The sequence below is a fragment of the Acartia tonsa genome, chromosome 14 (assembly GCF_053477335.1).
Source record: "Acartia tonsa isolate MP-2025a chromosome 14, ASM5347733v1, whole genome shotgun sequence".
NCBI lineage: Eukaryota > Metazoa > Arthropoda > Copepoda > Calanoida > Acartiidae > Acartia > Acartia tonsa.
The window spans coordinates 25,159,419-25,447,776 of NC_137273.1; the positions used below are offsets into that span (position 1 = coordinate 25,159,419).

Sequence of the window (288,358 nt, forward strand, 5' to 3'; positions counted from 1 at the left end):
GTAGTAAGGTGTTTTTTAAGCTAAAGATTTCGGAAAATGCTTGTCCAAATTAGTTGTACTTTTCAAGGAAGTTTAATTGATGACTTGTAATTGTTTCATGCAATTTTCCTGCACTTGCCACGTCCTCCCCTAGAGGCTTTGGACGAAGCAACTAGTTGCTATAAGAGAATGACAATAGACTAGAAACTTATTTGCCTACCAAACTTTTAAACTAGATTCGTCATTTATAGTTTAAAATTGTTAGATAAAACAGCAAGAATAAGATAATAGAACAATATGTAACCTTCATTCACATTATCAAAGGGATAATTTTGTTTACCATGATAGGTAAAAGATTAATGTCTAGTATAATATTATATCTCAGGATTTTTAGGTATTAATACTGATACAGCGAGATACAAAAAAAATAAGTTTAAAAACGCATCTTTATATAGAAATTTAATACAGGTTTTTTAGGAAAATACAAGGAACATGAATAAAATGCCTAATAAAAAATTTGTTGGAGACATGAAATAATTTATCTTAGGATGTCAAGCACATTTAAAAGTTTACCTCAGAGTGCCTAGTCGAGCACTAACCCAATCCCTCATCTTATTTGGAAATAAACTGAAAATAAGGAGGAGGGATAGTTTTCGTTTGTTTATGTATAATTTTAGGTAATGTAAGGTTAGGTTATATTGTATACTTGGAAGCCCCCCCCCCCCCCAGGAAAGAACCTTCTTAGTTTTGAAAATGGATGGGGTGAATTTATAGATTCTCTGACAAAATTCCATTCCACTTAATTCCCATACTTGTAGACAAAAAATTTAAATGTCAAGTAACAAAAGTTTTAAGAACTAAGTAGTTTTTTATAAAAGAGCTTTAGAAAATTTAAAAGAAAATATTGTGATTTAATAATGCCAAATCTCAGTGCTGTATTCACTTTTCTAAACTGTTATTTTATGATTTAAGATCTTGGAACTTCAACTTGAATTTGTAAATTGATTGTCACTATTCTTGAATATGAAGACTTGAACTGTATTTTGATGATTAAATTAATCATCATCACTTGAATTTTGATAGATGGGTTTCACAGGATAGGCTCTAGTCATAGAATAATAATTACTGAGAAATAGAATTTAAGCCAAGTTTGGGTTGTTGAATTTCACCGGTCTTTTAGATTTCAAGCTAGTATTATGTATTGAGATACCAGAAATGAAAAAATAATACCTATCCGAACCGTTCCTTTTTGGGACAAATGCGGGAAAGAAAATTTGAGCGATTTTTACTACAATATTGTTTAACTTCTTGTGTGTAGGAACTATTTTGATATCCTACTTTTATGCTATTTATGCTGATGCTTTATGTAGAACCAACAAACTTTAATCGAAAGACCTAACCTCTCACCAAATGAAAACCCAACACACCGATTTTTATTCAATTGTTCCATCTATAATACAAAGTAGAACGATCTCTGTTTGTTTGTACCAAAGGATCTCGCTAACCGCTGAACCGATCAGGTTCTCCTTCACAGGGTAGCTTCTCATAGGTCTCGGAAAGGTTTATAACTATTTTTTTGGGGGGTGGGACACCCCCCCATAAAAAAAAATTCTTTTTAAAACTAAAATAAAATAGTGGGGTCGACTAACCCCGCCTCCCCCAAAAAAAATCCTATCACCCCAAAATAAAATAAAATTTATTTTTTTATCTAAAATACAAAATATTAGGTTGATCATACGATGGTTTACATGATTTTTCAGTATGGCTGAGAACCAGTTTTAATCCAGCGGAGGTTAATCGGTTTCGAAGCGATACTGGAAAAATATTTTCCGTTTACTGTCTTCTATATTCCCTCCTGGATTTTCTATTAATAATTATTCTATGATCCTGAATTTGTTTGATAAACCGCTGGGGCCAGGTTTTGGTGATTCCATGAATACGTCAACTGAGGTCTCACATTTCTAATAATATTCATGTAGATTAATGTAATCAAAATGAGGTTATAAGTCATGTAGTACATGCATAATTAGAATTGAGAAATCAAAAGGGCAGGTGGTGAAATCTGATAGGATGGGTTCCCTAGTTCACAAGATTTTGAAATAACGATTTATTATTACTTGGCTTAAAACTATAGGGACTTTTTATAGAATTTTGATTGGTTGGTTCATTAAGTTGAGTGTTCAAACGTTTCAACAACAGGAGGGAATATTTTGTGTATAACTGTTAAACCAAAGCTCTGCAGCCGCGCGTCAGCCGCATGTAAGCTTCAGGGAATTCAACCTGTCTTGTCCTCTTTTCGAAGAAGCTTTAGTTTTTTAAGCGCAGAATAATTTCCTAACAATTATTCCCCTTTTTCTTACACCAAATGTCGTCATTAGTTGATTGAGAAACGGGGTGAGAGAACACAACCTCTTACAATTTTAAAAATCAACTGGAAGTCTAAACCTGATCCAAATATGGTAATCCCTCTTTTCAAAATATTTTTCAAAGCAATAAACAGGGTTAGATTTAAGGCTTAGTCACGGATGGCGCGCGGCTGCCGAGCCCTGCTTTAAATCTTAAATCCTGATATAATTCCATGAACACAGAAAGTTGAAACTACTTTTCACCTCTTTGTTTGACGTGATGGTATCTTGTTTAGGAGTCGTATACCCATACACATTAACTTCTTTCATTGCATGACCTGAAAACAATATATCATATCACATTAGAAAATTTTGCATTAAAAACATTGACGAATTAATTAGCGCACCTTTGACTTCAGCAAAGCAATAGATTAACCAAATAATATTATAACCTTAACTATTGTAATTTATTAAAAAAAGACTTTTTTTCATACTAGACCATTCTTGATGTGAATACTTAAGCATGAAGTCTAGTAAATGTATTTTTCCCTAAAAAACTTCCAAACATTTTTTGCCTATTTGGATAAAAAAAATGATTTTTATAAATTTTTTCATCATTATTGATGCCACCCCTGACGTAAAAGCCTCTAAGGATGTAGCCATAAATTCTTCTTCCTATATGTGCAATTTATTAATACCTATGCAAATATTTGCATAGGATGACATTTGCAAATATAAAAAAAAAACAAGGATGACAACATTCATAAGTAGCGAACCACAAAAAATTGTGGATGGGACTACGTACAAGTAGATTTAAAGTATATTTATTATAATCAAGAATAGATTTATTGGGGTAAATAAACACTAAACCTTGTTTTATTTTGTATGATGACGACGGTCAAAGTAGATTACATAAAGATGCTTATAACAATGGAAAAAAATATTTTGATACTGATATCCCAAAAAAGTTTGAAAATTGGACCAAAAACAACAAAGATAAGGGGAAATATAGCATATACAAATAGCCAAAAACATGACAAAAGGCAGTCTGACCGCCATGGTTGTTTTCTTAAAACGACAGAAAATTTAATGTTTATATCCTTAACTTTAAAAGTTTGGAAAATCGGACCATATACATCAGAGATAGGGAAAATACTTGAAAAATTTAAAAATAGCCAAAAACCTGCAAAAAAGGCAGTCTGGCCGTCATGGTTGTTTTCTTTAAACGACGGGAAATTTAATTTTGAATCTATAACTGACAAGATTTTGAAAATCGGACCATAAACACTGAAGATATGGAGAAAAACGTGAAAAATATAAAAATAGCCTAAAACCTGCTAAAAAGCGGTCCCACCGCCATTAATGTTTTATACTTAATTGTGCTCCTTAATGATGGGAATGTTGTCAAAAAATTTCAGCATTCTATCTTTTATAGGAGCTGAGTAAATCCAATTTCCCCAGTTTGTCTCTGAAAAATATTAAAATAGCCAAAAACCTGCTAAAAAGGAGTCTGACCGACATAAATGTGTCATACTTATTTATTCTCCATATTAATAAAAAAGTTGACAAGAAATTTCAGCTTTCTATCTTTTTTAGGAGCCGAGAAAATCATGTTTCCCCCACTTTGTCTCAGACAGACGGACATTTCGAATTATAGAGTAGCTTCGCTACTAAAAACTTATTGGAAATTAGAGAAAATTTAACAAAATTTTAGAAGACCATTTTTGGAAATTTTTTATCATTTATTAAAAATCCCTTCCTTTCTTTTCTCTCCTTTTTCATATATTTTTTTATAAAAATAAAATGTTATTCTGCCTTAACACTCTAATTTTTTTTAAAACTTGGTATTTGTCCTGAGGTTATATTGCTATTTGATCAGGTGGGGTGGGGGTGGAGGGTAAGACAACTCTCCAAGACTTGTAGTTGATTTAATTTTTGAACACCCACGTAGATTGCATTATAGTGCCTAGTATGTATTATTGAAAATTAGGAATTTACTGTACGTAAGTATATGCCTGATGATGTACCAGAATAGCTTCGCTGTTACTAGAGGTACTGTTTTGGGAATTAGACTTTTGAATATCAAACGCCCTGACAAGAAAAAAGATATTTGTATTTCTAAAATTATGATAAGAAGAAGAGATAAAAAGATTTCAAGAAGTTTAGATCGATGCCTTCTATATCTTTCTTAGTTGCTAAGCTAGACCATAATAATATCTACCGTTATTTAGTGATTTTCTCAAATACTATTCAATTATATTAATTGCAGAGATAAAATCAACCTTATTCGACGTTCACTCAAAGCCCCAAAAATAATGGACTTAAAAGTGTATTAAACTGTATATAAGACATTTGCGAATATATTGATACCATTAATTTGCCTCTTAAATCAAAAAAAGTATGTTTTTTTAATATTTTTCTCTTGCTACAAATCAAATTTCAAATTTGAGTCACCAAAAATCCTAAACTATTTTTTGCTCTAGAAGAATCAATTTTTGGAGTTAGAAAGTGCTTAATACCTCATTTTAATCGCCTGGCATTGCTTTATAATATATAGGAAATAACTTGGTTGTTTATAGAACAGCTGACTAAAAAATCAAGGTTTTGTGATAAACCCACTTTAGTTGTTGCTCCATAAATGATATTTTTTTCCCCAATTTTTTTGGCTGTAAAGAAGCTTTATATATTCATATAACATCCACCTAAATTTGACTTTTGGTATTTTATTTATAACATCACCAGAGGGAATTGAATTTTGGAAAAAAATATCAATTTATATTTTACACTGCTATGCATTGTTCTTGTTCTTGTTTCTAAAAAATATTTATATTATTAAAAAGAGAATTATTTAACGCTTCTATAGGTATGTTTATCATTTTTCTAGGCTAAATATAACTATAATTACACCATTTTAAAGTTAGACATCATAACATATTAACACAATTATTGAATCGGTCTGTATTATTAAGCTGGCAACCCTTAAAACAGCTGCATTTTATTATCCTATTATATAAAGTAGTAAGCTTTCTTGTCTTCAGCTTAAGATTTCGACAATTACAGTACCTATTAAGTTCTCTGTTTTTTGGAATTTTGAAAAAAATATCAATTTATATTTTACACTGCTATGCATTGTTCTCGTTCTTGTTTCTAAAAAATATTTTATAATTAAAAAGAGAATTATTTAATGCTTCTATAGGTATGTTTATCATTTTTCTAGTCTAAATATAACTATAATTTCAGTATTTTTTAAATATCATTATATTCAAGTTATTGTAATTTTAAATAAAATATCAATATCAAGAACTATTGGAACAATTTTTACCTTGCAAAACAAGGTGTTATAAAGTGTAGGATCCCTCACAATACCTATCTGTCTGTCTATAATGCATTACACATGTAATGCTAATAGAGAGGATGCTATAAGAGTGCTATTATAATGTGAACTTCTGATAATTGAATGGGCTTTCTGAAACCAGGGACCATGAAGTTGGCCTAGTCACTACAAGGGGGAGTGCAGGAATATCCAGGGGGAGGTGCTTGTAAAAGGGTAATTTTTTTAGGGATGGGGGTAATCACCCCCTATTATATATTATGGGGGGTATAAACCCAGCCTTTTAAATTTTTTTTAATAGAAGTAAAAAATCCTGAAAACTTAAAAATCTAGGAATCAAACTAGCACCCCAACCAATAATCGGTTCCATGCCAAATGTAGGAGTGGAAAAACATTGGAGGGACAAATGCATGAGTGGAACAAACGCAGGAGTGGGACAAACATCGGAGTGGACAAATGCAGGAGTCCCAAACATCGGAGTGGACAAACATAGGAATGGGACAAACGTCAGAGTGGACAAACATTGAGGTGGACAAACGTCGGAGTAATAAACATTGGAGTGGACATTGCTTAAATAAAACCTAGGAGTGACTGCTATTTTAATAATATTACAATTTTGAAATTTTTTATACCTCTGTCTACAAAATAATGACTATGGCTGCAGCGCTCGGCTGGGTTTATACCCCCCATAATATATTATAGGGGGTGATTACCCCCATCCCTAAAAAAATTACCCTTTTGCAAGCACCTCCCCCTGGATATTCCTGCACTCCCCCTTGTAGTGACTAGGCCAACTTCATGGTCTCTGGTTTCGGGAAGCCCATTCAATTATGAGAAGTTCACATTATAATAGCACTCTTATATCATCCTCTTTATTAGCATTACATGTGTAATGCATTATAGACAGACAGATAGGTATTGTGAGGGATCTTACACTTTATAACACCTTGTTTTGCAAGGTAAAAATTGTTCCAATAGTTCTTGATATTGATATTTTATTTAACCCATTAGTGCCGAACCGGGTTTTAAAACCCGGTTCCAGAAAATGTAAAAAAAAACGGTTTTCAGCTTCATAATTGCATCATTCTCAGTATGAATCCCCCCTCTACTTCCCTGGCTTTCATTTCCCCCTGGAGCAGGTAGTTTTGCTTACTTCCGTTTGCCGGTATAGATCAACAAAGTTTGAAAATCATGAAAATTCAAAATACCCCATCTAACTTTTTTGTTTTTATAGTAAAGTCGCTGATTTTTTTCGTTAAATCTAAAATTTATTGACAAGTACATCTATTTGTGAATTCGTTTTATTTAAATTATTATTTTTTATATGATTTTTTTATCGTTTTTTTACGCCCTATATAAGCCCGGTTCGGCATTTCCATTTGGAGTCTGAAATTTTTATTACCCGGTTTCACTAATAGATCTTTTTTGACAACAACAACAAAACAGGGTTTTTTTTACCCGAAATCGCCGGCTAAACACTAAATTTGAAATTTTTTGATTTTCGGTCGAAATAACCGGGTTTTTACAGCAAAACCAGGTTTTAACGCCAGCGGAAACCGCCCAAAACGGGTAATAATGCCTGGTTGGTTTTTATGGCCGAGCCGAACCGGGTTTTTTTGCAACTTTCCTGTGCACGCCACTAGAGCAAAACAAAAAAATACAAATTCCGTTTTGACCATTATAAAGCTTCCCTGAAACTTTCAGTTCGATTGGCCCATAAAAGTGGTGCTCGGCACTAATGGGTTAAAATTACAATAACTTGAATATAATGATGTTTAAATAATACTGAAATTATAGTTATATTTAGACTAGAAAAATGATAAACATACCTATAGAAGCATTAACCCTTACAGCTCGGGCCCCTATTCCCACCTTAATAGATTGGGGGGGGGGGGGGCTCCAAGAGCCCCCCCCTCTATCTCGGTGGTTCATGTGTATTTTTAGAGAAAATTACTTTTTCTAGTCATAGCAGCCAGGCTGCTCCTTAGCTAAATTTTAAAACAGCTGTAGAGCGGCCAATTTTGCAGCTAGGATGACCAAATTTTAGGACGAACTTTTATTTTTCATATCAAAAAAATTACTTTTTCTGATCATCGCCAAAAAACGGCAAATAACAGAAACCGCCATTTTCCGCGGTTACGGCGGTAAAACGGCGGTTGGCGGCGCCGATTAATATTTTCATCTGTTTGATGTTGCTCAAGGATTTACCAAAAAAATTTATAGGACTCTAGTTGTAATAGAAGCCACGATATTCATGATATATGTCTGTAGTAAAAGCCGGACAAAAATCGGTCATAAAGTCGGTCAGGGAGGGGTCAAACGGTCATAACACATTTTTTCTCAGAAGGTCATTGATATCTAAGTATTCACCAAAAAAATTTTAGGTTTCTCCTTATACACAAAAGTCATAATGTAGAAATTAAGATTTTTTTAGAATTTGTTTCTAATTTTGGTGCTACCCAACCGACTTTGACCGTACACCATGACCGACACAGACCAGATATCCTAATAAAATCAACTCTTGCTGACGTATAATTACTAAACTTAAAAAGTCATAAAGTCACAGAACTCCATCTTACCTACAAAAAAAAATGAGATCGAAAAAACTAGAGGGAGGGGCTCTTGGAGCCCCCCCCCCCCGATCTGTAAGGGTTAAATAATTCTCTTTTTAATTATAAAATATTTTTTAGAAACAAGAACGAGAACAATGCATAGCAGTGTAAAATATAAATTGATATTTTTTTCAAAATTCCAAAAAACAGAGAACTTAATAGGTACTGTAATTGTCGAAATCTTAAGCTGAAGACAAGAAAGCTTACTACTTTATATAATAGGATAATGAAATGCAGCTGTTTTAAGGGTTGCCAGCTTAATAATACAGACCGATTCAATAATTGTGTTAATATGTTATGATGTCTAACTTTAAAATGGTGTAATTATAGTTATATTTAGCCTAGAAAAATGATAAACATACCTATAGAAGCGTTAAATGATTCTCTTTTTAATAATATGAATATTTTTTAGAAACAAGAACAAGAACAATGCATAGTAGTGTAAAATATAAATTGAAATTTTTTTCCAAAATTCAATTCCCTCTGGTGATGTTATAAATAAAATATCTAAAGTCAAATTTAGGTGAATGTTATATGAATATATAAAGCTTCTTTACAGCCAAAAAAATTGGGAAAAAAAATATCATTTATGGAGCAACAACTAAAGTGGGTATATCACAAAACCTCGATTTTTTAGTCAGATGTTCCATAAACAACCAAGTTATTTCCTATATATTATAAAGCAATGCCAGGCGATTAAAATGAGGTATTAAGCACTTTCTAACTCCAAAAATTGATTCTTCTAGAGCAAAAATTAGTTTAGGATTTTTGGTGACTCAAATTTGAAATTTGATTTGTAGCAAGAGAAAAATATTAAAAAATCATACCTTTTTTGATTTAAGAGGCAAATTAATGGTATCAATATATTTGCAAATGTCTTATATACAGTTTAATACACTTTTAAGTCCATTATTTTTGGGGCTTTGAGTGAACGTTGAATAAGGTTGATTTTATCTCTGCATAATACTCCCTTTATAAACATCAATTAAATAATTTACTTGGCCTGTCTGTCAGTCAGGATACAAAATAAAAATATTAAAACATATAATACATAAGAAAGATTTTGTGATTATATCCCAATATTTTTTTCTTGTTTTAAAACCACACAGCATATCTTTAAATTATATTCTGTAAGATGTAATTAGAAGAAAAATTAGAGTCGTATGGGGGTAGGCAAAAGAACCACCTTTAGAAGAAACATTAAGGAAATACTTAAATAACCTATCTAAGTGGTACACTGACAAACCTCCTACCACGACGAATGTCCTAATGCGACAAACGTCCTAAACGTCATAATGCAACAAACATTCTAAAGGGACAAACGTCCTAAAGTGACATCTCTTTAGTAAAACGTCCTAAATTTTTTAAAAATTATGAAATAAAAAAAATCTTCCAAAGAGGACTATCCACGAACAAGAGCAAGTGATTCTAAGCATCTTACAGCATTGACCCATAGTATTTTTTTAGTAAATATACTAGGTTTATGTTTAAAATTTGCTTTACCGACTAAAAAGTTAGGTTTCACCATGGTTTTATATGAAAAAACTTTGAAATGTTAAGCATTGTTTGGTGCAATATCATCGAATGTTTTAATGAGTTCAAACTGTTGTTTAAAAGCTTTGACACAAAATAGATTATTGTGATTAAAAATGTATATTTAGAAAAAGGGTTGGTAACTTGTAAACAGTTTAATGTACTTTTGCAATTTACAACATTTGATGCTTTTCTGCAGTGTTATTTAATTTTGTCTTTTGAACTCAACAAAGCATTTGATGATATTGCTTTAAAATTTGCTTTACATTTCAAAGTTTTTTCTTATAAAACCATGGTGAAACCTAACTTTTTAGTCGATAAAGCAAATATTAAACATAAACCTAGTATTCACTAAAAAAAATACTATGAGTCAATGCTGGAAGATGCTTAGAATCACTTGCTCTTGTTCGTGAATAGTCCTCTTTAAGGACAAAATCCTCTAATTGTATAAATATTTAACAATATAAAATTCAAAATGGAAATTATTTTTAACTGAAATTTAATTTTTGAATAACTTTAACCATGGGTTAGATTTTAAAAATCTGTTTGACAGTTTTCCCAAAGTCTGTGTTGGCTATCAAACGGAATGGTTTCGAACCCGATACAACTGTGCATTACAAAAATATAACTTAATTTTTTTAATTAAATAAATTTTTATTTTCTCTTATTTTAGAACATTTTTATATCAAATTTGGAAGATTTAGTTTTTAAAAAAAACTTTGGAGGTTTTACTTAAGAGATGTCGTATTAGGACGTTTGTCGTTGTGATGTTTCGGGTAAGTAATAAACAATTTAATTTTAGCAATTAAGTTTATATTTCTATTTTCAAGTATTACAATCAACTGAATCAAAATTATTCTACTTTCACAATATAAAAAACACTTGTTCTAAAAAAGAAAGAATGGAAAAACTATTCTATTCCTACTTTTTCTATAATTGAAATCTAAAAATAACAATTTATTAATGTAACAAATATTAAAAAAATAATTAGTTACATCGTTTAGGAGGTTTGTCGCATTAGGACGTTTGTCTCAGTAGGACGTTTGTTGGTGTACCATCTAAGTTCATACCTTATTCTGCAAAGAATTATTGCAGAGAAAAATCCTGAATCCTTTAACCAACTATGTATCCTTTTCAGTAGAGAAGCTGCTCTTTAATTCACTTTGTCTGTCTGTACGTCAATCCTAGAGTCCATAAAGTTATATGGGAAAAATGTAAATTTGTCGGCTGCTATTCAAGATCAAATCAAATCATTTACCATAGATCACCTTCTGCCACTTATCTTAGATTTATGGATGGAGTTTTTTAGTAAAGATTTCCTATACCAAAAAGCATCTATTATATTTACTTGGTCCGTTGGTCAGTCAGTCAAGCTACAAAATATAGATTTTAAAACATACAGGGTGCGGCTCATAAATCCGGACATTTTAAAACGGCCATAGCGTCAAAACTACTTGACCAATCAGGACGTTTGACCCCACTATAGAAAGCTTAGGTAATGACCTTTTAGCACAAAAAAATCTTTGGACGAAGATGGACGTGTACACCGAGCTGGCCGCGCATATGTTCAACAAGGCAGATTCCAAATGCGCCGGTGGTTTTATGCGCAAAATCACAAAACGTAGGGTCCGACAGGGAAGGAGTTGGAATCTTGACCCCAAATTTTGTGAGTGTCTTAGGCTCCTTAAGACACACATTTTGCCGTGTTTAAATCCATTTTAGCTCAATACTAGCCGAAATGAGGTCGATTTTTCAAGATTTTGAGCCTTAAGAAATCACAAACAGTAGGGCCCGACAGGGAAGGAGTTGGAAATTTGACCCAAATTTTTTGTGTGTGTCTTAAGCTCATTGAGACACGCATTTTGAGTACTTAAAAGTCCACTGTAGCTAAATCCTAGCCCAAATGAGAGCAAAAACATGGATTTTGTCAATTTGGCGGTTACTCATGCTCCTAAGGAAATGTGGCCTCCAAGCAGCCCGATCTTAATTCAATGGACTTTTGGGCCTGGGGCTACTTTGAAGCATGCACCAATAGACATGCCCATACTACAAAGACCTCCCTCATTGCCACTATCAATGAGAACTACGCCAGCTTGGACAGGTACATTTTGACCTGGACCTGCCGGCGGTTGAGGAGGCCGGTAGAGGCGGTGATTTTGTTGAATAATCTACTAGTCATATACCTATTTTGCTTCCCAGTTTTTAAAATTCAATAAAATCTTTAAAATTGACGATTTTATGTTCATTTGTTTAAAAATTAGAAAACATAGCAAATTCTTACAAAACATAGCAAATTCTTGCAAAACATTGCAAATTCTTACAAAACATAGCAAATTCTTGCAAAACATAGCAAATTCTTACAAAACATAGCAAATTCTTGCAAAACATAGCAAATTCTTGCAAAACATAGCAAATTCTTGCAAAACATAGCAAATTTTTGCAAAACATAGCAAATTCTTGCAAAACATAGCAAATTCTTGGAAAACTTAGCTTTTCTGTCCTTCACATAGCTAATTCTTGCAAAACATAGCAAATTCTTACAAAACATAGCAAATTCTTGCAAAACATTTCAAATTCTTACAAAACATAGCAAATTCTTGCAAAACATAGCAAATTCTTACAAAACATAGCAAATTTTTGCAAAACATAGCAAATTCTTGCAAAACATAGCAAATTCTTGCAAAACATAGCAAATTCTTGGAAAACTTAGCTTTTCTGTCCTTCACATAGCAAATTCTTGCAAAACATAGCAAATTCTTACAAAACATAGCAAATTCTTGCAAAACATTGCAAATTCTTACAAAACATAGCAAATTCTTGCAAAACATAGCAAATTCTTACAAAACATAGCAAATTCTTGCAAAACATAGCAAATTCTTACAAAACATAGCAAATTCTTGAAAAACTTAGCTATTCTGTACTTCACATAGCTAATTCTTGCAAAACATAGCAAATTCTTACAAAACATAGCAAATTCTTGCAAAACATAGCAAATTCTTACAAAACATAGCAAATTCTTGGAAAACTTAGCTATTCTGTCCTTCACATAGCTAATTCTTGCAAAACATAGCAAATTCTTGCAAAACATAGCAAATTCTTGCAAAACATAGCAAATTCTTGCAAAACATAGCAAATTCTTGGAAAACTTAGCTATTCTGTCCTTCACATAGCTAATTCTTGCAAAACATAGCAAATTCTTACAAAACATAGCAAATTTTTGCAAAACATAGCAAATTCTTGCAAAACATAGCAAATTCTTGCAAAACATAGCAAATTCTTGGAAAACTTAGCTTTTCTGTCCTTCACATAGCAAATTCTTGCAAAACATAGCAAATTCTTACAAAACATAGCAAATTCTTGCAAAACATTGCAAATTCTTACAAAACATAGCAAATTCTTGCAAAACATAGCAAATTCTTACAAAACATAGCAAATTCTTGCAAAACATAGCAAATTCTTACAAAACATAGCAAATTCTTGGAAAACTTAGCTATTCTGTACTTCACATAGCTAATTCTTGCAAAACATAGCAAATTCTTACAAAACATAGCAAATTCTTGCAAAACATAGCCAATTCTTACAAAACATAGCAAATTCTTGGAAAACTTGGCTATTCTGTCCTTCACATAACTAATTCTTGCAAAACATAGCAAATTCTTGCAAAACATAGCAAATTCTTGCAAAACATAGCAAATTCTTGCAAAACATAGCAAATTCTTGGAAAACTTAGCAAATTCTTACAAAACATAGCAAATTCTTGCAAAACATAGCAAATTCTTGCAAAACATAGCAAATTCTTGCAAAACATAGCAAATTCTTGCAAAACATAGCAAATTCTTACTAAACATAGCAAATTCTTGCAAAACATAGCAAATTCTTGCAAAACATTGCAAATTCTTACAAAACATAGCAAATTCTTACAAAACGTAGCAAATTCTTGCAAAACATAGCAAATTCTTGCAATAAGAGTCCCGAACTCAAAAACGAATTTTCAGCGCGATCCGACCACCGATTCTTGAGATACTGTGACCTGGTGTCCTTGGTACCAACTGTAAGATTTGGGAAATGGTTCGAATCCTTAGTAAATTTGGCTAAGTCTAAAAATATTTTGACGCTTAGTCAAATTTTTGAAGAAAAATACCTAAGTGACACCAAGCGTACCTACTAAGAGGACACCAGGTCGAAAATATTCTAAGTGTCAGAAAATTTTTGGACTTAGCTAAATTTACTAAGGATTCGAACCATTTCCCAAATCTTACCGTCGGTACCAAGGACACCAGGTCACCGTATCTTGAGAACCGGTGGTCGGATCGCGCTGAAAATTCGTTTTTGAGTTTGAGACCCTCATTGTATGAATTTTCTAGGTTTTGCAAGAATTTGCTATGTTTTGTAAGAATTTGCTATGTTTTGCAAGAATTTGCTATGTTTTGCAAGAATTTGCTATTTTTTGTAAGAATTTGCTATGTTTTGTAAGAATTTGCTATGTTTTGCAAGAATTTGCTATGTTTTGTAAGAATTTGCAATGTTTTGCAAGAATTTGCTATGTTTTGTAAGAATTTGCTATGTTTTGCAAGAATTAGCTATGTGAAGGACAGAAAAGCTAAGTTTTCTAAGAATTTGCCATGTTTTGCAAGAATTTGCTATGTTTTGCAAGAATTAGCTATGTGAAGGACAGAAAAGCTAAGTTTTCCAAGAATTTGCTATGTTTTGTAAGAATTAGCTATGTTTTGCAAGAATTTGCTATGTTTTGTAAGAATTTGCTATGTTTTGTAAGAATTTGCTATGTTTTGTAAGAATTTGCTATGTTTTGCAAGAATTTGCTATGTTTTGTAAGAATTTGCAATGTTTTGCAAGAATTTGCTATGTTTTGTAAGAATTTGCTATGTTTTGCAAGAATTTGCTATGTTTTGCAAGAATTAGCAATGTGAAGGACAGAAAAGCTAAGTTTTCCAAGAATTTGCTATGTTTTGTAAGAATTTGCTATGTTTTGCAAGAATTTGCTATGTTTTGTAAGAATTTGCTATGTTTTGCAAGAATTTGCTATGTTTTGTAAGAATTTGCAATGTTTTGCAAGAATTGGCTATAATTTGTAAGAATTTGCTATGTTTTGCAAGATTTAGCTATGTGAAGGACAGAAAAGCTAGGTTTTCTAAGAATTTGCCATGTTTTGCAAGAATTTGCTATGTTTTGCAAGAATTTGCTATGTTTTGTAAGAATTTGCTATGTTTTGCAAGAATTTGCTATTTTTTGTAAGAATTTGCTATGTTTTGCAAGAATTTGCTATGTTTTGTAAGAATTTGCTATGTTTTGTAAGAATTTGCTATGTTTTGCAAGAATTAGCTATGTGAAGGACAGAAAAGCTAAGTTTTCTAAGAATTTGCCATGTTTTGCAAGAATTTGCTATGTTTTGCAAGAATTTGCTATGTTTTGTAAGAATTTGCTATGTTTTGCAAGAATTTGCTATGTTTTGCAAGAATTTGCTATGTTTTGTAAGAATTTGCTATGTTTTGCAAGAATTTGCTATGTTTTGCAAGAATTAGCAATGTGAAGGACAGAAAAGCTAAGTTTTCCAAGAATTTGCTATGTTTTGTAAGAATTTGCTATGTTTTGCAAAAATTTGCTATGTTTTGTAAGAATTTGCTATGTTTTGCAAGAATTTGCTATGTTTTGTAAGAATTTGCAATGTTTTGCAAGAATTTGCTATAATTTGTAAGAATTTGCTATGTTTTGCAAGAATTAGCTATGTGAAGGACAGAAAAGCTAGGTTTTCTAAGAATTTGCCATGTTTTGCAAGAATTTGCTATGTTTTGCAAGAATTTGCTATGTTTTGTAAGAATTTGCTATGTTTTGTAAGAATTTGCTATGTTTTGCAAGAATTTGCTATTTTTTGTAAGAATTTGCTATGTTTTGCAAGAATTTGCTATGTTTTGTAAGAATTTGCTATTTTTTGCAAGAATTTGCTATGTTTTGTAAGAATTTGCTATGTTTTGCAAGAATTTGCTATGTTTTGCAAGAATTTGCTATGTTTTGCAAGAATTAGCTATGTGAAGGACAGAAAAGCTAAGTTTTCCAAGAATTTGCTATGTTTTGTAAGAATTTGCTATGTTTTGCAAGAATTTGCTATGTTTTGTAAGAATTTGCTATGTTTTGCAAGAATTTGCTATGTTTTGTAAGAATTTGCAATGTTTTGCAAGAATTTGCTATATTTTGTAAGAATTTGCTGTGTTTTGCAAGAATTAGCTATGTGAAGGACAGAAAAGCTAAGTTTTCTAAGAATTTGCCATGTTTTGCAAGAATTTGCTATGTTTTGCAAGAATTTGCTATGTTTTGTAAGAATTTGCTATGTTTTGCAAGAATTTGCTATTTTTTGTAAGAATTTGCTATGTTTTGCAAGAATTTGCTATTTTTTGTAAGAATTTGCTATGTTTTGCAAGAATTTGCTATGTTTTGTAAGAATTTGCTATGTTTTGCAAGAATTTGCTATGTTTTGTAAGAATTTGCTATGTTTTGCAAGAATTAGCTATGTGAAGGACAGAAAAGCTAAGTTTTCCAAGAATTTGCTATGTGAAGGACAAAAAAGCTAAGTTTTTCAAGAATTTGCTATGTTTTGCAAGAATTTGCTATGTTTAGCAAGAATTTGCTATGTTTTGCATGAATTTGCTATGTTTTGCAAGAATTTGCTATGTTTTGCAAGAATTTGCTATGTGAAGGACAGAAAAGCTAAGTTTTCTAAGAATTTGCTATGTTTTGTAAGAATTTGCTATGTTTTGCAAGAATTTGCTATGTTTTGTAAGAATTTGCTATGTTTTGCAAGAATTTGCTATGTTTTGTAAGAATTTGCTATGTTTTGCAAGAATTTGCTATGTTTTGTAAGAATTTGCTATGTTTTGCAAGAATTTGCTATGTTTTGTAAGAATTTGCTATGTTTTGTAAGAATTTGCTATGTTTTGCAAGAATTTGCTATGTTTTGTAAGAATTTGCTATGTTTTGCAAGAATTAGCTATGTGAAGGACAGAAAAGCTAAGTTTTCCAAGAATTTGCTATGTGAAGGACAAAAAAGCTAAGTTTTTCAAGAATTTGCTATGTTTTACAAGAATTTGCTATGTTTTGCAAGAATTTGCTATGTTTAGCAAGAATTTGCTATGTTTTGCATGAATTTGCTATGTTTTGCAAGAATTTGCTATGTTTTGCAAGAATTTGCTATGTGAAGGACAGAAAAGCTAAGTTTTCTAAGAATTTGCTATGTTTTGTAAGAATTTGCTATGTTTTGCAAGAATTTGCTATGTTTTGTAAGAATTTGCTATGTTTTGCAAGAATTTGCTATGTTTTGTAAGAATTTGCTATGTTTTGCAAGAATTTGCTATGTTTTGTAAGAATTTGCTATGTTTTGCAAGAATTTGCTATGTTTTGTAAGAATTTGCTATGTTTTGTAAGAATTTGCTATGTTTTGTAAGAATTTGCTATGTTTTGCAAGAATTAGCTATGTGATGGACAGAATAGCTAAGTTTTCCAAGAATTTGCTATGTGATGGACCAAAAACCAATTTTATGCAAGATTTTGCTATGTGAAGGATCAAAAAGCTAGGTTTTATGAGGTGAAGGGAGGCTACTTATGTCCTCAATCTTGCAAAATCTTTGTTAAGGGAGGCATGTTATGCCCTTCATCTAACAAATTCTCACTTGAGGAAGGCTACTTATGTCCTTCCTAGGAAGGTGACTTCTGTCCTAATTTAGGAATGACTTTGTTTTCTTTCCATGATCCTTAATTAATGACTATTTACCATCTACTCTTTAAATGACTTTGTAAATATTTTTATCCATTTTTTTGTGTCTTCCTAGTTATGGATGTTGTCATCATTGGTTTAATATAAAGATCCAAATGACTAAATCCTTCTATTATAATTATTAATCAAATAAGTATTTCTTACTAATAAAATATTTTTTAATCAGTAATTTTACGTCATATGATAACTTCTATTTACTAATAATCTAAAAATTAATTCTATATAACCATATTGAATTAATTCATTAAAAAAAATTGCTAAAGCTATAATCTCTTTTATTAGCGACACTTCCTTACATGTGAAGTTTGTCCATATGAACACCTTGACCCCAAAATTACAAAATATTACAGGTTATAGAGGGGAATTATTTTTTTGCTGAATTAACAACAAAAAAACTTGGCTATGCAATATTACATTCTCTCATAATGTCCTTGAAGACATTGCAAACAAGGCTTTATTTGAATTCTGAAATTATGTGGTGATGTGTAGATTTTGATAAGTTTGACATGTTTTTTTCCAGGCAAGAATATTTGGCTTATTACTATAAAGGGGGAGGTAGCTTTCGCAGAATTCCATTAAGTGTCAGGAGACAATATAGGGAAAATTTTGTTAGCAAAATTTTTTGTCTTGAATGATTCAAAATTGTCTAATTTGGCGAAAAAACATGAAAAAAAAATCCGGCGGTTTTTGGCGGGAGCGGCGTTACGCCGCCGTTTTTTTTCTCACAAATCCACGTTATACCCCATTAAAGCAACTCCCATGCCAAATTTTAGAGTTCTAGTCCTATTTCAAAATCTTAAAACTCGCCCCCTTCTGCGAAACCTACCTACCCCTTTGTTGCGAGTATTGAAAATATCTATAATCAATATTTCTTGATAAAACATTGTTTCTTTAAAGGGCGGTTTGCTTTAAAAGAAAGCTTTTGGTTATACCCCAAACCGGCCGCACAATTACCATTTATTTAATGTTGGTTATATGCTCTTCAGATATTTATCTCTTGAAAGCTTTTATCCTTGTTGAAAATATCATGACAAGAATCAATATGCTATGAATATTAAATATTTTACTAAGAAAAAAAAAATTTAACATCTAAATAAAACAAGAACATTTATATTAACAGTAAAAGTTGTGATACAGTTATGCAGAAAAGAATTAAAGACCAATTTCTATGGAAATATGAGACCAAATTTCTTATTTTTGAAAATTTTTTGTTATTGTTTGAATATCCTTTTCATCCAGCTCGTAAAATATCAGACCAAATTAAAAAAGATGATATAATTTATTTATTCAAACACTCTTATTTTCTCTAGTGGAAGGGTTGTAAAAACTCTTCTCCTTTATGTCACCTCAAAAAGAATTACTGATTCTTAATGTAATTTTTTTATAGTTTGTTTTAAACAATCAGCCTTACTTACAGTAACTGTGATGTTATGCATTAAGAAGCGGATATAACATACAAATTCTAATTTTCTTCTGAATAATATTTATTTACGTGATTTTCCCTTATCTCTAAAATAACATACTCATAGTCTTACTTCTTAAATTTAATCTTACTTTGTGTTTAAATCATAACCATTTTTAAAACATATGTCATATCTTTATACCTAAATATTTAATCTTTAGATTTTAATGCTTGTTTATTCTTCTTAATGAAATCATCACAGTAAATAACTTAGGATGACAAAATATAAACAAAGAGAACTTTTTAGATTAAAGGAAGCCTGCAAGAAATACATCGACCTATCTGCTGAAAGTTGTAGGCATTTTAAAATGATATTGCTCATGTTAAAAATTTTGAAATTAAATTACGTAGCCTAGAAACAAAATTATAAGCTTATTTTCGTCAATTTAGGTCGCCAGCAGGAATAAGGTATAACCAACAAGCGAAATAAATCTAAAATAATATTTGGGGGGCAAATGGAGAGGTCGTCAATTTTATGATGTGTTGCCCCCCAACGACAGCTAAATGTCTAGAACTTTTATTATTATATAATTTTTTATGTTTTACTTACAATATAAGTATTCAGTAACAATAAGACTGATGGGGTTCTACTTTTCAGGGAATCACATTTATGTCTAAAGATAAATTGGCAATGGAAAAAATTTGGCTATGATTGTATTAATAATAAAAAAATATAATAACAATACCTCTTACATTAGATACAGAACTTTTTCTTGGTATTAAGTCCTTTTTATTTTTTAATCATCATAGACAACCTCTAGCAATTTAATAGTAACATAACACAACTATATAATCAACTTAATGTCTGCCTTACAGTCCTTGGGTAGAAACATGAATTACTAATTGGGCTGGCTACTTTTAAAAACAAATATTTAAATAGGAAATGGTCTGTACCTATCCTTGAAAACTGGTATCAAATATGACATCTTTATCTACAAAACAGACAAACCTAACCCATATTTTACTTCAGGTAGACAATAAAAAAATGCTAAAATTTGAATTATTTATATTATCTGAATATATAATTTCAGAAAAGTCTTGAACTGTCCTTCTCATCAGAACAAATAACTTACATAGATACAAAGGACAGCTTCACCACAAAAGAAAACAATGCAACATAGAACCAGACACAAATTCTTGGAAAAAGAGACTTCAGGATAATTTTATGAAAGCTAAGAACATTACATGCAAACCTTCTATTTCTACCAATGTTTTTGAATTTAGTTCTCTTACTGACTGTAGCATTGAAGAAGAGGCTCATACTTTAAAAGAAAAACTGAATACTATGACAGATTTCCAAATGTATTGCCCAACAGATTCTAAAGATTGTTTGCCCAAGTGTTCTGATGAAATTTTGCTGGACAGAATTGAAGCTTATAGCGAATCAAATAATGAGAAAGTAACATCATTATTAAATTAAAAGTTCTTGAAGACAAGTAAGTAAAATTTGAATTTCTTATTATAGAATAATAACCTAGATTAATAGATACTCTATGTAATTACCTTTACTTTAACATTACATTCATAGAATACAAATTCTAACCTCAACTCTATTTTTAGAACTACAATTATACTGCGTGGACGAAAGGATAAGTTTGTTGAGGTAACAGAAACCCTTGATTCCGAGCTTACTGACATACTAATTGCTTTTGGTGGATACCTTGGACTATTTTCTGGAAAATCTTTACTTGACTTTATTATATTTATAATATACCGAGTACTTCAATTCAAAAACCTTACATAAAGAAGGATACAATATTAACCAGATTGTAAGATAAATATTAAATTTATACATAATCCTGGGGTATAGTCCTTTCCATGACATCGCTCCATATGGGGCGATGATTTTAATTGATCGCCTCTTATGACAAGGGGCGATGTATTGGCTCCTTGAAAGGAGCGATTTAATAGCCCCATATAACAAGAGGCGATGTTATGACTCCTTGAAAGGAGCGATTTGATAGCCCCTTGCCCTAAGAGGCGATTAAATGATCCTTTATCGCTCCTTTATTGCCCCTTCTAAAGAGGAGATGATATGTCCTCTTATCCCAAGGGGCTATTTAATAAAATATCGCCTCTTCATGGCCCCTTCACGATTTTATATATCTTAGTCCCTTGATGGCCCCTACATCGCTCCTACATCGCCCCTTCATCGCTCCTCCATCGCTCCTTCTCCAAATTTATATTACATTGTACTTTGATGGCCCCTACATCGCCCCTCCATCGCTCCTACATCGCCCCTTCATCGCTCCTTCTTCAAATTTATATTACATTGTACTTTGATGGCCCCTACATCGCCCCTCCATCGCTCCTACATCGCCCCTCCATCGCTCCTACATCGCCCCTCCATCGCTCCTACATCGCCCCTTCATCGCTCCTTCTTCAAATTTATATTACATTGTACTGTGATGGCCCCTACATCGCTCCTACATCGCTCCTTCATCTCTCCTACATCGCCCCTTCATCGCTTCTTCTCCAAATTTATATTACATTGCAACTTGATGGCCCCTACATCGCTCCTTCATCGCTCCTACATCGCTCCTTCATCGCTCCTTCATCGCTCCTTCTCCAAATTTATATTAAATTGTACTGTGATGGCCCCTACATCGCTCCTACATCGCCCCTTCATCGCTCCTTCTACAAATTTATATTACATTGCAACTTGATGGCCCCTACATCGCTCCTACATCGCTCCTACATCGCTCCTACATCGCTCCTCCATCGCCCCTTCATCGCTCCTTCTCCAAATTTATATTACATTGCAACTTGATGGCCCCTACATCGCTCCTACATCGCTCCTACATCGCTCCTCCATCGCCCCTTCATCGCTCCTTCTCCAAATTTATATAACATTGCAACTTGATGGCCCCTACATCGCTGCTACATCGCTCCTCCATCGCTCCTACATCGCCCCTTCATCGCTCCTTCCACAAACTTAATAGCCCCTTACCTTAATTTATATAGCATAGCCCCTACATAGCCTCTCCATCGCCCCTTAATAGCCTCTTACCTTAATTTATATAATCCTTACCTTAATATATATAACATAGCCCCTACATAGCCTCTCCATCGCCCCTTAATAGCTCCTTACCTTAATTGATATAACATAGCCCCTACATAGCCTCTCCATTGCCCCTTAATAGCCCCTTACCTTAATTTATATAACATAGCCTCTACATAGCCTCTCCATCGCCCCTTAATAGCCCCTTACCTTAATTTATATAACATAGCCCTACATAGCCTCTCCATCGCCCCTTAATAGCCCCTTACCTTAATTTATATAGCATAGCCCCTACATAGCCTCTCCATCGCCCCTTAATAGCCTCTTACCTTAATTTATATAATCCTTACCTTAATATATATAACATAGCCCCTACATAGCCTCTCCATCGCCCCTAAATAGCCCCTTACCCTAATTTATATAACATAGCCCCTACATAGCCTCTCCATCGCCCCTTAATAGCCCCTTACCTTAATTTATATAACATAGCCTCTACATAGCCTCTCCATCGCCCCTTAATAGCCCCTTACCTTAATTTATATAACATAGCCCTACATAGCCTCTCCATCGCCCCTTAATAGCCCCTTACCTTAATTTATATAGCATAGCCCCTACATAGCCTCTCCATCGCCCCTTAATAGCCTCTTACCTTAATTTATATAATCCTTACCTTAATATATATAACATAGCCCCTACATAGCCTCTCCATCGCCCCTAAATAGCCCCTTACCCTAATTTATATAACATAGCCCCTACATAGCCTCTCTATCGCCCCTTAATAGCCCCTAAATAGCCCCTTACCCTAATTTATATAACATAGCCCCTACATAGCCTCTCCATCGCCCCTTAATAGCTCCTTACCTTAATTTATATAACATAGCCCCTACATAGCCTCTCCATCGCCCCTTAATAGCCCCTTACCTTAATTTATATGACATAGCCCCTACATAGCCTCTCCATCGCCCCTAAATAGCCCCTTACCCTAATTTATATAACATAGCCCCTACATAGCCTCTCCATCGCCCCTTAATAGCTCCTTACCTTAATTGATATAACATAGCCCCTACATAGCCTCTCCATTGCCCCTTAATAGCCCCTTACCTTAATTTATATAACATAGCCTCTACATAGCCTCTCCATCGCCCCTTAATAGCCCCTTACCTTAATTTATATAACATAGCCCTACATAGCCTCTCCATCGCCCCTTAATAGCCCCTTACCTTAATTTATATAGCATAGCCCCTACATAGCCTCTCCATCGCCCCTTAATAGCCTCTTACCTTAATTTATATAATCCTTACCTTAATATATATAACATAGCCCCTACATAGCCTCTCCATCGCCCCTAAATAGCCCCTTACCCTAATTTATATAACATAGCCCCTACATAGCCTCTCCATCGCCCCTTAATAGCCCCTTACCTTAATTTATATAACATAGCCCCTACATAGCCTCTCCATCGCCCCTTAATAGCCCCTTACCTTAATTTATATAACATAGCCCTACATAGCCTCTCCATCGCCCCTTAATAGCCCCTTACCTTAATTTATATAGCATAGCCCCTACATAGCCTCTCCATCGCCCCTTAATAGCCTCTTACCTTAATTTATATAATCCTTACCTTAATATATATAACATAGTCCCTACATAGCCTCTCCATCGCCCCTAAATAGCCCCTTACCCTAATTTATATAACATAGCCCCTACATAGCCTCTCCATCGCCCCTTAATAGCTCCTTACCTTAATTTATATAACATAGCCCCTACATAGCCTCTCCATCGCCCCTTAATAGCCCCTTACCTTAATTTATATAACATAGCCTCTACATAGCCTCTCCATCGCCCCTTAATAGCCCCTTACCTTAATTTACATAACATAGCCCTACATAGCCTCTCCATCGCCCCTTAATAGCTCCTTACCTTAATTTATATAGCATAGCCCCTACATAGCCTCTCCATCGCCCCTTAATAGCCTCTTACCTTAATTTATATAATCCTTACCTTAATATATATAACATAGTCCCTACATAGCCTCTCCATCGCCCCTAAATAGCCCCTTACCCTAATTTATATAACATAGCCCCTACATAGCCTCTCCATCGCCCCTAAATAGCCCCTTACCCTAATTTATATAACATAGCCCCTACATAGCCTCTCCATCGCCCCTTAATAGCCTCTTACCTTAATTTATATAACATAGGCCCTACAAAGCATCTCCATCGCCCCTTAATAGCCCCTTACCTTAATTATATAACATAGCCGCTACATAGCCTCTCCATCGCCCCTTAATAACCTCTTACCTTAATTTATATAACATCTCTCCTACATCGCCCCTTCATCGCTTCTTCTCCAAATTTATATTACATTGCAACTTGATGGCCCCTACATCGCTCCTTCATCGCTTCTACATCGCTCCTTCATCGCTCCTTCTCCAAATTTATATTAAATTGTACTGTGATGGCCCCTACATCGCTCCTACATCGCCCCTTCATCGCTCCTTCTACAAATTTATATTACATTGCAACTTGATGGCCCCTACATCGCTCCTACATCGCTCCTCCATCGCCCCTTCATCGCTCCTTCTCCAAATTTATATTACATTGCAACTTGATGGCCCCTACATCGCTCCTACATCGCTCCTACATCGCTCCTCCATCGCCCCTTCATCGCTCCTTCTCCAAATTTATATAACATTGCAACTTGATGGCCCCTACATCGCTGCTACATCGCTCCTCCATCGCTCCTACATCGCCCCTTCATCGCTCCTTCCACAAATTTATATTACATTGTACTTTGATGGCCCCTACATCTCTCCTCCATTGCTCCTCCATCGCCCCTTAATAGCCCCTTACCTTAATTTATATAAAAAAGCCCCTACATAGCCTCTCCATCGCCCCTTAATAGCTCCTTACCTTAATTTATATAACATAGCCCCTACATAGCCTCTCCATCGCCCCTTAATAGCCCCTTATCTTAATTTATATAACAAAGCCCCTACATAGCCTCTCAATCGCCCCTAATAGCCCCTTACCTTTATTTATATAACAAAGCTCCTACATAGCCTCTTCATCGCCCCTTAATAGTCCCTTACCTTAATTTATATAACATAGCTCTTACATAGCCTCTCAATCGCCCCTTAAAAGCCCATTACCTTAATTTATATAACATAGCCCCTACATAGCCTCTCCATCGCCCCTTACCTTAATTTATATAACATAGCCCCTACATAGCCTCTCCATCGCCCCTTAATAGCTCCTTACCTTAATTTATATAACATAGCCCCTACATAGCCTCTCCATCGCCCCTTAATAGCCCCTTACCTTAATTTATATAACATAGCCTCTACATAGCCTCTCCATCGCCCCTTAATAGCCCCTTACCTTAATTTATATAACATAGCCCTACATAGCCTCTCCATCGCCCCTTAATAGCCCCTTACCTTAATTTATATAGCATAGCCCCTACATAGCCTCTCCATCGCCCCTTAATAGCCTCTTACCTTAATTTATATAATCCTTACCTTAATATATATAACATAGCCCCTACATAGCCTCTCCATCGCCCCTAAATAGCCCCTTACCCTAATTTATATAACATAGCCCCTACATAGCCTCTCCATCGCCCCTTAATAGCTCCTTACCTTAATTGATATAACATAGCCCCTACATAGCCTCTCCATTGCCCCTTAATAGCCCCTTACCTTAATTTATATAACATAGCCTCTACATAGCCTCTCCATCGCCCCTTAATAGCCCCTTACCTTAATTTATATAACATAGCCCTACATAGCCTCTCCATCGCCCCTTAATAGCCCCTTACCTTAATTTATATAGCATAGCCCCTACATAGCCTCTCCATCGCCCCTTAATAGCCTCTTACCTTAATTTATATAATCCTTACCTTAATATATATAACATAGCCCCTACATAGCCTCTCCATCGCCCCTAAATAGCCCCTTACCCTAATTTATATAACATAGCCCCTACATAGCCTCTCCATCGCCCCTTAATAGCCCCTTACCTTAATTTATATAACATAGCCTCTACATAGCCTCTCCATCGCCCCTTAATAGCCCCTTACCTTAATTTATATAACATAGCCCTACATAGCCTCTCCATCGCCCCTTAATAGCCCCTTACCTTAATTTATATAGCATAGCCCCTACATAGCCTCTCCATCGCCCCTTAATAGCCTCTTACCTTAATTTATATAATTTTTACCTTAATATATATAACATAGTCCCTACATAGCCTCTCCATCGCCCCTAAATAGCCCCTTACCCTAATTTATATAACATAGCCCCTACATAGCCTCTCCATCGCCCCTTAATAGCTCCTTACCTTAATTTATATAGCATAGCCCCTACATAGCCTCTCCATCGCCCCTTAATAGCCTCTTACCTTAATTTATATAATCCTTACCTTAATATATATAACATAGCCCCTACATAGCCTCTCCATCGCCCCTAAATAGCCCCTTACCCTAATTTATATAACATAGCCCCTACATAGCCTCTCCATCGCCCCTTAATAGCCTCTTACCTTAATTTATATAACATAGGCCCTACAAAGCATCTCCATCGCCCCTTAATAGCCCCTTACCTTAATTATATAACATAGCCCCTACATAGCCTCTCCATCGCCCCTTAATAGCCTCTTACCTTAATTTATATAACATAGCCCCTTCATAGCCTCTTCATCGCCCCTTACCTTAATTTATATAACATAGGCCCTTTATGGCTCCTGTACAGCCTCTGTAATTGTATTGCCCCTTCATTATAGAAGGTAGGGCATTAAGGTAAGGAAGGAATGTGACCCTCTACAGTTTTAAATTTAAGTTTTAAAAGGATGACAAGGATGACAACATTTATAAAAGCAAAGCTCTGAAACGGTAGAAAAAAGTTTAATGAACATTAATAATGTAGAGTGTCAGAACTGAATAGTCAGAACATAAATTTAAAATTCGAAACAAAATTGTAAGTAAATTTATTGAGAAATTGCTTACATGCAGGAAAATGCTTAAGGACGTACTCACATTTTTTGGACTTGATTATAGATATGATTCGCTTATAACATTCTATTTTGTTGTCCTAGGAATCAGTATCCCAGAAATCAGATTAATCGGATAATTTTGATACATAAAAATTTGTTCTAAGTTAATAATTAGTATGCTTAAAATGGACGTACGGATATTCTGATAATGATTATAGACTTTCTAAATCGTACCTTTCTACTACAGGAATCACATGCCTAAATTAACGAAAATAGCTAACCGTTACAGACGTACGGACTGATCCTTAATATAGAAAAGCTTTGCTTTTAAAAAGTTAAAAAGATTTTTTGAGGGGATTGGGTAATATTTTTCTTGGGGTGAATTTTCTGGGAGTGTGGAGATACCCTCCCTCGAAATAATTATAAACCCTCTATGAACTTAAAAGAAGCTTCACTGTAAAGGAGAACCATATAGGTTCAGCGGTTAGCTTTTCTACAGACAAAAAAGAGATTACTACTTTATATAATAGGTTATGAAAAAGGAAAAAAAAGCAAGATAACAAGGATAACAACATTCACAAAAGCAAAGCTCTAAAATCAGGAGGTCAAACATAAATTTTGTTAAAATTAGCGTAAATCTATAATACAAAGTAGAATGATGTCTGTCCATCAATCTGTCTGTCTGTCCGTCTGTCAGTCCTTAAGATCTCGGTAACCACTGGACCGATTATATTCTACTATTCAGGGAATATACCTACTGGTCCTGTGGTGGTTTTAGGCTATTTTCTTGGGGGGTGGGATACCCCCAACCCCCCCAAAAACAAAAAAATCCCCCCCCATTTTTTTTTTGCTGAAGATTTTCTTGGTCCTATTACGAATTTCGCCAAAAAAAATTTTTATCACCTCTTGGGGCAAAGCCCCTAGAGGCTAGGGGCGAATCTGCTAGTATAGAATATAGTAAAAGGGCATAATTTTATTTTTAGTATTTGATTATAATACTAAACCTTGTTGTCCTAAGAAACATTACTCCAAAACCCAGATGAATGGGACAATGATATTATACAAAAAAATGGACGTACATACTTTCTAGTAATGAATATAGTATTGTACCCAACTGTTATAGAAATCATTCTGCAAAGTTTGAAATCGATAGGATATTTATAACATGTCTAAATTAAAGAAAATGTCGTCAAACCGTTTGGACGTACGGACAAACCAATCCTTACTATAGAAAAGTTTCGCATTTAAAAAGGAAAATTATAATGAAAATATAATGAATTAATAAAATAAATATAAATAATATAATAACATAATGAAATAAAGAAAAAAAAATAAACTAAGAGAATGAAATTTTTTAGTTAAATAGAATATTGAATAAGGATCATATAATGGACAAACAGACAAAGTAAGTTATAGAGCAGACTTTAAGAGAATATGCTATTACTCAAAGATTATCACGAAACCTAAGTCTTTTGAAGCATAATTGAGAGACAGACAAAATAATTTATAGACTGGATATACATATGTCATGGGAATATTCACTAAAAATCTCAACAGTCTATCTTTAACAATAGCAGAGAAAACCACATGCTTAACTTAATGAGAAGAGCAATGACGAAAGGACTAACCCTAATTGTAGAAAAGTCTCTCTTTTAACAAAAAAAGTATTTTTTTTGGTCTGAAGCTTAAAAATTTCATAAACTGACTAAATTCTCCATTTAAGGGAAGCTTCACATAGGTCATGGGATGGTTTTTTGCTTTTTCATTTTCAGATTTAAGCCCCTAATTGGTTTAGGCTATTTTTCTGCCTCCTTACATTAAAAAGAGCGCAGCTGCAAGTGAATAAGAAAAGAGAAATATAAAAGAAGAATACATATTATCCTATTATATAAAGTAGTAAAACATAAACAAACGTTGGAGTGGACAAACCTAGGAATGGGACAATCGTCGGAGTGGACATTGCTTATGTAAAACGCAGGAGTGTCTTTTATTTTATTTATAAGATAAAAATCTTTCAAAACAAAAAAAAATCTTGAATATCTTTTCTCACAGACTGAAATTTTAAAATCAGTCTAACAGTTTTCCAAAGTAGGTAAGTTCTATCGAAAGGCAAAGGTTTGAAACAGATAGAACATTTCATTAAACTAAAACATATTTTTTTCTCACATTGTTTACAACTGTCAAATATGTTTTTTTATATGCCTAACCCCTGCAGGGGGCTTATTTGTATATTTATATCTTAACCTAACCTAACCTGTGTAGAAATAACTAAACAAATGGTGTTGAAACCTAATTTTTAAGATATTATAGACACTTCTGCGTTTTACTTATATAATGTCCACTCCGACATTTGTCCGAAACATCCTGCGTTTGTCCACGTTAATAAGGCTTTCTGTTCTGAAACTTAAGATCTCAATAACTACTAAACAGATTGGGCTTTCTATTTCAGGTAAGCTTAATATTTGTCTTGTAATGGCTTTAGGCTATTTTATTTTAAGTCGAGGGATGGTTTTAGGCTATTCTATTTTAAGTCCTGGGAAGGTTTTAGGCTTTAATTCATTCCCCTTTGAATACAGAACCAATAGATGCTGGGGGCGTAGCCGCTAGTCGATATACAAAGTTTTTTTTTGTCTGTAGCAAAGGATCTCGTTTGCTGCTAAACCGATATGATGTATGTCTGTCTGTCTATACCGTAGGATCTTGCTAACCGCTGAGTCCTGAGATGATTTTAAGATAGTTTATTTTTTTTCCTTATAATAAAATAACAGGATATTTGTCCATAAAAAGCGAAGCAATATAAGCAAGTCCCCAAAGTTTTGAGCCAACGAATAAGAAAACTTCATTATAAAACTTTGGAGACTATTGTAAAAATTGCCTAATGTTTCCTTTCTCCCTGAGATTATACAGACTATCCTTAAACTAATATTTACATTAACGTAACAGGATGTTTATCAGTATCAACTGAACCGATATGCTTCTCCTTTACATTGAAGCTTATTTTACTCGCAGGAAAAGTTTTCATTTTGGGGAGGGGACCAACACTTTCAGCCCCCGGAAGGTATCACTTCCCTTAAATTCTTAACCTTCCCCCTCCCCCCCCTCTCCACCACATCTATTCATTAAAGTACTCCTAGGGTCATCTATGGGATTAGCCGTTAGTGACTTAAAAATAATTCAAGTGCAATGATATATTTACCAAATTAATACGATAATTTTGTATACATTTTTTATGAAAAAAAATTATTTTGCCAAAGGCAGCCAAAAAATAAGCAGCAAATATTTCAAAAATGCTCTGATAATCAGAGATCTACAGGGATAAGACGATTGTCGATAAAATGATATATATACATATATACAGTGTGTTTTTTTATGAGAACTTTTTTGAAAGCAATTTTACCTTACTTATAGTTATCAGAATTTAATGATTAATGGCTTATTCTCTTCTTTTTTATAACCTTTAATAGAAAAGCAAAAAATATTTCAGTTTTTATTCAAAAAGTACAGTAAATTAAAAAATTTAAAACTTAGGTGTCAACATCTAAAAATGGTTTTAGTGCATTTTTCTTATAATCTACCTTTGCAAGAATGGCTGCAAAACGCTTCAAAGTTGAGATATAGAGCTAAAAATTTATATAGATACTATTTGTGACATGTACTAGAACATTTTGAAATTTGAAGGCCATATCTCAACCAGGGAGGGAATACTGGCCCCCCAATGTACTCCCTCCATTCTTGGAAAGGGTAGAAGATTTGAGCATAAGAAAAATGCGCTAAAACCATTTCTCGTATTCATTTGAATCCGGTGGATAGGAACCGGTTCTCATCCATACGAAAAAACTATGTCTAGCATCGTATTATATCCAGCTTTCTACGAATATAGATATGTACAATCATAAGATTAAACCCAGTTTTTTTAGCCGGTGCCTTCGGCACCTCGGGCCTAAAAAAACTAGTTTTAATCTCATAATTGTACTTTTTATATCCGCGGAAAGCCGTTTATAATACTATGCGAGAAATAACTATTTTAGATGTTGACACCCATGTTTTGAAATTTTGAATTTACTGTACTTTTTAAATAAAAACTGAAATATTTTTTTGCTTTTCTGTTAATGGTTATAAAAAACGAAGAGAATAAGCCATTACTCATTAAATTCTGATAACTATAAGTAGGGTAAAATTGCTTTCAAAAATGCTCTCATAAAAAAAAAACACTGTATATATATGTATGTTTATATATTAATTATTCCCATTGATGATTCACAAAATTACCCCTTCTTTAGTTTAGAATTAGTGGTTAAAACATTTAGACACTCAACTTAATGAACTAAACAATCACAAAACAATAAAAAGTCCCCAAGGTTGTTAATCTAACAAATAAGAAAACGGTATTATAAAACTTTGGAGACTAGACAGCACTCTTGGATAAGCCAACTTATAACACTTTGGGAACTATCCTAATCCTCCCTGGCGAAATGACAATGAGATTTTTTGGTAAATTTGTGGCAAACTTTATTCTTAATAAATTAGCACTTGCCAAAATTATACTGGAGAGATATTTCATTGAAGGATAAATCATTTTTTTTGCCCAAACTTTTCGTCAGCCAATAATAACAGATAAGTTAAACATTGTAAAAATAATATAGTAACTTAACTCGAGTTGTCAACGGCAGAAATTAGGTCCTGAGATGGTTTTAGGCCTGGAAAGGTTTATAACAATTTTATCTGTATTTCTTAAAATAAATTAACAGAATCTTTGTCTGTATGTATGAATGTCTGTCTGTACCGAAGGATCTTGCTAACCGCTGAACCAATATGGTTCTCCTTTACAGTGAAGATTCCTATAGGTCCTGAGATCGTTCTCTTTAATAGGGTAGCTTCTCATAGGTCCTGGGGAGGTTAATAACTATTTTATTTTAATCCTTATAATAAAGTAACAGGATCTTTGTCTGTATGTATGTAGAGGCTATGTTATATAAATTAAGGTAAGGGGCTTTTAAGTGGCGATGGAGGGCTATTAAGGGGCGATGGAGAGGCTATGTTATATAAATTAAGGTAAGGAGCTATTAAGGGGCGATGGAGAGGCTATGTAGCGGCTATGTTATATAAATTTGCTATTAAGGGGCGATGGAGAGGCTATATAGGGGCTATTTTATATAAATTAAGGTAAAGGACTATTAAGGGGCGATGGAGAGGCTATGTAGGGGCTATGTTATATAAATTAAGGTAAGGGGCTATTAAGGGGCGATGGAGAGGCTATGTAGGGGCTATGTTATATAAATTCGGGTAAGGGGCTATTAAGGGGCGATGGGGAGGCTATGTAGGAGCTATGTTATATAATTAAGGTAAGGGGATATTAAGGGGCGATGGAGAGGCTATGTAGGGGCTATGTTATATCAATTAAGGTAAGGAGCTATTAAGGGGCGATGGAGAGGCTATGTAGGGGCTATGTTATATAAATTAGGGTAAGGGGCTATTTAGGGGCGATGGAGAGGCTATGTAGGGGCTATGTTATATATATTAAGGTAAGAGGCTATTAAGGGGCGATGGAGAGGCTATGTAGGGGCTATGTTATATAAGTTGCAATGTAATATAAATTTGGAGAAGGAGCGATGAAGGGGCGATGTAGGAGAGATGTTATATAAATTAAGGTAAGAGGCTATTAAGGGGCGATGGAGAGGCTATGTAGGGGCTATGTTATATAATTAAGGTAAGGGGCTATTAAGGGGCGATGGAGATGCTTTGTAGGGCCTATGTTATATAAATTAAGGTAAGAGGCTATTAAGGGGCGATGGAGAGGCTATGTAGGGGCTATGTTATATAAATTAGGGTAAGGGGCTATTTAGGGGCGATGGAGAGGCTATGTAGGGGCTATGTTATATATATTAAGGTAAGGATTATATAAATTAAGGTAAGAGGCTATTAAGGGGCGATGGAGAGGCTATGTAGGGGCTATGCTATATAAATTAAGGTAAGGAGCTATTAAGGGGCGATGGAGAGGCTATGTAGGGCTATGTTATGTAAATTAAGGTAAGGGGCTATTAAGGGGCGATGGAGAGGCTATGTAGAGGCTATGTTATATAAATTAAGGTAAGGGGCTATTAAGGGGCGATGGAGAGGCTATGTAGGGGCTATGTTATATAAATTAAGGTAAGGAGCTATTAAGGGGCGATGGAGAGGCTATGTAGGGGCTATGTTATATAAATTAGGGTAAGGGGCTATTTAGGGGCGATGGAGAGGCTATGTAGGGACTATGTTATATATATTAAGGTAAGGATTATATAAATTAAGGTAAGAGGCTATTAAGGGGCGATGGAGAGGCTATGTAGGGGCTATGCTATATAAATTAATGTAAGGGGCTATTAAGGGGCGATGGAGAGGCTATGTAGGGCTATGTTATATAAATTAAGGTAAGGGGCTATTAAGGGGCGATGGAGAGGCTATGTAGAGGCTATGTTATATAAATTAAGGTAAGGGGCTATTAAGGGGCGATGGAGAGGCTATGTAGGGGCTATGTTATATAAATTAGGGTAAGGGGCTATTTAGGGGCGATGGAGAGGCTATGTAGGGGCTATGTTATATATATTAAGGTAAGGATTATATAAATTAAGGTAAGAGGCTATTAAGGGGCGATGGAGAGGCTATGTAGGGGCTATGCTATATAAATTAAGGTAAGGGGCTATTAAGGGGCGATGGAGAGGCTATGTAGGGCTATGTTATATAAATTAAGGTAAGGGGCTATTAAAGGGCGATGGAGAGGCTATGTAGAGGCTATGTTATATAAATTAAGGTAAGGGGCTATTAAGGGGCAATGGAGAGGCTATGTAGGGGCTATGTTATATCAATTAAGGTAAGGAGCTATTAAGGGGCGATGGAGAGGCTATGTAGGGGCTATGTTATATAAATTAGGGTAAGGGGCTATTTAGGGGCGATGGAGAGGCTATGTAGGGGCTATGTTATATATATTAAGGTAAGGATTATATAAATTAAGGTAAGAGGCTATTAAGGGGCGATGGAGAGGCTATGTAGGGGCTATGCTATATAAATTAAGGTAAGGGGCTATTAAGGGGCGATGGAGAGGCTATGTAGGGCTATGTTATATAAATTAAGGTAAGGGGCTATTAAGGGGCGATGGAGAGGCTATGTAGAGGCTATGTTATATAAATTAAGGTAAGGGGCTATTAAGGGGCGATGGAGAGGCTATGTAGGGGCTATGTTATATAAATTAAGGTAAGGAGCTATTAAGGGGCGATGGAGAGGCTATGTAGGGGCTATGTTATATAAATTAAGGTAAGGGGCGATGGAGAGGCTATGTAGGGGCTATGTTATATAAATTAAGGTAATGGGCTTTTAAGGGGCGATTGAGAGGCTATGTAAGAGCTATGTTATATAAATTAAGGTAAGGGACTATTAAGGGGCGATGGAGAGGCTATGTAGGAGCTTTGTTATATAAATAAAGGTAAGGGGCTATTAGGGGCGATTGAGAGGCTATGTAGGGGCTTTGTTATATAAATTAAGATAAGGGGCTATTAAGGGGCGATGGAGAGGCTATGTAGGGGCTATGTTATATAAATTAAGGTAAGGAGCTATTAAGGGGCGATGGAGAGGCTATGTAGGGGCTTTTTTATATAAATTAAGGTAAGGGGCTATTAAGGGGCGATGGAGGAGCGATGGAGGAGAGATGTAGGGGCCATCAAAGTACAATGTAATATAAATTTGTGGAAGGAGCGATGAAGGGGCGATGTAGGAGCGATGGAGGAGCGATGTAGCAGCGATGTAGGGGCCATCAAGTTGCAATGTTATATAAATTTGGAGAAGGAGCGATGAAGGGGCGATGGAGGAGCGATGTAGGAGCGATGTAGGAGCGATGTAGGGGCCATCAAAGTACAATGTAATATAAATATCAAGAAGGAGAGATGAAGGAGCGATGTAGGGGCGATGTAGGAGCGATGAAGGGGCGATGGAGGAGCGATGTAGGGGCCATCAAAGTACAATGTAATATAAATTTCAAGAAGGAGAGATGAAGGAACGATGTAGGGGCGATGTAGGAGCGATGAAGGGGCCATGGAGGAGCGATGTAGGGGCCATCAAAGTACAATGTAATATAAATTTCAAGAAGGAGAGATGAAGGAGCGATGTAGGGGCGATGGAGGAGCGATGAAGGGGCGATGGAGGAGCGATGTAGGGGCCATCAAAGTACAATGTAATATAAATTTCAAGAAGGAGAGATGAAGGAGCGATGTAGGGGCGATGTATGAGCGATGTAGGGGCGATGGAGGAGCGATGTAGGGGCCATCAAAGTACAATGTAATATAAAATTCAAGAATTAGAGATGAAGGAGCGATGTAGGGGCGATGTAGGGGCGATGTAGGGGCGATGTAGGGGCGATGTAGGGGCGATGTAGGGGCGATGTAGGGGCCATCAAAGTACAATTTAATATAAATTTCAAGAAGGAGAGATGAAGGAGCGATGTAGGGGCGATGAAGGAGCGATGAAGGGGCACTGGAGGTAAAGGACTATGGAGGGGCGATGGAGAGGCTATGAAGGAGCCATCATGGGGCTATAGTATAGCCTCTTATCATAAGAGGCGATATTAACGCCCCTTCAAAGGAGCTATTAAGAGGCCATGAAGGAGCTATAGCATAGCCTCTTATCATAAGAGGCGATATGAACGCTCCTTAAAAGGGGCTATCACATCGCTCCATATGATAAGAGGCTATGCTATAGCTCCTTGAAGGAGCTATAGAAAATCATCGCCCCATATGGAGCGATGTCATGGAAAGGACTATACCCTAATCCTGTATAAAATGATTAAACATCTAATTATCAAGATATGAATATTATTGTATTAATGTATTATTTTTATTTGTTTCTATGTGTATAAATTATTGTTCTTTCATAATAAAAATGAGGAGGAAAAGATTATCTCTTAATTTCACAGTCTCTTTATTCAACAAAAGACGGATATTAAATGAGTCAGGTTCTTATTATTAATTTTAATTGGCGAATAACCTTGAAAATAATTTGACTTGAGTGTTTAAAAAAACTGCAAAATGAATTAATTCTATTAAAATAAAATTATAGAAAAAATATCAAACAGAGCCATTACACAAATATACATAGCATTGTTAATTTTAAATAACCTGAAAAATGAAAGGATAAATCAATACATATAAATGACAAACCTGATACAGAAGGAGTAGAACAAGTCGCAGAGATGTTGTGATTCCCTTCCATTTCAGTGTTAGCAGTGCTATAGTCTGTTGCACCATTTATGACACTTTCATGACAGAGAAAAAAATGGAAGGGTACAATCTTTACAAAACTTCCAATTCCAAAAATGAAGTAGTATATGAATAAAGGGGGGGGGGGGGGGGGGGTTCTGACACCTTTACGTAAACATGGAGTATAGACTTTGTCTTAGGAGTGAGATAATTGGTTATTTGGCAAATGATTCCTTTTGGGATGTAGTTTCCTTATATTAAAAAAAAACATTTTTTTGGAAACTACATTTCAAAAGTCTTTACTGTTTACGCATAAGTATCAAAATCCCCCCCCCCCCCTGATAAAGTTGTTGTAATGAACAATCATTCTTATTTAGGGGTGCTATAATCTCTATGTAAGAATGATATTTTCATGACTATCCCATTTCTAAATCATATATGTACATTGTACTATATTCTGGTTCTGATCTATTAACTGCTGTTCTTTTTAAAAGTCTTTTTGTATTAGTTAATTAAGTCCAATTGACATACCATGAAAAAAAAACATAAAGGACTCTTTGACAGCTAACAAAAGTGCCCGTTCCTGGCGATATGAAGTCATTTGCATCTGGTCTACAAATACCTATTGTTTTAATTTTTATAAAAAAAAATCTTACGAAACTTGTTGGCATACACTTAAAAAATGATTTGGATGAATAAATCATGATAAAAATAAAGAATAACAGTGACAGAAAACCATTATTTAATATGTAAAATATGAAACATTCCTTGAATTTTGTGGAGATACTGTTCTTCTCAAATAGGTTCTGTCCAAGCTATCCAGCGGTCTATTTAAAACATTACTTAAAAACAAAAAAAGAAACAAAAAATATAACAAAATTGCCTTGACTTGAGGACAGGGTGATAATTTAGTGGTCGTTATCAAACTTCTATTTAAGTTAAAGTCTGAAATTTTTAAAAAAGATATGCAATTGATAAGCATTTCCTTATTAAATAAAGAATATTTGCAATCAACAACAGCCCAACCTCCACCCCTCATCACACTCTTGAAGAAAAGTGTCATATATTCCAAAACTTACCCAAATTCTTCGTTGTCATTCCCAGAAGTGTACTGCTGATACTGACCATCTTTACTACTGTGTTCCACATTTTCTCCACTAATTTTACCACAGAAAGATTTTTTTGACAGATATTCAAGTTCCATTCTTAAAAGTTAGAAAAAAAGGGGGAAGAGCACTCCATGATTATATTTTTATTTTAATTTCTTATTTCTAAAAAAATGCCGAAAAACGGCTCAACAACATCAAAATCTTTAAATACGTTCCTGGCTTTATCACCACGTGGTTGCTCTACAGAATTATCAGAACAGGTTCTTACAACAACTTGAGTCTGCTTAATCATAACAAAAATAACAATCATATAGTAGATCAAAGAAGACAACGATTAATGCAATTTATGTGATGAAATAACAAATAATCTCTACTTTAAAAAAAAAAATTTCCTAAGTTAAAAATTCTGGAAAACAATTCCAAGGTTTTTATTTCTTCCAAATTTCTTCCTTATCCAAATTATCCAAAAATTCGGAAATTTTAAGTTAAATGAAATTACTGAACCACAGAACACACACTTATACATATATCAGGATTAAACCCTAAACAGTTCACAGTTCAGTTTATTTGTTCCTGTAGCTGATTAAAACAGGTTTTGTTGAGGTCAAGCTGATGAAACTGTTCCAGATTTTGCCCGTATAAATCCTGTTTATACAACAGGGGTGATTTAGATTATATTATGAAATTTAGTTAGCCTTGGCAAGGTCTTTGAAAATTTTATAGATCCGGTGACTTTTTAGAGGTCCCTGGCACTGCACTGTAAAACAGAAAAATAAAAAATAATATTTTCATCTAAAAAGGCGTCCCTGTTTATAATCTTAATCCCTGGGTAAAAATCAAGTTTGGATTACAACCACCAAGTATTGCCTGTGGGTCAGCATTGACTGGTACCTCGTAGCTATGAATTACACCAGTCTGTTCTAAATATGAAAATAAAACATGGATAAGAATTACATTTGTGTAAATCTGGATACAAAAAAAGTAAAATAGGCTACATAAAATTAGTGTCTATCTATAGTTGCTTGAAAACAATGTAAATTTATCGTATTTTCAGCTTCCATTCTAAAATTTTATGAACTACTATGTTGCTTCAAACTTATTTGCCCATTTTTCTAACCATGGTAAATACATTTCTTTAAAATTTTAAAGAAAAAGGGTTACAACCTGTTTGCTCAGTTGTGAATCCAGTAACAGTAAGTGGGTCTGGGTTGTTTCGTCTCCTTAGCAAAAGAAAAACTTTGCATAAGATGCGAGCAAGTGATCAAAACACTACTAAACTTTAAATATTTTTGGTTTTAATGCCTTATAATGTCTGTAACATAAAAATACAAAGGGGAGATCATTTGTTTGTAACTACATAATCAGTTTTGATGGTGCATTTTTGACACCTTGAATTTAACAAAGCATTAGTTGTTTTTTTACACACAGCAGTAGAAGAGCTCAGGAATATTAGGAGATAAGACAATGGTCGATAAATCTACATAATACCTAATGATGATAAACAATGTTATCCCTTATAAGATAAAATTGTAGTAAACCTTTGAGTACCATTATAATTAACAATCCAATGTTCCCTCCCTCCCTGAGAAGAACTATTCGCACTTCTATTTCATACCTGGTAATAGGTTGGTGAGATCTGCTTGGCTCCCAAATCTAAAATATTCATAGTTTTACATAAGAAAGGGTTAAATATGACTTAAACTCTGTATTCTCTGCTGTATTTGACTCCGCAAAAGATGGTTTTCACTATATGAAAAAGCAGTAGCATTTGCTTGTAATACAAAAATAAAAATTATCAAAGGTAAGTTCTAAGGCTGGCTCAAGCATGAATCTTATTTGAAATTAAATTGAAAGAAACAGTCTTTAATTTCTTAGCTTTATGTTTTCTAGATAAATACAGTTTATAAAACTCATTCTCCTGCAATTGCTAAATCAAGTAATCACCCATTGTATTATCGCATTAAGTACATTTTAAATGACTATATAATGAACTTTATTTAACTTAAGATTACTTATTAACAACTTATTAACTATGAAGGTTAAATATCAAAGGAAATCCTTGATTTTTAAAATGAATGCAATTTGAAATTTGAATGTAATATACATCACAAAGTTTTATTCGTAGGTATCATGACTTTTGATTACTAAAATCATTCATTTAACAGGTTTTTTTTGTACTTTTTTCTCTAAAAAATGTTTAGGTAAAAAATACTTTTGGATTCAGTTTTGCCTTCTTTGCAAACAATAATTGAACCATTTCATTTTATCAAATATATTAAAAAAAGACAACAAAACTTTTTTATAAATCATAAATTTGATGACTAGAGGAAAAAAATCAACTTAGTAAATGATTGGTTTGAATCGCCTATGCTTGATTTTCTAATTGGTATTGCTCCTAAAGACCTCAGGGAACAATTAAAGAGGGGAAAGGGACGATCTGGTACACCAACTACATTTAATATTTGTTTTAATAAGAAAATAAACCAAGTTGAAAAATTGGTTGTTTTTTTCTATGGAAATTTATCTTTCAGAAGAAAAAAAACTTCATCGAAACCAATAAAAAGCTTCAATATAGCAGCAGTCATTAGCAAGATCTTTTAAAACAAACACTCACACATAGACAGACAGACAAAAATCTTGCCTCTTTTATATGGGGATAAAATAAACTTATGAATCATAAGAATTCATGACATTATTAAATATTAGAAAGAAATATGTAAAGAAGTTTGTTTTAAAAGTAATTTGATATCTAAAAACTGTAAAACTAAAGGGACATTAATTTGCATACTTTAAAGTTGAAAAAATATACGGCTTGAAAGTAGGAATAAATTTTAATTAATTTGGAATTCAAACTTATCAGCAATGGAGGTTTCTTTTCAAAAAAAATTTAATATAGCTGACAATATTTTCCAACGAGGCAAAAAGAAACATGTACCTTATATTTTTGAAAATGAAAATACTTCAATATTTTATATAACTAAAAATTTTTTTAAGTGCTATATCCCAATCCAGGATTAAAGAGTGAATTGTATTAAATTAAATATATAACTAGTTTAAAATAAATCAAAGTGTGAAAAAGTGTCACAAGTAAATTATGTATTGTTACATTATTTTAGTTAAAATCGGAAGCTATCAGTAAATTGAGAGAAGTGAACTTTACTACTCAAATTATACTTATTTCTATTTAATTTTTTTTTAATTTCTATTTCTATTTAATTGACTACTGTTATTCATATTTAAGGAATAAGGATCTAAAATAGTTTTAATGATAGCAATAGAAAATTAACTTTTAATATTAAACAGACTAATATGATTAATATTAGACCATAATAAAAACCTGTTATCCTGTTATTTAAAAAAATTTAAACATTGGTTTGACAAAAGCCAGCCCAGGATTGAAAGACAATGATATGTAGACATAAAATTACTTATTACTTCCATAATAGATAATATAATATGTCTTTAAAAAGAAAGACTGTAACATGGCTAAGAAAGAAATCATCTGTAGATCCAGGTAAAACTATTTTCTATTACGTTTACATTTTATCTAAAATATCACACTCAATTATTTGCCGAGTTTGAAGTTTATAACAAAGATTTCAATAATAAAAGTCGCTAGAAGTATTTTTTTCTAAGCAAACTTCTAATTTTATCCTTCTTCCTATTGCATAGAAGAATATTTGTATTCAATAGAATTAACATGACTATTTTAGCTGAACCTCCTGCCCAACATTGGCGAATGGACAGAAGACAATCCAAATTAGAACTAGAGGCCTGCAGGGAAGGCAAAAGATCTAGATGCCTAACCTCTATCAGAGAAACTTCATTAAGATTTGCAGACGAACTAAAATTTGACCAGGATCTGTTGTTTAGCCTCTTTAATTCAAGAGATTTTTCTGAAGATTTGTTCGATCTTTTTGATGTTGACAGCAATGGGTATCTAACCCAGAATACCTGGATGTCACATCTCAAAGAAGCATGCATGAATAATGATTGGAGGAATAGAAGAGATAAAATTGAAGATCTAGTAAACCTTTTGGATGCTGTGGCTTTTTTGGTTTGTATGAATTCAAATATTACACAAGATCAATTCTATGAGATCATCAGTACAAAAGGAATTTCAAATAAATGGTTTGAATGTATTGGGAACTCACGTGAGATTTACATTGAAGACCTAATGGCATTTGTTGTTTTGTTGACAAAACAAAAGTCTTCAATTCAGATAGCAGAAGAAAACTTTATCTACTTAGAATCTGTATTTAAAAGTAACTTGAAAGAAGGACAAAATGAATTTACTTTATCTGAATTCAAGAATATTCTACAATCTCAGAATACTCTTTTCTTAGAGAGAGTGTTCAAAATATTTGACAAGGATGGTTCTGGCACTGTTTCTCTTGAAGAATTTATGGAGATGATGCAACAGTTTGCTACAAAGGATGATGACTTTAAAATTAACTTTCTGTTCCAAGTTTATGATCCTAATGGAGATGGGGTAATTGATCAGGATGAGCTAAGTGAGGTTTTAAGAGCTTGTATGCTTGAGAGTGGAATCCAATTTGCAGAGGAAGAAGTAAATAATTTAGCACAAGTTCTTTATCAAGATTCTGTAAGAGAAGGCATGAATGGTATCACTGTTGATGATCTGAAGGAACAATTTCAAAGACATGAGGGACTCTTAGAAAATCTTTCTCTCAGTATGGAAAAGCTTCTATCACCCCCCAAACCTACTACAAAATCAGTAGGAGAAAAGATTACAGCAGTAATGCCCTATTTCTTATCAGTACAATTTATTATCAACAACAGATCCTTGGTTTTATTTTCAACACTAATAATTATTATAAACATTATACTTTTCACTATGCGTGGTATATACTTCTTAGAGTTTCCAATGCTATCTGGTTTCAAGCCCAACTTATTCTATGTCATCTCAAGGGCTTGTGGAAGGGTGCTCTTGTTTAATTCAACATTGCTTCTCATATTTGTGTTGAGATACACAATGACAACACTAAGAAATATGGGTCTTGCTGCTTGTCTACCCCTGGATCACAATATAGCTTTCCACAAAAAGTTGGGCATGGTTATATTCATACTGTCATGGATTCACACTATAATGCACCTACTAAACTTTGGAATTAATATACAGCCAGATCCTATATTGTTTGTACAACTATCAGATAAATACCGGGCTGAGAATGGTGAAGACTGGACTACTATAGGCTATAATCTCCCAACAGGCTGTCAACTATTGTTGATTGAAGAAACAAACATAACTGAATGTATTTTTTCTGGGTATCATGAACTAATCACTCACTGCCAAGTGTGCAATATTACTGGAAAACCATGGTCATATGTAGATTGGATCTTTACCTATAATCCTGGCGTGTTTGGACTTATAGGTGGATGGGCTAACCCAACTGGAGTAGCTTTAATTTTGTTACTTAGTCTGATAACGGTTTGCTCATTGTCTGTTGTCAGAAGAAGTGGACACTTTCAGGTGTTTTACTTTACACATTTACTGAATATTTTTTATTGGGTGCTTCTTATTTTACACTGTCCAGATTTTTGGAAATGGATATTTTTCCCTGCATTTGTGTACTGCTTGGAGATTGTATATAGATTAATAACAAGTTTTATTGGACATGGAAAGACAAAAATTATAGCAAGTAAAACATTCCCTTCAAAGGTGACAAATCTCATAATTAAAAGGCCACATGGTTTCAAATTTAATCCTGGAGATTGGGTGTTCATTAAGATTCCTGAAATTGCTTTGTTTGAATGGCATCCTTTCACCATAAGTTCTGCTCCCGAGGTAGAAGACAGCTTTACAGTCCATATCAGAGGAGTGGGTGAATGGACAAACAAGGTTTGGGACTTTTTCCAGCCTGAACAGCAGAAATTTTACAAGCAAAATATTGGAAGACAAATGTCAAGGAAGATTAGAAAAAGCTTGAAGAGAAAAGAGAGTGAACCTAAATCATCTGATTTCCAGGAAATTGTCAAAAATCTAAGTTCACCTGTAGTCCAGTACAGGAGAAGGGGAAGTACTATGAGTTCTATGGAAACAGATGTTTATGAACAAGAAAATGTTACACAAATGAAAAGAAAGATACATGTTTATGTAGATGGACCTTTTGGATCCCCTTCAAGCAACATCTATAGAGCTGAACATGCAGTATTAATTGGAACAGGTATAGGAATCACACCTTTTGCTTCAATTCTTCAGTCAATCATGAAAAGGCACAGGTTGATCAAGAAATTCTGTCCAAACTGTGACTATGCCTGGACTGAGGATATGAAACAGGTTATGTTTAACCTTAGAAAGGTTGATTTCTTCTGGATCAATCGAGATCAACTTAGCTTTGAATGGTTTGTTAAACTTTTGGCTGAAATGGAGTTGGAGCAGGCTGAATCAGGAGGACAGATTGGAAGATTTCTTGATATGCATATGTATATAACTTCAGCATTACAGAGGACCGACATGAAGGCTGTTATACTACAACTTGCCATGGAGCTGCATCACAAAAAGGCAAAGATAAAATAATGGTTTTCTTTTATATACATGAGAATTTTTGAACAATTAAGCACCAATAATATCATAGGTATTTACTTAAAATTAAAAAATTTAACAGTCCAACTGTACTAGAGATATTATATAACACTCAAATTTTTACTCCCCAACTGTTTTCTTATTTTTATCATTAAAATGTCTAATGCATTGCTCATTTCTTGATATTTTATCCCTGTAATCAGGAAAAGCGAGATTTGGTGACAGGCCTCAGATCAAAGCTGAATGCAGGTCGCCCAAACTGGAATAAAGTATTTGCTCAGCTCAAGAAACAGAATGTTGGCAAGATAACAGTTTTCTTTTGTGGCAACCCAAGTTTAGCTCAAACTTTAAGGGTTAAATGTGATGAATTTGGTTTTACATTTAGAAAAGAAGTTTTTTAAACATTGCAATAACAGCAAGTCAGAGCCAAAGTATTAAACACCATTGTAAAATCTACAATAATGGCCTTGCAATAATCATATACTCTTTTTCTTTTTATGCAAAAACATTTGTGAATATCCAATAATATTTTGTCAAGTTATAAAATATAATATCATAAGTGTTTTTTATACCTACCTATGTTAGTTTTATAAATATCATATATACTCTTATCATTTTTTAATCACAAACAAATGTATGTTAGAAAATAATATTTTATTGAGTAGATTACTTCACCAGTCAAGTCTAGGTTAGGTTTTTTTGAGTATATCAGGTTGAGTTGTCCAAGCTGATTCAAGCATAAAGAAAATGTAAAATCATCGAGAAATAAAGATTCTGAATCTTTTGCATCGTCTGCCTTAAGAAAAATAATGTACCCATGCTCGCTTTTTTAAGGTAGTGGGTCAAGTCGTGGAAAATAAGTTATAACTGATAATCTATTTTTAAGCTAGGCTAATAATGATCACTAAGTAGATAAAGGAAAAAGTAGGTTGCGGGTAAAATCCGTAAAGGTGTGTGTTTTAAGGCTTAAAAATAGTAGTAGAACAATAATATTCACTAAATATGTGTATTTCTTATTGAAAAGAACTATAGACAAAATTTAACATAATTTTTATCGTTCTACTACTCTTTTTTAACTTAAAACACACAACCTTTACGGATTTTACCCGCAACCTACTTTTCCCTTTCTACCTGAGTTTCCAGATTGAACTTGTATTTAGTCCTTTTATTTGCCATGAAGTGTTTACTTGGTTGCACAAGTACATAATCAGATCCTGGAATTACCGATATCTATAAAAAAAATATTTTCATTTGTAGAGAAATGGTTATAAGTTAAATCAAAAAAAGAAATATTAAAAGGATAAACAAGGATGACATACGTATGTACTGTAGGGTCAAAAAACATGGATAAGCAATAAAAAAGTAAATTAAACGTGAGTTTAAAGAACAGATATTCACGAATCCTTTACCTAATAAAAGAAGTTTTTTTATATCATTTTAAGCATAAACATCCATAAGTAAACACAAAAAATCGTGATATGGACTAAAGTACAAAATGGCTTTTAAAGCAGATGTTCATTGTTAATAGTCAATAGAAAAGAATGAAAGAAATTATGCAAAAACTGAAGGAAAATCACGAAATATTTTTTTATAAATAAGGTTTATGTTTTTGATTACACAAGCTTTGTCTAGAAGCACTAACTTAACTTGGTAATGAATATCGCCTGGTCAGGGCCTAGGTTATCCCCCTATTCTTGCTAATAATGTTCTTGCTAATAATGTTGCACATCTGACATAGAAGTAGGTATTAGGTAAGACTTTTAAAAACTAATTATTGAGCATCACCTACCTCAAGTGTCTTCCTATTTAACCGATTTCTCAAAAACTATTTAGGGTCCATTATCTTTTTTTCTTGACAATTAAATAAAGCTTACTAACCTGAGCGGGTAGCCCAATATAATCTCCCTAAGTTTATTATTCTATTTATATTTAGAAGAATTGTCAAGTAGACAAAGATTAAAACCGAATAAAAACTGAAAATTTTTTTTTAAAACCACATAGATATTTACAAGTTTTAGTTGTAAAGTTTTACAAAATCTGTTAAAAACGGCTATAATATGTGAGACATGCTCCCTAATACGTTGACGCATATCCATCAAACTACTTCTACAACAACTGAAAAAAACGTATAAAAAGAGCTATTGAAACAACAGATACTAAGACAAACTTTTACATACACACGACGAGAATATAAAAGTAAAAATGATAATTTAAAAATTATTAGAAATAGTAGCAAAGTGACGCAGATACCTCACCGAGATATAAAATGCCTAAGTATTTGGTGCTGCCCCACAAAGTGTCGATTGAGGATTGACCCCCCCCCCCCTTTATTTTCAAAATAATTTAAAAAGATATTTAGGGTAATTTTTTTCTCTATGAAAACCCTTGCGAGGATCTTAACCATATTGAACTAAACAGAACGCAATAACCTAATGTAATAAACAAAATAAATATATCAACTCCCCCGCCACCCACATATTTTCAATTTATTTTAAAATAAGGCGAGGGGGGGAGGGGTATTTATAAGCTCAGTTAGACACTTTTAGGGTATACACAGTTATAGAATCTTGACCACAAAGAATTTTTTATCCAATCTTGACAAGTGAGGTATTTTTGGAAAGAGGAATATACATAGAAAACGCCTATGTAAATTGGAAAATCCGCAGAAATCATATTTGCAAGAATCTGCAATGTTAATTTGCAAAATTAATTTCATGCCTTAAATGACAGATTTAGAAAAAAATCTTTTTATGAAATGTGTTTATCTATAAGTTTAGAACATAATTAAGGCAAAAAATATTTCTTTAGTGTTACTTTTTTCACCTTATATATGAAAAAAGCAGTTTCTCGCATTTTGTGATAAAAAAAGGTATAGGAACAAAAAATATGTTTTTTCTTGATGTAAACACGATAATTGGCATAAAATCTATCATCCTGAATGTAAAAATCAGATATAGAATCCTTTTTAGAGCAAATATAGTGCAAAAAGGAACCAAGACATTTTTGCAAAGTATGAAAATCTAAAGAAAATAGTTCTTTTTGCTTTTGATATACATATCAGATAAATGTATATAAAATTAGTGATCAAAAACTATAAAACATGTTATAAGTTTTTTCAACACTGTCATTGATTAAATTGCACTTTAAGGTTTAAGAATTATCGAAGTAGTGCATTCAAACTTTTTTTATGAAGTAATTAAACAAAATAAAGGCCAAAAAAACAACTACAAAATGGTCTACTGAATTATAAAAAACGTCTAATTGTTGATGTGAATTTATTTTGTTTAATAACTTAATAAAAAGAGTTCTTATGTGCAACTTTGGTAATGAGTAAACTTAAAAGTGCATTTTAATTAATGATAGGGTTGAAAAAAGTTATAACTTGTTTTATAATTTTTGATCACTAATTTTATATAAATTTATCTGATATGTATATCAAAATCAAAAAGAACTATTTTCTTTAGATTTTCATACTTTGCAAAAATGTCTTGGTTACTTTTTGCTCTATATTTGCTCTAAAAAGGATTCTATATCTGATTTTTACATTCAGGATGACAGATTTTATGCCAATTATTGTGTTTACATCAAGAAAAAACATATTTTTTGTTTCTATACCTTTTTTTATCATACATTGTGAAAAACTGTTTTTTTCATACATAAGGTGAAAAAAGTAACACTAAAGAATTTTTTTTTGCCTTAGGTATGTTCTAAACTTATAGATAAACACATTTTATAAAAAGATTTTTTTCTAAATAAGTCATTTAAGGCATGAAATCAATTTTGCAAATTAACATTGCAGATTTTTGCAAATAACTTGCAAATATGATTTCTGCGGATTTTCTAATTTACATAGGCGTTTTCTATGTATATTCCTCTTTCCAAAAATACCTCACTTGTCAAGATTGGATAAAAAAAACTTTGTGGTCGAGACTCTATAACTGTTAACAACGAGCCAAATATTCATTTAAAAGTTTAGAGTAACAGCTTTTATTTATTTAGTTTACTAAAACTTTTTCTTTTCTCAATACTTTTTATTTGTTTTTCTTGGCTTAACAAAAATAGGAAATAAAAATAAAGGTTCTCTAGTATTTTTGTAGCGTAGCTGAACTATAAATTATTCTTTCATATTTATAACCCCTGCATAACCAATAAAAACTAATCTAACCAGAAGTAAATAACAAGAAAAAGAAAAACTCATTTTTAAATCTTTTAAAACTCAACAGTCACTTTTTTGGAACACGTCATGTTTTCTTTTTAGATAAAGCTTAAATTTTATGGACAACATTTTTTTTTTTTAAATGTAGGTAGGGTAAGGGGGGGGAAGTTTCGGTAAGGGGCTATTCTCGGTAATTTCGACCTACCTTCATTAAATGACCTTTTTCTCCATGTTCCTTTCAAATGACAGAAAAAAACATAAAAGCAAATTTGTTCCTTATTAAATTGCCTACAAAAAAGTATAAAATGAATTTTTTGTGAGATGAATATTAAGGGTACTTATTGGGTCTCAAAGTCGGACGAAAAATTTTTTTTTTTCCAAAAATTTTTTAGTAGGTGTGTAAAGATTGACCTACACAAAAATTGGTAAGACCTAGAGCTGAAATGAAAAACTTTTTGAACTAGAAATTGCCCGCTTTTTCCAAATCCGTTGAGAGCTTTAAAATCGGGTTAATATTTTTTTCAAAAATGACATAAGTTGGCGCCGGGGGAAAAATCGGTAATTTCAAAAGAAATTAAAATTCAACTTTTAAGGTCATGTTTTCATGTTTTCTTTTTTCAAATATATTATTCCATATGGACTTTTTAAGAATTAGGCCTAAAAATGAATAGAACAGATAAAAAACAAAAAAAAATTAATTTTATTTTTTGAATCAAAATTTTGCGAGGAAAAAATCAAAATTTCTGGTCCTTTGAAAAAAAAATATTTTTGACATAGGAGGAATAGTCTGATCTTTATTTTTTTTGATGTGGTTAATCCCAATCACCTATACTAATTATGATTTATTACGCTTGTTTGGTCGTTTGGCCTTTTTTCATCGATTTTTTAAAGGTTAAAATGTAGTCAAGATTTTTTGCAAAGATGACACTTTTGCTTCAAATTCAATTTTTGAGGTCAATTTTTAATCAATTTTCATGTTTTTTGGGCTAAATCTATAGTTCAATGTGAGCTTGTTTAGGATCAGGCCTAAAAAGTAATAAAATACGTTTTTTTCTTATATTAATTTTAAGTTTTTTAAAAAAAAATTTTCGAAAAAAAAAATCGAAAATTCGCGTCTTTCAAAAAAATTCATTTTTAACATAGAAGGAATAGTCTGATCATTATGAAACTTTTTGTGGATAATCCCTATAACCTATACTAATTATGATTATTTATGTTCGACTGACCGTTTGGCCGTTTTTCATCGATTTTTTTTAGGTTGAAAAAAATTACCGATATTTCCCCCGGTGGTGGGGAAATATCGGTAACTTTTTTTGCGGTCAATTTCGGCCAACTTCTAAAAGTCCCAGGATAATGTCCTTTTAGGACCTGATAGTCCTTTCCGTAAGCTTTCTACTGGTCTTGGTTTCATTTGAAAATATTAATATTTACCCCATTTTTTTAAAAAAACCGAAAAAAAACCGAAATTTCCCCCCCCTTACCCTAAGTTTTTAATTTTGTTGAAAAAAACACAAAAACAATTAACTTGCGTCATTTGTAAGTTTTCTTTCCATCTGGCACTTTTACCTAAACAAATTAAACCCAATGTATTTTTATTTTATTTTTTTAAACGAAGAGTGTAAAACAGAGATTAAAAACATATTCAGAATATTTGGAGTAACTTTCATGCAATTGATTATTTTTATAAATATGTCCTTACATATATAAAAGTAACAGGATCTGAGATGGGGTTTTAAAAAATGCCGCGTTTTTTCGACAATTTTAAAAAGATGCATTAATAAATATGCAGCGAAAATGGATTTAAGTTGTATTAGACATTATACAAATGGCTAAAATAATAATTTTAAAATTTTGAATTCTTAAGTTGTATACTCTGTGTTGAAATACCATCGTCTTCGTTCAATCAATCAATGTCGAAAAAATTGTCGAAAAAACGCGGCATTTTTTAAAACCCCATCTCTGTGCCTGTACCGAAGAATATAGCAAACTATATTTTGGAAAGGTACCACCACCACGGTACCACCCCAAGAAAAATCACCGCCCCTAGAAAAAAAAGATCCCCCGTAATATTTTGTTTATACTTTTTCTTTTTAAAAATTAGAATTTAAAGTGTAAAGTCCTCTGGCCAACCCCTTCCATCAAGTTCCCCCCTAAAGAGGATTGGCGTAGCCGCAAGTTATAACACTTAACTCAGATTAAAATGTATCTAAATTCTAATAAGATAAGAAAGGTTATATAGTTGCAAAATAAAATTTATTTTGTACCTATAGATATTTATTCTAAAAACCGACAAACGGTTTGTAATTTCACGTGAATTGTATTGGTTTAACTTGAAAATTAAAAAAAAAAGAATTCAGTTGACCATTGGTATCTACTATCTATTTTTAACTTTATTATTGATTTTTTATCAATGTCTCTTTCAAAAGGACGAATTGTAACTTAGTGTAAATATTTTAGTTGAATAACAACCCATTTTGTTTATTTTGTAGCAAGTTGTTTTATTTAAGTGTTAAAATACAAAAAAAGTTTCTTGAGAAGTGTGTCAATATATACTTGTGTTTATACTTTTTATTTGTGCTCTGTTTTTTTATCCCACTCCAAATTACTTTTCTTCTAAAATTTATAAATTTTATGTACAGCTGAATCAAAATTGACAAAATCATCCCTATAAATAGGTGAAATTTTTCGTGGAAAAGTTCGGACACTGCTGGTTTGTAACAAAATATCAAGACTTTTTTTTCCAGGTAATGAGTTTCCAAAACATTTGGTACCATTATCGTTTACGGTCCAGTGTCCCCTCATTTCGTGTATATTGCCTAAAGAATGACTACACTAACAAAAATGAATCTAGACATTAGAGAACAAAGTTATTCCTTGTGTGTACTTTCTAGGTACTTGTCAGTACTAAACAAGGACAAATGAATTATTAAGTAGCGCAGGGATAATTAAAAAGTTTCGGTACAATTATTAGATAAAAAAAAACAACGACGATTACGTGCAATAGAAGCAAAATTTACAATTGAACATTAAGAGATGAAAAAGAAAAAATAATATATAAAAATAAAAAGTTCTGAGAAAGAAAACCCGAGGGGGACGAGAAGTTAAAAGGAAGTGAGGTGATAAGAGGAGTGAATTAGAAAATAAAATTATTTTCTTTTTCAATAATAAAAATCAGCAATTACCTAACATAACAGACAGAACGACAGACAGACAAAAACTTCGCTACAAACCACCGTAACGTTAAGATAGAAAATCCGGTATTAATAAATCGTTCTGGGGCCTAAGTGAAGAATTCCAAATTCTCACTTTGTCATGAACAGTCGAACGATCATTGTATCATAGTTATAGAGTAGCCAAACTTCCTGCAATAAAACTAATTTCCTTGCAAAGGTAAAACTTATCAAAAGAAATTATATTATTAAAGGGCGAATTAAAGGGTTGAATATAATATGGGCTTAAAAAAACCGTGCAATTCCATAGATTATAAGTAACTTTAAGATATTGACATATCCAAATGTATAAGTCTGTTATAGCTTAAAACCTGAACATTCTCAGGATAAATTTATGTAATAAGTGTGGTTCCCTAAGAACTCCAAACACCCTAGCATCACACAAGGCTTCGGTTTAAGGTTGAATTAAAAAGCTTTCGTTAAATGATGGTCGTAATAAAAGTGGAAATCAGTTATCAATCTATTTTTTTGTATTGTGGATTGTTTCTTCCTTGACAATATTCCCCAACAAAGTGTAAAGTATATGAATTTTATTTTTAAAAAAAAAACCTTTACAGGAGAAATTTTATTTCATGTAAGTATGAAAATTATATGGTAATTGTTATAATTAATTTAAAGAGGACAAAAATAATAGGTGAATAGTGTTTTTTTTCTTATATTTTTTTTCTGGAGAAAATCTGGCGATCGGGGCGTTTGTGTGTGTGTTGAAAAATGCGTACTAGGGTAATTATATCATCAAGAATTAATCATTGATCTTTATACAGAAAAAAAACTTTAAAACGTATTATTTACCCTAGTAATTACTCCGGACGCAAATTGACACAAATTATTTTATACTTTTTAAAAAATCAATAAAATAGTATATAATATAAAAAAAATAAACACTTTAATTATCAATTAAGATGCATGCCAATGTAATAATCAATTAAACTTAAGAAAACTAGTCAAAAAAAGTCTTGTAAAGGGGTAAAATAAACGATTTTGTTGACTTTCTCATTTATCATATGTTGAAGTAAAAGCAAAAATTGCAAAATCTACTTAAGGATTTTTTTGATTTTTAAAATTTAACATAGATATTTTAAAAGTATGTAATGGCACCTTTCATATAAGCTCATATAATATTGAAACTATATTAGCCCTTTAAGGAAACTTTTAAGTGTTATTCTAGATTAAGTATTTTATAAAGGGGAGTTCCACTAGGGTTATTTGACGAGTTTAGATACTTGAAATGTTATTGAGAGCATTCTTATTTCTCAACAATTATTGACAAAAAATTCCGCCGTCTATCTATGAGTAAATAACTTGTCTGGTAGAATTTCATTGACTTCCGAAGCATGATTGACGATACAACGGGCAAAGTTAGTTGCATTGTAAATGATGATGGTAAGGGTAACCTTCACAAAAAATAATTCAGCCGTCTAAATTAATACATCAATTTCCACATAAAGCTTATGGTTGGATATACAAAAAAATGATAGAGCAGCTTTGCTGCTAATCCTTATCTGAAAATAAAAGGGTTACTGTCAGTCTTTCTGTTAGTATCGAAGAATCTCGCCTTTCACTGAACCGATTTGGTTCTCCTTCACAAGGTAGCTTCAAATAGGCCCTGGTAAGGTAAATAACTATTTTGAGGAAGGGTAGGTACCACCACGCATCTATAAAAAATCTAACCTCAAGTAAAGTATAAAATTAATGATAGAATAATAGCCTGAGCAAGAAAATCATACATATAATCTGGAATCATTTTTATATCCTGAAAATAAATCTGAAACAGAAGCTTTTATTATTATTTGATAACTAAGTGAAGAAATTGAAATTTACTTGGAAAGTCTAAACATTATGTATGGTTGAAGACAGTTTACATCAGGGAAGGAGGGGACAATAGGCTGTGAATTCGACCCAAAACCATTTTATCTAATTCGTTTGATCAATTTTAGTTGATTAAATCAAAACTATTAGTGTTTAGACATAAATTTCATACAAGAATTATAATCTTGTATATCCACATTGGGTATATAAACCAATTTATCGTTCATTGTCTAATCACCTAAGATCACTGGGTTACATCCATTAGACAACCAACAATCTTTGACTGCTTAGCTTTAGGTGCTAAAAATAAATGGCAATAGAATCAGTTTCGGATCAGTCTACCATTGTTTGAGACAGTTATCAGGAACATAAATTTCTATTTGGATTTAACAATGTTTTCACAATCTGATTATCCAGCTTTTGCTTTGTATTATTACTAGCAGCTTCGCCCCTAGCCTCTAGGGGCTTTGCCTTAAGAGGTAATTTTAAAAAAATTAAATTTAAGAAAAAAAAATCTATTTCTGGTGCTGCCGCCAATAATTTATGTGGAGTAGTTTCCCCAGAATTTTTATTTTTTGGGGGGGTTAGGGGTGTTCACCCCCTCCCCCAAGAAAATAGCTTAAATCCACCACAGGACCAATAGGTATAAACCCTGAAGAGTAGAATCTGATCGGTTCAGTGGTTACCGAGATGCCCATCCCTACACTGTTAGTACCCAATCATGAGATTTTAAAATTCTTTCAAATTTCCATCTTAAATCCTGTTTTTTTTTTATCACATACTATTAAGCTGCTGTGTCCGGTAGTAAAAATCATATTAAAGTACTGCATAAAATATTAAAAATAGAATAAGAATTATAAAAATTTTCGTTGCTGAAATGCTTAATGAACCAAAACTTGATATTTTAATATTAGCAAATTTACAAAAATACTTGGTAAATCAAATTTTATTTTAGTTGCAGGGATAAGATTTCGATAAACAAGGATAACAATTTAGTAATAAAAGCAAAGCGCTGAAATCAAACGGTAGAACAAACGAACATGAACACTTATTCAAAACTCTGCAAGCATAATATATCTTTCAAAGTATACACAAATTGTATATAAACTTGTTGCATAATTGTGTAAATACAGGATTCTGTTTAAAGACGTACTTACATTTTAAGACCTTATTATGGAGATGCTTTGCTTAAAATATTGTGCATTGTTGGTTGACAGACGTACAGACTACAGACGCCAATTGCAGAAAAGATTCGCTTGTTAGAATAAGGTAATATTTCCATTATCATTATCAATACTTTTTTTATAGAAAAACATTTTCCATAGACTAGAAACTTTTAGCAATTTCCCATTAGGATTAGTTTGAAAAAATTTTATCTTTTAAAAATGTTTAAAAAGAACTATAGGGGCATAGCCGAAGTTCGTCCATCAGTCTTATTTGTTGCACGTCGCTTTTAGGGGTGCTGTTACTTCTTTTAGAATTCGTATGGCTTCAAAACTGATTAATATCCGCTGGATTAGAACCTGTTCTCCCCCATACTAAAAAATCGTGGACAGCATCGTATTAAAGGACAATTTTTCACGAATAATAAATAAAAATCATAAAATAATCACAATATAAAAAATATTAATAATATAAATTATGCAATAAATTGAAAGAATATATTTATATCTATATATTTATTTAATAACATACATTAAACATTTTTGTAATTACATTTTTGAAGAAGCACAAGAAGTAATATTTCAGTTACTTATTCAGAGAGCTGTTTCAAGTTTTCGCGGGCTAATTGATGATTGATTGATTGACTGGTGGTTGTCTAATCAGGTAGTATTGAATATTTTCCTCTCGGTATAACTATGGTAGAACCAGTCTGAAACAAAACAGTATCATTTTTTAAAACTAAGTAAGATTTTAATGAAATGGTATTTTAGGAAACATAAAACAACCTACAGTGGACCTAGGTAAAAACATAGAAATAGAAATTACACAATAATCAATGGCTCATCTTTTTTATTTAAAAGGGTTGCTAGGAGGTCAGGTATCTGTGTACAACTAAAGATTTCGCTGACCGAAAAGGTTCTCCCCTTCAAATTAAATTTGTTTTGTCAGCGCCCTAGCTTTTTTTTTTTTTGGGGGGGGGGGGGCACGACTTGAACGTCCCTTGCCGCTCATATTGACCATTAGGTTAAATTTAGCATTACTTTACCATTGTTTCATATTTTCATTTAGTTCCTGGATCATTAAACTTTCCGTCTTTATTCTACTAATAGTTTCAAATGGATTATCAAGAAAAGTAACAAAAATAAGTTATTGTAGAGACAAACCAATTAGGGTATGTGATCAAACAAATTAATATAGTAAGATGACAATATCCTAAAATAGCGAAGCACAAAAAACATGAAATAAACAAACGGTCAAAGTGAGCTAAAAAGCAAAATTTCAGTTGCCATCCTTATACTAAAGTAACAGAATGTCTGTGTGTTTGTCTGTGTGTTTGTACCGAAGGATCTCGCTCACCGCTGAACCGATCGGGTTCTCCTTAACAGGGTAGCTTCTCATAAGTCCCGGGAAGGTTTATAACTATTTTGGGGGAGGGTACCACCACCCTATCAGGAGAAATCGCCCCTAGAAAAAAATTACCCCTCTCGAAAAAGAGACTCCAACGAAACATCTGTAATTAGATATTTTAAATAAAAAAAACATTCAAAGTGCCACTAGAGGCCTCTAGGGGCGTAGCCGCTAGTAACAAAGAAAGGAAAGAGATTGAATATAAAAAATCAAAGAAAATCAAGAAACCTTTAAAAATTCATATGTTTATGCCTTTTTTTGAAGCATGACCACTAGGGAATAGTAGTTTGCGCAATATTGCCTTAAATTGTGAACAAGCTTCCAGTCAAATGGGCTTATTAAGTTTAACTGTTCTTAATGTTGAACTAACACATAGTATAATTAAACGCCTATTTATAAACAGTTTGACCTAATAAGCACATTGACTGAAATCTTACTCACAACTTTACGGAATTTTGCGAAAGCTACAATTCCCTTTATATACTTAACGTGCATGTGTCACAGGAATCTTTATTGAATATTCCTGCAAGCGTTACAAACTGACTAACGGACAAACAAAGTGAATTATAAAGTAGCTTGGCTATAATAAAAAAGATAATCTCCAATTAGCCCTCAAGTATGTACCTAGTGATATGCATACATAATAGTATCTTTACAATACAACAAGAACAATTACAAGAATAGTAGCGCAGCTGTATGGAATGAAAAGCAGTGAATAAAATGTAGACCTTTGTTGCAAACCAGCATCTACGCCCCTAGTATTTAGGGGCTTTATATTGAAAGGCAATTCAAAGTAGAAATATCATAAAACCATGTAATGTGAAGCATTCCTTAAAATTAAAACTGTCGGGCCACCAGTTTTTAAAAATATTAAGCTAAAGAAAATAAGGAACAAATAATATTGGTTTTTATTGTTCTTGTTGTTCTATTGAACTAGAAACATAATATTCTTCCTTATTAAACAAAAAAAGAAAACATTGTTAAGAAAAGGATAATTGGTTAAAGAAAAAACATTTAGTGTTAATTAAGAAATTAGAAATACGAGACGATAATGCACTATTACTTTTTTAAGGCGAAGCTTTTCTACATTTGGAATGTGTCTGTATGTCTTGGAAGTAATGCATTTAAGAATGGTCGGTTTTGTAAAACTTTGTATAAGGATTCTTATGGCATATAATGATTTCTTTAACAATGAGGCATAATGCTGTGGACAGAATAATATAAAAAATACTACAATTTGTTAATTACCACTCCCTATATTTGAAAGTCATTATTTTCCGATTTAAAAAGCTTCGCTTTTATGGATATTATCATATTTTTGATTCACAAAAAATATATATCAGGTTTAATTGATCAATATTAAGTAGAGCAGTTACTCAGTGTCTAAACTTCTGAATAAACATAATAATAAAAAAGAAATGAAGTCTGTTGAAAGTTGATAAGGCTATGAAATATCGATAGATACTACAAAAACGTCAACTTATTTTTTTATATTAATTGTGCAACTACCCCTTTAAGTTTTGGGATAATTTAAAGCTAGCTATTTGGCCTAGCCCTCCTCATTCGAATGCAAAGTCCCTAGATGCTGGTGGAGGGGGGGGGGGGGGGGGTCTAGTTTCAATAATAGCGAATGTTTATCATAGTAAGAGGAGCAAGGTAGAGAAAAAAGGCTATTAGGAAAAAGACGAATAACAAGAATATTAAAAAGTGACTATAGAGTAGCTATACTTCAATATTTTTAACAGAATATCTTTCCCTGTCTCATTATTTTGATATAAGGTACAGCGCTTAGAAACAGGTCAAGTACGAATAATTAATCAGTTGTCGTCAAGATTTCTGGTCCAAGGTTTTTATTTTCTCTGAATACGTTTGTGTAATCATTCATTTATAGTACAAACAAGAAAACATTTATAAGTAGCAAAGCTCAGCCATGAATCAATTTGCTATCATAATAAGAACAACTTACATATAGCCTCGGGTAAAGGACAGGAAACGCCACGAAATCTTATTTGATGGAATAGCCCTTCAAACATCCAACCCTTTGATTGTACGACCTTTTTCTGGAAATCCTAACTGCATGGTAATAAGTTGCTGTTTTGGGCGGCGGCATTTCCTTTGCTCTCTATTTATGTCGCGCACCTGACGTAGCATTAGTAGGAACTATTAACGTCTTTAGTTTTACGCAGTGTTGGGCGGAGATTCGAACCTATCACCAATCCGCCACAGTCGCGAGAAATATGCACGGACAAAGTGAGTTGAGGAAAAATATCTGACTATTGGTCACAAAATCTTTAGGAAATTCTAACATCTGTAATAGAATCTAAGAAAATCTCCCAGAGAAAAAAAAGGCAGATGAGAAAGGAGTTATATAATAGATTTTCAACGAATTATTGACAGACAGACTGACACACCAAATGTATTGTATAATGAAACTCTGTAAAGATTACCATGTAATGTTAGAATTCTTTGGATCATATATGCCAGTCTAGATTTTAATTATAATCACATAAAGACTAACAAAATATTATAGTTTTAGAAAAGATATGCTGTCAATAAGAGAATACAGGGATGGAGGGGACATTGGTCAACAAAGTTTTATTAACAATATCTTATAATCTTTGGCTTTAAAACGTTGGGGACTTTTATCAAATCTTGATTAGATAGTACAACGCTTCAGAGTCCAAATTTTCCCTCGTATGATTTGTTTTTGTTTATCGTATTGGGGGTGAGTATCGTCCAATGTCTTATCCCTTAGGATCCTTGAGGAAACCTGATCTATGAGACGACGTTAATAGTATTTCATTTTAATTAAAAGAAATCAAATAACAGATTTTTATCTTTAGTCTGCGGTTCGATTTATAAGAGAGAAATTACGTAGCTTCCTCCAAGATATTTTAACATAATAGGTATTAATGTTTAGTAAAAAAAATCCACAAATAACAAGAAGTGTTCTTACAGAAAATTATTAAAATAAAAAAATAGGGATGTAAACTAAAACTACCACTTCTCCCTTAAATGAATAGAAGGATTAAAGGTATGAAAACAGCATTGTTACTACTTTTCGGATAAATTCGGTTGATAAGCCTTTGTTAATTTACGTACTTTAGACATTAGGGAAGCATTTGACAAATATAGATTAGAATGTACTTTTAGAATCAATTTTCACCCTCAATTACCCCCCAAGTAGATTAAAAGGCGTTCTCCTCTTTCTCTTTTCAATTTTGAAAATTTGAGTACACCCCCCCCCCCCACAGAACAACTATTTAAGGTTAGGGTAGGTTTTAGGCTAGGGAGCCGAGCGCTGCGGCTAGGCAGGCAAGGGTGCCAAGCGCCGCGGCCAGAGTTCATAGCTTTGAGGGGGGGGAGGGGGTACTCAAATTTTCAAAATTAAAAAAATATTTCTAAGAGGATGTTACCGATAAAAAGTATGGGAAAACAGTTTGGACACTTTTACTTTGAACCAACCAATCAAGAGTGAATTAGATATATAAAAACTGTTATGCCAATTCAAGAGAAAACTTGTTCATACCAGTGTAACTTACAGCCCAATGTCCCTTCCCTTCCATCCCAGCCCAAAAATACAATACCTCTTTATCTCCTCTCTTATATTGTGGAACACCCAGGGTATATGGCAACTGTATAATGCTGCTAACACCTTAACAACGTGATGAAAAGTTATCTTCTGATTTAAAGTAAATAGTACAATACACGATGCTAGTGTTAAAGAAACAAATTAACATCTCAACTAGAATGAACTCAGTAGATACTAGAAACAAATTAATTTCTAACACATAGTTCTAAATATGTACTTTTGTAAATAGAATAGATAGGAATATTTTGTATAAAAATAATACCTATAGCATTTCTTGGAAAACAAAAACATAATGTTTTTATAAGTCTTAACGTCATATGCAAACAAGCACCTAATGTACTGTTGTTCATATAGTAACCTGGCATAGTTACAATTATACTAAGTAAAAAAGATAAAAATAACATACAAATTAAATGACTAAAAAGCGTTGAAAGGGATAGTTTCACGAAGTGCATTTAAAAAAATAGTGAACTGTAAGTTTTTTTCTATTTTAAATAACGTAGTAGTGCATAATATAAAGTTATTGATTAAAATTAAAAGATTTGACCAGGGATTTTCCTAATGAGTTTTTCATTTTTATTTTCAACTTCGTTGCATGTTATATATGGCAAAAACTTTTTTGTCATAAATACAACTTTAGATAGCATTTACTAGTTAAAAGAACTTCAAGCTTTTTATACAACAAAGAATGACCAATAAAATATTTAATTTAGTACTTGGAGTAGTGATCTTTTTATATGTCTTAGTAGAATATATTAGGCATTGGATAGATATGATTGTGATAAAGAATTTTAACATTGACCTGACCGAACTTTTTTTATTTGACAATATCAAAAAAGTTAGTGATTTGCAACATAAATTACATGAGAATGGTCTTTATATATATATATATATATGTGTGTTGTATGGTTAGTTGGTATTTCCGTGTGAGATAATGTGTATATTGTAAGTAAACCGGACGGTTTTCTTTTTTTTTAAAAAGAATTTATAGAAAACCTGTCCTATAATGACCGGACGTAATTTTTTATGTTTTTTAAGTAACTTGTCCCAAGGGGAACCCCTGTTCAATTTTTTTATAACTCTTGTGAAATATGTGGAAAAAGATTCTCTGATATTGGTGATTTGGCTATACATATTTGGGGGAAAATAGACCATTCTCATGTAATTTATGTGGCAAATCACTTTAACTTTTTTAGATATTGTCAAATAAAAAAAGTTTGGTCTGGTCAATGTTAAAATTTCTTTAACATATAATCATATCTATCCAATGCTTAATATATTCTACTAAGACATATAAAAGTTCACTACTCTAAGTACCTTAACTCTTTAAATACACTTCGTAGAACTATCCCTTTTGTTCAATTGGTTGAAAAAGTGAAAACTATATACTTTTTTCAAAAAGGCATAATAGAACTCGAAAGACTATATAACCAGAAGCATCTTTAAACGTAGAGTTATTCAATATTTTTGTATTCTATTTAAGTTGAGTCTTAGAAAAGAAAAAAAGAGAAAAATCAAAAGTTTTTAAAGCATTACCGACCGTCGGCGTCTGATGGATCAATGAGTTGTATACTGGATTCACATTATAAGTTGAATCTTCATACAAAAATTAAGTCGTCTATCTTAAATAGCAGTTGGGTAAATTACATTTCCCCATAACCTTACGACATGTGTAAGCTTTAGAGTTCCTTCGGTATTAATGAATCATTTACCATGGAAAATAAAGTTTTTTTTTTAAATTAACTACACCTAAAGGTTAAAAATAGAAATAATGTCCTTTCCAATCCCAACTTTTTTAATAACTATTTCTCGAATCTTTATTCCTATTTTACTTTTTTACCCCCTCCTCCTGTCAAATAACAACAACGTTTGATAGACAAATTTAGAATCCTAAGAATTATCCAGGGTTACAGGAATAAAACAATGGACGACATTTAATATTCTCCTTAATCCTTTGTTAGATTAAAACTATTGAAGAAAAGGCTTGGAGAATTAGTTTTTAATCTTCTGAAGTTTCCTCTCTTTAAGGATCCCAGATTTTGAGGTTTAGAGTGAAAAGAAACATTTCTTTCTCTGTGGATTTATCAAAATTATAGAATTTGGTTTTAATTCCTTAGCCAGCGATAATATTATTATATGCAACGCTTTTCTATTACTAACTTTTTGTCCGCTTGTCAGCCTGCTAGTCCATAAAATCAAATTCATACGCTTCGCAACATATTTATGTTGTCATCCATATTACGAAGATAAAATATGTTTTAACAAAAGATAGTACTATGGTAGATAAAAAAGGATCTCAAACCTGTTTGTAATGTATTATCAGAGTCAGGTACATCAGGATCCATTACATAAACAGTCTGAAATAAGATAATACAAAATATGGATCAAGGAGAGAAAACAAAGTAGCGGGTTTCGTCGTATTTTCACAGCAGCTTTTCTCCAATTTTTACCCCATGCGGGGCCTATTTCCTAACCCTTGGGGGCACTTATTAACATTTACCTAACCTAACCTAAAATAACCAATCAAAAGCTACTGAAAATAGGACGAAATCCGCTGCTTCGTTTTCTTTCCATGATCCCAAAATATAAAATACAAATTGTCGCCTAGTCTTTTAAGTTGTAAAGAACCTGAACGATGACTGTTAAGACTCTCTATTTTCTTGTCTGATTTAGTTACGCAATTCGGCGATTTTTTTATATTTTGACTATGGTTTTAAGCTATTTCTTGGGAGGGGGAACATCCTCTTCCCAAAAATTTCAACTCTACAAAAAATACTTTTTACCACCCAATTTACATGAAAACTTTAAAAAGTTAAGTTTAAATTAAAATGATAAACACAAAGCGATATTAGAAGCGCCACATGCACTTCATAGTAACAAAAAATAAAATAATATTATACAAGTCTGTTTTTAAAATCCTATTCCTAAGTTTTTGATTGCCAAGAAAACCTCACCTTGGTTGTAATGGTGTCATCAATTGTGCGTAGCTTTTCTGTTTTCACTGAGATGGTCTGAAGCGGTCCACCTGGAGCTGACGGTAGCTGCAGGCTGGCCAGCTCTTTGCTGGGCCCAGCTGTTACCAGTTGGATTAATCTCGTCTTTACGGCTGGTGTTTCATTAAGCGTAGTTTTGCCTAAAATAAAGAAATATTAAGAGCCTGCAAGAGTTACTTTTTTTCCTGAACTTAAATACAAATATACATAAAGACAAAGTAAATCATAGAGTACTTTTGAGGAATCTTCTAAAAAAAACTAGTCAGTCTTAAAATGCAGCCATATTTCATGAACCACTGTTTGATTGTTTACATACTGTATGCTTATTGATAGATATTATGTATTAATGAAAGATTAAACTCATTCTTAAAAAGCTTTTGGCTTAACATCTCAAATTCAGTACTAATAATGAAGAGAGTAGATCATAGTATATTTATTTTGTTAGATAGAACAGAATAGAGATCAGTACTTTAGCATTTAAATTTAAGACTAAGCAGAAGTGCATACCTGCTGTACTGTTTATTATAACCTCGTCTTCTTTTCCAATATCCTAAACACATATGAACAAGGATGTCAACATCAATAAGTAGCAAAACACAAAATAATCAAGGATGGTCAAACGAATAAAGTGAGTTATAAAGCAAATATTCAGTGGCCATAAAAGGTAGATAAATAAAAATAACTAAACTTTAATATTATATATATAACTAGCAGCTTCGACCCTAGCCTCTAGGGGTTTTGCAACAAGAGGTAATTAAAAAAATTAAGTACTACTGCACTGGTGCTGCCGCCAGTAGTTTTATGTGAACTAACTTCCCCATAAGAAAAAAATTTGGGGAAAAAATAGGTACCTACGTACCTAAAAAAAAATTGGGGGGGGGGGAATCTTTATTTTTAGTGGGGTTGGGGCCCGGGTGTCCCACCCCCCAAGAAAATAGCCTAAAACCACCACAGGACCAGTAGGTATATTCCCTGAAGAGTAGAATCCGATCGGTTCAGTGGTTACCAAGATCTTAAGGGACGGACGGACGGATAGACATCATACTTCTTTGTATTATAGATGTCACGTGCGTGATGCATATTAAATGAGGAATCTTCACTAAAAAATCAGCTATCTACTTTAGATGGCGCTAAGAAATTAACGTTTTATAAAAAAAAATCAGACGGATGAACAGACGGACATTTAAATAATACAGTAGCTATCAAGACAAACATACTTTGAAAACAAATAAAATATATGATTTTTAAATTTAAATGTTCGATATTTATAGATATAATTTTAAAGAATAGTTTATATTTAATTAAATGAGTCACCTGATCAACGTGTTCTAAATAGTGTTTAATCAAAGCACTCTTATTCCTAAAAACTTTATTGCACTCCTTACATCTCTTATCATCTTGATGCACCGTACTTATATGTCGCCTAAAATTATAGGTAAAGTTAATATATATGAAAATGTTTCCTCGACATGAGACATTGTCAATTGCAAAGGTCTTGTCGTCGAGGTGTTAAGACCACAAAGAAAAATCACAAAACTAAACAGGTAGCCTCTCCAAAAAACAAGTATTACAAGCAATGTTGCGGAGCCGGAGCAGGTAGCCGCCATATTTTGCTGGAGCCGGAGTTGGATCCGTAATTTTCATTAAAAACGACTCCGGCTCCGGACTAGATAAATAAATAGATTTTTTAAAAATTAAAATTTGGTAACTCTGTTTTGTCATGTGCAAATGTCCCTTTTAAGTTTATAAGTCTATTTTTATCAAAAATTGAACTTTTTAAACCTTCCAAAGTCAAAAATAGACGCGGGGAAAAAAATTTGTCGAGTCTTTCTTGATTATAGGTCGGAGCCAAATCCGAAGCCGCCATCATCACAGACGGCTCCGCGGAGCCGGAACCTGAGCCGCACCAAAGTCAAACGGCTCCGCAACGCTGATTACAAGGCACATTTTAAAAAATGATAAAAGGGGAGGTAGGTTGTGCTAAAATTCCGTAAATGTGTGAGTTTTAAAGCTTAAAAACAGTAGTAGAACGAAAATATTCACTAAATATGTGTATTCCTTATTGAATAGAACCATAGACAATTTTTTTTAATACAGTGTGTTTTTTTATGAGAACTTTTTTGAAAGCAATTTTACCCCACTTATAGTTATCAGAATTTAATGAATAATGGCTTATTTTCTTTGTTTTTTTAAGGCAATTAATAGAACAACAAAAAAATATTTCAGTTTTTATTTAAAAAGTACAGTAAAATCTAAATTTCAAAACTTAGGTGTCATCATCTAAAAATGGTTTTAGCGCATTTTTCTTTAAAAAATGGATTTTCTGTAGTCGACTTTGGGGGGGCCAGTACTCCCTCCCTGGTTGAGATATGACCTTCAAACTTTGATATGTTCTAGTACATGTCCCTAATAGTATCTGTATACATTTTTAGCTCTATATCTCAACTTTGAAGTGTTTAGCAGCCATTCTTGCAAAAGGTTGATTATTTGAGCATAAGAAAAATGCGCTAAAACCAGTTTTGAATTTTAGATTTTACTGTACTTTTTAAATAAAAACTAAAATATGTTTTTGTTGTTCTATTAATTGCCTTAAAAAACAAAGAAAATAAGCCATTAATCATTAAATTCTGATAACTATAAGTGGGGTAAAATTGCTTTCAAAAAAGTTCTCATAAAAAAAAACACACTGTATATTTATATTTATTGAATATCATCGTTCTACTACTGTTTTTAATTCTAAAAACTCACACCTTTGTGGAATTTTAGCACAAACTACCTCCCCCTTGATTCAATCTTATATCTTTTTATTTTTAATGATTGAAAGTATTTTTTCACTCTGCAGAGAAATTAAGTATGTTTTGATTTTGTCCGGCCTTGTTGGGGAAAGGGATAGTTGGTGCGCGCCTTATGAATACTATAATAAAAAAAAATATTGGAAATAAGTATTAGAAAATTTGAGGTTTTAAAAGTTTTTTAATTAGATTATGTTTATTTATCCTTAATTGCGGGATTTCTAAAATAGTTACTAATAATGGTCTTATTTTTTTTTAAATCAAGATATTTCGTACCATTAATTTACAAATGCTTCGTTAAACACTACCCTAAGTACAAAAATAAGAATTCAATAAAAATTATATTTCAATATTTAAGTATTTACACAATTTCCATAAAGCGATACAAAAAGTGCTCAATTGCCATTAACAAGTTTTTCACTTTAAAAACCTACCTATATTCCGAGGCTTGTGGAAAAGATCTATTACATTGCTGGCATTTATGAGCTCCGCTTCTTGTATGCCTTTGCTCATGGACGTTCTTTAAATATGCCAATCTGTAGAAAATTAACAATTTTATATATAATATGTTCCCTATTCCCTCACTGACTGAATGAATGAATCTTAAACTATTTAAATTGTTTAGATTTGTCTTCAATTTTAGATCACTCACCCCCCCCCCCCCATTTCCATGGAATTTCTAAATTGTCTAAACTAGAATGATAGCTACCATAACCTACAAAAAGTTAGTGCAATTAAGAGGTTGGTTATCCTATTTGCAACAATCGAGGAATGATAATTGGTCATAAATTCTAAAAATTGTTAATTCCTGAATGTTTTAGGACAGTAGCTGCAGGCATATGGTTTCTCTCCAGTGTGAGTACTGCAGCAAATTAAAATATTTAAACTATTAATGGAGAGTATGTCAGAATTCTTTGAAGCTGTGATTCAGATGCACATGCAGGGTATCTTAGGGAAGACTGCGTGGTTATTTTTTTACATGGATTGTGATAACACTGTCAACCAAGTACAAAGTCTAACTAACCACTACTCTAAGGGATGCTTTTCTATTTTTATGGAGTAGGATCTGTTCACAAATACAGGAAGACAGTTAGTATTTTGTTATAATAGACTTTGTCTTTTAATTTTCAAAAGGTGATAAGGTTCATATAAGGGTCTTCAAACACAAAAAATCGGAGTAAAAGAGATACATATTTCATATCTATATGCATCTAGTCATTTATTTAAACTTATTTCTTTCGAAAAAAAATTTAATATTGATTATGTTTGAAACAAATATTAAAACCTTAGATCCACAATATTCAGTTTAATTTCTATTTCAGTATCAGTAATTTTTTTAATATTTAAATATTATATAAATAACAAGAATGACAACATCCATAAGTAGCGAAGCTCAAAAATCATGAAGGGATATCTGGAAAAAAATGTACTATAGAGCAGCGTCATACAAAAATCATTAAACTTGATAAAATAGAGAAATCACGAAACTTTTAAAATCACGAAAGCTTAAAAATTTAGGAATCGATCTAGTATCGCAATTATTAGACAAATCTTAATAAAACTTGATGGAAATATGTAGAATATGAGCATATTTAATCCCTGAAAATTTCAGCTGTCAATCCTGAATAGGAATAGATAATTTCACAAAAACCTAAAATTCTAGGAATCGATCTAGCAACCCAATTAATACACAAATCTTAATGAAACTTGGTGAGAGTATGTTGAATGTAATTTCAGCTCTCTATCTTAAAAGGGGTTGCAAAAATTAAGAAAACTTAAAAATCTAGGAATTGATCTAGCACCCCTAATAACAGACAGATAGACAAAACAATGTATAGATTAGATGGACATATGGAATAGGAATCTTCACTAAAAATTTCAGCTGTCTATCTTGAATAGGAGCCGAGAAAATCACATTTCCCCCAATTCACTACTAACGGACATTCGGAATTATAGAGTAGCTACGCTACTAAAAATAGTTTGATTATGAGAAATGGATGAATTTGTACATGCGGTGCTCTTCTGCAACTGTGGCTTGTTGTGACGTCATTGTTCCCTTTTAGGCGTATTTTAATGGTTAAAAGGGAAAAAGATGCTTCAGCTGTTTTCAAAATCTTACAGGACACTGACGTATTGCCAATTTCTCAGCCATATGAAATTGTAGGTCAAATACTACATTTGCTTTGTCCAAAGAAGGAGGGGTATTTCATTTTTTGGGGCCAGTTAACCTTCCCCACCCGGCAAATAGCCCTACAACCTTCCCTAAGGCAATGCGACTTTTGTTGAAAATGTAGACCAATCATTTCAGCTGTTTTCAAAACATTTATGGACACGACCTATAGAACTTACTACTTTAAAATACGGAATCTTAATCATTTTAATGCTCTTGTTTTTATTAGAAACCTAAAATCCTGTGATATAAAAAGTTTTATCCCCATGATTACATTTTATAATCTTTATATTAAAATCATTCATCTAATATTTACTTTGGAAAAAAAAATTTCCATTCGTACCTTATCAAATTCATACCTACTATACCTATAATAAAGAATGTTAGAGTAAAACAGCAAAGGGGGAAGGTTTAAATATGTCCCCAACCCGTGGACCCTGTGCCGACTTCCCATTGGGTCTTTAATATAAACCAATAGCATATTTGGTAATAACGTTTTTGGTTTTACATAATTCCTAGGATGGTTTTATGCTATCTTATTTTATTTTTTTAGTCCTAGAAAGTTAAGCTATGTTTCCTATCTTTCTCTACAAAGCCTCTAGAGGCTAGGAGCGCATCCACTATTAATATAAAATGCGCACCAATGTTAATCAAGTAAAATCGGAAACTTCCATATTATTAGATCCGTTTATACATCCCATTCGTTTAATTAATAAATAACAAGGATGACCAAATAAAAAAATAAGTCAATTTAAAAAAAAACTATTTTGAAGTAGTTTGTCAAAAAGACTAATGATCCTATTGCATTGATCTTTTCTTTCCGGTATGCTTTATATTAATCTTTGAAAAGCAGGGGGGGGGGGGGGTTCAACTTTAAAAAACGATTTTGCTTGGTTAAAAACACCTAATTCTTTGTCAGACCAGTTAATGGACGTACCTTCTAGACACTAAGTATATTAGGTCCTACGACAAACGCAGGAGTCCCAAACGTCGGAGTGGACACTTCACCTAACCTAACCTATTTTAGACCATCTTATAGGTTTTTTTAAAATGCCTAACCCCTGCGGGGGGCTTATTTGTTCATTCATATCTTAACCTAACCTAATCTGTATAGAAATACTTAATAAAATTAATAATTTAACACTCCTGCGTTTGTAGACTCCGACGTTTGGGACTCCTGCGTTTGTTCTGGAACCTTGTATAATACTTCGCTATTGAAATATTTATAGACATTTTCAATAGAAATGAATTAATGAAATCGAACTAAATAAAATACATGTTATTAATGACTTTTTTATTACACCTTTACATTTTCTTATTTAATATGTACGTAACATTACAAAATTTTCTTTCAAAATTAAATATACCTACAGAATATATTGTAGTTATTTTTTATGAATGAATATAAAAACGTATAATATAATTTTTTTATAGTACAATATAATAATCAGTAATAATGATCGGTTCCGTTAATTATCATATTGTTATGTAAACTAGAGGATGCGCCCCTAGCATCTAGGAGCTCTATATTTCTAAAGATAGAGAAGACAAAAAATAGCATAAAAACCACCCAAAGACTTATATGTAAAAAAAAATAACAAAAAAAGCATAAACCATCCTCGGACCTAAGTAAAGCTTCCCTTCACAGGAGAACTTAATTAGTTCAGTAGTTATCGAAATCTTAAATCGAAAGACAAAAAACTTTATGCTTTCAATAATAATGAATATATTTTATTCCTTTCGTGTTTTTTTAGATTTGTCAGAGTTGGAAACTTCTGGCTGCAGAAACTGTTAAAAGAAACATTCTGATCATTATTTAATAAAAGGAGGGAGGGGACATTGGACTGTAATTAACAACAGTACCTACCCATAGTATTATTAACTCCTCATGTTATTTGTTGATTTTAAACTTTAGTTAATTTTATTAAGTTTTGGATTGGTTAGTTCTAAACTTGAAATGTCAAAACTTTTTAGCCAATGATAACAGAATGGGTAATTTTGCCCATCATCATTTGGGATCAGTTTATCGTCCATGTAACTGGAAAGTATTGCTCTACATAATACAAAGGGTAATAGATCATAGCTCATACCAATAACGAAATTAATTCGGAAGAAAATCACGAAACCTATACGTGTTTTTCAGTTGTCGTTGGGGGGCAACACATCGTAAAATTGACGACCTCTCCATTTGCCCCCCAAATATTATTTTAGATTTATTTTGCTTGTTGGTAATACCTTATTCCTGGAATAGATCATGTTACTTCCCATAGACAACTGACCCTTTGTCTTGGTGTTTAGGTGTTTCAAAATTGCCAGGGTGGATCCAGCAATTTACAATTGCCTGCAAGCCGCATAAATGTAGTACATTATGTTGAACAAAGAGAATGTCACAGCCGTCGAAACCAGCCACCAACCGTTAAAAATTATATTTAAAAAATGGTGGATTTCGTCGGTTCTGCTGCCGTTTATTCCATCAAGTTAGACATTGTACTACATAGTTATAATTAGGGTTGGGCCGAATACTTTTTTGGCCGGATACCGGATATCCGGCTGATTTCTCATGTTGGATATCGGATATCCTTCCGGATATCTGGTCAACATCAGATATCCTGAAAATTACCAAATATTAGGCCGGATATTAAAACCCTAGTTATAATAGCAACTGGTATGGAAATTCGCCTTGCTTCAACTTTTATTTTGGCTGAATTCATATGTGTAGGTTTCAAAAAGTGGCATATCTGCTGTAACCCTCAGATAAAATAAAAGGATGAACTAACATAGTATGAACTTAAAAATCAAAGTCATCAATTTTAACTTTTGATTATAATGCAGTCGACGAGAGAATAAAGAATTTAATAACTGCTGCGTCAATGGATTACATTCATTATTAGCAATCCTGCTTTTGCTGCGAGGCTTAGCTACAAAGTTGTTCATACACTGATAATGGAAACTAATAAAAACCCGTCCTTTTTTCATCGTATTTTGACAGTGGAGGCAACCATCCTTGTTATAAGCGAAGCTTTTCTATAATTATAAATAATAGAAAAAATACAATAAGGAATGATTTAGAAAGCGCATAAACTCTATAATCGGTACCAGAAAGTCCGTACGTACATTTTAAAGATGCTTTATCTTTAACAACATTTTGAATGATAAAATAATAATAAATGAATGTTTTTTGTTCTCTGCTTCCCTCACTCTTTTCTATGTTATGTCAGTAATTAATATAATTGATAGCACTGTAAATATTACAAAATTGTAATATCAGCTTAAACAAGACTGCCAATATCCAAAAAAGCGAGAGGTGAATGGATCAACCATCAATAAAAAACGAGACGTTAATTTTTCTAAAAAAAATGCAGTGAGTTTTTATCAAATCGTTCCTTAGGTTTTTTTTACATATTACTTGAAGTAATGCTAGTTAAAAATACATAAATACAGCGTAAATCTTAATTACTTATTACTTTGAGCGGAATCATTAAAAGGGGAAATAGTTTATTTCCTTTCCAAATGCTGCTTTTCATCTAAATTAACCTGAAATCTGCGTTCTAACTAAACTAGTGCTTGTTGAACATTGATTACCCCCCCTCCCCTTATTTTTTAAATAAATTGAAAATACAAGGGGGGTTAACCCTGTGGGACTATGCAGTACCTAATATAACCTTACCTAACCAGACCTAAAATAATAGATAAACAAAATTTCCTATGTAAGTATTTATTTGAAAAAAACATATTCCTTTATGCTTTTGTATTCTGATTAAAATGATAACAGGATTAACCGGACGTCTATCTGTGTGTCCCAAAGGATCTTTCTAACCGCTGAACGTTACTGTTCTTCTTTACAATGTAGCTTCTTACAGGTGCGGGAAGGTTTACAACTATTTTGGGGGAGGGTACCAGCATCCTCCCAAGAAAAGGCCATATAAAAAAAAGAACACACCCAAAAAATCTTTTCTGTACTTTTTTCTTTTAAATATAAAACTAAAAGTGGAGAGATCGACTTCCATCCCCATACATCTCTTGTGCCCCAATAAGCCTCTAGGGGCCTAGTAGCTAGTAAAAAGTTATAATAAGTACAAACAGAATTTTGATAAATGAAATATTAAAAATTTGTTTTGTAAAAATAATAAAGTAATGAATTAATTAGGACAGCACTCCATAAATTAGATTTAAATTAAATGAAAACATTTCATTAGAATTTGGAGCATTCATGGTTAATTAAAAAGTTAGATTAATAAATAAATTGAAAAAGTTGTTTGATAAAAAAAATGAAACAAGAACAAAACATAAGTACTGTCAAAAGGTGCGAAGCAAGTATAAGAAAAAAATATTGAAGATATTTAAAAGGTAGCTCACTAAATGCCTTGGTGTGTAGAAATAATGTTAATTCATGTTAAGTTTTACCATGGTTTTATATGCATTTTTTTTTAATGTTAATAATTTTTTTGCTATAATATCATCAAATGCTGCAAATTGCAAAATACATCAATTAAACTGTTTACAATATCACAAGTTACCAACCATTTTTTCTAAATATACATTTTTTATCGAAATAATACTTTTGTGTCAAAGCTAATGAAACAACAGTTTGAACTCAACAAAACATTTGAAACATTTGGTGAAACTTAATTTTTTAGTCGATAAAGCAAATATTACAAATAAAGCTAGTATACTCACTAAATAAACAAAAGATCAATGCTGGAAGGTGCTTAGAATCACTTGGTCTCGTTCGTGCATAGTCCCCTTTCATTTGTATTGTACGTGATTGTTATCATAAATAGGGTCAGCAAGTACGTCCGTCAGTTAGGTGAGGGAAGAGGACAAAGACATTGGCTGTAAATTATACTGGTCCCCAAAGTTTTATAACTCATTCGTTTGCTAAAAAACTTTGGGTAAATCTTTAAATCGGGTTGTACAAATATCAGTGTCCAACCTTTTAACCCAATTTTAGAAAACTAAATAAGAGGTTATTTTGTTTATACAAGTGCAGTGAGTATATTAATATATCGTCTTTTATCTATCCCTTAAGATTCATGCTTAAGAACTAGTATTATATCTTTCTCCTTAAGGTTATCAGTTAAGTTGAATCATCCGTATACAAAAGCACTTATAGAGATGCTGCGCTTCTTTAAATGATTAAAGATTTAGGTCCAAAAAATACACAAATCAATATAGTTCATGAGGGAAAATTTATATGCTGAGCTATTTAAAGAAAGTTTTCAATAAAAAAAAGTTTTATTTAGATTCATCAATGCATTTTATAGGTAAAACGGCTACTCTATGACTAAGCTTTGTTAGTTTGTCCTAATGATATCTAAGTTAGTTAGTAGATTGACTACATATGCTTTGTTAACAAAGTACTTTGCCCTCTTCATTCTAAATTATTCAAACAATTACGCCCTTCATGAAAAAAAAAAGATATATATGTAGTTATTCGGTTATTAGAATTTTATTGCACAATAACATGCTTTTTGGTGAGTGTTAACGTAAATAAAAAACAATCGCAAGGCTGATGTTTTTGTATTCTTTACACTTAAAATACAAAGCAGAAAAGTTTTTAAATGTTTGTTTAATGTTTCTGGACAAAATATGTTTTTAATGATCAGAATTTTTCCTGCAATTAAACAGCTGGCCTTGGCCATGGTTTAACTTCATATGATTACTGTAACTTGTTTTATTCAGCAGAATTTCATCACATTCCTAAACAGTTGAGTGCATTCACACAAAAAGGAAACGAAACAACAAAAGAGGATGTTGAAAGAAAGAGAAAGATACAGTTTTGGTTTTGTAATAATATTTGTTTTCATTCTATACATAAAAGTATCAGGATGTTTGTCTGTCTGAGTGTCTTTATCTCTACCCCACTAAGTGAAATAACCCCTGGAACTAAATCCCTCTTCCCACCCGGACCCCCCCCCCCAAAAAAAAAAAAATCTAATCAATAGATTGATTTTAAGACCAACTCGATAGACTTGTAGAGCAGCTCCGCTAATGTATATTTTTACCTTACAAGGATACTGCTGTAAATCACCATGCATTAGTCTTTCATGTCCTCGTAGGTCCCTTACATTCCTGAATAGGAAAAGATGGTCAAAAGGAAAATTTAACATGGTTCCGCTACCATCCATGGTAGGAAAACTGATAATATACAGGGTGCGCCACATAAAACCGGCCTTTTTTTTAAATGGTCCTAGCGACAAACTTCTTGACCAAACAGGACGTTTAACCCCACTATAAAAAGCTTAGGTTATGACCTTTTTGCCCATAAAAATCTTTGAACGATGGAGGACGTGTACTCCGAGCTGGCCGCGCTTATGTTCAACAAGGCAGATTAGAAACCTAACCTAAAATAAAAAAAACACGCGAAAACTATCCCCCCCCCGCTTATCCCTTATTTTCGATATATTTCAAAGTAAGGTGGGGTTATTGTTCTTGACTAAGCACTTTGAGGGAAACCGCCAAACAATCTGTTGCTCGAGCCACTAAAACATCAACATTCCACAGTTTCTCTTTTAACAACCAGTTACAGCAGCATCCTTAAAATGAGCACCTGTCAAACCCTATAATCATTTACTAATACTACTTAATCCATTTTCTTGCATGCTAGCAGGAATGCGCAAACAATTTCAAAGATAATTTTAGTTCCCACCAAATTGAACCGGTGAATACAGGGTGCGTCACATAAATCGAGACATTTTGTAATTTTTAAAGAAATGAACATAAAATCATCAATTTTAAAGATTTTATTGAATTTTAAAAAGTGGGAAGCAAAATAGGTATATGACTAGTAAATTATTCAACAAAATCGCCGCCAGCCTCAATCACCGCCTCTAACGGCCTCCTCAACCGCCGGCAGGTTCAGGTCAAAATGTACCTGTCCAAGCTGGCGTAGTTCTCCTTGATAGTGGCAATGAGGAAGGTCTTTGTGGTATGGGCACGTCTATTGGTGCATGCTTCAAAGTAGCCCTAGGCCCAAAAGTTCATTGAATTAAGATCGGGCTGCTGGGAGGCCACATTTCCAATTAGGAACATGAGTATTGAGTAACTGCCAAATTGACAAAATCCATGTTTTTGCTCTCATTTGGGCTAGGATTTAGCTACAGTGGGCTTGAAGTACTCAAAATGCGTGTCTCGATGAGCTTAAGACACACAAAAATTTTGGGTCAAATTTCCAACTCCTTCCCTGTCGGGCCCTACTGTTTGTGATTTCTTAAGGCTCAAAATCTTGAATAATCAACCTCATTTCGGCTAGGATTGAGCTAAAATGGATTTAAACACGGCAAAATGTGTGTCTCAATGAGCCTAAGACACCCACAAAATTTGGGGTCAAGATTCCATCTTTTTCCCTGTCGGACCCTACGTTTTGTTATTTTGCGCATTAAACCACCGGCGCATTTGGAATCTGCCTTGTTGAACATATGCGCGGCCAGCTCGGTGTACATGTCTATCTTCGTCCAAAGATTTTTTTGTGCTAAAAGGTCATTACCTAAGCTTTCTATAGTGGGGTCAAACGTCCTGATTGGTCAAGTAGTTTTCGCGCCATGGCCGTTAAAAAAATGTCTCGATTTATGTGCCGCACCCTGTATATGTCCTTCATCTTTTAATTTGTCTGATTTTGTCATTTCCTTATGTCAAAAATTGTATAAAAAGTGCAAAACGAGTTATAAAATACATTTAATACAATAAATATTAAATATGAAACTAGCATTTTTCTATGAAAGTTGTTAAAAATTATGAAATAAATCCCAAAATTTTAAATATTTAAAATTTAAATCAAATCAAGGCATACTTAAACAATGTTTCTTTAAGGTTAAACAAACTACAACAAAAACATGTACAATTACATTATCGTTTGTCATATAAACACTAGATTTGCTAAGCAATTTCATTAGCTAAGTTAAATTATATTTCAAATCTATTTGCAAAATAAGAATGGTACAATGCACAATTTGTACCCTTTTATTAAAATCTAAATAATAGGTTTTTATGAAATTGACATAAATATTCAAAATTTAAAATCCTGAAATTTGTGGGTGTCAAATTTAATACCTACTAAACTCTCACAATGATAGGGTCAATTTTTCAGACACAATTTTAATCATGAATTGATCGGAGTAAATCACATTTCCATTTCCTTTAAATAAAATAAACCTTTCAGACTTACCTAATTGTCTTAGCTCTTAAATCTGTTCCTTATTCTTATTCTAAAGGGATAGTTCCATATTGCTGTTTTGACTAAAGTATCGTGATGAACTACAACGATAGAATGTGAAAGAATGTTGTGAAGGATTTAACAAGAGCATTTCAAAAGTAAAAAGTAGTCATCCTATAAATATTTTGTAGAAAATGACAATCATAGATGAGCTATGAAGGTTTTGATGAACACATTAAATGTCTTAATTTGTGATAATACAAGTTAGCATTTCAGAAAATTGTTTTCCGATCTAAGTTGCTGGTTAACCACTTGAAATGCGTAGTACATATAACAAGACAAAAAATGACATGCTTATTTTGAAGAATGTGAGTATGCTTCATAATTTTTATTTTTAATACTACATGTTAGAAATTAATTCTTTTAACTGTCAGATTAATAGGTAAATAATGGAAAAAATCTAAATTACTAATTTTAGTTCAAATGCATTTCTTCCATCCACCCTATTTAACACAAATAAAATCAAGTCTGTCCCTACCCCGTATTACTTGTGTGACGACAATTAGTTTTAAATTTAAATAAAGTATATTTGTAATCAAATCAGGAATAAATGGATAAAAACAGAATATTGTCATAATCTTAAGACTAAAAAATATTTAACTAACTTTAAAATCAAATCAAAATTATTTATTTTAAGGTAAAAAATATTAATGTGTATGTGAAATCAAACTGTAATATCATCATTTAAGAGAACGAAATTACCATATCCTAACAATTATAACAAATTTTAACTTTTTGTATTAATAAATTAAAATTAATTGTAAAATTTATACAGTTTTAGCTTATTTGTAGGTAATGAAAGTGGCGGGGAGGACCGGATCTGCAACTTTATGAATCTTTTTTGAGGAAAAAAATATGTCCCTATTATTTCAAATAATATAATCGGTTTAAGATTATGACACCGATTCTTTACGCTTGCAAATAGTACCTCATCAAAGCAACTGCTGTGCCATTAACTACCAATGCTAAAAGCATTTTTGGTCCCTGCTTTGGCTAAGTAGAACAGGGTAATACAAGTACCTAAATGTTTTTGCACAAGCAGAGCAAATACATTCCCTGGGTGCGTCTTTGTTGTGGGACTGTTCGTGATACTGCAGAGACTCCTTGCGGCGAAAACTTTTAACACACCTAAAACATATTTTTTTCTGCGTTAATTCAAAGTACCTAACCCTGCAGTAATAGTCAGCTTTCCACGGATATTAGAATGAAAAATTATAAGATTAAAACCAGTTTCGTTAGCCCCAAGAGGCTGAAGGGCCTGGCGAACTAAACTTGTTTTGATTTTAATATTTGTAGTAAATTGTCTGTAATACGATGCTATACATGATTTATCAGTATGGGTTAGGACCGGTTCTAATCCAACGTATATCAATCGGTTTAGAAAAGTGATTCTTACTTTGAACAGGAAAATGGTTTTTCACCCGTGTGTGATAACATGTGATTCTTCAGAGATGTTCTTTCTCGAAAACTTTTATCACAAACTACACATTTCTCTGGCTTATGGTTCTCATGCACCTGAAACCATTGAACCAATAAACATGAAATCAGGTTCTCAAAAATACACATACAGGTTAAAATATTATTATAATACAAAGTCGAATAGAGTCTGTCCCTTTGGTCGTTAGTCTGACTAAGGCATAAAATACAGCCTATTAGACATTGCTTAACAGGGCATATTCCTGCTAGTAATCCTGCACAAGATCAATTTCTTCCCTGCTGCAAAAAATTTCATTCCTTCTCCCCCCTCCCCCCCTAGTTAAAATGAAATTTCCTATCATATATAGCAATTCTTGTGTCTGTAGAGTGTAGATGAGAGCAAAAGTTGCTTTTTTGCTGACTTTCATATATTTCCCCATATTTTCGGTCCAGTTTTACACTTTATTGTTTCTTTACCCCCCTTCCCTACATATTTTTTTCGTCATCCCCCCCCCCCTTACCCAAGAATCCCATGCAGAATATACACCCCGTCCCCTATAGTCATACCCAGGTTTAGGAATATTTTCTTAAACATAAAACAACCCCACTTTTAGAAAAATCAACCCAGCCCCTCCAAAAATAACAAACTAATATCAAAAGTAGAAGGTAATATCCCCCCACCCCAAAAAAAAAAATTATCCAATTCTTTAAAAATATGGCTTTCTCTTATTGCGTCGTTTTTAAATATCTTTGATATAAATTCTCAGTTACCTGTAGTCTATGTGTCTTTAGTTGATAATTTGTTTTGAAATATTTTACACATATATCACAGAACTTCTGAAAAAAGAGTATATTAGGTATAGAATACTCTTGAAATTTTTGTAGAGAAAAGTAAGAAGAGTATGGTTTTAGTTTTGTATTTTGTTCATAGAAAAAAATTTCAATCATTAAGATTTCAAACAGAGTCGTAAAATATTATTCATGTGATATTATGATTTTGTATACTTAGTTAATATCTTTAACAATATAGAAAAAAGTTATCTCAACTATTAAATTCAGGGTTTCGGATCCGCATTGATTTTATGCGGATCCGGATCCGGATCCTCAAAATTTGGTCAGTGCGGATCCGGATCCGGATCCGGATCCGGATCTTTGACAATAAAAATAAAATCACCAAATTTTTCAAAAAAATTAATTCTTCAATTCGAAGTCAAAAATACTTTTAATTTTCAAGTCTGAACCTAAACCTTAAAGATTGGCTCTCATCAAGAGAATGTCTGAGATTTTATATAAATTTAGGTAGATTTTTCCATTTTTTCCGCATTTTTTGGAGTCTAAGGATCCGGATCCGGATCCGCATTTTTTTTGCGGATCCGGATCCGGATCCTTGGACTCAAAATATGCGGATCCTTGCGGATCCGGATCCGGATCCGGATCCGAAACCCTGATTAAATTAATTGAGTTCCATAGTCATACTTCCAGAAAGCTTCACATGTGACCACTATCTATAATACAAAGTAGAACGATGTCTGTCTGTCCGTCTGTCTGTCCGTCATAAGCTTAAGATCTCGGTAACCACTGAACCGAATGGGCTCTACTCTTCAGGGAATATACCTACTGGTCCTGTGGTGGTTTTAAGATATTTTCTTGAGGGGTGGGACACCCCTAACCCCCCCAAAAACAAAAAAATCCCCCCCTTAGGGGAGACTTCAACGTCAAATAAGGTGGTATCGTACATAAAAAATTAAATTTAACAAACAAAAACATTTAAAGTGCCACTAGAGGCCTCTAGGGGCGTAGCCGCTAGTAGCTAATACAACATTAGGTGCTCTATTACCTTATTTTTAGGTTGCAATTCCTTTTTAATTTCTCCTTCTTTAATATTTACATTTGTTTCTTCTAATTTGTCATTTTCTTCTTTTTCATTTTCAACATGGCGAATTTCTTCTATAAATTAGAAAATTGCTAAATACTCAATTGATAATCGGCCTAAGTATATCTTACTAATAAGATGTGTTTCTTAGAGAATCTTTAAGAGTTTTGTATAGACGGGGCTTTTGATGTAAAAAATTTGGACTTTCATATGTTGAATACATACTAAAAGAAACCTTCTCGTAATATGCTAAAAGGGTTGATAGAGGCTGTTTTATGCTTTTTTCCTTATAAGTTTTGAGGCTGCAAAAGTTAAAAGACATAAAAGTTTGAAAGATACAAATACAAGGATAGTTATATAAGTACCTAAGCAACCAAGCGACAAAAGCAGTAAAGGGGGGAGGGGGGGGGGGGGGTAAAATGTGGTGACTATTGCCACGCCATACCAGCAAATTTATTTTGGGCGCTAATCCCTTAGTTTTAGAGATAATTGGGTAAAATCTTTTGGGTTGTGTCACTAATTACCCCAAGTTTTGGTGTCTTTCAAAAAAATCGGCGGTCCCGCCATTTTCCGCCGCCGCCAAAAAAAATTTTTTATTGCATTTCTCGCCGTATTAGGCAATTTGGAATCATTTGATACCATGTTATTTATTCAATAAAAATTTTTCCTTATAACCAACCCTGCGGGGGGACTTTTTCAAATTCTCGTTAATCAAGTTATTTCTTTAATTCAGTACTACTCCTCTGCTTGTGTAGATATTGGAAACAAATCTTTTATGGTGGGTCAGTAAAAAAGGCAAAAACTAAAAAATGTCGATTTGACCGCCGCTCCCGCCGTTCGCCTCCGTTTTCAGCCTTCGCCACCAAAAATTATTTTTTTTAAATGACAAGATAAGGGTTGGTTATAAAAGAAAATTTAAAAAAATAATATAGTCTCAAATGATTCCAAATTGCCTAATTCGGCGAGAAATAAAAATTTTTTTTTGGAGGCGGCGGAAAATTGCGGCGAACGGCGGGAGCGGATGTCCCGCCGCCGTTTTTTTTTTTAATGAAACCTAAACTTAGGGTAATTACTAATTAGTGACACTCTATAAAGATTTGGATCCAATATCTTCAAAAGCACATTAGAAGCACTGAATTTAAGATATACCTTGTGATAAACGAGAATTTGAAGAAGAAACAAGGATGACAACATCCATAAGTAGCGAAGCACAAAAAATTGTAGATGGGAAAAGGGTATTTATTAAAATCAAGAATAGATTTATTGGTTAAAATAAACACAAAACCTTGTTTTATTTTGTTTGATGACGATGGTCAAAGTAATTTACATAAAAGATGCCCATAAGAATGAGAAAAATTATTTTGATACTGATATTCAAAAAAGTTTAAAAATTGGATAAAAAAAAACAAAGATATGGGGAAATATGTAAAACATATAAAAATAGCCAAAACCCTGGCCGCCATGGTTGGTTTCTTAAAACGAAAGAAAATTTAATTTTTATATCCTTAACTTAAAAAATTTGGAAAATCGGACCATATACACTGAAAATATGGAGAAAGATGTGAAAGATGTAAAAATAGCCTAAAACCTGCTAAAAGGGAGTCTGGTCGTCATGGTTGTTTTCTTTAAAAGACGGGAAATTTCATTTTGATATCAATAACTGAAAACATTTTGAAAATCGGACTGTAAACACTGAAGACATGGAGAAAAATGTGAAAAATACAAAAATAGCCTAAAACCTGCTAAAAAGGCAGTCTGTTCGTCATGGTTGGTTTCTTTAAAAGACGGAAAATTCAATTTTGATATCTATAATTGAAAAAATTTTGAAAATCGGACCATAAACACTAAAGATATGGAGAAAAAATAGAAAAATAGCCTAAAACCTGCTAAAAGGCAGTCTGGACTTCATTGCTGTTTTCTTTAAACAATAGGAAATTTAATTTTGATATCTATAGCTGAAAAAATTTTGAAATTCGGACCATAAATACTGAAGATATGGAGAAAAATGTGAAAAATATAAAAATAGCCTAAAACCTGCTAAAAAGCGGTCCAACCGCCAATGACGTTTTATAGTTAATTGTGCTCCTTAATGATGGGAATGTTGTCAAAAAATTTCAGCATCCTATCTTTTTTAGGAGCTGAGTAAATCCCATTTCCCCCATAGCGTTACGGACGGACTGACGGACTGACGGACTGACGGACGGACTGACGGACTGACGGACGGACAAAGTGAATTATAGAGTAGCTTCGCTACTAAAAAAGTCCCCTCTGCAGGGTTGGATATAAGAAAATATTTTTTTGAAAAAAATAACATGGTCTCAAATGATTCCAAATTGCCTAATTGAAATGCAATGAAAATTTTTTTTGGCGGCGGCGGAAAATGCCGCCTCCTTTTTTTTGAGAGATACCTAAACTTGGGGTAGTTAGTGACACACTATAAAGATTTGGATCCAATTATCTCTAAAACTAAGGGAGTAGCGCCCAAAATAAATTTGCTGGTATGGCGTGGCAATAGTCACCACATTTTACCCCTCCCCCCCCCTTTAAAACTGTTACATAATAAATAGCCTGTGTGTAACCATTTAATTTATGGACATTGAAAACCAAAGGGAATAATATGCTTTTTGGGATGTATACAGATATACCTAGATTATTGTAAGAAAGATTTATCTATAACATACTAATAGTAAGAAATTTTTGTCTGAAGCTACAAATCTCAAAAGTTTTGGTTTTATTTCTCAGGGAAGCTTTAAAGGTTGTAGGTTTTCGGCTATTTTACTGGCCTCCTCTATCCTCTCCAAGAAGCTAGAGGTAAAGAAACTATTATTTATATATTTTATACTACAATTTTCTACATTCCTGGAGTATTCAAGTTGTGTTGGAACAACTTGCAAGTTTGACAATTCGATGTTTCTTGGCAGATTTCAAAATTTTCATTTCCTGTTCATATTTATAAAAATGACTTATTTTTAGTTTAATTAGTTGATATTTGCATGGAGGACGGACATTTGAGCTTAATTTACTCACAACTCTAAAACCCCATATTAACAGGTATCAAAGGCATAATTTTACACAAATTTTTGCTAATGACTTACCCTGATCGATTTCTAAATTCTTTAAGAGAATATATAATACTGGTACGCTTTCATTAATAGGCTTAAATTTTTTTGGATATTTCTAATGAATTTTGATTGGTTGGATCAAACTAACAGTGTCCAAACTGTTGAACCAATAATATTAATCTACAGGAGTAATTTTGTTTATCATCATTTGAGATGTTAAATGATTTATCGTCAATTGTCTTATCTTTTAAAATTCCTGCTAAATTCTGATAGAAGTTGAGTTAATATGAGTCACAAATTTCCTTGTTAAATGACGCCATTGTTAGGTTACCATAATAGAACAGCCATCTTGAAAATATGAAAATTTTCAAAGAAAAACACTTGAAAACTTAAGAGATGCATCAGAATTCACTGTCAGGGAAAAGCATTATGCTAAACAAATAAAAGTTTGCCATTAATTAGGCTCTGTATATAAGTCATACTAAACAAATTAAAATTTGCATATAAAGCATGCTATGGCAAAAGGTTTTGCAAATTTAAATAAAAGAGTTGGTTGTCTTGAAGGCTATTCTTGCAGATGCAAAATTGCTAGCATTTAAAACTTAAAGCCAAATAAAAAAATTTCTCTCCTTGTCCCCTATGGGACAAGTTAACTATTGTATTTTTAGTCACCTGAACATTGAGGTTGGGAGAGCAGGGTAAATAGCACACTGACGTACCTGAACCACCTGAAACAACCTGACGCACCCTGACGCAACCGGAGGCATTTTGACGGCTTACACACCCCCCGACTGATAGCGAAACAAAGTTGAAGTACACACACACACCCCGCCGCCGAACAGCGGCCATACCTATGGACAGCCAAGCCCCCATTGGAACCCCAGAAGGGTCCTGCACGCCCGCAGGACCTCTAAGAGCCGACCAGTTTTTGGCTAAGGAGGAACCAGAAAGAATGGGTCAAGTGTAACTGTCCAGCAGCTGCAGCCTACATTGATTTATTATTATAATTTTTAACAAACATATTTGTTGCTAACTCGCTGTACTGGCACCAGCAGCGAGTTAGCGCCCCTAGCTTAAAATTTTGTAATTAATAAGGTTATTATTAAGGCCATTAATGTAATGTATGTTGGTGCAAATGGTCATGTAGGCCTGCAAGCTGCCGTGCAAGAGGCGCGCAGTTGCACAGGATTAAATATCATATCATATCATATCAAACCAGGATTTTGTCCACATTTTATATGTAGTAAAGAAAAAGGGGGAGATAGGTTATGCTAAAATACCGTAAAGGTGTAAGTTTTAGTTTCACTAATATTTTTGTCTAAAGTTCATTACCAAAAGAAATATACATATTTAGTGAATATTATCGTTCTACTACTGATTTTAAGACCTAAAACTTACACCTTTACGGAATTTTAGCACAACCTACTTCCCCCTTTATCTTTCTGGATCATTCAAAAGCTTTCAAGACTTTGGTAAATAAAGGTTACTTGTATAGTAATAAGGTTACGGTAATCAATAAATCAGAAAAATATGTTAGTTTTTTATGTGAAATGATTTTAAAAATTAAAGTGCATCTTACTGCATATTATATCCTTACAGTAGTAGGTAATTTAAATTGCTAAATATTTATCCGTATTCCTTATCTGCGAAATATTGTCATTTTTTCCTTGTTTACCAGCATCATCTATATTGTAAAGACAGTTCTCTATATGACTTCTCGTATCCCTGCCTGAATCTAATTTGGAGGATTTTTACAAGAGGGGGGGGGGGGGGGGAGTTTTGACACATTTGCGTAAACCTGGCACCTAGGCTTTTTCTTTGGACTGATAGGATAGGTTATTAATGATAAAATCATTCTTATATGGTGCTCTCTGTACAGGTAAAAATGAAAAAAAAAATTTAGTTACAAATCAACTTATAAAACAAAATATGCATCTTTTTTCTTCAAATATGTTAATAATATTAAAAAAGATGCATATTTTGTTTTATAAGTTGACCTGTAACTTTAAAAAATAAATTTATTTTTCATTTTTACCTGTACAGAGACCACCTGGAGGCCTGGAGCTCCGGAACCTGGAGGCCTATCCAAAAAATCTTAAAACTTCGTGAAATTCATCATATAAGAATGATTTTATCATTAGTAACCTATCCTCTCAGTCCAAAGATAAAGCCTAGGTGCCAGATTTACGCAAATGTGTCAAAACACCCCACCCCCCCTTAAAAACATACACTTAATGATTATTGATTACGTGTCGGGACAGAAAACTATGCGCTTTCACACAAATAAACTTTTTGAGCACTGATATCCCCCCTCCCTCCATAATTTCAGTAAATTGAAAGTTAGGTTAAGTTAGATTGGGTACTACTGGGTAGTATTGCAGATGCAGGTATATGCCCCGCAAAGTTAGGGCTTAACCCCCCCCCCCCCCCACAAAGGTTAGGCAAAAGAATAAATCTACCCCACATCCCTTATTTTAAAATATGGGGATGGGGTATCAGAGCTCAACAACCACTTTGTGTAAAAGCACTTATAAGTATTTGCAGCGTTTCGGAGCCAGAGCCGGGAGCAGCAACATTTTTGGTGGAGCCGGAGCCGTATTTTTCGTTAAAAACGTCTCCGGCTCTAGATTAGCTAAAAATGATTTTTTAAAGTAATATTATAATTTGGCAACGGTCTATTTCCATATAATAAACTGAAAAACTATTGTTACTTAACAAATAGACACACATCCTTCTACTTTTATATTGCTTTAATCAAATGAAAGCAAAATATTTTATATTATTTATTTTATTTTATCAAATTCAATAATGAACAAAAATTGATATATTAATTTTAAGGTAGGAGCCGGAGGCATCAAAATTAAACGGCTCCGACACGCTGAGTATTTGTGTACCCCTTAGACGTAGAGCAAGAAAAAAAGGGGACTTTAATTTACATTTTTAAACATTACTTTTTAATTTTCTTACATTCATGTAATCTATGTGAAAAGTATTTACAATTATTGAAGTAACATACACATGAGACTTTTAGCTCAATCCTTAACTCATGTTATTCATGTGAAAAGATTATCAAATAAAAATCCTTCCCTAAACAAATTTCACCACAGATAGGGCAGTACTCAACAGTCTGAAAACATAAATTCTTGTAAAAATAACAACCACCAATTCCTCTCCAATTTACAAATGAAAATAATGCGAAAGAAAAATGATTGACTAATGTCGTGTGCATGATTTTTATAAAATTGCTACAGCAAGGAATCAGTCACCTCCATAAAAATAGCTTAAAACCATGTCATGATTAGAAAAATAACACAAGTCACTTAAGCGATAGGCAAGTCTTTTGATGCATAGAAGTAAGGACATTTAGCTAAAAATTATATAAATTAGTACCCAAAGTTTTATAAAATTCGTTCACTCATTTGTTAGCTTAGAATGTACGTTCTCCCCGTTAAATCTTGAATCATTGATTTAAACTAGAATTGTCCAAACTTTTTATTTTGAAGTAATTTATTTAATAATAATTTAGAATGTACATAAATTTATAGTCCATTGTCATGTCCCTTAAGTTTTTTTTCCTAATTCAAAACCTTTATAGGGAGACAAATCCAAGAGTCACAAATCTGAATTAAGCTTCGTCCCATTTTTCATAAAATCTTACATCTGAAACAAAATCAACAAAAAATTGTAGAAAAAAAATCAACAAAATAAAAAAAAACAGAAATATTTTATTGTTAAAACAAATCTTTTATTTACAACAGTTTTAATACAAACAGCAAAAATGTACAAAATAAACAATAAAAATATTCGGAATGCTATTATTAACAATAATATAAAGTTTCTATTAAGCGAACTAATCATAAACGAGATTTTAAAAAAAATTAACTACATTGAAAAAGAATCTTGATTATTCAAATCTCGTCAATAAGAAGTCCACTTTGTATTAATTCCTATTTGTGCAATAACGTTGCATTAAAAAACAAAATAAATACCTAAATATAGTAAGGTCAAGATAAAATCAAATATATAATGTTTAAAATCTACTAGAGGCAAAGTATAACAACTTTTTAAAACGCAATAAAGTGTAAGAGACCTTTTTTGCAACTAAATCCGCTATTCATTAGAAATATACTTAACTAAAGTACTTGTAAGTTGTATATTTTCTTTGTGATAATAATGAAGATCAACTTAAAACATTTAAGTGTCACTTAAGTAATCCTTACAAATTGGTGGAAATATAACACCTTGCAAAAAAAAATTTCAAATCCTACCTAAATAAAATAAATTGCGCAGTTTTAAGTTCTGTAATTCAAATTCAATTTAAATTTAACAAATCCTATCTAATATTTAAAACTAGGTAATTGAGTTTTAAGTTGCAGTTATATCAAACAAGTTTTAAATCTCCAGGGACGTCTAAAGTTTTAATTATGATAATGTCATTTTATTCACTGGATTTAAAGTACAAGTTGAATATAAGAGGTAGAAGGCAATGCTCATAAATTATGTCAAAACCCACCAATGGCAGTAATATGAGTAATTTTGATTAACCATGAACCCCTAAAAAGTCTCTTATCAAAATTCAAAAACATTTTTGTTTCATAAACTTTTTTGTCATGCTTTATGAAAGATTACCCTCCCCCTTTACTCATAATTCTCTGGAGAAAAACTTAATAGGTACTTCATAAGAAAATATAAAGAGCGATTTCGAAATAAGCTTCATGCTTTTCTCATTCATTATTAGAAAATAAAAGTTTGAAAGTCTTCGTCTAGTTAAATATAATAATAGTGATATAAACTATTTTTTTGGTAAATATAAAATTGACTTTATTAGAAATGAATTAAAGGCTGAAGAAAAAAGTTTAATATTCATGAAACGTTGTCAAGTTTGAACAACATACCTAGAGTAGTACTTTTTTTCAAGAATGAATTTCGTAAGAATTGTTAATTGCAAATTCAAAACATGTCTTTCTTTGAATAAAGCTTTCCTCTACTCATTCTTTGAAGAATAAAATATCTAAATAAGAAATGTTAACATAACTTAAAACCTTGAAAACATGCATAAATTCTATGAAACAATGTGAATTTCAAAATATAAATGCTCAAGTTTCAACCCACCAGTTATTTATTGTGACACTTAACATAATGCAAGTTATTGGATAATATCAAGTTGTAAGTTTTGAAACAAAGAAAAATAAATAATATTAATAAATACCTAAGCATCACATATTATATTTTGTGTTAAAAATGTTCGAAGGGATTTTTTTTAAGTGCCTAAGTAACAGCTATTTGTAAATTGAAGGATTTTTTATTTTAAGATCAGATGTTTTATGTTCGAGGATTTTTAAAAAATAAAACCGATCAGCTGTTTGGAAGTTGAAGGATTTATTTACACAAGCTTCTTAGCCTCAAAGAATGACTTGAGGTGTCTCATTTGCCAGGTTCCCATGGCCAGCAGGATGACAGTCTGTGCAAGGGCCCACCAGAGGACACGTTGGTTGGTGGATTCGGAGGTCTGACGGAAACGTTCCTCGCGGTAGCGTTGGTAGTTCTGCTCCTTTGTAATTTGCTCGACCTTGATAGAATAAATAAATAATTTTATTAAATACGTTTAAGGCCTGCTTTTTAAGGCTTAAAAATAGTAGTAGACCGTTAATATTCACAAATATGTGTAGTTATTTATAAAAGAACTATAGACAAAAAAAAATGTAACATAATTTTTTATCGTTCTACTACTGTTTTTAACTTAAAACACACAACCTTCACGGATTTTAAGATAAACCTACTTTTCCCTTTGTCTTAATTTGTAATAAAATATGCAATTTCGGCATAGGGCAAATTTCTCTGCAAGGGCTAGGTCTTAAGCTCTAGTGCTCTGGAAGGTTGAGTAGATATACAATTCAATATTATTTTCTCATTGTCATTGTCAAAAACAACAACAGCGTACATTTTTAATTGTGAAAAATCCTTAAAATTAATGAAAAAACGCACCTGATCCAAAAGCTGTCTCACTCTCAACTGGAGTTCAGTTAGCTTTTCTTTCTATATAAAAAATAAAAGTGTAGAAAAAATAATAGTAATACTTTTGTCCGTCTGTTTGTATGTATGTTTGTACCACGCCAATTGAGTTATCTTTATTTTTTGAGAAGTTTAACATACCTTACAAGAACTTTTTTGGTGATAATTTTACCTTATTCGTCGTGCGATACTCAAGAGAAAAGTCATTGACTTGTTTGATTAAAAGTAACCTTTCCGCTTTTTTCTACCTAATCAAATTAATGATAATTACACCTTTAATTGATCTTTTTTGCGATTAACAGAAATATGTAACTCAAGACTTTATTCTTATGCTTAGGTGGTATTTGGAAACAATGCCTGTATGTTACAGACGTCTAGCATTTCAGTTGCTATTCAAAATCAATTCACAATCAAAGACGCTGGTTTTCGAAAAGACATTCTTTTCAAATAAAAATTATAATAAACCGAACTGTTCCTGACGTGATGATGACGTACAATTGATCCTAATTATGGAAAATCTACGATTTAATAACAAGGACAAACCTGTGCAACATCAGCGTAATCAATGGCGTGCTCTCCAACTTGGATATCAAGATGTACTCTAAAAATAAAAAAATTAATTAAATCTACATTTATTTTATATGGATGAAGGTCACTTGCCAGCCATACTACTCAAGTCATGGTTAGGTATAAAAAAAGAAAGTTCCAAATACAGGGGTGTATATTCTGCATGGGATCCCCGGCTAATGGGGAGGGGGGGGGGAAATAAGTGGTTGGAGGGGAAAAAAATGTAAAAATTAAGAAAACTGAAAACATTTTTTCCATTTCCCCCCCTCCTTGGAGAAAAAAAACTAAAAAAATGTGTGGTATGAGGGATAAAATAAATAAAATAGAGTTCCTTAAATATTTTTTCATTTTCCCCCCTACTTGGAGAGAAAAAACTAGGTGGGAAAAAAAAATAAAAAAATTTTGTAGCCGGGAAAAAAAAATAAATCTTATGAAGAATATACACCCCTGTCCAAATAAGACCTTATGTTATTGTTCAATTATATTATAATATTGGAACGTTAAGCTAATACCAAAAGAACACATACTTATGATTACTCATCTCTATGTATAGATGACCTGACCACACGCTACTTTAACTAAAAAAACGCATAGGTTCGTGATTTTTTCCCGAATTAATTTCGTTGTTGGTATAAGTTGAGTAATAGTAGAACATAAGAAGTTAAAAAAGGCTTGGAAAATTTAATTAGCTGTGAAATATAAAATCCTTTATTTACAAGAAACACTAAACTTACTAGGTACATAATTTTCTTAAACTTAATTTCTACAAAACTTAACTTCTTAAGTATCAAGTAACACTTACTTAAGTAAAGATTAAATAATTTTTTTTAGTAGCAAAGCTCCTCTATATTTTACTTTGTTTGTTCGTAAGTCAGTTAGTTCCCCCTCTACTCCAAGATAAAAGTACAATGATTGCAAACCCCCTTAATTTCCTTAAATCCTTTTTTTTCACTTTTCCCTCTCCTATGGTCACATACAGGATAATTTCGGTTCACACATGGAAGGAATTGTGATTTTTATTAAATAACCCCTTCTCTAGATTAAACTTACAGTTTAAAAAGTTTTTTGAGACTATATTGGGGATGTCTTTTTTTCTTCAACTGTCTTATTCCTTATATTCCTGGGCAATTTATATCCGACATAAATATTTGATTTTTTAATTAGTTAAAAGTATTTTAAACAGCAAAAACAGAAAAATATCGGAATTATCTTGATAGAAAAGTAACAGGATCTATGTGCATGTTCCGAAGATTCTAGCTAACCGCTGAACCAATAAATTTCTCCTTTAAGGTGTAGTTTCTAGGTCCTAGAGATTTTTAAAAAAAACTATTTTGTAGTACCATCACTCTCCCAAGAGAAAATTGATCTTCAAACCTAATCTTAAAACTACAAAACTCTGTCCTTTGTATTTAGCCAATATTAGAGAGAAAAGTTGTGATAATTTAATAATTTTTGAGAGAGATTATTTTATTTTCTATTTACTTATAAAAGAAAGGAATATAATTGGGTTAATAGTAGATATACCTATATATTGAAACTATGAATTTTGAAAATAACACGTATAAACCCTTAGAGAAATGAAAGATAATACTTTCAAGTTTCAAACCTTTTCTAACATATTCTCAAGGGTTAAACCTTACATATTTATAATCTTAGAAAAGAAAAGGCATTCTGAAAAATACATTCTAATTGAAAAAGTAAAGAATGGTAGGAAGGGGAATTTTTCACCATCTATGCAAAAGCTATAAAAAAACATTTATTAAGGGGGACGTAACTGAAGCTTTTTTGATGCTGGGGGGGGGGGGGTTTTCTCCGGAACCACTTGATGAACCGTGCAAATTTTTTGGACTTAAGCTTTTAGGGGTATGAACATCTTATGGTTTCAAAGTCAACCCCCTACCCCCACCCCCTAGCCCCCCGGGGCTCAAAACCCCCCTAAAAATGAACCTAATCTTAATTTTCTCAGAAACCATTTGACCAATAGGGATGATTTCTTAAACTTAAGCTTTTATGGTTATAAACTAACTTCTAGATTAGAAGTCACCCCCCTGCCGCCAACCCCTAGCCCTCCGGAGCTCAAAAAAATCCTAAAATGAACCTAACCTTAATTTTCTCAGAAACCATTTGACCAATAGGGATGATTTCTTAAACTCAAGCTTTTATGATTATAAACTAACTCCTAGATTATAAGTCACCCCCCTGCCGCCAACCCCTAGCCCTCCGGGGCTCCAAAAAACCCTAAAAATGAACCTAACTTTAATTTTCTCAGAAACCATTTGACCAATAGGGATGATTTCTTAAACTTAAGCTTTTATGGTTAAAAACTAACTTCTAGATTATAAGTCACCTCCCTGTCGCAAACCCCTAGCCCTCCGAGGCTCAAAAAAATCCTAAAAATGAACCTAACCTTAATTTTCTCAGAAACCCTTTGAACCAAAGGGATGATTTCTTAAACTTAAGCTTTTATGATTATAAACTAACTCCTAGATTAGAAGTCACCCCCCTGCCGCCAACCTCTAGCCCTCCAGGGCTCCAAAAAACCCTAAAAATGAACCTAACTTTAATTTTCTCAGAAACCATTTGACCAATAGGGATGATTTCTTAAACTTAAGCTTTTATGGTTATAAACTAAATTTTGATTTAGAAGTCACCCCCCTGCCGCCAACCCCTAGCCCTCCGGAGCTCCAAAAAACCCTAAAAATGAACTTAACTTTAATTTTCTCAGAAACCATTTGACCAATAGGGATGATTTCTTAAACTTAAGCTTTTAAGGTTATAAACTAACTCCTTGATTATAAGTCACCTCCCTGCCGCCAACCCCTAGCCATCCGGGGCTCAAAAAACCCAAAAAATGTACCTAACCTTAATTTTCTCAGAAATCATTTGACCAATAGGGATGATTTCTTAAACTTAAACTTTTATGCTTATAAACTAACTAAAGTTTAGAAGTCACCCCCCTGCCGCAAACCCATAGCCCTTCGGGGCTAAAAAAAACTAATATGATCAATACGTCAGATTTCTAGGACTTTTATTGTTTAGAAGTCACCCACCTGCAGCCAACCCCTAGCCCTCCAGGGCTTCAAAAACCCTAAAAATGAACCTAAACTTAATTTTCTCAGAAACAATTCAACCAATAGAGATGATTTCTTAAACTTAAACCTTTATGGTTATAAACTAGCTTTTGGTATAGAAGTCACCCCCCTGCCGCTAACCACTAGCCCTCCGGGGTTAAAAAAAACCATAAAAATGAACCTAACCTTTATTTTCGCAGGAACCATTTGACCAATAGAGATGATTTCTTAAACTTAAGCCTTTTTGGTTATAAACTAGCTTTTGGTATAGAAGTCACCCCCCTGCCGCTAACCCCTAGCCACCCGGGGATCAAAAAAACCCATAAAAATTAACCTAACCTTTATTTTCTCAGAAACCATTTGACCAATAGAGATGATTTCTTAAACTTAAGCTTTTATGCTTATAAACTAACTTATAGTTTAGAAGGCACCCCCCTGCCGCCCACCCCAGGCCCTCCAGGACTCAAAAAAAAATGAACCTAACCTTAATTTTCTCAGAAACCATTTGATCAATAGATTCTTAAACTTAAGCTTTTATGCTTATAAATTAACTTTTATTTTAGAAGTCTTCCCACTCCTGCCGCCAACTCCTAGCCCTCCTGGGCTTAAAAAACCCTAAAAATGAACCTAACTGTAATTTTCTCAGAAACCATTTGATCAATAGAGATGTTTTTTTATGTGTATAAACTACTTTTTTGTTTGGCAGATATATGGTTGTAAACTAAATTTTATTTTAGAAGTCACCCACGCCATAGCCCCCCGGCCCTGGGCTCCTAAAAAATAGGGTAAGGGGGGGGAAATTTCGGTTTTTTTTCGTTTTTTTTGAAAAAAAATGGGGTAAATATTAATATTTTCAAATGAAACCAAGACCAGTAGAAAGCTTACGGAAAGGACTATCAGGTCCTAAAAGGACATTATCCTAGGACTTTTAGAAGTTGGCCGAAATTGACCGCAAAAAAGTTACCGATATTTCCCCACCACCGGGGGAAATATCGGTAATTTTTTTCAACCTAAAAAAAATCGATGAAAAACGGCCAAACGGCCAGTCGAACATAAATAATCATAATTAGTATAGGTTATAGGGATTATCCACAAAAAGTTTCATAATGATTGGACTATTCCTTCTATGTTAGAAATGAATTTTTTTGAAAGACGCGAATTTTCGATTTTTTTTTTCGAAATTTTTTTTTTTTAAAAACTTAAAATTAATATAAGAAAAAAACGTATTTTATTACTTTTTAGGCCTGATCCTAAAAAAGCTCACATTGAACTATAGATTTAGCCCAAAAAACATGAAAATTGATTAAAAATTGACCTCAAAAATTGAATTTGAAGCTAAAGTGTCATCTTTGCAAAAAATCTTGACTACATTTTAACCTTAAAAAAATCGATGAAAAAAGGCCAAACGACCAAACAAGCGTAATAAATCATAATTAGTATAGGTGATTGGGATTAACCACAAAAAAATTCATAAAGATCGGACTATTCCTCCTATGTCAAAAAATTTTTTTTTTTTCAAAGGACCAGAAATTTTGATTTTTTCCTCGCAAAATTTTGATTCAAAAAATAAAATTAATTTTTTTTTTGTTTTTTATCTGTTCTATTCATTTTTAGGCCTAATTCTTAAAAAGTCCATATGGAATAATAGATTTGACAAAAGAAAACATGAAAACATGACCTTAAAAGTTGAATTTTAATTTCTTTTGAAATTACCGATTTTTCCCCCGGCGCCAACTTTGGTCATTTTTGAAAAAAATATTAACCTGATTTTAAAGCTCTCAACGGATTTGGAAAAAGCGGGCAATTTCTAGTTCAAAAAGTTTTTCAGATCAGCTCTAGGTCTTACCAATTTTTGTGTAGGTCGATCTTTACACACCTACTAAAAAATTTTTGGAAAAAAAAATTTTTTCGTATGACTTTGAGACTCAATAAGTACCCTTAATATTCATCTCACAAAAAATTTTATACTTTTTTGTAGGCAATTTAATAAGGAACAAATTTGCTTTTATGTTTTTTTCTGTCATTTGAAAGGAACATGGAGAAAAAGGTCATTTAATGAAGGTAGGTCGAAATTACCGAGAATAGCCCCTTACCGAAACTTCCCCCCCCTTACCCTATACTTTAGCTTAAATTTCCAGTAATTTTTTTTAAACATGCTTTCAGAAAAATAACCTAATCTCAGTTTTCTCAGGAACCGCATTATTAAATCATCCCTATTGGCAGGGTTTCGGAGCCGGGAGCAGCAACATTTTTGGTGGAGCCGGATCTGGAGCCGTATTTTTTGTTAAAAACGGCTCCGGCTCCGGACTAGCTAAAAATGATTTTTTAAAGTAATATTATAATTTGGCAACGGTCTATTTCCATATAATAAACAGAAAAACTATTGTTACTTAACAAATAGACACACATCCTTCTACTTTTATATAGCTTTAATCAAATAAAAGGAAAATATTATATATTATTTATTTTATTTTATCAAATTCAATAATGAAAAAAATTGATATATTAATTTTAAGGTAGGAGCCGGAGCTGGATCCGGTGCCGTATTTCCAAATACGGCTCCGCGGAGCCGGAGCCGCATCAAAATCATACGGCTCCAACACCCTGCCTATTGGTCAAATGGTTTCTGAGAAAATTAAAGTTAGGTTCATTTTTAGGGTTTTTTGGAGCCCCAGAGGGCTAGGGGTTGGCGGCAGGGGGGTGACTTATAATCTAGGAGTTAGTTTATAACCATAAAAGCTTAAGTTTAAGAAATCATCCCTATTGGACAAATGGTTTCTGTGAAAATTAAGGTTAGGTTCATTTTAAGGATTTTTTTTAGCCCCAGAGGGCTAGGGGTTGGCGGCAGGGGGGTGACTTATAATCTAGAAGTTAGTTTATAACCATAAAAGCTTAAGTTTAAGAAATCATCCCTATTGGTCAAATGGTTTCTGAGAAAATTAAGGTTAGGTTCATTTTTAGGATTTTTTTGAGTCCCGGAGGGCTAGGGGTTGGCGGCAGGGGGTGACTTCTAATCTAGAAGTTAGTTTATAACCATAAAAGCTTAAGTTTAAGCAATCATCCCTATAGGTCAAATGGTTTCTGAGAAAATTAAAGTTAGGTTCATTTTTAGGGTTTTTGGAGCCCCAGGAGGGCTAGAGGTTGGCGGCAGGGGGGTGACTTCTAATCTAGAAGTTAGTTTATAACCATAAAAGCTTAAGTTTTAGAAATCATCTCTATTGGTCAAATGGTTTCTGAGAAAATTAAAGTTAGGTTCATTTTTAGGGTTTTTTGGAGCCCCGGAGGACTAGGGGTTGGCGGCAGGGGGGTGACTTCTAATCTAGAAGTTAGTTTATAACCATAAAAGCTTAAGTTTAAGAAATCATCCCTATTGGTCAAATGGTTTCTGAGAAAATTAAAGTTAGGTTCATTTTTAGGGTTTTTTGGAGCCCCGGAGGGCTAGGGGTTGGCGGCAGGGGGGTGACTTCTAATCTAGAAGTTAGTTTATAACCATAAAAGCTTAAGTTTTAGAAATCATCTCTATTGGTCAAATGGTTTCTGAGAAAATTAAAGTTAGGCTCATTTTTAGGGTTTTTTGGAGCCCCGGAGGGCTAGGGGTTGGCGGCAGGGGGGTGACTTCTAATCTAGAAGTTAGTTTATAACCATAAAAGCTTAAGTTTAAGAAATCATCCCTATTGGTCAAATGGTTTCTGAGAAAATTAAAGTTAGGTTCATTTTTAGGGTTTTTTGGAGCCCCGGAGGGCTAGGGGTTGGCGGCAGGGGGGTGACTTCTAATCTAGCAGTTAGTTTATAACCATAAAAGTTTAAGTTTAAGAAATCATCCCTATTGGTCAAATGGTTTCTGAGAAAATTAAGGTTAGGTTCATTTTTAGGGGGGTTTTGAGCCCCGGGGGGCTAGGGGGTGGGGGTAGGGGGTTGACTTTGAAACCATAAGATGTTCATACCCCTAAAAGCTTAAGTCCAAAAAATTTGCACGGTTCATCAAGTGGTTCCGGAGAAAACCCCCCCCCCCCCCCCCCAGCATCAAAAAAGCTTCAGTTACGCCCCCCTTTAATATTTTAATCTAATCATAAGACAGAAAATTGGAGTTAATTTAGGGGGAGGGGGGTGGGGGGCAGCATTTATAAACCTGTCTCGTAGTGCAAAAACATAGTACATTAACAACCATTCTTTGGTGGCGGTACTCTCCCCCAAAATAGTTATAAACCTTCCCATGACCTATGAGAAACTTCAATCTAGAAGATAACCATAACGGTTTAGTGTTTAGCGAAATCACTCTGTACAGAAAGACGAACATTCTAATACTTTAAAATCAGGATTCTCCAATTTATGTGTCAATATATTGTTGTAAATGATAAAAATGTTTGAGTAAGAATATTATATTTCTGCAACTAGTGTAGGCTATTCATTTTTATAAGAACAAAATATAGGTCGAAAATTAACAAAAGGGGACTGTGCACGAACAAGAGAAAGTGATTCTAAGCACCTTCCAGTAGTGATTCTAAATGTTTTCTTTTTGTCACTTTGTGAATATACTAGAGTTATGTTAAATATTGTTATATCAACTAAAAACATTAAGTTTCACTATGGTTTTCTATAAATAAAACTTTTAAATGTTAAGCATCTTATAGACAAAATATCATCAAATGTTTCGTTGATTTCAATAGTTCAAATAAAATAATACACCAAAACATAATCAAATGCTATAAATTTTGAAACTACACTAATAAAACTGTTTACAATATTACAAGTTACCATCCCTTTCTCTAAATTAACATTTTTCATTGAAAAAGTTTACTTTTGTGTCATGGCAGTTTGAACTCAACAAAGCATTTGATGATATTTAGTCACAAAATGTCTAACATTTCAAAGTTTTATTCATGTGAAACTAAACCTTTTAAGCGATATAACGATATTAAACATAACCCTAGTATATTATCAAAAAAAACTTTTAGAATCACTGCTGGAAGGTACTTAGTCCCCTTAAAATAGGAATTTAACCTTATTTTCTTGTAATAAAAAAATCTATCAATCTTTAAATTTTAAAAAGTTTAGATTCATTTCAAACGTTACAAATTAACACTTTTAACAGATCAATCTTTTATGAAACTTGTAGGAAGTTTTGATGGAAAAAATATACATTAAAAATGAATTATTTGAAAAGAAAAGTTTATAAAACAAGGAAAGTCTATTTAGAAAATGATGCAAACTTTTGAAAATCGAAATAACTTTATATTTTGTAACTTTATTTTCAACTTTTTTCATCATTGTATCTTAGAGGACAGTTTCATTGAATGGATTTGACGAGTTATAAAAAAGTGTTTTAATTCTCATTTATACTTTTTAAAATAAAATACCTAGTAAATAATAATGATCATATAAGGATTAGTATGTTTATAGTATTTTCATGTATAGGAATAAAATACAACCATAGAATGTAAAGGATTGTTTCAGAATTAAAGATCTGAAGACTTAGTGCTTATATGAAGCTTGCACAATACAGTACAGACAACCAACCCGTTGATTGCAAGACTTATGATAAGTCCCAACTGTGCATGGTAATGAGTTGCGCCTTTTATTATCCTCCTACTCTCTTTATCTATAATACAAAGTAGCTTGATGTCTGTCCGTCTGACCGTCTGTCCGTCTGTCTGTCCCTTAAGATCTCGGTAACCACTGAACCAATCGGATTCTACTCTTCAGGGTATATACCTACTGGTCCTGTGGTGGTTTTAAGCTATTTTCTTGGGGGGTGGGACACCCCCAACCCCCCCTAAAAACAAAAAAATCCCCCCCTCATTTTTTTTTAATTAGAAAGTAGTGGGGTACCTTAGTGGGGGTACTTAATTTTTTTTTGTTTTTAACAGAAAGTAATGGGGTTACCTTAGTGGGGGTACTTAATTTTTTTTTTAATTACCTCTTGGGGCAAAGCCCCTAGAGGCTAGGTGCGAAGCCGCTAGTACTCTGATATAGCATTAAAAGGAACTAATTTTAATCTTTATTTAAGAAGCATTGTAAGTCATAGTTCGAACCCATAACCTTCACAACATCAAGCTTTATAATGTGGTATGGCACAGTCGTGGGCACTAGTTGGACTGGAGGAAAACATACCTGAGCTGAGTGCCAGAGAACCACTTGGAGCTGTTGCTGTACAAACAGATCACGTGTTCTCCAGGATTGTGAGAGGTAAACTGGAATCTTCCTTCGTTACTGTACACCTACAATTTAACATGATATTTGCACATATAAAAGAATCAGTGGCGTGCAAAGGGTTTTGTCAGGGAGGAATAAATCTTTAGTTTATGAAGAAAAGGGGAACAAACCCCTTCCTAATTTCATATTTCTGGTCTAAATACTAGCACAGATACTTCACATATAATATTAGAATAAAACACTAGAAGGAGAAAGGGTCAAATAACTGAATCTCCCCATCGCAGTGTCCTTGTGCCGACTCCCAATTAGGTCCTTGAAAATCAACCAATGGTATCAGATATATTAACACAGTTAAGTAGCATAAAACAATTTGGTAGCAGACGAAAAAGATCATTAAAAAAGAGGGAGATATATACATCTACTACTTATAGATCTGTTTTTCACCCTGAATCTTTAATATTAATGATTCATCTAATCAATGTGGACAAAATCACTTACTTAACATTATTTGATCAAATGCAATTAGTACGAACAATATTGAAACCCGAGAAAAAATACACTTGAATGAAATTACAAGTCATCAAAAACTGTTTTGTACATCAAATTAGAAACAAAAGAAAATCTTGTTAATGGTAATGATTAGCACAATTATTTAAAGTGGCCCCCCCCCCCCCCAAAAAAAAAGTCATGTTGAGGGAAGAAAGGGTTAAAAAAGTGGAATGTAAAACTTTCAAAGGTTTTTTACTTTTTTGCTCATTAACTTAACATGTAACTGTGCAATTATTTTAAGCAATTTTAGCAACTCCATGTCAAAGTAATGCAAACAGAGTGTTTTAATAAGTTTAAACCTTTACTAACCTTACTGAGCATAATTTTGTCATCAGGATCTCTGACCTCGACGTGCATACCAATCTCAGGGCTGGACGGAGCAAATCCGTTCGTTCTTGGGTCGTACAATTGCACCTGAAAAATTATAATATGCAATGCGAGTTCTGCTAGAAATTGAATGGTTGTAAAACAGATTGTTTAGATATGTTCAAAAAGAATAATGTGTATAAAACAGTATAATATCACGAATTCTTTTAAAATATAAAGTTTGTCCTTTGAAGCAATACCGACAGACTGACGGACAAAGTAAATCATTTATTGGATGTTTTTTGTTAATGGGTATCTTCGCTTCTAAAAAAAAATACGAACGTACAATAATTTATCTACGTAAGGTTACATAAAATAAATTAATCTAATCATGAAATCAGAAACAAGGGCCTGCTGTGCTGCGTCCTTACCTTATAATTACCAGTCACCATAGTCTGATCCGGAATTTCCTCTGAGATTTCAAAGTTTTCAATACTTAGATAAATACCTAGATGGTTAGGTACCAACAGTTTTTTTTTATTGAAATATCTGATTTTTAGTTTCTATGGAAACAAAATTTATTATTTTTCAATAATTAAAACTAAAAACAAGGTTTTTCTGCTAAACACAAGTGTATTGGAATAATTTAAATCGAATTAGTCCACCTGCTTAATGTGATGTTATATTCCGTCATATGTTTGTATTTTTATTTTATATTTAATTAGGTTAGGGCGGTTTCCCTCGAGGTGCCTTCCTTTCCCCTTCTCCCAAATAATGAACTAAATTAAAAATAAGGGGGAGAGGGGTGGTAGTTTTTTGTTTATTACTTTATATTAGGTTAGGTTTTATTGGATACTGTTCAGTCCCACAGGGTTCAATGATCAATTTGTACTTTAAGGGAAAGATGTGAAAAATGTGTCGAAATTCCGAAGAAACACAAACACAACTCGAAAGAAAACAAAGGTTTACGTAAATGTAAAGATTCATTTAATTCAAAAACAAATATGTGAAGGTACTTTCTCAAAATTAAAATAAACAGGTGTATATTTTCTCCTTTCTTTAAATGTGTTCAATACATTAGCGACATAATTCTAATTAACACCTGTCTATTAACGTAGCTATTGTATAATATGATTTGTCCGCCAGTCAAAAGATCTATAGTATAAATATATATACAGATGACTACCTAACCCCCTTTTCAAAGGATCTTTTCTTCTGCTAGCAGATTATTTTCTGCTACTTGGCTGTGCTAATATTCCCAAAACAATTGGTTGATTTTCAAAGACCCAATTGATAGTCTGCACAAGGTCCTTGGGATGGGGACATACAGTTATTTAACCCCTTTCCCCTCTAGTGCTTTACTCTAATCGTCAATCAGTCATGTACAATGTAACTTATGACGTGCATATGCAATACATCAGCTGAGCCCTTGTTTTCACCAAACTATCCTAAATTAACTATTGCTACGCTACTATGTTCTATAATATTAAACTTTTTCATCTAAGTATTGAAAATTTCCTATGAAGCATTTTCTTTCAGTTTCAGCGATGTGAAAATAAAGGGGATGGACGAAGGGTAAAATATTTAACAGGACAAACAACTGCCACATCTTGAGATCTGAAATATAATAATACAAATTTATTTTTGGGTTTACATCAAACATGCAGGGATAGAACAATGTGAGAAAGATAATTGGCCTGAATAGACATATGAAAGATGTATTAATCACATTCTCAAAATATTAAAAGTTCAAAGAAATTTTTTTTTTAAATTCTGTATTACAATAACAATTTTCAAATCTTTTAATTTAGGACAAATGGAATAGTTGATTCATCCTCAAGGTTATTTGATCTTCCTATGTACTATTCCTGCTCAAAATAGGGTATTCAAAAATTGTAAGAGAGTTTAGAGGTTTTTAAAAAATGAATACCATAAATAAAGCTATAGTTTGGATTGCCAACCCTGCTTTTGAGCAACAGACAGCTATTTCTTTATAAATAAGATTTGTAATTTGATTTTAAGTATAGTAGCACTGAAACACAAATATAATAAAATTAACAAAAATAAAAATCTATAAAACAAAAGAAAACAAAAAGTGCACCGGATTGATAACTAATACTAATAAAAATCCACCAACAAATAAAGCAAGGGTTTATATTCTGCATGGTTGACCCTGCTTAAGCGGGGGGGGGGGGGGGGGAATAAAGAAGTATGTCATTTTTTTTTTTTTTGGGGGGGGGGGGGGAAGAAATGTAAAAATTAAAGAACTAAAAACATTTTTTCCCCTTTTTTCTCCCCTCCTTGGTGAAAAAAAATAAAATGTGAGGAGGATAATGTGAATAAAATAAAGATATCTGAAAATATTTTGCTAAAAAAAAATAAGGGGAAAAAAAAGAAATTTTTTTCCTTAGGTAGTGGAAAAAAATGAATCTTGTGCGGCATATACACCCCTGAAATAAAGCTAAATGTGCAGTATAAACAAACAAAAATAATATAAATTATTGCTATGATTTACAAAAGTATAAAAAATAAAAATACAAATCATGCTATAAAATTAAAAAGGCACAAATATTATAAAAACAGAAGAAAAAAATGGAAGGAAAAAATAGGTAGGTAATTATATAAAGGATTGCCTGTCTAAAATCTTAATCTACTACCCTGTAAACAATTTATTATAATATTTGTCCTTGTCGGCATAAAGGGAGGAGTAAGTTGCGCTAAAAATCCGTAAAGGTGTGAGTTTTAAGGCTTAATATTAGTAGTAGAACAACAATATTCACTAATTTTGTGTATTTCTTACTAAAATGAACTAAAGATAAATTTTTTTTTTAAGTTTACATAATTACTACATACTGTTTTTAACTTAAAACTCACAACATTCACAAATTTTTAGCGCAACCTACTCCTCCCTTTTTAAAACTAAAATATTGTACACTAAAATACAAACTAAAAATAAAATTCTAACATCATAAAGGTTTTTAGAGAAAAAGAGTTATCATAAGTTTTTAGAGTAAAGGGTTTTTTTCTCGAAATCAATGATTAAATGGCACTTAGTATTCGAATTTCGATCTGAAATTTTGCATGTATAATCCTTGGTAGGTCTATTTTCCCTAAATCGAACAAAAAGTTTAAAAAGTAACGGCTAACGGCTCAGCCGTTTTGCCATTTTTTGGCTATCTTAAGAGCAAATTAGTCACGAAACCTATCTCCACATAATACTTTTTGTCGCTAAAAAACATTATCAAACGGTTCTAGCCGGTAGCTGTTGGTACTAGAAATTTGAAAAATGGTTATTGCTATCATTTAACATGAATTAAACCATTAATATGTTTTAAAAAGTTTATTCCTACGTAATTAATGATGAATTTGCCCTGAAAATAGGCAAAAAACGGCTGAACGGCTGAGCCGCTAGCCGTTACTTTTCCAACTTTTTGTTTGATTTAGGGATGAGACAGATTTCGAAATTCGAATTCTAAGGGCCATTTAATCATTGATTACGAGATGGTTGCATTACCCCCCCCCCCCCCCCCCTTTAGATTCTAGAAACGCAAAAACATAACAAAGGCTATGACATCTAAAAGTAGCAAAGCCTGTTGAAAAACTTATATGTCAAATCAGTGTTGGCAAGACTAACGAAAGAAAATTATAGCAAAGCTTCGCTAATAATATCATATTTACTATTAATATCACATATGTCTTTAATACTTATTACACATGGCTTGTTTCTATTACCTTCACCCTCCACACTATTTAAAACAAAAAAAAACAAAAAATAGGTATTGAAGAAAATAAGAAAATTGAAAATGGATCATCAATCAATTATTAAGAGGTATAAAAAAATACCCGTTAGTAAAGCTATATCTATGGCACTAAGTTAAAGAAAATTGTACTGTTTGAATTATAAAAGAAAGGCTGAATTTGCAAAAGTATAGTCATTAATTTATTTACCTGTAGTAAAGAAATCTGTAAAGGTAATTAGATTAGTTAGTATGTTAACTATGCAAATCAGACTTTCCTTTAAATCCTTTAATTTTTCTTAAACCAAACCCTTTCAAAAAAATTATGAGCTGCTTAATAAAGGTTTTTCATCCTCCTTAGGCACTTTCTCAGTTGACGAGGTGGGTAATACAGATTTCTCTTCCTATATTATGATTTAAGTAAAGATTCAAGCATTACTATCAAGATACATTGTTGTATGTCAAAGAAAGGGACATTTATACGAAATATTATTACAAGATTAATAGAGTTTTAATCATATTCTAATACTAACGAGTTAGTTAAACTTAATAAAATTTACCATTATTGAGTCAAATGGTTTTCTTTACAACATTCAATTTAGTGAAAAATATTATGCTGTATATATATCAACAAAGAAAATAAAGATATTGTACAAAAAATATATTCATAACTAAAAGTTATACCGTTCATTCTTTGGAAGATAGAGTGGAGAATCTAGAAAATTTACATAATAATCTTTTTACATCTAATCTTAAATTAGTTAATTAAAACAAATCTAAATTTGTCCTGTTCTACAATTTTTCTAAATATTCGTGCCCCCCTCTCTAATTAACATATTCAGATCTATTTTTGCGCTTTTTGGGTATTTATAAAGTCTTTGAAAACAAGCCTTGTTTTATCTAGTTATTACTATTTAGTATTAAACTTAATTGTATGACTGTAGGAATCTTTCACTTGTTGTTTACTTTCCTGCTTTTTAGCAGCTGCCATTTCTTTCTGCCTAACCATGGCGTAGGCCCCACTGCCCGCCAGGACCACTGCATTGCTGAACCACCAGGCAACCGTTTTAACTTCAGAATACCAATAAGTGGCAAGGACTGTTTGTGCTGCAGCTTTGGCTGTTCCCGAGATATTATGCGTCAGGGGTGATGTTACTTTGATTTGAAGTCCAGTGACATAGCCAATGGCGAAGCCAAACAATCCACCCAAAGACATCATCCACCAAAAGCCAAGATCATCCAAATTGTCGAATTCAGCGACAATATAAAATTCTCCCGTAATTATCATAAGAGGTATAAATAAAATACAAGCATTTACATTGTTGTAAAAAGTCAACATCCATATGTTTCCATCCACATAGGGCATCACTTTCTTGGTGTAAATAGAGAACAAGGACACGAATAGCGAGGCAAGAATGCCAAAAATGGTACCAGATAGCGAGAAAGTTCCACTTTGGTCTTCCTGATCGACCCCAAGATAAAATCCGCCAACAATAACGCCACAGCAGGCTACGGCGGGTATGCTTGTCTTTTGGTCCAGGATAAAAAAGGTTAACAGCACGTTGAATACTGTGGTAAGACTGCGACCGATATAGTAGAAGGATACACCGACGTGCTTCAGGCAAAGGTTGTTGAATGTTATCATGCCAACGAATATCACAGATAGAGGCAACACCTGATTAAAAACCATTTATATTACTCGTAAGGGAAATCGGCCAAATAATTGCTTTAAACCAACACTTTTGATTTATGTTTATAGTTTGAAAAGTTGTGCTAAATCCCTTCCCTTTACTATCTATTTTTTAACAATAACCGAATGGTATTTAAAAGTAATATAAATTCCTGTTTCATAATGTTTATTTTCAGTGTCAGATCAGGAAAGGAAACCTAAAACACAAAATTAACTTTTAAACAAATTACTAACATATTAATAACTAACATAAGTCCGTAAGTTAGTAAAAGTACTAGACTCGAACAAGTATTCTTCAAAGAATAGTTTTGTTATCACACATGAAAAATCGACTAAGACACAAACAGCATAGTCAAATAAAAAATAAGATTTTCTATTATACTTGTTGTTATTTACAACATGTGGAAAAAGCAAGAATCTTATGGGATATAAGACTATGCACACAATATATTAATGTAAAACCCCAATTTTGATCAATATAATTTCCTACAGAACAAAACCATTTTAATGGTGCAGAAGTTTGGGACAATGCTAGATTATTGAATCCAATAAAGTTTTTGCAAGGTTATGAGCCACCTAAAGACAATTCACTATTTCCCCCTGGGAAAAAGTCAGTGTTAAAACTGCATACATTACTCTGAAAAATATTTACCTTATTCGGAAACTTGACAGAAACTGCTTTGATGGCATAGCAGGCCACAATCGTCACAACACATTGGAAAAATGTGACAAAAAGTGGAGCTTCTAGCTTTGTGGCTCCACTTAGTAAAGATTTGTTAACAAATACCAGAGTAATTGAAACAAACCAATACAATGAAACTACAGTGAAGATTTTGACGTAACTTTGTAGCAAAGTTGGTTCCACCATTTTGGTTGATAATTTGTTCTTTATTTAGTATTTAAAAATAAAATTACAGAATTTATTTCTTCTATAAAGTCATCGTATTATACTTCTGAAAAAAAAAGAAATTAAGTGGCAGTAACAATATATCCCTAGCTTATCTAATCACATACAAATTTGCATAATAATCAATTAAGTATATAATGTGACCGGCCATTTGTCTGTTGAAATCTTGCTAACCACCGATCGAAAAGACAAACGAACATTCATATGGACGAAATTGATGTAGAAATCTAAGCCATATTCAATTAAATACAGCGTACATATGATAGACATATAAAATACTTGAACCTGATTGTTACAGGAATCACCATTAATTGCAAAGTGCTCTATATAGCTTAATCATATTATTGAAATAGTACAATTATCTAAGAACAAAACGGTACGGACGAACAGACCCTAAATGTAGACAAGCGTCTATTTAAAAAAAATCTTTGCATTAAACAGCTATACGATTTTGACCGATACAACAAGCAAGTGGTTGCAATTGATTGAAATGAAATCGAAATCTTCTTTCCTTATTAGTTATTGGAAATGTTTATGTGGCACAAGCAATCGATGAATAAGCTTAATGATACGCGGCATTCGAGCCTATAAATGTCGTCTTTAAAAAAAGGTTTTTTGTGATATTATTTTAATTTTCTTGATTATAGTAATAATTTTGATTTTAAACAAAAACAACAATATATGATTTTTTATCATTGCTATGAATATTTTCCATAACAAGAATATTATTTCCTTTTTGCGTATTATCCTAGGATTTAAAATAAATTTCGTGATTGCATTTTGTCGCCTCGATTTCACTTCCCCTCTGCCTTGGTTTCTCCCCCTCCGATATTTCCCCTTCTTTATCTCCCTCTACTCAGTCTCTCTCTTCTTTCGGAGCTTCTGCCTTTCTCTTTGCACCTCTGTCTCTATCTCTTCTCTCTAAAACCTCTTGTAACCTCCTCCCTTTCCTCTTGATTATCTTTCCCTCTCTGCCTCCTCGCCTCCTCTTTTGAACAGCTGATCAAGAGTGTACAACTTTATTTCCTGGATTTTTTTTATATTTAAAAAAAATCTGGGAAAAATTTTATATAATGTTTTGTATCGTATATTCAACAATTTTCGACAAATAGTACATAAAGATCATAAAATAGTTTTGTTGACTCGGACTCTTGGGGCAATACCTAATAATAAACTCATAATTAGGTATTTTACTATCCGCAGAAATTGCCTAAAATACGATGCGATAAATAACTATTTTAGTGCGAGATTTTTCTAAACCTATATGTATCTTTTTACTAAGTGGTAAAGTCCGTTTTGACTTCAAGAATTCGTAAATGATTGAACATGTACGACTTTTTCGTCCCTTTGAATTAAATGTTTTAAATATTATTAATGTTTTAATGTATAATACAGCACAAATAGCCATATTTATTTAGTTATGACGCGGTTTGATTATAACTCGAATCAAATATCTTCTCGACTATTGAAATGGACGACCAACATTAAATTTTAAAAATAAAATAGCTGAAAACTTGTTTACCATCCTGAATATATTTAGAGCCCCCCTTTAGCTCCGTACATAGAAAAAATGGCCGCACTCAGAAATTCATCATTTTTCATAAAAATTCTTGTTTATTTATAATACAAAAGTGAAAATTATTGTGAAATACAGGATAATTAACCATTGATTTGGATAGTTATAATAATTATTGTATAATGATTAATAAATTCAAAACAAATTAGAATACTATTAAAAATCACATGGCGAAAATTTACACCTGTTAAAAATTTTATGGGCCCTAAGTGTCTGCTATTAAATTTTGTGATCATCTAATTTTTAATTTTTCCATATTTTAAGGATTAAACAGGATGACAATATCCAGTTAGCAGTGTTGTACAATAATATATCATGGATATAATAAGTTAATAGAAATATTGAGTTATAGAGCGCGCAAATGCATGTTAGGGGTTTTCATTTTTAAAAAGAATTAATAATTAAATTAAAATTAGACAAATACAAATCCTATTGTATAACATGAATTTGGGATCTAGTAAAAACAGAAGGCTCGTTTGCCATCTTAGAAATGATTTCTTTATTTATAGCAACAGAGCAAATCACATATACTTCTCCGGGCATTTTGTGTTAATGTACGTTATGGATGGACTAACAATTAGAATTTATTGTAGAGAAGCTTCGCTACATTTGATCCAGTCCCTCTTATAAGAAGTTAAATTTATGCACTTTTATAAATGCGTAGTTTACAATTTAATAAACAAACAACTGACTCAATTTAATTTGATTTATTTTATATTTGAGTTACGTTTAAAATTATGAGAAATAAAAGAATAAGGGGGGGGTTTTTAATGCAACCATCTCGTAATCAGTGATTAAATGGCACTTAGAATTCGAATTTCGATCTGAAATTTTGCATGAGTAATCCTTGGAGGGTCTATTTTCCCTAAATTGAACAAAAAGTTGGAAAAGTAGCGGCTGGCGGCTGGCAGCTCAGCCGTTTAGCCGTTTTTTGCCTATTTTCAGGGCAAATTCATCATTAATTACATAGAAATCAACTTTTAAAGATATATTTTTGGTTTAATTCATGGTAAATGATAGCATTAACCATTTTTGAAATTTCTTGTACCAGCTGCTAAACGGCTGGAACCGGCTGAAAACGGCTGGGAGCTGCCAAGAGTATGAAGGGTAGATATGGCTTTTGACATGTCTAGGGGTAGGTTTTTATGGCTGCTGAGCTCAAAAATACTTCCAAAAGTAGTGGCCGCCCATCCATATGGCAGCTGGGTAACAGCTGCAGCTCAGCTGGGAGCGGCCAAGAGTAGAATGAGTAGATAGGGCTTGTGACGTGTCTAGTGGTAGGTTTTTATGGGTGCTGAGCTCAAAAATACTACCAAAAATAGTGGCGGCCCATCCACATGGCAGCTGGGTAACAGCTGCAGCTCAGCTGGGAGCTGCCAAGAGTATGAAGGGTAGATATTGCTTGTGACATGTCTAGGGATAGGTTTTTATGGCTGCTGAGCTCAAAAATACTTCCAAAAATAGTGGTCGCCCATCCATATGGCAGCTGGGTAACAGCTGCAGCTCAGCTTGGAGCGGCCAAGAGTAGAATGAGTAGATAGGGCTTGTGACATGTCTAGGGGTAGGTTTTTATGGGTGCTGAGCTCAAAAATACTACCATAAATAGTAGAGGCTCATCCATATGGCAGCTGGGTAACAGCTGCAGCTCAGCTGGGAGCGGCCAAGAGTAGTATGAGTACATAAGGCTTGTGACGTCTCTATGGTTAGGTTTTTATGGGTGCTGACCTCAAAAATGCTACCTAAGAGAGTGGCGGCCCATCCATATGGCAGCTGGGTAACAGCTGCAGCTTAGCTGGGAGTGGCCAAGAGTAAGATGTGTAGATAGGGCTTATGACGTGTCTAGGGGTAGGTTTTTATGGGTGCTGACCTCAAAAATACTACTCAAAATAGGGGCGGCCCATCCAAATGGCAGTGGGGTAACAGCTGCAGCTCAGCTGGGAGTGGCCAAGAGCACAATGAGAAGATAGGGCTTGTGGCGTGTCTAGGGGTTGGTTTTTATGAAAGTTGAGCTGAAATTATTACCAAAAATAGTAGCGGCCCATCCATATTGCAGCTGGGTAACAGCTGCAGCTCAGCTAGGAGCTGCCAAGAGTAGAATGAGTAGATAGGGCTTGTGACATGTGTAACGGTAGGTTTTTATGAGTGCTGAGCTCAAAAATACTACCAAAAATAGTGGCGGCTCATCCATATGGCAGCTGGGTAACAACTGCAGCTCAGCTGGGAGCAGCCAAGAGTAGAAAGAGTACATAGGGCTTGTGACGTGTCAAGGGGTAGGTTTTTATGGCTGCTAAGCTCAAAAAAAACTACCAAAAATAGTGGTGGCCCCACAGCGGTCTAAGGCCGGACATTTCGCCAAAAATCAACATTGGAATTCCTCAAAATTAATAATTTATTTTGAAAATATATACCCTATCTCATATGAAACCGAAGAGTTTTTGTCTTTTCAACTACTGGTTGATGAATTATGAACTTTGAATTATGAAGGTTCAGGATTATTTTCACGTCATGAATTTTGCCTTTTGAATTTTCACCATCTTTGGAAAAAATATTTTTTTTCAGTGTTACATTGATACAATGAAGTTTCTTAACCTATTTATATTCATAATATTACATGATATATTAGGAAACTGGGGTTTTAGATTTTTTAAAAACTTTTTTATCCATTTTATAGTTGTTTTTAAAAAAAAATTATGTCATTTCCTAAATATTTTTGCAAAAAATGTTAGCAATAATTTTCAGTTTTTTAAGTTTTTCACCAAAAACCGGGCCCCGCAACATACCAAACCATATATTATTCTTAATATACAGGTATAATGCCATAGTTTGATGTTTAGTTTAGGTTGTTGCAGGGCCCGGTTTCTTTCAAAATTTTAACTTTAATTTTAGGGGCCAGACTCTAAAATTCCAATATAAGAAAAACATTTTTTTACAATTTTTTTATTTCCTCAGCTCTGTTAATTTCAATTTCTGATGCATTTAAACTGCCCACAAAGAGCCTATGCTAGATTAAGAGACTTTCAGAGATTTAAAATGAATGTTTTAATTTTTTTAAGGGGGGGGGGGGAGGTTTAATGCATCCTTTGCGTAATCCATGCGTAAATGGCACTTAAAATCGAAATTTTGTTATTAAACTTGGCATGAGTATTCCTTGGTAGGCCTATATTCCATAAATCAAACAAAAAGGTGAAAAAGTGATGGCTAACGGCTGGTGGCTCAGCCGTATAGCCTTTTTTTGGCCAATTTCAGGCAAATCCATTAGTTATTACGTAGGAAACAACTTCTTGAAACATAATTTTGCTTTTATTCATGTTAAATGTTACCAATAACCATTTTAAAAATTTCTTGTACCAGCCACTTAACGGCTAGAGAACCAGTTGAAAACGGCTGAGAGTGGCCAAGAGTATGATGTGTAGATAGGGCTAGGGGTAGGTTTTCATGGGTGCTGAGCTTAAAAATACTCTCAAAAATAGTGAGGGCTAATTCATATGGCAGCTGGGTAACGGTTGCTGCTCAGATGTTAGCCATTTTACATGACTATTTAATGATATTTTAACATCAAATGTTTAGGTATAGTCCCTATCCTAACCTAAAATAACCTAACAAAATCCATCTTAAAAATACGACGAATAGCCCCTTAAGGTGCGTTGCCACGAAATGGACTATTCCCAAATATTTCAGTAGAATTAAACTTCTTCAATTAATTTTCGTATTCTAATTAATTTTATTGGATATATTAATAACAAAATTTTACAATTTCTAGATTTAGCTATTAAACAGCTGAAAACATTAGGTACTAGATTAAGTATTATTACTTATCTAAGAGAAAATAACTTCGTAAAAAAGGTGAAGAAACTTCAATTAGTTGTATCAAATGTATGTTGCACAAAGTTTGGTGATTGGGCATTTACCTTTATATAATCATTTCTACAGTAATGTTTATTAATGCTGCAAGGTTTTTAAACGTTTTATTGCTTAGAAACATCGAATTTAGGCTCTCTGCCACTTAAGAAAATAGTATGAAAATATGAAATTTTAGCTAAGTTTCAAAGTATTTTCTAGACCAGTTGGCTTTTGTTTTTCTTTTCTAAATGAATATACAAGTTGTATTGAGTAATAATAAGGCGCATGCTTTTTATTTTGAACGATTCTATCAACTACAAGCTGAGAAAATTGACTTTGAGTAGAGGTAGGTGAAATGTCCACCAAAATGCCAAAATAGACCACTGTGGGCCCATCCATATGGTTGCTGGGTAACAGCTGCAGCTGTGCAGTAAGCCGTTGTTTAAGACTAAGCTGTAAGCACATTTAGGACTATTGAAGGATAACCAAATATTGAATATTTCAGTATTGATTTAGTTGTTAAACAGCTGAAATTGGCTGAGAACAGTTACCAACAGATAAAAGTAAAAGTTTAAGACATAGCTTGTGATGTGTCAAGGAGGATATCAAAAAATTTATTATTTTAGTAGAATTAAACTTCTCCCAATTTACATTATAACTTTATTTCATGGACATATTACTAGTAACACTTTTCTAATTTCTAGATTTCACTAAAAACTACCAAAAACGTATGAAAACAGTTATCAACAGCAAAAGTATATGTTGTAGATATAGCATGTGACATTTCAAGGGGCAGGTTTTTAACTTTTTATGGGGGTGTTGAGCTCGAAAATACTACCAATAATAGTAGGGGCCCATCCATATGGACGCTGGGTAACAGCTACAGCTGAGCAGCAGCCGTTACCCCGATGACATATGGATGGGCCTTTCTATTTTTGGGGAGTATTAATAAGCTTGGAACCCATAAAAACTTACCCCACACATCACAAGCTATGTCTTAAACTTTTACTTTTATCTGTTGGTTACTGTTCTCAGCCAATTTTAGCTGTTTAACAACTAAATCAATACTGAAATATTCAATATTTGGTTATCCTTCAATAGTCCTAAAAGTGCTTACAGCTTAGTCTTAAACAACGGCTTACTGCACAGCTGCAGCTGTTACCCAGCAACCATATGGATGGGCCACCACTATTTTTGGTAGTTTTTTTTGAGCTTAGCAGCCATAAAAACCTACCCCTTGACACGTCACATGCCCTATGTACTCTTTCTACTCTTGGCTGCTCCCAGCTGAGCTGCAGTTGTTACCCAGCTGCAATATGGATGAGCTGCCACTATTTTTGGTAGTAATTTTGAGCTCAGACCAACCCCTGTTACCCAGCAACCATATGGATGGACCACCACTATTTTCGGTAGTTTTTTTGAGCTTATCACCCATAAAAACTTACCCCTAGACACGTCACAATCCCTATCTACTCATTCTACTCTTAGCCGCTCCAAGCTGAGCTGTAGCTGTTACCCAGCTGCCATATGGATGGGCCGATACTATTTTTGGTAGCATTTTTGAGCTCAGCACCCATAAAAACCTACCCCTAGACACGTCACAAGCCCTATATAATTATTCTACTCTTGGCCGCTCCCAGCTGAGCTGCCATATGGATAGATTCCTTGATACTTATTCTACTCTTGGCTGAGCTGCAGCTGTTATCCAGCTGCCATATGGATGGGCGGCCACTATTTTTGGAAGTATTTTTGAGCTCAGCACCCATAAAAACCTACCATTAGACACGTCACAAGCCCTATCTACTCATTCTACTCTTGGCCGCTCCCAGCTGAGCTGCAGCTGTTACCCAGCTGCCATATGGATGAGCGGCCACTATTTTTGGAAGTATTTTTGAGCTCAGCAGCCATAAAAACCTACCCCTAGACACTCACAAGCCATAATTACCCTTCATACTCTTGGCAGCTCCCAGCCGTTTTCAGCCGGTTCCAGCCGTTTAGCAGCTGGTACAAGAAATTTTAAAAATGGTTATTGCTATCATTTACCATGAATTAGACAAAAATATGTCTTTAAAAGTTGATTCCTATGTAATTAATGATGAATTTGCCCTGAAAATAGGCAAAAAACGGCTAAACGGCTGAGCTGCCAGCCGCCAGCCGATACTTTTCCAACTTTTTATTCGATTTAGGGAAAATAGACCTACCAAGGATTACTCATGCAAAATTTCAGATCGAAATTCGAATTCTAAGTGCCATTTAATCACTGATTACGAGATGGTTGCATTAAAAACCCCCCCCTTATTTTAAACTGGGCTTTAATAGCGTATACTATTTTCGATCATTGTTATGTCTTTGATTCTAAGTATATTTTTATCTATGGACAACAATCCATCAATTTTTGTATTTTTTAATGTTCAGATTGACTCACAGTTTAAAATGTGACTGTTTTATTTCAGGATTTTTAAATATGTTTCATGAAAATTGGTGAAAAATTGAAACCCCATCGTCTCAGGTTAGAATTAAATATTTTTTTAGTAGGGGAAAGATTCGGGCGCTTCCAGTGCAAGTCAGTATTCATGCGGTACACCCTAGTACTCATTACGACCTGTAATCAACCTGACCTACAGTTACAAACAACCTAATGAAAAATTACTCCTCGATCCCCAATCTCTCGATTTAAAAAAAAAAAACATTGGAGGGGTGGGTGTTATTTGCATAACAAGGAACTTTGAGGGAAAGCGCGGAGGTTCGTCTGTAACAACAATTAAATAGAATTCCAATCGTGTTTTTTTTATTATTATTAAAACAGAATATAAACTGTGATATAAACTCTCTTACATTTCTGAATAAAACAAATATTTAAATTTTGTAGGAGGGAGGTGGTGTCAGCCCTGAGCCCCCCGCTGCACTACGCTCTTCTGTTAAACACCCAGGAAAAGAATATAAAGTTATACGTCAACCGACTTCGAGCTTCTACACGTTTTAATCAGAATTTATTATTTTAATGTATAACTAAATGGTTATTGTTTGGTTACCCCGCCGTAAAACTAGTCAAAAGACGCTTTTTGCCTTAATGCAAGTCCCTAATCATGCTTTATCACAGCCTTATTCTTAACTAGAGCTAATTATCATTAATTAACCGGCCCTGGACCCTGTGTGGCAGGTTTCTAATAATATTGACGTACAGATTAAATTCAATCCTTTTTATTATTTGACCAGCAGTTTATCCTGGGAAGTTTTAACGACGTTCACATACCAAGTTGGCATTGCACTTTCATTTACAACATTTGATCTCACGTCTAGTTTTACTTATTATTCTCATTACCCAGGTCCTCCATTGAAAGAGGAGCTGCCTCAGTTATCAGGTGGTTCGAATCTCGGCTGTCCACCACCCATTATACCATTTGTTCCCAACAATTCTACACAGGCTGAGACTGAATCAAATTTTGTGGCTAAATGTTTATATAAACAGGTAAGGGGGATTCATCGATTTCTGATTCTTAATGACCCCTTAAAATATTTTGAAGAATATCAAATGGTCGCTATGCTATTTGTTTACATCTACCTAATTGAATTGAATTTAAAATGCAACCCTGTTTTACTTACGAAATTCAGAAAGAAACAATACCTAATTTTAATGGGTATTTTTTTAAATTTCCAATTTTTGCCAAGGTTAATAGTTATTTATCGCATCGTATTACAGACAGCTTTCCATGGAGAGTGAAACTAAAAATTATAAAATTAATTTCAGTTTTGTTTTTATATTTTATTATTCGTTTTTCAGTACGGCTTAGAACCGGCTATAATCCAGCGGATATTAATCAGTTTCGAATGAATACAAAAAAATATATTACAAAAATATTCTTGAGACGTACTAAAGTATATTTGTAAATGACGACCTTGATATTTATTGAATTGACAAAGGGTGGATTATTTTTTGCCATTGTTTGTTTAGTTAATGATTGACACTTAGTAATTTTCATATGTAAACTTGAAAACGCCCTGTTACTGCTACTTATCATAACAAGAGTCATTAAATTCATATACGAGGACAGAAAATAAGCAAAGCATGGCATTGGAATGATTTTATTAAAGTACTTGCCATTGTAATACACAAATACGATGTTATTTATGCTTTTCTGCTCCTATTATCTTTTTTGAAGCTATGGGAGGAATCGCATTTTAAATATACGACACATTTATGTAATTATTATTTATGTATTTTTTTTCCATTGCATTTGCTTTTCTTATGATAATAAGGCCCAGACATGACTGCATTCAAATGCGCGTAAAAATAGATTTACATTCGAGAAAATGAATGACAAAAAAAGGAAAAAGCAAAATGTTGGAATACCTACTTCAGAAAATAATCCTAATCAAACGATGAAGAATTGGTAAGAAATGTTAATTTTTCTATTATTTCTGTTCCAATGTCTTTTCTCTGTATACCTGATTTGTTTTAGGTTGTGTTTTCAACAGAAGAAATAGAGAAACGTCTGGCTGAGTTTAACAAAACAACTCAGTCAATTAAACAGGTCAGATATTATTTTTATTAGCGTAGCTATTCTATTTTTAGATAAGTGTATGCTCCTAGAGGCCTCTATATTTTAAGCAACCAAACACAGAAATGATAGAAATTGAATTATCTTTTATTGTCTCGATTGGCTCTTAAGAGATATAAGTTTTCCATGTAGGGAGGAGATTTGAAATCTGCATCAAATTTTAAGGATTTTTTATAAAATTCGTTTTTTGTATAATTCTTTATCTAAAAGCGGAAATACATTTTAAGTTAATTAATTTTGACCAATAGGATAGGTGGATTTTAAACTACCTGCGCTCTAATTGGTTGAATGATGTACGACATCCTATCAGAGCGCAGATTTTTTAAATCCACCAATCACGGATGCCAAAATTAATTAACTTAATTTGTATTTCCGCTTTTAGATAAAGAACTATACAAAAAACGAATTTTATAAAAAATCCTTAAAATTTGATGCAGATTTAAAATCTCCTCCCTACATTCAAATTCCGGAAAACTTATATCTCTTATTGGCTCTGTATTTCAAGAACTTGTTTTAAATGATTCATGAATTTTTATTGACTGTAGAGTATTTCATAGTGTTTATTTAAAAGGGGGCACGTACCTGGATGTCACTGTTCTTCTTGCCTATAGATCTAAAATAAAGATTTGCTTGTTTTGGGATCTCCAAATTGGCAAATATCCTAATAATCCTAACCTAAATTAATTCTAGAAGGGAGGAGTAATCTTGACCGTTTGTGACCGGTCAGAAACTCATGACCGCCGTACTTATAGCTCTTATCACGGTCAGGCTAAGTTGACCGCTCCTTCATTAGCTATACGGCTGGGCAATTAAGACTAAAATGGAATTTAATAAAATTCCCTTAAGTCCTCCCTTCTATAATTGATTTTATCCCCACTACAGGGCGGGTGGGATATGGGCGATCTTTCAAAATTCCTTATATAAAATAAGAAATAAAAGTCTGAAATGGATAGATATATATCAATAGTTTGCCTAAGATTGCAATACACAATGTTTACATATTAGTTAGATGATCACTAGTAAAATCCAGGTATTCCCCCTTCGGATTGAAACGACTTTAGGTCTTATCCAAACCAGCCATTTTTTTATTTGTAAAGCCTATCTTTAATTAGGGTAAACTAGTAGATTTTCCCCACAATCTTCGTAGATTTTTTAATTAAGATTATTTTTTTATTTCAGAACAATCATAAGGACCAGCTGAGAGAGCTAGAAGTTCCAGTTGTCCTTGCCAACATTGAATCAAAAATCTCCTGTGATACCAGCACTATTTCAAAAGGATAGTTCCATGAAAAGTATCTATTTTAAACTTGGTGATTCAGCTATTTTTCTATTTAATAAGAGCAGGGGTCTTAAAGAAATGAACTGACGGATGATAACTATATGCAACTTAAGTAAACAAGGTAGGTAATGAGAGTATATGTTTAAGAAACTTGGGTACCAGTGTAATTTATTTTCCAATTTCCCCGTTTTTTTCTTGTAAATAGAAATTTTATTTATTATAGTAAATAATATCCGAGAAATCTAATATTTGTTTACCATATACTTACTAATAGTTGATAAATATTTCCTAGTCAAAGACTAGTTTGTTAAAGCTATATCAGTTTAATGAGAAAAATACATACTACATAATGACTGCTAAGCAGCAAAAAAATGTTTAACACACTTCATAGAACTACCCTGTTTACAGTTGACAAATCTGAACAATTGAAAAAATCCGCAAAAGTGAATAGTAAAGCAGCAGATACCAATAAAGTGATAACTGATAAAGCAGACACTACCACTATCAATAACACTAATTCTATTGAGAATAATCAAGTGAACGGAACTGCTCCACATGTGATTGAAAAAGTTACAGAAACTCAACAGTTGATTAACAAGAAGGGTGTCAATTTATATGGGACTTTTACAAGGTTTGTGTTTTTAGTAGCGCAGCTTCTTTACAACTATTACCTAATTTATTACCTCGTTGGAGCAGGTTGCCGGGTGCTCCTCATATCTGAAGAAGAATCATCTAGAGAACCTGATGTGATACTTTTAGCGATATTTATAGGATTTTAAGTTAGTTACAACCAAGAGACTTACAATCCTTTCATTGCACGTTTTTGTGCAAGTCCTAACTGTGCATGGTAATGAGTTGTGCCTGTTAATGGGCTAATGCATTCCCATCACTACGTACGAGACATACTTAGCAGCAAATGTACCGTTCTTAACGTCTTTGATGTTATCCAGACTCAAACATGGCAAGCAGGCACGCTATCATTTTCGTTAATACCTCAGTTCTTTTCACAATTATTATTCGTCTGTATGTATTTAAGACAATTTCAGTGTTTGTGACTCTTTATATTACTGGGCAGTTACCTACAAAAATTGTGACTAAAAATTATTTTTTTAAAGCACTTGTTAAGGTTTAATTGTCTGATGTGCTAAGCTTCGCTTTTATGTACATTGTCATCCTTCTTTATTTTAGAAAGAAAAATCTTGAAGAGGCGAATATATCTGAAGAAGAGAGTCAATTAGATAAGGTAAACAAAATAAGAACAAGGTTGTATAATGTCCGTCTGTCTGTTCATCTGTCTGAAACTTTACGTAGGTTATATAAAAATATTTTTTTTATGGTGGACATTTTACAGTGCAAATACTGTTTTCAACCATACGGTTCCTTGACTTATTTCTAGCCTCTCTTTTTTGGCTGAGAATGTTTTTTTCTGTTAGTATCTTTGCAATGTCATATTACAATTTACTTAGATACTATCTGAGATAAGATTCTGAAATTTTCTGTGGAGATTCCAATGACTATGAGGCATATTTCAGAACCAAAAGATGTCTGCTGTAATAGAATTTCTTGATAGATTTTTAGTCGCTTTTTGTTGTTTCAATGTAATTTAATGTAGTCATGGGAGAAAATACAAGGGTTGCTATATTTTTATCTGTCAGCAAAGCTTGATTTAAACTATATTACTTACCTACTATATGAGATAAGATTCTAATTTTTTTTGTGATGATTCTAATGACTAAGAGAGACATTTTCATACAAGACAATGTTTGCCGTTTGACTGCTCCTTAACTGCTTTTCAATTGTTTTTTGTTTGTTACAGTGTAATTTAATGTTGTCCCGGGAGGAAAGACAAGAGTTGCTATATTTTTATCCGTCAGCAAAGCTAATTAAATATTATTACTTAAGATTCTTAATTTTTCTGTGAGGATTCCAATGACTATGGGGCATATTTTCATAGTAGACAATATTTTTCGTTTGACTGCTCCTTAACTTCTTTATAGTAGCTTTTTGTTGTTTCAGTGTAATATAATGTTGTCCTAGGAGGAAAGACTAGGGTTGCTATATTTTTATCTGTCAGCAAAGCTTTATTTAAACAATATATTACTTACCTACTATATGAGATAAGATTCTAAAATTTTTTGTGATGATTCCAATGACTAAGAGAGATATTTTCGTACAAGACAATGTTTGCCGTTTGACTGCTCCTTAACTGCTTTTCAATTGTTTTTTGTTTGTTACAGTGTAACTTAATGTTGTCCCGGGAGGAAAGACAAGAGTTGGCTGAGAATGCTATGGAAGAACTTGCTACTGAACTACATCGGGCGGCGGATGCCATGAAGGTAGATAATTTTATTTGAGTCTTGCTATCTTTATAATAGAAAATCGATTTTATGCATTATTTTCTACCAGAATAGGTTCTTTAAATCTTTCTCACTGTCTTTCTGTGATAGTAAAAATAATCTTTGGTTGCTTATTTTCTATCTTTACGCCTGTTTAAGTCGGCATTAATAATGTAGGATCTGCTTATTATGTAAAGTGGAGATTGTTTTGGTTATTTAAATCTCATATCAAATGTAAAAACTTTAAAAGTTTTATGTGTAATGTTTTGAGATCAATCGACCTAGCCTTCTTATACCACAGTTAAGCAACCCCTTGATTGGATGTCCTTTGTTAGGAGGTTCTAATTGATAAATAAATGTACATCATGGTTTGTATGCCTGTTTATTGGCAAGCATATTACTCTTGATATTAGATCACCTGCCATACATAGAAACAGTATGTACCATTTTAATTTTTCTTATATGTCATGATATTAGTCCAAATTCGAACCCGAAACATACCCGACAACAAGCGGACACGTTGCTTTTTATGCCAATGTGTGTGTCGAAAATACTTGCTAGTGCTTTTGTAAAGTATATATTATTTTAAATGTAAGTTGCGATAATGACTCATTAGAAAAATAAACGTTTATATTCATATTGTACTGTAAGAGAAACCAAGAAACTTTTCTTAATTTTCGTTGATCTTAAGGGTTAAGACTATTAACGATTGATTGACGTACATCTCCAATGATGATAAACCAAAAAATACACTTTCTGTAGATTAAAATCATTGGTAGAAAAGTTTGAAAAATATTAATTTGAGGCAACGAATTTGTTTCAAACTTTAATTACCAGTGTAAGTTATTTTTTATTCCCCTTCTTTCCCGTTAATCTTATAATAGATATCTATTAATAATATTTTTGCAGACATACTTGCATCCTATTAATTTACATTTGGGATAAATAAACTTTTAAGATGCTTTCTATTATCTAAAATAGTTTGCCTCAGATATAAAGGGAATATCATTATGGTCACTGAAAAAAGTTTTGTGCAAGTGCAATTGATGTCCGTCTGTCTGAGTAAGTTACGTAATTAAGCTACTTCCTTATTTATTGGCGGATTTTAAAGATTAAAAATGATAAGTAATGTAAAATCAACAAATCTACAGTGATTTACTGACAAAACCAGCCAAAATATCCATAGAAATTATTCATAGTTTACTATAAAACACACTTGTTCCTTTTCCACCTAAAGAACTTTAACTTTTATATTGTGCTTATTTTTAGTGAGTTGGGGTATTTTGAACTCTAATTTTTATTGGTATCCAAAGTTTTTTCATTAGTTGGTTCAAACTACAAGTGTCCAAACTTTTTAACCTATGATTTGAATATGGAGAAAAGTAAATTTTGATTTTTATCACTGGGAAAGTGCGTCAATTTATCGTCCATTGTCTTATCCCTTAAGATACCAGTAAAAATCACATCTAAACTTAAAAGATAATTTTGTTGACGCCATAACCCTGCCTCCCTCAGTTTGCTTATACTAAAACGTAGTACAATAAACAATGCAAGAGAATAGAAAGGGCAGGGACTGGGGAAAAGTATTCTAAAAAGAATTTGTATTTTATTTTGAAATGAAATAACAGTAAACTGTAGTATTCAAAGTCTTAAGCAGTATTGCAGAGCCGTTTGATTTTGGTGCGGCTCCGGTTCCGGCTCCGCGGAGCCGTCTGTGATGATGGTGGCTCCAACTCCGGATTTGGCTCCGGCTCCGACCTTATATATTTTTTCCCCACGTCTATTTTTGACTTTTAAAAGTTTTATAATTTAAATTTTTGATAAAAATGGACTTGAAAAACATAAAAAAGGGGCATTTGCACATTATTAGTTACCAAATTATAATTTACTAGCGGCTTCGCCCCTAGCCTCTAGGGGCTTTGCTAGGTTTGATCAACTTAATTTTTCGTATTTTAGATTTAAAAAGAAAAAGTAAAAAAAAAATTTTTTTTGGGGGGGGGTATTTTCATTTTTTTGGGGGGGTTGGGGGTGTCCCACCCCCCAAGAAAATAGCTTAAAACCATCACAGGACCAGTAGGTATATTCCCTGAAGAGTAGAGCCCAATCAGTTCAGTGGTTACTGAGATCTTAAGCTTCAGACGGACAGACAGACGGACAGACAGACGGACAGACAGACGGACAGACATCGTTCTACTTTGTATTATAGATAATGTTACGTACTAAGAATAGTCAACAAATGTCAAAGCTATAAACAGCCCCATTTAAAGATTTGCTACAAGCTTTTTTATGGAGTTAGAGAAACGGTGTAGAGACTTTATTCCTGATATGTAGTCTGACAAACTGATGGATGTACGGACAAATCCTTGTAGAGTAGATTCGATACGATGAAACGAAAAAATTAAGAAATAGTAGAACACGACAGACTAAAGATTAAGTGGTTTAGTTTGACGTTTCTCTTTAGTTATTTAGTTTTATTTTTTATTTTTCAATATTCAATTCAATACTTTATCTGCCATATTATTCATTATTTCCGAATTTTTGTCATTCTCCTTGAATCTCCTTAAAACATATTTTTGAGGGGAATTTTCCATGTAATATGTTAACACAATTTTATTGTATTCAAAAACGTTTATTAATGATTGAATTTTCGGATTATTTTAGTTATATATCGCATCGTATTATATACAGTTTTTCACGGATAATACAATAAAAAATTATAAGATGATTTTTAGTTTTGTTTTTGCCGATGGTTTTATAACATTTAATTTCTTATTCATGATTTTTCAATATGGCTCGAAGCCATAATAGAAAAAGAAAGAATCGAGAATTTGCTTGTCAAAAAATGCGTCAGACCAAAGGGGGGGGGGGGGGCGAAAGTGACACTTTTTGAAACCAAAACTAAAAGTCAAAGGAACTCAACTAAAAAAAGAGTTACAGGTCTGACATTTTGCATGGCAGTTGCTTTATAGGGGTACAATATGGAACTGTGAAGAAACGGCGTCGCAACCGCCGAAAACCGCCGAGAAAAGGCAAAACAATTTCGGCGGGAAACGGCGGTTTTCGGCGGTTGCGCCGCCGTTTCTTTACAGTTCCATATTTTACCCCTTTAAAGCAACTGCCATGCAAAATGTCAGACCTGTAACTCTTTTTAGTTGAGTTCCTTTGTTGACTTTTAGTTTTGGTTTCAAAAAGTGTCACTTTCGCCCCCTCCCCCCCCTCCCTTTGTAACAACATTTTCTTTTTTTGTTATGTTTTTGTCTCTCATTTTATTATAAAGAAGTTGTAATTTTGCTTAGATTGTTTGAAATATAAGTCCACAGTTAAATAAATCGAATGCATTGTTTTCCAGGGAGGTAGGGGACATAGTGAACTGTAAATTATACTGGTACCATGTTTTCTTATTCGATGGCTTAAAATCTTATTTGATCGTAACTTTTTAAACAAAAGAATAGTTAATTTTGTAAGTTAGGATGTACATAAGATTTTGTCCATTGTCTTATCCCTTGAGATCCCTGATTATTTCCCCATAGAGAAAAATACTTGAAAAGAAAGGGAAGGGGAAGCAATTAAGAAGAATTTTGGAGAAATTAAAAAAAGGGAATTGGGCCTAGAACATGGACTTATTATCAGCGATTTAATCATATAATCAGTGTTTCGGAGTCGGGAGCCGTGGAGCCGCCATATTTTGCCGGAGCTGGAGCCGTATTTTCGTTTCAAAACAGCTACGGCTCCAGACTAGATAAATAAAGAGATTTTTTATAAATTATAATTTGGTAACTCTGTTTTTTCATGTGCAAATGCCCCTTTTAAGTTTTTCAAGTCCATTTTTATCAAAATTTGAACTTTTAAAACCTTCCAAAGCCAAAAATAGACTTGGGAGAAAAAAAATATGTCGAGTTTTTCTTGATTTTAGGTCGGAGCCGGAGCCGCACCAAAATCAAACGGCTCCGACACGCTGCATATAATGTTTGTGTTCTGTTTAAATAAAGAACATTGATTATCACGTTGAAGTAAGCGACAAGAAATAAAAATTATAAATGTTTCTGAACACGTATTTAATATTTGGGTTATAGCAGTGGCGTGCACTGTGATTCACCAGGGGCATGTAAAACCATTCGGGGTGAAATAAGGGAAGGAAGGCTTTCCCAATTTCAAAAGTAAGGGGGTATTGACTTTCCCCTACCGCATGTCACTGGATCGAAGCGTATTTTTACCATTGTTTCACCCTCTATGGCTAAGTCCTGTGCACGCAATTTCTTAGATTTATCATGTCTGCTTAGTTGAAAATCTTTCTGTGTCCCAGAGAAGGAGTAAAAATAATGCTAAAGGTCATTGAAAATAACATTTCAACTTCATCAGGGTTAAAGGATTTGCCTGCGGCGTTTGAATAAATGGGAGGCGGTTGGGTACCCAATCAAATCTTTGATAGCTTAAAATCCATGCATCATTGTCTAGAAACCGACAAATGAAAGCTAGTTTATTATTAAGAATTGTTTATTCTTTTCCAGTATATCTTCAAAACCGTTAAATATACTCTGGATTAGAAACGGTTACCACTCTCAGCTTTACAGAAAAATCATGTATAGCATCGTATTACATACAATTTTCCACTAATAATAAAGTAAAGTTCATAAAATTAATATCATTTTAATATCCGCGATATTCTGTCTGTCTATAATACGATGCGATAAATAACTAAACCTTTCCTTTAAGTCTGAAACTCTATGTACTATGGAGAAAAACAATCTATTAAAATTCATAAAAAATACAACTTTGTTCTAATGAAACTTGTGACTTTAAATTAAAATAAAACGATAATTTATATTGTTATACAAAAGTCATTGTTTTTAATTGGTTTTGTTTCAGAAAGTGCTAAGATACCTAATAGAACATGGCAAATAATTTTTTTGTACAGATATTAGTTGTTTCTGTTGATTTGAGCAAAATTTAAGATTTTTAAGTTTCGTGATTTTTAAGTAAATATATTTTTAAAAGTAGTCTTTTGTCTATTTGTGACAATCACAATGTAGATTGTAAGAACGGTCATACCCTAGCCAAAGGTTATCTTTGCTAATAGGTGTAATAAAAATGTAGAGACGTTTTGATAAGTTGTTAAATGCGTTTTTCAGTCTAAAGTGCATTCATTTGTAAACATTATAGCATTGATCCTTAGTTTGGACCTAAGGAAAAAAATTACCATAAGCGTGCGTAAGGGGGCGAAGAAAGTGCCCCTCAGGAATTACACTTCTGACAGTGGCGAACCCTGTTCACGCCACTATAATTTTACTAATAAAAATAACTTATGTTTGATTTTATTTTCAGATGACAGAAGAAACATCAGATTTGGCAGGTCTTCCAGATAAGGTAATTCATATTTGGGACTCGGGGAGGATAATGGACTTAAGGGACTGGACGCTATTTCGCTTGGGGGTTTGGTGAACGGTACCCTACCCCAAAATAGTTATAAACCCTACCTAAACTTATTTAAAGCTACATTGTAAAGAAATAACATATCGGTTCAGAGGATAGCTAGATCCTACGGTTCACAAACACAGATAGAGAGACATCCAATTATTTTTATATACGGATTTTTGCCATTGGTAGTTTCATGGAATTATTAGTAAAGGAAAACAGAACACAATATGATATTGTTATGTATTTAATCTACAAAAGGATGGGGGGGGGGGGGGGGATATTAATTCACCGTCCAGTCCATTGTCCTATTCCTACTAATATGTATTTACTGTGACTTAATCACCCGTCATATTTGCTGTTATTATCCTCCCCCTCTTTCCCAATTTTCGAAGATTTATTAAAAGAATGCAAATATGCAGCTATTAAAGAAAATAAATCTTCTAAATCTCTTTTTCTTTGACAGAATAGGTATTGATATTATAAGATTTTGATTAGTTTCATTCATACATCGTTTGTGCAACGTTTTTATTTACACATTATCTTATTTTCTTCCTTAACGACCTTGTAGTTTTTAACCATTTTTAAGTGGTTAATTCCAAAAAATATTGTTTAATAGGATTAAAATCAAGAATATCTGGCCATTATCCTAGCGATAGACATAAATGCAGCTTTGTTATTTATGAAATACAACTGCCTATTTTTGTCCAAAAAAAAATTTAAAAGGAAGGGGGGTGGGGGCGAGATCTACATAGCGATCTCGTAAAACAATGTTTTAAATAATACAAAAGTATTGTGAATTAAACCTCAAATATTATAAAGTTGTCTTGTATGAGATTGCGTCATTCCAAATGCTTCAGTCTTTTGCTAAGTCAGACGAATGACGTAGAGTAAAATAGTATAGCCATAGGAGTAGACGGTTCGAGATGTGAGGGTTTAAAGTTCTTCTACACCTTGGCTTACTGTTATTAAGGGACAAAATTTACTATTATTATGACTTACTAAAAATGATCCTTAACATGATATTTTTTTCTCATTCCTATGCTTTAGTAAATTGGATGTATGTGGATATTATGACAGGGGAAAATTTGTCGTCAATTTAGCTTGCTAACATGGAACTCATTTATTGGTCCGTTCGTTTATCCATTAGGAGACGAGAGGATGGAGTAAATGGGGGTGGAAGGGGGAATCGTTATGTTAGCCCACTGCGTTTTTTTACTTTGTGCAAATCTGGTGTAAGATCCATTTAAAAATATATCCAAAATGAGAACTCATATTAGTCAACTTACAACTAGTATTGTTTTAGAATTCATTTTACGTCCTCGAAAAGTATTCTTAGAAAAGATTATTTACTGAAAAAATATTGCTTGTAAAATATTCTTCTTTCAATTTGACAGATAATAGTTCTAAAACATTTTTTTGGATGCAGAGCATTTCTATAAAACTTATCTTCTGTTACACAATTTTTCAAAAGTATTTAATTTTATTGCCTATATTTAATACAAACGTTTTCATTTATAAGCGGCTATTTGATTGAAGAGAGGGGGGGGGGGTAAGTATTCTAGATTATTGTTTGAATAAGAAACCGTAAAAATAGATTGGGAAGAGGGGAGGTTTTGAAATATATTTTGGAGGATAGATGTACCCTCCCCCATAATAGCCAAGTACTTTACCTGGACATATAAGAAGATTTACTGTAAAGGAGAACCATATTGGCCCTCTATTTAGTGATATCCTATGCTTCAAACAGCCAGACACCATATTACTTTAAAGGGTTGTAATTTATGGAATCTGATGTTTGCGTTATTGTTTCTTTCGCATAGCATTTATTTTTTAAACTTGATAACTTAGAACTTTTACGTCTTCTACAATTTTAAGTTAAACCTATCACGCATTGATTATAAACAACAATTTTTTCTTGGCAATTTTACCTTAGACGAATTTTAATAATCTAGCCGTTTGTTGATTAACTCTAAAACACATCAACAAAACAGAGCTGAACATGTTAAAGAAAACTAGAAATTCGCTTTTAGAGATGTCATAATCCTTGTTTATGTGAATTTTATTGTTTCTCGTCTAGTATTAGTTTTTTATCAAATAAAAGTTTTTATGCATCGGGCCAGGGAAGAATATTGTGAGAAAAAATTGAGTATGTCCCCTCAAACAATTTCTTTTTAAAACTAAAATTTAAAAAGGGAGGTCGACTAAGCTCCTCCCCCCCCCCCAAAAAAAAAAAATAATTTTGCTAGGTGCGAAGCAGCTAGTATACAAAAGTTTACTACCACCACCCTCCAAACCTTTAAAAACCGTCATTTAAACACACACAAACACCCCCCCCCCCCCCCCCACAAAAAAAAATTAAGGCTTTGACGTCCTTGGTATTTTCTTACGCTATAATTTATTTGCTATTGTGTCTTTTTGCACATTTGTAACACTTTGTGGATATCATAATTACCGCAAGTGAATCAATAACTTAATGCCTTAAACTCTTAGGTCTGTTGAATTAAAAGATTATTCATATCAAATGTTAGTCCTAAAATGTGTTTACTAAAAAATCAATCTAAGGTTATGTTTTTGGAATATCATTCCCCCCCTGACTACTTTTTAGATGAATTTTATTGACAATGATGAGCACTTTCTGAGTATAAAAATTCTGCTCTACATTTCAGAAAGGGGGGGGGGGAAGTTTGTACAGTTATAGGAAATGAAATTCAGTACCAAATTTTGCCCTGGCCGTTTGGGCTTGTTTTTATAGTTATCAACCTAATTCTTTTTGTAAGCGCTCTTATATGATTGGATCTACCTGTAAAACTTTAAAAATTGAATTTTGAGACTTTCCCTTAAAGGGGCTAGTGGAGCAAAAGACCCCCTAACACTAAAATTTTAAGTTCTGGGCCTATTTTTAGAGATATTGTGACGATTTTTTTAATGAAAGCACTTTTTAACAAAACCGAACTAAGTAGCCAATACAAATTTTATTTTGGGACTTTCCTTCTAGGGGCTAGTGGAGCAAAAGGCCCCCCAAACACTAAAATTTTAAGTTCTGAGCCTATTTTCAGAGATATTGAGATGATTTTTTTATGAAAACTTTTTTCACAAAACCAAACTAAGTAGCCATTACAAATTTCATTTTGGGACTTTCCCTTAAAGGGGCTAGTGGAGCAAAAGACCACCCCAAACACTAAAATTTTAAATTCTGAGCCTATTTTCAGAGATTTTAGACGATTTTTTTAATGAAAACACTTTTTAACAAAAACCGAACTAAGTAGCCAATACAAATTTCATTTTGGGACTTTCCTTCTAGGGGCTAGTGGAACAAAAGGCCCCCCAAACACTAAAATTTTAAGTTCTGAGCCTATTTTCTGAGATATGAGATGAATTTTTTTAATGAAAACATTTTTAACAAAACCAAATTAAGGAACCATTACAGATTTTATTTTGGGACTTTCCTTCTAGGGACTAGTGGAGCAAAAGGCCCCCCAAACACTGAAATTTTAAGTTCTGAGCCTATTTTTAGAGATATTGAGACGATTTTTTTTAATAAAAATATTTTTAAAGAAACCAAACTAAGTAGCCATTACAAATTTCATTTTGGGACTTTCCTTCTAGGGACTAGTGGAGCAAAAGACCCCCAAACATTAAAATTTTAAGTTCTGAGCCTATTTTTAGAGATATTGAGATGATTTTTTTAAATGAAAATATTTTTAACAAAACCGAACTAAGAAGCCATTGCAAATTTCATTTTGGGACTTTCCTTCTAGGGACTAGTGGAGCAAAAGACCCCCAAACACTAAAATTTTAAGTTCTGAGCTTATTTTTGAAAATATAATGGCTGATTTTTTTAATGAAATTTTTTTTCCAATAACTGAAATAAATAATCAGAAGATAAAATTTTAGTGTTTGGGGGTCTTTTGCTCCACTAGCCCCTGGAAGGAAAGTTCCAAAATGAAATTTGTATTGGCTACTTAGTTCGGTTTTGTTAAAAATGTTTTCATTAAAAAAAATCATCTCAATATCTCTGAAAGTAGGCTCAGAACTTAAAATTTTAGTGTTTTGGGGTCTTTTGCTCCACTATTCCCTAGAAGGAAAGTCCCAAAATGAAATTTTTAATGGCGACTTAGTTCGGTTTTGTTAAAAATGCTTTTATTAAAAAAATCGTCTCAATATCTCTAAAAATAGGCTCAGAACTTAAAATTTCAGTGTTTGGGGGGCCTTTTGCTCCAGTAGTCCCTAGAAGGAAAGTCCCAAAATGAAATTTGTATTGGCTACTTAGTTCGGTTTTGTTAAAAATGTTTTCATTAAAAAATCAAAATTTCTCTGAAAATAGGCTCAGAACTTAAAATTTTAGTGTTTGGGGGTCTTTTGCTCAACTAGCCCCTAGAAGGAAAGTCCCAACATAAAATTTGTAATGGCTACTTAGTTCGGTTTTGTTAAAAATATTTTCATTTTAATAAATCATCTCAATATCTCTGAAAATAGGCTAAGAACTTAAAATTTTAGTGTTTGGGGGTCTTTTGCTCAACTAGCCCCTAAAAGGAAAGTCCCAAAATGAAATTTGTATTGGCTACTTAGTTCGGTTTGGTTAAAAATATTTTCATTTTAAAAAATCATCTCAATATCTCTAAAAATAGGCTCATAACTTAAAATTTTAGTGTTTGGGGGGTCTTTTGCTCCACTAGCCCCTTTAAGGGAAAGTCCCAAAATGAAATTTGTAATGGCTACTTAGTTCGGTTTTGTGAAAAAAGTTTTCATAAAAAAAATCATCTCAATATCTCTGAAAACAGGCTCAGAACTTAAAATTTTAGTGTTTGGGGGGCCTTTTGCTCCACTAGCCCCTAGAAGGAAAGTCCCAAAATGAAATTTGTATTGTCTATTAGTTTGGTTTTGTTAAAAAGTGCTTTCATTAAAAAAATCATCTCAATATCTCAGAAAATAGACTCAGAACTTAAAAGGAGGATGTGCTTAAGGACCATTTGGGCAGGGGGGGGGGGGTTTACTCGAGAACCCTTAGAGCTAGAGGGAGCTAATTTTGGATTTAAGCTTCTATGGGGCCAAAGTTACTTTTAAAATTATCGTCGACCCCCCACCCCCCCCCCAAATTTTTTTTTGGGGGGGGGGGGTAAAATTTTTTTTTATTGCATTTCTCGCCGAATTAGGCAATTTGGAATCATTTGAGACCATGTTATTTTTTTCAAAAAATTTTCGCCTTACAAGCAACCCTGCGGGGGGACTTAGTCATTTTTTTCAAATTCTCGTTTATGAAGGTATATCTTAAATACAGTATGCTACTCTCTTAGTTTTAAAGATAATTGGATGAAATCTTTTTGATTGTGTCACTAATTACCCCAAGTTTTGGTATCTTTAAAAAAAAACGGCGGCGGGACCGCCGCTCCCGCCGTCCGCCGCCGTTTTCCGCCGCCACCAAAAAAGAAATTTTTTATTGCATTTCTCGCCGAATAAGGCAATTTGGAATCATTTGAGACCATGTTATTTTTTCAAAAATTTTTCCCCTAACAAGCAACCCTGCGGGGGGGACTTAGTCATTTTTTTCAAATTCTCGTTTATGAAGGTATATCTTAAATACAGCATGCTACTCTCTTAGTTTTAAAGATAATTGGATGAAATCTTTTTGATTGTGTCACTAATTACCCCAAGTTTTGGTATCTTTAAAAAAAAACGGCGGCGGGACCGCCGCTCCCGCCGTCCCGCCGCCGAATTAGGCAATTTGGAATCATTTGAGACCATGTTATTTTTTCAAAAATTTTTCCCCTAACAAGCAACCCTGCGGGGGGGACTTAGTCATTTTTTTCAAATTCTCGTTTATGAAGGTATATCTTAAATACTGTATGCTACTCTCTTAGTTTTAAAGATAATTGGATGAAATCTTTTTGATTGTGTCACTAATTACCCCAAGTTTTGATTCAGTTATGTTAAAAAAGTATTATTTAAAAAAATCAGGTTGATATCTTTAAAAATAAGCTCAGAACTCATATTTTTAGCGTTTGGGGGGTTTTTGTGCTCCACAAGCCCTAAGAAGGAAAGTCCCAAAATGAATCTGTAATGGTTCGTTGATTCAGTTATGTTAAAAAAGTATTATTTAAAAAAAATCAGGTTGATATCTTTAAAAATAAGCTCAGAACTCATATTTTTAGCGTTTGGGAGGTTTTTGTGCTCCACAAGCCCTAAGAAGGAAAGTGCCGAAATTCAATTTTCAAAGTTTTATGTGTACATCCAGTCGTATAAGAGAGCCTACAAAAAGAATTAGGTTGATAACTATAAAAATAAGCCCACACGGCCTTCCCAAACTTGGGGTAAGGGGGGGGAAGTTTGTACAGTTATAGGAAATGAAATTCAGTACTAAAGTTTGGGAGGGCCGTGTGGGTTTGTTTTTAGAGTTATCAACGTAATTCTTTTTGTGAGCTCTCTTATATGACTGGATCTACACATAAAACTTTGAAAATTGAATTTTGGGACTTTCCCTCTAGGGGCTAGTGGAGCAAAAGACCCCCCCAAACACTAAAAATTTAAGTTCTGAGCTTATTTTTAGAGATATTGAGATTATTTTTTTTCTTCAGAATTTGGAATCATTTGAGACCATGTTATTTTTTTCAAAAATTTTTCGCCTTACAAGCAACCCTGCGGGGGGACTTTGTCATTTTTTTCAAATTCTCGTTTATGAAGGTATATCTTAAATACAGTATGCTACTCTCTTAGTTTTAAAGATAATTGGATGAAATCTTTTTGATTGTGTCACTAAGGGGGGGGGGGGAAGTTTGTACAGTTATAGGAAATGAAATTCAGTATAAAAGTTTGGGAGGGCCGTGTGGGCTTGTTTTTAGAGTTATCAACCTAATTCTTTTTGTAGGCTCTCTTATATGATTGGATGTACACATAAAACTTTGAAAATTGAATTTCGGCACTTTCCTTCTTGGGGCTTGTGGAGCACAAAAACCCCCCAAACGTTAAAAATATGAGTTCTGAGCTTATTTTTAAAGATATCAACCTGATTTTTTTTAAATAATACTTTTTTAACATAACTGAATCAACGAATCATTACAGATTTCATTTTGGGACTTTCCTTCTAGGGGCTTGTGGAGCAAAATACCCCCAAAAACTAAAAATATGCGTTCTGAGCTTATTTTTAAAGATATCAACCTGATTTTTTTTAAATAATACTTTTTAACATAAGTGAATCAACGAACCTTTACAGATTTCATTTTGGGACTTTCCTTCTAGGGCCTTGTGGAGCAAAAGACCCCAAAAACACTAAAAATATGCGTTCTGAGTTTATTTTTAAAGATACCAACCTGATTTTTTTTAAATAAGACTTTTTTTAACATAACTGAATCAACGAACCATTGCAGATTTCATTTTGGGAATTTCCTTCTAGGGGCTTGTGGGGCAAAAGACCCCAAAATCACTAAAAATATGAGTTCTGATCTTATTTTTAAAGATATCAACATGATTTTTAAAAAATAATACTTCTTTAACATAACCAAACTAATAAACCATTACAGATTTCATTTTCGGACTTTCCTTCTAGGGTCTACTGGAGCAAAAGACCCCCAAAACACCTAAAATATTGGGACTTTCCTTCTAGGGGCTTGTGGAGAAAAAGAACCACAAAACACTAAAAATATTAGTTCTGACCTTATTTTTAAAGATATCAACCTGATTTTTTTAAGAACACTTTTTTAACATAACCGAACTTAGTAACTTTTACAGATTTCATTCGATTATGTTAAAAAAGTATTATTTAAAAAAAATCAGGTTGATATCTTTAAAAATAAGCTCAGAACTCATACTTTTAGTGTTTTTGGGGGTCTTTTGCTCCACAAATCACAAGAATAAAAGTCCCAAAATGAAATCTGTAATAGTTCGTTGGTTCGGTTATGTTAAAAAAGTATTATTTTTAAAAAATCAGGTTGATATATTTAAAAATAAGCTCAGAACTCATATTTTTAGCGTTTTTGGGGGTCTTTTGCTCCACTAGACCCTAAAATCTGTAATGGTTCCTTAATTCAGGTATGTTAAGAAAGTTTTTTTTAAAAATCAGGTTGACATCTTTAAAATAAGCTCAGAACTCATATTTTTAGTGGTTTAAGGGTCGTTTGCTCCACAAGCCCCTAGAAGGAAAGTCCCAAAATGAAATTTGTAATGGTTTGTTGATTCGGTTATGTTAAAAAAGTATTATTTAAAAAAATCAGGTTGATATCTTTTAAAATAAGCTTAGAACTCATATTTTTAGTTTTTTGGGGGGTTCTTTTGCTCCACAAGCCCCTAGAAGGAAAGTCCTAATATGAAATCTGTAATGGTTCGTTGATTCGGTTATGTTAAAAAAGTATTATTTAAAAAAATCAGGTTGATATCTTTTAAAATAAGCTTAGAACTCATATTTTTAGTTTTTTGGGGGGATCTTTTGCTCCACAAGCCCCTAGAAGGAAAGTCCCAATATGAAATCTGTAATGGTTTGTTGATTCGATTATGTTAAAAAAGTATTATTTTTAAAAAATCAGGTTGATATCTTTAAAAATAAGCTCAGAACTCATATTTTTAGTGTTTGGGGGGTTTTGTGCTCCACAAGCCCCAAGAAGGAAAGTCCCAAAATGAAATCTGTAATGGTTCGTTGATTCAGTTATGTTAAAAAAGTATTATTTAAAAAAATCAGGTTGATATCTTTAAAAATAAGCTCAGAACTCATATTTTTAGCGTTTGGGGGGTTTTTGTGCTCCACAAGCCCTAAGAAGGAAAGTCCCAAAATGAATCTGTAATGGTTCGTTGATTCAGTTATGTTAAAAAAGTATTATTTAAAAAAAATCAGGTTGATATCTTTAAAAATAAGCTCAGAACTCATATTTTTAGCGTTTGGGGGGTTTTTGTGCTCCACAAGCCCTAAGAAGGAAAGTGCCGAAATTCAATTTTCAAAGTTTTATGTGTACATCCAGTCGTATAAGAGAGCCTACAAAAAGAATTAGGTTGATAACTCTAAAAACAAACCCACACGGCCCTCCCAAACTTTTATACTGAATTTCATTTCCTATAACTGTACAAACTTCCCTCCCCCTTACCCCAAGGAAAGTCCCAAAATGAAATCTGCAATGATTACTTAGTTTGGTTGTGTTAAAAAAGTTTTCTGAAAAAAAACATCTCAATATCTCTAAAAATAAGCTCAGAACCTAAATGTTTAGTGTTTGTGGGTCTTTTGCTCCACTAGCCCCAAGAAGGGAAGTCCAAAAATTAAATCTGCAATGATTACTTAGTTTTTTATGTAATAAAAGGTTTCTAAAAAAAATCATCTCAATATCTCTAAAAATAAGCTCAGAACTTAAATTTTTAGTGTTTGGGGGGGTCTTTTGCTCCACTAGCCCCTAGAAGGAAAGTTCCAAAATGAAATCTGTAATGGTTCGTTGATTCAGTTATGTTAAAAAAGTATTATTTAAAAAGAATCAGGTTGATATCTTTAAAAATAAGCTCAGAACGCATATTTTTAGTGTTTTTGGGGGTCTGTTGCTCCACAAGCCCCTAGAAGGAAAGTCCCAAAATGAAATCTCCAATGATTACTTAGTTTGGTTATGTTAAAAAAGGTTTCTGACAAAAAAAATCATCTCAATATCTCTAAAAATAAGCTCAGAACTTAAATTTTTAGTGTTTGGGGGGGTCTTTTGCTCCACTAGCCCCTAGAAGGAAAGTCCCAAAATGAAATCTGTAATGGTTCGTTGATCTAGTTATGTTAAAAAAGTTTTATTTAAAAAAAATCAGGTTGATATCTTTAAAAATAAGCTCAGAACGCATATTTTTAGTGTTTTTGGGGGTCTGTTGCTCCACAAGCCCCTAGAAGGAAAGTCCCCCCCCCTTGGGGTAAGGGGGGGGGAAGTTTGTACAGTTATAGGAAATGAAATTCAGTATAAAAGTTTGGGAAGGCCGTGTGGGCTTATTTTTATAGTTATCAACCTAATTCTTTTTGTAGGCTCTCTTATACGACTGGATGTACACATAAAACTTTGAAAATTGAATTTCGGCACTTTCCTTCTTATGGCTTGTGGAGCACAAAAACCCCCCAAACGCTAAAAATATGAGTTCTGAGCTTATTTTTAAAGATATCAACCTGATTTTTTTTAAATAATACTTTTTTAACATAACTGAATCAACGAACCATTACAGATTCATTTTGGGACTTTCCTTCTTAGGGCTTGTGGAGCACAAAACCCCCCAAACGCTAAAAATATGAGTTCTGAGCTTATTTTTAAAGATATCAACCTGATTTTTTTAAATAATACTTTTTTAACATAACTGAATCAACGAACCATTACAGATTTCATTTTGGGACTTTCCTTCTTGGGGCTTGTGGAGCACAAAACCCCCCAAACACTAAAAATATGAGTTCTGAGCTTATTTTTAAAGATATCAACCTGATTTTTTAAAAATAATACTTTTTTAACATAATCGAATCAACAAACCATTACAGATTTCATATTGGGACTTTCCTTCTAGGGGCTTGTGGAGCAAAAGATCCCCCCAAAAAACTAAAAATATGAGTTCTAAGCTTATTTTAAAAGATATCAACCTGATTTTTTTAAATAATACTTTTTTAACATAACCGAATCAACAAACCATTACAAATTTCATTTTGGGACTTTCCTTCTAGGGGCTTGTGGAGCAAACGACCCTTAAACCACTAAAAATATGAGTTCTGAGCTTATTTTAAAGATGTCAACCTGATTTTTAAAAAAAACTTTCTTAACATACCTGAATTAAGGAACCATTACAGATTTCATTTTGTACTTTCCTTTTAGGGTCTAGTGGAGCAAAAGACCCCCAAAAACGCTAAAAATATGAGTTCTGAGCTTATTTTTAAATATATCAACCTGATTTTTTTAAAATAATACCTACTTTTTTAACATAACCGAACCAACGAACTATTACAGATTTCATTTTGGGACTTTTATTCTTGTGATTTGTGGAGCAAAAGACCCCCAAAAACACTAAAAGTATGAGTTCTGAGCTTATTTTTAAAGATATCAACCTGATTTTTTTTAAATAATACTTTTTTAACATAATCGAATGAAATCTGTAAAAGTTACTAAGTTCGGTTATGTTAAAAAAGTGTTCTTAAAAAAATCAGGTTGATATCTTTAAAAATAAGGTCAGAACTAATATTTTTAGTGTTTTGTGGTTCTTTTTCTCCACAAGCCCCTAGAAGGAAAGTCCCAATATTTTAGGTGTTTTGGGGGTCTTTTGTTCCAGTAGACCCTAGAAGGAAAGTCCGAAAATGAAATCTGTAATGGTTTATTAGTTTGGTTATGTTAAAGAAGTATTATTTTTTTAAAATCAGGTTGATGTCTCTAAAAAAAAGCTCAGAACTAATATTTTTAGTGTTTTGTGGTTCTTTTGCTCCAAAATAAAATATGTAATTGTTCCCTAGTTTGGTTATGTTCAAAAAGTTTCCTTAAAAAAATCATGTTTATATCTTTAAAAATAAGATCAGAACTCATATTTTTAGTGATTTTGGGGTCTTTTGCCCCACAAGCCCCTAGAAGGAAATTCCCAAAATGAAATCTGCAATGGTTCGTTGATTCAGTTATGTTAAAAAAAGTCTTATTTAAAAAAAATCAGGTTGGTATCTTTAAAAATAAACTCAGAACGCATATTTTTAGTGTTTTTGGGGTCTTTTGCTCCACAAGGCCCTAGAAGGAAAGTCCCAAAATGAAATCTGTAAAGGTTCGTTGATTCAGTTATGTTAAAAAGTATTATTTAAAAAAAATCAGGTTGATATCTTTAAAAATAAGCTCAGAACGCATATTTTTAGTTTTTGGGGGTCTTTTGCTCCACAAGCCCCTAGAAGGAAAGTCCCAAAATGAAATCTGTAATGATTCGTTGATTCAGTTATGTTAAAAAAGTATTATTTAAAAAAAATCAGGTTGATATCTTTAAAAATAAGCTCAGAACTCATATTTTTAACGTTTGGGGGGTTTTTGTGCTCCACAAGCCCCAAGAAGGAAAGTGCCGAAATTCAATTTTCAAAGTTTTATGTGTACATCCAATCATATAAGAGAGCCTACAAAAAGAATTAGGTTGATAACTCTAAAAACAAGCCCACACGGCCCTCCCAAACTTTTATACTGAATTTCATTTCCTATAACTGTACAAACTTCCCCACCCCCCCCCCCCTTAGTGACACAATCAAAAAGATTTCATCCAATTATCTTTAAAACTAAGAGAGTAGCATACTGTATTTAAGATATACCTTCATAAACGAGAATTTGAAAAAAATCCCCCCGCAGGGTTGCTTGTAAGGCGAAAAATTTTTGAAAAAAATAACATGGTCTCAAATGATTCCAAATTGCCTAATTCGGCGAGAAATGCAATAAAAAAAATTTTTACCCCCCCCCCCCAAAAAAAAAATTTTGGGGGGGGTGGGGGTCGACGATAATTTTAAAAGTAACTTTGGCCCCATAGAAGCTTAAATCCAAAATTAGCTCCCTCTAGCTCTAAGGGTTCTCGAGTAAACCCCCCCCCCTGCCCAAATGGTCCTTAAGCACATCCTCCTTTTAGTGTTTGGGGGTCTTTTGCTCCACTAGCCCCTTAGAGGGAAAGTCCCAAAATTCAATTTTTAAAGTTTTACAGGTAGATCCAATCATATAAGAGCGCTTACAAAAAGAATTAGGTTGATAACTGTAAAAACAAGCCCAAACGGCCAGGGCAAAATTTGGTACTGAATTTCATTTCCTATAACTGTACAAACTTCCCCCCCCCCCCCTTATTTCATTGAAAAAATCCACGAATTTCTCTCAAAAAGATCTAAATATTAGGCGATTTAATGATGAAGCTGTTTAAATTGTACAAATGTATGCCTTAAATTTATGGCTTGTTATATTGATTTTAAAAAAGAAATGTATCCTTTTCTATTAAGTAGCAAGGTTTTTTTTTGTCTGGAGCTAAAAATTTAAATACCTATTTAACTGATTAAGTTCTCATTTTTTTTGCGAAGCCTCACCTAGGTACCGGGATGGATTTAGGCTATTTTATGTTTAAATATAAGCCTTAATATGGTTTTAGCCTATTTTACTGCCTCTTTTTACCTTATTGAATATAGAGTCACTTAATGCTTGGGGCGCAGCTGTTAGTATATATGCTATATCCTTTCTGATTAATCTATTATTTTCAGGATTTACAGAATCTTTTAGAGGAGGCGTACAATTACAAGAAAACATCGACAAAATCCTCTCATTCCGGCACATTCAGCGTAAGTACCCTTTGTTTAACAGGGAGACAATACATGGCCAGTGGAAGATAAATTAATCTTATCTAAATCTCCTAAACCATAGGCTACTTAATCTTTTTACTACAAGCCATTGTTATCCTTATACTAAAGTAACAGGATGTTTGTTTGTCTGTGTGTCTGTACCGAAGGATCTCGCTAACCGCTGAACTGATTGGGTTCTCCTTAACAGGGTAGATTCTCATGGGTTCTTGGAAGGTTTACAACTATTTTGTGGGAGGGTACAACCACCCTCCCAAGAGAAACGACAAAAAAATCGAGAACTTTTAAAATACATGGTAGACTTCAACGTAACATAAAGAGAAAGAAGTAACGTAGAGACTTTAACAAACAAAAACATCTAAAGTGCCACTAGAGGCCTCTAGGGGCGTAGCCGCTAGTATATTTATATTTCAATATCTACCTTTGCACTGAGTGTGTAAACAATTGTCAGTAATTAGCTTTCTCAGCGAAATTAAGATGACATTGTTGTGTGAATATGAAAGAAAACTGGCCTCTACCATCATCAAGAAGATTTCATCCTGGTTCCTGTGGTTTTTATGCATAAATATATTTATGAATAAAAATATAAATATAATGCATAAAAAGAATATACAGTTTTCTCCAAATAATAACCTAAATAATATCCCAAAACAAAGATGTCACCTGAGAATAATTATGTTGTGTCTGTGTACCCCACCCCACCCCCCCTCTCCTGCCACCCAAGTACTACAGATGTCATCAGCAACCTACAGTATTAACTTTCATATTTATATTTATCTGCTCTGTGAAGAAGGATATCATTTGCGGCCCCAGAATCTCTCCAATTGCTCTTTCCTTTTTATGCTAACTCTCCATTTGTTTTATACATTTGGATACTAAAGGCTTTGTAGCTGGGCCTTTTTCATGCACCTGTATGAAGCTTTATAAATCTGCTACAAGATTCTTGCAGCTGACTGGCGGCTGCCTTAAAAAATGTAGTTTCTACATTTTTTAAGTCCTCAACAATCCACAGAGATCTTGGACTGTGGCCCTCCAACACCCTACATTCTCCAACCTCCACCCTGCTTACTATCTACTTATCAACTCAACCATGTATCAAACTTGCTAATAAAGTGAAACGTAAAAAAAAACCCTAAACAAGCTAACCAATAATCTAACAAACGAACATGCTTATAACTGAAAAACAAGTGCTTTGTAATACTATCTTTAACTATTAAATAATGTATTAATATAATATGTACTAATTTAACCTAACATACTAACAAAACAATAATCATAACTTTATTTTCTTTGTATATTGTTTCATTTAATGAAATAAATATTCTAAATGTCAATGTCTCTGAAATAGTCTCTACAAGTGGATATAGTCTCTAAATATTAATATAAGTTTGTTTGGATTTGTGCAGTAAAATGTTTATGATATGAACTTAATATTTATGAATTTCACCAAATAGCTAAAAATCTGTCTTAAACTTATATACCTATAAAGTATATTTAAGCTGTATTTTTACTTAAGCCTATACATGAACAAAAAATAATAGGAATGTAAACTATTGGGGTGTAGAATGTGGAAAGTATTATACCTAGAAGGAAATTTATTATGAAAAACAATTTTACCCTTATCTTTTTATTGTACAAAAACGTTATTTGTCCTATTAGTAAAAGGTGTCCTGTTAAAAAAGTTATGGTTACCTATCTACACTATAACTAACTTTGTTGGTCCTTTATAAAAAGTTTGATTTACTAGAAGAATTTATCTTACTAAAAGCATCTCATTTCCTTTATCAGCATGTTCTTGGTATTGGTTTTTTTCTGTGCTTCCCTTCTTTTGTATGTTGTCATCCTTATACCTGTTCAAGATTGTATAATATACATGCATACATGGAAAAACAATTAACAAAAAGCATCGGAATTCTCATTAGAAGAGGATTTCACACTCAAGTATATTTTCGGACAGGCACATTTAAACTAAAGAATGAAATTACATTTACTTAAGTCACTTTAAGGATTGATTTGTTTCTGGAACATTTTTTCTTTTTATTGATTTCATTTTACTCAATATGTTATATAGATATGTTAATTATATAGAAGGGTTAATTTTGTTTATCATATTGGGCAAGGCATGCACATAAATTAACATCCATTGCCATATCCCTCAAGATCCCTGGCTATTTATTTTTTTATATGCTTGTCCTTTTCTCTTATTTTATTTTCCACCATTTTTTGCTCAACTTTTCCCCGTCTGGCTGGAAAGAAAATAAATACAAATATGTTAAAGTCAATAGAAGAGTAGAATGAAAGAATAGAAAATACTTTTTTTGCTAGGTATGGGAATGGCATAGAAATATAATGAATTTTGGCCCTAAAAATACCTTTGTTGTTAGAATTTTGATATATTGATACATTACTTTTAATGAACCTCTGTTTATAGCCTGGGTTAGGGATTCAGGATTTTCCTAAGATGAATACTTTGATTACGATAAACCTAAAAGGATACCTCCCCTTTCCCCGGAGCCATTATTTTTCGGAGCAACAACAAAATCAAACGGCTCCACATCACTGCTTTTAGATTTTCTTAAATCTTTGAATGAATTCTATATTTGTTTTCAAATAACTAATATTTTTCATTGTTTTTATGCATAATTTCCCCCAAAAAGAAAGTTATGTCAAAAAAACTCTACAGATATGATTTATGAACTGTAGGTATGCTGCAATTCATTTACCACGGAGAAACGATATTTAATTAGGGTTAATCTTGTGACTAGAAAAAAAATCAGGCATTTGAGCTAACAGTTTTTTTTATGATTAAAGTAACAGAATTGGGGTTGGCAATCAGAATCCGGAATCCGTTTTATTTTTTTAATGGATTCTTGTAGGAATCCGAAATCGAATCCGGTCTAAAAATTAGACGGATTGCCATCCCTAATTTGTATTAAGTCTGTTAAAAATTCTATATCCATTTGTTTATAATTTACGCTATAGCACAAAATGCAGGATAAGATACTGGATGGTGAATTCATATAAATCCCCAACGATGAAAAACAAAATTACCTCCTATATAGATTAAAACGTTTAGTGGATAAATTGGACAATTCTATTATAGAACCAACCAACCAAATTTAATTGAAGTACCCGTAGCTCTGTGGTACTGCACTGAGTTACGGTGATGAGAATTCGAGTTCAAACCCATGCATGTTGCAATCACAAAATGTTGTCTCGTGTTCTCCAATGTGTATTCACGCAACCTCCCCCAGTTGCGTTGGAAGGGAGATTGTTAGGTAGTTTGGATGCCTAATAATCAAGTGTATAATACCATCACTTCCCTTAATCCCAGGCTCCTCTGAGGAGAGTGTCATTCATTACGGTGACTTAATCTGGGACACCTGCCATACTCAAAACCGGCGAGGGTGAGGTAATAACGAGGAGCTCTCATGAGACAGCGTGTCAAGTCATACTTGAACGTGGAGCTTAAGCTGGCCCTGGTGGCTATACAAAAGTGTCTCAACATACTCCAGGAGTCTTAGGTCCAAACCCTAAGAAACTATGGCTAATCAAACAAACAATTGAAGTACCCAAAGTTTTTAATCGAAGGAATGAATTAACACGGTTATAAAACTTTAGCTTATCCCAGTGTAATTTTCAGTGCAATGCCCCCCCCCCCCCCCTCCCTCCCTTCTTCCTACAGACACTTACTTATTAGTCATTATTTTAAAGATGGTACGCTTTTAACATCATACCTAACTTTATGTGTCTTCAGTGTGACATGCTTTCAAGTTCATAGTTCATAAATCTTTAGCCAATGTTTTAAATCAATATGACAACTTTAACTTTCACAGTTTTATCTTCCACTAACATTAAGCGAGAGATAGCCTTACAAATATAATAATATTATGGAGAGAACCAAACACTTTGCTAAGTTCTAAAATACACGAATTCATGTTTTCTGATAACACTTTTTTTTCTTATACCTATCCATGTATCCCTGCTTCAAAATTTGTGCATAGTTTATGGGTGATTACCCTTATATGCAGATTCAAACAAAACTCAAAATAATCACTATTAATCATAAATATGGTCAAATTAAAAAAAACTACAAAGTGATTTTTTTGTGGCCAACCTTCTCTTAAATTTATTCTGTCCGTCCGTCCGTCAGTCTGTAACGCTACGTGGTTAATGTGATTTTCTCGGCTACTATTTAAGGTAGACAGCTGATTTTTTGAAGATTCTCTATATCAAATATCAACCTATTTACTTTTTCGGTATATATCATTCATGCTACAAATATATAAATGTTAGTTATAACATATTAGAAATACATAAAAAGGTTTCGTGATTAATTTGCAATAATTTTATTTCGCTCTTTAAATCTCCTTGTCTGTATTTAATCCAGGATTTTTTGTGTTTCGCCACTTATTGGTGTTGTTATCCTTATATATGAAAAGTATGTTTAAAAAAAATTTAAGAAATATTATCTGTCGCTTTTTTGGTGACGTGTAGACCCTTTATTTTAGAAAAGCCTGACTTAATAAAAAATGTTTAAATTCCTTTTATAATAAAATTAGGAACAGCTATTAATCTTAAGAAAATGCATCGACTAAAAAATTACTAAACTGAAAAGCTCCAGTCAAAATCGGGAAAAGGGACAGATAATCTGAGATTCTTAGTAAGGGAGAGGACAGTTGACTTAAAATTAAATTGGTATCCAAACACGTTCTCTCGTGCGTTAACAAAAGAGCTTCGGGTAAAGAGCATTTTGTCGCTGAATGCTCAGCACCCGAAGTCTTTTTTATGTTTAATGTTGATTGGCTAGTTCAAAATAACGGTGTCTAATCTTTTCAGCCAATTTAGATTTAATGATTCAAATTGTTGAATACCTTTTTCTTTCCCTGTTCAGAAATAGTTAAAATATATTTAAGTACAAAGTTAGAAGAAACAGGGAAGACAAGATCCATAAAAAAACAAAGAGAATCAGAATATGCTTCACTTAAAATGGACGTACATACATTATCGTGTTTGCTTATTGAATAAATAGCTTTGAATTAAGACGTTTTGACACTACTATAACAATCTAACAAATCAAGGGAAAGCTTGTTAACAAAACTTTGGGAACCAGTTAAATGTAAAGTCCCATGTCGTACTAATCCTTATTATAGGAAAGCTTCGCTTAAACAAGTAAATACTGGTTTGTGTCTACGGACATTTTTTTCTGCGTATGAAAGTAACCAGGGACAAGAAAAATACAAAATAGCTAAAATTACAGAAGAAAGTTAATTTTTAGAAATCTATTTTGCCTCCAACATTTCCGTCAATACTAAAGGAAAGATTCTTATGTTGATTAATATTATAAAAACAGAATATTTTACAAACATTTAAACAATTCTTCGATTGTTTTTAGGATTTCCTATCCCAATTTTTAAGCTTAGTGTAAAAAAAACTGCGCGACAGTTTTGAAATTAGCTTGTTGAATATTTCTAGCAGATTTCAGGGACGTCAAATGAAAGTATCCTGTAATCCTAATATAAAAGTAATAGGATATCTGTGTGTATTGTCTGTGCTAACTGCTGTACTGACATGTTTTTCCTATACAGCGTAGATTCTTATAGGTCTTGTGAAGGTCTATAACATAACTTAATAAAAAGTTTTAGAAATAATAACTTCCCCCACATCCCGTCCGAAAGTGTACCTAAGGCTTCTTTGAGTGTATTTGCGAGTTTTTAAGAATCCAATTGCCTATAAAAATATTGGCCCCTCTTTATTGCACCTCGGACAGTTTTAATTACACTAAGCTATCCGTCCGTTACTAAGAAACAGACAAGCCCACACAACATGAAGAAAAGCTTTGCTCTCAAAAATGCTAAGACAATGTACTGACTAAAAGTGCACAAAAAAATTTTTCGCTTTGTTTTTGAATAATTTTAAAAATGACACTAATATATTTTTCAAGTTTGGGCTTTCTATTGAATATAAACAGCTGAAACTTTTATTAAAGATTCCTATGACAAATGCGCATCTAGTCTGTCTATTGGTCATGCTTTAAAAGACAAACCTTATTTTTCGTGATTTTCTTTTGTTTGATATGACAACTAAATAGCTGCTCTGTAACTCACTTTGTCCGTTTGTCTATTCCATGATTTTGTTGCTGCGCTACTTAAGGGTGTTGTCATCCTTGTGACTATTTACTTTTGACTTATTTATTCTCCGTTATAGGAAGGAATCCAATAAATATTATATAAGGGGGGGGGGGGGGTTAATGCAACCATATCGTAATCAGTGAGCAAATGGCACTTAGAATTCGAATTTCTATCTGAAATTTTGCATGAGTATTCCTTGGTAGGTCTATTTTCCCTAAATCGAACAAAAAAGTTGGAAAAGTAACGGCTGGCGACTCAGCCGTTTTGCCATTTTTTGGATATCTATATTGCAAATTAGTCACGAAACCTATCTCCACATAATACTCTTTTCCACTCCAAACGCTATCAAACGGTTCTAGACGGTAGCTGTTGGTACTAGAAGTTTTAAAAATGGTTATTGCTATCATTTAACATGAATTAAACCAAAAATATGTTTTAAAAAGTTGATTCCTACGTAATTGATGATGAATTTACCCTGAAAATAAGCAAAAAACGGCTAAACGGCTGAGCCGTTAGCCGTTACTTTTCCAACTTTTTGTTCGATTTAGGGAAAATAGACCTATCAAGGATTACTCATGCAAAATTTCAGATCGAAATTCGAATTCTAAGTGCCATTTGCTCACTGATAACGAGATGGTTGCATTAAACCCCCGCCCCCCCCCCCCCTTAATCAAGCCTAAATCTATTTCGTATTCAATTTACTTTAAATTTTCCTCCTCTAGACACTTGAATTAGTGCGTGGAATTTTATTTTATGAAAGCTGTAAATCAAAAATAAGATGTCAAATCAAATATTTTATCAATTCAAAATTATCATATTTTTTCCCAACTCTCTTTCAATGCATACCAACTTCCCTTTCGTTTCATTCTAAATTCAGTTTTACTTCGACAACATAACTAAAGTTTTCAAGCTATATTTCCTGCTTTTCCTCAACAAGTATGATTGTGTCCAAAATATTAGTACAGTATGAGAAACTTCTCTCTAAATTCTACAGATCACACAAAACTACCTTGATTTCATATTAATACGCTACATAGCATGCCTGCACGCTGTCGGGTTCGAACACAAAAAAAACAACGGTAAATACTGCTGCTATGTCAGACACGTAAAACATAAAAGAAAATCTTTGGCCCATAAACAGGTGAAAGATCATTTTTATCTGAATTAAAGTCTGGGTCACTTTATTTATCATGTAGACTTGTCCCTGTTTGAGGCAACTTGTTTTGTTTTTCAAATCCACAAATAATTTAGAATTTATTTGAAGTGACTCGTAGTTTAGATAGCGAGAGGTAGTAAAAACAAGTATGATATATTGTAAGGCACTATACACTAGAAATATTTAAATATGAAATAAGCAAAGAGACAAATCGAGTAGTCAAATACCTCATCAGTTGAATAATAACATTTCTTCTTATTAAAACCATACTTATCATAGCATTACAATCGGATATGCCCACTGGTCAGGAGAATCCTCCCAAGAAATATCAGCTTTCTATTTCTAAAAGAAGACGAGTACATCACTTTTATGCTTTAGACATTCCATGTCTCTCATAGAATTACCAACCGACTGACGGACTAAGTGAGATCTCTACTGGAAGCTAAAAGTTATTAAGATTCTTTACCAAAAAATATAAGATTAGCATATTTTGCCATATTTTTTCTTACGGTCAAACATTGTAGAAAATATAATAGCCAATATAATATTTTTCAAACAACTAAAACGTGGACTGGCGCGATTTCTTTTATCTAAATCTTGTAATATTTGTATGAAACAGTGAAGATTTGATAATGTAAAGCATGTGCGGAAATGAAAGCACACCGAACCGCTGATTTATAATACAAATAGGATACAGGGATCGAAAAATGAAGGATAAACCAATTCTCTCAATTTTATCCTTTGCCTTTAATAGCTTTTGATAATATAGGAGTGCGAATTCAAATGCTATTGTTATTTCCCCAAATTCAGGGTATTCAGGGCACTTAAGGTGTTGGGGAGGGTAAGAAAGCCGACTCCAACCCATTTTAAATTTGCAGACAGACACTCAAGACATGCAGTTACTTTTATATAAGAATTGGTAATTTTCATTGTAGTACTTTATCTAGTACAAAAAAAATTTATTTACATGTTCTAGATTATTTTCTTTAGTTGTCCTATCCTTTTCCCTGATTATTTCTATTTCGTATTGCCTGTCTTAAAAGTTTAAACATTTCCAGAGATGCATGGATATGGCATTGGAAGAATGATTAGCACAAGACCAATACATTCAGTCTTTATCTTAATAGCTTTAAATTATAGTTTAAAAGTTACCAAGCTACTCTGTAAATGTTTGTAACTGCCTGTCTATCTTCCTTATTAGTGTTGCTTATAAGAACGTTATTTTCTTTATATTATTATGTTTAGCTTACTTACTTCTAACAGCTTCTACTATTGAACGTAAATGTCCTCGTGTTTATTTTTATTTTTCCCTTCGTCCCTGTGATATTTCCTTTCTTCCCCCCCCCCCCCCCCCAACTCCCACTATCCTCATAGTTTCATTTGTGTAAATTACATCCTATTTAATACATCACTCTGTTTTAACAGCTGGGTATTTCAATCAACTGCTGTGTTCTTGTGCGGATGAGAACTTTGTTAGAGAAAGAAAAATCAAGTTAGGTTAGGTTAATAAGGTTTAGAGCTCCTAGGTCTTGAAGGACGTTCTTTTAAAAGCTTAATATAAGGCGGTTGATATGTTTTCTGTGGCTATTCTTAGTTTCGTGAGATAGGTAACTAGCAGTTAATTTAAAGTCCCCACTGCACTGTCAAAGTAGACAATTCCCTTCCCCCATTTCCTCTTTTCCACCAAAAATTGTCCATTTACACCACCCCCTCTCCTGAATTTCTTTTAAATCCTCTGTGCCCAGCCTTTCTCTCGGGGGTTCTTACTCCGACTTGGGATGGACGGGGACAGGTGTTCTCAAGACAAAAACAACAGTAGAACAGGGCAGATGAGGAAGTATTCAGTAGTATTTTACTGAGAAAAGACAACCCCCTCCCTGGCTCCCTCTCCTCATTTTTAATTTTGGAGAGAAAAATATTTATCGTATTCATTCGAATCCGGTGGATAGGAACCGGTTCTCATCCATACGAAAAAACTATGTCTAGCATCGTATTATATCCAGCTTTCTACGAATATAAAAATGTAAAATCACAAAATTAAAACCAGTTTTTTAGCCCGTACCTCCGGCACCTAGGGGCTAAAAAAAGGTTTTAATCTTATAATTGTACATTCTCTATGCGCGGAAAGCTGTTTATAATACGATGCGAGAAATAACTATTCTGCATCTTGGGGTTCTAGCCTCTTGGGGCTTATTCACTTGTATATTATTTTTTTTTAATTTACGTGATCTTATTTTTATCTGACTTGTTCTACTATTCATTTATTTTTTCTTAAAACTTATCACCTTTCTTGACTGAATGTCTAGCCCCTCCTCCTATTCTCTAAACTTACTCCCCCCCCCTTCCCCCTCCTTATCAGCCCCCCAATATGCTATTTATGTATTATGTATCTTAAGCCAGCAATACTAGGCCTAAAAGTTTTTTGTGATTTATTCTTTAGGAAAAATATTATTATCCAATGGAAAAATGAATATCAATATCTATTTATTCAGTGACAGTTATATTTGTAGAGTATAAATAAATCTTAAAGCCATACAAAATAGAAAAGGAGACAGAATTCTGAAAATGTTTAAATCAGCTGATAACTCCCCCCCCCCTCATCCTCATAATTTCCTGCATTTCCTTTCCCCCTCAAACTCTTATAGCTTTTGGCGGATTTTTTAGTCTTTAAATGCTTAGTATAACACCAAAGCAACTTTTTAGCAAAGCCATAAACTCTGGTGTGATTCCTTATATTTAACAACATCAGAAACCGGACTATTTGAAGCAATAGTTATTTTAGAAAGGAATAGTGAAGAGAAATATAGTGTATTAGTCTATTTAACTTAAAGAAACGTGATCTTTAGTTTTTCAATTTTTCTGGAATATTCTAGTGATAATTATTAACATTACATTTTATAGTTAATATTAAACAAGTAATGGTTTATAGTTACTTAATTTTGATAAGTGATAATTGCAGTTTATAAAGGTGTGTTTATGTTAATTAAGCTTAAAATATAAATAAATCTTTATGTCAGCCATTAGACATTTTTTCACTTACACGTCAAGGACAAATTATCTTGAAAACTAAAATAAATAGGGACAAGACAATGGATATCCCCAATGATGATAAACAAAATAACTCGTTTTACAATTTCAAATTGTTTTTTGAAAAGTTTAGACACTGCTAGTTTGAACCAACCAATCAAGATTTATAGAAGTACAGACAGCAAATGAATCCGAGAACGTGTTTAATAAAAAACTTTGGGTACCTGTATAATTTAAAGTCTAATGTATCTTTCTTTAAAAAAAAACAAAAAAAACATGAGTCTACTAATTTGGTCATACCTAAATTGAAGAACATTCAATAAAGGTAGAGGACTTAATACATCAAAAAGCTTTCAGTGGCGTATACAGGCTTATGTCAGGGGGTATAAACTTAAGGGGGATGTTGACACCCCTCTACACCTCTAAATTGTGTTTATTGTCTCTCTAGAGGTGTCTATTTCTAAATAGTTAAATCTTAGGCCTTTTGAGAAATATAATAGAAACTAGTGATGGCAATCCGTCAAATTTTTGGGCCGGATTCGGATTCCGGATTCTAACAGTATTTTAAATGGATTTTTAAAGAGATTTTAAAAATTAAGTGCTACATATGTCCTAAAAATCAATGTTCTTGGTGTTCTCTATAATTCACTTTCGAAAATCGAACCAGATTTTTAAAGATTTTATATGTAATGATGATAATCTTTGCCTTCAACAAGAGGCAGTTGAAAGTAAAAACTCAAGATGCTAATTTTAGCCTACCAATTAAGAATCCGGAATCCGCTATTAAAAACGGATTCCGGATTCCAAAATTAGCCCAAAAATTGGGCGGATTCCGGATCCGGATTGCCATCCCTAATAGAAACTATACTTTTTACCTACTAATAAGTAAAAATGTAATCTAAAAAGTTACTGCGTTCTCTTAAAGACAAGGTCACATACTTAGTTAGACATGTAAAAAGTTCGGTGAAAATTAAAAACAATTTTAAATGTTTAATTTTAAGATAATATATTAGGTATAAAATTACTTCTTCTTTTAGCATTTCAACTTTCGAATATGTAAATGGAATGATATTTTTTATCCCCCCAAAACTAAGGTTACGTTGTAAAAAATTAAATATAAAATGGATTTGTTACTTTAAAATGCTTTCCCTCAAAGTGCCTTGCGAGCACTGTACTTATCCCCGATGCCCGATAAGCAGCTTAAAAAGAAACTGCCAATTACACTAATAAGAAATATAAGATTTTTTTTTAATTGCTTGTATTTAAGCTTTCTAAAGCTTAGAAAGTATCTATTCAAATAATCAGCTGATTTGTTTAATAGATTTTTTAATTAGTGGAGGTTTGATATCAGTAAAGCGTTTAATAGGCAAAAGATAATAAATGATAACCTTTGATGTTATATATGAAACTAGCGGCTTCGCCCCTAGCCTCTAGGGGCTTTTCCCCAAGAGGTTTGATGAAACCAATTTTTCCTATTTTAGATTTATAAGAAAAGTTTTTTGTTTGTAAAAATTTTTTTGGGGGGGGGTAGTCGATCCCACTATTTTAATTTTAGTTTTAAAAAGAAAGAAAAAAAATTTTGTGGGGGTTATTTTTCATTTTTTTGAAAAAAAATAGTTATAAACCTTCCCGGGACCTATGAGAAGCTACCCTGTAAAGGAGAACCCGATCGGTTCAGCGGTTAGCGAGATCCTTCACTACAGACAAACAGACAGACAGACATCGTTCTTCTTTGTATAATGAAATTTAAACAAGGATGACAACATCCATAAGTAGCGAAGCACAAAATTTCGTGGATGGGAATGACCGTCATGGTTGTTTTCTTCAAACAACGGGAAATTTAATTTTGATATCTAAAACAGAAAAAAATTTGAAAATCGGATCATAAACACCAAAGATATGGGGAAATATGTAAAAAATTTGAAAATAGCCAAAACCCTGCATAAAGGCAGTCTGACCATTATTGTTGTTTTCTTCAAACGACGGGAAATTTAATTTTAACATCTTTAACTGAAAAAAATTTGAAAATTGGACTAAAAACACCAAAGATATGGGGGAAAATGTAAAAAAAATATAAAATAGCCAAAAACCTGCAAAAAAGGCAGTCTGACCTTCATAGTTGTTTTCTTCTAACGACGGGAAATTTGATTTTATATCTATAACTGAAAAAATTTTGAAAATCGGTTCATAAACACCAAAGACATGGTGGAAAATGTAAAAATAGCTAAAAACCTGCAAAAAGGCAGTCTGACCGTTATTGTTGTTTTCTCCAAACGACGGAAAATTTAATTTTGATATCTTTAACTGAAAGATTTTTGAAAATCGGACCATAAACACCAAAGATATGGGGGAAAAGTTGGAAAATCTAAAAATAGCCTAAAACCTGCTAAAAAGCCGTCCGACCGCCAGTGATGTTTTATAGTTAATTGTGCTCCTTAATGATGGGAATGTTGTCAAAAAATTTCAGAATTCTATCTTTTATAGGAGCTGAGTAAATCCCATTTCCCCCATAGCGTTACGGACTGACGGACTGACTGACTGACTGACGGACGGACAAAGTGAATTATAGAGTAGCTTCGCTACTAAAAAGTAAATAAAATGAATGTACTGACTTTTTAGACAATTTTTAGGGAAGTTTGGATTCTAATATTACCAGGGACGGAGGTGATATTGGACTAATTTACAATGGTAGCCAAAGTTTTATAACCCCATTATGTAATTCGTCGGGTACATAGGTATTTGACAATGTCTGATAAATTATTTTTTCTCCCATTTGTATTCGAAGAGGAGGATAGGAAGGGTACTAAAAAGCCTGAAACCACTTGAGGAGGGGAGAGTCGAATTTAATAACCCAATTTCTTATTTTAAATTATTTTTTATGGGGGGGGGGTGCCCTCCCTCATTTTTAATTTTAGTTAAAATATTTTTTTTTTAATTTAATTTTTTTTCGGGGGGGGATTTTTCATTTTTTGGGGGGGTTGGGGTGTCTCACCCCCCAAGAAAATAGTTACAAACCTTCCCGGGACCTATAAGAAGCTACCCTGTTAAGGAGAACCCGATCGGTTCAGCGGTTAGCGAGATCCTTCGGTACAGACACACAAACACATAGACATCCTGTTACTTTAGTAAGAGGATAATATGGTTTAATTATTTTAATCTACGTGTTAAAATATGACATTTCTTGCATACAATTTACTGCTTACTTAATCCCTAATTTCATGTTAAAAGTAATATTGGATTTATTATACAGACATACATACATGTTCATGTATTTTTAGTAGCAATGCTTCTCTTACATTTTAATCTATCTTTTTTTACGTTGCTATGATAAAGGATAAATATGTTCAGTTATAGCCGGCAAAACGAAGTTAAAGACAGTAAATTATTATATATTTAACATTTTACATTCGCTGTTTGGTTTTTTTTTAATGTTTGTCTCATATATTAACATGAACGTCCAATTCTTGCTTTGGAAAATATCATTCTTGTTCATATTATTAACCTTATTCTATTTATCAAATCATAAATATTGTTTTTTTTTGTGCATTTTTTAGTAGCGAACATAAATAATATGTTTTATGTCATAAGATACAGCTATACAGCTAATGTATACATGGTGCATGTCAAACTGACGTATAGCAAGTCAGAATGGTCAGTGCATTACTTACAGACGAACCAAATGACATATCAAATAGCTAACTTAAAGGGATTATTTTCAAAACAGTGCCTTTAAGATACATTATAAGAACAAACTTGTCACTACACTTGTCATCAGGGAAGGTAGGGATATTGGAATGAAAATATTACTGGTCCCCATAGTTTTATAAACACGTTTTTAGTTTTTTATTTAATAGGGACTTAAATCTTGATTTGATAGTACACACTTGCAATATTTTTATACATTTCAAACATTGATTCTAATTAACAGAAGGGTAATTTTGTTTATTATAGTTAGGCTTTTACATTAGTTTATCATCCATTGTCTTATCCCCAGAAATTACTGCTAATTAAAGAGTAGCCACGTTCCTAAAAAAGTAAATAAGGAAAACTGAAAACAAAATAAAATAACCAAAAAAAAACTACAAATTCGTTATTTTCAATTTCTAACAAGAAAGATAGGAATGGATGAAAATTCTTAAAGAAGGCGTCTTAACTTTTTTGCTTTTTATTTAGAATAGCTAGCCGGTGCTTTAAGTACGTAGTAGATGTAAAATTTTCCATAGAATTCAGATATGCAATCGTTTTTTTTTGTAGACCTCTTATTTTTGAAGTAATTTAAGTTTTTTTTAAAAATAATTATGTTGGTTTTAAGGTACTAAAACGCAACAAAATAAAAGAAGAAAATTGCCAGTATGAACAAAAATAGTAAAATCTTTAATTTGAAACCTTACTTTTTAAGTTCTGTTGAGTTATTATTGAAATAATCTATTTCTTTTAACCTAGGTTTAATAAAAACTTTAAACCATAGAGAAAAAAATAAAAGAGAGGAATCGACGCAACTAGAAGACAAAAATAGGCCTAATTAGCGCTGTTGCCGTGCTAAATTTTATTGCTATTTTACCACTTTTCAAATGGGAGGATTACAAAATTAATAGGTAATTAAAATATAATATTTAAATTAAAAATAAAAAGAAAATTTTGTTATTAAATGTATAAAATACTAAAATAACAACATCTAAAAAAATATTTTTTTTACTTTTTACTTTTAGATATTGTCGTTTTAATGTTTTAATTAAAAATTACAAAGAATTTATTTTTATTTTAAAAAATTTGTGCATGAAAGAGAATCCTTTTATTTCTTAAAAGGGGGATATTTTTTTCATAATAAACATTCAGCTGATTCTGACTGCCCACGGCTGTTTGCTAAATATCGCTTTTCTTTTTATTCACATTATTATTTATGATTGACATACAAAAAGCCCTGGGGGGCTTTTGATTTTCGTCTGCTAAATTTTCTTTAAAAATTTAGGGATGGGGAAGTAGTATTTTACCATGAAAAGGGGGTGAGTATTCATCCTCTTATCCTTTTTCCTTATGCTTTAAACTTAAATATTTTCTCAAACAGACATAAAAAAATGGGTTCATATATACCTTTAGAATCAGAAAAATATTACGAATCCATTCTAAGCAAATTTAAAATAAGTAAAAACTTTAAAAAATAAAAATGGCCTAAAATATTATATTTTTACAGGCAAAACTTAATTGTAACTATCAAACTAGCCAATCAAAAATCTCAAAAATTGACAAATCAAGAAGCTTCAACTCAAAACTTAACCAATAGAATTGACAAAAAAAAAGGATAATGATCATACAATATATACAATAGATACTACAATAAAAATAGTGATACTTACATAACATGTAAAGAATGAAAAATTATGAATAAATATGCTTCAATCTGTTTATAAACTTCAAAACAATGCAGTTAAAAATGCATTATTGTTTCTTGTGTTTACAAAATATCTGTTATAGTGTATGTACATTTGTTTAGGTTTTGTTCAAGTCAACCCTTTAAGGCAGAAAATTTTGATTCTTATAATAAACTTACCTATATTTTTTATTATAATTTTATAAAACTTTTTCAATTTTGTTTAGAATGGATTTGTAATATTTTTCTCATTCTAAAGTCATATTATTATATAAACACATATTTTTTATGCCTCTGAGAGAAAATATTTAGGTTTAAAGTTTTGATTAAAATGAGGTCAAAAAAATAGATTTACACAATAATTACTCAACAGAATTTAAAAAGTAAGGTGTCAAATTAAAGATCTTACTATTTTTGTTCATACTGGCAATTTTCTTCTTTCATTTTGTTGCATTTTAGTACCTTAAAACCGACTTAATTATTTTTTTAAAAAACTTAAATTACTTCAAAATTAAGAGGTCTACAAAAAACCGATTGCATATCTGAATTCTATGGAAAATTTTACATCTACTACGTACTAAAAGCACCGGCTAGCTATTCTAAATAAAAAGCAAAAAATTTAAGACGCCTTCTTTAGATTTTTAACAGCGATTTCTTATTATATAAAGTAGTAAGTTTAATATTTTGATAACTTGTATAACTGAACTTATTGAGTTCTCCATTTAAGGGAAGCTTAACAAAGTCCAGAGATGGTTTTAAGCTATTTTATTTTCAGATTCAAATCTTATGGGGGCCTTTTACCTACAATAGTTTAACAATTAAAAGCAAATAAAAACTATTCAATTATAGGAAAAAGTGTGGAAAACTTTTTTTCTTCAAGTTGCATATCTGTACCCCTGACAAAACTCGATTATTTGGGTGAATTCTTAGTTTTAAGGATCACCTCATACCATGGATAGGTCAATGAATAATAAATAAGGAAGACTCAGCTATCATGGCCTTGGCCAAGAAATGAAAAGATATTAATCCTATGATTTTCATTAATTTTTTTTGTGCGACATTACTTGAAATTTCTAATACACTTTTTTATCCTGAGGAAAAGAATCTATTTCGGATCTATGAGCTATTTCAAATAATAATAGAATAGTTCTCCATATTATCTTTGCATCTATCTATACTGTATGTATAGTAGACATTAGGAATTTTAAACAGATTTTTTGGACCTTAACAAAAACTGCAATTTTAGAGGCGGCTTTATCTGGATTTTAACTTTCATTTTGGCAATATTTCATATACTGAACAATTTTTTTTATTGTAAAAGCGTAGCTTATTGCTGTTAAAGTCAGTCTGTCCATTTTGGATAGCTCTAATAGATAATTTATGTTCTATCTATTTCAAACATTGCATGTGGATTTTTGAAACATTTAGGTATAATATTGAAAGCTCAACTCTTACCACTAACAGAAAGATTAAATTCTAGAATATTTAGATTTTTGAAGTAGTGATCTTATGACGATTGGGTATTATTTATAAGCATATCTTTATCTAGATTCTCTATTATTTTGTCTTAAAATATGTCCAAGATTCATATTAAGCAGACTGTATTTTAGACAATTTGGAACAAGTTAACAAAGACATGTTGTTCAGATTTCTAATAAATATTATTTTTCTATTGTAAAAATAGGTCTAAAGTTTGTAATATTTGTATGCCTTTCAAATTTTTTTTGTATGTTGTCATCCTTGTAAATGTAATTCCAATACATAGTAAGAGTTGTTAATATTTTAAAAATACGGAAACCTGTCTATTTATAGAATGTAATCATATGCTATACATGAAATTTATAATTCTAGTTGCGAAACTACTCTATCATCGTCGTATATGTTCTTTAGTCATTTTCGCTGAAGCTGTTTTAGATAAATGGCTGATATTTTTGGCACATTTAAGCATTTGAATATTATCCAGGGGGGAGGGGGCATCGGACTGCAAATTTCACCCGTACCCCTAGTATTATATCCATTTTATTTTATTTGTTGCCACTAAACGTTAAGACCTTTAATTGATGTTTGAAAGGTTGGCTATAAACTAATAATTTTCACCCAATATTATTAATCTATAGAAAGCGTATTATCATCATTGATGATGCATATCAATTTATCATCTATTGTCTTATCCCTTAAGATCCCTGATTCCTCTGAAACTGAGTGAAGTATAATTGACCCTTCATATATGTATGTGTTGTGTATTGCTATAAGTAAAAGAAACCCTTTAAGTTTATAACTAATACATGCAATAAGGATAAGGTACATGCATTCAGTCATTTTAATTAAAGTTTTGTATTGTGGGCTTATCTTAGACTTTAAATATTATTAGTACCCAAAGTTTTATATTGTGTTCTGATCTTTGGGTGTTAATTATACTAGTACCCAAAGTTTTTAGATCACTCAATCATTAGCCTAAAAACTTTGGGACTTAATTGGGTGATTCAAACTAGCAGTATCCAAACTCTTCCACCATTAATCTGCAGAAGAGATAACTTTGTTTATTATTATTTGGAATATACATCAATTTATTATTTTGTCTTATACCTTAAAATCCCTGGATCAAAATGACCGAATAAAAGTCTTTGTCACTCGTATTACATGCATTTTCCCTTTATTCTAAATATTTAATCTTTCCTTTAGATTTAAGTGAAAGGAGGGCTTTGTTAACCGAATTGATTTTAATCGATTAAATCATGTGCTTGACATTTATTGGGTCGTCTTCCGTCATAAAATTCATAACACTAGAGCTTAGAGTATCAGGTATCTTAAGAGATAAGACAAGGGACTATTTAGTATCATGTATATATCCAATGATTATTAACAAAATTAAACTTTCCGTAGATTAAAATGGTTGAAAAGTTTGAACACTGTAAGTTTGAAAGATGTTCTTTTATTTATAAATCCTTGAGTACCAATAAAAAACATACAGGTCAATGTGACCTCCTCTAATTTTTTTTGGTTGTTTGTTATACTTTTTCTCTGATGGCTTACAGTCCGACCAACTGACCAAAATTAATAATGAAATATTTTTCAGGAGCTTCTAGACAAGGTTGAGGAAAACTCTTCTGGTGAAGAACAATGGGATGCAACATTTAGGTAGGTCTAATCCTTCCAGGAATTCGAAGAAAAATACCTAATCTACTTCCATTTTCACTTTTTAAAAATCGAAATGTCTGTCCGTCTGAATGTTTTTTCCTTCCTGATATACAGCTGAAATATTTTGAGGATTTCCAAAATTTATTAGCCATCAATTTATTATTTTGTTTAGTAGGTCGGTCATATTACAAAAGACATTTATATAGATCTATGTAAAGGTTTTATGATTTATATTTTCTATAGATTTTTTACGACCACTGAATATCTGCTCTTTGAATTTTCTTCCGTATGTCTAATTTTTTATGCCTATTTATCTATTTATTATTTTTTGAATATTAATGAATTATTTTATTTAGACGCCTAAATCAAGAGCTAAGTGGTAAAAAGAAGAAAAAGAAAGTATCAGAACAGGGAAACAGAGGGGGCAGCTTGAGCAATCTTTCTCTCATCTCAGATTCAGACAGTCACAGGTCAGCATTACAGATTATACAGATTCAGGAATAAAACATCTTCATTTCCATGTATGTCCCAATTACGAGGAACAAAATTACTCCATTTAATGAATGTAAATTATTTAGGGAGGGGGGGAAGGGGGGAGTTTTCTCATCTAATCTTGGGTAGAAATAAGAAGTATTCTATATTATACATAGTTGTATTAAAGGGGGGGGGGGGGGGTTAATGCAACCATCTCGTAATCAGTGAGCAAATGGCACTTAGAATTCGAATTTCGATCTAAACTTTTGCATGAGTAATCCTTGGTAGGTCTATTTTCCCTAAATCAAACAAAAAGTTAGAAAAGTAACGGCTGGCAGCTCAGCCGTTCAGCCGTTTTTTGCCTATTTTCAGGGTAAATTCATCATCAATTACGTAGGAATCAACTATTTATAACATATTTTTGGTTTAATTCATGTTAAATAATAGCAATAACCATTTTTGAAACTTCTAGTACCAACAACTACCGTCTAGAACCGTTTGATAGCGTTTTGGAGTGGCAACGAGAATAAGGTGGAGATAGGTTTCGTGAATAATTTGTACTACAGATATCCAAAAAATGGCAAAACTGCTTAGCCGTTACTTTGCCAACTTTTTGTTCGATTTAGGGAAAATAGACCTACCAAGGATTACTCATGCACAATTTCAGATGAAAATTCGAATTCTAAGTGCCATTTGCTCACTGATTACGAGATGGTTGCATTACCCCCCCCCCCCCCCCCTTTTTTTAGTTCAATCTTGATTTTTAGACCATTTTGCTCGTGGTAATGGATTTATTTCATTTCAACCCTATCCATCCATCCATGATTTGTACATATAAAGTTGCACTGTCACTCCAAAGGAAATTGCTCCATGTTTCAGGTCCAGCAAACGTAAAAGTGGGCGCGCCAGCGGGGGCTCCAGTGTGTCTGCCCGCCCCCGGGAGGGAGGCTCTCTGCCCCCGACCAAGTTTGAGAATGTAGTGTGCCTGGGGGGCAGTGCTGCGGCGGCCGCGAGTTCGGCAGCTGGTGCTCAATCCATCTGGGAGTCCGGCCACAATGTAAGCATAGTTTGTCGTAGCGAAGCTACTCTATACGTGATCATGTCTTGTCTGTCCTTCCTTTTTTTCTGTAATGCTGCTTTCCATTTGGTTCTCTCTCGCATAAATAAACCTCAAAAATAGGTCATATCGGTCTAGCGGTTATCAAGTCCTTTCGCTACAGATAGACAGCTTGGTACTTTTATGTATGGATTTAAATTCATTTTAATTGGTGTACATTATTATGAAGACACTGTTGGTCTCCTAACATTTTGTAATATACAAGAAAACTTTTTTACTTTAGATCATTAGAGTTAAATAGAGAGAGGATAAAGTATAAAAGTTTGTCTTTTTTTGTAGGCGTAGGTCGTACATCAAAAAAGGGGGGTTATTACTTCTTTATTTTAAATAAATACTAATAATTTGAAAGAAAAAAGCTTAATTTTAGCTAAAATAAGTATCGAGGAAGTTTAAAACCAAAACAGAAATTATGGAGGTTTTTTGGATTAAGGAATACCAAAGTACTAATGTAATTTTTCATACTTGCAAATAAAAATCTATGTTTGTAGTACGCCTATATTTCTAAAACTGTTACAAGAAAGAAAAAATAGTCCAGAATTTTCACAGAATAAAGGTTGAGATTTCAGGATCAACTTTTCAAGCAAACATTGACTATGAAGAAGCAATAGCAAAAAATATTTTTTTTTGCTGTCCAGATGATTTTGCTAGGGGGGTGTTTAAAGCGCACCCAAACTTTTAAACCTAAATCGAGGGAGTGTTTTGCAGACAACAAAATGGGTGTATTAGTACTGTTGGTGGTTGTATGTTTCCATTTATGTTAATAAATGTAAAAAAATGCTTGAATTATACATTCTGTTACCGTTAAAATCTTCAGCTACTTTTTATTCGAGCAGAACTCTATTTATCCGTGTGTGCAAAATCTAAATGCACAAAGGCCCACAGCTCAGACTGACTGAACCAAACCTGAGGTTGTCTGGCCTTTGGTGTACATTCACTTCTGCACATGAAGGAATAACATAAGCAAATTATTTTAAGAGCATATTATTAAAAAATATCCAACACTGTTTTAGTTGCTATCCTATTATATAAAGTTGTAAGTTTTTATTTATCTGCAGCTTAAGATTTCGATAAGGGGGGGGGTTAATGCAACCATCTCGTAATCAATGAGTAAATGGCACTTAGAATTCGAATTTCCATCTGAAATTTTGCATAAGTAATCCTTGGAAGGTCTATTTTCCCTAAATCGAACAAAAAGTTCGAATTGAAAGTGCTATTTACTCATTGATTACAGGGAGTAAGGGAGGGGACAATGGATCGAATATTCAATCTTTAGGAGTCTCAGACTTTGGGGACTGGCTTAAAGGGAATGTGCAAGAATTTAGCAGTTTCTGACTGAGTTTGGGGACTTGCGCAAGAAATGCCGTTACACGCTATGTTAGTTTTGAATATATATAGTTTTGCAGACAGAGAGTAGTTCAAATATAAATACACGGCCCCCCTCCCATACTATATTTCACTCCCTTCATCCCCACCTCCTTTTTAAAAGTAGACGAGAAAGGGAAATGGAGAAGGCAGGTGGGGGAAATAAACAGGATAAAAAGGGGCAGAAAGGCGTGCGGGTCATATACTTGCCCATCCAGCTACACGCCTGCCTGCCCCTTTTTTCCGTGTTCACATCACTTGCCCCCAAATCTCTTTTCTCTTTCCCTGTCATCTAAAGAGATCCAGGGAGATATTTCTAGTAATTATTTACAGAATGGTTATGTCAGTCTGTAATACTGGTAATCTTATTTTCAAATGATTGCTTTTTTTCTTGGAACTTTTTTCTTAGTTTATGGTTTTCTAGATTTAATCAACAATCACTTTACAATTTCCACCATATTTTCGGGATTATTCTGGTTTTCATGGCCTTTCTTCAAAAACTCTTAAATTGAATTAATTGCCCATTGTCCCCTCCCTTACTCCCTGCATTGATTACGAGATGGTTGCATTAAATCCCCCTCCCCCCTTACTGAACAGATTGAGTTCTCCATTTTATGGAAGCTTTTTACAGGTCTCTTGATCGTTTTAGGCTATTTGATTTTTATAATAAACATGGTTTTAGGCCAATTTTCTTCTTTCCTTTGTCATAGGAATAAAGAGCTCCTAGATGCTAGGAAAGCAGCTGATAGTGTTCTCATAAAGCATTGCATCTTATTTATTTTCTATTGTGTCTTATCCTTATACTAAAGTAACAGGATGTCTGTTTGTGTGTCTGTATGTTTGTGTGTTTGTTTCTACCGAAGTCGCTAACCGCTGAATCGATCGGGTTTTCCTTGAAAGGGTAGATTCTCATAGGTCCCGTAAAGGTTTATAACTATTTTGGGGGAGGGTACCACCACCCTCCCAAGAGAAATCACGAGAAATAAAATTTTCTCGATTTAACAAAGAGAGTTTAACGAAACATAAACGTCAAACGCAACATAGACATATTTAAATATAAAATAAAACATTTGAAGTGCCACTATAGGCCTCTAGGAGCGTGGCCGCTAGTTGGTAATATAACATCATGAGTATGTGACAGTATGCGGAAGTGAATGCACACCCTGGGCTCTAGGGCACAAGGATATATATTAAGATGAAATTTTTTGGCAGATTTTTCATCCATGGTTTCAACTTTCTATATCTATTACTGATTTTATTTATATCTAATAGAACAAGGATCACAATGACTTTGTTAAAAATTATTTTTTAATAACTCTAAGTATAAGAGAATTGATTGAAATATTAAGTAAATAATTTTCTCGTATACATACGAATCCGGTGGATAGGAACCGGTTCTCATTCATACGAAAAAACTATGGTTAGCATCGTATTATATCCAGCTTTCTATGAATATAAAAATGTACAATCATAAGATTAAAACCAGTTTTTTAGCTCGTGCCTTCGGCACCTCGGGGTTAAAAAAAAACTGGTTTTAATTTTATAATTTTACATTCTATATCCGCAGGAAGCTATTTATAATACGATGCGAGAAATAACTATTCTATTCTATAATATATCTTGCTTTTACAGAAATCACAATATAAAAAATCATTTTTTTAAAGAAAAATTGTCTATTTTTTTGGAGGCTAGTGGTTGGATAAACAGACTCACATTTTTCATTTAAATCTTTATTAGAATTCTTTTCTTGTCATTTTCACCTGCTACATTAAAGTTTTGTTTAAAGAATACTAATGATACCTAGCTGAAAAACACATGTATGATTAAAATTGCTCATTGTAGTTTTTTTTGTATTACGCGTGACAATTATAGTAATAATGATTCACCAATAAAACTGGCATAACATGTCAGAAAATCAAGGGTTGGTTGTCTGTATTGTAATGTATGTATAGTACATATGATTCATTTAGCAAAAGGGGGGGGGGGGCGAAAGTGACACTTTTTGAAACCAAAACTAAAAGTCAAAGGAACTCAACTAAAAAAAAGAGTTACAGGTCTGACATTTTGCATGGCAGTTGCTTTAAAGGGGTACAATATGGAACTGTGAAGAAAAGGCGGCGCAACCGCCGAAAACCGCCGAGAAAAGGCAAAAAAAAATTCGGCGGGAAACGGCGGTTTTCGGCGGTTGCGCCGCCGTTTCTTCACAGTTCCATATTGTACCCCTATAAAGCAACTGCCATGCAAAATCTCAGACCTGTAACTCTTTTTTTAGTTGAGTTTCTTTGTTAAATTTTAGTTTTGGTTTCAAAAAGTGTCACTTTCGCCCCCCCCCCCCCCCCCTTTGTTGGTCTAAATACTACAGAATTTTAAGAAATGTACCATTTTGCGCATTTTTCTTCTTTTATATTGCGTACGACACGAAACATTAAACACTTCAGATTATCATATTTTTATAAGTACATGGTAGAAAATAATGATTTTGTTTTGTTTAGATGATGTGTGAAGAGCGAGTGCCCGGGGAGTTGTTACACTCCAATTCCGACTCAATTATTCGGAGGCTTGAAACCAGAGATTTTGCTAGGCATGGTTTTACAATTAAATAATAAACATAAACAAGTTACATCTGTTGGGTTTAGAGTCTAAAGTTTTGTATATTACTTAATCCCCCCATCCCTCTCATTTTTTTTTAATTTAAGGGGAAAAACTATTTCTAGCCCAAATACGTGACTCTAACTCTGCAGTGCCCTTTCTCTAAAAAAAGTTATAAGAAATACTTTTTTGTCCAGACGAAATTTAAAGGAAACCGTTAGAAATGTTAAATTATAACTTTGTAAACCTGTGATTGGCTGTAGGGAGTACAGAACTGGTACTGGTGGCGGAGACACGTGTATTGATATTGAGAACACTGATGATACTGACAGTAATAAAACTGAGGTAACACAATCACGCAACCTTCCTGAGCAAAAATCTAAAAATGCTTGGCAAAAAAAGGATGTTAAAGGGGGGGGGGTGGAATTTGGATAGGTAATGCCTTTATGTAGGGGATGTTAATACTTAGGTCATATATGGGTAAATAGTCTAAGCTTAAAATATAACTAGGTAGCTGGGTGGATGGTTAATAGAAAAATTAACATTATAATAGAAGAAATAAATTTCTTATGAATAAAAAGATAATAATTATGCTATGAGATTGTCATCAGTAGATCGTTAATAAGAGGTAATAAATGCTGTCATTTTGTTTGGTAGATAGTCGGTAATTTGTTGATGGGTTGATAGTTGATAAAATGTTAATATTAAGGTTGAGGAAATTGAGATGGTTGATATGGAGAACAGAGTTGAATACACAGAGTATGATGAAACAAATCCTTTGCTTCAAGCAAGACATCGCATGGAAAGCAGGTAAAGAAAAAGGTCGAATCGAACCATCTACCCCAAGGACTAAAACTACTCAAAGGCATAGAAAATTTTTTAAAAATTAATCTTCTCACCAATTAGTAAAAACTTGACTCAAGAATCTATTTAGGAAGAATAGATTTATTCTAATTTCTTTAACTTTTAAAATCATACTTACAAGTCATTATTCTGTAGGTGGCAAATTGTTTTATTTGATGAATCTTTGACTTAACAAAGGCGTTTGATAATTGCTTTATCTTCAAAATCAAAGAGTTAAAAACTTACTCTTGTGGAACGAGTTAATCTTTAGTTAGGACTGTATTATAGCTTATTGTTTTGTTTCGTGAAAGTTTCTTGTTGGAAATATTTTTTAACCTTTTCCTAAACTGCAAAAATCTAGGTAATTATAGTTAAAATATTTTCAGAATCGATAAAAAAAGTTTCATAATAAATAATGCACCAGTGTACTTTTTAATAGCATTCGACGTTTATTTTAGCATTTAATTCCTAAGATAAAGACAGGATCAAGTTGGAAATACGAAGGAAATATATTTCCCACATTTAAAAGACCACATTTGAACCACTAAACGGTTTGTAGCCCGTGAGTAAGGGGATATTAGACTGTAAATTACACTGATAGTCAAACTTTTAGTTTTAAAGCAATTTGTCATCCATTATCTTATCCCTTAAGCTCCATGGCTTGCAAAACATATTACAGCGAGCACAAATAAACTAATATGACCAAGACCCAATAATTGTCAAAAATGCCTTACCATTTCTAAAGATTATAAACTTAACAATAAAAAAATTATCTTTCATCGTATTCTCGACTTTGACCTAAAAATGTGAATAATAAATCTTCTTTAGTATCAATGACAGTAATAGAAATTCTTCGATTTTAATCAATATTAAAACTTGTTATGTTTTTGTGGTTAAAACAAAATTTATGATGAGGACAGGACGTATAGTTTAATATTGACAATGTATACACCTTTAAACTTCATTCCTATATTTTTGATAAAATTATGCTCAAATGACACTAGGTGTATGTATGGTTGGATTTTGGGTGTACACTGGGAATGGTCTATACAGATGTTCGAGAGTTTGTGTGGGACAAAGCGGGAGATATTACAATACTGAGAATATTTTATTTTGTTTAAGTATCTTCTTCCTTCATTGAATTTTAGGATGTACTATTGAATTTGACATTTACCAGCTTAGCTAGCATCTTAGCATTTAATTTGCCATATCGATTTATAAAAATCTGGGAAAGGGACAAACTTTACAGTGAAAAATTTTTTTTTGTGTTATGCTTTGTTCACTGAGTTGGAGATTTCAAAATAGAATTAAAGGAGCCGTTTAATTTTGATGCGGCTCCGGTTCCGCGGAGCCGTATCTGGAAAAACGGCTCCGGCTCCAACCTTGAAATTGATATATCAATTTTTGTTCATTATTGAATTTGATAAAAAAAAAATAAATAATATAAAATATTTAGCTTTTATTTGATTAAAGCTATATCAAAGTAGAAGGATGTGTGTCTATTTGTTAAGTAACAATAGTTTTTCAGTTTATTATATGGAAATAGATCGTTGCCAAATTATAATATTACTTTTAAAAAATCATTTTTAGCTAATCTGGAGCCGGATCCGTTTTTAACGAAAAATACGGCCCCGGCTCCACCAAAAATGTTGCTGCTCCCGGCTCTGGCTCCGAAACACTGCTTTTGACTATTAATCTGATTTGATATTAGTTTTTTTCTCGCATCGTATTTTTGACAGTAATATAATATACCGCAGATAGTGAAATAAAAAGTAATATGATTAATTCCATTTTTGTAAGCGCCCCTAGAGGCTGAAACTTAGTTTTTGGGGAAGGTGTATTTATCTATCATTTTTGTTAGATGATTGTTTAGTCAGTTATTTTTATCTAACTAAAAATGAATATTTTCAGGGGTCGAACCAACGTGGGTGGTGTGACGAGTCACGTGGCAGATGAGGGTATTGAGATGCAGTCTGACTGGTCCAGTGTCCGCTCCATCACAGATAGTGACAGGGGCGATAGAGAGGTAGGTCACGTAACCCTGCGGGGACTACTCCTTAGCTCTTACAACCTACCTAACTCCAATCTATAGGACAGGATCTTTTGATACCAGCGAAGCTCAATACTAATTTACTTACGTACCATATTAGTAAAGAGGGGCAAATATAGAGGTTGACTAATCACCCTGCTGGGATATTCCAGGATATTTAAACAAGGATAATAATTTCTAATACCAGCGAAGCTATTTATTATCTATTTAACTAGGTAGTTGATAAGAATTCATGTTGTCCTAATAATTATCCTACCAAGTCAGGGATTGGAAAATGAATGAGGAATTACCAAAATGGATTTATTATTTCTTAGATCTTTCACCAGATTATCATATACTCTAATAAAGTAAAACTTGTAGCTGCCTAAAATAGCGATCCCTCCCATCCACTCCCCATTCACTGGATGAACAAACTGACTAATAAATGATGTCCATGTTAGCAACATAAATTGACGATATTATCCAAGTAATTCTACATCCATTTTTACCAGTTCCTCCATTGCTTCAATTTGAAATATTGCCTTAGCTTTTAATTATTGGAGGGAAGAAAGGATTGTAGATTATTTTTATTGTTAGAATTAACCTTCAATGTTTTGTTTAGGATGAAAAATTGGATGAGAATGGAAACCCTACCAGTCACAATAACAGTATGTTTCCTATCATGGAACCAAACATCAGACCTTTCTCAATTTACAGGTACTGATTCATCACAACAGGGATCTTAGGGGATAAGACAATGGACGATAATTTAATCTAACCTGAGTACTAGTATATTCTACCCAGAGAGAGGGGGGACGATGGGCTGTTTATTACACTAGTCCCAAAAGTTTTAAAATAACTTTTTTTTTATTGGATTTGGCGACTTTTACTAAATTTTCATTGGTTAGTTTATTAAGTTTAGTGTTCAAACGTTTCAACCACTAATTTTAATCTACAGAAGGGGTAATTTTGTATCATAATTGAGAATATACTCAATTTATCTGCCATTGTTCTATCCCTTTATTAGATCCCTGTAATTTACCCCTAGGTATAATGTAGATGTTATGCATTGGTTAGGGAACCTCCCTCCCCCCAACATATTCACAATTTATTTTAAAAATAATTGTTGGGGGTGGCTTCAGTGCTCGATATGCACTTTGATGGAAATCACTGCAAGATCTGTTCATAATAAGAACTTGTGGTTTATCTTTCTTTTTTCTATTTGTTTGTAATCCATGTTGTTTTCAAATAATAATAATCTTAAAATCTTATTTTTTCAGACATACTCCAGTATTTCAACGTCAGAAACTTACAGTCCCATCTCTACCACAGGTATTATCAATCAATCACTTATTTCCAAAATGTAAAAAGTACAAATGATTTTTTTCGCCTTGAAAAATAAGAGGTATTTTTACCCTTAAACACGGCTGTTTTATAAAATTAAATGGATCAGTAATATTTGACAAAAATCACTTAACATAAAATATTTTTTATAAAGTATAATTTGACATAAATGTACACTTGACATACAAATACATTTGACATCTAGGTATACCTACTTAACATAAACATTTCAAATAAAGGTATACTTGACTTAAAATTACACTTGACATAAAGGAGCATTTAGCATAAAGTTACACTTACATACCTACCTATATTTTTTATGAAAAAAATCTTTCAAATATATTTTTTCATAAAAAATGTTCCAATTAGAAGATTTAAAATCTTTTAAATTCATTGAAAAAAATGTTCCAAAATAATGATTCCTAAAGATTCATTCTTGTTTCAACCATGGCGGAATTAATAATAATCAGGGTTAACAAAACCCAGGTAAACAAACAGTTTTTTTCTCTTTGGGGAGAAGGGGGAGTGGAGTAAATTAGAACACTACCATCATAGGCGTCCAAGGGGGGTGGTAATGGGGCGATTACCCCCCCCATTCAAAATTTACCCCTACCCTGGGGGTGCCGTAGGCACCCCCAACCATTTAGGAGGGTATTTACCCCCCCCCAAACATTTTTGGAGGGGGGTAAATACCCCCCCCCCCCAAAATAAAAAATCTCTAATAAAAAAATTTTTGCGCGCTTCGCGCGCATTTTTGATACTATATATTAATAAAATTTAAATTACCCCCCCTCAAAAATTTTACCACTGGGGTAAATTTGGGGGGGGGGGCCATTTTACCCCCCCCCAAACACGAATTACCCCCCCCCCTGAAAAATTTTTACCCCCCCCAAAATAAAAAGCTTGGACGCCCCTGACTACCATCCCAATTCTTAAAGGGATAGTTCTACGAAGTGTATTTAAAGAGTTAAGGTACTTAGAGTAGTGAACTTTTATATGTCTTAGTAGAATATATTAGGCATTGGATAGATATGATTATATGTTAAAGAATTTTTAACATTGACCAGACCAAACTTTTTTTATTTGACAATATCTAAAAAAGTTAAAGTGATTTGCCACATAAATTACATGAGAATGGTCTATTTTTTTCCAAATATGTATAGCCAAAACACCAATATCTGAGAATCTTTTTCCACATATTTCACAAGAGTTATAAAAAAATTGAACAGGGGTTCCCCTTGGGACAAGTTACTAAAAAAACATAAAAAATAACGTCCGGTTCATTATAGAACAGGTTTTCAATAGATTCTTTTGAAAAAATAAAGAAAACCGTCCGGTTTACTTACAATATACACATTATCTCACGCGGAAATACCAACTATACATACAACATATATATATATATAAAACCATTCTCATGTAAGGGGGGGGGGGTTTAATGCAACCATCTCGTAATCAATGATTAAATGGCACTTAGAATTCGAATTTTGTTCTGAAATTTTGCATGAATAATCCTTGGTAGGTCTAAATTCCCTAATTCGAACAAAAAGTTGGAAAAGTAACGGCTAACTGCTGGCGGCTCAGCCGTTTTTCCATTTTTTGGGTCTCTTAAAAGCAAATTAGTCACGAAACCTCTCTCAACATAATACTCTTTTTGCTCAAGAACCTTATAAAACGGTTCTAGCCGGTTGCTGTTGGTACTAGAAACTTTGAAAATGGCTATTGCTATCATTTTACATGAATTAAACCAAAATATGTTTTAAAAAGTTGATTCCTACGTAATTAATGATGAATTTGCCCTGAAAATAGGCAAAATGCGGCTAAACGGCTGAGCCGCCAGCCGTTGCTTTTCCAACTTTTTGTTCGATTTAGGGAAAATAGACCTACCAAGGATTACCCATGAAAAATTTCAGATCGAAATTCGAATTCTAAGTTCCATTTAATCACTGATTACGAGATGGTTGCATTAAAAAAAAAACCTATATGTTGCAAATCACTAACTTTTTTAGATATTGTCAAATAAAAACAGTTCGGTCAGGTCAATGTTAAAATTCTTTATCACAATCATATCTATCTAATGCCTAATATATTTTACTAAGACATATAAAAAGATCACTACTCTAAGTACTATACCTACTAAATATTTTATTGGTCATTCTTTGTTGTTATGTGTATTTTGTTGTATAAATAGTTCTAAGAACTAGTAAATGCTATCTAAAGTTGTATTTATGACAAAAAAGTTTTTGCCATATATAACATGCAACGAAGTTCAAAAACTCATTTTTTAAGGAAAATCCCTGGTCAAATCTTTTAATTTTAATCAATAACTTTATATTATGCACTACTACGTTATTTAAAATAGAAAAAACTTACAGTTCACTATTTCTTTTTAAATGCACTTCGTGAAACTATCCCTTTAAAACCGGAATGGGTAAAAGCCATTTAATGGAAAGATATGAAATCTTTACTAAATTAAAGATCTATAGGTTCAATTTTAGTGAAACAACTATAAATATTACTGGAAAGTTTATTAAGACATTTTAAAAGTTAAATGATACAAGTTTTAAAGTGATTTTAAAACAAATGTTTTATTTAAAATGGATTTATGTGATGTGAATTCATGTCAAATATCATTGATCCAATGAAATTAATCGTATTTTTGAGGAAAAAAAATTGTCAATATAAAAAAAGAAGAAAGAAAGATATATTTTTTTGTCCGTGGACAACTTTGTATTGGTACTAGGTAAACGAAAAATTTTCTTTTTAATTTACTGTACGCGTCAATTACAATTGCAGAAAAAAAAATTATTTATTTAATTAATATTCAGACCCAACAAGTGGAACCGACAATGAATCACACCACCACACCCTCAGATAAAGCTACCAAAGCCAAAAAATTACGAAGAAAAAAGGTATTTTGATTTATTTATTAGTAGCTAAGAAATCTAAAGGCTAACACAGAAAATCTAATCGAAACGTTCAGTTAATGCAATGTTTAAACAAAGCTTAATTTTAAATCACCATATATTGGAGCGTATCTAAATTAAAAAAATAAAAACACCATGATTAAAGAGTAGCTGCGCCATTAAAAATAACAGTGGATATGAACTAGATCGATTTTCGCAATTACAATTACATAGTTCGTTCACAGATTTTTAGAGATAATCGTTACCAGGAACATTTTACCTGGAATTGCACTAGATACAATCTTTTGTTATGAAATGTCGCCATCCTTGTTGTTTTGTTTCTAGGAGGAGGATAAGAATGTGAAGAAATCTGAGGAAATTGAAGGTTTCCGCGGAAACGAAGATATGGACTCTATACTTCAATTTTTAGGTATACTTTCAAACTTTCCACATAGTATGTTTTATTTGGGGCTACTGACTGTTTGATATTTACAGACTGGCCAGAGTGTACGTTTTGTACGTTTTGTACGTTACGCATCGAATCTGTGTACGTTCTGGACGTTATTTTGATATGTGTACGTAACGTATTTTGAAATTTGTATTTTTGTACGTTTTACGTTTTTTTTTTAAAATAAGAATCAAATATTAGCAGAAAAGTAATTTGTATGTTTTGTACGAAAATTTTAACAAAAACTATAGGTGTATTATAAAAAACTAGCGGCTTCGCCCCTAGCCTCTAGGGGCGAAGCCCCAAGAGATGGTAAAAAAGTGTAAGGTGAAATTTGTAAAAAAAAATATTCCACAAAGGAAATCCTCCACAAAGGATTTCTCCTACAAAGGACCAAGAATATTTCTTACAAAAAAAAAAAAAAAAAAAAATAGGGGTGATTTTGTTTTGTTTTTGGGGGGGTTAGGTGTCCCATCCCCCAAGAAAATAGCTTAAAACCACCACAGGACCAATAGGTATATACCCTAAAGAGTAGAATCCAATCGGTTCAGTGGTTACCGAGATCTTAAGGGACAGACAGACAGACAGACGGACAGACGGACAGACGGACAGACATCAAGCTACTTTGTATTATAGATAAATTCAATAATATCTTAAATTTTCATAGAACAAAAATATGTAGGTAAAATATGTAATATATGTATGTTTTTAGAACTTATAGTTTAAATTTATGGATTTGAAATATGTGTTTTATAGATATAGTTTAAAGAATTGAACAGAAAATGATATGCAGTTGACTAATTTCAAGTCTAAATGCACTTTGTGCAACTAACCTGTAATAGATTTTACTAGGGATGGGAATCCGTCGAATTTTTGGGCCGGATTCGGATTCCGGATTCTGAAGGAATCCGTTAAAAAAAGTGACGGATTCTTGCGGATTCCGGATTCTTATTTTTGGCGGATTCCGGATTCGGATTCCGGATTCTAGCAGTATTTTAAAAGGCCGTCCGTCACAGAGGGATAGCTTTTTTCGTTAATTTATCACTACGTTACTTGGTTGAAGCCTTGATTTGTTTAAAGTGTTGACTTCCAACATAACTAAAACATTTACATCACATTAGTAATTATTAAAATTTGTTATGTAGAATTTTTTTTTTTGATCTTTGCCTTCAAACAGAGGGAGTTGTAAGAAAAAAGACGGTAATTTTAGCCTACCAATTTAGAATCCGGAATCCGCTATAAAAAACGGATTCCGGATTCGGATTCCAAAATTGGCCGAAAATTGGGCGGATTCCGGATTCGGATTCCGGATCCGGATTCCCATCACTAGATTTTACAATAATTTTTTTCAAATTCTTTATATATCTACTTAGGTAAATTTTCCGAGATATTATATGGTGTTCAGTTTAGGATTAAGAAGTCTTATTTTTTGGTATCTTCAGTTTTTAAAGAATAAGAATCAAATATAAGTATAAAAGTATTTGTATTTGTATAAAAAGTATTACGAAAATAGTATATTATCTATAATACAAAGTAGAATGATGTCTGTCTGTTTGTTTGTCCGTCTGTCTTTTTGAAGCTTAAGATCTCAGTAACCACTGAACCTATTAGGTTCTACTCTTCAGGGAATATTTTTAAGCTATTTTCTTGGGGGGTGGGACACTTAAAGCTTTTTACTTACTACTAGGATTAGCGGCTTCGCCCCTATCCTCTAGAGGATTTGTTCCCTCCTTCATAGGATCGTTTGTTCATAATTAGTAAAAAAACGAAAAAAAGATATTGTGATGATTTTTTTTCATTTAGGCCCCACCCAGCTTATTTGCATTAGTTTACAAAAATAAATTAAGGGGTGGTTGTTTTCTTGGGGGGTTGGGTTTTCCACACTCATATTCCCTGAAGAGTAAAACCGAATCTGTTCAGCTATTACCAAGATCTTAAGCTTCAGACAGACAGACATTGTTTTACTTTGTATTAAAGACTAGTATTTTCTGAGATCTTTAGCATTAGACAAAATAACCCTATATCCTATTACTAGCGGCTGCGCCCCTAGCATCTAGGGGCTATATATTCGAAGGAATATGAAATGTCAGAAAAATAGCCTAAAACCATACCCAGACTTATTTCTAAAAACGAATAGCCTAAAACCATCTCAGGGTATGTAAGAAGCTTTACTGTAAAGGAGAACCATATCGGTTCAGCGGTTAGCTAGATCTTTCGTTACAGACAAAAAAGCATAAAACACTTTATATATTAGGATATGTATAATCCTCTAAATCCTTTTTTTTTCTGTAGCGAAGAATCTCGTTAACTGCTGAACCGACATGATCTGGGAGAGGTTGTAGGCTATTTTCTCTGTCCTTCCATATCCCTTCGAGAACCTGTATTCAAAATGGTAGAAAAATAGCCTAAAACCATCTCGGTAAATGAGTGAAGTTTCCCTGAAATTGAAATCAATCGGTTCAGAAGTAATGAAAATCTTAAGCATCAAACAAAAAACTTACTACTTTATATAATAGGATATACTTAGTACGTAATAACAGGATGTATGTCTGTCTAATTGTTTGTTTGTACCGAAGGCTCTCTCTCAACCGATATGGTTCTCCTTTACAGGGTAGCTTCTTATAGGTTCTGGGAGAGGGTACAACCACCCTCCCAAGAGAAATCACTCTTAGAAAAAAATAACCACCCTTCCCCTATTTTTTCTTTCTTTTTAAAATTGAAAACAGAAATGGGGGTGGTCTAATTCACCCCCCCCCCCTTCTCACTAGAAAAATTATTAGCGAAGCTACTCTATAAATACTTTCTCAGTCCGTTATGCCATCGGAGAAACGTGATTTTCTTGGCTCTTGTTTTTTGATTAAATAAGTTCACATCCTACATATTTTCATTGAGATTTACCTTTTGGTTGGGGTACCAGATCTATTCCTAGATTTTCAAGTTTTTGTGATTTTCTCGACTCCTATTCAAGATAGACGGCTAAAATTTTCAGGAAATAGATAAATTCACATTCTACATATTTTCAAAAAGTTTCTTTAAGGTTTGTCTATTTGTTGCAGTGCTAGATCGATTCCTAGATGTATAGGTTTTTATGATTTTCTCTACTCATTTTCTTGATGGATGGTTGTAATTTTCAGGGATTGTATAAGTTTTTATTCTCAATACTTCCACTTTGTTTCATTGAGATTTGATTATTGGTTGGGGGGCTGAATTTATTCCTAGATTTTCACGTTATTATATATTTTTAAAAAGGTTTTGTGATTTATTTGAATAAGTTAAATGTTTTTTTTTATGACACTACTCTATGCCTAGTTTATTTATTTTCCCAGATTTCCATCCATAACTTTTGAGCTTAGCTACTTAAGGATGTTGTCATCCTTGTGTTTTACTTTTTATTTTTAAATAAACAAGGATGACAACATCCATAAGTAGCGAAGCACAAAAAATTGTGGATGGGAATACGTAGAAGTAGATTTAAAGTGTATTTATTAAAATCAAGAATAGATTTATTGGAGAAAATAAACACAAAACCTTGTTTTATTTTGTATGATGAAGACGGTTAAAGTAAATTACATACTAGATGCACATAACAATGGGGGAAAAAAAATTGAAACTGTTAATGCAAAAAAGTTTTAAAATTGGACCAAAAATACCAAAGATATGGGGAAATATGTCAAACATATAAAAATAGCCAAAAACCTGCTAAAAGGCAGTTTGGCCGCCATTGTTTCTTTTCTTAAAACACCAGAAATTTAATGTTAATATCTTTAAATGAAAATTTTTTGAAAATTGGACTATAAACACCAAAGATGTGGGTAAATATGTGATAAATACAAAAATAGCCAAAAACCTGCAAAAAGGCAGTCTGACAGTCATTGTTGTTTTCTTCAAATGACAGGAAATTTAATTTTGATATCTTTAACTGAAAAAATTTCGAAAATCGGACCATAAACACCAAAGATATGGGGAAAAATGTGAAAAATAGCCAAAAAACCTGCAAAAAGGCAGTCTGACCGTCATTGTTGTTTTCTTCAATTGACGGGAAATTTAATTTTGATATCTTTAACTGAAAAAATTTTGAAAATCGGACCATAAACACCAAAGATATGGGGAAAATTTGGAAAATATAAAAAATAGCCTAAAACCTGCTAAAAAGCAGTCCGACCGCAATTGATGTTTTATAGTTAATTGTGCTCCTTAATGATGGGAATGTTGTCAAAAAATTTCAGCTCTCTATCTTTTATAGGAGCCCCCAATTCATTAATTACGGACGGACAGACGGACGGACATTGTGAATTATAGAGTAGCTTCGCTACTAAAAATATAAAATTGGGTGTTTGAATTCAACTCCCCCTTAATCAAGTTTCTCTAGAGGCCTCTAAGGGCGTAGTCGCTGGTCCTTATAATAGGATATACTTTGTACATAACTAGCGGCTTCGCCCCTAGCCTCTAGGGGCTTTGCCCCAAGAGGTGATCAAAAAAGTGTAAGGTGAAATTCGTAAAAAAAAAAAAATAAGGACCAAGGAAATCTTTTACAAAGGAAATCTTCCACAAAGGAAATCTTCTACAAAAGAAATCTTCTACAAAGGACTAAGGATATCTCCTACAAAAAAAAAGGACCAAGGATATCTCCTAAAAAAAAAATGGGGGGTTGATTTTTTTTGTTTTTTGGGGGGGTGGCCCCCAAAAAAAGCTTAAAACCACCACAGGACCAATAGGTATATACCCTGAAGAGTAGAATCCAATCGGTTCAGTGGTTACCGAGATCTTAAGGGACAGACATCGTTCTACTTTGTATTATAGATAACAGGATGTCTGTTTATTTGTACCAAAGGATCTCGCTAACCGCTGAACCGATATGGTTCTCCTTAACAGGATAGCTTCTCATAGGTTCTTGGAAGTTTTATAACTATTTTGGGGAAGAGTATCACCATCCACCCTTCCAAGAGAAATCGACTTTAGAAAAAAATTACCTCCTCCCCCCAAAAAAGAACTTTAATTGCTCACTGATTTTTTATAGTTAAATTTTTCCAGATGTCTATATAAAACTTTAGCTTCGCTACTTATGTATGTTTTTATCCATGTTTTTACTTTTTCTTTTTAAATCTAAAATAAAAAAATTGGGTTATTGAATTCAACCCTCCCCTTCTCAAGTGCCCCTAGATGTCTTTAGGAGCGTAGGCGCTAGTTCTCTTTAATAAAGTAATAGGATATCTTGTGTCTGTTAGTCCGCTATGGTCCGTTATGGTGTTTCTCCGCTAGTAGACTTAAATGTTTTGATAATAGGTAACTAGGAAAATATAAACATCATTTTTATTAGGAATGTACGTTTTGTACGTTTTTTTACTTTTTTTATGTACGTAACGTATTTTTTTGTGTACGTTTTGTACGTTTTTTATTTTCAAAATTGGCTGGCCAGTCTGTATTTAGTTTATCTTATCCGTTTTTCATTCGGATTTAAGACCAATAAAATTTAATTTTGCTCGTTCTGATTTTGCACGAGGAGGGAAAGGATTATTGGAATGTAAATTACAATGTTACACAAAGTTTTATGATATTTTATCTTATTGGTTTTTATTACAAAACAAATATAGTATTCTGGCTGATTTGTTCCAAGGTTATAGTTTCAAAAAATTTTAATCAATACTTTAATCTACAGAAGTGGTAATTTTGTTTTTTGTCATTGGGTGGTAAGATAGCTGATTTTTTTATGTTCTCACAAGTTTTCATGAAAATTAATCTTGTCTCTTTCAGGCGAGGACTCAGAAAATACAAACAGAAAGAACAGAAAATCCACGGACAAAGAGAGCAAGGCGGACAAGAACAAAAAGAATGCAAAGAAGGATGACAACGGGGACACTAAGAGAAAGAAAAAGGAGAAATCTGCAGACAAGGAGTCTTTAACAGCAAAGTAAGTAAAACTGTCGTTAATAATAAAAAAAAAGATAATTGTGTTAATGAGTAATACATTAAAATTAATGACACCTTTACGTAAAAATATTATGTATCCTATTATTTTGTAACAGTTCTTGGTATCCCTCATAGGTCATTCATAGAATATTAGTCACTTAAACTGTGTCACAGGTTCTAGCACATCCGAGAATTGGAATCTTTTTTAATTAACGAAAATTTACAGTTTCGTTGTAGTTAAAGTTGTCGCAAAAATTGTATATTTACAAAACGAAATAGTAAGAAAACAATTTTTCTAATTTATATCAATGGAAACTGGATAAACTGACTTCGTGATTTTTTTTCAGGAAAAGTTTGAGTAAGTTGAATTCCGTTGAAAGATGTGAAACAGTGTCAGAATCAGAGTCCACGACCATGGAGAAAAATAAGGTATGCGATGCACTGGTACCCAAAGTTTTATAGCCACGTTAACTTTTAACCAAATATTTCTAGAGAAAAGGGGTAATTATAATTATCGTATTATCAATAGCATTTATTACATAACACACTTTGTCTTAAAAAGCTGTTTTTAGTGCTTCCTTTTAATATAAATGCCAGAAATGTTTTGTGAAGATTCCATGGACCACTTGTTTCTCTATGGATTACTAAAACTGTCAGAACTAATCTGTATTTTTTATTTTCAGTTGGAGACGAAGGATTCATTAGATCTCGAGTCAGGTGTAAGCGTAAGAACTGAGGAGAGTACAGATTTCAGTGCGGTGCAGAGTTGTACTACGGCGGGATCAACTGCTAGCAGGTAAATGGATTAACAAACTGACTGACAGGCGGACGGATGGATAGTTTTACAGGTGGACGGACAAACAGACAAACGTAGAGATTTTAGTGCTGTACAGTACAACGCCGGGATCAATTGTTAGCAGCTAGATTGATTTTATGGACTGACTGACAGACGGACGGGTGGATAGATTTACAGACGGACGGACAAACAAACAGACGTTCATGACATTTTTGAGTTTCTACAACAGGCTCAACTGCGAGGGGTAAATGGATTAACACACTGACAGAGGACGGACGTTAGGACGGAATTATAGATGAATAGATAGACGGTCAAACAGACAGAAGTGCAACTGCAGAGTTGTACTTATGGTAGTTCAACTGCGAGGGGTATTTGGAGTAACAGACGGACAGAAGCGTAGATAGACCGACGGACAGACGAACTGATAGATGGACAGAGGGACACATAGACAGATAGATGCACAGAATTCAGCGCATTGCATAAGTTGAAAAAAGGGAAACATCTAATTCAACAGCTAACAGTTAAAAGCTGCGTTGCGGAGCCGTTTGATTTTTGTGCGGCTGTTCCGTCTGTGATGACGGCGGCTCCAGCTCCGGATTTGGCTCCGGCTCCGACCTAAAATCAAGAAAAACTCTACATAATTTTTCCCCACGTCTATTTTTTACCTTTGAGGGTTTTAAAAGTTAAATTTTTGATAAAAATGGACTTGAAATCTTAAAAAGGGCATTTGCACATGACAAAACAGAGTTACCAAATTATAATTTATACAAAAAATCTCTCTATTTATCTAGTCCAGAGCTGTTTTTTAACGCAAAATTACGGCTCCGGCTCCAGCAAAATATGACGGCTCTCGGCTCTGCTACACTGGCTAAAAGTACAAATGATAATGGATAATAATTCTACATATATATGTTAAATATGAATGAACTTTGCCTTTTATGTAATAGAGATTTGGTAATAGTAAAAATTTACAGGAACATAAAAAAATATTCATATAAATATTTATTCTTATCTTAATTATACGTGTAACCCCCTTAAGTTCGCAAAATTTTTTAAGGCGTATAAGGAACTTCCTAGAAAAATACGAAAACAATTACAGTTCATTGTATGGGATTTTTTTACATTATGACTGCGAAAGTTATTAATGTCCACTGGATTAGAACCGTTTCGTATATTAAGACAGTTTTCTACGAATGGTAAAATAAAAATCATAAAATTAATACTAGTTTGGTTGGCAATAGCTGTCGGCCCCCCTCGGGGCTAATTAATTCTATACTTCTCGCGGAATGCTGTCTATAATACGATGTGATGAATGAAAATTTGTAGGGTCTTTGTCCCCTTGCATTGATATCATAATATTTATCTGGTTTACGTGAGGATAAATCTTAATCTTTAAATGTACAGTCATAGACTTTAAAAATTAAAATGAAAAGTAACGACAGACTTTAGGAGCTTAATGTCTAATCAAGAGGGAAATAAAGTTTGTATTAACTAAAAAGGTCCTAAATACGTAATACTTTTTTCTTTTTCAGTGTAAAGGAATCATTTGTGTAAAAGTGAGACATATTTTAAGTAATACCACCTTCTTTCATTTTTCAAGAAGGGGCAAGATTTATCATATTTGAGGGTTTGCATCAATTTATCGTCCATTGTCTTATTCCTTAAGATACCTGTAGATTTTGGGTTTTTACAACAACCCCTTTCTTTGAATTTTGGTAAAGATTAATTTGTTGTATTAGTCTTTTCTTTAAATGAATAAAAATCTTTCCGATTAGTTAATATTTCATGTATAAAATAATTTATTAATACATGACTGTCTTTTTAATGAATATTATATTAAAGAAATAGTTTTAATTTGTCTTTCATATTATTAATAACTACAATAATATTAATGAATAAAAAATTATTATGTTAGAAATCTTTTTAAGGTGAAATTATTATGTTATTAGATAAAGCTGGGGTGGGGTTGTCGTTTTTTCACCACCCTTTTCCAAATTTCACATGAAATTAAATAACACTGATTAAAAATTGCTTGAGAAAATGTACGAGGAATTTGACATGTTTTCTTTTTTAAATAACCACTAAAAGATAACTATTAAAGACAGATTTTTGAATTTTTATTTAGACAAATTACACAGTTTTGACTATCTGTTGCACAATAGTTTTTTTATATAATATTCATTATTCATAGCTGTATTAATATTTGGGCTCGGCAGCCAAACTGCACTTAAAATCTATGGGTGCCGAGCTACATTACTTAACATATATTTTGATTTTAATGGTTATAATCTTTATTAGTGGGCGAGGAAGCAGTGGTCGCGGCACTTGTCACACACACGAACTCACTGGAAACAATTCTGCTTCTTCCAATAAGGTACCATGAACTTATTACTCGTCTAGGGAGGGAAGAAGCATTGGACTGTTAATTATGCTAAAACCCAAAGTTTTATAAATATTTTTCTCTTTCATGGTCTAAAAACTTTGGGTACTCAAATTAAATCTTTATGGTCGGCTCAATATTTATACTTTACTGATGGGGTAGTTATGTTTATATTTTTTATTAATTGTGGATGTAAATCAACTTATCAGCCAATGACTTATCCTTTAAGATTTCTGAAAATCACTAATAATCATTTTTTCAGGCCTTGTCAGTGGCGAGTTCGCCGCCCCCCGACCTGTACTCTACCACACGACCGAGTATAGCGGAATCACCACCCCCGGATTTATATGCTAGGTTCACACACATTCAAATGATTAGTAAGACAAGGACGACAACATAGATTAAGCCAAGCTTTACTTGTAATATAATAAACGAACGAAAAACTATCCTCTGTCTTCCCCTAACCACCCTATATTATTTCAAAATAAGGGGGCATTTTGTGCTCGACTATACTCTTTGAGAGAAACCGCCAGTTATCTAAAATACAGTGTGACTGATGTGACTGACTAACATGGACATTTAAAGGCCTGATTATATTATTGTAGCTGTGCGACAAAAAAATCAGATCTTGAATTTGTGTGTGCATGACCAGGCGAAGTATGGACATGGATCTGATGCCAGGTGAACTTCTGGAGGAGGATGGACACGCAGGATCTGACCTGGATACTAGCAGGGAATTTACAAAGGTAATTTAAACTTCAAAGATTATGGAAAGGGAGATTTTTAAACAAAAAAAGTTTTAATAGAAATCACTAAACCTTATAATTCGTTGGCATAAAATCTTTGTTGTTGTTTGTAGCCAACCTCTCTCCTATCTCCATAAAATCTTTGTCAAATACCAAGAAGAAGTAGTTTAGTTAAGAATAATTATGATTTATAGGGAAAAAAACATCCAGCTGTATTTCTGCCGGTCGTTAAAATGGCAGCGACCCTAAAACTAAAGAATCATTTTATTTTAGGTAACAAAGAAGAAGGGAAAGAAAAAGGAAAGATCAAATCGCCTTGGATCTGGATCAGTTTTCAGGTAAGCCTTTTTAGAGGTCCTTGTAAATAAGCCTATTATTTGACGTATTGATGTATTTCTTGAATTCTAAGTTTTTAAACTTCTCAAATTTTCTTCATTTGTCTTCGTTTTTAATTTAGCAAATTTTTAAGAATATTTTAGCACTTTTTAAAAATCTTAACCTAAAAGTCAAAAGAATTCACCCAAAAGGAAATAACAATGGAATTTGACAATATTACATATGTTTTTAAGTAGTGCAATAATTGTATTGTTGCTTGATTAGAGCTCTATCCTAAGATTTTATTATTAACTAGCGGCTTCGCCCCTAGCCTCTAGGGGCTTTGCCCCAAGAGGTTTGATCTAACCAATTTTTCGTAATTTAGATTTTTAAAAATATATCTGAAAAAAAATTTCTTTGGGGGGGTAGAAATTTTTTTTTTTATGGGAGAGGGGTAGTCGACCCCACTATTTTAATTTTAGGTTTAAAAAGAAAGAAAAAAATTTTTTTTTGGGGGGGGGGTATTTTTAATTTTTTGAGGGGATTGGGGGTGTCCCACCCTCCAAGAAAATAGTTATAAACCTTCCCGGGACCTTTGAGAAGCTACCCTGTTAAGGAGAACCTGATCGGTTTAGTGGTTAGCGAGATCCTTCGCTACAAACAAACAAACAGACATACAGACAAACAAACAGAGAGACATCGTTCTACTTTGTATTATAGATATGAATATTGTTTTAGGGAAGAGAACAGAGTACGGGGAGAAGAGGTACCTGCCAGACGAACAAACAACCATAATACACAACAACAAAAGGTAACGCATGACTACCCCATAACTTGGGTTTAGATGGCAAAAAAGCCTTTAAGAGTACAGGTATTATATATTATACTAGCGGCTACGCCCCTATAGGCCTCTAGAGGTACTTGAGGAGGGGGGAGTTGAATTCGATAACCCAATTTTTTTTAGATCGGGGGGAGGGGAGATTTATTTGGGGGGGGGGGATGGGTTGATCAACCCTCCACTATTTTTTATTTTAGTTTAAAAAAAAAATTGGGTGGGGCTAATTTTTTCTACGTGCGATTTCTCCTAGGAGGGTGGTGGTGGTAACCTCCCCCAAAATAGTTATAAACCTTCCCAGGACCTATCAGAAGCTACCCTTTAAAGGAGAACCATACCAGTTCAGCGGTTAGCGAGATCTTGCGCTACAGACAAAAAAAAACCTTGTTACTTTATATGATAGGATTATATGTTTTAGAATTGATTAGGTATAAACGCTTCTAAGAGTATACTAAAAAATACGGAAACGCGTGAATAAAAAAGATCTTTGTTGCGCTTTTTAAAATTTGATACTTTTTGTATAAACGAGTGTCCGCTAACATTAATGCCATTGTTTTAGGAATCAGAGGATTGGACGTTTCGCGGGTACAATCGAATTCGAGGGAGCGGCGAAGCTATCACCGCCACCAAGTCGACTTGCTCGGTGCCGCCCAGCGATGCCAGTGATACGGACGACCATGATTCTGTTCACTCGCTGCCTGTAGGCTCCACCAGAGCTAAGGTAGATTTATAAGACAAACAGACGGACAAATTGGCTGATGGACCAACTGACGGGCCTATAAGGATCAACAGAAGTGAAGCTTTAAAATCAGAATTTAATGAACATTATTTTAATAGATGAGAGAAAACATAACCCAACTGATCCAGAAATCATGATGCAAAATTTGAAATCGTTAAAACAAGGGGGGGGGGAAGTTCTGACACATTTGCGTAAACGGTGATTATTGGCTTTATTTTTGGACTGAGAGGATAGGTTATTAGGGATAAAATCATTCTTATATGATGAATTTCCCCCAGATTTAAGATTTTTTCGATAGGCCTCCAGGTTCCGGAGCTCCAGGCCTCCAGGTGGTCTCTGTACAGGTAAAAATTAAAAATAATTTTTTTTTTTTGAAGAGTTAGAGGTTAACTTATAAAACAAAATATGCTTCTTTTTGATTGTTATTCACATATTTGAAGAAAAAACATACATATTTTGTCTCATAAGCTGACTTCTAACTCTTAAAAAAAAAAAAATTCCATTTTTACCTGTACAGAGACCACCTGGAGGCCTGGAGCTCCGGAACCTGGAGGCCTATCCAAAAAATCTTAAATCTGGGGGAAATTCATCATATAAGAATGATTTTATCCCTAATAACCTATCCTCTCAGTCCAAAGATAAAGCCAATAATCACCGTTTACGCAAATGTGTCAAAACTTCCCCCCCCCCCCTTATAACAGGACTACATTAACGACAAAAACTATGCATTATGTTCGGATGGACGTAAAGACCCTAATTATATATATAGACAGCTTCGCTTTTAAGAAGACATTTCTCAGTAAATAAAACAATTTTTACCGGTATTTCTTCTAGTAAAAGATGATCATGATTAAGACAAAACTTATATAAACTAAAAATGTGATTTAAGGGGGGGGGGGCGTAATGACATAAGCTCTTAAACCGTGAGCAAAATGGTCTAAATATTGAGCTAGACCCTTCAAACTTGGTATATAAGCCTAGTCCTATAGGTATTACATCTAAATGGCAAAAAAATCCAAAATTTTTTATTTTTAGGTTAGGTTAGGTAAGAAAAACCCTGCGGAAATGGGGTTTTTAGGCTTTTTTTGGTCTATTTTGATGTGGAAACTTGCCTTAAATTGTTTTTTCTTAGGGTTTTAACTTAAATACACTGTATCTATTCATATGGACATTATTTAAGATGATTCAGCAAGTCGGGGACCGACCCCAGGGGGCTAGGTGGGTGGCCCGCAGGGGTTAAGTTCATTTTTCCCAATATATTTGTTGTGATACATCAATTTATAGGTTTTTTAGGTCAAGGAACTCAAATTCAGAGCTAAAATAAGCATTAGACTAATCTGAAGCTAGCCCCAGCGGGCTAGGTTGGTGGCCCGCAGGGGTTAAGTGCATTTTTTCTAATATATATCTTGTTATATATCAAACTATAGGTTTTTTAGGTCAAGAAACTCAAATTCTGAGCGAAAATTAGCATTAGACTGACTTGAAGCTAACCCCCCCGGGCTAGGTTGGTTTTCTGCAGGGCTTAAGAGCATTTACCTAACCTAACCTAGAAACTTACTTATATTTTCACAGGTTTTTTTCTTGAATAAACTGTGTCTATTAATGAGGACTTTATTTAAGATTATCCAGCAAGTCGGGGACCGACCCCAGCGGGATAGGTGGGTGGCCCGCAGGGGTTAAGTGCATTTTTTCCAATATATATGTTGCGATACATCAAATTATAAGTTTTTTAGGTCAGTTAACTCAAATTCAGAGCTAGAATTAGCATAAGGCTAATCTGAAACTAGCCCCAGCGGGCTAGGTTGGTGACCCACAGGGGTTAAATGCATTATTTCCAATATAGATCTTGTTATATATCAAAATAAAGGTTTTTAAGGTCAAGAAACTCAAATTCAGAGCTAAAATTGGCATAAGACTTACCTGAAGCTAACCCCTGCGGGCTAGGTAGATTTTCCACAGGGCTTAAGTGCATTTTATCTAACCTAACCTAGAAACTTACTTATTCTTTTTTGGTTTTTTCCTTGAATAAACTGTGTCTATTAATGAGGACATTATTTTAGATAATCCAGTAAGTTGGGGACCGACCCCAGCGGGCTAGGTGGGTGGCCCACAGGGGTGTAGTGCATTTTTTCTAAAGTATGTGTTGTCATACATCAAATTATAGGTTTTTTATGTCAAGAAACTCAAATTCAGAGCTATTTTTAGCATTAGACTGACCTAAGGCTAACCCCCGCGGATTAGGTGGGTGGCCTGCAGGGGTAAATTTTCCAAATAATGTGTTGTTATACATCAAACTATAGGTTTTTAAAGTCAATTTGGAGCAATAAAAACACAAAAGCAACCTGATGCTAGTTTTTTCGTGGTATGTGGTATACATTAAATTAAAAAATTGTATCCTATTAGCATATTAAATTCTTCCACCGCTAACATTGTACTATCAAAATTTAAATTCTTTCAAATATATTCCACATAAATGTAGTTTAACCAATTAACCAGGAAAAAATATGCAGTTCACTAAATTAAGTTCAAATGCATTTTGTGAAACTACCCCTTTGAATTTCTGGATCTTAAAAACCTATAATTTTATGTATGACTACTAAAAATGCACTTAACCCCTGCGGGCCACGCACCTAGCCTGCTGGGGTCTTAAATCTTAAATAATGTTCTAATAAATAGACACAGTTTATTCCAGAATTAACCAATTAACCAGGAAAAAATATGCAGTTCACTAAATTAAGTTCAAATGCATTTTGTGAAACTACCCCTTTGAATTTCTGGATCTTAAAAACCTATAATTTTATGTATGACTACTAAAAATGCACTTAACCCCTGAGGGACACCCACCTAGCCTGCTGGGGTCGGTCTTCGACTTGCTGGATCATCTGAAATAAGGTCCTCATGAATGGACAGTTTATTTGAAAAAAAAATATTAAACGTAAGTTTCTAGGTTAGGTTAGGTAAAATGCACTTAAGCCCTGTGGGTTACCTATCTAGCCCGCTGGGGTTAGCTTCAGATTAGTCTAATGCTTATTTCAGCTCTGAATTTGAGTTCTTTGACCTAAAAAACCTATAATCGGATTTATCACAACATATATATTGGAGAAAATGCACTTAACCCCTGCGGGCCACCCACCTAGCCCGCTGGGGTCGGTCCCCGACTTGCTGGATCATCTTAAATAAAGTCTTCATTAATAGACACAGTTTATTCATAAGGTCCTCATGAATGGACAGTTTATTCTAGAAAAAAAACCTAAAAAAAATAATAAATGTAAGTTTCTAGGTTAGCTAGTCTAATGCTTATTTCAGCTCTGAATTTGAGTTCTTTGACCTAAAAAACCTATAATCGGATTTATCACAACATATATATTGGGGAAAATGCACTTAACCCCTGCGGGCCACCCACCTAGCCCGCTGGGGTCGGTCCCCGACTTGCTGGATCATCTTAAATAAAGTCCTCATTAATAGACACAGTTTATTCAAGAAAGAAACCTGTAAAAATATAAGTAAGTTTCTAGGTTAGGTTAGGTAAATGCTCTAGCCCTGCAGAAAACTAACCTAGCCCGGGGGGGTTAGCTTCAGGTCAGTCTAATGCTAATTTTCGCTCAGAATTTGAGTTTCTTGACCTAAAAAACCTATAGTTTGATATATAACAAGATATATATTAGAAAAAATGCACTTAACCCCTGCGGGCCACCAACCTAGCCCGCTGGGGCTAGCTTCAGATTAGTCTAATGCTTATTTTAGCTCTGAATTTGAGTTCCTTGACCTAAAAAACCTATAATTTGATGTATCACAACAAATATATTGGGAAAAATGAACTTAACCCCTGCGGGCCACCCACCTAGCCCCCTGGGGTCGGTCCCCGACTTGCTGAATCATCTTAAATAATGTCCATATGAATAGATACAGTGTATTTAAGTTAAAACCCTAAGAAAAAACAATTTAAGGCAAGTTTCCACATCAAAATAGACCAAAAAAAGCCTAAAAACCCCATTTCCGCAGGGTTTTTCTTACCTAACCTAACCTAAAAATAAAAAATTTTGGATTTTTTTGCCATTTAGATGTAATACCTATAGGACTAAGCTTATATACCAAAATTGAAGGGTCTAGCTCAATATTTAGACCATTTTGCTCACGGTTTAAGAGCTTATGTCATTACGCCCCCCCCCCCCCCCTTTTATTGGAAGAAAATTTCTAAATAAGGGGTGTGAAAGAAATTGAAGGCATGAACAGTAATTAACATTGCTTTGATTTAAGGTATCTGCCCCAACCCACAGTGTAAGCTCCGGCCACACCCCGCAGGCGAGCTATGCAGACATAGCCCGTCACGCGGCTGCATTACACACCCAACAGGCTGGCCAACAGAGACATGATGTCTACAGAGAACATCTTCAATACAGGTCAACTTTTATTTCATGTATCCCAAATTTTGTTAGGCCAGAACACATAAAAGACCCAGCTTGTTAAAAAAAACACGACTTTTCTTAGATCAAACTTTTCAACCAAGTTCAGTTGCTTTACCTTTCCGCTTCGTCCTTTCTTTCCTTGGGGGGGGGGGGGGGCAGTGGGGATAATTTACACCCCTGTATTGGTTTATAAATGTACTAATGGCCAACATTCTCAATGCAAGTGGATGTACAGTGTTCATTTTCTGTGACCTTTTTATTCTGAAAGGTGGCCTCAAAAACTTTAAGTATATTTTTTGGCCTGTTAACATATAAGGTGGCGATATGTTGGTCGGGCATTCTATATCCAATTTAAATAACTTGTTATTTTCAGGGAGTGTACACCTGGCCACACCAAGGAATCTGTCTCCTCCACGGAGGGTGACAGTATCCTATGCTCTGGAGAGGAGGGAGGGGTGGGAGAGGACACCACCCCCCACATGCTACATTCAGAACAATCTCAACATTATCAAGCTCATCAATACAACACCAGGTAATTAATACAGCTTAACGTTAGAACTAAGCTTCCCTGAAAATCATTTAAAGAATGGTGGGGGGGGGGGGGGGGGTACTGGACTGAAAATGAATCTTCAAATTAAATGAGGGATATTCATTATCCCTTTATTCATACTGCAATTCAAATTAACATTTTTTTGGGGTAGGAGAGTATTATACAAGAAAGAAAATTACCTAATAAAAGTTTTCTTAAAAGAAACAAGGATATAAAGATAATTAGACGCAACCATAGCAATATTGTTCAACTAAAATTGGTAAATATGAAGCCTTATTAAGTATGAAATAAAACTGAATTAATGTTATTATTAAAACCTTTTAGTGAAAACCATCACCAAAACTCAATGGAGAAAGTTTTCCCAGCGTTGCGCGAAATTTCTCCTGCAGCAGCGGCCGCCAAAACAGACATTGTTAACCCGTTATTAAAGGACGAATATCCGCCGTTATTGCCGACGGCGGATAGCGCCAATACGGCGGTTAATGACTCTACAATCAGTGTTACCAAAGATAATAACGATGTTAACATCGTTAAAACTAATCCTACAGTAGGAGTAGCATCACAAAACAATCCAGTTAACCCGCCGAACGATTCGTCGTTACGGCGGTCCCAACAGCCACCGGTTGTGGCGTGTCCCAACTGCAGTAATCAACAGTTACAACAACAACAATCCAGTGATAGTAAACAACAACTGCCATCAACTTCTTTTAATACATCAACACAACAACAAAAGTTGTGCAATTCAATGGCTAGTGATAAGAACCCTATTAATAATAAACAGCAAGTTGTCAAGGGGAATGCCTCGACCACGTATAACATGCCGCCCCCTGGTGCAGTTTCATCTAGTCAGATAGTGAATGATAAGTCTAAAGAAAAATGTAAACCAAATATAAATTGTGTGCAAGGGACTCTGAACTCTTCGGATCACAAAATCTCATCTACAAATAGGTATAAATGTTTTATTTTTAGTACATAGTGTCTCTTCGCCCGTTTTTATATCCCCAAGTGTTTTATTTATCATGACACATTGTTACGTGGATGGTACTTTAGTTAAGGTTAATGCGACCGGTTTGTTTCTTGAAGCATATACGTATTTAGTAAAAGGAGACTATAGCAGTGATTCTAAATAATTTTTTATGTGAATATACCAAGCTTAAGGTTATGTTTGATATAGTTATACCAACTAAAAAAAAAATTAAGTTTCACTAAGGTTTTCTATGAATAACACTTTGAAATGTTAAGCATTTTTCGAGGTTATTTCATCAAATGTTTTGTTGAGATCAAAGGTTCAAATAAAATAACACGCCAAAACATAACCAAAATCAAATGCTGTAAATTATGAAAATACAACTAATAATACTATTAACAATATTGCAAGTTAATATCCCTTGCTCTGAATTGACATTTTTTATCGAAAAAGTTCCTTTTGTGTCACAGCAGTTTGAACTCGACAAAGTATTTGATGATATACAGCCAAAAAATGCCTAACATCTCAGTTTGTTTCCATAAAAATTAAAATCCATGGTTGGCGACACTCATTGTTTTAGAATTGATAAAACGATATTAAACATAACCCTAGTATATTCATAAAAAAAATTAGAATTACTGCTGGAAGGTGCTTAGAATCACTTGCTCTCGTTCGTGCATACACTTTGGATTTTGTGGTTCTTGAAGAGACAATTGCCCTCCTATGTTATACTTAATCACAGACCTAGAAAATTTTGAATTCATCTTATTAGGAGAAAATTATCTTTATGGTTAAAATGTAGTTATTTTAATTTAGTATACATCTAAAATCATTATACTATAAGCTTATTCTATGCATGTCTGTGAGTCTTTATCATTTAAAAAATCCGTACATAAAAATAGCCCAAAACTGGTTTGATATACCTACCAATCTTTTTTTAGATAATTTTTGATATTTAACTACTTGTGTTCTAGATCTGCCAATGTTTCCAAACAACCTTCCCCCGCCTTTTCTACAAGCAGTAGCGGTAGCGGCTCTAAAAAGCCGCCAGTTGTCATATTAAGCGGCGACAGCCAACGGCGTAAAGAACCGCAGGCGGTGGTCAATGGCGTTGAAGACGATGTTTCCGGGGCTATCAGCTTCGGTTTTGACATTAATCCGGCGTTGCTAGCCGCTACCGGCCCGGCCGCTGCGGATAACTTCTCAACCGCCGCCGCCGATGGTGATGAAAATTCTAGCGGCGACGAGGAGGGTAGTGATACGACTGTGAGTTGTAGCGGTGCTGAGTCCCCCGTCCAACAATCAATTAATCAATCAGGTAGGCTCCGTAATTATGACCCTACGAAACCGATTAATATCCGCATGATTAGGATCGGTAATCAGCATCGTATTACAGATACTTTTCCACGAATTTTAAAATAAAAATTATAAAATCAATACTAGAGGTGAACTCTTAAAAAAACCTTTGCCTCACTAAAATTTTAAAGAATTTTTTAAAAGAATTCTCCTCAGTTTTGTCACCCGGGCCTTCCGTCCCTTGGGATTAACATTGCTGTTCTCAATCTTTAAGAAAAAATAATATATTTTAATATCCGCGGAAAGCTGTCTATAATACGTTGCGATTAGTAACCATTACCTATTGTTTTTTGTGGATTATTAAAACAAACTCTTTTTTTAGCTTATCAGTTGCTAGGGTGTCCTCCCCCCCCCCCTCCCTTCCCTTTTATTGATGTGGCGCCTTTTTTCATAAGATTGGAGGGGGGGGGGGGGACTCTTAGTTCCAAATTGGTTACAGAAACCAAACCAAAGCCTGTATGGGTACTTTTTATTTTAAACAGAAACAAATCTGATTTGGAGCTGTGATATGAAAACTTTCTATCCATTTTTTTCATCTGTCTATCTACTTGAGCCGAGCCTCTGTTATCTGTATTGAAAATTTTAAGAAGGTGGTAACCATAACATCCAAGGGATATGGCGTCTGAGAAAATATTTTCCAATTTGGCTTCGAAACCGATTATTATGCGCTGTATTATAACTGGTTCTGATCCATACTACAGACTTTCTACTAATAATGAAATAAAAATCATAGAATCATGATTTTATTTTGGCTCGGGCCTTCGGAAACGTTGAGCCAACTAAACTGGAATTAATTTAAGAATTTTTCATTTTACTATTAGCGGATAACTGTCTATAATATGATGCTGTGACAAATAACAAAACTGTTATTAATATTTCCATTAATCCGATGATATTGATCAGTGTCAAATATTTAGCTGTAATTTGATGTATATAATATATATTATAAAATTTGACGGGCTTTTCAATTTCTTCTAATGCAATATCCCTCATATTTTGTCTTGAAGAACCTTAATGATGCCATCCATCAAAAAGAAAGGTTTGGGGGCGTGTGTATCCCTCCCCCCCTCCTCTTTCATGCTAAAGCACTTTTCGAGGGGAAGATCATTATATTGCAGATATTGCTTAAACCATTGATGGGGATTAAAGTACTGAAAAAAAGTTGTTTAAGGACAGACAAAAATTTGAGTAGACAAATGCAGTGTTTTTAAGTAGCTCGGCAATAAAAAATTAAACTTCAACTTAGGCAATTTACTGTTTGTTTACTTTTCATTATTTGATTATCTATCAATTGTTTTGGCAAATGGAAGGAAAGAAAAAGTGGAAGGGAGAGGTAATATTAGTCTTAAAAGGGTTTTCATGGGGAAGGAGTGAGGGGTGAGTGTTATTTAAGGCTAAGGGGAAAAAGAATTAATAATGTAAAAAAGCAAAAAGGTGGGGGGGGGGGGAATAGGTTTAAAATACAAAGATGATGGGTAACAGGCGGAGGGGGGGGAGTGATAGATTATAAACAGATAAAAGAGATTCTGAAGGAAAGTGGATAAGAGGGACAAAATAATGGGGGGGGGGGGGAGGGGGAGAATGAATAATGGAAAAACATTTGAGAGATTGTTTGCAATTTTTTCCGACAGAGCAGTGCAAAATTTTGCAAGTTGGCCGTTTGTTTGTGTGTGTGTGCGAGGGTGTGGGTGGTTGCACAACTGAAAGTAAACTAGGCCTGCCTGTCTGTCCGTCTGTAAGGCTATTGCAAAGTTAGGGGAAAGGGGGGGGGGAGTGTTAGAAATAAAGGTAATTGATTTGTAGTCAGCCAAAATTATCTTTTAAAACATCAATACTTTAAAATTGTACATTGTAAACTCTAAAATTTTGGGGGCAGTGAATAAAAACTAATATAAAAGTTTTTTTTAGATTTATCTGTGAGTTACTAGCGAATACGCCCCTAGAGGCCTCTAGGGGGGGGTAGCAGGGTTGAATTTGACAACCGAATTGTATAATATATTTTAGTTTTAAAAAGAAAAATATAAATTTCAATGGGGGGGGGTAATTTTTCCTAGTTGTAAATTCTCTTAGAAGGGAGGTTGTACCCTCCCCCAAAATAGCTACAAACCTTCACAGGACTTAAAAGAACAACATTGTAAGGGAGAACCATATCGGTTGAGCTGTTAGCAAGATCCTTCGCTACAGACAATAGAAGCTTACTACTTTATACAATAACTAGCGTTAATTTTTTTATGTACGATACCACCTTTTTTGACGTTGAAGTCTCCCCTAAATTTTAAAAAATTTCGATTTTTTTGTTATTTCTCTTGGGAGGGTGGTGGTACCCTCCCCCAAAATAGTTATAAACCTTCCCGGGACTTATGAGAAGCTACCCTGTTAAGGAGAACCCGATCGGCTCAGCGGTTAGCGAGATCCTTCGGTACAGACACACAGACAGACAAACATCCTGTTACTTTAGTATAAGGATATTATTGAACACACACAATTATTCAACTAAATTCTTGAATAGGAAACATTATTTAAAGGGGGGGGGCGAAAGTGACACTTTTTGAAACCAAAACTAAGAGTCAACAAAGGAACTCAACTAAAAAAAGGGTTACAGGTCTGAGATTTTGCATGGCAGTTGCTTTATAGGGGTACAATATGGAACTGTGAAGAAACGGCGGCGCAACCGCCGAAAACCGCCGTTTCCCGCCGTAATTTTTGTTGCCTTTTCTCGGCGGTTTTCGGCGGTTGAGCCGCCGTTTCTTCACAGTTCCATATTGTACCCCTATAAAGCAACTGCCATGCAAAATGTCAGACCTGTAACTCTTTTTTTTAGTTGAGTTCCTTTGACTTTTAGTTTTGGTTTCAAAAAGTGTCACTTTCGCCCCCCCCCTTTAGATTTTCGAATACGGAAGAAAAGATATTATAAAAAGATAAATGTTTTTTTGTACCTAGATGTCCATTCTGTTATTTTATTTCTTTGTTTAATGTCTATACATCTTGGTACTTACAAGTCATTTAAAAACTTAGAGTAAACTTTATAGTAATCTAACGCTTGCCAAACCATTATAATAGTAGCTGCTAGAACCATCACCCCTAACACTCTTTAGCTAATACTCTAAGGCTCTAACTACATCGATAACATCTCTATTATTCTTACTTCATTGCACAAACTATCTACCTAGAATACTGCTCTATTATTATCTATGGTCTTAACTGCCCTTAATTGCTGTTATATTAATGTTCTTTGGACTTTTAGATTTCATTTAACTTTTCTAATGGTCCTAACAGCACCCTTAGACTTATTTATACTAGTACTTAAAAATTTTGCAACGTTCTCTCATTCGTTTGCTTAAATTTTTTTGATTTTAAGTGGTTGGTTTAAAAGAATAGAGTATCTACCTACAAAAGGTGTAATTTGGTTTATTTTCATTGGGGATGTACATCAATTTTTTTCATATTCATATTCCTGGTAATTACTCGATTTTTTAGATTATTTGTATTACTACTCTATTGATATTACTCTATGGCAGATGACAAAGTATACATTTTTAAATTGCTAACTCACTGTCTGGTTGCAAAACATACACATACACACACACACACACACACACACTCAGAGGACTTTCACCCCACTTTTTGTTAAGAATCAATTGCTAGGCAAAAGAAAGATTTTATGTTTCTTTAAGATCATGTAAATGGTTCTGCTTTATAGGGAAGCTTTTCTAATATATATTAAGCAATAGCTATACTTATGTTTACATGCAGGGATGGTGGAGACATCGGTTATTAATTGCACTGGAACCCAAAGTTTTATAACTACTTTATTTGTTCGTTCAATAACTTAAATTTTGATTGGTTAATTCCACACTAGTACCGTAAATAGCGTCCAAACTTTCAATATTTTTTTTTATCTACAAAAAATCCATAAAAAGAAAAGCCTCATCAGTCCATTGCATTGGTTGGAAAGATTTTTTGTCACAGACGGACAGGTTTCTTTTATTGAAGGATTATATCTAAATCTTAAAGTAATTTTATTTTAAATCCTAAAACTTGTATAAAAATTGATATATTAGATCCTCACATTATATACTGTATAGACAGCTAGAGAAATGAAAATTAGAGAATTTTATTCTAAAAACAAAACTATTTAATTTTATGAACGTACTTTATTAAGAAAGAAAGAAATAATCTTAATTTTAGGATTGAAAGAGGACTATCCATGAACAAGAGCACGTGATTCTAAGTACCTTCCAGCATTGATCCTGAGTATTTTCTTTCAGAATATAATAGGTCACTATCAATAAATAATATATTGACGAGAAAATTTATGCTTCACCACTTCAAGTTGAAGAAAAGTAAAAAAATGTCCTCCATTTTTTGTTAAAATTCTATCAAACGTTTTGTTGAGTTTGGAGTGTCTTCAATTGTCCATGTTGTCAAATGATAAAAATTAAAAAAAAGTCAAAAGCACATTTACTATATCTCATATGTATGTTTAAATTAATGCTAATATGGATTAATTTACAATCTATATAACACGAGTATTCGCATATGTAAAGAATTAGCTTCATAATAGTTTTCAAATTCAATTAAAATACCTAAAAAAAACATGGTGAAACATAAATTTTCTCGTCAATATATTAATAATATATGGTGTCCTATTATATTCTGAAAGAAAATACTAAGGATCAATGCTGCACTATGTGCCCAGCCAATGCAAAAACTCCAAGATTCCAAAAAATGCATTTTTGAATATTGACCAATTTTAAAGTTTTAGGTTAATCTTTGTCATATTTGAGAAGGATTCCCAAAGCTAGAGGTGAAAATATCAATTACTTATAATTTTACAGCTTCAAGAAGTAGCCTACCTAGATATTTAGGATTTTGTAATAATAGCCTGCCTATTGAAACTACATTTTATATGCAAACTTTAAATTATCGTCAAACTACCAAAAATTGAGCTACAGTAATATGCAGACTGGCCAGAGTGTATGTTTTGTACGTTTTGTACGTTACGCATCGAATCTGTGTACGTTCTGGACGTTATTTTGATATGTGTACGTAACGTATTTTGAAATTTGTATTTTTGTACGTTTTACGTTTTTTTTTAAATAATAAGAATCAAATATTAGCAGAAAAGTAATTTTTAAGTATTAAGTATGTTTTGTACGAAAATTTTAACAAAAACTATAGGTGTATTATATTAAATAAATTCAATATTATCTTAAATTTTCATAGAACAAAAATATGTAGGTAAATTATGCATATATGTTATTAAAACTTACAGTTTAAATTTATGGATTTGAAATATATGTCCTATAGATTTAGTTTAAACTATTGAACAGAAAGAGATATGCAGTTGACTAAATTCAAGTTTAAATGCATTTCATGCAACTACCCATTTAATAGATTTTACGATAATTTTTTTCAAATTCTTTATATACTTGGGTAAATTTTCCGAGATATCATATGGTGCTCAGTTTAGGATTAAGAAGTCTTATTTTTTGGTATCTTCAGTTTTTAAAGAATAAGAATCAAATATAAGTATAAAAGTATTTGTATATTTATTTGTATTTGTACAAAAAGTATTACAAAAATAGTATATTATCTATAATACAAAGTAGAATGATGTCTGTCCGTCTGCTTGTCCGTCTGTATATCAGAAGCTTAATATCTCAGTAACCACTGAACCTATTGGGCTCTACTTTTCATGGAATATACCTAGCTAATAGTCCTGTGATGGTTTTTTTCTTTTTTTTCTTTGGGGGAGGGACACTTAAAGCTTTTTACTTTCTACTAGGATTAGAGGCTTCGCCCCTAGCCTCTAGAGGCTTCGTCCCCTCTTTTATAGAATCATTTGTTGGAAATTTGTCCAAAAAAAATATAAAAAAAGATTGTGATTATTTTTTTCATTTAGGCTTCGCCCCAGGGTGCGGTGGGGGTTCCCCCACCCCGCTGATTTGCATTAGTTTATAAAAATAAATTGAGGGTTGGTTGATTTTTTTTGGATGGTGGGTTTCCCACACTCTAAGAAAATGGCCTAAAACTACCACAGGACCAGTAGATATATTCCCTGATGATTAGAACCCAATCTGTCCAGTGGTTACCAAGATCTTAAGCTTTGGACAGAGAGGCACTGATTTACTTTGTATCAAAGACTAGTATTTTCTGAGATCTTTAGCAATAGACAAAATAACCCTATATCCTATTATATATTTATCCTATAAATCCTTTTTTTCTGTAACGAAGAATCTCGCTAACTGCTGAACCGACATGATCATTGTGAGGTTGTAGGCTATTTTCTCTGTCTTTCCATATCCCTTCAAGAACCTGTATTCAAAATGGTAGAAAAATAGCCTAAAACCATCTCGGTAACTGTATTAAGTAGTTATGAAAATCTTAAGAATCAGACAAAAAACTTACTACTTTATTTAATAGAATATACTTAGTACGTAATAACAGGATGTATGTCTCTCTGTCAGTTTATTTGTACCGAAGGTTCTCCTTAACCGCTAAACCGATATGGTTCTCTTTTACAGGGTAGCTTCTCATAGGTCCTGGGAGAGGGTACAACCACCCTCCCAAGAGAAATTACTCTTAGAAAAAAATCACCACCCTTCCCCTATTTTCTCTTTCTTTTTAAAATTGAAATCAGAAATGGGGGTGGTCTACTCCCCCCTCCCTCACTAAAAAATTTATTAGCGAAGCTACTCTATAATCACTTTGTCAGTCCGTTATGCTTTCGGAGAAACGTGATTTTCTCGGCTCCTGTTTTTTGATTGAATAAGTTCACATTCTACATATTTTCATTGAGATTTGCCTTTTGGTTGGGGTGCTAGAAGATCTATTCCTAGATTTTCTTTTTTTCATGGTTTTCTCGACTTCTATTCAAGATAGATGGCTGAAATTTTCAGGGAATAAATAAATTCACATTCTACATATTTTCAAAAAGTTTCTTTAAGGTTTGTCTATTTTTTGCAGTGCTAGATCGATTCCTAGATGTATAGGTTTTTGTGATTTTCTCTACTCATATTCCTGATAGACGGTTGTAATTTTCAGGGATTGTATTAGTTTTCATTCTTAATACTTCCACTAAATTTCATTGAGATTTGCTTATTGGTTGGGGGCCTGAATTTATTTCTAGATTTTCACGATAATATATATTTTTAAAAGGTTTTGTGATTTATTTAAATAAGTTAAATGCTTATTTTTTACGACACTACTCTATAGTTTATATAGTTCCCAGATTTCCATTCATAACTTTTGAGCTTCGCTACTTAAGGATGTTCTCATCCTTGTTTTTTACTTTTTATTTTTAAATAAAAAAATGGGGTTTTAATTTAACTCCCCCCCTCCTAATCAAGTTCCTCTAGAGGCCTCTAAGGGCGTAGTCGCTGGTCCTTATAATAGGATATACTTTGTACATAATAACAGGATGTCTGTTTGTTTGTACCAAAGAATCTCGCTAACCACGGAACCGATATGGTTCTCCTTAACAGGATCTCCCCCCCCCCCCTAATCAAGTTCCTCTAGAGGCCTCTAAGGGCGTAGTCGCTGGTCCTTATAATAGGATATACTTTGTACATAATAACAGGATGTCTTGTTTGTTTGTACCAAAGAATCTCGCTAACCACGGAACCGATATGGTTCTCCTTAACAGGATAGCTTCTCATAGGTTTTTGGAAGTTTTATAACTATTTTGGGGAAGAGTGTCACCATCCACCCTCCCAAGAGAAATTGACTTTAGAAAAAAAACTACCTCCTCCCCCCAAAAATGAATTTTAATTGCTCACTGATTTTAAGTTAATTTTTTTCCAGATGTCTATAAATAACTTTTGAGCTTCGCTACTTATGTATGTTGTCATCCATGTTTTTTTTATTGAATTTAACTCTCCCCTCCTCAAGTGCCCCTAGAGGCCTTTAGGAGCGTAGACGCTAGTTCTTTTAAATAGAGTAAGAGGATATCTTGTGTCTGTCAGTTCGCTATGGTTCTCCTTTACAGGTAGCTGCTAGTAGACTTAAATATATTGATAATAGGTAACTAGGAAATTATTCAACTTATTTTTATTAGGAATGTACGTTTTTTGTACGTTTTTTTACTTTTTTTTATGTACGTAACGTATTTTTTTTGTGTACGTTATGTACGTTTTTTATTTTCAAAATTGGCTGGCCAGTCTGAATATGTTATACCTTTTTTGAAAGCTTATTGAATATACTATACGATTTTAAATTAGTTTTTATACATTACTTATAAAACTTATGAAAAAATTGATGTCAAAGCAGCCCCCCTTAATTAATCAGGAATTATAATATTTTGTAATGTTACTCTCAACTTCAAATGGTTTGATCTTTTTTCAGCTAACGATGCCGCATATAAGACCTTTACACATGTTTAACCAAGGCACTCAGTGAATGAATCCCGTTGGTTTCAATGGCGGCATCGTTAGCTGAAATTTTTTTTTCGCATTTTTGTAGGAGCGGTCGGACCCATTTTATAGCAATTTTACACAAAAAAAGACAAATTAAAATAACTTTTTACAAATCATTTTATCGTGATATTTATAGTTCTCAATGCAATTTTTTGATACAATTCCTTATTCTTATTGCTTAAAGTCTTAAGATATCAAAACTTGGGGTAATTAGTGTCCCAATCCAAAAGATTTTACCCAATTTGAAGCAAAATTAACAGATCTATGAGTTTTTGTTTTATTTTTGAATTCTGGGCACACAGTGTGCTGGAAGGTACTTATAATCATGTGCTCTCGTTCGTGGATAGTCCTCTTTTATAGAATACTTAGAGATGCAGGCTATCTAATTCATGTAGTTATAGGGTAAAAAAACAAAAGACGATAAATCAATTTACTTTATACATTCCCAATGATAAACAAAATTACCTCATTTGCAGATTAAAATTATTTGTTGACAAACTTGAAAACTGCTAAATAGTTTGAAACCAACTTATCAAAATTGAATTGAAGTACTTGACCCAACGAATAGGATAAAATGTTGATGAAACTTTGGGTACCTATGTAATTTACATACCCATGTCCCCCCTTCTCTGGTTGCATGGATAATTCAATCAATACGGTCTAATTTTGTTTGCAGTAATAATATAATTATATTCAAGTAAGATATCCCTGTAAACCCGCGACTATGGCGTACCACAAAACAGGCGCAACACATGACCATGCGCAGTTAGGACTTCTCAGATAGAATTCGTGCAATCAAAGGGTTGATTGTCTGATGGGTGAATGGACGCTTTACACCGCAATCATAAGACTCGGGATATGTTTCAAGGTGCGTGGAGAGGTCTAGAACCCTACGGGACACCAAGCCTCTTAGAGTGATGAATGATCATCCCTGTCTTTGAAAGGAATACTTTTCTTAGTCTGACCTAATTGTAATAATATTCTCTCTCTCAAAATAGGCTAGACTCTGTCATACACGTGTAGACACCACACACAGGGATAAGGATATACCACTTGAACAAAGAAAATCATAAGAAATAGTTTTTAAACTAATCAATAACTAGGTCATTATTGTCTATTTGTAGGATTAAACCAAAATGGATAATTAAAGAGGTTTGGGAATATTTAAGCTTTTATTTACATTTTCTGCTAGTCGGCTGCAGTTTGAGAGTTCTTAAGTCTCTATAATTAGGCTATTCACTGTAAACCACCTAGGGATAAGGGTATATCACTTTAAGAAAGAAAAGCGTAAAAATTTAAATTATTTAATAACTGGGCTATAATTGTCCATTTGTAGGATTCAACTAAAATTGGATCATTTAAAGAGTTCATTTTTGAAATATTTAAGCATTTTTATACATTTGCTATTAGACTGCTCGTTGGCCACAGTTTGTAATGTCTTAAGTAATGCCGTTGTAAATAGGCAAGGCTAAGTCATACATTGTACACTTACAAAGAAGGATATGACACTCAAAGAAAAATATTGATAGCCGTTTTCAATAGCGCAGCTACTCAATAACTATAATTGTCCTTGATGGGACTTAGTACTAAAAGTTATACTGATCTTATAATTACGCTACATGATTAGTTTGTACAAACTAGCAGTGGCCAACCTTAACTGTTTTTGAGAAAGATATTTATTAAAAAAATAATTTGTCTCTCATTGTATTTTGTAATTGGGAGTAAGATTTATTAATATATTACCTAAAGAATGTTCAAATCCTTTATTATTTTTCCAGCATACAATAGATAGTATTTTAGCAAATGTAAGATAAAGAGGGGGTTGGGTAGAAGCCATTGAGAATTTATTGATAAATCATCCTTTTTAATATAAATTACTTTCCTCTCCCCTTCCCTTTTCTTTCTTGGTTAATTTTGAGATTTTATCCCACCCCTCGACGTCTTTTTTGCTCCCAAAGATATCAATTTTTCTCTCTCTATCTCACAATTTTATCCTCTATTTCTTCTCTTTCTCCCTCTCTCTCCCCCTTACTCTTACCATCATAATATATCTGTCTGTTGGCCTTTCCATGGAGTCAGGGATTTGTAAAAGAAAATTTTGCTGAACTAACATGAATGGCAAAAAGTTAATTAAATAGGTAGGTAGTAATAATCTAAATATTGTTAAATGCAAGAGATCTTAAGGGATAAGTCATAGGACAATAAATTGTTTTTTCACAATTAACCTCTATGTCATTAGAATTATTGGTTAAGAAGTGTGGACACAGATTGTTTGTACTAGTCAATAAAAATTTGATGTAAACTAGGAAGTTGTTTTGTCAACAAATAGCAAAACAAGTTTTAAAACTTGAGGGGGGAGGGTAGATATACCACACTTTTCTGGGATCTTGCTGAGTCAAGTATCAACTGTTGGGAATATCAAAGGATGACTCCATGCAAAATTTGAGCCGGATCCGGCCAAAACCGGCCGTGAATTTTATGAAAAAACGGTTTTTTCCGGTTTTTAGGGGGTATCTGTAAATCGATTCAGCTGGAGCAAAACCGGTTAGAGGTACAAAAAATTTTACTTCACATGAAATTTAGCCAATGCAATTGCCTACAAAAATGTACTTCATCATCAACTTGATTGGACAACTCTTTCCCCTCCTAAATGTCCATTAAAACCTCAGAAACGGCAAAAATCGCCAAAAATCACGCCTTCGGCGGCAAATAACGGCTAAACGGTAAGCCGGAGGCGAATGAAACATAAATAAAGAAATGTCTGCCTCAAAAAGTTGTTCAACATCAAAGAGATGCTTGAAGTCTCTCAAACGACTTCTTCCCCTCCTTTAAGGGGAAAAACTGAAAAAACGTGATTTTCAAAAGTATGCCCACTTTGTGGGTGTGGGGGGCACTGAACCCGTCACCCCAGGGTCACCAAATATAAAGTCTAGGCGGCCCACAATGCTGAATTTTCACCAAGTGAAAGTCTTGTGTCATTATCTCTTATAAGAAAAAAGTTATTAATTAATTAAAATTTCAAATTGTGATATTTTGATGGATTTCTTTGATGAAATGACAGGCCGGTCAATTTTTAGGCCATTTTTTGCGGTTTTTGGGCCGTCAGGCCCAAACGGTTTGAGATAATCTCACGGGACCTTTTGCCCAACCTAAGTCTGGTTATTTGTGAGGTCTAGGAAAAAAAACAGACTTACACAAAAGATTATAATTATAATCTTTACACAGAAAAATGGCACGAGGTGAGGGTTTGAGGGGGCAAAATGAGCCGACCAGCGATTTTTGACGGCACGCAGCGACGTCGTGCTTCATCCAATCCGGGATTTTTTTTTTCTTAGACCTCACAAATAACCAGACTTAGGTTGGGCAAAAGGTCCCGTGAGATTATCTCAAACCGTTTGGGCGTGACGGCCCAAAAACCGCAAAAAATGGCCTAAAAATTGACCGGCCTGTCATTTCATCAAAGAAATCCATCAAAATATCACAATTTGAAATTTTAATTAATTAATAACTTTTTTCTTATAAGAGATAATGACACAAGACTTTCACTTGGTGAAAATTCAGCATTGTGGGCCGCCTAGACTTTATATTTGGTGACCCTGGGGTGACGGGTTCAGTGCCCCCCACACCCACGAAGTGGGCATACTTTTGAAAATCACGTTTTTTCAGTTTTTCCCCTTAGAGGAGGGGAAGGAGTCGTTTTAGAGACTTCAAGCATCTCTTTGATGTTAAACAACTTTTTGAGGCAGACATTTCTTTATTTATGTTTCATTCGCCTCCGGCTTACCGTTTAGCCGTTATTTGCCGCCGAAGGCGTGATTTTTGGCGATTTTTGCCGTTTCCGTGGTTTTAATGGACATTTAGGAGGGGAAAGAGTTGTCCAATCAAGTTGATGATGAAGTACATTTTTGTAGGCAATTGCATTGGCTAAATTTCATGTGAAGTAAAATTTTTTGTACCTCTAACCGGTTTTGCTCCAGCTGAATCGATTTACAGATACCCCCTAAAAACCGGAAAAAACCGGTTTTTCATAAAATTCACGGCCGGTTTTGGCCGGATCCGGCTCAAATTTTGCATGGAGTCATCCTTTGATATTCCCAACAGTTGATACTTGACTCAGCAAGATCCCAGAAAAGTGTGGTATATCTAGGGGAGGGGGGTTACACTAATACACTTATAGTGCAATGCCCCCTCCCTCCCGTTTTAATGAACTTTAAAACTAAGGCATCCATTTATATAGAATATTTATTTCACTTCAGCGAGGGCATGAAAAAAAACAAGAACCTTATTCCGATATGGTTTTTTTCTGCTATTGTGAATTAATTTTCCTATCCTAGCATCCCTGCATTTTTCAGACTCCCTAAAGTTCTGACGGGGCATAGAACATGTGTGTCACAGTTCATTTTTGGGTTGGGTTAGTATGGAAATGTAATGTTTTTCTCTTATAATGGTCTGTACTATAATCTAATTTTAGACAGAGGTTTTTTTGCCACTGCAATTCAAACAAGGCCAAGTGTGCACATTTTTAGAATGAGGATAAATATAATAAGAATTAAAAAGATAGGGCGGAGGGAAGGGGGATAAATTCATCTTTGCTAGCTTATATTTGTTGAGGGTTATTGTTGGAAAAGGAATTGTCTAAACTTTTCTCCTTGATGATTAACACCATTGGCACAGATGAAAAAAAATAATTAGATATCTCAATAATATGAAAGTTATGAGTTTTGCATATTTTTTTGTGCCTTGCAATTATGTAAACAATATCAAAAAGAAAAAGAAAACATTTGCTACCCTTCAGCTTAAATAATATGATGTCTTTAATTTTCTACCTTGTCTTAATAAAAATGTAACACTAGAAATAGAAGGTCTGTTTATTTAATTGTCTAAATTTATAATCTTCATGTTACTACCCCCCTTTAAAGCTTAGTATTTACCGAAAAAAATGCATATAAGAAAGTGACTGACATGGATGTCTTGTATGTTATTCTCAATTCTTATCCCTATTCCTAAGGCCAACTTTCAAAGTGTGTAGAATCAGAGAATTGTTTTCTTTAGAAACTTTTAGCAAGAAAATGATCCTTAAGAAAATTTTATAGTATTACTTAAAAGCATTCTTGTTTTGTGATTATTACAGTTACCTTTTTTTTTTAAGTCATTAATAACGTAAGTTACAAGAGAAAACTTGTCTCTGTACTAAAGACCAACTTTCAAAGTGTGCAGATTTATATTTATACACACACACACACACACACACACACACACACAGACTTACACAGAGACATAACTTACACAAAATGAATCTTACACTTAAATAAACAAACACACTGAATTTAACACTAATAAATATTTGAACTGCAAAGTACACTAGCTCTTCTAAAAATAAAATTACCTGTCAGGTAAATTCATGTAGGAAGCCTGAGTATATTGGACTGTAAATTATACTGATGAACAAAGAGGGAGGTCATTTTCTAGTAAATCCCGTAAAGGTGTGTGTTATAAGGCCTAAAAATAGTAGTAGAACGATAAGTTGCTCTATATATTTGTATTCCCTATTGAAAAGAACAATAGAGAGGAAATTTTTTTTTTTTTTTTTGATAACCTTTCCTGGAATATCTTTAAAAAATAAGAAATTTCTATCAAACGCTTTGTTTGGCTCAAACTGACACAAATAAAAAAAATATAATTATAATAAATCAACCTGTAAAGAATGACTTCTTCCTTTGATTAATGGTATAGATTGTTCTTAACCTTTACCTTGTACCTATAGAAAACATTATTATTATAATTATATTTTTTTTAAATTTTTGTCAGTTTGAGCCAAACAAAGCGTTTGATAGAAATTTCGTATTTTTTAAAGATATTCCATGTACGGTTATCAAAAAAAAAAAAAAAATTCCCTATTGTTCTATTCAATAGGGAATACAAATATATAGAGCACCTTATCGTTCTACTACTATTTTTAGGCCTTATAACACACACCTTTACGGGATTTACTAGAAAATGACTTCCCTCTTTCTAAAAAAAATACATTTTCTCATTTGTTGGCTTAAAATTTGGGAAGGCATTTCAATTAAATCTTGATATGGTGGCATTGCCTAAACTTCGACCAAAAATTTCAATCTGCACAAAGGATAATTTTGTTAATAATAATTAGTGAAAACAATTCTCGTTTTTTATTTTATCCCTTAATGGCAATCATGCAATTATTGTAAAAACAAAATATTGACGTATTGCATGTTATTGTTTGCAGTTGTAACAATTTCTTAGTTATAGATAAAATTGATTGCTATAATAAGCTGGGATACATTTCCTAAATGGTTGTCTTTGGTGAACTAAATATCTTTGTTATTTTTTCAAACATCGTCTTTGTTGTGACAAATGTCGTCTTTTACTTACTATTCTATCTATTTCAGAATCCAGCCTAAGCCAGAGCACAGCCACTCTTTGTAATGCAATTTCTGTAGAGTCTGTGACAGCCTCGAGTGCAGAGACACTGGTGCCTGCCTCCGCGAACACCAACCACAACTCTATGGATGATACTCAACAGGTAGTTGTAGCAGTGCATTAATAACCAACAGACAGACCTTGATTAATCATTTAAAAAAGGGAAAATTATGATCCTATGTATAGCTCAAAGTTTTGTACATTGTGCATGTTTCATTTTGGTGAGAGTTGTGAGTGTTGCGGATCCGCATTGATTGTATGCGGATCCTTGACAATAAAAATAAAATCACCAAATTTTTCAAAGAATATTTATTCTTTAATCTCGAAGTCAATGTGAGAGAGAAGAGTGTGGGAGTGAATCAGCTGATCTTAACACGGTTACCAGATATTTCAAAATTTGTAAGTGACTATTTTATATAAATTTAGGTAGATTTTTCCATGAATTTATACCCCAGAATCCGGATCCGGATCCTTGGACTCAAAAAAATGCGGATCCTTGCGGATCCGGATCCGCAACACTGGTTATCGCAATACCTATAAACAGTCGCATCATCAACAGTCGCGGATAAGGACTTTTAGAAAATGAACATAGCTTTATTTCTATTTATCTATAATACAAAGTAGAATGATGTCTGTCTGTCGCTTAAGACCTCGGTAATTACTGAACCGACAGATTAGGTAAGCTCTATCAGTACCTATTTTTTAAAACAAATTCTATATGTAGCTTTAGGAAGCCTTTTGCATTGCCTATTCTAATTCTAAACAAATTCTCTATAGGAGTAGGAGGGTTGACTTCTCTTTACCTCATAGGGCGAAGCCCCTAGAGGCTAGGGGCGAAGCCGCTAGTAATACATAAATTTGGACGTTTTTTACTGTAGCTTGATTTTTTGAAGCGTAGCAACTCTACAATTGAATATTGTGTGTGTGTGTAGGTTGACTGGGCAGCAGAGGAGGAGGATGAGCCCTGGTACGAGGAGGTAGGGTCTGAGTCCTGGTGCAGAGATGCTGCGTGGTGCGAGGTAAACAGTTTTTTTTATGTAGAGAGGCTGGGCAAAATAGACTTTAAATAATGTTGATCTCCAATTTTTTAAAGTTTAGTTTATTTAATTCATAGGTAAGAACTGTTTTTCTCTTTGGCCTATATTGGGATATAAATATTAGTGTATAAACTTTTTAACCAATAATTTAGATCTGCTGAATTTTTTTTTGTTTATTATCATTGGGTAATGGTATACATAACAATTCTTCTTTCATTGGTTTATCCCTGGCTTTTAACAATTTTCATGAAGTCATATTTGTTAAATAGTGCTTTAAAAAAATTTACTTATCTGTTTTTTTATACATAAACGGAAGCTTAAACAAATATATTGTGTATAGGATCTGGAACAGTCCTGGGCAGACCAGATAGACGCCCCGAGGGATAGCCCCGTCCACGGCAACAGTGCAGTCAAGCCACAGCGCAATTTCAACTATGACGTCATTGTTGACTTTGTTAAACAAGGTAATATTATCAGAGAATTTGATATTTTCATAATTCTTCCCCTTAAACTAAATAGTCTTATCTACCATTGGCTAATTCAATATTTTTAGGTGAAAATTAAAGGGAAAAAAAATTTTATCCATAAACTATTCATCTAATATAATACAAAAGGATTTTTTTTGGGAAGATAGATTCATTTATCATACATTATCTTAAATCATGTAGTTTGATAAAAGTTGAGTTTAGTAGGTTAAGTAAATTTTTGACATTTCACACCTGAAATGTAGATTTAAGGTTATTATGTTAAATTAAGTTGAAGCTTTAAGGTCCATGTTTTATTTTAACCATTTTTATTTGTTTCAGCCTGGGACAGTGTGAGCTGTGAGCTATCCACTACCAACCATGCAAATGCTTTGGCTAGAGTTACTTACTATCATGTTTAATGCGTGTGTTGTTATGGGTGGGTGAACCTAATCTCTATACACATAACACACAGTGCAGAGTATCTCATCCCTATACATACATACATGATAATGTTTGAAGTGAAGAATAAAAATAATGACACTCCCTACAATTAAAGAAAATTAATCATACAGTCAAAGTTTAATTATACAATCCTTGCCCCATTATTATTATATTTCCCCCCTTTTTTTATCAAAAAAAGGGTTACATTACAGTTGAGAAATTTTACAGATTTAAAAATGAATTGGGTAATTTGTCATAAAACGACCCTCTTTTGGCATTAATTGATTTAGTGAGAAATAAGAAACATTCTCAATAACTGCATTATTTTTGAAAATTTATTATTATCAAATGTTGCATGGTACTTAATGTCTTTTTTTTTTAATACTTAAATAATTTATGGGGATGATACATTAATATGAATTGAATAGTTTAACCACTAAAATTTTAGTTTTTTTCTTGCAAAATATGCAAATTACAATATAAGAATTAGTGTCAGTGGTCTAATTCATCAATTCTTCTTTATGGAAAGTTCCCTTTTTTCTTTTTGTAAATTAAAACAGGCGTATAGGCAAAAGGGGACCAAAATAGAATAAAATAAAAATCACCACCATACTATGCATAATACACTTATGTATAAATGTGTCTTTAAATATTAAAATATAAAGAAAGAAAAAAATACACAATTTATAACAAAAGAATGAGAAAAAAAATAACACTTTTATATTGTTTTATATGTTAAAAGTTTAATGATAATGAAAATAAGACAAAATAGTCTGTATAATATGTCTTAGTAAGACAAATAGCTTGTCTTATATTTGTTAATTGTTTGTCTCAATTTTTGGGGGTACAGGATGTAGGTTTGTCAGACAATTTTTTGACAAAATTAATTTTAAAGATTGTTTTGCCTGAAAAAAAAATACTTTTAAGGCTTTTTTTGTATACCCTGTTTATAAGGGAAAGATAAAAATGACTGCAAACTATTATCCTTGACACCCCCGTTTGTTTGATACTTATATGTAAGTTTTCGACAAATCCTAGTTTTTGTGAAATCTTTTTTCACCTAAAAGTTTGAAATAGGGTCAATAAGACTTTTTTATCTTTTTAAATTAAAAATAACGGATTTTTTATCTTTGGAATTTGGTGGATTTTTACACTTTATAGTAGAGAAAATAACAGGGACGTCCAAGCTTCATATTTTGAGAGGGGGGGGGGTAAACACACCTCCCACCATTGAACGTCTAAGGAGCTAATTATTTGAAAATATTTTAAAATTGCCCATTCAAAGAAAAAAAAGGGTGTTAATTTGGATTTTGAGGGTTTCTTCATTCTTTAGGATTTGTCAAAAACTTTAAATATTTTTAAGTAAATAACTGCATAATAATAAAAAATCCGCAAATTGATAATGAAAAAATGTTTTAAAAAGACCGCTTAAAATTTTTTATAATGATAGTAATATTAACTTAAACATAAATATATTATTAAATAATACTCATATGAAATGTTTGCTTATTGGCTTTTTGTTATGAAAATTTATTGTATAATTTTTTTATCCTAATTGAACATAATGTTTTTTTTGCTTACTTTTTATGTGAAAATAAGTAAAAATGTGATTTTTGATTTAATATGCTAAAATTATTTTTGTGTTAAAAAATAGCCAATTTAAGCTGTTCAAATGCAATTTGTTTCTTATAAAAGTAAATAGGCTAATTTAAAACATATATTAGGTAGGTAGAATAGAAAGACCTTTTTGCGATCAGCTTTTTAGGCAGTCAAAAATAGCTTTTCCATTTAAATTTTTTATATATTTTCTTTTTTTATCATTTAGATTTATAACCCAAATTATACAGTTTGTCATATAAATAAAAATTTACTAGCGAATGCGCCATTAGCATCTAGGGACTTTATATTTGAAGGGGTAGGGAGGAGCTAGATAAATAGCCTAAAACTATATAAAGACTTAAATCTTAAAATGAATAGTCTAAAATCATCTTAAGGTGTATGTTACACTTCCCAAAAATAAAGAAGTAGTTATAGAAATCTTTAACTAAAGACAAAAAACATTTACACTTTTTATTTAACACAATTAATTTTGGCATACTTATTAGAAATCTACTTTTACCTATTAAAATTAATAAACCAACAACGCGGTCTTTAAATAAGTGTATAAAAAAGAGCTTTTTAATTAATTTCATTGGTGTATAAAAAAAAAATTGTTATTATAAAGCTTATTATATTTATAAAAGCTGTAATATTTTATTATTATTTTTTAGCAGCGCATGTTGCAGCTACTAACTTTTTGTTAAGTTTGGCCTATGTTATTATGTACGTACAGAGATAAATAGTCACATCAGTTTTATGGAATCTTTGTCTTCTATGTTTATATGTCTTAATCAACATTTCAATTAAAGTTCAAAATCAAAAAAAATCTAGGTAATTTTTTCAAAATTATTTCATTATTTTGAAGGCAAAGATAATAGTTTAATATTTTATTTTGACTTAAAATTAACTTTTTATTATCAATAGATTTTAAAAATATTTAATTAACCAATAGGTATTAGTAAAAAAACTTTCTTTAATTCGAAATAAAATTTTGGAGTTATCTTTTTTGTCATTAAAATATTTTACAATATTTCTACTTTAAAAAGCACTCGAACAACATATACATGCAAAGATACATTAATTGATATAAAATTATTATAATAATAAAAAGCTTGTTAATTAATTGAATTATGAAAAGTGAGGGTGGTAGTTTTTCACTAATTATGTCTAAATTAATCTTGAAAGGAGAGTATAGTTTATAAGGGGATATTTTTTTTGTAAATTGAAGTTAGTTAAAATAACATTTTCTTATTCGTTGGCCTAACAACTTTGGGCTCATTTATTAAATTTTTATTGGTTGGTTCATAAAGCTCATCGTCCAAATTTTTCATCCCCTAATTGTAATCTATAGAAGGGTTAATTTTGTGTATAACCATTGTGGATGTACATTAATTTATAGGACATTGACTTATCCCTTCGGATCCCTGCTTTTTGAAGCTATATTTTCGTATTTTCAATTTTCCAAAGTACAATAACACAGAAATTTTTTTGCGTAATATGTGAAAAATCCCCCCTCCCCTTATTTACATTCAGCTGTGCTCTATTAATTATTTGAATAATTAAATTAATAACAACTTTATATAATTATATTGGCTGCTTAATAATTAAAAAGAATAATAATTATTGTTTATTATTACTTTGAAGTAATTGAAATAATAATATTGATAAAATTAAACAAAAATCAATAAAGGATATATGTATAATTTTTTGGGCTTATTTTCTGTAAAGCTACTCTACAAATTACTAGTATGTTAATATGTCTATTTGTTATTTGGCTTATAATGCTCACTAATAGATTTTTATTTTTAACGGTTAGTCGGAGACAAAAAAGCATTACAGTTTTATTAAAAAGCATTACATTTTAAGAAATTTGACTATCTAATTTGTGATTGAAATGAAGAAAAATAATTTTCTTAATTTAATGAGAACACTTTTTTAACAAAATATGTGGTCGAATTGTTCCTACACTTAATTAAATTAAGAAAGTTAGAACCTAGACTTTCTATATTAGTACACTCAGTAGAGTATAATCAGCTCATACCAACAACGAAATAAATTCGAAAACTTCTCGAAACCTATAAGTGATTTTCAGCTGTTTTTTGGGAGGGTAACACTTTAAAATATTTGATTTAGCCACAAAATATTATTTTATATTTATTTCGCTTGTTGGCTATACCTTATTCCTGAAGTATGAAACCTTCAAAGATTTTTCAAAAGCTAAGCTTTTCTATTATTATGGTCGGTCCGAGACGGATAATTTTTTCGTTAATATAGGCATGTTAGAATTATCCTATCGATTTCAAACTTTGCATGATGATTCCAATAGTAGTTAGGTACGATGTAGAAGCGTAGCAACTCTATAATCATTACTAGAATGTCCGTACGTCCATTTTAAACATGTTAATTTTTCTACTTTTAACAACTTTTATGTGATATATTTATCAGATTTTAGGTATATTGATTCCTGGGACAACTAAGTACAATATTAAAAGCGAAGCAACTCTATAATCAAGTCCTAAAAATGTAAGTATGCCCATAAACATTATCCTGTATCAAGCAGTTTTTCAAAAAACTTACAATTTTGCTTCGACTCTTATACATTTATATTCTGATTATTCTGTTCTGACACTACTTTCTGGATAACACCGTACTTGTCATTGCTTCGCTACTTGTGGACATAATTGTCCTTGTTGGTTTAAGCCACACATGTGGCTTGTGGATTAATTATGATATGATAAGTGCAATTATAAATCAAGAGGCGGAGCTACATTATTGTTATGGTTATTACTTAATGCCTCGCTACTTGTGGACATAAATGTCCTTGTTGGTTTAAGCCACACATGTGGCTTGTGGATTAATTATGATGTGACAAGTGCAATTATAAATCAAGAGGGTGGAGCTATATGTTTTCCAAAGAGGCGTGGCATGTTAGTTCGGTTTCTAGAGTCTTTCTCTTAGATTTAAGTTTTACTTACTGTGTTAGTTTCTTGAAAATATGGCTTTTTAAAATTTAAGTTCGGCAAATTTCTGGTATTATTAGAAGATAATTAATATCTTGTCCTTTTTCTGTAAGGCCTAAATCTTGCTGCTGTTTATTGACCAAGGCATTTCCTTTCATATTATTGTTATGAAAGTGAGAAAGTAGTAACAGTAGGAATGAAGTTCAACAATTTTCAGAAAAGTTTAGACGGTTTTAGTCTAAATATTTGGAGATGGGTTGCGACATACATATCATAAAAAAACATTCACCCCCTGAAAAACAAAAAAAAATATTCTATAATACAAAGTGACTTTATTCATTCGTCCCTTGAAAACCACCGTTCTGTTTCTTGGTTTTGAAAATGAATTATTAAACAAATCAATGCTGCATTTGGTGGTTAACTCCTAACCTATTTCGTAGCGAACACCCTAAACGCTTAGGGTGAAGCCACTAGTTTCACTAATTGATAAACTTTTCAAGGAACCAAGTTGATTATATAGAAAAGGGGCGGAGCCTGTCATTAATAATCACTGATAAAACAAGGAAAGTGTTTTTATAAGAAGGTAAAAAAATATTCAGTGCTAACAATCCTAATGTAAAATAAATAGGATGTCAGCCTGTGTGTAACCGATATGGTTCTTAAATATGTCAAAGGTCGAAATTAATCATCTCCCCATAAAATTTCTTTGTAAATCAAAACTAAATCCTGCTTCTAAATAAGAGATTAAATTCTTTTTAAAATTTTAAACTTTCCATAACATAGATTAGAATACCAATAAACTCGAAGGTCAATAATATAAAACAGACGGACAAACGAACATTGACAAACTTACAGTGACTGCTTTTTCAATAGTAAAGAAACAGAATTTTATTTATAGGCGAAATTTAATATAAAAATATTGTCATCCATAGCTATATATCCGTAAAATAAGTTCTTTCAGAAATCTTATGCAACTATCAACCTACATATTATCTTTAATTATAATACAAAGTAGCTTAATGTCTGTCCGTCCGTCTGAAGTTTAAGATCTCGGTAACCACTGAACCGTTTGGATTCTACTCTTAGGGGAATATATCTACTAATCCTGTGGTGGTTTTTAGCTATTTTCTTGAGGGGGTGGGACACCCCAACCCACTCAACCCCCCCCCCATAATAAAAAAACGAAGCCGATAGTACTACAGAAAAGAATCCATTTGCTAAAAAGCTTTAGCAAATTTACTGTTTTATTGCAATACTACAACTATGTAAAAATTAGAGTTTGGGTCATGCTTATGCATCATAATCTTGTAATATCACTCCGCCTACTTTTAATTTGACCACCCTTGTTTGAAGTGCAGCTACTCTATATACATTACTTGCTGCTGTGCCCCTAGAGGCATGTATGGACTCTCTAATGAGAGGGAAGGTAATATTGGACCCACCACCTTGAAAGTTTAATTTGAACCAGGATGAATTCATAAACATCCATAAAAGCGAAGCGCAAACAGTAGGACAAACGAACCTTAACACTTGTAGAGTTGTCAAAACTGAATAATCAGAATAAAAATGATTAAGTATAAACAAAATTGTAAGTAAATTTGTTGCAAAACTTGTTAAATAAGGGATAATTTTTAAGGACATACTTACATTTTTTAGAGCTTTATTACAGAGATGCTTTGCTCTTAACATTGTATTTTATTTTTCTAGAAATCAGTACTCCAAAATTCAGATCAATCGGATAATTATATCAAATTCAAATTTGTTGTTAAAAAAGTAAAAAAATCAACATGTTTTAATTCGACGTACGGACTTTCTTGTAATGATTAATGAGTTGCTACGCTTTCCAAATCGTACCTTACTACTACACAGGAATCACCATACAAAGTTTGAAATCGATAGGACAATTCTTTCATGCCTAAATTAACGAAAACAGCTATCCGTTACAGTCGGATGGACAGACAGACCCTAATTATAGAAAAGCTTCGCTTAAAAAAAAACATTACTGAGGGGATTTTTAACGGTAGGTATAGGTAGACTCCTCAAAACTAGATATAAACCTTACCGTGAATTATTACAAACTTTAGTGTAAAAGTAAGCCATATCGGTCCAACGGTTAGCGAGATCTTTTGTTACTGATAAACATCCTGTTACTTTAGTATATCATATTATTAAGTACTTAAGACTGTTCCCTAGCATCTAAGGCACTGTATTGAACAATAAGAAAATAGTAGAAATGTAGCCTAAAACCACTCCAAGGCTTAAATCTTAAAATTAAATAGCCTAAAACCATCCTGGGATCTATGTAAAGCTTCACTAAAAAGGAGAACTTTATTATTTCAAATCTTAAAATCTTAAGCTTAAGTGTCAATAGAGGCCTCTAGGGGCGTAGCATCTAGTATACTTAGTATTTATTGGCCATACGATTTTTATTACTGAATCATGAACTACAAAAGTACTACGCTATCATAATTAATATTGACCTTGTTTTTACGGCCAGACATTCAAGAATTCTATATAGAAAAGCTTTGCCTTAAGAGACTTAATCTCTATTAAAATCAATAATATCCTGTATTTAAAATTCTATTGTTTTATATCTAGATTTTTTTTCTAGAAGCTACTCTGAAACTAAATTTTACATTTATCCAAAATGATATAAAACTATCGACTACGCCACCTAGAGGCCATTAGGAGCTATTAATGGAGGAGGGGGGGGGGCGGGGGGGGGGGGGGGTAGGCGATCATCCACTTTTCATTTTAGTTTGAAAAAGTAATAGTATGAGGTTCCATGGGCGATTTCTCGTGGGAGGGTGTACTAACCTTTCCATAACCTATACAAAGCTTCAGTGTATATGAGAACCATATCGGTACAGCGGTTGGCGAGATCATTATTTAAAAAAACACATCTTGTAGCTTTGCATACGGATAATACTTTAAAAGCGAAGCTTTTCTATAATTGGGGTAGGTCCGTCCGTACGTCACAGTTAGCTCTTTTCGTTAATTTAAACAGGTTAGAATTGTCCTATCGATTCCAAACTTTGCATGATGATTCTTGTAGTAGTTAGGTAAAATTTAGAAAGCGTATAAACTCTATAATCAATTTTAAACATGTCGATTTTTATCTTTTTTGACAACAAATTTTCCGATGCTTCTGATTTTTTGAAAACTGATTCCTATTACAACAAGGTACAATGTTATAAGCGAAGCATCTCTATAAACAAGTCCCAAAAATGTAAGTATGTCCTTAAAAAGTATCATCTATTTATGCAGTTTTGCAACAAATTTACTTACAATATTGTTTGTACTGATGCATTAATATTCTGCTACTTCAGTTCTGATAATCTACAAGTGTTAATGTTCGTTTGTATTTCCATTTCAGAGCTTCGCTTTTATGGATGTTGTCATCCTTGTATTTTGTGTGTTCCTTTGGATCTCGACTGTAGTGGTATACTTTTACTTTAATGTATAAGTACCCAAATTCGTTGGGGTAAAATACTCTGAGTACATTTATTAATCTTAATTGATTGATTAAAACAAGCAATGTTCAAACTTCAATGTACATAAGGGGTAATTTTGTTTATCATTATTGGAAATGTTCATCAAATTATCATCCATTGTCTTATCCCATGAGATCCCGGCACATAAATCCTTTTCATAATTTCTAAATAAACTCCTAAAAATCTAAGTTAAGTAGAATTGAATTAAAGATTAAACAAAATATTAAGAGTTCCTGTAAATTAACTAATAATTAAAACTGCAAATAATTTTTCTAATTAATATTCTTGTATGAAATAAGATGTCTGTCTCTCTGTCTGTTCGTACCAAAAGATCTCGTTCATTGTTCTACTTTTTAATTTTGACTATCAGAAAAGTTGGTTGTATTTGTAAAAACAGTCCAATATTCAGATTATAAGATTGACTTATTAGATTTGATTGGACTCCGCCCAGTTTTGCCCTACATAATCTTTTAATCATTTAAATCCAGAAATCTGTAACATATATTACCCCATTTTATACCCCTCCCCCATAAATACTAACAAGGATGATTGTTGATTTATGTCCAATAGCGGCGTAGCTATATCTTGAGAAAACTGTTTTAACATTCTATAAACGGCAAATACAAGTGGTTATAACTTACATAATATTACACAATATTAATGTCGGAATATGCCATTTAAAAAAGTGGTCTTGGCTGACATATTATTGACAGTCATGTCAATAATATTGACATTAGATATGTCGACAAATGCATTTAATAAAAGTTGTCATATTTGACATTTTATCGAACTAACAATATGTTGACATAATAATTACAAGAAAGGAAACCATGTTGACTAACAATTATTGAGTTGATAAAAATACAGTTTTATGTCGACTTGTTTTTTAAGACAAGTGGTAATAACTGACGGACATATAAAAATGATATCTCAAACAAATGACCGTCATACTATAACAAAAACTCATTTGGAGAGTAGACATGCTTCCTAAAATAAACCTTCCCCTTAATTTTCAATGAACCACCCCCTTAATTATTATTAATTCAAGAAAAATAAAACACATTTTGTAACTTCATGTTATTCCATTAAAAACGTCTTATTTCGTCTCCTAATGCTACAATTAATATTTTTTATCGATCGATATTCCATAAATCACTAAAGAATCCGTCGAAAATAAGCTAAAAGAGTTTAAATATTGGGAAAATTCGAAGAATTCAATAAGTATTTAGGAACCAATCGAAATGAAACGAAGAAATTCGCGAGAATAATCAGATAAATAAAACCAGTTCGAAATCGAAAAATTTTATGGTAGGTAGTTATTAAAAAATTCTTTTTTCTTAAAAAAGAAACATTTTAAGTAATCTGAAAAAATACTGAGAAAAGAACTAATATGCAATTTAAAAAATTCTGTTTTATTTAAGCATTTTTTTAAAAAATGAAAAGCATAAATAAAAATAATACAAATGCATAATAACTTAGTTCGGCAGAGTTACTATGAAGGTTTGAGAAGACTCGATGGCTAGAAGATCTTCGCCGTTGGCTCTAACCTCCGGAACGTCTTGAGGGAGGGGATAACCTTCGTTGTTGAGAGGGCATCCTTGGGGGTCTAGATAGCCCGAAGCTAACAAAATCTGGAAGATAAGAGCGCGGTTCAGAGGCGCTGAATGGGCTGAGGACCAAGAGGGAGTCGTCCGTGAAGCGATGGAATTGGAGGCTTGGTCTGTAAGGGCTGCTAAAGACCTGGGGACTGCTGTGCTCGAGGATTTTAGCATAATCTTGGAAAAAATCTCAATAAGCGTTGTATCATCAATAGCTCGATAATGTTGAGCTGTAGCTATGGAGCGCCATCTGCCTAAGACTCGGATATGATCATCGCTCATACCTAATCTAAAGGCAGATGACACTCCTAAGCTTTTCGCAGATTTAGATGTAATTTTATGCTTAAGTCCTAAGTTACTATAAATTAAGTTTACATCCTTCATTAAGGTGGAAGCTGAAATGGCGTAACGTCCATCCGCGACTAGGATTCTAAAAAATATAATTACCAATAAAATTTGTGACAACTTAAAAAAGGAAAAAGAAATGTATGAATGTATTATGCTTAAAAACTCGCCTAGAAGATTTCGAAGTGGTACCATTCCCTGTACGGGGCAGCAAATAGCTCGTATCCAAACAGGAAGTATCTGATGAATACAACCGGAGCCTATTGTAATACAAGACCAGCAATGAATAAAGACAATACTCTGATCCATTGAAGATCACGTAACTGGTGGAGCCCTCAAATCTAGAAAAATAATGTTTATGTTTTTGTGTAAAAAACAATGATATTCTAAATGCAATGCAGAGCTGAAGAATGTATAATAAATTTGGAATTTTGAAAAAAGATTTTTCTGGAATTTTCTTTAACAATTACGGTAGAAGAAAATAGGTAATGGTTAAGAAATCGTTTGTAAATATAACATTTTAAACTAAGACATTAAAAAACTTTGAAAGAATTTGTAATAAGATAATTAGAAATTATTTTGCAATTATACTGTAATTTCTAATTTAATAGTAAGTAAAAAATAGATAGAAAAGAATGTCGTATGATATTTGAAAAAAATCTGGAAAAAATTTTGGAGAAAAATAAAGAATTTAAGGAAGATTTTCTCGTTAAAAATAAGTACCTAGGGTCAGTCTTAGAAGATCTGAAGGTTATGCTCATTGCTGGCGTGTCTCCTAGTGTGGTAACCGCTAGATCACAGGCTCTCAATCTTAACAGGTCAGATATGCGCGCACACAAGCTGTACTGAAGGTGCTGAGCCACGATTGCTCGGAGGGTCACGATTGGAATCTTAAGAAAACAAGGTTTCTATTAGAAAAACAAAAAATACAAAAGCGTAGAAAACTTCATATCTTAAAATTAGTAGGCCCAAAAAAAAACTAAATTCGAATTTTTAAGAAATAAGATTTTTATTAGAGATCAATATGAATGTTAGAAAAACGTAAAAACTCCGTAATATTAAATGTAGTTTGGTCCGACAACTTAAACATAGCTAAGTAATAAGTATGAATCAAATTTTATTCGAAAAAAAGGATTTATGATTCATATGAAACAAATTACCTGATCTGGATTCTTTAGAAAAGGTGTCACGTGCTTATCGATGGCCAAAGTCAGGTATTTTATGGGCAGTTTAGGCGCTTTCTTGGTCAAAGGCTGTTCTGCAGAGGCTCTTCTCGTGATTCCCTGATACATTCTTTCAATTTGGGGGGTCCAAGGGGATTTCATATCTAAAGCACTGGCTAAAAAATCTATCGCGCCTGCCAACCCGACCACGGCGGATTTTTTAGCTGCGGAATCCTCTAAGTATTCTATGTAGGCGGCTAAATCCTTTTTTGAAAAATTTAACAGAGTTTTATTTCTGTTGTCGCAAAAAATTTCAAAACGGCGTAAAGTACGATTGTGGAGGAGTTGCGTGGATTTAGTTCTTGAAGACGCTGTCAATTTTATATGGCGTTTCCTTTTTTCGGAAAGGTTGTATTTCTCTAAAACTGACGGAAAATACAGAGGGCCTCTCTTTTCTAGAGGTCTGTTGTCTTTAAAAGTTTGTAACTGAGCATTAAACTTATGATAATTTACAGTTGAATGTTTGAAAGATGTTCTCATTGTAAGGATGCTGAAAAAATTTTGTACAATTCATTAAAAAACATATTGATTAAAATTGTGGTAAAGGAATTGCATAGTCTTTACCGGTATGAATCAATAAAGCGAGAGTTTTAAACGTCTTATGACCGTTGAAAAAATTATTTGGTGTAGAAGCAATGTAGTAAGGATCCCAGAGCAGAAAATTTTTTACAAAAGAATTAAAATAAGATCCTTTAACAATACAATTCCAGAAAGGGTATGTCGGCCATAAGGGCAAAACTACCACTGCTGTTATATCCTCATATAATTTTAATTTATTAAAAACACGAGAAAGGAGAGAAATTGGGGGGTGGATGTAGTAGCATTCTGAACTGGTCAGGGAAACTGTGAAAAAATCAATATCGAAACAATTTAGTTGGGGGAAAGGGGAAATGAATTTCTCTACTTTACAATTCTTAGATGTTGCGAAACAGTCAATTGAAAATTTGATAGAAAAATAACTTTGAAGAAATTGAAAATCGTTAGAACTAATCCCAAATTCATTAGAGGATTTAAAAAGCTTAGAACCTAAATCTGCTAAAGTAATGAGTGAACTGTCTCGGGGCATCCATTTAGGTATAATACGGATTGCGTATTGGAACTCTAGAATTTTTAATTGAATTAATAATTTTTGAATAACTAAATTACGGCTTCCAATACGCAAAAAAGAGTAAAGGCACATGCTATCCGTTATCCAAATAACCAACTGTCCTTTAAGGGTGGCGAAATAATTGCTATAATGTTCAAAAGCTTTAACAATACTTAAAAGTTCTCTATGGCCTGAAGATAATTCAGCCTCTTGTGGAGTAAATAAATAATCAGAAATAATCTTACAGTCTCCAGCTTTGAATGAAAAGGCTGAGTGGTCAGAGGCGTCTGACACAAAAATATTACAATGTTTGTTTAAATCATTAGGATCAATGTTGTCAATTAAGAAAGATGTTTGATGGGGGGAAAAAACTTCTATTGTTTTGGATTCAGTACGAATTGGTTGTCCGTTTAAAGAAACAAAATGTTCTTTACAGAGGGACAGCTCTTGAAACATATCTGCATTGACAAACAAAGCTCCTTTCCAGCCATACTGTGAGGTGTAAACACCAAGGGCATGATTAGAGTTTCTAGCCACAACGCGAATAAAATCTCCATGACTAAAATATGCATGACATAATTTGCCTAAAAAGGAGGCTAACATAGTAACATCTACAGGATCATTAAAATCAAAAGCAGTTAAAATTTTGTCAAGAAGAAATAAAACTTTCTGAATTTTAACAATGGGTAAGGAAATTATCATTTTACTACTATCGAGAATAAAACCTAAATATTGTATACGACGAACAGGTTCTAGTTGACATTTAGAAAGTTGAAAATGCCAACCTGCACATAGTAAAACTGATAGGACAAAGTGAGTACTAAGAAGACATTTAAAATAATTTAATTCGACAGTCAGGCCGTCATCAATATAGACACTCACGTCTATATTGTGACGGTGACAAAAATGTTTAACTGGGCGTATCAAGGCATCAACTAGAAATACGGCTGAGGCAACCCCGAAGGGAAGCCTCAAATATTTGTAAAAAGAATAGGAATTATCAGCGTTTTTATAACAAAAACCAAAAAATTCAGTAACGGCAGGATGTAGATGTACTTGGTGGTACATGCCCCGCAAATCCCAAGATGTAAAAAATACATCCTGAGAAATGCGAGGCAGCACTGTCTTAATGTCATTTAAAGAGACGTTCTCCGGCTGGAGAAGTGGATTAATGTGGCGGGATAAGTCGATGCACAATCTAAAAGCAGGAAATATTTCGAAAAATTTAAAAGAGGGGTGAAAATGAAAGAATTATTTGAAAAAAAAAAAAATGAATTCAAACAGAAAATATTTGAGAGGTAGGGAAAAGAATTGAAAACGAAAAAATATTATATAAAAGGGGGTAGAAAAAAAGAGGGGAATCAAAAAAAGAATTGAAGGAAGAATTTGGGATAATATTTATGTGTCGAAAAATTTCCTGAGTTTAGTTGTGTTAGTTAAACTACATGTTCTACTAGCTACCGTAAGAGGTGAACAACAATAAGGCTGATGATCGATTTGAGCAATAATACCTTTGTCTAGCAAAGATTGAATTTCTTGACGAACAAATTCTGGATTGCGGACAGCGCTATTGTTGTTCTTCTCGAAATACGGTAACACCGGAGATGTAAAAACTTAAAAAAGATAGATTATGGAGAATAATTGTAAAAAGAAAAAATTTGTGGAACAAAATTCATATAATAATATAAAATGTGAAAAGAATTATTCTCAATAATCTACCTGGTTGATATCCAAAGGTAAGTGTTTGCAAAACAAAAGATGGTGCATTAAGAACATTTTTATAGAAATTAATTGCTGTAAGTGAATGAATAGAATAAGCTGGCGAATAACTAGATAAAAAATCCGATTGAATATCATATAAACGTTTATAATGTTCATAATCTTCTGTGAAACAAAAATTTTTTAGAGAAGCGATATGAAAATTTGGAATGTCTGAGGTAGGTATCGGTAGGTTTAAATCTTGAATAGCGTAAAGCGGGGTAGAATTATTATTTAGGGTTGGCGGAAGGACAGTCTTCGACTTTATGACCTTCGCCGTTACATCCGTGACAGCGAAGAGATCCTCGACCTCGTCCTCGGGATCCTCTACCCCTAGGGTTTGAGCCTCCATTTGAGTTAAACCGGCCGTTAGAGAAGCCGCCACGTGCTCCTCTGCTATAGTCCCCTCGAAAGTCAGGCAGGGAATCCGAGATACGTTGCTGCTGGGTGGTGAGGTAGCGTCTGTTACCTGCTAACGCCACCCGGTTGGCGTGGCCGATGTTTTTCGAAAACGCCAGTTCAATGTACCCGATGGAGCTTTCAGCTATCTAGATAAAAATGAAAATCTTGATAATTTTGAATAAAATATGTTAATATCTAACTCAATGAAAAGAAATATGTCGTAGGAATTATCTTTCCTGTATATGACAAAATAATGAAACTTAAATGAACTGAAAAATAAAGCAAATGTCACAGAATAATATATAAAAAATTCTTTTCTGTGGTGCAGAAGCTAATAAAACTGGTGTTAATCAAATGTTTGCACGTCTTCTTTAAAAAACAAATTTGAAAAACTAAATAGATTTCATAGATAAGAAACGGTTTCTATTGATCGATTTTGCACGTAAAAAATAAGAAAAACTAAAAAATGGCATAGGTTTAGTTATTATAAAACGAAAAAGAAGAAAAAATTTATGAATTTCTTGCCTTAATTGCTTGATAGCAGGCTTGCAACGACTGCTGTAGGTCAAATAACAAGTTCTTGGGGGCTTTCAACGCCACAAGACGCTTCGCAGCATCCTCAACATAATTCTTCGAACGGCAGGTGTCTCTTAAGACGCATTTTAAAAATGTGAGAGAGACGTCATTCTTTTCATCCAAAGACTTAATAGAAAAAGCTATTGTGAGATTTCCAAGAAAAGAAATTTCAAATTTGAAAAAAGATAAACATGGATAAAGAAATTAAACAAATTAATATTTGAAATAGCAAAAAATATTCAAATGTGGAAAAGAGAGAAATTTTAAGGAATGTAGAAAAAGAAAATGCCCTTAACCCAAAATAACTGCCCTTTTTTGTTTAAAATAAACTAAATAACCCCTACATATATTAAAAAATATATGTTTGATCAAAAAAAATTTTTGTTAAAATGTTTTTCTTACGTTTAAATGTTCGAAGAGGCGTTCCCGTTCGGCATGTATGTCTGCAGTCGTCATGCCTATCCAAGCAGGTGGGTCTGACAGTATTTCAGCTGCTCGCCGGAGGCGACGTCTAGCTTTTCGGCCGCCTACTAGTTGGCTGCTACTGTCAGAATCGGAAGAGTGCTTCTTGCTCTTCTTCTTTTTCTTCTTCTTTCCTAAAGAAAGAATGTATGAAGACATAATAATCCGAAGAATAACGTCAAATATTCAGTCGGTGTTCATAGAAACAAGAAATTTATCTTTCAAATGAATTGAAACAAAATAAATTTCTGTAAATAATATCGTAAAATTTTCAAATAGTTCATAAAGGAGAGAAAGAAAGGATTTTCTTTTAAGTATTTAAAAAAGTACCTTTTCTTTTCCTTTTAGGTTCATCTGATTCCGTAGAACTCGACGATGAAGAGAAAGAACTGGAAGAAGAGGAACTACTAGAGTAGCGTTTCTTCTTTTTTGACTTCTTGCGTTTAGGGGAAAAATCATCTAAAAAAAATAAAAAAGATTTAAAAAGAAATAAAGTGGAAAAAGGTTTATGGCTGTAAAAAAGGAAAGAATAAAAAAGAGGGGGGGGAAAAAAATTAAACATTGAGAAAGAAAAATGTTTGTAAGGGTAAAAACTGCTAAGAAGACAAATTTCATATGAACTTCAATTTCTCAATCATTGAATCAAAAATCATGAGTACTAAGTATGAATTTTACCTGAAGACACTGAAGCATGTCTGACAGGCATCTTAACTTTCTCAGATTCAATGTGAGGAGCTGCTGACACTGAAGGTCGCGCTGGAGCTGCAGACTCTTGAGGTCGCGCTGTCATTTTCGGAGGCTGATTAATTTGTGGCACAAAACCTATCCCCGGCAAATATGAGCCGGCTGGGGGAAGGTTATTTAACCCCAATGGATCTTTCGGATCCTGGGGAATAATCGTTTGTGCGACCGATGACGGACCTGGAGCTACAACCGACGAGGGAGCTGAGGTATTGACTGGAGCCGAATAGGATCTAGACAAATTTGTGGTAGGAACCACTGTGGATGCGGGGGGGGGAGAATTATCCTCATCTGAGGAGTTGTGCGAATGTCCTGTAGGAACAGGCATTTTTAGGTCTGAAGAGGAAATTTAAATTTAAAAGAAAAAATTTAACAAACAATGTCAAATTAAAAAGCATTCACGAAACATTCATGCAAAAGTAATAACAAAATAAGACATGCTGTAATTTTTAACAATCAGTATTTTGTAAGAAAAGAAAATCTAAAGAGGAAAAAATTGAAAATAATTCAAGAAAAATAGTGTTTGAACATGAAATGAAAGAAAAATAAGAATTTTTTGGATAAGAAAGAAAAAGAAAAAATTTAGTAAATCAAATCAATCAAGAAGTGACAAGGTGTTGCGACATTCTGCTTCAAAATCTTTAAAAGATTGGCCAAAATTATCATAAACAGATTTTGCAGATAAAAAACTGTCATCTAAAGTATGGTTAATTTCTTCTAATTGATCTTTAAAACGAGATGCACGATTAATCAACTCTGTGACTACTAAATGTTTATCAGTTTTACTTTGATAAACGACAAAATAATGCCGGTTTAAGCCTAAAATCTGCTTATAGGCAACGATATTGTGAGCATGGAATGACTTAACATTCCTGAGTTTATAGTACTCGAATGGTGTCATGATCACAGAGAATTTAAAAAACGTTGATCTGAAAAAAATGTTAGAGACATGAATAGTTAAGTATGTCAAATTAGAAAAAACAATATTAATATAAAAATACAGGAATTAGAAAAGCAAAAAATTTCTAATAATAAAATAAAAAGGGTTAGGGAGGGTGGGTGAAAACTTATTAAAAAGCGATGTAAGAGAGAGTACTAGCTCTATCGGTGGAATGAAAACGAATGAGAATATAAAAAACGTTTTGTATTAAAGTAAGTTTTAGGAGATTTCAACTCGTGTGCCGGCAGGCTATAAAAACGTGTGACGCGCAAATTTTCGAGAATGCTCCGTGATGTATTTCAGCAATCGATCAATAAAATAATATCAATATTCCTCTTAATTCAACAAAAAATGGCCATTTTGTAACTTCATGTTATTCCATTAAAAACGTCTTATTTCGTCTCCTAATGCTACAATTAATATTTTTTATCGATCGATATTCCATAAATCACTAAAGAATCCGTCGAAAATAAGCTAAAAGAGTTTAAATATTGGGAAAATTCGAAGAATTCAATAAGTATTTAGGAACCAATCTCCATTTACTATTTAAATTCTCTTGAATAATCCCCAAATGCAAATAAAATCCCCAACTGAAAATAGTAAATAAAATAATACGTTGAAAAAACATATATAATACACTAAAAAACTAAAACTTACTGTTGAAAACGTATTAAAAAGCGATGTAAGAGAGAGTACTAGCTCTATCGGTGGAATGAAAACGAATGAGAATATAAAAAACGTTTTGTATTAAAGTAAGTTTTAGGAGATTTCAACTCGTGTGCCGGCAGGCTATAAAAACGTGTGACGCGCAAATTTTCGAGAATGCTCCGTGATGTATTTCAGCAATCGATCAATAAAATAATATCAATATTCCTCTTAATTCAACAAAAAATGGCCATAAGATTTAGATTCGAACCAAGAAGTCAAATGTTTAACCCTTTGCTTACGATTTTTTTTCTTTTTTTGATAACAGCTGTTTTGTAGCCTTGTTGGGCATCTTTAATCCAAAGATGATTTGCTTTAATCTTTAAATAAGATAGGTAAACCATGCTTCGGACCTTTATAAAGCAAACCTGAAATTGAGAACTCACAAACAAAAAAAGACAACGTTGAACAGTCTAACGTTAGATGGACATATTCCTAATTAATAGAGTAAGTGTTCTACTAAAAGTCAATATTAGAAAACAATTTAAAAGACAAAATTTTAAGGGAGAATTGTATATTTAAAAAAAATCTTAATTCGTTTGTAAAGGGCATATGGATTACCCCATACCTCCATCCACCCCCCCTCTCAGAGAAAAAAATGACACATGCTCATTGTTATAATCTTCCTCCTTCCCCCTTCACCCCCCCCCCCTTAAAGAAGTGCAGCAACCCATAACTCTGGATAGTCCGTCTGTCGACTAAAGAAAACACGAAATAAGATATCATAAAACAAGGATGACAACATCCATAAAAGCGAAGCTCTGAAACGGTAAGACAAACGAACATTAACACGAATAGAGTGTCAGAACTGAATCAGAATATAAATGAATAAAATAGCAACAAATTGTAAGTAATTCTGTTGAAAAACTGCTTAAATAAAGGATATTGTTTAAGGACATACGTACATTTTTAGGACTTGATAGTGAAGCTTCGCTTATAACATTGTATATTTTGATGTCCTAGGAATCAGTATTTCAAAAATCATATCAATCGGATAATTTTATCATATAAAAATTGTTGTTAAAAAAGTTAAAAATCATCATGTTTAAAATGGACGTAAGGACATTCTGGTAACGATTATAGAGTTGCTACGCTTTCTAAATCGTACCTAGCTACTACAGAAATCACCATCCAAAATTTGGAATCGATATGACAATTCTAACCTGTTTAAATTTACGAAAAGAGCTAACTGTCTGTGACGGACGGACCGACCCTAATTATAGAAAAGCTTCGCTTTTAATACCAGATATAATTCTTTTTAAATGAGGGTTGATTTACAAAAAAAAAACCTTACCTAGACCAACACAAAACTTGCCTTATAATTTCTTAATAGACATACATTCAAACAGACAAAAATCCTGTATCTTGAATATTTGTGGTTAGCTTGTTATTGCTACGCTACTGTATTATGTATATAATTAATTGTCCTTGTTTTTCCATGTTGACCGCTGGATTGAGGATAAAACATGATGACCTATTAATTCTCTCCCCCAACCCCCACCCACACACACACACATACACACACACACACACTCACATATATACATAATCCTAACCCTCCCCCTCCCAAAAAAAATTGTAACCACCTTAAAACTTAACTTTATAATCTTTAGTATTCTTAAAGCCATCAAACAAGCAAGATGAAACATATGTGAAAAGAATAAAAAAATAAACTTTAGAAAAAGATCAATTAAACAGTTAAAAGGTTATAAAATAAACACTTTACATAGTTTCAAAAACAAAATGGCGGCTGCACAATTAACACACTCAGCTGTTGGCCTATTATACGCCGTTGACCGCCAATATAGCGTCGGCAGTGAGTTAAAACAGCAAAACGGAACAACTACCTTACAATGGAACGGCGCAAGCCAAGATCTATGGCCAAACTCACCGGACTCTGGCCATGCTTCGTCTCCGGCTTCCGCCAGCGCCGGCAGCGATTCTCCGGCCCATGATTATCAGCCGCAACCATCGCCAAGCACGTCTAGCGGTCACATGTCCCCTGCAGGATCTACGAGCCCTCAACATGGCCATGATATGACAGTGTCACAGCCGTTATCAGGTAAAATCAATTGGGTTATATAAACACGATCTTGCGCATTTGTTGACGTTTAAATTTAATGGGCCATCTTGATTGGGTGGTACAAGCCATCAGTACCATCATTGATACACCAATACTTTTTATCTACACTAGTTGCTTTGCCCCATGTCTCTAGGGGAAGGCAGGGCGTTCAGGAAAATAGCCCAAAACCACCCTTACTCAATACATTTACAAACCTTCATTGAAGAGTACAACCAATAGGGACCATCAATTTGCGTTATATTAAGCTTCACATACAAATAACTAATATTTTATATTATAGGTAAAAGCTAATTTTGTTTGTCGTAATTGGGACTGCACGTCAATTTATCGTCTTTTTGTTAATTGGAAGAAAAAGAAGATCTAAGAAAAATGTTTATGCTTATTTCTTTTTTTAGGAAATACTGGAGGTTTTGTGGGCACCCGGTCACCAGCGGACGTGACCGGCCAACTGAGAGGACAAAGTATGACCGGTGGAAGTATGCCGAACGGTCCTAATTCTCCAGCAGTCTCATGTCATGATCATGTTGTCTCTAGAGGTAAATAAATAAAATAATTATAACAAAGTAGTAAATTGTAAATACGTTTATTAAGATCTCGTAAACTTGACTTTTCAATCCTATTTTTTGGGAACCTACATATTGGACATGTTTTATGTCGGTAGAATGACCCCCTCCCAGAAAAATAAATATGTTGTCTATTTAATTATATGTAGGGGAATAAACTCACTCAAAAATCAGCCATGTGACGTCATAAAAATACGTGATTATTCATCTCTTCTTTAGGGGTTTTCTTTCCCTCTTATCTCATCTCCCTCATTTTAATGACGTCACGTGGCTGATACTTTAGTGACTTTCTCCTCCTACAATTTTATAGCAATATTTGTGGGAAATTCTTATACATATATTTCATTTGCATATCCCTAATTAATCAAAAAAATAATTTTTAGTGCCACCAATCCAATCATCTCAATACCAACAATATCCCACCGCACCAATCACCCACACATCCTTGCCTCAAACCGTCCAACCGCAGGCGTCCAGAGTAGCTCCGCTCCTCTCGGAGCAGGTCAATTCTCCGCTGTCTCCGGTGATCTCGGAGGTCAGCTTCGAGGAGAGTATTGAAGATATCCTGACAGAAAATCCGGTGTGTAACCTTTGTGGCCATAGGTTTTTCAGGTAAATTAAATAATCCCTCATTTTTATGACATCACATGGCTGATTTTTGAGACACTTTGTAAAGCTTCCCGTACGTCAATTACGGATAGCTCTTAAGCTTAAATTAGGATGTTAGAATTGTTCTATCCATTTCATTGATAATTACTGTAACAGTTAGGTACAATTTAGGAAGAGTAGCAACTCTATAATGATTGCAAGAAAGTCAATATGACAATTTTTTGTATGATGATTTTAGCTTTTTTGGAATACGCATATCAAATGATATAATTATTCAATTCTCAAAGTTTTTTGAGTATTGATTCCTAAAACAACTAGTCATATTACTCTAAATAAAGTACCTTATAACTAAGCCTTTCAATGTAATTTTAACAATATCAAGAATGCCGTTTTTACGTAATTTTGAATTGACTAATTCTTTTTTACTCTATATTTGATAATTTTGGTATGTCTAACCGTAAGCTTTTGTGAAAGTTGTCATTCTTGTTTAGAAAAATGCCACAATTTATTAATATCAACGTATATTTAAGTTTTGAAGCAGTAGTAGTAAATATAATTTGTCCCTGAAAATTTGATGCAAAAAATGAAAAGTACGTCTGTCTGTCTATCTCAGAAAGTCGGGTTCTAAAGATCTATTCTATGACTACAGTATGACATTACACTAACAGACAAGACGTATAAACACAGGAATCTGAAGTGATAAGAAAATAGAAGATAAATTGTTATACATTACCTGGGATAATAAACAAAATTACTTCTTTTGAACATTTCAAAATTAATTCAGCATTTTCAACTTTAATTTTCTTGTCGAACCAAAATCATAGAATCTTTTTTATAGTGTATTAATGTACTATAAATATAAAGTTAGCTTCTTGTTATATGAGATTTTTCCTTGCCTTATAATAAAGTAACAAGATGTTCGTATACAAATTTTCAAAATTGAAAAAAATATATTTCTAAGAGGATATTACCAAAAAATGAGTCTCTAGAAGCGTAATTTAAGTTACAAAAAGACAGACAATATGTTGCATATAAAATAGCTTTGCTACAAAGCGAAGAAGTTTGAGGCCTTTTATGAAATTACAACAATAGACAATACAATTTTTTTGCGACATTTTTGGCACACCATAATTTAAGCCGTTACAATTTTAGCAGGGCAAAATTGCAAGCAAAAGCAGTTAGCAACAAAAATTTTGTTTCTCTATTAATACTTCTAACCATTTTCATATCCGCTGGATTAGAACAGGTCCTCAGTCTTACTGAAAAATTGTATCGTATTATAGACAATTTTCTACGAATGGCCAAATAAAAAATCAGAATATCAAAAGCAGTTTTGTTAGCCACAAGACTTCGGCAATTCGGAGCTAACAAATCGGGAATTAATCTAAAAAAATTTCGTTTTACTATCCACGGAAAGCTGTCTTTAATATGTTGCGATAAATTACTATTCTAATCCTACTCATATATAAAGGTCGTTTCGTCTGGCATTCAATCGACAATTTTTTTAGGGAGGTATGTCTCTCTTTGAAAAAGCGTACTCCCCCCCCCCCCTGTCTTATATAATCGTGCATATTATTATAAAATTTATGGAGGAAAAATAAGCCAAAGAGTTCTTTCAAAATTACACACTGCCAGAATAAGTAAAAATCAAAGATAAAACAAGATTTTTATGTTTGATCTGTAAGTTTGTCTGTTATGCACTTCTCCATCTATTTCCCTTATTCTTCCCGCAATTTCCTTCCCCTTTCTTAGTAACCTTCTCTTTGCTTTCTTATTTCCATTCTCCTGTTCATTCTTACTCCCCCCCCCCCCCACATACCCTATTTCTCTTTTAAAGGGTATCATTTTTAGAAACTTCTTATAGTGCCTATAAAAATGACGTCATACTGGCCTACCATTGGTCAATTAAAAAGTATACTGGTCTGCCATTGGTAATTTAGGCTGTGTATTGGCCTATAAAGAGCTTCCCTTTTTTGTTAGATTTACCGCTTTAAAGTTAATATTTGAATTCTATACTACTATAAGACGTTATCGTTCTTGTTTTTGTAATTATTGTGGAATATTTTTTGCAAATATTTTTGTACTTTTTTTGCATGAATTATCTTCACTGTAACGTGAGCTTGAGCTTGCATAGGGATAAATATTCTGAATATTCAAAAAGCAAGACTTACTAAATGCGATACCGAGAAGATGCATATTAATCAAGGAAATCTTGCAACAAAATTTCAGATGTCTATCTTAAGTCGACAAAATGAGTTTTAAGGTCAAAATAATAGATAGACCCGGAGAATCTTCATAAAAAAAATCTTGCTATCTTCCTTCTATAGTAGAAAGAAAATATTTTTTTTCGATTCGAATTTCTTGTTATTAGAATACTTATTACTTTTCATTGTTAGCATAGTATATTTTGGCCGCTTTTGAATTGGCTAAAATTGCGACTGTAAAACTTTTATGTTCCTACCTTTACGCCAACTTTTCTACCCCCCTTCCCCTCCCCACATAAATCATCATAAAATAGCACCAAAGTTAACTCGTCAAATTAACGGTAATAATTCGCTTGTAAAAGTCGAAAGTAATGCTAAAAAGTGGCATTAAATAAACAACTTGAAGCAGTTACAGTTTTCAAAACTTTGTGGTGTAAGAAAAACGGCCATAGCGAGAAATGTTCTGGGAGGAAAAACGCCGAAAAATTGCCATAAATTAACCCCCCCCCCCGGGCCCCCCCCCCTATTAACATTCAAACATAAAACTTATTAAGGTTATCAAAATAGTCGAAAAAAAAGGATAATTTTTTCACAAAATATAACATGTTTTTTTCTATAATTTGTAAATAATCTTTGTATTATCTTTATAATATTTAAGTATTAAAAAAAATAACTTAAAGAAAAGAGGCATGTTATGACTCAATAGTTATATAGTTCAAACATTGACTATCGACAATCGAAATAGATATTGAAATAGTTATTTATCGTATCGTATCATAGACAGATTTCCGCAGATATCTAAATGGAAATTAAAAGATCAAAACCAGATTTCTTTTATGATTTTTATTTTAATAATCGTGAAAATTGTCTATAATACGATTTACACAATATTTCAATATGGCTGAGAACCGGTACTAATCCAGCGGATATTAATCGGTTTCGAAGCCATATAGGAAATACTATTTCACATTGAACTTTTGAATATATTGAAAGGAAATTTTAGAATGTATAAAACTCTAAACAATACCTATGAAAAATGATAAAAAACGTTTGCTTTTATTTTAGCCATGCATATTAAGTCCACATTTTATAAATATGAATCTGTCTTATTATACTATTCATTTAAGAATTGTCATTTATTTCCCTTAGAATTTCTAGAATTTTCTGACTAATTTTATTCTCAAGAATTGGCATGAGTCATTGAAAATCCTTGTTTGGAAAAAAAATTATAAAAAAATGTTTTTGTAAAAAATATTTCCGTTGCAAATTCCAGATTGTTATACAAACAGTAGAGAAGAGCAAATAAAGATTTTTAAAAGTTTAAAATTTCTGTATTTAAAAAACGGTAATATTAATTTTTAAAGATAAATCATTTTTTTATTTCAGTAATGCTGATTTTCTGCAACATGTTCGCAATCATTTTGCGAAGCCAGCTCAGCACAAAAAGCCTCAGCAGCCACCCGCCCAAGAGAACCCCCCAACAGCTACAAAACCTGCCATGAGAGACCCCTACATGCCACCTGGAAACTCAATTTTCTACAGACAATCATCTTCTCTGCCATCATTGAATTTGAATGCCCAAATGCCAACCCCACCAAGAGACAATGGCGGAATTCAAGATTTATCAATGAACCAAAATAGAACCTTGCAGAACCCCACAAATAATTCCCAATCAAACACATCTTCAAATGCACCATCAAGTACTCTATACACGTTCTCAACATATTCCAGCCAATCAACAACAAATCCAATGAGACCCACAATGGCCATGTCAGTGGAAACTTCAGCCTCTACACCAAGATCTACACCAGAAGAATCGGATTATTCTTCCCCATTGTCACCGATAATACCACCACTCAAAGAATCACATCTATCCCTTGAACAACAATTAGATATAGTTGGTAGTAATGTTAGTAATAATGACAGCTTTCTCAATGATTTTCAATCTTCTCTAAGTCCTGCTCCCCCAAGCTATGAAACTACCATCAAAAATAAGGACAAATCTTCAAGAAAGCAACAACGTCCAACTCCCTTATCATTAAGACTAGACAACAAACAAAGTTCTCCGGCAAGCATTACCTCTTCAAACCCATCCTATTCAGTGCCACCTCCCGTTTATTCCTTCAATTACATTTACTCCAACACCTCACTTGGATCTCCTAAATCCACAGCAAGCTCTCCAGAAGCACCATCAACGAAATCGTCAATGTCATCACTTTCACCAGGAGTAGAGACAGCTACTCTACAATTATCTCCAAATACATCATCAGCCTCAAGTAACTCTCCTCAACAATATACCTCAACTGCGTCCTCTCCATCAAGCTCACAAATACAAACTAGCAGCAATGTTTTCAGCTATGACTTTATGCCCAATAGTTCTCAACAAAAGCAACCTGTCCAACAACAAATAAACTATCAGCAGCAAGCACCAAGAACAAATGTAACCAAAGCCAAGTCCAACCAATATCAAAATCCTCCAATGGAGCAGCAACAATATCAAAAGCCTGCCCCCAAAAAATCTTCCAATTCCCAGGGACAAATGAATGCCAACATGTCTGTCTATCCACCACCTTCCAGTTACCCCGACCAGTTTATCCCAGTTCCTGGATTTTCTCCAAATCAGCTTAACCCCGCGGGCGTCCCGCCTCACCCACAGATGGCTGCAGCCTATCCACAAGCCGCTGCAGCAGCGCATCTGTTCAATGCTGGTTTCAATCCGACTGCAGCTGCATTGTTCAACAATCCAGCGACTCATCACCCGGCTAATTACCCGCCACCTGGTCTCAATCCGTTTCATCAGCTGCTTGGGCCTGCTGCCTACCATCCCCAGCCGTTTTGTTGCCTTCTGTGTCCCTCCAGGTTTCATAGACAGGTTAGTAAATTTAATCAAATTTTTTTATATATATTTTTTATTGTATAGGTATTGATTTTCAATTTTCATATTACATATCTTCTGTGTAACTATAAAATTGTCAAATGATCTTTTATATAAATCAATTTGAATATTTTTTTTGTTGTACATCCTTTGAAAGGTAGACTATTAATTTGTATGTATGTCAGTCTGTTTTTATTACAATCTTTTAACATCTAATACTATTTTAGGAAGAATTGATGTACCACATTAACCTACTGCACTACAATACCAACCCTGCCATGGCACCCTCAATGCCCAACCACCCCAAGCCCTACCCACAACACAACAATGCCGCGCCAAAGGCTCCCGCCCAAAATGGCGGGAAACGGGGGCGCACCGGCGAAGACGACAACCAGGGACCAAGTAAAAAGCGCGGGAAAAAGACAGAAGAAGACATTGATTTAGAGACTTTGAAGAAAATTACTGCTCTTGAATGGGAGAGAAAGCATGGGTAAGAATCTTTTAACATTTTAGTTAAAATCTATTGAAATTACATTTATTTTATTTTATTGATAATAAAAGACAATTGAACATTAATAAAACATTTGATAATAAAAAAATTGTGAGAAAAATTCTATCTATAATCAAATTGCGTACTTGCAAATGTAAAAATGTCAAATTTGTACCTTGTTGTTAAAAGTTCAAAACCTTGCAATAGAATATTATATTTCTTAGATATTGGTGCACGAAGTGTTCTACAAGATTTAGCAGTCAGGCAGAGCTGGTGGATCATATGAGCTACAGTGGAAATCATAATTATAATAACAGGTAAAATATTAAAGGTTCTGCAAGGGTAAGCCAACTAAGCAATAAAAAACATGATACAAAATGAGATTATTGGGGACATTGGACTGTGAATTAAACTGGTACCCAAAGTTTTATTAGATATTAATCAGTGGTTCAAACCTGCATGTACAAACTTGGACATGAATCTTTTAACTTTCATTAAACAAATCTTGTTAATGAATTTGATCGCAAAAAAAAAACAAATTTTATTTATGTAATAAAACTTTTTATTTTTAGGAACAAGAATCAGCAATGAAAAGAAGAAAAAATATCAAAGAAATTTATAAACAAATATTTTAGTCAAAACAAATAAAAAAATAAAAGAATTGTACATAAATAAATAAAAGTTGTATTTATAAATTTTGTTATGCTAATAAAATGTTTATCTATTAATATATTTTTTATATTTATTTTTCAAGGGAAAGCTTAAAGAATCACAAAAGTCGGTCTGTCCGGAATATTTAGCTCTTTTCGTTAATTTAGACATGTTATATTTGTCCTTTCGATTTCAAACTATGAAAATGATTCATAAAACAATTAGGTACGATTTATAGAAGCGTACTAACTCTATAATCTTTTCCAGAAAGTCCGTACGCCTCCTAAGAACATGTTGCTTCTTAACTTTTTCAACAAAATATTTCTATGTGACATAAATATCCTATTCATATAATTTTTGAAATACTGATTCCTATTACAACAAGGTACATTGTTATAAGCGAGGCTTCTCTAAGTCAAGTCCTAAAATTGTAAGTATGTCCTTAAACGGTATCCTGTTTTTAATCAGCTTTGCAGCAAATTTAATTAAAATTTTGTTTATACTTATATGTATATTTATATTCTGCTTTTTGAGTTCTGACACTCAACAAGTTTTAATGTTTATTTGACCTACCAGTTTAGAGCTTCGCTTTAATGGATGTTGTCATCCTTGTTTTATTAGAGGTTAATATAATTTACTACAGAATAAAAAAGAAATCTAAAGAAAACAGAGCAAATTAAAATATTTTACTTACTTTTAACTATATAGCCATACATTTGCTTTATATTTCTCCTTCTTTAAAGATGTTTGAATATTTCTATTTTCAGTTTGGCAGATTTTCTTTGTTTTTCTTGATTTGGCGGGAAAATTTGTTTTGATGACGACGACATTTAGATTTTAAAATGAAGAGAGAAGAAGACTGACTAGCCCGCGGACAGTTAGCCACACTTCTCTCCCCAAGTTTTATCTATTTTAATTATCTTCTTTTTTTCTTCTTCACAGCTTCTTGTTTAATTTTAACTTTTATCACAAACAGAATAATGAGAAAAAAAGCCAAATTTATATTATGCAAAAAAGAATTTGGTTATTTAAGGAGCAAATATTTAACAATTCTGGTTATCATTTTGTTTTCTGTGATTTCTCTATTTCTTTTCCTTTCAATTTTGATCTTTATTAGCAGAAAAAAGAATAAAAAGTATAACAAATAACATATTCATGGGGTAAGAATGATAAAATTACTTCCTAATATCTAAATTCAGAACAAATATATAGTTAAACAATTCCATATTGATAGATATATGAATATAACATGAAAATTTATTATGAAGTTAATAAAATGCATATATTCATAGAAAGATTAATTATGAAATTATCAAATATTAATTGAAATAAAATTACAATATTTTCAAAGTCTTTTAAAGTTTGAATTTAGTCAAAAAAATATAGATAAATAAAGGAAAATTCTCCAAATCATTATAAATCTTGATCATAATTAAAAATTTTTTTTATATTTTAAAATAACTAGTAATATTACAAAACATATGAGACAACAAAAACACTGCAAAAATTCCTTGCAAAAAAACTTAAAAGAGCTTAAAATAATTAATCTTAAAAGTTAAATTTTGATTATACCAAAAGTTTGTTAATAATAACTGAAATGAAAGTATGTACTAATTCTAAAAATGACCACTAATTAAACAAAAATAAATTTTTATTGCCAAAAAATTGTTTATATTTAGAAAATGTACAAAAAAAATACCAAAAAATAATAGAATTATGTCAAAATGAAGGTTTAATAAAGTTAACTAAAAATTTGAATATTATTTTAATAAAACAAGCATTAATAATAACTATTTAAAGTTAAAAATAGCACGTTAAATCGACCACAAAAAATCCGCCAAATAACTTGCAAAAAAAGCGCTAAATGTTTGCACTAGTGCAGGCTAGAGATGATTAATGCAAGTATATTTGCACCACAACTACGTATCAGAACAGACAGTGCAAATTTTCAAAGTTGCCGAAAAAGAAATTGCTTTTTTATTAATTGATTTGAGTTGCATTATGTGTGATACTTTATCTACAGAAAAAACTATTATACAATCAAATTCCAGTCATTCAAAATTAAATATAACTATTAAGAAATAATGCAAACGTTTTGTTGAATTCACAAAAATTTCACTGCAATGTATTATGACTGCTGTATTATAACAGAAGCTTTGTATAAGTCATTTATATTCTAAAACACATTGATTTATTATAAAAGTTAAATTTATTGTACTTAATTGAAATCTTTCCTGAAAATTTTTATTGGTGACTTTAAAAATGGCGGGGAAAGATTAATTTGTCGTTGCTTTCAATCAGCTTAATTTTTTATTTAGAGTAAAAGCAAAAGTTAAACACACAACTTTATCGATGAAAAAAGTCTTTAAAAATCTTATTAATAAACTAAAATGATCTTTTTTTAAAAAGATATAACAATTTTATAAAAAGAGTTTTTATTACGTGTCAAACCTAACTTTCTTAAACCTAACCTATATATATATGCTATTTTTACGATACCTTTTACTTATTCGTAGTAGTCCAAAAATATAATGCAAAATTTTAAATTTTTGGCGACCCCGTTCTCTGAACAGCGTCGTCATAACATAAAAGAGACTGCCGAACATGTGGTATCCGCCGAGGATCAATGGCAGACACCGGAGTTCAATTAGATTACGGCAGTGTGACAGACGTGGACACCTTACTATAGAGAAGCTACGCTTCTCTAGCTTTCACTAGATAATGATCAACATCTACTTTTAGTTGTCACTTTATTGAAGGCTTAAGATATACTGGAGTTATATACAACAAACAATAATTACATGGATAGGAATAAATAATCATAACATAAAAGCATAAATAATATATGTACAATGGTCAGTTTGGGCAATAATGATTCCCCCATCCCTGGAAAGGGTGGGGGAGAATTAAGAATACAGTTAGCCATAATAAACATGACAGATTCAAATCATTAATTCTAAGCGTAGGGAGGGGGTCACTAGACCCCTTCCCCAGGACTCGGGGGAGGGCCATTGACCCTCCACCGAACCCCAGATCAGGGGTGCCATAGACATGGCTCACGGTTGCCGAATACCACAACTCTCCCCTCGGAAGGCTGGGAGATGGTTTCCCTACCAGACTTCCGACAGTGGTTGAGGCCTTCGGCCCGCTCCTTAGGGCTAAAAATATATACAAACGATAATGATTCAATGGAATCCTAGTGGTGAGTATCTTCTTAGGGTTGATGGGCTCCCAATGTGGGGTAGAAGGCAGAGGCTGCCTTGGGTTGGATACGTTGGTCGGCGCCGGCAGGTATCAGGTTTGGTGGTGGCACATTGGTTGCTGGAACGGTCAGCAGTGGGACCTGCGGGTTGTTGTTGGCAGCGGCTGGGGCACTGGCTGCCAGGTTGAGTGTCTGAGCAGCGGCCTGTCCTCCTGAGGGGCCGCGGGGTCTGCCAGAGGGCGGTCCTGGTCTACCTGGGCGGTCATGCCCGCTGTCAGTGGATTTCATAGACACCATTTCCTCGGCTGCTTCCCTGCCGATGGGGATGGCATCCCAGTCCACTGAAAAGTCCCGGGACTTGGCATGGTTGAGCCTGGCTCTAGCCATCGCCTTCTTATACAAAGCTGGGTGGTACAGGAACACTTGTGATATCGCATTCAGGGCTGCCCGGACTCCTCCTTGTGCTGCTGCCAGAGAAATGATGGTGAGGTCCCCCAGCAGTTTGAGGATCAGCAGCAGCAAGCACAAGATGGCGGCGCCATCTCCCCACTCGTGGATGGCTTGTCTAAATCCTGCCCAGACATCCAGGGCTGCCTCTCCTTCCTCCGCCAGTCGGTCAATGTTGTAGGACACTATCCCATGGTCTCCTGTGGCCGAACAGCTGCCTTGCTGAACGCAGGAGCCATAGGATAGGCCGGTCAGCATGGCGCTCTTGTATGCTGGGAACGCCAGCAGCTGTTGCCAGTCGTTCAACTCAGCCTGTGAATACAGACCACCTGAACTGAAGTCATCTAAGGGGTCTGTCAACAGCTGCTTGGGCGTATCCAGCGGGGGTGGCCTCTTCTTGGGAGCAGGGGTCAACTCTATCCAGCCTTCCTCTGCGTGCACAGTCAGGGGGTAGGTGGAGGAACAGGGAATCTTGGTGGCGTGCTCACTGTATACCCGCGTCACGGCGTCTACAAAACCTGTGGGCTCCACTGGCACTTTGTCCCAACACTCCTTGTGTTCGCGGACAACATACTTGTGCCTTTGGCAGGTCAGCTGCAGCAGGATGTCTCCCCTCAGTACCGAGAACGTGCTCCCCTGGACACGCACCGGGTGGGCCGGATCTAGTTGCTGGAGCTTCCAGCAGTTGGCCGCTACTTCTTCTGCTGCAGTGCTCCTCATGCGTGTTTCCAGGGTGAATCCAATATAACCTGCATGGATCTGTGCTTGGAGGGGAACGTCAACATCCCTGGCCGACACTCGGGGCAGCGCAGCCGCGGCTGGGTCAGCTGCCACAAACAGCGCTGGATGGTTGGTGGCATGGGCCTCGAAGTCGCAGTTCACAATTGAGGTGGGGCTGGTCATGTTGATGAAAAACTGGGCCTGATGGTCAACCAGATATGCATCCCTCACCAGGCTGGGCTGGAGGCTGCGGATCAGCCTCAAGGGGCAATCTCTTCCCAGGTGGTCCCACACGTAGGTTGCTTCCCCAGCGATACAGGACAGCTCAGAATGGGGACAGTCGAGGGTCAGGTGGTCAGACTGGGACTCCACCCGTCCATCCTCCACCACATAGGTCTCCTCCTTGACCAGCAGCCGCCGCTCCTGGAGCACTAATTCATTGCGGTAGAGCTGGCCCTCAAAGTGGACGTCCTCCCCCTCGCAACCCACCCCCTCGGGGCTGTTGACGAGGGCGCCCACTACATCAACGGTGAAGAACAGGGGGTGGTTCAGCTGGAACGTCAGTGGCTGGGTCTTGCCTGGCAACGTGTATACTCGGTTCCTGGCCAGGTCTCGGCACGCTTCTGGGTCTATCTTGGTTGGCCTCATGAGGGTGGGGACCGAGGTCACCTTGAGGTGACCCCATACCCCACACCTGAATGTCCACTGGGACACGGTGAGCTGACAGCTGAACCCAGTGGTTTCCCTCACCTTGACTTGCTGCAGGACGTGGATGTCGTGGCCCAGGGGCACCTCCTGGTGTAGGGGCTCCGTGTCACACATCTTTTCTTTGTTGTAAGACGTGACATGGGTGGGGTTGGCACAGTCCCACCCCACCAGGACGTAGCTGGTTGTAGGCCACACGGCTGCCAGAAGGAGGCCCCACAGGACCATCCACCAATGGGAGAGGCTGCCAGGTAACCATCTTCCTCGGGCACGCGGCTGGGGATCTCCGGTTCTGGTCACGGCTGCTTCTTGGGGCTGGACACGGCTGGGCTGCTCCTGGCTAGACACAAATTTCCATTGAGCGTTATCTGTATGCGGCCGAGGCACCCCGATACCCTCCCCAATGACAGACTGGCAAGCGACTGGCACTTGCCTGGGTGTCGGCTCCCCTAGCCCTAAATGCTCCCTTCCCTGGTCCAAGGCATGCCCAGTGGCATGGGGCTGAAGTGCATGTGGCACAGGCTCGCCCTTACTCAATGCCCTCCCCTGCCCTAGGAACTCAGGTGCATGTGGCACAGGCAAGCCCTTGTTTTCCCAATTTTCAATCTCCCCAGCCTCAAGTGCAGGGGGCACAGGCAAGGCTGGGTGTTTACAAGGTTTTGGATTCAATACATTTAACAAATTCAACTTATCCTGATGGTGAGCCGCTGGGTTCCCTTGGCTGGTAGAGGGCTCTGGATGGCATGTAGCTGGACTCTCCCTGCAGGCTGGTGGCGCTGGCTGGCATGTAGCTGGGCTCTCACTGCAGGCTGGTGGCGCTGGCTGGCTGGGGGTGACGGGTGTCACCCCTTCCTCTGGGACCGCTGGCTCGTTCCAGGACTCAGGTCTCTCGGTGGCGGCGACGGGGGTCGCCCCAGACATCAGGTTGGAGGCTGGCTCGTTCCAGGATCCAGGTATCTCGGTGGCGGCGACGGTTGTCGCCCCAAGCACACGGTGGGAGGCGCTGGATAGCACCCCCCCATCATCCCAGGTGGCGACGCCGGGTGGCGTCCCATACATCGATGCAGAGGTGCTGGCTAGCACCTCCTGCCTCTCTCGTTCAGCGGCTGCCAGGGCCTCCCCATACACCGTCTCAGGGACGCTGGGCAGCGCCCCTCCACTCTTGCTGGGTAGGCTCGGTCGGGCAGGTTCCATCATATTGAGACTGAAAGGCTGGGGCCTCAGCACCTCTGGCTCGGCTATGTTGTTGGGCTGTATCAGCTCTGGCCCCAGATGGTTCAGACTGAAGCCTAGGCCAACCCGGTTGGGCTCAGCCGCGCCGCCCAGTACGTTGATCCTAGCTGGGACAGTCCCGAACTGCGGCATCCCATCGGCTCGGTCCGCAGCTCTGGAGGCGGCTGCTTGCGGTGGTGGTGCTGGGGGCGCGCTCCCTTCCATATGGGCCACTCTGCTGGGCTTCCCTGGAGGGGCACCTTTGTCGGCGGTGCGCCTGCGGCTGGCTACCTGGGCCCAGTCAGCTCTACACTCGGCCGCCGTGTGGCCGTCATAGTGGCAACGCTCACACTTGGCAGAACGGTCACGGCGTGGCTGGGTGCGCCTCTCCTCTAGGCTAACTTCCATAGGCGTTGGACAGTCTCGAGCTCGGTGGCCTCTCCCCTGGCAGCGGTAGCAGCGGCCTGGAACCTTGTCATCTGGAGCGACCTTCCCCATCTGGTGGAGACCCGGAGCCAAGGAGCCAATCTCCATTGGCTCCGACTCGTCATATTGGGGCAACTGGATGCAGGCAGATCCAGTCAGCCCGTCGGTCGAGTCCACTAAGCACACACCCTCCTTCAGTTGCTTAGTAACCATGGTCACGGTGAACATGGCCTTGCGAGTGTACTCAGGTACACTCGCAATTTCATGGTTCATCATGAGGCGTTTTACATTGGCGTTACGAATTCCACGGTTTAATTCGTCCACCAACAATTCAAGATCCTCATGATTGTAGGCGTCCCTATACAAGGCGCACTTTGTTGATATGTACGCCTGTATAGGTTCTGTCGAGTGTTGCTTGTAGTCCCTAAACGCTTGTTTAAGCGTTTGGGACTCAAAAGCAGGACGAAATAACAATTCACACTCGGTCTTGACCTGCTCGTAGGTCAAGGCTTGGCCTGCCTCGCCAAACAGATGGGACGCCATTTCCGCCGCTTGCCCTACCAATGACAGTAGTAGGGCGTTGCGGCGGTTGAGGGAATCATGAGGTGGCACGCGGTAAGCCGCCCATGACATTTCCAGTCGGCGGATATGTGCCGACCAGGACTGCTTGGGCGGCCCTCTATACTCCGGCAGATTGCTCAACATCAGCTTGCGGTACTCGGCTGGTGCCGGCTGAGGGTCATCCTGGAGCCATCCTGGGGCTTGGTCACCTCCTGGGACTTGATGCTGGTCCATTGGGTCAACGGTGAAACGGCGGGCACAAAGTTATACAGGAATACAATGAATGGGTTGTCACTTGAGGCTTCCTAGCCTAACAGCCAACACTGTTTGTATCACTAGGTTGGGAGTTTTAGTTGCAAAGGTATAACTTAGCTGTACTTATCAATGGTTAGATGTTGAGGTAGATAGATGTTGAGGTAGATAGATGTTGAGGGTCTGAACTGCTGTCAGGAACTGATTGGGTTTTCCCTTATCACACTTGAGCTAGGAGGAAAGAAACTTGCAATTCTTTATTTGCTAAAAATACCCCTGTTAGATGCTATGGAGTAGCTCTGCTCTGGTGTGAAGGTGTGTGTGTGTGTGTGTGTGTGTGTGTACGTGGAATCTTCTGTCCTTGTAACGCGCGTTCGCGCCGTCAAATCCGCGCACACGGGGAAAACGCGCTCTCACCCCTCAGCTCGCTCCCTCATTGGTCCGTTTCGTCCGTTGGATTTATGATGTTTTCCGCACTTTGTTGCGCTACCCGTGAATGGCGCTCTGTATATCCGATCGCTAACTCCACACTACAGACGGACTTGGCCTAGTGTGGGTAGGAAGGGGGAAGCGCGTGAGGGGACGGGGGTAACTCCGTCCGTTCCCACTGTGAGGGAGGGGGTAACTGTGTGTTGGTGTAATGGGGCCTCTGCTTCTTAATCTCAGGCTTATCTGTTATATAACCCTGATTGTATTTGTCTTCAAATGGAAAGGGGCCCCCTCCCCTTCCCTTGGAATAAAGGGTGTATTTGTTATTGTGCTGTGGGCTTGAAATTGTTTTGATTATATTACATCTAACTTTTATTGCTGTCCTTATCACAATTACATAACAGATTTGTTGACCAACTCTGTTCTATTTTTAGCTGTTATCACAATAAACAGTAATCCAAGCCTGTTCTATTCTTAGATTTATCACAACACAACAATTTGTTTGCCAAGCTTTGCTCATAAATCTATTGTTTGGTCATCACATTGGGGTGGTAATCCCTGCAAATGTGATATAATATCTGTCTTCTAGATGGGTGGCTGCGTTGTAGCTTCTCAGGATACTCGGGGTTGACGTAGTTTTTCTCTGTTCTGGTGCACTACACCCGTATGTTAGCTCGCAGCTTGCAGCTATGTGGCATGTTTCAGCCTATCGGCGGCAGGGAATGTCCCGTCCTGCTAGCGCCACTGGTTCGGATCCTGCTATTTCTTGCAGTAAAGTTGGCCTATTTTCAGCCGTCTACACGTATTTGGCTTGTTTCAGCCGGTCCGCAGGCCTGTTTCAGCCCTTTTGGCGCTCAATTCTCCGTTAGATATCAGCGCTGCTCGCGGTTATTCGTCAGATTTCGCTGTTTTGCTTCCACAACTGCCGGATGCAGAGTTAAACTTTGCTGTCCAGGGTGGGTAATTCAGGTTGCTTGCGTCAGTTTTGCCAGATTCACTGCTGGGAGTACCTTAGCCTCAGATGCGCGTCTGCTCTACACTTGTGGTTCGCCGTAATCTCACACAGCTGTCACCAAAGTTGTGGTATCCGCCGAGGATCAATGGCAGACACCGGAGTTCAATTAGATTACGGCAGTGTGACAGACGTGGACACCTTACTATAGAGAAGCTACGCTTCTCTAGCTTTCACTAGATAATGATCAACATCTACTTTTAGTTGTCACTTTATTGAAGGCTTAAGATATACTGGAGTTATATACAACAAACAATAATTACATGGATAGGAATAAATAATCATAACATAAAAGCATAAATAATATATGTACAATGGTCAGTTTGGGCAATAATGATTCCCCCATCCCTGGAAAGGGTGGGGGAGAATTAAGAATACAGTTAGCCATAATAAACATGACAGATTCAAATCATTAATTCTAAGCGTAGGGAGGGGGTCACTAGACCCCTTCCCCAGGACTCGGGGGAGGGCCATTGACCCTCCACCGAACCCCAGATCAGGGGTGCCATAGACATGGCTCACGGTTGCCGAATACCACAAACACACACACACACACACAGCTAGACTTCTACACAGAAAATAAAAAAATACTGCAAAAATCAATAATCTAAAATTAGCAAAATATTATGCAAAAATTTGAAAGACTATTAGGCAAAAAAATTTATTAGTATTACTTTAGGAACTATTTATGAAATAAGTCTGATCAAAACTCTAAGAGGTAAATATATGGATTAGGATTGGATTGTACAAAGAAACATTCTCCAAACTCTCCTTCTAATAATAATAATCAATTGAAGTTTCAATTGTTTTATTATTGAGGGGGGGGGGGGATGTTAATAAAATACATTTGAGAATCAAAATTATTCCTTTGGTAGATTAAGATAGTTGGTGGAAAAGTTGTTACACTTTTTTTGTATAAGTACTAAAAATTTAAAGCTACCAAAAGGCAAAATCTTTTGAATACTGTTTAGGAAAAGATTCAATATAGTCCAAAGTCTAATATCGCTTTCTGGCTATTATATAAAATCACTTGTTTCCTGTAAACATCAAACACACACACAACTTAAACATACAAAACCCACAAAAATCCAACCCTCAGTGACACAGAGATAGATCAATGAATGATTATCCATTATATCTATTCATAATTTCACTCTAAAAGTATTATCAAATAAACACACAATCAAAAACTTTTTACAAAAACAATTAAGGTTTATGTTAATGTACTATACTTGAATAGTTTTTAGAATGCGTAGAGACTGCGCCATAATCTTACTTAGAGACGTACTTACATGCATTACTTATAGAGTATTTGTCCAACCCAAAATCTTGATATAAGTTTCAAACGGTGTAAATTTCCGCTCTTATATAACATTTTCAAACCAACATAAACAATAATGTTTACAATCGCACTGCCCCTACCTTCTAATTTCTAGCTACTAGACTTAGGGTGGGGGAAGGGGGGGGGGGCTACTTATTTGCCAAAGTGGATGAGAATGCACATCCTTTCAAATTTGCAAAATAATATCATTACATAACTCCATTGCCATATCCCCTATTCCCAGGTTATCCAACACAACAGCTAACACGTGAATATTTTGCACATGGCTCACACAGATTCTACAAAATTCGCACAGTGGCTGTGGCGCCAAAAAAATGTTTGCATTTTTTTTTCAACATTGATATGAATAGGTAATATTCTTAGACAAAAGTAGTAGAATGTGTGTTTGTCTGTCTCTGTTACCGAACATTGTAGAACCAGGGGGTCTAAGGAATAAGACAATGCCTACCCTTCCCCCCTTAAAAAAAAACTTTCTATATATTTAATAATTGGTTTAAAAGTTTAGAAACTGCTACCTAGTTTGTACCAATCAAACATTTTTTTTATAAAAGTATGAAAAGCTAAAAAAAGAGAAAACGTTTTTGTAAAACTTTGGGTACTAGTAGAAGCACAGTCTTATCGATGAAAACTTTCCTTTTTTTGTTTTGTTTTATCAGAATATTCATGTATGTCCCTATATCTGATTAATAAGCAAATGCTAGTAATTTTCCTTGTAAATATAGCAGCTACTCTATAATTATAGTATGCATGTATGGACGTATGTACCTCTTCTATAGATCGAAATTATTAATGGAAAAGTTGGGACACTTATATTTTATGCAACCTAATCATGATTAAATTCAAGTAAATTCAACGAATGAGAACGTGTTTATAAATCTTTGGAAACAGTATAATTTACAGTCAAATACATTCTCCCTCCCCGTATTGTTGCTGCGGATCTTATGTACATAATTGTCCTTGTTGTGTATAATGAAAACACTGTTATATCCTATTATATAAAGTAGTAAGCATTTTTTGTCTGTCCCGAAGGGTCTCGCTAACCGCTGAACCGATATTGTTCTCCTTTACAGTGAAGCTTCTTATAGGTCATGAAAAGGTTTTAAACTATTTTTGGAGAGGGTGTCTTCACCCCCCCCCCAAAAAAAAATAAATAAATATTTTATTTACTCTTTTTAAACTAAAATTTAAAATTAGATGAGGTCGACTATTCCCCCTCCTACCTTAAGTGCCCCTAGAGGCTTCTAGGGGCGTAACCGCTAGTTGTTATATAACATACCAGGGATAAGGGGTGGTCAAATGGAAAAATAAATTATTCTTTCTCTCGAAAATAAATATTTTTTAACCTGGAGATTATTTAATGTATTGCTTTACCCTTATATTCGTAGAAAATACACCCACCTCCTAATTTTTTTTTTTATTACTAAACATTTTAGGTGGTTATAATATCAACAAGTATGACGTCATAGTCATTAGGATATCGCTATGCTAATATTAAGTCAGCCATGATTAAGTCATATTAAGTCATACCCTCATTTTTTTGTATTTCATAATGAAATTATTTTCTATTGCATGATTCAGTATTTTAAGTTAATTTTTTGCTTGATATCATATTATTTAGCATAAGTAAAATTTGAAGAAAATACCTAAAATTTTTACTAAGCATTAAATGAAGCTTTCTTGAAAAGATCAACCCAATCGGACCACTATTTACCAAAATCTGATTCTGTGCTTCAACTTTATATCATATACTATCAAAGGCTGTGGCCTTTAGGGGCATTTTAGGAGCTAGACAATAGATTAAAACCATCTCAAAATATATATGAGGATTCCTTAAAAAGCATAACTCAATCAGATTAGCCAATTTAAAATAAGACTTTATATAAACTAAAAAAATACTTTTTTATATATTTTGCAAAAACAGAAAAAATCCGCAACAAGGAAAAGTTACAAAATTTGGGATGTCGTCTTAATTTGCCAAAAATTTGCAAACATCATAAATAGTACTCTACTACTACACCAAAAAATTTAGAAAAGATATATTAAGCAAAAATTTAATGCAAAAATTAAAAAGAAATAATATTACCTTTTACAAAAGTTCTTTTGTCCCTTGTTGCCTTTTACTAATTCAGCTTTCATTGATCTATTCCTGAAACCCTGATTTAATTTTATTTATTAAAACTACCAAAGGCAAAAGTTTACTGGATAGTTTTCTATGGAGTTTTCTATAGTTTTCTATGGAGGAAACCCTAAGCTTTCTCATATAGACCACACACACACATAAATGTGCAAAAATACACAGACACAAACACTCACACACACATACGAGGCTGAAAAGTACGACTGACAGGGCTGCCAACAACTGTCTGGAGTAACAGGGTTGCAAACTTTCAAATGCATTTTTTAAATTTATAAAATGTTTTTTCCTTTATTTTAATGAATGTTTACAATTTTATAAAATTAATTGAGATATTTAGACACGCCCTAACAGACAAACAAACAGACATCACACACACAAACACAAATACAGATCAGACATGTGTTTTTGTGTTCGTGTGAGTATGTGTGTGTGTATATGTGTGTGTGTGTCTACATGTGTGACACAATTTAGCGGAGATTTTGATAATATAAATCTTGGCATACATAACATAAAACATGTATATATAGACCAGGGAGGACAGGGATAGATACTCTCAAGATAAAACCTGTATATATAGACCAGGGAGGACAGGGATAGATACTCTCAAGATAAAACATGTATATATAGACCAGGGAGGACAGGGATAGATACTCTCAAGATAAAACCTGTATATATATAGACCAGGGAGGACAGGGATAGATACTCTCAAGATAAAACCTGTATATATATAGACCAGGTAGGACAGGGATAGATACTCTCAAGATAAAACATGTATATATAGACCTGGGAGGACAGGGATAGATACTCTCAAGATAAAACTTGTATATATAGACTAGGGAGGACAGGGATAGATACTCTCAAGATAAAACTTGTATATATAGACTAGGGAGGATAGGGATAGATACTCTCAAGATAAAACCTGTATATATAGACCAGGGAGGACAGGGATAGATACTCTCAAGATAAAACATGTATTTATAGACCAGGGAGGACAGGGATAGATACTCTCAAGATAAAACATGTATATATATACCAGGGAGGACAGGGATAGATACTCTCAAGATAAAACATGTATATATAGACCAGGGAGGACAGGGATAGATACTCTCAAGATAAAACATGTATATATAGACCAGGGAGGACAGGGATAGATACTCTCAAGATAAAACCTGTATATATATAGACCAGGGAGGACAGGGATAGATACTCTCAAGATAAAACCTGTATATATATAGACCAGGTAGGACAGGGATAGATACTCTCAAGATAAAACTTGTATATATAGACCAGGGAGGACAGGGATAGATACTCTCAAGATAAAACATGTATTTATAGACCAGGGAGGACAGGGATAGATACTCTCAAGATAAAACATGTATATATATACCAGGGAGGACAGGGATAGATACTCTCAAGATAAAATCTGTATATATAGACCAGGGAGGACAGGGATAGATACTCTCAAGATAAAACCTGTATGTATAGACCAGGGAGGACAGGGATAGATACTCTCAAGATAAAACCTGTATATATAGACCAGGGAGGACAGGGATAGATACTCTCAAGATAAAACATGTATATATATACCAGGTAGGACAGGGATAGATACTCTCAAGATAAAACATGTATATATATACCAGAGAGGACAGGGATAGATACTCTCAAGATAAAACCTGTATATATATACCAGGGAGGACAGGGATAGATACTCTCAAGATAAAACTTGTATATATAGACTATAATAATAACATAGGTAGAGGTATGAAATTGGAAAGGCTGCCTTCCTTTTTTTCTACCCCTAAAATACCCGCCTGAAATACACCCTTACACTAGTACCAAAAGTTTTGGCCTAACAAATTCCGGGACTTTTATTAAATTTTTATTGGTTAATTTATTAACTTAAGTGTCAAACATTTCAACCACTAATTTTAATCTACAAAAGGGGTAATTTTATGTATCATTATTGGTAATGTACATGATTAAATTGTATCTGAATGTATGTCTGTGTCTCTGGACATTTTTTAACACAAGCAGAAATTGAAATAGAGACATTACATAAAAAATACTCAGGGATGCAGGGAATAGACAATCGCAGATAAAATAATCTTCTCTCAATATAATCAAGAAGCGTAAGATATAGTCAATTAATACTTGAGTTAAATATAAAATCATCCTTCATTGCCCTATACCTATATCCCTGTGTATAAAAAAACTTGTTTGGAACAAGGCAAAAAAAGTACACAAAAACATGACATACAGACAGACAGATATAGATTTTGCATTTGTCTGCAAATTACAGGTTTTTCATGGAGCAAAGCTGCTCTATACGTCAAATATTTTGGTCAGTAAGTCATCCAATTTGACATATTCACTGACATAAACGAAAAAAGAAAACAAATTGTAATATATAAATAAAAAAAGGAAATATTTTGGCAATTCATACTTTATATTTACCCATTGGAAGGGGGGGGGGGGGTGTTATATAATGGCATTAAACTTTATTCTTTTCAATCAATTGTACCTCAGAGCTCCGCTTCCATTGAAAATTATCAATATTGTTGTGTATCCAGGCGACGTTATATAATAACCAACCCTGCATAATAATGGATGCTATAAGGAAAAATTGTGCGAAATTAGGGCTCTTTGTTAAGCACAGAACATATGTAGACATAGGCAGACAACCCGTTTTTGTGCGCTGAAAGATAAAATTTGATAACGCCACAATGGATTAACTTTTTAACAGTTACTTCTTAAACAAAAGAAATAAATACTATTGACCATGATAATAAACATTAACAGTTATTTTAATAATAGAAGCTTTTTGGAAAATTTTCCTTGCGTTTTGAATGTAAAAATTCCAAAAATAATGATCACGGTGTCTTTTTTACAGCATATTTCTGCATTGAATGTATTGCAGGAGTAAATACTTTCAGAATAACAAAAATCATTGTTTTAAAAATTAACTTAAAATTAGGTATATATTTTTTTAATTTCGTGGGCGTGCAAAAGAGGGCTTTTGGGAGAGTGAAGGGGGGGTTATCTACACCACCCTTAAAATTTAAATTATCAAGGCTTCTCTTCCCTTTTTTCCCACCCCTGAATGATCACACCCCCATGGTAAAAGCCTGTGTATATAATTTTCAATAATTTCCGAAGCTTTATTATTAGTTACTTTTTACATACATTGAGTATCCTTTTAAAGGGACTGTACCATTGGAATTTTCAAAAATTTATTCTTTGTTATTTTGTATAACTTTATTTCTGATATTTGTACTTTTTGATTATAAATGTACTTTTCAATCGTTTTAAATATTTAGGTCAAGATAAGAATAATAATTGTTTATCAATTTTACATTTTTCACTAGCTAAGAAATGCAAAGAAAAAAAAGGTTATAGCGATTTTTTTCTATAAAACAAAGCAAGACATGAGCAAACAAACAAAACAAAAATAAAATGACAAAATTTCTAAATTTTTAAATGCTGTTTTAGACCACAAACAAAACAAACTATCCCTCATTCATTTTAGCTCAAAATAGCAAAAAAAACATAATTTTTGACAAATATTTTTTTGTTTGTAATTTAGAATATTTTTCCCCACAGTCCTTGACCCCATTAAAATTCCTTTGCTATAAATTGATAATAATAACAGCAATAACCTGAAAACCTTATCATTTTGGTATTTTTACAGTTTTACATGTTTTTATACATACTTTTTTTTAATTTTTATAATTCTAATATATAATGTCATGAAATAATTTTATCACTAAAGAAATACATTTTTTATTCAACTTACATTATAAACATCCTTTTTTCTTTCTTTCTTTTTTTGATATAAGGACATTAAAACTGTTGTAGCATTTTTTTTGGATTTTATTCAGGTGTTATGTACTAATGTATGTCTATATATATTAGGTATAACTTGTCTGTGCAGTTGTGCGAATTTAACTAAGGTTGTGGACAAACATTTCTGCACAACTTGCGGGTTGAACAAACTCTTGCGAGACTGTACATATTATACATATATATTTATATATATTACTTACTGTTAGCTTACATAGGATGACAGTAGTTCGAAATCTCGGATTTTTTAAAACTTGTTTTGTTCCCCCCCCCCCTTATTTTTGTACATTAACTGGTGTTTATACAAATGCGTCAATTTCAAATCCCCTACCCAAATTTTTTTTATAATATTTTTTATTAAAACTCAAATTAAAAAATAGAAAGGCGGTTGACTTCTCCCCCTCCCACTTTAATAATACCTAAAGGCTTCTAGGGGGCGTTGCCCCTAGTCTATTCTAAAATAAAAGCTATATCTTGCATTATTTTTTTCAATTAGGTGTTTGAATACGAATTGCATATAGTAAAAATATTTTTCTTATTTAATTGTTATCCTAATAAGATAAAAGTTATACTTAAAAATTGTTTTAATAGTTGTCATTATATTTTGCATTTTAAAAAAAAACACCAAAATTGACCAAAATATGCGTATATATTTTGTACTCACTTGCGTCATTTTAAATTTCAGATTTTATTTACCCGTCATCTTACATAGACCAGACTGTTGGGAAGAAAGGCGGGGGGGGGGGGGATTAAAAAATGAATACTCAGTAAGGAAGGACCTTCTTAAAAAGGGGAATGTGTGTTAGCACAGAAAAGTGGGATAAAGAGTTGCGGAGGGGGACTTGGGACACACCGCAGAGTCCAGAAACTTTGCAAAACCTTTCACTCTGTCCCAGCTAACATTTTCATTAAAATTCATTTAATTTTCATCTTTTTCGCTTACATCTATTCATTTAAAATCATCATGCCAGAAAAATGAAAATCAGGGATATTTCAGAATCAACTCCCTTCTAAAATGGCACCGATTTTGATGATTATAGAAATGAATTTTAAATGACAATCATTTTAGTGGAGACCTGACTTTTAAATGAAAGTCATGTTTGTAGAGAAATGAAATTTACATGCCAGGTCATCTTTTTATGGAAATAATATATAATGTAGAGCAGCATCCAAGGACTTGCCACATGTACCTAAGTATGATGGCCAAAGATATTACTAAAATAAATAATGTGTTGTAGTTGACACTGAATTTAGTCGTTTATATGAGTAATTGAAATTGTAATTCAAATAAGATTTCTTTATTTTAAATGAATGTTAAAAATTCCTTTCATGTTAAAAAATATTTCCGTTATATTTTCTAATAACATAATAATTACTCAATTTTAAATAAATTTATTTTTACTTAACTTTTCCCACTTTTAAAATTTAAATTTGAGACCTCTAGCGGGATTTTTTCTAACAATGTAATATAGAAAAAAAGAATATCATGAAAATTAAATGAAAGTCATTTAGATGAAAAAAAGATGACAGGAATGTTTTTTTCATGAAAAAAAATGAAAAGTAAATGACCAGCATTTATTTTTCATCTCTTAATGATATGAAGATTCTTGGCATAATTTGGAAAAAGTCAAACATGAAAATTTAATGCCAGGTCATTTTTCGGAAAATTACAAAAATGAAAAATAAATGCTGGTCATTCACTTTTCATTTTCAATGAAAAAAACATTCTTTACATCTTTCTGGCATTTGGGGGAAAATTACAAAAATGAAAAAAAAATGCTGGTCATTCATTTTTCATTTTTAATGAAAAAAAGATTCCTATCATTTCTATGAATTTGAAATTGTCATTTAATTTTTTTGGAGAGATGACGCTTGTTTGACTGGGGTGTGTGTGTGTGTTTTGGCAAATTTGCAGAGTCCAGAATTTGCAAAGTTTCTACACGTGTAGAATGTTGTCTGGGTCGGTGTCTGTGCTAGATGTAGAATGTCTGGAGCATGCACGCACAAACAGACACAGTACTATGCAGTACAAACCAACTGTTCGCATAGAGTAAGCAAGAAAAGAGGTGAAAGTTGCTTGTTTTTAAACAAGATAAGGATTATATTGTCTAGTGATTTAAAGTGATAAAAGTGTAGGAATGTTATAAATTTTTTTGGGAGAAAACATTATTAAATTTTTCAAACAAACTGCTGTCACGGAGTAAGCGTAAAAAAAGAGGCGAAAGTCTCCCGTTTTAACACCAAAAAGCTTAAAATGTAATTAAATTACATAATATAAAATTTATATTATTTTCAAATTAAATGAAGATAATTTATTAAAAGCTTTTTTTAATAAAAAATATAATTACAAAAAATAACAAATAACTATTTGTGTTTAATACTAAAATTATCTAGCTGCTAGAGTAAATATGTCAAGTGTTGATATTTTTTACAAAGAAGAAATTAGTATTACTCTTTTATACTTTATCAATGACCAAGACAGACAGACACAAAAACATATAAAACATCCTTACTTGTACTTTAAGGTCGGGTTTAGAGAGGAAAGAACATGAAGAGGGGCAAGGGAGGGAGGGGGTGTTAAGTGAGAGGATATTGAGGGAGGGAGGGACTGTCTGATGGGGGCGGGGGGTGCTGGGGGGAGAGTGTTGAGAGAGCGAATATTTTCAGGGTGATTGGAGGGTAAGAATTGCACTGGACAACTTGCAAAAACTATCTTCATGGATGCAGCGGGGTGAGACCCAGGGATCTAAAGATGCACATCCCCGATGATGATATACGAAATTACCCCTTCTGTAGATTAATTTAGCTGCTTAAAAGTTTGATCACCCATCGTATTTAATCAACCAATCAAATTAACTAAAGTCCCCGAAGTTGTTAAGACAACGAATAAGAAAATGTTATTATGAAACTTTAGGGACTAGTGTAATAAACAGCACATTGTCCTCTCTCTCTCTCTCTCTCTTGGTGAGACCGGGGTTAGGACATGTTCTGTACTTTACAGAGTTAGTGATCCTGCCGGGTTGTACTTGCGATACCATTTATATTGACAATATGCCATCGAAAAAAAGTGGTATTCATCTATTTTCCATAATATTTGTCTTAATTACCTCACATAAAATAGCCTAAACCCTTCGTACTTTGTTGGTGGAGAGATTAATTTTGTTTCAATTGTCGAATCCCTGTGTCCATTGGTACGTCTGTATCTTATAACTCAAGGTCTAGAGTCTACATTTTACATCTAGGCCTTTCCACAGGATTATGATATACAAATTCAAAAATTGATATCAAATATACGTGGATATTATGACAGGGGAAAAATTTTCGCCAAATGAGGTTGCAAACATGGTCATCATTAATTGGTAAGAGTGTTAATTCATTAGGAGAGTAGGGGATGGGTTAAAGGGGTGGATGGGGGAAGCCAGCTACAAGTTTCACTTTATTAGAGTATATAATAATCAGGTGTAAGATCCAAGTTATTATAAACCCATGAATTAACAGTATCCCTCTCAAAATTCTGAGTTGTCATAATTATCAACATAGTAGAAATTGTTTTTCAGTATGGATTGGAAGCCGGTTAATTTCCCTGGATTAAGCCATACTAAAAATTCATGTATCGCATAGCATTACAAACAATTTTCTACGATGAACAAAATAAAAGTCAAATATTTATACCAGTTTGTTAACTAATAGGCCCGGTCTAGGTTAACAAAACTGGTATTAATATTATAATCTATCTTTTTAATATCTGCGGAAAACTGTCTATGATACTATGCGATACATAACTAGTATCCAGAATGTGTCTGCCATAGAAACTTTTAATTAAAGGAATCCAGCAGCAAATAATAGTTAGTCATAGTTAGACTCTGTCTGTCTTTACGTTCGTCCGTCTACCCTTGTTAGGAAAAAGATTTTTGCAACTACTAGGAAAATTATGTTCTTGCTTTTTCGATAATATTTTGTTACTTGACTGTCTGTTCAATAAAGGTTCGAGCCCAGGCTAATATTTTGACTTCCTAACACTCTTTGAATTTGACACCACTTTTCTACAATTGGTGTAGGTCTTCATTCAAAACTTTTTAGGCTGTGATATACAATATTAAATTTTTTTGAATACTGAAAATACTGGTTGAGTAAACTTGCAATTTTCAGGGAAGCTTAGTATATAGGCTTTTGGGTTGTGTTAGGCTATTGATCATTCTCTCCTTAAACCAGAAATTAAGACCCTAGAGGCTAGGTGCGTAGCAAGACACTTTCTTTTTATATTGCTGTAAATGTACTTTTACAGTTGAGCTTCTATATATCTTTAGGGAGGGATGTTACATTATACAGTCCATTTTTCTATAATTTTTAAAAATATTCTAATAAAAAACGATCGATCATTTGTTGGCTTAAAAATGTCAGGACTTAAATATTGATTGAGTTGTACAAACTTTCAGTGTCAAACTTTTTCACAAATAATTTCAATATAAAAAGAAAAACTTAGTTTATCGTGGGAGTATACAAATTATCGTTCATTCCTTTTTCCCTTAAAAAGTTAAGATATCACATATGTTCTGGGAAGGTTTTAGACTATTTTATTTTTAGATTTAAGTCTTGTGATGGTTTTAGGATATTTCTAAAATCTACAAATACAGAGCTCTAGAAGCTATAGGCGCAGACACTAGTTAGATTAAATAGGAACATATCTTATTCGAATTCAAGTAATCTGATAAAAATAGAACAAGGATGACAACATCCTTAAAAGCGAAGCAGTAAAACGGTAGGACAAATGTATAAATGTATAAGAGTCGATGCAAAATTGTAAGTAAATTTCTTGAAAAACTGCTTGATACAGGATAATGTTTATGGACATACTTACATTTTTAGGATAGCTTAGGATCGCTTATAATATTGTACTTTGTTGTCCCAGGAATAAATTCTGGTAATGATTATAGAGTTGCTACGTTTTTTAATTGTACCTAACTACTACAGGAATCACCGAGCAAAGATTGAAATCGATAGGACTATTCTAACATGCCTAAATTAACGAAAAAAGCTATATGTCTCGGACGTACGGACTAACCCTAATTATAGAAAAGCTCAGCTTTTAATAAAAATATAAAAAAAATCGCTTAGATCTAGGAATCTTAATAAATATGATTTGAGATGAAAGTAACTATTTTCAAAATGATACGACAATTCTGCCATTTTCAAATATTAAAATACATACATAAATGTCTCAAAGAGGTGAAGTGCCAAGATGTATATTTTTTAATTCCCATTAAAACTGAGACGGATGGACTATTTGATAATTGAAACTATTGAATTCCATGAATAAAGTTTGAAAAATAAGAGTTGTGTTTCTATTAGTATCTATAGAAAAGCTTTGCTTTTAAATAATGACCAACTTGCAAAATTATTAATGTGTGCAATTACTTCGCAATTTTAATGCATCACGTCCTTGTTAACCCCCTCCCCTAAACATACACCCCTCCATCGCCCCCCATCACAACCCGAAACCTCTCGCCACCTATAGACACCCCCGTTTCTGATCACACATTAATTATTTACTCTTTCAAAAAGTTGTATCATAAAATATTTACTAAAACAGTAAATTTGTAGGGCCTTTAAAAAATGACATCGCACGATACAAATAACCAATGATAGGCCAATAAATAAACTAAATTACCAACGACAGGATACATTTTAATTGACCAATATGGTAGGCCCGTATGACGTAATTTTTTAGGTACTATAAAAAACTTCTCTAATACATACGACAGACGTTAAAAATATTCCTACTGATGCTAAGTCTAGCACATGACATTAATAGTTGGTGTCGTAAAACCATAGGGTTGGTTGTCTGATAGTTGTTGAGTTGCATTACTTATTAAGTATCTATAGTGCTTGTTCGATTACAATACAATCAGGGATATTAAGGGATAAGACCATGAATAATAAATTTATGTACTCTACATAATTACAAAATTCCGTAAATTAAAATTATTGGTAAAATAACCATCAGAAGTTTATCACACCGAAAATGTTCCAAGTCAACGAATAAAGAAACGAGTTTATAAACAGGAAAGGCTTATAGTTTTTCTAGGAGACCTTCCAAGAGAAATCGCCCCTAAAAAAATACCAATCCCCCCCCTTCAAAAAAATGTTATCCCTTTTTAAAAGATAAAATGGGGATGGTCGACCCTCCTTCAACACTAAAGGTTTCCAGGGACGTAGCCACTAGTAAATATATTAAGTAATTCTTCCTTATTTTGAAATTAGAAAAATTAGATAGCTTTCATGTCAATCAAAAATATATTGCATTTGACCTAAACATTTTTCCAGTATGGCTTTGATTCATATCCAAATCGTATTACAGACAATCTTTCACCAATATTAAAATAAAATCATAAATTTTAATACAAGTTCTTTTTAAACTCCGCGGAGATTTGTTTATAATACGATGTGATAAATAACTACTAAAATATTGAAAGAATGTTTAATCCAGCAAAGGATGGGACATTGGACTGATAATTACACTGGCACACAAATTTTTGTAAACGCGTTATCTATTACGTTTGCTCAAAAACTTTGGGTACTTTTACCCAATCTTTATTCCAAACTTGTACTACCCAAATATTTCAACCTATTAAAATTTTTATAAAAGTAAAGCGTTAACATATCAATCTCTCCCCTCCTCTTTTTTCTCAAATAATCCTTCATTTCACCTCCAACATAACCCCCCCTCCCGCATATTGCCATCAGGGCATTAATTTAAGGCCTATTTAGCACCGTTTCGGCTAGCCCTATTTCAATGGTAGTAATAAGTTTTCTGAAAAACAAGAAATCAAAATTTTCTGAGTATTTGTAAACACTGAATCCAGTTAAACTGTTTGCTTCTATTCACCCCCCATTAATTGTGCTAGGGGGGTGTTTACACCTTTCTAGGTTTTCATCCCCGACACCCCCCTTTACAAGGGTATAATACACCTCTCTGGTACACCACCTTGTACAGCCAAGGGGGTGACAAGTAAAAAAGTTACACCGCCTTTAATTAAAACAAGGATGACAACATCAATAAAGGCGAAGCTCTGAAACGAACATTGACTTTTGTAGAGTGTCAGAACTGAATACACAAAATTTGAATATATATGTTTTGACAAAATTATACATAAATTTGTTACAAAACTTCTGAAATATGCAGAGATATAGAGATGCTTCACTCAAAATATTGTACCTTATTGTAATCGGAATCAGTAATCCAAAAATCAGATCAATGATGATTTTATCACATTAAAAATTTGTTGTGAAGAAAGTAAAAGAATCAACATGTTTAAAATGGACATTCTGGTAACGATTATAGAGTTGCTACGCTTTCTAAATCGTACCTAATTACTAAAGGAATCATCATGCAAAATTTGAAATTGATAGGACAATTTTAACATGCCTAAATTAACGAAAAAAGTTTTTAAAAATGACACTAAAGGACGATTATTTGACTTTTGATTTAAGCTCTTCTGCATATTTCAATTTAAACACATAAGGCCAAAGATATTATATCCAAAAAATCTTTTTTCAAAGTCTACTCTACACCTAGCGTCAGTCAGTTTTCTAAAATCATGCATTTTATACCTGTGAAAAATGAAATTGCCAGCGCTTGGTGTAAAGTAGACTTTGACAAAAGATTTTTGGGATATCATATCTTAGGCCTTAGGTGTTTAAGTTGAAATATGCAGAACACCTAAATTCACCTTCCAAGCCATTCACTAAGCATTTAAATTTTTTTTTATGAAATAACGGGATTTCAAAACTGCCTTTTGAAAAGGCCTAAAAAATATCTTTTTTTGTCCCTTTTTTCACTGTTTATAGTTACAACTTATTAAGATATTATTCTCAGTTAAAAAAAAATTGGCGCTTCAAGCACCAAAACCAGCAAAAACAGGCATTTAAACTTAAACTAAAAATTTTGGCGGTAAAACTGCGGTTGGCAGCGCTAAATGATATTTTTATCTGTTTATAGTTACAACTTATTAAGATATAATTCTCAGTTAAAAAAAAATTGCGCCTCCAGCACCGAAACCGGCAAAAACAGGCAGTTAAACTTCTGTACCCCTACTTAACCCCCTAACAGACCCCCCCTCTATCTTGGCTCCTGTTACAGATAGAGACGTAAAACTTTTTTCTGTTGGTTCATGTGTATTTTTAGAGAAAATTACTTTTTCTAGTCATAGAGGTCAGACTGCTTCTTATCCGCTTTTTAGCATCCAGCCGCTAAATATTAAAAAAGCTGTAGAGCAGCCAATTTTAAAGCTAGGAAAACCAAATTTTATGACGAGCTATTATTTTTCATAACAAAAAAATACTTTTTCTGACCCTTGCCAAAAAACAACAAATAACAGAAATCACCAATTTCGGCGGTAAAACGGTTGGCAGCGCTAGTTTTATCTGTTTATGATCACAAAAAAAGACTACATACAAAAATTGGTCAAGGAGTGGCCAAACGGTCATGACCTTACTATTCACAGAAGTTCATTATTGCTCAAGAATTTACAAAAAAAAAATTTAAGGTCTCTAGCTGTAATAGAAGCAACGATATTCATGATATAAGTCAGTCCTTTAACAGTTTGGGAGGAAGGGATGTAAAATTAAATGTCTCTTCCAATTATCTTAACTAATATTATACCAAGTGGGTTAAAATTATTCATTTTTAGGGTTTTTTTGAGCCCCGGAGGGCTAGGGGTTGGCGGCATGGGGTTGACTTCTAAACTAAAAGTTAGTTTATTAGCATAATAGCTTAAATTTAAAAAATCATCTCTATTGGTTCTTGTTTTTTTAATAAACTCACATTTATACACATTTTGTTGATCCATATTTTTTTATTGTACTACATAAGTTTTTGTTGTCCCTCATTTTTTATTTTATTTGTCAAAATTTATTCAGAAGGTACCATGTGATCAATCATATATATTTTTTCATACTTTTCTACACTTTTTGTGTGTCAAATCAGATTGATTCCTAGATTTTCAAGTTCTTGGGAAGGTGGTGTTACCCTCCCCCAAATTAGTTATAAACCTTCCAAGGACCTAAGAGAAGCTACCCTGTTATGGGGAACCATATCAGTTCAGCAGTTAGTGAGCTCCTTCAGTACAAACAGAGAGACATAAAAACAGACATCCTGAAGTCCTTGAAGGGGAGAATGGTAATATTACTACAATTATCTTTTACACTATATCAATATTCAATATTTTAGAAAAAGTTTATATAAAGACAACCATAGACACAATTTTTCTCACTATCACTGATTATAAACTTTTTTTTGTTAGATACTATAAAAATAGGTCATTCACTTATTTTATCCACCTTTCAACTAAAATCAGAAGACATTTCTAAAGTCATTTTATGCATACTAGCACATAAGAATCTTTCTATCAACAGTTAAATTTTGAAAATACATCTTGCATTTGAAAAGGAAAATAAGAAAGATAATATGTAATAGGATGGAAAAGATCATCTTGATGTTTTTAATAATTAGATTTGTATATTTTGATTTTGTTTTTAACCCTTTGTAGACAAATTGATAATATTTCTAAATGTTAATTTTTTTTAATTGTCTGCGTCTGGCATCTGACTAAAATAAAAATCTATTTCAATAGTTTCAACAATTAACTGTCTTGCCCCTTTCCGGACCTTCATCAGCCAATTTTTGTAATTAGTCTTTTATTGTGATCATAAACAGATAAAAATATTAATTAGCGCCGCCAACCGCCGATTTACCGCCAAAATTGGCGGTTTCCATTATTTGTCGTTTTTCGGCGATGGTCAGAAAAGGTATTTTTTTTGTTATAAAAAATAACTTGACTAATGATCGGATAATTCTTTATTAAATAGGGAAGCCTTACATTAATAATTATTACATACAACGCTGAGATTAAGAGGTTCAACCCTAGGAACAACGCGTCACCGGTCCCCTTCTTTCCCAACAGATTCGTACAGGCCAAGCAAGACATGTCAGACCTTAACAGGAAGACAATGACCTTTGTATATGCCACCAACCAGATCTCGAGGGCCAAAGTCGCTGGCCAACATGTACAATTCCAGCTTAAGAACGGCAGTCGCTGGATCCGTTGCCTGAATCCGTTCGGCAAGGATCTGAAGGAAATGTCTCTGCCCATCCCTGGAAGCAATGACTTTTTTCTATCCGAAGCACCGCCGATCCTCCTATTCAATAAATCATCGCCTGAGGAAAGGAAATCATTTTTTTGGGACCAAGCTGACCTAACAGAGGAAGATTTCCCTAGACAGTTTAACACAATTACTGCTCATCCTGCCAACTCTGTACAGCATCATTCGACCTCAGCCCCTGCCCCAGCTCTTGAGGACCTGGCTGCTTTCCCCCCAATCAACTCTGCCGCCGCACGTGCCGCAACTGCTGCAACCGCCGCAACCGCCGCACCTAGTGCCGCACCTGCCGCCGCTGCACCTGCTGCCGCCGCACATAATACTGCTGCTGCACATTCTGCACTTGCCGCACCCGCCGCCGCACCCGCTGCCGCACCCGCTGCCGCTGAGTTCACTGCCGCACCTGCCGCCGCGCTCGATACCGCACCTGCGTTCGCCGCACCTGCGTTCGCCGCACCTGCCGCCGCAATCGCCGCCGCATCTGCCGCCGCACTTGCCGCCGCATCAGCCGCAGCATCTGCTGCCGCACCTGCCGCCGCACCTGCCGCCGCACTTGCCGCCGCACTTGCCGCCGCATCAGCCGCTGCATCTGCTGCCGCACCTGCCGCCGTACTCGCCGCTGCACCTGCCGCCGCACTTGCCGCCGCATCAGCCGCCGCATCTACTGCATCCGCCGTTGCTGCGGCCACTGCTGATCCTGTTGCCACGAGGGCCAGATCCAGAGAAACCAAGGAGGTGAGAGACACCGCCATCAAACCAAAGCGTACAGCAACGAAGGCGGTAATCTCAACATGAAGTTAAGTATCTTAAACGGCGAAAAAAGGTACCTAACATAAATTCTTGTTTCTTAGCTCACCCAATGACTTAAAGACTTTCAGCAGAGTTATTATTGATTGATATAACGTGAACCTTATAATAATACGTGTAGTATTCAACTTATTATTATTGTCTGTATGTCAGAATATTAAATAACCACTTCATTCAACTTATTATTTTGTCAGAATATTAAATAACCAGTGTATTAACGACTAACGATTAACGATTATTGATTAAAATATTAATACCTATCGAAAGAACTTAATATTCTTGCTTAAGTTAAAGTCTCAGCCACCTCCACATCTCTGTTTTCGTTTTTGTTGTTTTTAATCTTGTTGATTTACCATATAAAATATATGGAACTAGAATGAGAATGAGTAAGGGGAACTAAACTAGCTTATAAATGTGTTGCCACCCCCAACACACACATAAACTAAACGCGATCGAAATAAATATAGTAAATATAGTAATTTTTTTCATTTCAACGATAATATCTTATATATTAACTGTCTTTATTTGTTTATTAATATCTACTGTGTTTCAGATGTCCATACTTGACGTTAAAACGATCCCTCCTGCAGTGCTCCTGGACCAACCCTACCATGACAAACCTCCCTAACGAACAAATTGACCAGGATAACGGTAACTTGAACGATAACGTCGGTCTGAACCTTATGAATCCAATTTACGGTGACTATTTTAACGATTTCGAAAATGAATTCGGAATTAATTGTGTTTTTTCAAATGAACAAGGAGTTGTACAAAAATTGAAAACATTTAACGAAAATCTTCTCAATATTTTTAGTCTAAATTGTCAGTCATTACATTCTAAATATAGCGATATTGTCTCCACTATAGACTTCTTCATACAACATGATATCCACTTAAATGTATTATGCTTCCAAGAACTATGGCTAAAAAAGGATGTTAATATGGATTGCTATGGGGTTAATAATTATGATTGGCATGTAAAATTGAGAGCAAATAATAGGGGGGGAGGGGTGGGTATCCTAGTAAGCAGATATTATAAAGTAGATAAACTATTTGACAGTTTTTCATTTAAAGAAAATATTCTTGAGTCCATCTGCTTAAAGCTCTCCTATAATGGTATGAAGTTCTGTATATTAAATTGCTATCGCCCACCTAATCAAAGCAATGCCGAAATTGAAGAATTTTTTGAACTATTTCTTGATTTAATTGATAAAATAGCTGCATTAAACATTCCATACTTTATTATGGGAGATTTCAATTTTGACCTTTTTAAAATAAACAATATAAATAGCAATTCTATGAGAATTATTGAATCTTTTTCTTTTAACGGTATCATAAATACTGTTACCAGAGCCACTAGAGTTACTAGAACCACAGCAACCCTTCTTGATTTATTCGGGGTGGGGAATTTTATCCAAAACCTGATGTCATCTTTTGTTTTAACTTCAAAAATCTCCGACCACTTGCCGATTGTTAATTCATTCCGAATAGACAAAGTAAACAAACCCAAACTTCCAGATTTTTTTGAAAAACGAGAATTAAATGATGAAAATTTTGATGCTTTAAACTATGCACTCTACCACACTAACTGGAACCATGTCTTAAGTCAAGATAACGTAAACATTGCTTATAACAATTTTATTTCTACCTTTATAAAACTTTATAATGAAAAATGTCCAGTTAGAAAAAAACGTAAAAACAAACGTACCCAGCCCCAGCAACCCTTCATGTCAGATTATTTATTACGTTGTAGACTGCATAGAGACATTCTGTATAGTAACTTTTTACATGACAAAACCATAGAAAATGAAAGTATTTACAATGTCTATCGGAATAATTATAATAGGCAAGTAAGAAGAGCAAAGGTTGATTATTATAGGAAACAAATTAGGGATGCAAATGGGGATGGGAAAAAACTCTGGAAAACTCTCAAAGAAGTCATCGGTTTTAATAAATCTTCTCCTGAGTGCACGTACCTCCAAGTAGGTCCAAACAAAATTGAAAATGACCAAGAAATAGCCAATGAATTCAATCGTTATTTTAGCCAGATTGGGTCTTCCCTAAGGCCTGAAATTCCTTCCACCCCTAAAAACTTCTTTGAATATTTACCCCCCCCATGCCAAGATTCCCTCTTTTTCGAACCCTTGTACCCCTTTAAGGTTATTAATATTATCCGAAGTATTAAACCTAAGCGTTCCACGGATATCAATGATGTCTCGATGTTTGTCTTGTCTCGCTGTGCTGATACCATTGCCACCCCCCTAACACATATTTATAATTTATCACTTCAAAATGGCATTTTCCCAGAAAAAATGAAAACTTCAAAAATAGTTGTTCTTCATAAATCTGGTTCACTCAGCGAGGCAGATAATCATCGAGGCATTAGTCTCATTGATAACTTTTCCAAACCCATCGAGAAATATGTCTGTGACACGCTGGTTAAGTTTTTAGAAGACAGGTCTTTTTTTAGCAACCGCCAGTTTGGCTTCATGAAAGGAATCTCAACCTTCCATAATGTATTAAATTTAAGCACAATGATTACCCAAGCACTCAGTCGAAGCGCTTCCTGTATGGCCATATTTTTGGACATAAGGAAGTGCTTCGACATGATAAACAGGGATATCCTTTTTAGTAAACTTGAGAACTCAGGGATAAGAGGGGTTGCACTTGAGTGGTTCCGTAGTTATTATGCAAATAGGAAGCAGTGTGTATTTTTTAAGGGTCTCTTCTCCTCTACTGTCGAATTCATTATCATTGGCGTACTCCAGGGGTCAGTCCTGGGACCTATTCTTTTTTTAATTTTCATAAATGACCTTGTTTCATGCAGCGAAGAGATCTTAATCAATCTCTTTGCTGATGACGCAGTAGGCTTTCTTGAAAAGCAGAATATAATCCAATTAATAAACCTCGCAAAAGAGCTTGTCCCCAGACTGACCCAATGGTACAATTCCAATAAGCTTCTTATACACCCCCGCAAGACCAAATGCATGGTCTTCTCCTCCCCTCGAGAAACACTCACCCCCGTTGAGCTCGCAGCCAAGACCAACTTTGAAGTTTATGTAGATATGAATAATCATAATGAAACTAATGAATCAAAAATTACTAAGCTGGATCTTGTTAGCGGTACCAACGAGGGTAGTATTAAACACCTTGGAATTCAAATCGACGAAAAAATGAAGTTTTCTTATCACCTTGAGAAAGTCTATAGTAAAGTTTCTAAGATAATTTATAGTATGAAAGTAATGCGACACCTATTGGATAAAAAACACCTAAAGCTACTCTATACTTCTTACATTAAGTCGAATATCGAATATTGTTGTCTCCTGTTCACTGCTTGCCCTATGTATTTGTTAGCACCAATTATTAAACTCCAAAAGCAAGCCATTAGAATAATTGAAAATTTACCAAGTAGAGCTCACACAGCTGAATTTTTAAAATCTAATGGCATACTCCCATTCAATCTGTTAATTGAATTTAATGTCTGTAAGTTCATGCATGCCTATAAATTAGGCATTTTTCCCAAAATCTTCGAAAATACTTGGAATTTTGTTCAAGACAGACATACATACGGCACAAGGAACAGGAATAACTTTGCTTACGAACCGGGCACTAATAGAAATTTCCTCCTGCACGCCCCTCTTAACTCTTTTCCAACTATCTTTAACAGCCTTCCACTTGAAATTAAGTCAATTGATAATAAAAATATTTAAAAAAAAAAATGTTTTACTTATTTCCTAAACAAAATCGAGTTCTAATTAAAACGCAGAGTTTTTTTTTCCTTATTCAAATACTAGTTAATAATATAGTATGTTTTACTTATTTCCTAAACAAAGTCGAGTTTTAATTAAAATGCAGAGTTTTTTTTCTTATTCAAATACTAGTTAATACTATAGTATATTCAACATTGTTTTCATTTTACACTTAAACCAATCAGGAAAAGTTTTTTATTTCTTATTCCTTATTTCTATTTTTAGCCCTTGACTTTCTGTAAGCTTTAACTTTCTAATGATAATATTTTAATAAAACTGTATTCTTCTCTTCTAACCTCAAATTACAACGAATAGGTTCCGTAGGAACCGACACACATACCCAAGTATAGAGTAGCTTGGCCTAGCTTGTTTTTTATCCATTGTTTTTTATCCATTTTTGTCCATTTTTAACCATATTTTTAACCATATTTATTTCTTTTATCTTTTAATTTTATCCAGCAGCTAACGAGTCACGCAACCTCTATCTAACAAATAAAACAACAAATTTAATTAAATTTTTAGCCGAAAATTTATTATTTATTCAAATTTTGATATCGAAAATTTATTTAAAAATGACTTTTATCGCAGACTGGTTCTAAGCTCTTGTACATAAGGACATAGCCTCTGCGCATTTATGAGTCGTACTCATCGCTGGACTCGCCGTAGGCGCCGTAGACGGGCTCCTGGTTGAGCAGTTCCTCCAGGATGTCCTGCTGGGCTGTGACCAGGCGGTCCATTGTGGCGATGGCGTCCATGTTGGCGTGGAAGGACCGGGCGTATGTGGGCAATGCTTGAATTAACCTCACAACCAACCCGTAGTTTCCGTACATACACTGGAGGATCTCTTCGTCGATGACGCCGTAGCGGGACCTCCTCTAGAGTAACTGGTCTCCCTCGTACACGATGCCCATTAACCTGCGCTTCACCGTGAACCAAAGATCGAAGCAGCGCCGATCTACCCCCGGAAATGGGAGTAGATCAGGCGCTGCCGCGAGGTTCAACAGCTGCTGGACATCGGGTACAGGATCATCTGCTTCTTCGCTGGTATCTAGCATAGCAACTAGCTCCTGTACCTGAGCCTGGAGGGGTGCATCTTCCTCGCCTCCAGCTCCTGCCGGAATTTCCGGCGCTTGTCCTGGTATAGCTCCCTGGCCTTGTCCTCCTCCTTCTTCTTCTTGGTCTGACATCTTGTAAACAATTAAATCTTGACCCAATTTCCCCCTTATTTATACCCCCTTTGTGTTTTAATACCATATATTATGTAATCTTTAATTAATCTTAATAATAATAAGTAATCACTTTCCCCACTTCCGTTTCCCGCTTATTTTCCCCTATGCTTGACAAACAATTGTCTCCCTCCCGCCCTTTTACCAAGCTATACTAGAAAACCACCTTTTCCCCCTCTTTCTCCCCCCCCCCCCTCTACCTATACCAAGCATAATGCGCCGCGCATTCGGACAAGTAGCCACGGTCGTGAATAAACCACTTACCCCGTCCCCCTTTCTTCTCTTTCTTCTCGTTATTTCCCCCCCCCCCCTCCCCTCTTACCTTTTCAATCCTTTAACTGTTTCCCCCCTAATTTAACAATGTCTCTACTTCACCCACTTACTTTTATATTTGTATTTTTGTTTTGTCAGTTTCTCCCCATATATTCATTTCCTATTTTTCGACGCCAATATCATATTGATAAATTTGACCCATAACAACATATTAACAGACATCCAACTACTTTACACATTTTCTTTATAATAAACATTAATTAAAGTTTATAGCAAGATATCTAAGATTTATTCATAGAGTAAAAGATGGATGAGTTTATGGTTTTAAATTAGTACATTGAATTATTAATATTGATATTCTTTACAAAACTGTTCACTTTAAGCCATAGTTAACTCAAAATTAGCAAAGTCGTTTTTTTTTGTAATGAAGTCCTTAATATTTCAGTCTCTCACTTATGCATTTTGTGGATATCTTGTATATGAAGTCATAAAGAACTTGACCAGTATGGGTCCTTGGATCAGTACTGGCCACTTTCTGGAGCTAAAGCTGGAGGCATGCTCCTTCCTGAGCAGTAATCTGCTGAGCAATTGCGCCCAATTTATTTTCATGATACTCCATGTTTTTGTTTGGATTATACAGAGTAAGTACCAACTCGGTCTCGAGGTAGCCCTGCTGGTAGAGTAGCCGGGCTACCCCTCGACGTACTTCCTCATTGACATTGTCACCATTAACTATATTGAGAAGTTGTTGATGTGTCACTGTTAATCGATCACGTAGCGGCTGCCACATTTGTTGATATTCCTCCTCTCCGAACATTTTTTTCCTCTTGCCTAAACAACAGTAAGATTAAAACTTCACTAAAAGCAAAGCTACAACCAAAAAACTAAGCGCGCGACAACGCGCCACAGTTTTATTCTTCAAATTCTACCTAAATTTTTACCCTGGCCTACTTTCACTTTTACTTTCACCCTTTTCTTTTATACAAAAAGAGAGATTAATATAACGTTTTTAGGGCACTAACCCCCTCCCCCCCTCCTTCCCACCCCCTCCGTCCCCCCCTCCTAATGTCTGTACCCACTTCACAGCTATGCTGTGACCAGTTCTCAAAACACAAAAATCAGATTCCGGAGGAATCGAACTCTACATACTTAGGGACACACTCCCTATATCTCAAAACACCAAAATCAGATTCCGTAGGAATCGCATATGACCTATATTGTACACAAGAGGATTTTGTATCCCTTCCCAAGAAACAAAACTCAGATTCCGTAGGAATCGAAACTATTACTTTACTCCTTGTTCACCTAGGTACGTTACATAGGTACGTTTTATCTAGAGACGTTTTATCTAGGTATATCTTTTTTTCATTTTCACCGTTATGATTTCATGGATTATGAGTTTGGACCTGCGTTGTCAAGATATTTATCGTTACCCTGTAATTACTAGTGTGGAAGTGTCCTTAGACACGGACATAATTCCACTCTATAATGAAAACAATTTGTTACAAAGGAACCAGTCAGGACAGGGTTGCCAAAGGATCACAACGGTAATAGCAACTTCTCACGAAGGTTTTGGTTCCTTAATTGTTCCGAATTTATGCTTGGAGGAGTTGCAACTGACAGTAGGAGGATGTCTGAAATACACAGCAAGATACTGTATTTATCATTATTATTATTGTTAAGATTTTTATTTGCACATATAACATTGTATCGGCTTGGCAAGCGTCAAAGTACACCAGTGGCTCCACAACCCTTAAAGGGTTATGCCAACTATCTGGTACAATGTTGCATGGAATTTTCCTTGTAAAATAATAATTCTTATCCTATATGAATTTGGCTTGGCAACTAGGTGGAGACGAAGTTCGGCCAATTCCATGCTAGGTACCTAATAATAGTTATTATGTAAATTGTTCTATTCTTAAATTTGTACCAAACTTAACAAACCAGAAGAAACAAACCAATCAAAGCATAGTAACTTTAATGAATGCCATATATCTAATAAAATCATGTTGTACCTTTGAGGAAAATAAATCTTATCTTATCTTATCTTACATAATTTTAACCTGCTTGGTATAATATTAGTTAAGATAATTGGAAGAGACATTTAATGTTACATCCCTTCCTCCCAAACTGTTAAAGGACTGACTTATATCATGAATATCGTGGCTTCTATTACAGCTAGAGACCTTGATTTTTTTTTGTAAATTCTTGAGCAATAATGAACTTCTGTGAATAGTAAGGTCATGACCGTTTGGCCACTCCTTGACGGATTTTTGTATGTAGTCTTTTTTTGTGATCATAAACAGATAAAACTAGAGCTGCCAACCATTTTATCCCCGAAATTAGCGGTTTCCGATATTTGTCGTTTTTTGGCGATGGTCAGAGAAAGTACTTCTTTTGTTATGAAAAATAATAGCTCATCATAAAATTTGGGTTTCCTAGCTTTAAAATTGGCCGCTCTACAGCTTTTTTAATATTTAGCGGCTGGATGCTAAAAAGCGGAGAAGTTTAGAAGTTTAACTGCCTGTTTTTGCTGGTTTTGGTGCTTGAAGCGCCAATTTTTTTTTAACTGAGAATAAAATATTAATAAGTTGTAACTATAAACAGTGAAAAAAGGGACAAAAAAGATATTTTAGGCCTTTTCAAAAAGCAGTTTTGAAATCCCGTTATTTCATAAAAAAAAATTAAATGCTTAGAGAATGGCTTGGAAGGTGAATTTAGGTGTTCTGCATATTTCAACTTAAACACATAAGGCCTAAGATATGATATCCCAAAAATCTTTAGTCAAAGTCTACTCTACACCTAGCGCTGGCGATTTCATTTTTCACAGGTATAAAATGCATGATTCTAGAAAACTGACTGGCGCTAGGTGTAGAGTAGACTTTGACAAAAGATTTTTTGGATATAATATCTTTGTCCTTATGTGTTTAAATTGAAATATGCAGAAGAGCTTAAAACCTGCACATTACTGAGATATTGTTAAAACCGCCGTGCTACCGTTATCTGTTGATATTTTACATGACTGGCGTTAGGTCGCCAGTAGAGATAAAGAGCTGAAATTTTGTACATGTATTTCTAGGCCCCTATAGTAACTTTTTAGGTTAGCAGAAGAATGAAATTCGAAAAAGGGTATTTTCATGAAAAGGTCTAGTGGACATCTAGGGGGGTTTATACCATCCTAACAATAAAATTAAACTCCTTTTGTTGTCTGTATTCTAACCTCTGAAACTCAGAAAATCTTTTGGGGGGTGTCACATCCCTGGTAAAACCCTATGCAATATATAGAACACAGTAATAGTGTCTGACTGATTATGACGTAACAAAAAAAATTTAGCCAATGAGAGGCCGTTATTGACCAATGGTAAAATCTATAGTGGCCTCTCATTGGCTAATTTTTTTTGTTACGTCATAATCAGTCAGACACTATTACTGTGTTCCAATATATATATGCAATTTTAAGCATATTATAATGAAAATTTGACTACATGGTCACATTTATTATGTTTAGGTGGTTCAAAGTAATTTAAGATAGATTTTATGAAAACACTGTCTTAATCTTTGTTTCTAGGGCCATTGTTACAAAAAAAAAGATTTTACCCACTTCCCGTAATCAGGGTCATATAGCCCCCCCCCCCTCTACCTCCTTGCATATTTTCCCTTCTATCTCAATTGTCCTTTTTGAACAAATCTCCTTAAGGTAGGAGAGGGGAAAGTCAACTTCATCCCATTTAAATTTTAGTTTCAAAAGAATTTTTAAGGGGGGGGAGGAGGGTGAAGACATACCCCCCAAAAAATAGTTTAAACCTTCCCAGGACCTATAAGAAGCTTCACTGTAAAGGAGAACAATATCGGTTCAGTGGTTAGCGAGATCCTTTGGGACAGACAAAAAACGTTTACTACTTTATATAATAGGATAAGAGTCAACCCTCCATAATTAATTTTTGTTTAATAATTTTATTGGCCCTTCTTATTTTTCTCGGAAATATCCAAGAAATAAACCATCCTATAAGCAGTATTTGTATCCCTAAAAGTAAACCCTGCGGTTGGTAAGATTTTTAGCTTCATTTTGACTGACGTAGGACTTACATTCTGTATAATAGTTAGCTGTTAAAATATCAAAATTATTAAAACTTAAATAACCTGAAAAACAAAGATTGTTTAGATTTTTTATTTATACTTTAAAATGCTTTTGATTTTATGTTGCTTTTAAATTTGTCAAATTTTTGAAATTTTTCAGACATAGTTTGGGTTCTCAACAATCCAAAAAAAAAGAGATTAAAGAACCCCCGAAGGAGAATGAAGATCCGAAGTAAATTAGTGGGATTTTTCCTTTTTTTACGGTGGAAATTGTTCCACTGGCAAGAAATTTGGGTTTTTTGATAACTCGTTTACCCCATCCCTTATCCTCCTTCCCCACTTTCGATTTCATTACAAAATTCTTCCATCCAATCTTAACAACGCTCCTCAATAATATAGCTCACCAAATTTAAACATGAGCTGACGTTAAAATCGGATATACATATCATTCATTATGAAAATAATATATCCAAGTGCGTCTGTCGATAAAAAGAGAAAGACGCAATCACTCATTTAGCTCTATATTTTAAATTTTAAGTATAAAAATATCGTTTTCGGCTATTCCTTGTCCGATTTAGGCTTTTAATTATATCCTGTCCGAGACAAATTTAGATCCGTTGACTAATCAAAAATCGTTTCAGTTAGAGGTGTACCCAACGTCTCATTTTATTGCTACCCAAAGTCTTATAACTACGTTGCAATTATATAAGAAACCCTAAATTAAGTTTAACAAAAGGAGTATACTACACATTTAAATCACGCCCCCACCGCGTGGTTTAGTTTGGCACTAGTTTGTTATCAACCTTTTTTACCTTCCATAAATAACCCTCCCTCCCCCTCTACATCTCTCTTCTTATCTCTCAACTCTCTCCTATTCCACTTACAGCTACCGACCAACTTGCGATTTTAACACTCTCCCCTAATTGTTCCTTTCCCAGCCACAATATAAAACAGTGTGGACTTTCAAATAATAAATCATTTCTGAATTTTATACAAAACAAAATAAATTATATCTTATTTAAATGCATATTTGTTCTATACAGATTTTATTCTCTGATTTAAAAAAACATACTATGCATATGAAACAAACTACTGAGATAATTTTAGGATAGGTTTTTGTGATTTTTTATTTTTATTTTTTTTTGTATTAAAAATTGCGACCTCTTTCTGTGATGTACTCCCAAAAAAGATTTTATCTTAACATAAAAAGTATGAAAAATAAAAAAAGGAAAACTAAATCCGTTAATCAAATGAAATATCGTGATAAATGTCAATCTATTTTGCTATTACAATGATGTATTGTAATAATTTTATTTCATAGTGTATTTACTAAAACCCCAACCCTTAGAACCCCCCCCCCCCCCATTAATTTCAGACACGTTTTTGTTTTGAGTGCTTAGTTAAGATTATCATAAAATATAATCTCAAATTATGTACAGTATGTTTACTAATTTAAGATGCTCAAAAAATTTATATAAAGTGCATTGATTCTCATTTTCAAAATGGTGAGTAAGCTTTCTGTACTATTTTGAACTTTTGGAGAAGTTTTCCCCCTGAAATAGGCAGTCCCATAAGTTTTAAAGTATTTTTGTGGGAGTTTACCCCTTGAGAAAAAAATTTGGGTATGATATGAAAGAACATCAATTACCCCCCCCCTCCCCCCACATGGACATCCTTGCTAATGTAAATTAAAATTTTTGATATAAAATTGCTTCGTTTTTTTGACGTCCAAGAAAATATATTTTATTATACTTTATTCTTATTGAAAATTTATCAAGAACAAATTTGTAAATTAAGCGTTGGGGATATCCAAAGGCCCTGGGCCTATGTAGGCCTTACCATAATGCAGTTATGACCAGGGACAAGAACCAATATTATGAAAAACAAAGTTAAAACAAGCAATTTTATTGTAGCAAAAAATTCATTAAAGTTTTTAAAAATAGCTTTTTTCCTAAATGTTTTTTTTTACGATGCATCTGTTGGAATTTATTATAAAATACAAGTGTTTAAACCAACTATCGGTTCCGGATCCTGCAGATCCTGATCCTCCAGGTCTCCAGGAAACCTTTAATGGAAATTTTATTTTGGACCTAAAAACTTAAAATTTTCAGGTTAATGGTGTCTTATTATCTGTCAAAATGACATATGATGATATTAAGAAGTTCAATCGCTGTATTCTCGCCGGCTACCAGCGAAAGTAACCACTGAATCCATTTAGCCGCCGCCTAAAAATGTCCTTCAAGCACAAACAAATTATAGCTAAATTAAGTAAAAAAGTAAATAAAACCAAGGGTTGCTAAATAAGATTAAAACATGAATGGTTTGTTTTATAACCTTAATTTCTTTTTAAATAAATTAAACCACACAACATTTTAGACCTCTAACTATCGAGGAAGAAGGGGGGTTGAGATTTTTTTTTCTCTCTCCCCCCCCCCCCCTCCACTCTACATCTATTAAAGTCATATAAGGGTTAAACTTTACAAATACTGGGTTTTCTTTTTTTTACTGAATCACAATTTACTGTTTTTAGCCAGCTATGATGAACCCAAGACAATGGATATAGGATATTTCTGGAGATATTGACAGGGAAATAATTGTCTTCAATTTAGCTTGTTAATATGTACCTCATTTATTGGTCAGTTCGTTCATATAGTAGGAGGGAGGGTAAAGAAGATGGATTGGGGGGAAATCATTTTTTTAGTCAACTTCGAGCATCACTGTATCATGAAAATCTGGTGCAACATTCAAGTAATAAAATATCATTTCTCGTATTTATTCGAATCCGGTGGATAGGAACCGGTTCTCATCCATACGAAAAAACTATGTCTAGCATCGTATTGTATCCAGCTTTCTACGAATATAAAAATGTACAATCATAAGATTAAAACAAGTTTTTTTAGCCCGTGCCTTTGGCTGAACGTACTTTTCTTCTTAATATATATTTAATCTGGTATATATATAAAAGTACATATATAAGTATATAAAAGTACATTGGTTATTTTACTTTTAACCTCTATAATATTTTTACAAGCTGCGTTTTTTTTCTTAGTATAACAAGGACGATTTCTTATGTTGGCAGATAAACTTTATATGTTAATCCAATTTTGAGACTGAATAATGAAACTTTATGCTTGTTAGAATCGTACTTTGACATTCAAACATTTATTGATTCATCTGATGTTTTTAGACTTAATTTTATTAAAATAAAATCATTCATTAATTTAGAGGGAGCAATTTTGCTTATAGAATTTTTTTGTTGTACATTAATTAGGGTTGGCAATCCGGAATCCGGATCCGGAATCCGGGATCCGGAATCCGCCCAATTTTTGGGCCAATTTTGGAATCCGAATCTGGATCCGGAATCCGTATTTTATTAGCGGATTCCGGATTCTTAATTGGTATTCTAAAATTAGCGTCTTGAGTTTTTTCTTTCAACTATCGCTTTCTGAAGGCAAAGATTATCATCTTTACATATAAAATTTTTCAAAATCTGGTTCGATTCCCCAGAAGTGAATTATAGAGAACACCAAGAACATTAATTTTTAGGACATATGAAGCACTTATTTTTTTTTATTTTTTAAAAAAGCCTTTAAAAATACTGCTAGAATCCGGAATCCGAATCCGTCAAAACTAAGAATCCGGAATCCGCAAGGAATCCGCCACTTTTTTTGACGGATTCTTTTAAGAATCCGGAATCTGAATCCGGCCCAAAAATTCGACGGATTGCCATCACTAACATTAATTGTCTTATCCCTTAGGATTCCTGCAGTTTCAGGTCTATGGAAGATTTGGCTTTTGACTTAAGATATTCTTCTCTGCTTCTCTATGATTGTTAAAGTTCGGTTGTATCTTTGTCTGATTAGATTTGCTTTAGTATTTACTAGCGGATAAGCCCCTAGAGGCCTTTAGGGGTAATCAAGGTGGAGGGGGGGCGGGCTAAACACAATTTTAATTCCGCCTAGGACTCTCTCGTTAGGGGAGCATTTTTTTGTAGTTGTAGTTGATCTTCTTGGGACTTATGAGAAGCTACAATGTAAAGGAGAACCTCATCGTTTAAGCGGTTAGTACATACAGACAGCAAACTTAAAGAGGAGCAACGTTACTGCAAAGGAAGGAAGGGAGGGATCTAGCTATTAAAACTGCATAAAATATGTGTAAAATCTTTTTATGGCCTTCATATAATATTTTATCTGTCAAAGAGTAAAGTAGAACAATAACTATCCACATACATTTTAATTAATTTATGTTGACTACATGGCATTTAATAAAAGTGCTCATGTCTGACAAGGACGTCCAATGGGGGGGAGGGGGGGGGGGTAAAAAGGTGATTTCCTATCCACTAAATGAATTTGGGAGTGCCATAGGAACCCCCAACAAATTAAATTTTAAATTTTTACCCTCCAGAAATGAAAAAGCTTGGACGCCCTTGATGTCTTAATTAATAAGTATATTATTTTGTCAATTATTTGTTGAAGCGGATGTAGAATAAACGCGGGATGATAAAACAGAAGAAAATTTAGGTTGCAATTTGCAATTGGTCGAGCCGCTTATCCAGTAGGATGGGGGTAAAGGAGGGGTATGGGAGAGATCGTTATTTTATCCCGCTACATAGTTCACTTTATTATAGAACATGAAAATCTGGTTTAAGATCCAAGTAATTATACATTGTACATCCATTTTTAATATAGTCATAAAAAAAGCTACCTGGCTATTTATCTATATATAAATTGCAGGTATCAGATGAAAGTAATAACATTACATGAACTCATAGCTTAAGTAAAGGATCCAAAAATATAATTTTTATTAAAGCCATATAGTCTCTTAGTGAAACATTTTTTATAGGATTCATTGATAACACAACGCTGTCTATATATTGTTGAAGATATAACATGTATCTAAAGGGATAAGATAATGGCCGAAAAATTTGTGTAAATCCCCAATGATGATAAACAAAATTGGCCTTTCTGTAGATTACAATTAATCCCCATTAAGTTGTTGAGCCAACGAATACAAGAATAGTGACTAGTGTAATAAACAGCCCAATGTCCTCTCCCTCCCTGAATGTGTAACCCCCGATTATTTTTTTGAGATTATTGAGGGGGGGGGGATGAATGGTCACCCGCCTAAAGTTTATCAGTATATGTAAAATCACCCTTTAACAACACGCCACCCAAGTTATCTAAAGCTCATTTCCCAGTCTTTATATCCCTGTAGATAGCATAATCTATGTAGGTTAAAAAATTCATGAAATTGCAGACAAATCCTGTAGTTATTCAATTTCGTGATATGACAGTATCATTTCAGTTTGTTGAAGCCTACGATTATTCTTTAAAAAATTTTGAGAATATTGTTTTAGAAATCACATATAAAGGTGCATAAACGTACTTTTGGTGTACTTTGGTGTTTAGGAATAAATTAAAAATCTTATGATTGATTTAGTAAAAGTCAATGTTACTATGGTAATTTTCCAAATCTTATAGGATTTTACTAAGCTATAAATACACATAACACAAGGATGACAACATCCATAAAAGCGAAGCACTGAAACGGTAGGACAAACGGACATTAACACTTGTACAGTGTCAGAACTGAATAATCATAATATAAATGTATAAGAGTCAAAGCAAAATTGTAAGTAAATTTGTTGAAAAACTGCTTGATTCAGGATAATGTTTAGTTTATGGACATACTAACATTTTTAGGACTTGATTATAGAGTTGCTTCGCTGATTACATTATACTTTGTTGTCCCAGGAATCAATATACCAAAAATCAGATCAATCGGATGATTAGATCACATAAAAATTTGTTGTTAAAAAAGTAAAAAAATCAACATGTTTAAAATGAACGTACGGACATTTTGGTGATGATTATAGAGTTGCTACGCTTTCTAAATCGTACTTAACTATTAAAGGAATCACCATGCAAAATTTGAAATCGATAGGACAATTCTAACATGCCTAAATTAACGAAAAAAGCTATCCGTTACGGACGGACGGACGGACCGACCCTAATTATAGAAAAGCTTCGCTTTTAATAAGGCTTTGGGAAAGCCTAATTCCAAGGATAGCCTAAAAAATATCTACTAAGAGGTCTTACTAGAGGGAGAAAGGGTTAAATAACTGTAATCCCCATCGCAGTGTCCTTGTGCCGACTCTCAATTGGGTCATTGAAAATCAACCTATGGCGTAGCAAACATGCAAACTGACGTACTAACTAACATAATTATAGATTAACCAAGCTGCTAAAAATACCCAGTAAATATATTTACCCAAATATCCCTGAAAATTTATAAAACGTACTTTTACCTTCTCCTATTCTTTCTTTTGTTGTCTGTCTGTGAATTATATAAAAATTTGGCAAAATCTCTATCTTTTGGTGGTGGTCTAAACGTCACCCCCCATCCCCTCCAACCCTCGACAATAGCTTTCAAGCTCAGATAGACCAATTTGAAGATTCCTTACAAAGAAGATTCTAATCAGTCCTACTGCGTAACAGATTCAGATAGACATCCTCCTTTTTATATCAGGGAGGGAGGGGATATTGGAACCTTTGTTACACTAGTCCCCAAAGTTTTATAATAACGTTTTCTTTTTCGAAGGCTTACAAAATTTGATGACTTTTTTTTTAATTTCATTAAGTTTAGTATCCAAACGATTCAACCACTAATTGTAATCTACAGATGGAGTAATTTTGTGTTTCAACATTGGGGATGTATATCAACTTATTTTATAATAGTATATTGCCTTTTCCCTTTAGATCTCTGTTTTTTTTATATCTAGGATTCCTTTCACTCAAACCTCTTCTTTACCACCGAAACAAAACTCCCAGCCTATCCTTGCAGTGCTCTTCGAACCATTACTTAACCTAACCTAACTAAAATGTCAAAAGATTACCAAAGTGTTTTTCTCTCCTTGCAAAATATCGTTGTTTAACGAAATTGTTGTCTGAATAAAATGCAAATTTATAATTGTAGCTTGTAAACAAACTATTAAAAACATCTTACTTAAACTCTTTATATGCATTTATAGAATAAGTTTAATTAAACATTTTAGATTCTTAGTGTTAAAATATGTAAGTACAGTAAAAATTGATTAAAGATAGGCATTCGGATTTAATCGCAATCTATAATACTAAGTAGAATGATGTCTGTCCGTCTGTCCGTCCGTCCGTTCGTCTGAAGCTACCTACTGGTCCTGTGGTGGTTTTAGGCTGTTTTCTTGGGGGGTGGGACACCCCCAACCCCCCTCAAAACACAAAAATTCCCCCCCTCCATTTTTTTAAAACGAATTTCACCTTAATTTTTTTTTATCACCTCTTGGGGCAAAGCCCCTAGAGGCTAGGGGCGAATCCGCTAGTCCTTAAATAAAATAGGGTGTCTCTCTGTCTGTAGCAAAAGATTTTGCTGGTCGCTAAACCGATCAGGCTCTCCTTTATAGGTTCGTAAAGGTTTGTAACTATTTTCGGGAAAGGTACCTTAACCCTCCTAAGAGAAATCTTTCCTGGAAAAAAACCTGAAGTTTTTTTTCTTGTTTTAAAAATTTAACGTGAAGGGTCGACTTAATCCTCACCCTTCCCCAACATAATGCATAATAATGTATGAGTCATTACATAGAATTTTTAGCAAGGCTTAACAGTCGCCAATTTTTAGCCACCTCGGCTTTTGCAACTGATTGTTGAAAAAAGGGATACTTTGCTGCAGCCGTCAAAAATTTAAAAAATTCTAAAATGGATTAGAACCGGCTCTACGCCATACTAAAAAATCATGTTTTGTATCGTATTTAGCCCGTGCCTTTGGCTAGTTTTAATCTTATAATTGTACATTTTATATCCGCGGAAAGCTGTTTATAATACGATGCGAGAAATAACTATTAAAAGTAAAACCCAAATGTACAGGAAATTTACAGTACAAAATCTGACCCCGAATTAGCACGTCATCCAAATTTTAAGGAAAAGTTGTACTTTTCAATTAAAAAGATCAAATTTCAATTTGTAATGAAGAACACGTAGTAAGGAAAGGATTTAATATTCACAATTTTTTATTGTTTTCAGACATAATATAAATTTGCCTGTAATTTAATTGTTCTTTCTAAACATTTTTCTAGAATGGCTTTGAAACGGACTAATATCCTCTGGATTAGAATCGGTTCTCAGCCACACTGAATAATCATGTATAGCATCATATTATAGACAATTTTCCAGCAATATTAAAATAAAAATCATAAAATTAATACCAGTTTTGTATTATAATTTCTTATTTACGCGGAATAATGTTTGTCTATATTTTTATTGAACCTAGCTTTTCTAAATATTCTCTTTTTTTTTGGAAAAATTTAAAAATGTGGTAAATAGGCCAATTATTAAAAAAGCAACGAAGTAAAATTAAGAATAAATCTCTTAAAGTATTCAGATTTTTTTCTTTGATGGTAAAGGTCACAATAACTCCTGTGATGATTAAGGCTAATTTATTTTCAGATTTAAGTATTGGGATAGTTTTATATGAATTCAAAATTTGTCAAATACATAAATCATCTTCTAACTAATAAAGTAGTAGGATGTTTTGAAAAGTGTTTACGTGTCCATTAAGATTTCGAAAACGTCTAGAACAATTCATAATTTCCAGGAAAGCTCATTATTGATCCTAAGTAGGTTATTATTACAAAGAATCTAAAAACTAGATAATAAAACATGACAAGTAGAATTATAGAATATAAATCTCTATCACTGACCAATTATTTGTTTACATTGATTTTGCTAAAGGAATTTAGGTTAAGTTAAGCATTCATTATTGGCAAGGGTTTGCAGCTGCTAAATTCTAGCCACAGCTGCCGCACAGCCGCAAAAGTTGCAATTTACACATTCTGTTGGCAGCAAAGAATGTAAGTAATATATGAAGAAATTAGGTTCTTTAAATTATTTATTGTAATTTTTGAAAAGAGACTCTAAGAAAACTACTCCATTAAAAGTCTTAAAAAGCTATATAAGGAATGTTTTTTTTGAAAGTAAGCTATCTTGGTCTGACTTTATGAGCTTATCTAAAATTAGAGTCAGACTGTCCGTCCGTCCATAATGAATAGCAGTAATCGTCAATTTAGGTATGTTACAATGCCAAACTATGTGGGAGGATTCTTGAAACAGTTAGGTATAATTCCTAAAACAACGTTCAAATTCAATAATACAATTCTAAGATATATCAACTGTCAGACCTGTACGATACGAACCTACAGAACTTAAAATGTAGAAATCTTCGCTTTTAAATACTTTGTAAATGTATCGAATGTTTTGCTAATGTTAAAAACATATGTTTATAAAATACGTTTTATTTAGGTCAAAAATGTACGAAAGTCTCTCTGAAAAGTACTTGCAAAATTGCAAATCTATTGTACATTTAACCATAGTACGTAAGGCTGAAATGATAGCGGTTTTTTAGCCTTTACTTTCCTTGTGTCATTTTCCCCTTATTTGTTAGAGAAGCTACTCTATAATTTACTTTTTCCCTATCTGTAACTCTATGTGGAAAATATGATTTTCACGGCTGCTAATAGAAAGTGTGTTGTTTTTTTTTTGGGTTGAAATACCAAAAACTATCCAGTAAATAGTTTAATTGTTCCGTCAGTATGATCTTCAAACTACAAAAGAACCGGTTGTAATACTGAAAAATCATGTATATCGTTTATCACATACAATTTTTCACGTACAGTAAAATAAAAAACATAAAATTAATACAAGTTCCGTTAACTTGGACTTCGGCCCCACGGGGCTATAATAACTGGTCTTTATCATTTTTATTTCAATATCCGCGAAAAGCTATATATAATACTTTGCGATAAATAACTATTCTGAAGGCATTGGAAATAAACGTCCTTGTTACAAGTTTAGATAATAAAATAACAGTAAAACATATAACATCATATATTATAAAATTGACATATATTCTTTAAAACAATTTGCCCTTCAAATTTTCGGCCAGTCAAAAATAATTATTATTGTTTTCCTTCGACATTATATTGCTAATTTTGCTACTCAATTGGGGATTTCTGGAAAAAATCATGTATAGAATCGTATTATAGACAATTTTCCAAGAATGATAAAATAAGAATCATAAAATCAATACCAGTTTTGTTAGACTGGGCCTTCGCCTCTCGGAACTATCAAAATTAGTTTTAATAATTTTTTATTTTTAAAAAATGGAAATCTGTCTATAATACGATGCAAAAATAGCTATTCAACACTGTTCTACTAATATTTTAGCATTTTGGTCCATATAAGATAATAAAACAACATGCACGCGCATGTTAACTGAGGATGCCCCGTCTCGTGTTATGCAGTTATTCTGCAAATTCGCGCCACAAGCTTGGTCACGTGCAACACCACAAGGACAGGCCTGACAGAGAGAGAGAAAGAGAGAGAGAGAGAGAGAGAGAGAGAGAGAGAGAGAGAGAGAGAGAGAGAGAGAGAGAGAGAGAGAGAGAGAGAGAGAGAGAGAGGGAGGGAGGGAGGGAGGGAGGGAGGGAGGGAAAGAACATGATTCATGAATAAATGGTAAGGTAAAACCACGCACTTTATCATACTAGAGATGCTAATAATGTCATATATGTAAGACTTATATAATCAATGGTGGTTCAATTCTATTGCTGCAGATACGACAGACGTTGATTGGTTTTCAATTGTAGAGAAGCTTCGCTTGTAGCCCAAACAACAGCAGAGATTTCTATTCACAAGTTTATTGATATATTATTATAACTATACTAATCTTTCTATCTACCAATTAGGTTAGGTCAATTGCAATATGAATAGATTCTTCCCTTTGTCTATATTTTGGGGGAAGGAATCAAATGTATTTAATGGTTATACAGGTTAAAATTTGAATTTCTTACAATAGACACATTTTTACAATACACTTATTATCCAAATTTGGCGCAGCTACTCTTACTTTAGTGAATTTTCTTTTAACTTTAATGTTCCCTTGATGCATGCCTTTTATGTTCATGTCGAACTAAAACTTTATGTAATCAAACATTTTGAAAGAGAGTTGCAAATATTTAAAATAGGCCTAATCATACAGTAACTACCTTTTTTAACAGTTTTCATGGGTGGGGTAGGGTTGATTTAATTATTGGGATCTACTGCAGTTCACGGTAAAATATTGCTGGTAACGAATATTGCCAAAAACCTATGAATTTTAAAGGCTGCTAGCTGCCAAACGGCTGGACGTACAGATCATACCCGCACACAATTTTAAGCGGTATAAGAAGGCCTACAAATAATCTGGAATAGCCAAGACTCAATGATGCCCAGGGAAAGCTTCACTGAAGAAAAAACGCGTAAAATGGGCCTTTTTCGCGCATTTCTCTGCACTGCGAGATAGTTATGCATTATTGATTTATGGCTATTCCAGATTATTTGTAGGCCTTCTTATGCTGCTTAAAACAGTGTGCGGGCATGAACCGTACGTTCAGCCGTTTGGCAGCTAGCAGCCTTTAAAATTCATAGATTTTTGGCAATATTCGTTACCAGCAATATTTACCGTGAACTGCAGTAGATCCAATTATTGTTCAAACCAAAAACCCAAAGAAAACAGTCTTAAACATGATCAAGATAATCTAAAGGCTCCTTGACACCATAAACAAATCTTAATTCTTAAAAAAATTTTGCTTTTTTACATTTTTAAAAGCATATAATTGTTAAAAACATTCAAATCTACTTTTCCTATAAAATCAAATTTAAACTAACTATTTAAAATTTGTAAAAGACGAAAAAAAAATATCTAAATATTAAATAAAACAAAAATTTATTCTATTTTAAAAGTTTATAAATTGTAAAGCGTACTTTCATTAATATTCTGAAAAGATGGAACTTTTTGATGAAAAGCTGGATTAATTGTTCTCGAGTATTATGATTTTCATTGTTAATTTCATGACAAGAATTTTGAATCCAACATAAAGAGATTTGTCTTTTAACTTTTCTACTTGACTGGTTTTATGCTATATATGACAACATATAATAGAGAAAACAAAGATGTAAAGGGATAGAAATGAAAATTTAAAAAGTTAAAACTAAAAAGAGTTCCTGGCAATCTTCATATGACATAAAGAAGTTGATTTTTTTGTATGAAGCTTAAGATCTCAGAAATTGCTAGTCTGAATCGGTAGTACTGTTCATGAAAGCTTTTCAAATGCATTCAGGTGGTTTAAGGTAATTTTTCTGAACTCAGTTAGATTTCTGATAAAAATGATTTACATATATTTGTTCAGAATACTCAGTTTTTCAAACTTGCATATTTCTTATCTCTAAATCAAACAAAATTGTCGCAATTTTTTTTTACCTTTTTTGCATAAATTAAATAGAACAGAGTGAATTGAACTAAAAAATATTACGTCAATAACGGAGTAAACAAGATAAAAAATGTTTTGTTTATTAATTATCTTTAAAAATAATAATTTGTTTGAACTAGCAAAAAAGATTGAGGTTAATTGAATTAAGTGGCTTCACCCCTTGACTCTAGGGGCTGCAAAGATAGAAGTATGCCACTTGATTAAATTAGCGGCTATGCCACTAGAGGCTCTGTATTTGATATATGATTAATGTTGCAGAAAATAGCTTGAATTCAAAGGCACAGAATCAAAATTAGAATAACCTAGCACCATGCAAAGACCTATGTGGAGAACTCAATTGGCTCTGTGGTTAGTAAGTTCTTTTCTGTTATATTCTTACTCCAGACCCTTTAGGTGGTTTCAGGCTATTTTTATGACCTCTTTTACCCTCTTTTAGAGGCTAGGGGCAAACCAACTAATTTCTTTCTATAGTACTCGCAGCTACGCCATTAGTATCTCTGGGCTCTGTATTCTAAGAAGGATACAATAGTATACCCCATTACTTAATTATAATAATGAAATAGCCTAACACCAATCAGGCCCTCTAAACTTAAGAAATCTTAACGGTAAAACAAACACTAACATTTTCCTTTATAAAATAGGAAAAGGATAAATATTTTCAATTTTATAATGTTTTATCAAAAAGTTCGTTTTTCTTTCTTTTATTCTAATTTTCCCCCTCTACCCTTCTGACTATAAAAGTTTATGCCCTAAATATAGGCAAGGCATGACCCTGTGAAACCGGAAGCATTATGATGACATACAATTTATGCGCCCCTAGCATAAAAAAAATTCTAATTAAAACCATTCAAAGAGATTAGATTAAAACTAGAGGCATCTAGGGGCATTTTAGTGCTTAACAGGGGTGTCATTTTTTATTGGGATTAATCATGGGATGGTGGTTGTTCCATTCCTCAAAACAATCAGAAACTTTCCCAGGACCTATGAGAAGCTGCACTGTAACGAATAACTGTACCGGTTCAGCAGCCAGCGAGAGTTTTGGGTACACACAGACTTTTATTCTGTTACTTTTAACCCTTAACGGTCGGGGGGGGGGGGGGGGGGGTGGAGGCGTTGAACGCCCCCACCTCCGTTTTTTTCTATCTCATTTTTTTATGTGTGAAAGATAAAGAGGCCAAACTGCGTGACTTTTTAAGTATGGGTATGACACATAACTGAGAGTTGGAATTTTTTGAATATCTCCATCCTGGCGGGCACAGGATGCCAGCAATCCTGGCAGGGTCATCCAGGTAAAGAGCAAAAATATTTTTTTGACTAAAACAAAGCATTTTATCATACCAAAATACTAAAATATCCTCTAGTAGTACATCCTTATATGAAATACAGGTGTTCAAGTCACTTTCAGATTTCAGGTATGATCCTCCAGGTCCTGATCCTCCAGGTCTCCAGAAATCTTTAAAAAGCTCCTGTGGCCGCAATTTTTGACTTAGAGACTTTAAATTTTAAACTTAAGCTTTTTTTACATGTCTACATAACGTATTAAAATGTTATGAAGATTCGCCGCCATTTTCCGCCGACCGCCGACTGCGGCGGCTGGCAGCTGTCAAGTACAGCTGCGGCCGCTGAAATTTATACTTTGATATTTCTAATTTAAAATTTACATAAAGATAAACATTTTCTGGAAAAAAATTGTTCTTCTAGCTTCCAAAATAAGAAAATTACAGCCGTATGAAATTTTTAAGTAAAAAAAGACCTAAAAACAAAGGTTGTTCCTTAAAATAGATCTAAAACAATCGGTTTAGTTGTCCAGAGGGACCAAAAACGTACAGAAAGGGGGAGGGGGTTGTATCTGCCTCACTTGCAAAGTAGGGTGGATTTTGAAGATGATTAAAGTCCCTCCACAGATTATGACGTCATACGATAAAATAGCCAATGAGAGGCCAGTATACACTGTAATTGGCCAATAGTAAAATTATGCTGGCCTCTCGTTGGTTATTTTATCGTATGACGTCATAATCTGTAGAGGTACTTTAATCATCTTCTGGATTATTGTGTATCAATCCTCCTAAAAAACCACCCCATTGTCTTATCTCTCAGAATTCCTGACAATATAACTCTATTCTAATAATGCAATGATACTACATAATATTATGTTGACGACACAACAACAGAACAAAGTCTCACAGGATATTCCCCTCTTTTTTTTTGCTAACCCTTTTGCTATAAAGACGAGGGAGGAGAGTAGTTGTATTTTTGCTGCCTCCCCCCAAATAATAATTAACCTCCTTTTTGATCCTGATTTACCACCCTCTGACCACAAGAGGGCAGTACTACCGACCCTTCCACTGCCCCCCCCCCCTTCGACCATCTCCATTCGTACTTTTGCAAATTTGGAATAAGAAAACAACCTCCCTTTTTCTGTATCATTACCCCGTGAATCCCAGGGATTTTAAGGGATAAGACAATAGATCAATAAATGTACATCTCCAATGATTTTAGTCTAATATTATTTATTAAAAAGTTTGGATAATGTTGGTTTGAACAGATCAATCTAGTTTAATAAAAGTACCGAAAGTTTTCAGCCAGCGAATAAAAGAGTGTGATTATAAAACTTTGTGTACCGTAATAATTTACAGTTCACTGTTCCCTACCTCCCGGGTAAATCCTAAGTTTGCAAACTTCCCTTTTTGACCCTTTCCCTCTTATTTTTGCGAGTTCTGTGTGTGTTAGGCACACACACACACACACACCATTGTCTGGTTGCAAATATATGCCAGACAGAAGGACAGACAGACAGACGGACGGACAGAAGGACAGACAAACGGACAGAAGGAAAGACAGATAGACGGACATACAGACTCTTTCCTCCACGCTTCATGGTTGTCTAATGGAAAACTAACACTGCTTATTTTAAAGAAAACTAAATTTGTATATCTTGAAAGGGATGCCAAAATTAAAATTTGTAAAGTCTTATTCTATTCATAAACTTTTTCCAATAAATAGATTGCAACTTTTATACATAACAAGGAAAGTAATGTCAATAAGAAGACAGACAAACATAAAATAAGTTAAAACATAAAAACACCTTCAAAAATGCAATTAAAATTTAAAATTTTGAATGTTCTAATCTGAAGAAAATTTTATTTTTAAAAGGAAAATAAGTGTTTGTCTGACTTACAGAAATGTCATGGCCGTAAATATCCTTGTTAATTTGGGGAATGCTCACAAAAAAGTTTAGTTATAGCTTGATAAAAGATGCGAAATTGAAGAGAAACGTAAAAATTAAAATTGGCTTAGAAGATGTCAAGAGGCATTCTAATTTCTAGCTGCCATTGTTATGAAAGCAAAAAATGCCCAATTGTTAAGGGAATCTATACACGAAAATTCAGACTTCTATCTTTAATAGTCGCTGATAAAATCTTGTTTTTCTATTAATGACACTGACAGACCCTGAATATTTAGCTAAGACATGTGATAGAACTAACATAATATCACTGTGAGCAAAATTAGTATTTTTATTTTTCAGAACTTGTTATCAATGACTATATTTCTCGCATTGTATTATAAACAGCTTTCCGCGGATATAAAATTTAAAATTATAAGATTAAAACCCGAGATGTTGAAAGCACGGGCTAAAAAACTGGTTTTATCTTGTGATTGTACATTTTTATATTCGTAGAAAACTGGATGTAATACGATGTTAGACATGTTAGTTTTTTCGTATGGATGACAACCAGTTCTAATCCACCGGACATTAATCGGTTTCGTATGAATACGAGAATAGTTATTTCTCGTATCGTATTATAAACGGCTTTCCGCGGATATAGAATGTACAATTATAAGATTAAAACTAGTTTTTTAGCCCCGTGGTGCCGAAGGCACCGGCTAAAAAAACTAGTTTTAATCTTATGATTGTACATATCTATATTCGTAGAAAACTGGATATAATACGATGCTAGACATAGTTTTTTCGTATTCATGAGAACCGGTTCCTATCCACCGGATTCAAATGAATGCGAGAAAATACATTATGTACTATCTCTATCTCTCTCTCTTTCTTTTCTCCCTCTCTTTTTTCTCATTCCCTATTGTATACTATCTTTCTCTCTCTCTCTCTCTTTCTTTCTTTTCTCCCTCTCTTTTTTTCTCATTCCCTATTGTATACTATCTTTCTCTCTCTCTCTCTCTTTCTTTCTTTTCTCCCTCTCTTTTTTTCTCATTCCCTATTGTATACTATCTTTCTCTCTCTCTCTCTTTCTTTTCTCCCTTTCTTTTTTTTCTCATTCCCTATTGTATACTATCTTTCTCTCTCTCTCTCTCTCTCTCTCTCTTTCTATAATTCTCTCAATTTTTGATTTTAGATAAAGAAATATACAATTAATTCTTTATTTCTCTCTCTCTAATTTTCTCTCCTTTTAAGCTTGTCTCTCTCTCTCTATCTCTCACCCCCTATCAGCCTTATTATATTAAGTGGCTACGCCCCTAGAAGCCTATAGAAGCCTACAGAGGCATTTTTTGACTCTTGAGTCTTAACATTCAAATTTAGTTTAGAAAAAGAAAAAAAATTTGGGGGTGGGGTTGTGGCGAAACTTTGTAGGGAAAATAATCTTTCTATGACCTTTAAGAATTTTTACTGTAAAGGTGAGCCATATCAGTCAATGAGATCATTGGATAGATAGACATCATGTTACTTTTATAGGGTCAAAAATATTCAAATAATTTTTGCATGGTTCCTATTACGAATAAATGTTTTCTGTTTCTGGGTTTGTTTTAAAATGAGAGGTTTTGCGATTTTTTTGCAAACTATTTTGCATGAGTTTTGGTTTTAGTTTTTAGTCTGGTCTTCTGTCTGTGTAACAGTCTATATGTGCGTTTGTGTACCTGTCTATATTTGTGTCTGTTTGTCTGCCTAAATGTGTGTCTGTTTGTCTATATGTGTGTCTGTCTGTTTACATGTGTGTCTGTCTGTCTATTTGTGTGTCTGTCTGTCTATATGAGTGTCTGACTGTCTATAAGTTTGTCTGTCTGTCTATATGTGTGTCTGTCTGTCTATTTGTGTGTCTGTCTGTCTGTATGTGTGTCTGTCTGTCTATATGTGTGTCTCTCTGTCTATATGTGTGTCTGTCTGTCTATAAGTGTGTCTGTCTGTCTATGTGTGTCTGTCTGTCTATATGCGTGTCTGTCTGTCTATTTGTGTGTCTGTCTGTCTGTATGTGTGTCTGTCTGTCTATATGTGTGTCTGTGACTCTATGCTTGTCTGTCTGTTTGTATGTGTGTATGTTTTGTCCATAAGTGTGTTTGTCTGTTTATAAGTTTGTCTGTCTGTGTATTTCGTTTCTATATACAAAGTTTTTCTACATTAGGGTGTGTCTGTACAACAAGAAAAATAAATCAATAATACTTAGGGGGCAGATAAAAGGCCGTCATTATTACGATGTGTTGCCACCCAAAATCAAAAAACCTTTCCGAAAATTTTTTGGGTTAATTCAGTTGGCTTGAAAATCTAATAAATGAGGAGATTAAAATCTCAAAAAAAGTAACTTTTTGCACTTTCTATTGCTTCTGATATAGAAATAAAACTTTAAAAATCATTCATTATAAAATGATTGAATAAAAAAACATTATAAAAGAAAAAAATTATTATATTTTTATAATTCTGAAAAGTTTAATTTAAAAAGCTATTTGATTTTAAGTTGTTTAGGTATTTCCATAAAAATAAACAAAAAGTAAACGGAGTTTTTTTTAACAACTTAAATTCAAGAATTCTAGTGAATTATTATTAAACTAATATTTTATGTTTTTACATGTGTTTAATTTCTTTAAAATGAAATATGAAGTAATATGTGAGAAATACTATTTCAGTTCAATAATTCAAGGCAATGCTGTTCTACAAATAGGGTCAATTCTTCCATTTTCAACCTGATTTTTGTCTTTTTAAATATAGATTCTTACATGATACAAGTTTTATATTTCCTTAAATTTGGAATTTGAATCACTAGGGTGAACATATTTAGACATTAAGGATGCTCATTTTTCAATTTCTTCTAATATATATCTAATAGCTATCTAGGGTAATAAATATACTTAACTAGATAAGGCATCTGATTCCATTTTTATCATAAGGGCTATTTAGCAGATGAAAACCATTGTTTACTTTTTTGTTGTATACAAGTTCTATTCGAGAAATAAAAAGATAAATTTTTTCGAGGACATAATTTTAAGAAAGCTAACTTTATCCTAAGAAATTCAACTATTCATAACGAAGTTTAATCCTAAGAAACGCAACATTTATAGCATACTTATAATGCGTACAAAATGAAAAAAATATGCCCCAATGTACTCAAATCTGTAAAATATTTGAACCAATGACAGGTCTGGGATGTACCCTCACTACTCTCCTATTGGCAGATTTAGACAAAATGTATCTAGAATATCTCTATTATAAAACTAAAGTTACTTTAAGATTAAACAATACAAAAGTTAATAAATTTTAAACTAGTTTAGTATCACTCTACACATAAATTAATACTTCAAATAATTTCAAGCTATGTTTATGTACAGTTTAAGTTAAAATTAGATTTTAACACCTGTTTATGAAGGAAGCCTCAAATTTAAAAAGGATGACACCATCCAAAAGCGAAGTTCTGAAAAGGTCAAATAAGCAAACATTAACACTTAAACTGAAAAATCAGAATAAAAATGTATAAAAGTCTAAACTAAATATTAAGTTATTTTTTAAAATAATGCTGAAATACAGGATAATGTTTAAGGAAATAATTACATTTTTAGGACTTTATTATAAAGATGCTTAGCTCTAACATTGTACTTTGTGGTCATAGAAAATCAGATCAATCTGATAATTATATTACACAAATTTGTTAAAAGTTAAAAATTTTTAAGTTTAAATGGACTAACAGAAATTCTGGTCATGTATCCAACTACTACTATAAGAATCACCATGCTAAGTTTGAAATCGCTAGGACAGTTTTAACTTGTCTAGATTAACGAAAAGAGCTAACAGTTACATACAGATCTTAATTACAGAAAAGCTTTGTTTAGCAAAGTGCAACAAACTAAACATCTAGTAACTGCACTCTAGCATTAAGTTCTTCTTAATCAAAGACAAATGGCATAATAATATTCCCATTACCAATAGAAAAATGCTATAACTGAGACGCCAGTCTGTTAAATGCATGGCGATGGATATTATTACCTACAAAGATTTTAATATTTGATAGAAAATAAATGAAATAAAAATAATAAAATCTGCAAAAAGCAGCTTTAAAGCATTTAACATTCAAAATGCC

The 288,358-nt window shown here is 33.6% G+C and overlaps 9 protein-coding genes across 13 annotated transcripts; 3 read left to right on the forward strand and 6 right to left on the reverse strand.

Moving 5' to 3' along the window:
• Positions 1 to 743: 743 nt before the first annotated feature.
• On the reverse strand, positions 744 to 54,619 carry LOC145306012 (uncharacterized). Its single transcript, XM_080147944.1, has 15 exons — positions 53,009 to 54,619; positions 45,793 to 45,819; positions 45,046 to 45,144; positions 38,983 to 39,020; positions 38,532 to 38,587; positions 38,192 to 38,287; positions 37,941 to 38,011; positions 37,583 to 37,647; positions 37,338 to 37,415; positions 37,026 to 37,085; positions 36,842 to 36,870; positions 36,220 to 36,294; positions 2,589 to 2,662; positions 1,867 to 1,940; positions 744 to 1,083 (listed from the first exon to the last, which is right to left on the reverse strand). Exons 1-15 carry the CDS (start codon positions 53,042 to 53,044, stop codon positions 1,035 to 1,037), a joined length of 927 nt encoding a protein of 308 aa, XP_080004070.1. The 5' UTR covers positions 53,045 to 54,619; the 3' UTR covers positions 744 to 1,034.
• On the forward strand, positions 40,704 to 44,564 carry LOC145306071 (NADPH oxidase 5-like). The gene is made up of 3 exons (XM_080148001.1): positions 40,704 to 40,881; positions 41,081 to 43,893; positions 44,118 to 44,564. Exons 1-3 carry the CDS (start codon positions 40,824 to 40,826, stop codon positions 44,313 to 44,315), a joined length of 3,069 nt encoding a protein of 1,022 aa, XP_080004127.1. The 5' UTR covers positions 40,704 to 40,823; the 3' UTR covers positions 44,316 to 44,564.
• Positions 54,620 to 54,773: 154 nt separating the features above from the next.
• Positions 54,774 to 85,463, reverse strand: LOC145306010 (uncharacterized). The gene is made up of 19 exons (XM_080147942.1): positions 85,378 to 85,463; positions 84,878 to 84,917; positions 83,453 to 83,525; positions 81,588 to 81,664; positions 78,693 to 78,802; positions 77,627 to 77,692; positions 76,836 to 76,954; positions 76,460 to 76,567; positions 73,233 to 73,299; positions 72,842 to 72,927; positions 68,965 to 69,015; positions 65,866 to 65,919; positions 65,492 to 65,593; positions 63,580 to 63,688; positions 62,773 to 62,815; positions 62,227 to 62,405; positions 61,575 to 61,629; positions 59,268 to 59,335; positions 54,774 to 54,982 (listed from the first exon to the last, which is right to left on the reverse strand). Exons 1-19 carry the CDS (start codon positions 85,429 to 85,431, stop codon positions 54,929 to 54,931), a joined length of 1,515 nt encoding a protein of 504 aa, XP_080004068.1. The 5' UTR covers positions 85,432 to 85,463; the 3' UTR covers positions 54,774 to 54,928.
• Positions 85,464 to 85,498: 35 nt separating this feature from the next.
• Positions 85,499 to 101,132, reverse strand: eca (transmembrane p24 trafficking protein eclair). 5 transcript variants are annotated; one of them, XR_013874869.1, is made up of 8 exons: positions 99,967 to 101,132; positions 98,880 to 98,920; positions 98,452 to 98,556; positions 97,552 to 97,658; positions 88,346 to 88,403; positions 87,776 to 87,826; positions 87,000 to 87,359; positions 85,499 to 85,628 (listed from the first exon to the last, which is right to left on the reverse strand). XR_013874869.1 is itself a non-coding variant. In XM_080147946.1 (7 exons), the coding sequence occupies exons 1-7, from the start codon at positions 100,055 to 100,057 to the stop codon at positions 87,174 to 87,176; spliced, it is 639 nt and encodes a 212-aa protein (XP_080004072.1). In that variant the 5' UTR covers positions 100,058 to 100,084; the 3' UTR covers positions 85,499 to 87,173. The 5 variants fall into 5 exon arrangements, 1 of the variants encoding a protein (XP_080004072.1); XR_013874867.1 differs by having other exon boundaries at positions 85,499 to 85,779; XR_013874868.1 differs by having other exon boundaries at positions 85,499 to 85,640; positions 86,903 to 87,359.
• nac (GDP-fucose transporter nac) lies at positions 100,065 to 104,855 on the reverse strand. Its single transcript, XM_080147943.1, has 5 exons — positions 104,528 to 104,855; positions 104,027 to 104,072; positions 103,152 to 103,859; positions 102,397 to 102,585; positions 100,065 to 102,194 (listed from the first exon to the last, which is right to left on the reverse strand). Exons 1-4 carry the CDS (start codon positions 104,741 to 104,743, stop codon positions 102,509 to 102,511), a joined length of 1,047 nt encoding a protein of 348 aa, XP_080004069.1. The 5' UTR covers positions 104,744 to 104,855; the 3' UTR covers positions 100,065 to 102,194; positions 102,397 to 102,508.
• Positions 104,856 to 111,583: 6,728 nt separating this feature from the next.
• On the forward strand, positions 111,584 to 208,079 carry LOC145305377 (uncharacterized). Its single transcript, XM_080146994.1, has 38 exons — positions 111,584 to 111,607; positions 113,068 to 113,122; positions 113,519 to 113,667; positions 114,659 to 114,730; positions 115,937 to 116,031; positions 116,443 to 116,667; positions 117,225 to 117,279; positions 118,274 to 118,372; positions 123,695 to 123,736; positions 136,950 to 137,027; positions 155,804 to 155,865; positions 156,222 to 156,335; positions 157,219 to 157,396; positions 161,311 to 161,399; positions 161,671 to 161,752; positions 162,117 to 162,217; positions 164,162 to 164,276; positions 164,902 to 164,996; positions 165,560 to 165,611; positions 168,452 to 168,535; positions 168,875 to 168,959; positions 174,729 to 174,885; positions 175,232 to 175,313; positions 175,568 to 175,680; positions 177,979 to 178,054; positions 178,323 to 178,414; positions 178,713 to 178,806; positions 179,080 to 179,144; positions 179,860 to 179,932; positions 180,516 to 180,677; positions 184,953 to 185,095; positions 185,475 to 185,633; positions 185,976 to 186,599; positions 187,593 to 187,936; positions 202,802 to 202,935; positions 203,765 to 203,851; positions 204,210 to 204,333; positions 204,676 to 208,079. The coding sequence occupies exons 1-38, from the start codon at positions 111,584 to 111,586 to the stop codon at positions 204,753 to 204,755; spliced, it is 4,560 nt and encodes a 1,519-aa protein (XP_080003120.1). The 3' UTR covers positions 204,756 to 208,079.
• A 6,144-nt stretch (positions 208,080 to 214,223) lies between these two features.
• LOC145306552 (uncharacterized) lies at positions 214,224 to 219,403 on the reverse strand. The gene is made up of 5 exons (XM_080148733.1): positions 218,803 to 219,403; positions 215,934 to 218,696; positions 215,497 to 215,663; positions 214,944 to 215,114; positions 214,224 to 214,580 (listed from the first exon to the last, which is right to left on the reverse strand). Exons 2-5 carry the CDS (start codon positions 216,474 to 216,476, stop codon positions 214,373 to 214,375), a joined length of 1,089 nt encoding a protein of 362 aa, XP_080004859.1. The 5' UTR covers positions 216,477 to 218,696; positions 218,803 to 219,403; the 3' UTR covers positions 214,224 to 214,372.
• A 319-nt stretch (positions 219,404 to 219,722) lies between these two features.
• LOC145306553 (uncharacterized) lies at positions 219,723 to 221,925 on the reverse strand. The gene is made up of 4 exons (XM_080148735.1): positions 220,957 to 221,925; positions 220,612 to 220,740; positions 220,222 to 220,415; positions 219,723 to 219,945 (listed from the first exon to the last, which is right to left on the reverse strand). Exons 1-4 carry the CDS (start codon positions 221,348 to 221,350, stop codon positions 219,754 to 219,756), a joined length of 909 nt encoding a protein of 302 aa, XP_080004861.1. The 5' UTR covers positions 221,351 to 221,925; the 3' UTR covers positions 219,723 to 219,753.
• Positions 221,926 to 224,313: 2,388 nt separating this feature from the next.
• Positions 224,314 to 234,037, forward strand: LOC145305378 (uncharacterized). Its single transcript, XM_080146996.1, has 7 exons — positions 224,314 to 224,729; positions 225,146 to 225,286; positions 225,697 to 225,925; positions 229,513 to 230,998; positions 231,229 to 231,491; positions 231,716 to 231,808; positions 232,064 to 234,037. Exons 1-7 carry the CDS (start codon positions 224,411 to 224,413, stop codon positions 232,080 to 232,082), a joined length of 2,550 nt encoding a protein of 849 aa, XP_080003122.1. The 5' UTR covers positions 224,314 to 224,410; the 3' UTR covers positions 232,083 to 234,037.
• Positions 234,038 to 288,358: the final 54,321 nt, after the last annotated feature.

Coding starts and splice junctions, on each gene's coding strand:
- LOC145306071 (XM_080148001.1), top strand. CDS start 40,824: ATGTCTTTAAAAAGAAAGACTGTAACATGGCTAAGAAAGAAATCATCT. Junction 40,882..41,080: donor GAAATCATCTGTAGATCCAG/GTAAAACTATTT, acceptor TGACTATTTTAG/CTGAACCTCCTGCCCAACAT. Junction 43,894..44,117: donor TGGAGCTGCATCACAAAAAG/GCAAAGATAAAA, acceptor CCCTGTAATCAG/GAAAAGCGAGATTTGGTGAC.
- LOC145306012 (XM_080147944.1), bottom strand. CDS start 53,044: ATGATTCCAGATTATATGTATGATTTTCTTGCTCAG. Junction 38,288..38,531: donor ATTCACAACTGAGCAAACAG/GTTGTAACCCTT, acceptor TTTCATATTTAG/AACAGACTGGTGTAATTCAT. Junction 37,086..37,337: donor AATGACAACGAAGAATTTGG/GTAAGTTTTGGA, acceptor TGTTTTAAATAG/ACCGCTGGATAGCTTGGACA.
- LOC145306010 (XM_080147942.1), bottom strand. CDS start 85,431: ATGGGACGAAGCTTAATTCAGATTTGTGACTCTTGGATTTGTCTCCCT. Junction 73,300..76,459: donor GCTTGTGCAAAAACATTTAG/GTACTTGTATTA, acceptor TTTCCTATTCAG/GAATGTAAGGGACCTACGAG. Junction 59,336..61,574: donor TGATAATACATTACAAACAG/GTTTGAGATCCT, acceptor CACGTTGTTAAG/GTGTTAGCAGCATTATACAG.
- eca (XM_080147946.1), bottom strand. CDS start 100,057: ATGTGGCAGTTGTTTGTCCTGTTAAATATTTTACCCTTCGTCCATCCC. Junction 98,921..99,966: donor TGAAAGAAAATGCTTCATAG/GAAATTTTCAAT, acceptor TTGAAATCTCAG/AGGAAATTCCGGATCAGACT. Junction 97,659..98,451: donor ACAAAATTATGCTCAGTAAG/GTTAGTAAAGGT, acceptor GTTAAATTGTAG/GTGTACAGTAACGAAGGAAG.
- nac (XM_080147943.1), bottom strand. CDS start 104,743: ATGGTGGAACCAACTTTGCTACAAAGTTACGTCAAAATCTTCACTGTA. Junction 103,860..104,026: donor AATAAACATTATGAAACAGG/AATTTATATTAC, acceptor TTTTTAATCAGG/TGTTGCCTCTATCTGTGATA. Junction 102,586..103,151: donor AGCTGCTAAAAAGCAGGAAA/GTAAACAACAAG, acceptor TAATATAGGAAG/AGAAATCTGTATTACCCACC.
- LOC145305377 (XM_080146994.1), top strand. CDS start 111,584: ATGGATGGACCACCACTATTTTCG. Junction 161,753..162,116: donor CTGACAGTAATAAAACTGAG/GTAACACAATCA, acceptor GTTAATATTAAG/GTTGAGGAAATTGAGATGGT. Junction 180,678..184,952: donor TAGGCTCCACCAGAGCTAAG/GTAGATTTATAA, acceptor CTTTGATTTAAG/GTATCTGCCCCAACCCACAG.
- LOC145306552 (XM_080148733.1), bottom strand. CDS start 216,476: ATGAGAACATCTTTCAAACATTCAACTGTAAATTATCATAAGTTTAAT. Junction 215,115..215,496: donor TCTTCTAAGACTGACCCTAG/GTACTTATTTTT, acceptor TTATTTTTCTAG/ATTTGAGGGCTCCACCAGTT. Junction 214,581..214,943: donor ACCACTTCGAAATCTTCTAG/GCGAGTTTTTAA, acceptor CCTCGAGCACAG/CAGTCCCCAGGTCTTTAGCA.
- LOC145306553 (XM_080148735.1), bottom strand. CDS start 221,350: ATGCCTGTTCCTACAGGACATTCGCACAACTCCTCAGATGAGGATAAT. Junction 220,416..220,611: donor ACCTAAAAGGAAAAGAAAAG/GTACTTTTTTAA, acceptor TTCTTTCTTTAG/GAAAGAAGAAGAAAAAGAAG. Junction 219,946..220,221: donor GCCTCTTCGAACATTTAAAC/GTAAGAAAAACA, acceptor TTTTCTATTAAG/TCTTTGGATGAAAAGAATGA.
- LOC145305378 (XM_080146996.1), top strand. CDS start 224,411: ATGGCGGCTGCACAATTAACACACTCAGCTGTTGGCCTATTATACGCC. Junction 225,926..229,512: donor TGTGGCCATAGGTTTTTCAG/GTAAATTAAATA, acceptor TTTTTATTTCAG/TAATGCTGATTTTCTGCAAC. Junction 230,999..231,228: donor CCTCCAGGTTTCATAGACAG/GTTAGTAAATTT, acceptor ATACTATTTTAG/GAAGAATTGATGTACCACAT.